General features: G+C 49.9%; 4 protein-coding genes across 7 annotated transcripts; 3 read left to right on the forward strand and 1 right to left on the reverse strand.

Moving 5' to 3' along the window:
• The first annotated feature begins 6,029 nt into the window (after positions 1-6,029).
• CAPN5 (calpain 5) lies at positions 6,030-61,705 on the forward strand. 2 transcript variants are annotated; one of them, XM_021671815.2, is made up of 13 exons: positions 6,030-6,069; positions 23,926-24,125; positions 32,212-32,343; positions 48,150-48,358; positions 49,751-49,943; positions 50,989-51,182; positions 51,822-51,899; positions 53,710-53,905; positions 54,593-54,715; positions 56,157-56,353; positions 57,370-57,485; positions 58,010-58,146; positions 59,165-61,705. In XM_021671815.2, the coding sequence occupies exons 2-13, from the start codon at positions 23,961-23,963 to the stop codon at positions 59,345-59,347; spliced, it is 1,923 nt and encodes a 640-aa protein (XP_021527490.2). In that variant the 5' UTR covers positions 6,030-6,069; positions 23,926-23,960; the 3' UTR covers positions 59,348-61,705. The 2 variants fall into 2 exon arrangements, with proteins under 2 accessions (XP_021527490.2, XP_064221387.1); XM_064365317.1 differs by lacking the exon at positions 6,030-6,069 and adding an exon at positions 23,694-23,772.
• On the forward strand, positions 32,361-40,156 carry OMP (olfactory marker protein). The gene has a single exon (XM_012469607.2). It carries the CDS (start codon positions 38,572-38,574, stop codon positions 39,061-39,063), a length of 492 nt encoding a protein of 163 aa, XP_012325030.1. The 5' UTR covers positions 32,361-38,571; the 3' UTR covers positions 39,064-40,156.
• A 2,133-nt stretch (positions 61,706-63,838) lies between the features above and the next one.
• MYO7A (myosin VIIA) lies at positions 63,839-153,602 on the forward strand. Of its 3 annotated transcripts, XM_064365318.1 has the most exons (49): positions 63,839-64,081; positions 66,044-66,107; positions 79,241-79,354; positions 84,240-84,392; positions 92,077-92,261; positions 92,830-92,951; positions 93,031-93,173; positions 93,429-93,542; positions 94,389-94,542; positions 95,524-95,600; positions 96,242-96,361; positions 97,082-97,224; positions 98,240-98,450; positions 98,975-99,110; positions 101,354-101,460; positions 107,956-108,093; positions 109,963-110,121; positions 110,569-110,661; positions 112,712-112,806; positions 114,334-114,418; positions 115,000-115,218; positions 115,639-115,746; positions 116,697-116,906; positions 117,233-117,436; positions 117,701-117,877; positions 118,352-118,441; positions 119,851-119,978; positions 124,248-124,374; positions 124,937-125,056; positions 125,674-125,847; positions 126,666-126,893; positions 132,649-132,819; positions 135,781-135,898; positions 136,661-136,787; positions 137,811-137,980; positions 139,633-139,823; positions 140,487-140,611; positions 141,233-141,390; positions 142,230-142,383; positions 143,581-143,736; positions 144,220-144,325; positions 145,379-145,492; positions 146,851-146,938; positions 147,136-147,242; positions 149,548-149,733; positions 150,197-150,313; positions 151,336-151,419; positions 152,221-152,340; positions 153,356-153,602. In XM_064365318.1, the coding sequence occupies exons 2-49, from the start codon at positions 66,090-66,092 to the stop codon at positions 153,581-153,583; spliced, it is 6,672 nt and encodes a 2,223-aa protein (XP_064221388.1). In that variant the 5' UTR covers positions 63,839-64,081; positions 66,044-66,089; the 3' UTR covers positions 153,584-153,602. The 3 variants fall into 3 exon arrangements, with proteins under 3 accessions (XP_064221388.1, XP_064221389.1, XP_064221390.1); XM_064365319.1 differs by lacking the exons at positions 63,839-64,081; positions 66,044-66,107 and adding an exon at positions 68,752-68,812 and having other exon boundaries at positions 152,965-153,446; XM_064365320.1 differs by lacking the exons at positions 63,839-64,081; positions 66,044-66,107 and adding an exon at positions 68,752-68,812 and having other exon boundaries at positions 139,636-139,823; positions 152,965-153,446.
• A 1,234-nt stretch (positions 153,603-154,836) lies between these two features.
• Positions 154,837-204,226, reverse strand: GDPD4 (glycerophosphodiester phosphodiesterase domain containing 4). Its single transcript, XM_012469603.2, is given in 12 exon segments — positions 154,837-155,405; positions 157,631-157,815; positions 164,033-164,085; positions 165,004-165,086; positions 168,923-169,070; positions 176,948-177,002; positions 177,005-177,101; positions 178,216-178,437; positions 192,648-192,804; positions 202,589-202,671; positions 203,042-203,187; positions 204,000-204,226. Coding segments are annotated over 12 exon segments (1,503 nt in total). The 5' UTR covers positions 204,073-204,226; the 3' UTR covers positions 154,837-155,204.
• Positions 204,227-213,071: the final 8,845 nt, after the last annotated feature.

A 213,071-nucleotide genomic window follows, 5' to 3' on the forward strand; every position in this document is an offset into this window, starting at 1 on the left:
AGTGGGGTAGAGATGTTTTGGGTCTAATGCTACATCTTCTAGTCTATGCCAATTTGTCTATTAATGTACCAGAACCACCCTAGTTTTAATTACAGAAGCTTTTATTTTTTTTAATGTCTGGCAAGTCTAGCTTTCTCTCATGGTTTTCTTTTCCAGTGTCTTCCTGTCTGTCTGCATAAAATACCTGCTTTTTTTTTTTTTTTTTTTTGAGACAGAGTCTTGCTCTGTCACCCAGGCTGGAGTGCAGTGGTGTGATCTCAGCTCACTGCAACCTCTGCCTCCTGGGTTCAAGTGATTCTCTTGCCTCAGCCTCCTGAGTAGCTGGGATTACAGGCATGCGCCACCATGCCCAGCTAATTTTTGTATTTTTAGTAGAGACAGGTTTTCACCATGTTGGTTAGACTGGTCTTGAACTCCTGACTTCGTGATCCACTCACCTTGGCCTCCCAAAGTCCTGGAATTACAGGCGTAAGCCACCACACCCAGCCACCTTGCTGGTTCTTTTATTGGGATTAGATGGAGTTTAAATTTAACTTAGGGAGGACTAACACCATTATAATGTTGACTTTTCCTGTGCAAACAATGGATCTTTTCCCATTTGTTCTCCTTTCATGTCTTGCAAAAATGTTTAAAAACTTTCCTCATGGCCGGGCAAATGGCTGACACCTGTAATCCCAGCACTTTGTGAGGCCGAGGTGGGCAGATCACCTGATGTCAGGAGTTTGAGACCAGCCTGGCCAACATGGTGAAACCCTGTCTCTGCTAAAAATTAGAAAATTAGCAGGTGTGGTGATGCACACCTACTACTCGGGAGGCTGAGACATAAGAATCGCTTGCACCCAGGAGGTGGAGGTTGCAGTGAGCTGAGATCGCACCACTGCACGCCAGCCTGGATGACAGAGTGAGATTCTGTTTAAAAAAAACAAAACAAAACAAATTCCTCATATAGTTTTATACATAAAGGCCATTATATTTTACATGGTCATTTTGTATCCTGCTACTTCACTGAACTCCTTTACTATTTGAATTAGTTTTATCATTGATTCTCTGGGATTCTTCAGGTATATTATGCCATCTGTAAATAGAAATAGTTCTTCTTTATCATTTTTAGGCCTCTAATTGATTTCTCTTGTCTAATTGCATTGGCTAATACCTGTAGTACAACATGGAATAGTAGTGGAGATAATGGCATCCTTGCCATGTTCCTCTTCTTTCATTCTTTCTCTTTTTATTTTTAGAGTCAGGGTCTCACTGTGTCATCCAGGCTGGAGTGCATGATAATCAGGGTTCACTGCAGCCTCAAACTCCTGGTCCCAAGGGATCCTCTCACCTTAGCCTTTTGAGTAGCTGGAACTACAAACAAATGCTACCACACCTGGCTTTTTTGTTTTTGTTTTTTGTTTTGTAGAGATGAGGTCTCATTTTGCCACTCAGGCTGGTCTCAAACTCCTGGCCTCATGCAATCCTCTCGTCCCAGTCTCCCAAAGTGTTGGGATTGCAGGCATGAGCCACTGTGCCTGGCCCTTGCTATGTTCTTGATCTTAATGGAAATGCTTCCAGTGTCTGTTGATTAAATAAGATGCTGGTTTATAGGACTATATCTTATCATGTTGAGAAAGTATTCTTTAATTCCTATTTCACCGAGTTTCTTTGATCATGAATGGGTATTGAATTTTGTTAACGCTTTCTTAGTACTTATAGAGAAATAAATGAGCATATTATTCTCTCCTTAGCTTCTTCATTCATATGCTACATGCTTGTTGTATGTTGAATTGGATCCCATAGAAGGAATCAATCCTGATGATACCTTTGTCAGAATTAGAGATACCTTTATCTTGAGCTTCTAGCCTCCAGGACTATGAGACAATACATCCCTGTCGTTTCAGCTGCCCAGCTTGTCATTATGGCAGCCCTAGGAAACTAATGCAATGCTATTAATGGATGGATTTTTCTAATATTAAATCAACCTTGCATTCTGGGAATAAATCCCTTTGGTCTGGCTAGTTTTTAATAATGTCCAGAATAGTAACAAAATACAAGCAGTGTTTCAGAGAAGGATGGAATTGAAAGCAACTCAGAGGTCATCTTACCTTGATATCCCAATTTCCATGATATCTGTTCTGCTTCATGGTATCCCATGTGAGCTCCCATTTTTGATCACACAGGGGAGCACCATTAGCAACTATTCCCCACTGAAAGTTCTGTGTCTGACTGGCCTTCTCACCTTGCAATCTTGACCCCTTTCCTGAGCTGGCCAGATGAGAATGGAATGAACTGGTTAACATGGTGGCTTTCAATAGTCCCCGTTCCGACACCAAGCCTTAGGAGCCTCCACTTTGAGCCACTTGCCATGCCACAGCTTCCTTTAGGATTCTCACACAATAGCTTGGCAAGTAGGTCTTTTGGGATTAAAGAAGTACATTATTGTGAGTTTCACCTGGGAAATCCTGTTACACACAAGAGCAGTGAAGATGGGGTTTTCTGACCTGGCAGAGAAGATTCTGTCTCTAGGCACTAATAAGATAGAGGGTATAGAGTCTGGCAGAACCAGGAAGAGAGGGGTGGATCAGCTCTGGGTGATGAAAGGCTCTCCCGAGTAGAGGGGAAAGGGCTGTGCTGTGAGGAAATGAGTCCCCAGTTACAGTGGCATCCAAGCAGAGGTGGGACTGCCAGTCAAGGAGCCTGTGGAGGAGACCTTTTCCTGGAGGAGATAGGAAGAGGGGAAGGAAAGGCCATGGCAGAGTCAGACAGTGTAGGTTTGGATTCCAGTTACTAACTGTGTGACCTGGAGCATCTCCCTGAGGCTCGGTCCTGTCATCTGGAAAATGGACTAATCAGAGCTGCTGCAGAGTGTGGTTACGAGAAATGGGAAGTCCACCCTCACATCGGGCCCTGTGATGGCACCATTAGATGACTCAGTTTATAAAAACTGACCAGCAGATATCCTGGGGCCAGAGCATCAGCAAAGTCCCACCTTTTCCCCAAACTTGTTGGGCAAATCTGGCTCTTCCTGGCTTATCTTGGGGATCTCTCTCCCTGCAAGAACAGGGCCAATGCTCTCCCCTCCTGGCCAGCAGGTCACTGTCCTGCACAGGTCACTCTCTCTCTAGACCTCTTTTGTCACCTGTCAGAGAAGGTGGAGCTACTGGAGATGGTTAAAGGACTGGACCCCTCCAGCACTAACCTTCTAGGGTAGGTGGGCTTCACACCTGCGATGAGTACATATCTCTGCTTCTGGGACTCAGTGTCTTCACAAAATGAGTGGCTCGGGCCAGATGACAACACCAGCTAGCACATGCTGAGCTCTTACTCCAAGCAAAGGGCCACCGTGAGGGCTCCACATGACCTATTTAACCCCACAACAACTCCATGGTGTAGGTGTTGCTATGCTGGCTTTATAGGAGAGGAGACTGGCCCTGTAAGTTTGGGTCACTTGTCCGAGGTCACTCAGCTAATATAGCCCAAGCAGAGTCCATGCTTGCAACTATTGCACGACACCCTCTTGTGGCTCCAGCGCTTTGAGATACAGAAGGAGGTCTGAGCATCCTCTGAACCCCACTGTTCTGTGGGCTGAAGCAAACATGCCTTCTCAGACACAACCCTCAGCTCTACCTTGGAACACATGGGAGTTGCCCAGCTCAGAGACAGTGCTGCCCAATATCCTACAGGACCAGGCCTTTATTGAGCCCCATGACTTGCCTGTACCTGGTCATCACACACTCCAGCCACAAGTTAACTTTACAAACAGGGAAAATGAGGCTGTGAAAGGATAGACGACCTGCCCAGATCACACAGCCAGTAACCAGCAGAGCGAGGACTGCAGCCCAGATCTACCAAGTGCTGCTATCTTCCTGAGAATGACCCTTGGCCTCTGCCCTCTGGGAGCTCTGGCCTCACAGGGGGAACCTTGGCCCCACTAGCAACTCTGAGAGACACTACCTGAGTGAAGGGCCATAAGGGAGGGGTGGATACTGAGCAAGAGAGCTTCGGGATGCTGGGGCACAGGGACGGTGGAAGAGCCCTTCAGATGGTCACAGATCAGCATGGGTGAGGTTTCAGGTGGCGAGAGTAGAGCCCCTGAAATGACCCTTGAAGGGCTGGTGAAGCTGCTGCTCCCAGTACAGGGTGTGGAATGAGCTTAGGGGATATGGGGGAGTCAGATGGGGTGCAGTCTTGGAACACTTTTCTGTGGGTGGGGAGTCTCATCATCTGCATATGTGAAAGTCTTCTTTGGTTGGATAGGAGGCTTCTGAGGCAGCTGGGGCTACTTTTAAGGGAGAAGGATCTGACTGGCCTGGAACAGAGGCAGGGAGGTTGAGGAGAAGCTAGAGAAGTCTGGGTGACTGAGAGTGAGGTGAGGCAGGGACTCCTCTTAGTGGAAATAAAGGAAAATCGTGAGTCCCTTCAAGGAGAATTCCAGGCAGCTAGCTAGCTTTGAGAAGTAAATGAGCACCTTGATAAGCAAGAAGGTAACTGTAGCTTAAAACAAGGGCCACCCAAATAAGTTAGAGCCAGTGATGTCTGGTTCCCTATAGAAACCAAAGATAACATCTTGACCTATGTCCCTGAATTGTATTTTACAGCTGTCACTTAGGCCTCAGATAAGGGGAAACTGAGGGCTGTTCTTTGTTTTAAATTTCTTCCCAAGTGTTCTGTAGAGTCACACCCATAGGCCAATGCTTAACATTACTATCTGTTAACTCTGGGTTTTTAAGACAGTCTTGTTTCCTAGACCAATTGCAAATCACAGAATCTCTGAATCCACCTATGACCTGTAAGTTCCCTGCCTCAAAATATCTCACCTTTTTGGGCCAAGCCAATGTATAGCCCCAGAGTATTTATTTATGACTTTGCATATAACCTGTCTCTCCACCTTTTAAGACCTTACATGTAAACCATTGGGGAGTCTGGGTTTTGACCATTAGCTGACCTATTCTCCTTGCTTGGCATCCTGCAATAAATGCTTACCTTTCTGCCGGTGCAAATCCTGATGTCAGTGTTTGGCTTCGCTGCACTGGGTGGGCGGACCCAAGTTTGTTTTAGTAACACAAGAGGTTGATGAAATCATTAACCAAGACTAGGAAACAAACTGGAGGGGGAGGATGAGGGGGCCTGAGACGCTCCACCGGCAAGTGGGCTCATGGGCTCATCAGATTAGATGGGCGTCTGTCTTGCTGCCTCAGGGCGGGGGAAGGTGGCACCCCTGAACTCGTAGGCAAGAATTGGTCACCCCTAAACCTTCTCTATCGGAGTTCCCAAACCGCCGTGGTGGGTAGAGATTATAGTCCCCATTTTACAGATCAGGAAACCAAATTTTGGCACCATGCCAGGAGCTTCTGGGAGCCAGTCACGGACAGTCAAACATGAGCCCAGGAGCCCGTCGCAGCACAGGGTTAAGTGCTCAACACGGGCGGGGTCAGTTTTCCCATCTGATAGGCGCCCTCTGCGGCTCACTGGGGCCTAGGGCTCCCTCTTCTCCATCCGAAAACTGGGAGAGGCTATGAAGATGGAGCATGGAAAGGGAGGTGCTCCCCCCACCAAGTCCTTGTCCTGCCAGACACCCCGGCCCTTGCGGGCCCTCGGTACCAGACGTGGGCCCCAAGTCAGCGGCGTCCCCGGACTGCCCTCGGGGGGCTGCCCACGGGGATGTGCCCCAACTGCAGACTGATAGGCTGGGAAGGAGGGAGAGCGAGGGCCCGACTGAGCCGGGAGGGGCGGCGGGTGCCGCTACGGGCCCTAAGCTCCACTTCAGCCTCCGGGCTGGAACTCACCGCCCCTCCGGGTGGCCGCCCGAGACATCAGTGCACATGCGCGCATCCGCCCGTCCGCCCCGCCCCGCGCTAGACCACGCCTCCAGCTCTCAATGGGCGGAGTCTGTGGGCGGGGCGGGGCGGGGCCGGGTTGGCGGAACCTGGGGAATGCCAGCGCCAGCTCCCGCCCCAGGCCAGCCCCAGCTGGATCTCGGGCCAGAGCTCGAGGCCGCTGCACCGAGCGACTGCAGCCTCCGCTCCAGCGCCCGCGCCGTGCCCGTATCCCGGGAGCCCAGCTGGACCCACGGCGGCGCGGCCGGTAGGAGGCGGGCAGAGGGAGGCGTGTGCCATCGCGCTTGTGCTTGTGTGTGTGTGTGTTTGTGTGTGTGTGTGTGTGTTTCGGGGGGGCGTGTGCGGGTGCAGCGGGGGCCAGTGTGTGCTCCGGGACCACGAATCGATAGCGAGGCTGCATCTCCCTCGGACCTGGGGGGATAGGAAGTGAGCGCAGGCTGGGGGCGGGGGCCTGGAGGATCCGCCTGGCCCCCCTGGACTCTTCCCCACCCCCACCCCTGGCGAGGAGTCCCCACCCCCATCCCCGGCGAGGAGCTTTTTTTTCACCTCCCTCTGGGTGTTTCCAAGTCGTTTTCCTAGTGTGGACGCGCTGGGCGCGCCTAACACCCGGGGCTAGACTGTCCCTTCCTCTCATCTTCCTTAGAATTCCCCTCTTCTGTTCCCTCCTTTACCCCCTTTCATCCCTGCAATCCACCAACCCCTTCTGGGTGCTCCCCAACCCAGACTTGGGGAAGGGGCAGGGTCGAGGCTCCTGCTGTCCCAGCCTAAGTGCTTCTTGGCACTTCTCCTCAGGTTGAATGGGAGCTTTTCTCCTTGACCACAGGGTGCTCGCACGTGTGTGTGTGTGTGTGTGTGTGTGTTGCGGGAGTGTGGGAGGGTGGTCTGGGAGAGAATGGATCTTTGGTTTCTCAGACCTCAGAGTTCCCACCTCTGTTCCTCTGGGTTGGGAGTCTCGGAAGACTGGCCTAGGGGACCAGAGGTGAGGTAGGACCAAAGATCATTAACAGGTGCCACGTTCTCTCTCTGAGTCATTTCATGTGGTGGGATTCAGCCCCAAGTTCTATACAGATGAGCACAGTGGGGCACAGAGAGGTGAAGTCAGCTGCCCACTCTGGGCTGCTGAGCCAGAATTTGAACTCCCCGGGTCCACCTGGCTTTCAACTCAGAGTCTCTTTCCTACACCTGTGGTTTGGAGAGAAAAGTACTGAGGGTGACTATCCCAGGACTCAGGGGAGAGAGAGATCTGGGCAGACTTCTTGGAAGAGAGGGTGAGGCTCTGCCAAGTGGATGAGTTTGAGGCCTACTGGGGGAACCACTGTGTTCTGCAAGGACTGACACCCCCAGGGTCCTTGGGCTGCTCCTTGCTTCTGTCTCCAGAGTCCAGGGGTGGGGTGGCTTGGCTGCTTTTGCCTCCTGGGCAGGGTATGGTGGACCCCACTGCTGCTGCAGGCCAGGCCAGGCTGGTTGCTAGCACACAGAGGTGCTCAGGTGGGATCTTTGCCATGAGGAGCCTCTCTTCTGAAGAGATAGACAGTGGGTCCAAAGATAAGGCCCCACTCAGAGTTGTACCCAGTGCTGGGAGCATAAAAGGCAGGGACTGATGGGTGCCCGGGAGCTGGGGATGAGTTCACTTGCAGATTTGTTGGGGCTGGGTCTCAAAGAAGTCCACCAAGCGGAAAAGAAAAGGTAGGGCATTGCAGGCCCAGGAACAGCGTGAGTAAAGGCCTGGTGGTGTGAAAATGCATGCTGGCCGGGTGGATTGCGGATTAAGTAGATCAGATGTGTGTCCGAGAAGGGTCACTTTTGGCTGCAGTAGTGGGTGGGCTGCCGTTGAGGACTCTAAGGAGGAGGCCACAGCAGGGAGAGGGCTCTCCCTTCTGCTTTCCTCTGCTCCCCACACAGGGCTAGGCTTGGCGGGGAGGAGGGACCCTGGTAAAGGTTCCTAGAGCAGGGGTGCCATGGGCAGGAGGTGCCCAGGGGCTGCACAGGGCCCAGTGCTGGGGAAAGGTAGGTGGGACTGCCTTTGTGAGATGGGATCACCATTGAGGTGGAGCAAGTTGGAAGTAAGTTGACAAGTTGACTGTTGGACAGGGTGGTTGTGAGATGCCTCTGGGCTTTTGGGGGTGACATCTGGGACACTGCTCCCAGGCCAGCGCTGTCTCTGGCTGCTTCTGCACCTGCTTTCCTGGCAGGCTCTCAGGTCAGCCCTGGAGTCCTGGTCTCCAAACAGGAGGCCCCCCCTGCATCCTCAGCGGGTACCCTCTACTACCTACAGGGCCTAAATCGTGTCTGATCTTTTTTCTGGCTGAGACCATCTCTGTACTTTCTTACCTGCCTATGACCTTGAGGCAGAGAACTTTCCTTTTCTGTTTCAGTTTTCTCATGTGTGGAATGGGGATACGTGCTGCCTGTTCACAGGGACTTGGGAGATGATGAAGATGAACTTAGATCCTGTCACTGAGTGCATCTTTCTAAGTACATGGTGTCTGGTAGCCATTATTACTAACAGCAGTTGGTGGTCAGCATCACTTAGCTCCTTCCCTGGGGACAAGGGGCTGACGTTGGGAGAAGAAGGGTGGAAGGAAACAGGCCTCTCCTATTGAAGCAGAAGCCTCTCTTAGCTTTAGTGAGTGAGAAGGACTGCTTATGGGAGGGGTCTCCACCTGCCTGACCAAGTCCCTTGGCATCCCCAAAAGCTTCTAGCTCCTGAGGAGAGGCAAGGGCTGAGCACCTGGGAGCACCCCAGTTTGAACAGAAAGCCCAGCAGTAAGCCCTGGGCTCTGCAACACCCCCCACCCCTCCCTGGCAGCCTCCTGGACAGCTGGCAGCAATCTCTCTGCAGCTGGGCTTCTCACATGCCCTGTCTCTGTCCCCATCTATTCAAGTGTTTTGAGTGCCTTCAGAGCTCCTCCCAGCCACCCCTTGAGTGCCCTCTGAGACCTCTTCTGCCTCTCCATCCCTGGTCCCTGTTCAAAACTTTCCTGGGCCCACCGTGGTCCTGAGGCTTGGCCTTCCTGCTGCCTACCTCTGAGCCCCTCTTCCAGGCTGGTGGAGATGACCTAGGATTGCCTTGCTTCACTGAAGGCAGAGCTGCTCACCAAACTGTGACCTCAGGCCTTGCCTTTCCCTGCTCACCAAAGGCAAATGGGCCAGGTCCCTTTGCCGTTTGAATCTGGATGTCTTAGGAAGCCAGCCTCAGGCTTGGACAGGGAAACTGTGGATGATGTGTGCTCACCTGCGAGGGCCTGGGTTACTGCTCCACATTCTGGTTGTTTCCATGTGTGCTTCCAGGGACCTGAGCTTTCCCAGGGATAGTTTTCTGCCACAGTGGGCATGTGGGAGAAGGCGCTGGTGGCCGGAGCATACCAAAGCCCATCTACTGGTCCCCAGCTGCCCTTCACCGCCAGGGTGTGCACCGCGGATGGTGAACAGAAGGCTGGGAGCCCACTGGCTTGACCTACCTGCCCCGCTCAGCCAGCCCCTGCTCAGCCAGTGCTGCCCGCTGCTGTGTAACTTCTGCCAGTCAGAGTGAGGTGGGACCCAAGTGATTTGTTACTCACAGCAGTAACTAAGAAACTGACATGGGGTGACTTTGATGTACAGTGGGGCAACTCAGGGTGTAAGAACTTCATTTCCCTCACAGGCTTCTCCAGGCAGGAGAGGCAGGTGGGGCCCCATGACCCCTGCCCTCCGGCTCCCATTACGATTCTTCAGGAACAGCATCATTCAAGAGCATATTCCTTTCCTATCGCTCTTGTGACAAATTACCACACTTGGTGGCTGAAAACAACACAGATTTATGCTCTTACAGTTTCAGAGGTGAGAAGTCCCCTGTGAGTCTAATGGGGCTAAAATCCAGGCTGGCTGCTTCTGTGGGATCCAAGGGAGGTTCTGTTCCCGTCTCTTCCAACCTCTGGTGGCTGCTGGAATTCCTTACGGACACGTCGCCCGAGGCTCTGCTTCCACCGTCTCATTGCCCTTTCCTCCTCTGCAGGCAGATCCCCTCCGCCTCTCGCTTATAGGGACACTTGTGATTACATTCAGAGTCCACCCAGATAAGCCAAGGTCGTCTCCCCATCTCGCAATCCTTAATCACATCTGCAAAGTCCCTTGTGCCATACCAGGTGTCATTCACAGGTTCTAGGGATTCGGTTGGGAGTATCTTTGGGGGCCATCATTCAGCCCACCCCAGGAGCCGACTGCAGCATCACTGCAGGCACCATTCCTAGCCCCCGCCCCCACCCCAGTGCCCACCGAGGCTGGCTTCCCCAGTCACAGTCCTGTTACCCCAGGAGGTCACTCTAAATGTCTGTCTCCCCACAAGTCGGGAGCCTTAGGGGACCAGGCACTGCTGTAGCCCTGGCCCCAGTGCCCCAGCCTGAGCCCCTGGTAGCCAGAGCTCAGGGATGTTTGGAGGAAGGGCATCTCTGGTAGGGATGGGTGGCCCTGGTGTCTGGACCCTGCCTGCATTTGACAGCATGTTGGACCTTTCAGGTTGGAGTGCAGCTCATTTCAGACATTCACACAATAAACCCAGGGTTTTGCAGGATCTTTGCAGGGGATAATGATAGATGTTCATTATCACCCTACAAGGGGTAATGGGAGGTCCCGCTTTTGGGTGGAGCTGGGGGGGTCCCGCTTTGCAGATGAGAATACTAAGGCCTGTTACGGCTAAGTCCTGCCTGGTATGTGGGGTAAGGTGAGCAGGTTGGGCCAGTAGAGCAGGAAATAACTTTATTTTACTGATGAGAATTCTGAAGCACGAAGAGGTTAACTGCTTTGCCCCTCGCTGGCCTCAGTCTCCCCATCTGAGGATGGGTATGTGGACAGGATGTTGCCCAGGCTGACATCTTAAGGCTCAGATTTGCCCTCTGCCTGGGCATGGGGAGCAGGTGCTGGCATTCAGGGCTGTTGTGGTCAGGAATAGGAAGTGGCTTAGAGTAGTGCAGGGGGCCCAGAAGTGCTGCCAGCACACTGCTCTCCTGGAGACGTGGTCTGCCATCACACGAGGCGGTGAGACATGGTTTGCCATCGCATGAGGGGGTGAGACATGGTTTGCCGTCGCATGAGGGGGTGAGACATGGTCTGCCATTGCACAAGGGGGTGAGACGTGGTCTGCCATTGCACGAGGCGGTGAGACATGGTCTGCCATCGCACGAGGGGGTGAGAGGTGATCTGCCATCTCACGAGGGGGTAAGACGTGATCTGCCATTGCACAAGGCGGTGAGGCGGTGAGATATGGTCTGCCATCGCACGAGGGGGTGAGACGTGGTCTGCCATTGCACGAGGCGGTGAGGCGGTGAGATATGGTCTGCCATCGCACAAGGGAGTGAGACGTGGTCTGCCATTGCACGAGGGGGTGAGACAAGGTCGCCATCGCATGAGGGGTTGAGACGTGGTCTGCCATCGCACGAGGCGGTGAGACATGGTCTGCCATCGCATGAGGGGGTGAGACGTGATCTGCCATCGCACGAGGGGGTGAGTCGTGGTCTGCCATCGCACGAGGCCGGTGAGCCCCCTGCGCCTCGGGAAGAACCCTAGCCAAATCCAGAGCCCCCGCCTGCCTGCTGCTGACCTGCCTCTGTGTGGGTCTCTGTTTCATCCCCATGGCCAAGGCCACGCCATACTGGGCCCCGCTGTTTTCTCAGGGGCCCATCTACAGCCTAGCCTCCCTGCCTGCGTCCTGGGCCTCCTTTCCCTTTGACTTTCTCGTAAATCATCGCCCCCATCTCATGCCTGAGTTCTTAGCCTGGCTTTCAGGGCTGGCCATAACCCAGCTGTGGCAAATAGTCTACTTCCTCTTCCCTCTCCCCTGCACCCTGTCCTCCCGACTTGCCTAAATGATTTCTTCCTCCCAGAATATTCTTTCCTCACCAAAACTTCTACCTCCTCCATCTCTTGAAATCACTGTCTACCTTTGAGATTCCGATTAGATGCTCCTTCCTCCATGCAGCCATCCCTGCCCGGTGTGAATGAGTCACTCCCCTTGAGAGCAGATCTCGCTGCCTTGTCGCCATCACCAGGCCGACCTCTAGGGCAGAGCCCCCCGTTTGACTCCTCACTGCCCCTTGGTCAGGCACAGGGAAGGTGTACGAGTGAAGTCGGAACAGGGGACACACCTGAGCAGGACACCCAGGGCTGGAGAGTGGGTCACTGCTCCAGGGAGGGGTGGCAAGCCAGGCAGAGCAGGACTTTGACATGGGACAGGTTTGAGCCTCTGCCCCGAATGTCCTCTCTCCCCTCAGAGCCTCTGCCTCCTCTCTGTGTAATGAGAACAGCACAGCTCATTTTTGAGGTTGTGCAGGAGCTTGCGCTGAGGAATGGCACACCTCTGTTTCCCAATCTGAGAAATGGGCACTGTCTCACCAGTCTCCAAACCTTGAGTCTTGGAGACAGGTGTAGGGACTTGAGTCTAGGGCCTACCTGTGCATGAAGTGGAGAAAAAGGCTGTCTTGGTGATAACCTGCCAGATTGAAAAGGGATGCGTCATGTTCCCCTCCCCATCACTCAATGGCAAGAGCCTGTGGCCAGAGAGGGCAGGGGCTTGCCTGGGCTCATGCAGCACAGCGAGGCAGAGGTGGTTTCAGTAAGCTGATCAAGTCCCATTTTGTTAGGTGGTCTCCCCTGTGGGGAGTGAGCGGGTACACAGTCCCCACCGCACCCCGATGAGAGAAGGTGTCCTGCGCGGAGACGCCCAGCTGCATCTGCCCACTCTCAGCACTTCCTCTGCAGGACCCAGTGCTGTGCTGGGCTGGGAGCCCCAAGGTAGGGCAGCCACTGCACTAGGTTGCCTGGGACTGTGAGTTTCCCAAATGTGGTTGTTTCAGTGTTAAAACCTTGGTGGGCTGCTCACCCGAAGCTGGGCCTGGGGCTGCCCTCTGCCCAGCAAAGTCTCCACCTCCAAGTACGGCCAGGTCCTTGTCTTCTTCCTGTCTTGCCCAAGGCCTGCAGGAACCCCTGAGCTAGAACATCCTTTAAGATGCTCCTCTCCCTTGGCCGCCTGCTTACAGATGCTGCTTACAACAGCGGCTTCTGCTGGCTCTGCTCCCTCCTGCTCACAGCACCCTGGGCGGGACCTGATTCCCAGATGAGGAACAGCTGCAGGGTCAGGCCTCTGACTCAGTCAGGGTCACACAGAGCCAGGCCTATAGCCATCACAGCCCTCACGTGCACCACCGGGGGACATCACAGCTGCAGGACCACCATTCCCCCAGGACCAGCCAGAGACCCCATGCCCCATACACGCCTGACCCTGCCCGTGAGTGAGATCACTCAGCAGCTGGGCAGAGAATGGATTGGACACAGAAATGATAAGGGAAGGAGAGGGGAGGGGAGGGGAGAAGAAAGACAGGATTTCCTAGCCATGGTGCCAGCTCGCCTGGTGGTGGCTGGAATGACTCACTGCGCCTGGCTGCCTTGGCTCTGGCGCCAGCACCCAGGAGCCCGGAGCTCTGGGTGGCCCAGAGGCGGGGAGCCTGAGGTGGCCCTGAGCCTGGCCCTCCCTCCACAGCACATTCTCCCTCCCCATCCCGCCATCCGTTCCTCAGTGTTGGAGAGACAGGGGCCTGGGAGGTCACAGTACACCCACGAAAGGACAAAGAGACACAACACACTCTAAGCATCTTATTAGATGGTGACTTAGGAGCAGATGGAGGATGGGGTGTGAGATAGAAGGGGATAAATACATTAACAAAATCAAAAACACAAATAACCAGGCAGCCACCAAATGAAATTTCTGCCCTTTCCAGGCCCCTCTGGCTTCTGGCCTTCCCTGCTGTGGCTCAAGCCAGGACACTTCAGTCCTGGGTCACTGCATTAGCATCTGACCCTTAGTCTTGCCCCTGGCTCCCCTGTGCCCCAATAAATGCCAATGCCCCCCCTTCCTGGCATCCCCAGCCCTGCAGAGCTGGTCCTGCCAGCTTCCCCCCAGGCTCTGCCCACCCAGTGCCTTCCTACCATTTCCCTCTCCCTGCACCTATCCTTCAGGCCCTGCTCAGGCTCCATCTCGGAGGGCCACCACCATTCCCCCGGGCCCCTCCTCATCAGCCAGCTCAGGTCCAGCCCAGAACAGGCATCAGCAAAGATGTGCCACTTGGAATTGACTGTGTCCCCTGAATGATGAAGCCCTAGCTGTTCAGCCCTTCCCTGTTCATATGGTAAAGGGTGGCAGTGGGGGCTGTCTTCCCACGAGAGGGGAGAAGAGGTTGAGGAAGGGAGGTGGGAGAAGAGGACTTTGATTGGCAGGGAATGGATGAGTGCGTCACTGGCTCCTTTGACCAGCACTGGGTGATACCCACTCTGCCAGGCCTGTGCTTTGTGCTAGGCACCACTGTGGGGTATGAGGCAGTGGATCACAGGAGAAGGACCCCCATCAGGCATTTCTGTGTTCTCCCTTGACCCCCACTGCTGGTTGGCTACCGGGAAGAGTTGAGCCTCTCTCTCACTTGGCTCTGGAACCCAGATCCTCTGCATCCACACGTGAGCCTGCCATGTGAACGCCAGTCCAAGTCCTGTGGCTGTTCTTCTGGTGTTTCTGGTCTAGTCTTATCCTTTTCTAGTCTGTTTCCCATGCGGCAGCCAGATGGGGCTCCCCAAGTCAGCTGTGACCAAACCCCTCCCCTGTTCAGCACCCTTTCACACTCCCCCTCACCTTAGGATGAAACCAGACTCCTGCACCTGGTATCCTGGGGCCTCTGCAGCCTCATCCATGATCCCTGCTCCACACCCCTTCCCTCCCCTTTTTTCTGAGGACCATGCTGCCCCCCTCAGGGCTGAAAACATCCCCCAGGGATGGTCTCTGGCTGGCGTCTCCCCTTCTCAGGTGCAGAGGAAACCTTGCAGGTGTGTGCTCAGTTGGGGTGTCGGGGTGCCATCCACCTGTAGGACCTTCTTGTGGAATGCTCTGAGTGCTGAGACACTCAAGCATCCTGAGAACTAGAGGAGGAGGCTGAGGATCAGAGGAGGCTCACAGAAGGTCACACAGCCTGCGTGTGACAAAGGCTAGTGCTCAGACCCAGCCTGGGGCACTTTCCCACTCTGTCTCCGTTCCCCCAGGTCCTCCCACCTGGTTATGTAGTGTCCAGCTGGACAGGGCTACAGCATGAAGGACCTGGATCTGCTGGGACCTGTGTCACCACATTCAGCCACCCCTCCCTCCCAGGGCCACCGAGCTGGCTTTTTTTGTTTACCTTTTCATTGAAGCATATGTAACTGATCTACAGACAGGTGCATAGGTCATGAGTGTAGAGCTCAGTGGATTTTCACAAGGACCACACCCATGGAACCACCACCCAGATCAAGAAATTTCACCAGAACACCAGAAGCTCTCTCACACCTCTTCCAGTCACTGCCCCCAAGATAGCCAAGTCCTGCTTTCTGTGCACTGTAGATGAGTTATGCTGGCTTTGCTTTACTTAAAAAAGAAACTGATTTTTAATAGATAAAAATTGTAAATGTTTATCATGTACAATGAAATATTTTGAAAGGTGTATGCATTGCAGAATGGCTAAATCAAGTTAATTAACACACCGATTACCTCACATACTTTTTTGTCCTGAGAACACTCCAAATCTACTCTCAGCCAGGCTTGGTAGCTCGCGCCTGTAATCCCAGCATTTTGGGAGGCTGAGGCAGGTGGATCGCTAGAGGTCAGGAGCTAGACCCCAGCCTGGCCAACATGGTGAAACCTCATCTGTACTAAATACAAAAATTAGCCGAGAGTGGTGGCAGGCGCCTGTAATCCCAGCTACTCGGGAGGCCAAGGCAGGAGAATCACCTGAATCCATTAGATGGAGGTTGCAGCGAGCCGAGATCATGCTGCTGCACTCCAGCCTGGGCAACAGAGTGAGACTCCAAAAAAAAAAAAAGGTCTACTTCTAGCAATCTTCAAGAGTATAATCTATTGTTATTAACTATTGTTACGATATTGTAATAGATTTCTTGAACTTACAGATCTCTTGAACTAATTCCTCTTATCTAACTGAAATTTTGTGTCCTTTGACCAACATCTCTGTGACCTCCCTCCCCACCCTCACTCCTCAGTCCCTGTTAACCATCATTCTACCTTCTGCTTTTATGAGTTCAACTTTTTAAAAATTCCACACATGAGTAAGATCATGGCTTATTTCACTTAGCACATTGTCTTCCAGGTTCATCCATGTTGTTACTAGTGATGGGATTTCCTTCTTTTTATGGCTGAATTGTGTTACACTGTAGTATATAACCACATTTTCTTTACCCATTCATCCATTGATGGACTCTTAGGTTGAGTCCGTATCTCGGCTACTGTGAATAGTCCTGCAGTGACCATGGAGTACAGATATGTCTTCAACATACCAACTTCACTTCCTTTGGATTTATATCCAGTAGTGGGATTGCTGGATCATAGGTATTTTTATTTTTAATTTTTTGAGAAACCTCTACACTGTTTTTCATAATGGCTGTACTAATTTACATTCCCACCAATAGTGTACAAGGGTTTCCTTTTCGCCATATCCTCACCCACACTTATCTTTTGTATTTTTTATAAAAAAAAGTATCTTTTGTAAAAAGATTTTAAAAGTTCTTTTTATAAAAGATGTGTCTTTTTTTTTTTTTTGAGATGGAGTTTCGCTCTTGTTACCCAGGCTGGAGTGCAATGGTGCGATCTCGGCTCACCGCAACCTCCGCCTCCTGGGTTCAGGCCATTCTCCTGCCTCAGCCTCCTGAGTCTTTTTTTTTTTAATAAGATATCATACTTTTTTTTTTTTTTTTTTTGAGATAGAGTTTTGCTGTATTACCCAGGCTGGAGTGAAGTGGTGTGATCTTAACTAACTGCAACCTCGCCCCTCCCCACCCCCGGGTCCAAGCGATTCTACTGCCTCAGCCTCCCCAGTAGCTGGGATCACAGGTGTGTGCCACCACGCCCAGCTAATTTTTGTATTTTTAGTAGAGACAGGGTTTCACCATGTTGGCCAAGCTGGTCTCGAACTCCTGACCTCAGGTGATCGACCCACCTCAGCCTCCCAAAGTGCTGGGATTACAGGCATGAGCCACCATGCCCGGCCTCTTTTGTCTTTTTTCATAAAAGCCAAAAGGTGGGAGGTGATATCTCATTGTGGTTTTGATTTTCATTTCCCTAATGATTAGTGATGAGCATTTTTTTATATGCCTATTGACCATTTGTATGTCTTCTTTAGAGAAATGTCTATTCAGATCATTTGCCCATTTTAAAATCAGATTGTTACGTTTTTGTTTTGTTTTTGTTTTGCTATTGATTTGCTTGAGTTTCTTCTCTATTCTGGATGTTAACTCTTGTCCATTGCCTAGTTTGCAAACATTTTTTTCCATTCTGTAGGTTGTCTCTTCGTTCTGTTGATTGCTTTCTTTGTTGTGCAGAAAATTTTTAGCTTTATGTAATCCCCTTTTTTCTGTTTTTGCTTTTGTTGTCTGTGCTTTTGGGATAATATCTAAAAATTTTTTGTCCAGATCAGTGTCATAACAGCTTTTTCCATGTTTTCTTCTAGTAGTTTCATAATTTCAGGTCTTATATTTAAGTGTTTAGTCCATTTGAGTCAATTTTTGCATATGATGAGAGATAGGAAAATTTTTATCCACTTTTTTATGCAGGTGGATATCTGGTTTTCCCAACACCAATTCTTAGAGAGGCTGTCCTTTCTCCTTTCTGTGTTCTTGGCACTTTTGTTGAAAATTAATTGACATATTAAATGTATGTATTCATTTCTGGGCTTTCTGTTCTGTTCCATTGGTCTATGTGTCTGTTTTTGAGCCAGTACCATGCTATTTTGGTTACTATAGCTTTGTAGTATATTTTGAAGTCAGGTAGTGTGATGCCTTCAGCTTTGTTCTTTTTGTTTAAAATTGCTTTGACTATTCAGGGTGTTTTGTGATTCTGTATGAATTTTAAGGATTGTTTTTTATTTCTACAAAAAATGTCATTGGAATTTTGATAGGAGATTGGACTGAATCTGTAGATTGTTTTGAGTGGAATGGACATTTTAACAATACTAATTCTTCTTATCCATGTATACAGAATCTTTCCATTCATTTGTGTCTTCAGTTTCTTTCATCAGTGTTTCATAGTTTCCAGTGTACAGGTCTTTTACCCTCTTGGTTATATTTATTCCTAAACATTTCTTTTTTCCTAGTAACTATTGTAAATGGGATTGTTTTCTTGACTGTTTTTTGAATAATGCGTTGTGAATGTATAAAAATGCTACTGACTTCTGTGTATTCCTTCTATACCTATTTTGTTGAGAATTTTTATCATGAAAGGATGTTGAATCTTGTCAAATGTGTTTTTAAAATTCAATGAGATGATCAATTTTTGCCCTTTATTCTGTTAATATTATGTATCATGTTTATTGATTTGCATATGTTGAACTATCCTTGCATTCTTTGGATAAATATTACTTGATCATGGTGAATGATCCTTTTAATGTGTTTCTGAATTATTTGCCTTTTTTTTTTTTTTCCTCCAGAAATTGGGTCTTGCTATCTGCTTGAGGTTCCTGAGTAGCTGGGACTACAGGCATGCACCATCATACCCAGCTTGCTTGCTAGTATTTTGTTGAAGGTTTTGCATCTAAGTTCATAAGGGATATTGGCTTGTAATTTTCTTTTCTTGTAGTATCTTTATCTGGCTTTGATAATGGGGTAATGCTAGCCTTGCTTTTCAATTATATTTAAGTAGAATCATGTAATATTATTTCTCTTGCATAATATGCTTGTAAGATCCATCCATAGGGTTGTGTGCAACAACAATTTGTTCATTTTCAGTATTCTTTAGTATTCCATTACATGAATATACAACAACATATTGATTCATTCGTTGATGAACATTTAGCTTGTTTCTGATTTTCAGCTCTAACAAATACTACTGCGATAAACATTCTTGTACATGATTTTTAGTGAATATATGCTTACATTTATATTGGACATATTCTTAGCAGTGGAATTACTAGATTTCTTCAGCCTTAGTAGATATAGTCAAAGGTTTTGCAAAGTGATTATACCAATTTATCCTCCTACTACCAATGCATAAGAGCTTCACTTGGGATTGTGTGTGTGTGTGTCTGTGTGTGTATTTCACTTTAGTCATTCTAGTGGGGGTATAGCAGTATCTCATTGTGGTTTTAATTTGCATTTCCTTAATGATTAGTGACGTTGAGCACTTTTTCTTCCATTTTTAGGCCATTTGGATATACTCTCTTTCTCATGTTCTTTTCTAAAAGCTTTATTGTTTTACCTCTCAGATTTGAACTCTATCTGGAATTAGTTTTGTATACGGTTTGAGGTAGGGGTAAGACAACTGTTTTTCCTTATGGATAGCCAATTGACCCAGCACCATTTATTGAAAAGATCAGTCCTTTCCCTAGTGCATTGTGGTGTCTCTTTTGTCATATGTCAGGTGTCCTTATACTTGTAGCTTATTTCTGAACTTTCTATACTGTTCCTCTGGTCTGTGAGACAGTGCCCAGTGAGCTTTGTGATCAGCCTTGTTACTTAGTAGTGTAAGTAGTATTCTCTTCAAATGGCTCTGCCTATTCTTGGCCCTTTGTATGCTGGCTTAGAGGCCCATGCTGACTTTGAGGCCCTCTTGTTGCTGGATTTGGGCTTCGCTGTGTCCTTGGTTCTTATCATGCCCCTGGGGCTGATGCTAGCTCTATGACCCCATCTCTTAGAGGCTCAGAGAGGTAAGTAACTTGCCCCACCACACAGCTTTGGAGCCTGGCCTTGACTTTTCCGTCAAAGACAAATTCCTCGACGTTCCCATCTACAAGCTGACTTAGGTGGTTGTCATGTCCAGGGAAGGCTCACTGGTATCAGCCCTCATCCTTCTGCAGCCAGGGCAGCATGGCCCACTGGAAAATGAGACCTTATTCCATCCTGTACACAGCCCCCCCTCCAGCAGGTCCAGAGAACAGCAGACTAGGCCACACAGCCTCCTGGAAGAGGGGTACCAACCATGTCCCAGGTGAGGACAGACTGAGCTTCTCAGGAACAGATGCCACTTTCTTTCTGTCATTTGTCACCTTACAGGCTGGAACCCAGTAGGGCTCAGAGGAGGCTTGCTGATTGACAGCAGCTCAGAGGGGTTTGCACTTTGCCCAAGGACACGAAGCAGCTAAATGGTACAGTTGGGACACACACTCAGATCTGACTGACCTGCCAGAAGACTGGGTTCCTGGAGCTTCCTAGTGAGCTCCCCCAGCCCCCTCATTCTGACCCAACTCAGAACCTCCACTCTATCCACAAAGGCCTTGCTGTACAGGCTGGGTCTGACTCACTGCTACCCTGGTCGCAGGAGGAGGAGGGCTGATACCAGTGAGCCTTCCCTGGACATGATGGCCAGTTAAGCCATTTTGTAGATGGGAACATCAAGGAATTTGTCCAGAGCCTGCAGCCTGTTATGCAGATCTCAAGCCTCCAGACTCTGTATCCCAGCAGGGCTTCCCAAAGCAGGGCCCAGGTTAACACTGTGCTCATTTTAGAGGGTGCCCTGATGTGGTAATAAAGATGTCTTCCGTGCCTCTGAGCCTTTGTGTGAACTGTTCCCTTTGCCTGGAATGGCCTTTCTCTCCTGCCTCTGTGGCCAGGACTGTGTGGAGGCTTCCTGCTTTCCTCTTGCTGGAACCTCTGAATGACACATACTTCATTCTGCCTTGTATCTATTGGCCACACTAGACCAGCTCGGACAGGAACCCCAAGTTGTTGTAGCCCCTCCATGCCTGGCAGGGGTCTGGACACATCATGGGTGAAGCCCAGATGTCAACTGCCTGAGATTGTCGGTCCTCAGGGTGCAGAGCATTAAAGGATTCAGAGAGCTGCTCTGCCTGGTGGAGTCTGGTTTGCTCCTCACAGTGGCTCAGAGGCTCTGGCACATTGTCTCTTCTAGACATGGATCATGTAGAGCAGCGAGGCAATGTGGCCTGCTCAGGCCCTCACAGCTTACATGGGCAGCGGAGGCTCAGGCCAAGTCTCAGGAGCTAGAGAAGGGCTGGGCTGCAGCAGAAGGTGCTAGGGCTGCAGCCCAGGCAGCAGGGGTGTGGGCACCAGCTGGTACCCAGCTATCAGGAAGGGGAGGAGAGAAGAGCCAGGCCTGCGCCAGGGTGAAGGGGCCGGCCCCGCTGCCGCAGACCTGAATGCTGGCAGCTGTGATGTGGAAAGCTCATTCCCCTTGGGAGCTGCCTCCACTCTGAGCCTTTTTCTGTTCTTGAAGGAATTCCTCCTGCACTCATCTTTGTTGGTTCATGCAACACAGCTACTCAGTCCTTGGTGCCACCTTGAACCCTGCGATAGAGAGAGGAGCTGGACACCGCCCCTACCCTGGAGGGGCATAGGGCAGTTTGGGGAGGCAGACAGGTCGTGCGCAGATGGGGTACAGTGTAACGGGTGTCATCCCAGGGGCACCAGGATGGCAGAGGGAGATGGTGTGCAGAGGCCCTGAGGAAATGGCTTTGTGGGAGCTGCGAGAAGCTCCAAGCCCTGGAGCTTCAGCCCAGGGTGGAGAATGGCGGGGATGAGACTGGCAGAAGGGAAGAGGGCAGGCGCACAGGGCAGCTGGGGAGCTCAGATGGTCCTGAACCCCGCCCAGGGGTCGTGCTGGGCCCAAACAGCTGAAAACACTGGGGAGACGGGAAAGGCTGCGGCCCTAAGCTCAGGCTCAGAAAGAAAAGGCCCAGGTGGAGCAGCTTTCCTGCCTCCTGGTCTATCTGTGGCCTGCAGTGCTCTGCCTGGAGCTAGCAGAGGAGAGCTGACCCTGTGGGGGTGCTGGCCCCGTAGATACAGTGGGAGGTGACCTTGGGGCAGATGGAGGGTGCAGAGGGGCAGTCTGTGCAAGGGCCGGAGCCAGAAGAACCTCATATAAGTAGGCCAAGGTCAGTCTGGCAGGCAGGTGAGGCCGGAGGGATGGCACAGCAGTATCAGACCCTCAGCCAGCCGGGCCTGGCCCTGTGCAGCCTCTAGCCTAGACAGGCTCTCCCTTCGTGGCCTCCACCTCCCTTCCGTCCTCCCCAGGAGTGGACCCTCCCAGCAGCATTGGCCCCTTCTTGGCCTGGAGAGCAGCCAGACCCTTTTTCTCTACCAGCCTGGCTGTGTGACCTGGGCCAGGTCGCATCCCCTCTCTGGGCCCTCTAGACTTGGAAACACTGGAATTGCAAGAGCTGATTTCCGGGCTCCTGCTTTCAGCTTCTCTGATCTAATTCTTGTAGCTTAAATTGCTTCCTGAGCTGACCCTGCTGGAAACCCTTCCCCTCGTGCTAATGATGCTCCTGGATGACTGTGCCGGAAGCCTGAAGCCTGGGAGCTGGTTCTGTGGGCTCCTCCCCTCTCTCCCTCAGGCCTCCAAGGCAGGGAGAATGGGTGGGAGGGGGCAGGGCTGCTGGTCCTCCTGGGCAGAGGGGCAGCCAGAGAAGTTAAGTGGTTGGCCTGAGGTCACACAGCAGCCCTCGCCAGCAGGCTCAGTATGGATATGGGGGCAAAAGGTGAAGTGGCTTCGGGTGCAGAGCAGGGGACAGCTGCTTTCAGCTCCCTTGAAAGGCAGGGATGATGGCCCCCTTGCCCTCTCTGCTGTCCGTTGTGCCCATGCTCACTGTCCGTGCTCACCTCCTTCCCTTCCTGTGTCTCCCTTCCCTTTTTCCCTCCATGTGAGGCCCCACCTCCTTGAATGAGCAGCAGGGTTACACGGCCGAGGCAGTGGCACTGAAGTCGGAGGATCTGGGTCCCAGTCCGGACAGCAGGTGTCTGGGGAGCTTGGGCAGCTCACCTTACCTCACTGAGCCGCAGTTGCATTTTGTGAAAGCTGGCAGCCGTGTGCCCACTGGCACTGTTGGCAGTCAGTAAGTACACATGCACCTCTGGCCCAGGAAATGGGGCATCTCTTGGGACCGAGTTGCGTCTTGGCCCCTTCTCCCTCACCCCTTCAGCCTTCAGTTAATGGGTTGGCTCCTTCCAGGGGCACAGCAGCCCTGCATAATTCCCATTACTGAGAAGAGAAAACGGGCTCAGAGAGTTCACGTGGCCTGTTCAATGTTACCCAGCAGGCAGGTGGTGTTGCTGGGGCTGGCACTCACACCAGTCCTGCTCTCAGATGTCACTCCCACAGCCAGCCTACCTTGCCTTGGTTTCCCTCGGGCCTGCGCTGGAAATTGTGGCCTTTACTTCAAAAGGATTGCACCATTACCCTGGGCAGGCCCGAGGAAGATTAGATCGGGGCTGTGGGGCGGCACTGCAGTCTGGATGGATGGGAGGGGGGTCATAAATGGGGTGGTCACTCAGGTGCTTGGCGTCTGAGCATCTGTCAGTGCACCTGATGTGCAGGCCCCACCAGCTGCTGTTCCTTGCCCCGCCCTGCCTTGCCCTCCACTCCCGGAGATCTTCCTGACCACGTTGGTCCGGTCTGTGTCCTTGTACTTGGTAAGCACCTTGGTGCAAAGTTCAGGGTGCTTGGCTGGGTGCACCTGGGCCCCTGGGGAATGGAGGGTGGGTTAAGGAGCCATGGGCCTGCTCCCTGCAGAAATGGAGACATCTATTCCCGAGGTGCTGTGAGAAAGGCAGCATGGTGCGGGATGACTGGAGAGAATGAATGAATGATGCTGAGAGGGGTGCCTGGGGCAAGGTTTTCCCATGCCGGGCAGAGAGGTGTCACTCTCTAGAGGTGGGGTGGGAAACCCGGAGGCACGCCCTGCTTTCCTGTGGGAGGTACACCAGCCAGGGAGCTGCCAGGGCTGGCCACTGGTCTGACTCCATGGATATGGGGGCAAAGGTGTATGGAAGGCTGCTCAAACAAAGGGAGGTAGGGAGGTGGGTGCGGCCAGGGCCTGGCCTGAGCTCTATGTGGCCTTCAGGCCTGATATCACCTCTGAGCTTCAGAAACGAGAGAATCCAGGCTGTGGAGTCAGGCCGGTCGGCGCCTGTCCCGCTCTGCTGCATACCAGCTGTGTGACCTTGGGTAGGCTCCTCGCCTCTCTGAGCCTTCCTTACCTGTGGGATGGGGCTGATGGTGCCCGCTTCATGGGGCTTTCGGGGGGTAAGCGCATGGAACCGGTGTGCAGCCGGGACACAGGGACTCCGTGAGTGACAGTCTTCTTGCCTTCCTGTCCAGGTGTTCCTCCTCCCCTCCCTGGGGCAGAGGCAACCATGTTCTCCTGCGTGAAGCCCTATGAGGACCAGAGCTACTCGGCCCTGAGGCGGGACTGCCTGCGTAGGAAGGTGCTCTTCGAGGACCCCCTCTTCCCAGCCACTGACGACTCGCTCTACTATAAGGGCACACCAGGGCCCACCGTCAGGTGGAAGCGGCCCAAGGTCAGTGTCTTGTCCCAGCTGGAGCTGGATGAGAAGGCCCAGGCCCACCCATAAGGCTGGGTCTGCAGGGACATGGGGGTGGCAAGAGGAGGCATCCCCAGCCCCAGGCTGCTAAGAAAGTGAGGGTACTGAGACTGTGGGATTTGCTCTGGATGCGGAGCTCGGAGGATGGGCCGTAATCCTGTGGCCACTACTGGATTGGTTGAGGCCCAGCCAGGCCTTCGCCCCTCTCTGGGCCTCAACTTCCTCACAGGAAAAACGGGGCAGTAACCTCAGTCCCACTGAGGGTCATTTTTGGAATAAAAATGTGGAGATATGGAAATAACCTTTTTTAGTAAAATGTAGACCGATATCCAAATGTAAGGACTTTACTTTCCCGATTGTTATAATGATTTTGAAATAGTCATTTGTGGTAGAAACGAGAAGTAATTATTATGATGATTAATCAATAATAGTAAAAAAAAAATAGTGCATACCTCATAGGGTGGTTGTGAGAATTAAAAGAAGCGTAGTGCATGCAAAATTCCACACGCAGCCTGGCGGCCAGCGCGGGAGCTCTGACCATGGGTGTTGATAATGAACGGGTGGCAGCTTTCCGGCCGCGGCTCTCGGTCCCTGAGGCTGGAGTATGTTACACAGAAATGTTTGGCCTCGTGGTGTGGTTTCATCGCCTTGAACCCCGATTCCTGGCTGTGAGGGTGGGCTGGGGTGGGTTCTGCTGCTTGTCTGTGGGTCCTGCAGAGTGGGGTCCCTGGTGGCCTGGGTGGAGGTCCCTGCCCAGGCCCCTCCCTGGCTTCACAGGCTGCGCTGGTGATGCTGTGAGGGTCGTCTCCCAGGGGACTTCGGTGCGGGAGACCGTGCTGTCCCAAGAAAGCTCAGGGCCGGGAAGAGGCTGTGACGCCCGCAGTCCAGTAATCAGAGGCAGCCACATATTGGAGGTGAAGGGTGATGAGGCTTTTGCCCGAAGGGCCAGGTGGAAAAAGGCAGAGGGAACAGAAACGCACAGGTCGGAGCCCCTCAGGCTCATGTGGGCCTGCGGAGGCCCTTGCCTGGGAGTGCGGGTCTGGGGACCAAGGTGCTCGACCTTGCTATGTGTGCTGTGAGGACCCCGAAGGCAAGGCTTTCAGCAGCCTGTGACGGGGTCAGAGTTGCATTTTCCAAAGTTCCCTCTGATCCATGTGCTTTTTGGGAAAATGCGATGTAGTTGTCTAGTGCCTCTCCCAGGTTGTGATCTCAAGTTTCTGACTGAAAAACCCCTGTAGATGTTCTTGGACTGGGACTGTTGAGAGGCTGAGAAACTGAGGCCAAGAGGGGAAGGGGCGTGTCCCGGATTGCCCGTGAGCTACTAGCAGGGGTAGTTGAGGACCCAGGAGTCCTGCCTCCCTGGGCCCCACCTTTCTGGCACCAGATAAAGGGCCCTTGGTGCTCTTGACCTCAGTCTCAAGAGCTGCAACAGAATCTCTGGCCCTGCACTGACTCTCTGGAAGGCCCAGGAGCCTCCTGGCCTGGCCACAAGAGTTCTGCCTCTTGGACCCCCTCTCCCACGCCTTCCTCTCTTCCTTTGTCAAGTAGGTGGGGAGGGAGCCGGCCTCAAAGGGCCTTTGTGAGGCCTTGGCTGTGGGGAGGAGGGGTGGGCACTCCATCTCCTCACCCTCCTCCCACTCCATGCCCTAGCTGCCCCTGTCCTGACTCCCTCCTGTTCTCTGGCCATTGCCCAGACATTTTAGGTCCATGGCTCTCAAAGAGGCTGGTGAGGTCTGGAGTGGGCAGGCTGGGCTTGCTGCAGTGAGAGAAGGGAATGCCAGGCTGGGCTGCTTAGTCCTCTCCTGCTGTGTGACCCAGGGGAGTCACCTGCCCTTTCTGAGCCCCTTTCCTTGCGGGTTCAGGAGTCCTGCCACACCTCCTCCCCTCGTGGCCTTCCTCGCTGGCGCACTTGGTGCCCTGCCCTTTCTAGACACGCAGAGCTGCCCTGACCCAGATGTGGGGGCAGGTGACAGAGAGCATGTGGTGGCCTGTGTTGAGAGAGCTGTGTGAGTGGGGCCCAAGGGGCAGCAGCTGTGGGGCCTCAGGCCAGGCTGGGGTAGATGGTGCATGGCACTGCCTGAATTTCCTATGCCATCTGTGTAGACGCTGCCTGCTGGATGGCGACAGGCCTGCGTGACAGGCAGCCTCTGCCCCACTAACAGGATGGGAGGTTTGTGGAGCAGGAAGTCAAGCAGGCTTGGCTCAGTGGTGGGGCGGGCCCAGCCCAGTGGGTTATCATTGACACCCAGCTGCTTGCCAGTGAGAGTGGACTTTGGCCTCAGGCAGCCTTGTTTCGTGGAGTCTCATCTGTGACCACCTGTTTACAAATGGGAAGCCCTGCTGCAGCCCGTTTGTCCCCTCCAGCTCCTTCTCTGAGTTGGTCCTTATCAAGGCTGCTCTGTTTTAGGAGGATCTCCTCAGTCAGCGTCCCAGCCTCCCTGCCTCCCTGCCTCCCTGCCTCTCAAATGGAATGCAGAGCCTGGTTTCTGAGCCAGAAGGAACTTGGCTCCAGCCTTGGCCCTACCTTACTAGAAGTGTGACTTTGAACGTTTCCTCATCTGTAATTGGGGAAGGATAATTCTCGCTGGCTTTCAGGAAACTGAAAAGACTTGAGGTATCTGTGGTGTCATATACATGGGAGGCAGGTGACAAACTAATTCCCCTCTCTTGCAACCTTCTTCTCCTTGGCAACCCTGTGTTGGGGACCTAGAGCCACTCTGGCTGGGACATCCCATCTCCTACTGACTCTGCAGGTGGGACCAGGTCTTGTCCTCTTGGGTCCCTACCTGGGCACCTGCCTCAGCCCATACCCTTTGCCCGCAGGTTCGCTGTGTTTTTGATCTTTCCAGTATAGGGGCCATTTTCCGGCCCCTCACAGGCCTGACTGGGGAGATGCATGGAGAATGGGGAGCTCAGGATGTCCTTCCTCCTCACTCAGGCCCAGGGCTCCAGCAGGTGGCCTCCTGTCACCCCTGTGGTGGCGGCAGCCCCTCATCCAGCGTGCTGTCTCTCCCACACCTGGGTATGAGCCTGGAGGTCCTTTGGTGGAATGCAGAGGGGACAAAGGAGTTCCAATGAACAGATGCAGGTTTTGGAACCTCCAGAATTCCCTGGAGCAGCCTCGGGGACCCTAGCCCCAACCCAGCCCCTGGAACTCTTGCCCATCAAGCCATTTCCTGGAGATGGCTCTACTCCTCACTCCCTTTCCATACCACAGAACAGGCAGTTTACAGCAAAGCCTGGCAGCGGCGGCACACCCAGCTGTCCTGCCCAGGAATGACCCCCTTCTGGGCATGTGCTCAGAGATGGGGTTCATTCCTGCTCTCTAGTTGATTCTTTCTGTGATTCTAGATTCCAGAAGGGGGTGACTGGGGTGAAGAGTGGGGGAGGAGGACAGATGTGGAGGGAGCCTCTGCAGGTACAGCCCAGGATGCGTGGATCCAGTCCGCTGCTTTGCTGTATTTTCCCGTTTGTACACCAGGACTAGAAACCTGAATTTCTTGTTGTGCCATGAGGGAGGAGGGAGGAGGGTGGAGGGAGGAGGGAGGAGGGAGGAGGACTGGGCTGTGGCCTGTCAGGTGGAGCTGGTCTAACAGGCTGGGAGGGGCTGAGCAGGGGAGGTGACTGCAGGTGCAGAAGGCTGTCCTAGAGCGATGTTGACCCGAGGAGCGGTCAACCCCCAGCCCTCAGGGGCAACTCCCATACAGCCCAAAACTGTAGGTCACTTTGTCCTCCCTCCCAGGGACCTGTCCGCAGCCCTAGTGGAACCTGCCAAGCTTTGCTAAGCCTGGATGTGGGCAAAGTCAGGCCTGGGCCCTGCCTGGGAGCTCACAGGCTGGTGGTGGGGACCCTAAGGAAACCCAGCGAGTATGGACAGGGATTAAAGGGAGCACAGGTGGCTGGGCACCTGAGGACTGTTTCAGAGGCAGCGTCTGCCTCAGGACACTTTGAGTCCCCATTTCCCTCCTCAACCTCCCTGCCTATCAGCACTCTCCATGCCTGCTCTGCCAGCATCACTGCCTCCAGGCAGCCTCCTCTGATTTCTCTCTGGCTCCTGCTGTCACAGCTCTGCTCACATGGAGAGTCAGGGCCTGGCTGCTTCTCAAGGGTCCTGCCTGTGGGCAGAGACTTTCTCTGACTCACTCTATGACCTATGTCCAGCCAGTGGCCCAGGAAAAGTGGAAGGACAAACACTGGGCTTGAGAAGCCTGGCCCTACGATGGCAGGGGTGAGGGCCTGGGCTTTCCTGACCCCTTAGTCTCATTGCTATCTAGTGAGACACCCTGTAAGCTGGGTTAGGACAGGTGCAGGGAGACAGGTGAAGGAAGGTTGGCTTTGTCACCCATAAAACCTAGCCCACCTGGAGACTGCCACCAGACTGCCTGAATTTGAATTTCAGTTCACCTCTTCTTGTGAAGCCCTGGGCAAGTGACTTAACCTTTCTGTGCCTTGGTTTCCTCATCCATTAAAAGGGGGCGCCAACAGTGCCCATCTCACAGGGTTGTTTTTCACAGGGCCTGCCACATAGCAGGTGCCCAGTTATTGTGAGCTATTTCTATTATTGTTCCTTTCCAGGTGTCCCAAGGTGGCCCCTGGATTCCAGAGCAGACTCCAGGTGCCGCCAACCTCAGGTGGCTTCTCTTGGTTAGAGCTGGTGACCCTGACCTCTCCTGGCAATGGGAACATGCCTGGCTGCCTTCTGCTCTGTCTGTTCCCTCCTAGGCTGCACGATTGCCCCCAGGTCCCTGCTCTGCCACAGCAAGTCAGGGCGATGGAATCTGGGAATCGTGACTCCCAAGCTCAGTCTGTCTCTCAAGGACTGGAGAAGTGGCTGGGGCCAGAGCCCTGTTCTGGGGCCCAGATCTGGTTAGATCCGCCCCTTGGGTCTGCCCCTGCTGTGGTGCTCAGTGTGGGGAGACCCCGTTCCGGAGCCCAGCAGACCTAGGGTGTCCTATCAGATCGGTCCACTTACTTGCCTAGTTGCCTTGCACATCACTGCCCTATCCTGGGCTCAGCCTCCTCCTCTGTGGGATGGGGCAGTCATGTGTCTGTCTTGGGACACTGGCTGGGAGGATCCGAAGTGGAGGGACACCTGAATCACTTCTTACTCTAGACCCTGGTGATGCCAGGTGGTAGCTGTTTCTCTTCCCTTGGTATGAGGTCTATGGAAGCCCCTCTCCCTTCCCTGATCTGCCTGCCCTCCTGGCCTCAGGGAAGCAGATGCTAAGTCATAGCTCCCTCTGGCTCAGAGGATGGGCTGGCTGTGGGCCAGGGCTGAGAGGTAAGATAGGAGGGCAGCGGGGCGGGGAGGCAAGTCCCTTCTTCCTGCCTGTGCTTCCTGAGGGGATGCCTTTGGGGATGGATGAGAGCAGGTAGCCTCACTGGTTTCCTAGGCCTGTGCTCTGCCATCTTGCAGATTGGCCCTGGGGCACCCTGTGGTGCCAACTGGAAAGAGGGCCAGGTCTCAGGAACTGCTCATGCCCTCAGGGGAGTTCTAACCCTTTCTCTGCCCCTCTAAAACTCCAGTTCTCCTGGGCAGAGGGGGCCGTAGGGTCCCACCTTGGTGGAACTAGGGGTCTTCTGCCCCATTTTCCCTTGCCACCTGCTCCGCTCCATGATCTGGAGATTCCCTACACAGCCCTGCCACATAGCAGGAGCTGTTTCTATTATCTCCTCTGCACAGGTGAGGCCCAAAGTTGCACAGCCAGTACATAGGGAGCAGGCATTCTAATTCTGTCTTCCTGCCTCTGCCACCCTCTGCTGGCCGCCTGTGGTAGGACTGCAGAAGCTCTTGGGCTGGAGCTAGCTCAGCAGTGCCTGCTGGAGTGGAGGCAGGCAGAGGGCTGCTGCCACCTACCCGTGCTGTGTGGCCCGGGCATGGTATTCAACTTCCCTGGGCCTCAGTGTCCTCATCTGCAAAAAGGGATATTGCCCACCTCTCAGTGCCATGGTGAGGATGGATTGTGGTCCCAGCAGGGTGCCTGGTACATGGAAAGCATGTCTCAGTGTTTGCCTATCCCCACCCTCCGCCATACCCACGACCCCTTGGGGAGGAGTTGCTTCCTCTCAGCTTAGTGAGGAGATGGAAGAGGAGGAGGGGCCTGCTCTGTTCCCGGGGCCAGGGCTAGGGATCAGGCCAGGCCCCACCCCTGGCTCAGGCCTGGGGGTGGGATGTTCACAGCTGCAGGAACACAGGGTGAGCTGACCCTTCCTGGGTGCATCTCTTGGCGCTGGAGCCACCCATAGAGGTCTGGGCATAGCTTCCCAGCAGCTGAAAATTGAAACAGACCTTCATTCGCTTTGGGTCAGGCCCTGGGCTGGCACTTTACAACTCTGGTTCCTCCTTGCAAAGTAGAAATTATTGGCTATGCACATTGGCTCCTGCCTGTAATCCTAGCACTTTGGGAGGCTAAGGCGGGAAGATTGCTTGAGACCAGGAGTTTGAGACCAGCCTGGGCAACATAGTGACCTCATCTCTACAAGAAATTTAAAAATTAGCTGAATGTAGTGGTGCTGGCCTATAGTCCCAGCTATTTGTGAGGCTTAGGCCAGAGGATCACTTGAGCCTAGGAGGTTGAGGCTGCAGTGAGCTATGATTGTGCCACTGCACTCCAGCTTGGGTGACACAACCACAGCTTGTCTCAAACGAAAAACCAATAAAACAAAACCCAAAATCCAACAACATAAAGAAATCATTGTTCCTACTTTGTAAATTGGAAAGCTGAGGCCCAGAGAGCTCACCAGAGCAAAGAGCTGGAATTCAGTTTCCAGTCTGAAGCCAAAGCCCGTGCTTTTCCCGTTCACAGCACTGCTTCAGGGGCTTTGAAGGAAGACACTCCCACTGCAGGGCGAGGCAGAAAGCCCAGCAGAGCTCCTTGGGCAGGGTCGGTGCAGAGGGCAGCTGGTCCTGGAGCCCTCCTGGGCTGCCTCTCTCTTGGTAGGCAGAGCAAGGGGCTTCCAGAAATTAGGGCAGGCTGGGCCTGAGAGCGGCCAGCTGCTCACGGATCATTCCCTACCCAGCGGCTGCCCTGGCTGGATTCCCTGGCTGTGTCTCATGGAGCAGCCCCTTGGGTCGTGCCCGCCAGTCTCCGTAGAAAATAAAAATGGAGGCTCGGTGCAGTGGCTCATGCCTGTAATTCTAGCACTTTGGGAGGCCAAGACAGGCAGATCATCTGAGGTCAGGAGTTTGAGACCAGCGTGGGCAACATGGTGAAACCCCATCTCTACTAAAAATATAAAAATTAGCTGGGTGCGGTGGTGCACAGCTGTAATCCCAGCTACTTGGGGGCTGAGGCAGGAGAATCGTTTGAACCCAGGAGGTGGAGGTTGCAGTGAGCTGAGATTGCGCCACTTGTACTCTAGCCTGGGTGAGAGAGTGAGACTGTCTCAAAAAAAAAAAAAAAAGAAGAAGAAAGAAAGAAAAGAGAAAGAAAGGAGTTTTTGCTCCACTTGAGCATTTGCTTGCTGTGTGTGCCTTTGACGAGTCACAGTCCCTCTCTGAACCTCCATTCCTCGCCCATACAATGCAGTGGTAACTCCTCGCTCCTCGGGTGGGCAGATCAGATGAGACTGTGTGAGGGAGGTGCTGTTTGGGGCCTGGCCCACTGCTCCCCATCGGCCCCTCACTTTGTGCTCCCCACATGTGATTTGGGTGTTTGTGCCATGCCCGAAACCCCACCCCACTTGATTGGACTGGACCCCTGCGGGCTGGTGGGGGTGGGCACTCAGGCTGCTGGTTCTGGGGAAGGAAGGGAATGGAGCTCTTGCTGGTCAGGGAGGGGCGCAGTGGCCAGGAGGAAGGCAGTGCCCCAGTTCTGGCACTCTGACGTCCTCCCACGGGTTCTTCATTAGCATACATTTAGCAGAAGAGCGCTCTTCAGCCAGGAAGGGTAGAGGGCATCCCAGGCGGGAGCAGTTGGGATGGGAAGCAGATGGGCTGCATGGGGCCCCGAGTCTGTGGTTGGAGGCGGGTGAATTTCCACGCCAACAGTGGGGTCTCTTGCCGTCAGGGGCATCCACGTGTTCTTCTGCCCCTCATGCTCTCCCCTCGTCTTCTCCGTAGGACATCTGCGAGGACCCCCGCCTCTTTGTGGATGGCATCAGCTCCCACGACCTGCACCAGGGCCAGGTGGGCAACTGCTGGTTTGTGGCAGCCTGCTCGTCACTTGCCTCCCGGGAGTCGCTGTGGCAAAAGGTGAGGCCTGGGGCAGGGTGGGGCCGGGTGCTGGGGTGTGTCAACGCAGCCCGAGGCCCTCACTGCCAGACAGGCGGAAGCTGAACGTGACAAATGAGACTTTTGAAAGCCTTTGCCAGGCGTGGGGTGGGGGCCCCCAGTACTGGCTGAGTGTCAGAATTGCCTTCCCTCCCCCTCCAGCTGGGGACCCCAGGGGCAGGCGCTGGGAATCTGTGTGGATCCCAAGGTCATTCTGATGTGTCCCCTTCCCACTGTTGGGGACACTCGGCAGATGAATACATACCTGTGAAATGTGGAAGCTGTGTGCATCACATTTAGTGTGCAGACACCACTGATGGGCTCAGGAGACCATGACAGACACAGACCTGATGTGTGACTTGGCTGGTCGCTGTCCTCCTCTGGGCCTGACTTTTCCCAGTTGTTCAGCGAGGGTGGGTCGGTGATCCCCAGCGTCACAACTCCCAGTTCCAAGCTGCCGGTGTTCTGGACCAGGGCCCAAGGGTTTGGGTAGGAAAGAATGGACTCTGTTCCTGTAACTCAAACTCCTATCCCAGCACTTGGCAGCGGGGCCTTAGATTCAGTGCACAGGAGGCGGGGAGGCTGGAGTGGAGGCAGACCCTGACTCCCTGCAGAATTATTGGCAGGGACTGCAGGGGGACTCTGGTCATTGCTGCTTGCTCATCCCTGCCCTTCTGCCGTCCCGTGGGAGGGGCTGGCAGCGGGGCTGAGGAGCACTGGACATCTGCATCTCTCAGGCTTGGCCGTGAGCCTCACCACTTGGTAGCTTTGGAGCTGGCCTCAGGTTACTCATCAGCAAAATCAGGACAGTCGGACTAGCTGTCTCTCTGGGAGTGGTGAGGGTGGGACTAGAGGCTGCACTCAGTGTGCCTTGTGCGGCGTGGTGCTCGGCCAAAGGTGGCTGTGTCTACCAGCGTTATGATGATTAACATCATAGGACATATGGGCACTCCTGTGCAAGACAGTTTTTCCTCATCCTCTGAGGTGTCCCTTGGCCATCAGAGGGAGCAGTGCCTTTGGGCAGGCTGAGACTCTGGTAGGTGTCTTGCTCTTGAGTCTGCTGAACAGGGTGTGACCTCTCAAAGCCACTCCAGGGTCGGCGTCCCTGCGGTCTGGCCCCAATGGTCCTTTAGGGTAGGAGCAGCTGCCTGTTGTAGGGTCCTGGGGCCTTGGCAGGGGCCACAGTTGCAGCACACGGATGTGGGTGTTCGTGGGGCATCTGAGCTGGGAGGGCTTCCAAGAGCCACCCATGAGCTCATTTCACTCCTGCGCCTCAAGGCCTAGAGAAGGCCTGGTTCTGTGCTCTGGGTGTAGGGCTGGGCCTAGTTCTGTGCTCTGGGTGTAGGGCTGGGCCTCACTCTCCAGCTTCCAGGCTCCCACCCCTTTCTCTGAGCCCAGAACCAGGTCCCCTGCCTTAGAGCCCACCCACCCTGTGCTAGATGAGGGCTCAGCCAGGGGCTGAAGGGGCACATGGGGATCCTGTGGGGCTGCCCCCTCCTCCTGCCTTACCCTGTAATTGCCTGTTTATCTGTCACCTCCCCCAGTGAGGTGAGCTCCCCACAGGTAGAACTGGCCCAGCGCATATGTCCCTGCTGAGCCCCCAGGACCTGGAGTAGAGAAGGTTCAGGAAGGATTTGGGAACAGAGCTCCTTTCCAAATTGCTGGACTCAGCTGCCACCCAGCAGCTCCAGGTCGGCCTTGCTGCCCAGACCTCCCAGGGCCTCGTGGCACTGGGGCTGGTGCACCGGGTTCTCTCCTGGGGCTGTTTGTTGGTGGGAGGCTGTGTGTCCTACCCTGGGCTTGGCCCCAGGTGTTTCCTGGTGCAGCTCCACCTCTAACTAGAGGAAGAAAAGGCCCAGGACTGCAGGCAGGAGGCCTGCCATTGAGGCCTGTGTTTATCTATGGGCCAAAGGTTCCCGTTGCAGGGAGTTGGGACACCTGGCCTGGCTGGTCTGGGAGGCTGCCAGGGCCAGGAGGCTGATCTCCTACAGCAGCTTGGGTCCCGGGGAGGCCGGGGCGGGTCTGGGTGCTCCTGGCTAATTGCACGCTGCCTCCGGTGCTGCTGTGGTGCTAGCCCATGGGTCCCGGAAGGAGGCTCGGGGCCCTGGGGAGCTCATTACTGAGCCTTCCCTCCCTCGTCCCTGCTGACTGGGCTCTGTTTGTTGTCACCCCTCACTTTCTGGGCCTGTTGCCCTGCAGGGCCTCCCTGTTTTCTCCATGGCAGGGCAGTGCAGGGGCTGCCCAGCCTGAGCTCCCCACCTCACACTTGGGGATTCTGAGCCTCAGACACACTGAGCATCACACCCTCGACACATAGGCCCGCAACACGCACACCCCCTCCAGGAAGCCACCCTTACCCTTCACAAGATTCGAAGCCAGCCTGACCTGGATTTGATTCTGGCCGGGTCCCCTGCTAGCTTTGTGACCTCGGTCAGGTCACCTTCCTGCTCTTGTCCTCAGTGTAAACGACCTTTCCAAGTGCCCAGAGTCGAGAGGACTAAAGGGGCCAGAGGAAGGCAAACCCTTGCATTTCGCACTCTCTGCGCCCTCTTAGGCGCCCCACCTGTTTCTCTGTTCTGCCAGACATCTCTTGGCCTCATGTCCCGCTCCAATGGGGTCCCTGATGGGGGCGTTTCAGCCTCCCGACTCGATGGTACATTCCCTGATGGCAGGGCAGTGGACTTCAGGTGACCAGGTTTTAGGAACCTGAAATCAGGATGCAACAGTTTGGTTGAACATTTGCCATTGGGGCTGGCCCGGCCTAAGCCAAGGTCTGGTGTGAGCTCACCTCTCTGGAGCCTGTGGCAGCCCTGGGCACAGGGGCAGACCTGATGCCTGCTGTGAGTCATGGGGCCAGGCCTGGGCCCAGGAGGAGTCAGGCAGGTGCCTGGCCAAAAAAAAAGCATGGAAGTGACCAGAGTCTCAGTCGCATGCCTGGTGTCTCTAGGAGGGAGTGCTGGGGAGAGCAACCCTAGGTGAGGCCTGGGAGGGGCCCGTGGGGCATTTAAAAGTGCCTTCCACTCTGTGCCTTCCCCGGTTATATTAGCAGTTCCTGCTTTTTAGTTGTCGAGCAGTTCCTTCAGTGCACGTGGATGGAACACCAGCTACGCCCCGAGAACCATAGTAGGTACTAGGGATGAAAGGCTTGAAAAAGTACCAGGATGTGCAGTCTCTTAAGGTTTTCATTCCTCAGATACAACCAGTGTTAAGGGTTTTCTGTGTTTCCTTCTAGTCTTATTTTCCACTTGGTGTTAAAGAGGGTTTTGCTTTTTTTGTTGTTGTTGTTTGTTTTTTTGAGTTAGAGTTTCGCTCTTGTTGTCCAGGCTGGAGTGCAGTGGTATAATCTCAGCTCTCTGCAACCTCCGCCTCCTGGGTTCAAGCGATTCTCCTGCCTCAGCCTCCACAGTAGCTGGGATTATAGGCGCACACCACCATGCCCAGCTAATTTTTGTATTTTTAGTAGAAATGGGGTTTCACCACATTGGCCAGGCTGGTCTCAAACTCTTGACCTCAGGTGATCCACCTGCCTCGGTCTCCCACAGTTCTGGGATTACAGGCGTGAGCCACCACGCCCGGCCTTGTTTTGTTTTTTATATGCATTTTTGCAATGACATCTGCAGGTTTAGAGCTTACTTTTCTCCTCTCTATTCATTGCTACGTCCAGCCTTGGGTGGGTCCTCCCAAGGTGTCTGATGGCTGAGCAGAGGTCTATGGACATCAGTGGGCTCAGACCCCAGCTGCAGCCTCCTGCATCCTGCCTGTTCCCTTGGCCACAAGCCTCAGTCCACCCCTCCATCTGCTCCCCTCCCTCTTCCATCCCTTTCCCCCACCGGCCTTCCCTTGGCTCCCACCACTCCTCCCTCCTGCCCAGTCTGTGAGGCTTAAGCTCCTGTCACAACCGCCCTCCTCCACCATCAGCCTCCTGAAGCTCAGTGCCCCTCACCCAGTCCCTCCCCAGGGGTCCTGTGCCCCTGAATCCTCATCAGTAGAAGCTGATCATACCCCCCTCACCCCCTCCCTCAGGATTCAGAAATAGGGGATCCTCCTTCCCCAGTGCTGCTTCTGGACCACGGCATCCCCATATAAGCACCTGGCTCCTTCACTGCACTCCCATCCTCAGCCCACTGTGTTGCTGTCTCCACCAGCCAGCTGCCCTGGCCAGTCACCTGGGCACAAGGGACTTGGCTCCTCCCATTTCCCAGCCCATTCTACCCCAAGAACTGCTGTGTCCCAGGTGTTACTGTGTTCGTGTGGCTAACGTCCTGCCCTCTCGCCTTGCCCTGTTACCCTGGTCTTAGTTCTCCATCAGCCTTCACCTTCAGCTGCCACGGCTACAGCCTGGGCCCAGAACTTCTCTCCCTGGAGGTCTTCAGCCAAAGGCCCAGTCTCTCTGACCTCCCCTTCCAGGCATCTTCCTCACTCCCAACCCTGACACACACCTGCCCCTACTCCTCATTTTGGCCCTGGCCAGTACCTGTGTACTGTCTCCCCACCTGCCCACCCTCTTTTGGCATTGGCCTTGGGCCCCATGGTCCAGCACATCACCTGTCCCTTGTCAGTGTCATTCATTCATTCAGCAAGCAAGCAAGCATTTCTGAGGGCCTTCTGTGTGGCAGGCCCCGACACACTTCCTGCCCACTCGGGGCATGTGCGTCACAGGCAAAAACTAAGCAACTATTCAAATAAAAAGCAGAATGTGGTGCTGGGAAGGACAGAAACAGCGCTCCCATGTGGAGGAAAGGGAAGCCTTTCCTTAGCCAAGTTGTTCCTCTCTCCCCTGCCCCTCCAGCTACAAAGCAAAAGTTTCTGTGAGGATCAGGCAGTTTGTTATCTAGCTGTATGGTTCTCTCAAGTACCCTTGGGAGAATTGCTGCCAGTGACCCCCAGAACTGACCCCAGGGTTTGCAGTGTGCTTTTAACAGGACTGGGTATTCTGTCTCCTTTGGTGCCCCTCTGCTGTTCAGATAGTCCAGGCTCCCACTGATTGATTAGCCACCATCTCACAATTGACATGCTTGTGGTCCACTAGACCCTTCAGATTGTTTTCCGTTGTTACACCTTGGCCTGTGTCTCTGTCCTGTTTTCTGTGTGTGGCATGTTGTGGCGGCAGCCTCGCCTCAACTCCCACCCCCACCCCCTCCCCCACTCCAGCTCCACTCACACACCCCGGTTCTTTCATTTGCCCAATACAATGGCTGAGTTCGTGGTTCCGCCCTGGGCCCTGGAGTTACAGACATTTGCCAGCTTCTTCCTCAGCCCCAAGTCTCCTGGGGGAAACTGAGGATTAATTCACGTGGAGCAATTGGTGGGGTGTGAGTAGAAGTGCAGCCTGGTCCTGTGGCGGCCATGGTGTGGGGCTGCGGCAGGGCCAGCCGCCAGTGTCATCCAGGTCAGTGATGCTCAAAGCACAGTCCCTGGCCCAGCAACATGTCTCCTGGGAGGTGGCTAGGAATGCAGATTCTCAGGCCCACAGAGCCCTGATAAACCAGGAGTTCTGGGAGCGGGGGCCAGCAATCTGTGTGTTAAGTCCTGAGGGTGAGTCTGATGCTCATGAAATCTTGAGACCCCCGGGTCAGGGAGAGGGATGTGGTAGCCAGGCAGTGATCCTGGCAGTGGGACTGTAGGGGAAGGTTCCCAGGGTGTTTGGGAAGCAGAATCGACAGGCTTTGGTGATTGGGTGTGGAGGAGCGAGGGGGAGGCAGGCGTCAGGGGTGGCTTCAGAGTTTGGCTTGGGTGACTTCAGATCTTCAGTCGCTGAGCCCTCTCTGGTCCTGACTTCTCCAACCTGTGTACCTCCAGTGAGGAGTGCTCCCTACCACCCTCCCCATCCCCGCGCTTACGAAGTATTTCCATCTTCACAAACAAGCCAGTGCCCAGCTTGGCCCTGGTAGTCAGGGTGGTTGCCACAGCAATTGACATCAGCGACCTGGTCCCCAAGGAGCCTACCACTCTCCTGCCTGCCTGCAGGGCCTGCATTATTGCTTTTGCTTCTGCATCGACTGGAGAGGAGGCAGATGGGGACTCCCGCCCCTCACACACGTCCCATTTTGAGAAAAGGGTGGGGCTGGTAAGGGCCAGTGGCAAAGAGGGGAGGAGAAGAGGGAAGGGCAAAAGAGTAGGCGGGCTCCCCCTTTGGTGGCCTCTTCTCTCCACGGCCCCAGGCTCCAGCCCACTTGAGTCCTTGGCGTTGGCGGCAGCAGCACTTGGGCCATGGCAGAGGACAGGCCGCAGCAGCTGCAGCTGGAGATGCCACTAGTCCTGGACCAGGACCTGACCAGGCAGATGCGGCTACGCGTGGAGAGCCTGAAGCAGCGTGGGGAGAAGCGCCAGGACGGGGAGAAGCTGCTGCGGCCAGCAGAGTCCGTGTACCGCCTGGACTTCGCCCAGCAGCAGCGGCTGCAGTTTGAGAGCTGGAACGTTGTGCTGGACAAGCCGGGCAAGGTCACCATCACGGGCACCTCGCAGAACTGGACGCCCGACCTCACCAACCTCATGACACGCCAGCTGCTGGACCCCGCTGCCATCTTCTGGCGCAAGGAGGACTCGGATGCCATGGATTGGAACGAGGCCGATGCCCTGGAGTTTGGGGAGCGCCTGTCGGACCTGGCCAAGATCCGGAAGGTCATGTACTTCCTCATCACCTTCAGCGAGGGTGTGGAGCCCGCCAACCTCAAGGCCTCCGTGGTTTTTAACCAGCTCTGATGGCAGCTGCCGGCTGCTACCCTCCTCTCACCCACTTGCGCTCTCCCCTTCCCCTGCTTCCTTCCCCCTGTGTTTTTGGGGCCATTCTTCTCACTGCTCAGCTTGTCCTCAGCTTGCCCAGAGGCCCCCTGAGTCCCATGCCCTTCCTCCTCTGCTTCTGCCTGGTGCCAGCACTCTGGCTCACAGGAGGAAGATTCCAAGGCTCTGTAGTCTAGAAGCGGGACCAGCCACTGCACTGCTATAGATGACAGAGGCCTACTTAGGGCCAGTGTGCATGGACGGGGAGGCCAGGGCCATCTGCCTTCTCTCTGCTTCACTGTGGGAGAGAGAGACTGAGAAAGACCAAGAGAGACACAGAGACAGAGATTGAAAAACCTGGCATCCACTTCCTCCAGGGTCGGGGAGACAGAGGTGATGGGGCAGTCTCCCCAGGGAGTCCAGCAAGCCGGCGCTCACTGCCCCCTGGACTTGGTGCCCTTTGCTGGAGGCTGTTTCCGGGCTGCTGGTCCCATAACGCCTTGACAGCCCTCAGGATGTGGGGCAGGGTTGCTGCAGGGGTGGATTCGGGGAGTGGAGAGTGTCTGGCTCCCTGGAGGCTATATAGGCCCAGCTCTGGCTCTTCTGGGCCTGACTTCAGTGTGGAGAGTGAAGGGGGAGGTTACACAGAGATCTGTCTCTACATACATGTATCCATGACAGAGAGTGTGCTGTATGCATACAGATATATTCTAGGGGTCTATTTCTGCCCAAGGAACAGGTGTAATTTTAGATTATCTGTTGGTCATTGCTGCTGGTTAAGGGTGGCTCTTAACAGGGTCCTGGTCCTGAGGACCTTGGCCCCGGGGCTTTCTGAGCTAGGAGACAGCAGTTCAGACAGTGAAACAGGGAGTGGGTTAGTAAAGGGGGTTCCCTTTGCCTGCGGGAATTTGAGTGGGAGGGTCCTAGGCCCTGGAGCTGGAGAGGATTCTGCAGGAGCTGGATTCTGCAGGGCCTCAAGTGTCCCTTGCTGGGGAGTCAGGCTATTTTGAGCTTGCAGGTCAGGGAAGGCAAGGGCTTCATCCTGATGCAGCATCTGTTGTCATTTCTTGGGCTTCTTCAGTGTAGCTGAGGGGGGCGGGGGGGGCAGGGGGAGGGTGTGGGCAGTTACGATGTCTGATGGTCAGAAGCGGACTGCAGGCAGCAGTGGTGTGATGGCAGAATGCTAACCTCTGAGATCATTTGGTGCAATTCACTCACCAAACAGATGGGGAAACTGAGGCACAATTTTCATCAGATTCAGCTCTGGCTCCGAGAATCATTCCCCTTCACATTGCATAGGCCCAGAGAGCCCCCCTTTTTGGGGAGTGCCTGACCTGCACCTAACATCAGCCAGGTACAGCTAAGCCACTGTCCCCAGGACCCTAACTTAAGGCCAGCCCTGTGTTTTGTCCTCAGACAGTCAGGGATGTGCCCAAGACATTTCCCCTCATGAAGCAGAGCTGTCAAGGAACTTGGGGTCCTGGAAAAGATGCACTGAGGATGGGAGGGTCAGGGCTGCCTGCTGCGGCTGGGGCTGCTGGAGGCGTGCAGGCTGGAGCGGCATGCTGGAGCTGAGATTCTGTGGGTGGGAGAGTAGGAGAGTGGCTGTGGGCTGAGTGCTGGTCCTTTCTCACTCAGCTCTGGGGCCTGTTCCGGGACAGGCTTGAAGAAGTCCTGACTGACCATGCGGGGAGGCCAGGCCCGTGCGCAGTGGCCCTGCCCTTCCGCCTCTTTGCTTGAGCTCGCCCTGCAGCTCTGGGGACCTCTTAGTCCCGACCGCCCATCTCCCCAGCCCATCTGTTCCGGGGCATGAGTGCATCTGCTGTGCCCACCGCAGGTCCCCAATAAAGCCTGTGCCCTGGCCTCGGTGGTGTGCAGTCTCTCGCCATCAGCCCTGCTCCTCTTCAGAAGCCCTCCCAGCCCCAGGCACCCACTCCCTGGCCATTTCCCACAGCCCCCAGCCCCTGCCAGTTTTCAAGGAGGAGGCCTGGAATAATCAGGGCCTTCACTGAATCTCCTGAGGTCGCCCAGGAGCCACCCGCCCTGACCGTTTCTCTTGTAGCCCCGGAGCTGCCTCCGTGTGGGGCGTGTGAGAGCTGTGCTGAGGAGGTGCCATCTGGGCACTGCCGTCGAGGGGTTGGGGTAGGAAGGCACTGAACCGGGTGCCGTCTTGAGTCTCCCTGCCTTTCAGGGCCACTGGGCAGGAGGTGGGCGGAAGGGGAGGGTCTTGAGAGGTGGGGTGGGGCCAGGTCTGTGCCGGCCTTTAGTCTGGCCTCTGTCACGGATGTGCTGTGTATCCTCAGGTAGCTCCTAACCCCCTTGCAGCCTCAGACCTTCCAGAATGAACAGCCTCGTTCTGTGATGGCCCTTCCAGCTCCGCCCTCCGGGAATTATCAAAACCCATGCCGGGCTAGACTGACGTGGGCAAGATGTAGCCCCAGGGCCGCGTGACTTCAGCGCCTCACTTGATCCTTCCGCACAGCTCTGTTCCCTCAGCACCGTTCTCAGACTCACTCATTTTTGGACAGAGACAACTGAGATCCAGAGGAAGAGGCCTCCTGCACAGGTCACAGAGGGCATGGGCACAGGTGTGGGTGGGCCAGGCTCTGGGCCTGTGGGCCTTTGGCCCCATGACACTGGCCCTGGGATGTACCGGGGAGATGGGCCCCACCCACCTGAGGCTCGGGCTGAGCTGGTCCCTTCCTGGAGACCAAGTCAAGCCCTGCCTTGGGGGCTTCACTGGTGGTTTTGTTTGGGAGGGAGCCCTGCTTCAAAATCCCACCTTGCCACTTTTGGGTCTCACAGCCCCTTTCATCCTCCCCTCAGAGTAGGTGCTGCCCCCCCTGCACGGTTTCCCTTTTACACACCCCTCACAGCATTCGCAGAACCCTTCTCCAGCCCTGTACCCCACCCCCCATCTCTCAGGGCTCTCTGCTGCCCTGACACACCCTCCACAAGCTTGCCTTCCAGCCACTCTTGGAGGTGTCCAAGACAGAAGAATCCAGCCTCCCACCCTCAGGACAGCATCAGAGGCCTGGCTGTACTTCCAGAGGGCAGGGAATAACAAATGACCTATTTTCCCTAGAAACCATGAGAAACCACAGGGAAAGAGACCTATCTTTTCCAGAGCTCTGTGTCCAGAGAGAGAGCCAGTGCGGGGAGCAACCTAGCCCGTCCCACCCTGACAGCTGGATGGCCCTGGGTGACCTCTGAGCTTGTTCCTCGTCTGTGCGTTGGGGCCGGTGATGGCACATCCCTTGAGGCTGTTGTGAGGGTGAAATGGACGAATGTCCACTAAGTGCTCGAGCTTCCCGGAGTCCTCACACGGTCACTCTCCCTCCGAGTTTGCCCGTGGTTACTGCCCATCACCATAGACACACGGTCTCACCTCAGTTACCCCTCGGGTGAAGGTGCAGGAGAACCTGTGGAGAGCCAAAGCAAGTTGCCTGAGGCATCATCACAGGCCAGTGCCGATGGTGGCAGGTGTGGGGCGGAAGGGTGGGCAGGAGCTGGCCTGGCTCTGTGGTCCAAGAGAGCGACCATGGGGATGTGTGTCCTCCTCCGCCACCATCACCACCCCAGAGCAGGCCAGCTGAGGGCACCATTAGCCTTTACATTATGACTGAGAATCTGGAGGTCCGGGGGAGGGCGGCTGCCCCAAGGCTGGGGGTCTCTGCCCAGGTCTCAGCCGCCCCATGAGCAGGACTTGCTGTGGCCGCTCTGAGGTGTATCGACACCCTGGTCTCTGGTGGAGAGTAGCAGAGCTCTGCTCTTCCAAGAAGACAGGGGTGCTCACCACTTCCCTGGCCTCTTGCAGTCATGGCATCTGAAACTCAGGGAGTTTGAGAGTCTTGGAATCAGAAGCTGAGAGGTGAGGAATCTAATAGAACCAGGGACTCACTAGTTTTGAGGACTCACAAAGGCCCGTGGCTCACCTCACGAGCCTGGGTTACACAGGAAACCTCCCTGTAGCCCCCATTCCACAGCCCTGCTGGCGTGGCTCAGAAACGCTCTTCCCTGGCCCTCTGGGGTCCCAAACAGAAATGTAAAGAGCCCCTCCCTGTGCCCCGAGTCTGCACACACCTCCACACATGCACACCTTTGCAGGCAGGTCCTGCAGCTTCCCTCTCTGGGCTCCTGACCCCCACCTTCTCCTCTCTGTGTCACACAGCCGGTCAGAGCCCTGTCTGCCACTACCCTGGGAGGATTTGAGTGCAGCCGCATGGTCTAGGTGGGAGTCTCCAGGGAAAACCCAGGAGCCAGGGATGCTGTGGTGTACCCACAGGTGGGACCCTGAGCTTTCTGGGCCTGTTCTGCAGTGGGTGGCCATTAGTGAATCACATCCTAGGGGGTTATGAGGGAGGGTGCAGATCCCACCTGTCCTTACCTCTCTACCAGGTCCGCCCAAGTCAGAAAGCCTCATAAGCACCAAGGGGGTGGTGGGGAGCTTCTCCTTTCTCCTCTTGGGAAGAAGGTTGACCAGGACCTCTCAGCTCCCTCCCAGCCCTGAGGTTTTCAGATTGTTGTGTGAAGGCACACATGTGTACACCAACACAGATGACCCCTCATGTGTGCACAGCTCTCTACATTTTATGAAAGAGCTCCAAGGCTGTCTCCTTTAGTTTTCATAACAGTCCTGGAGGTAGTGTAGGTAGGTGAGGAGACTGAGACTCAGAGGTGGCCCAGTTGAAAGTGAAGTCAGTGGTTAGTAATGTGGTATTAAGTAGTGTGTACAGGTCACCAGCCTGTTAGGGCCACACCATGACCAGTGTCGGGGATTTTTCCTCCCAAGAAGACTCCAGCCAGCTTTGGAGCTGGGCCAGGCCCTGTGCTGGGTGCTGGAGATCTGGGGATGAGTCAGACTTGGCTCCTGTCCCCAAGGAGCTCCTCCCAGTGGGCAGGGAAAAGAGCCATGCTGGGGTGCCAGGAAGAGGGGCTGCCCAACTGTGCTGGGGATGGGGGTGGGGGGAGGGGCAGCTCGGCAGGAGGGCCCTGGAAGCTGCTGCTTAGCTAGCCTCTAAGAGACAAGGGAAGGAGGCAGAGGGAGCTGCAGAGGGAGCCACAGAGGTGACTTGAAGTGGTACGGGTGTTTGGTGGTCATGGTAGATGGGACCCAAAGGAGGGAGTGTTTGAGAGATGAGGCTGAGAGTGAGGACTGCCGAGCCAGGTGGCTGGTGTCCATGGTGATGGGGAATTTCTACTGTAGACAGCGAGAGGGTAGAGAGCACAGCCTGATGGACTCCTTGCACCCAGCCCTTCACTTCCATTCTTGGCAGCCCATGGCTAGTCGTATTTCCTCTACACTCCCCTGCACTTCCCCAGGCAGCACCTCATTTCATCTGTAAATATTTCTGGATGCATCTCTGAAAGATAAGGACTCAGAAAAAAAAAATCCGTAATACCAACATTCAACTGAATATTTTAAAAATAATCCCTTAATATAAAATATCCAGTAATTGTTCTGATTTCTAATGTGTACTATAAATATGCGTAGGTTTGACAGTTTGTTTGCATGAGATCCAAACAGAAGTCCATAATTGCAATTGGTTGATTGCTCTTCCACCTTTTATTTTTTCCTAGTAATTTATCTATCAAAGAAACTGGGCCGTTTGTCCTGTGGGGTTTCCCATGGTGTGGGTCTTGTGACTACGTCTTCATGGTGGCGTTTAACATGTTTCTGTCCCCTGCATTTCCTGTAACCTGGGAATTAGCTCTAGAGGTTTGAGCTCATGATTCAGCCTCCTGAGTGGCTGGGATTACAGGTATGCAACACCACACCCAGCTAATTTTTGTCTTCTTTTTTAGTAGAGATAGAGTTTTATCATGGTCAATTTAGGTTTAGGAACAATTTTTTTTTTTTTTTTGTCACAGCTGCATCATGGAAAATGTTGTGTACTTCATTCAGGGGGCACATCGTGGCTAGTTATCTTTCTTTTTTGTGAGGTTAGGAACCATCAGTGACCACTGCCTAAATTCGTTCATTCTTCAGTGGTTGTAAAATATCATCATTCCTTTCTATTTTAAAAAAATGAGTTAATTCCCTATCCTCCTCTGATAATTGTTTTTGTATCATTCTGATCTCATGAATTTGAACATATTGGATACGTTTTAATCCATTGACGTCATTGCCCTTATTGGTGCTCAAATTAGCCCATCTTTGGACAGCAGGAAACTCTCGAATCCTTTGACGTGGCCCCAGGAGTCTATGCTGGCTTCCTTGACTTCCAGCGTGGCGTGGGAGGTTTTTGGTGTGTGTGCACGGGTGAGCACACCTATTTGGACAATCTCCCTCCCGCTCAGCATCCTGGCCGACAGCAGAGCAGCTGAGGGGTGAGAAGGCTGGCCTGGGGCCCACCCCATGCCAAGTGCAGGGGCTGTGATGCAGGAGGGGAAATGGAGGCCCTCAGGGATTCCAGACTCTGGATCTTCAGGCCCTGGAGCCTCATTAGCAGTTCCTTGAGCCACAGAGGGCTCAGGGCCAAGCCTCAAGTTTTACTAATGATCCTCCTGAGGTCCCGGCAGCCTGTGAGGACCTGTCACTCTGTGCGCTTGGGCAGATCTTGCTTCTTCCCTGGACCTCAGCCCTTCCATCTGCTCAGTGGGAACGGTAACCCCCACCCTGTATGGAACTCCTCTTTTTTATGAGAAGAGAGTCTTGCTCTGTTGCCCAGCTCACTGCAACCTCCACCGCCCAGCTTCATGACTCAGTCTCCTGAGTGTCTGGGATTATAGGCATGCGCCACCACAACCAGCTAATTTTTGTATTCTTTTTTAGTAGAGACAGAGTTTTACCATGTCGGGCCAGGCTGGTATCGAATTCCTGGCCTCAAGTGATCCACCTGCCTTGGCCTCCCATGAGACCTGTTTTTGATGCAGCTCTCTGTCCTGAAAGCAAAGTGGGGAGGGAGCGCCAGGAGTCAGGGTGTTTTTACTTAGAAAGGGCACAGAGTTGACAGAATATGGGGGTGAGGAGGTCAGGGAAAGGAACAGCCCATGTTGAGCCTTTGCTGGATTCCAGACAGTGGGCCAGGCTGGAAGTCCTGGGTTTGAACCCTGCCTCCCTCACTGTGCCCACGGGCAACCTTCTGCCAGCCTGTTGTGAGGCTGCTACTATGAGCAGCCTGGCCCTGGCCCTGGCACCTAGCAGGGCTCCATTAGGGCAGTAGTACCTCTCGCTGCAGTTAGATTTTCATTTTCTTGGTCTCACGTGTCCCATTAGGGAGCATTTCCCTTTGCTAACATCCCTGTTGATGGTAAGAGATGTGCAAACAAAAGTGTCCTTAATGAGCGTGCAGTGGAAAGCAGCTTTTGGCTGAAGTCTACACTCAGGTGAGTGCCGGCCTCTTGGTGTACCTCTGGTTTCTCTGCCTAGGTGCCAGGGTGACCCCTATACCTGGAGTTGTTTTCTTCTAAAAGGAGCTACTTATGGTCCCAATCGGGCTCAGCTCTACTTGGTCCCATGCCCAGCAGGACTAGGGGTTATGCACCCTGACTTGACAGAGTAAGGGGTTTTCCCTTCTCTGCCCAGATAGCAGCTATTGTCATCATCTGCTTGGGGGATGCCCTGTGCCAGCTCTGCGGATGCTGCTGAGTAGGGTCCGGCACTCCCTTCTTGCACAGCCCCACGTGCACCCTGTGTAGCCTCAGCACGTTGCCTGGGCGCCTCTCTCTTTTCCCAGACTAGGAGCCTCCTGAGGGCAGGGACCATGTGATTCACCTGGTTGTCAGTGTCCAGCCTGGGACTGGGTGCAGAGTGGTCCATAGTGCCAAGGAGCTCATTGTTCAGAGGCAGACAGATCTGGGTTTGAATCCCAGCTTCAAATCAAGGTTGATCTGCCTCCAAAGCATGTGTGTATTTTCTAGCTGTGTGACCTTGGATGAGTTACATGCCCTCTCTAGGCTGCAGTATTGTCATCTGTCAAGGAGGGGTGGATAATAGTCATCTACTCAGAGGTTACTGTGAGAATTAAATGGAGATAATTCATGGTGGTCACAGGCATTTCCCAGGTGCTTCATAAGTAATAGAATCGATGCCTCAGTCAGTGTCCCAATCAATGTCTCTGAATTCATTCATTCAGTCAATGCATGTTTACTAAGCATACTCTTTGGGCCAGACCCTGGGCTAGGTGCTGGCTGCATAGCAGGAAACAATACCTATATGGCCCTGCCCCCAGAGAACTGACATTCCAGTGATAACATCAGACACTGAGCTCAAAGTCACACAGTTACTTAATTATAACTTGGTAAATGTAAGTATCTTAGATGAGAAATGCCAGGGGCCATGAGCCTGAGATAGGGGTCCTGGCCTAATCTGAATAGTCAGGGAGGGCTTCCTGGAGGAAGAGGATGGTCACTAAAGGACAAATGGAAGTCTACTGGGTGAAGAGAAGGAGGAAGAACCTGGAGAAGGGAGCAGGGAGCAGGGGTGGGGGCTGCCTGAGGGGAGGCAGAGAAATGAGGCTGGGGGAGTGCATTGAGAGTTTGGGTCTTAATCTCTAGGCAAGTGACAGGACCAGGTTGGTCTGTGTGGGGCCAGAGCAGTTGTAGCTGAGGTCAGTTACTGTGTCCCTGGGCGAGGAGATGGGGGATTGGGCCAAGGTGGTACCAGTGGGATGGAGAGGAGGAGATGGATTTCAGAAGGTTGGACACGCTTGGATCGGCCTGATTGGATGGAGGGAGGGAAAATGAAGCAGCCAGTGGGGCTGCCAGCCTTGGAGTGGCTGGATGGGTGGATGGTGGCGCTGGTCCCTAGGCAGGAGCTGGTGGTGGATGTAGACAGAAGTATTGGGAAGGTTGCAGCGGGCACAAGAAAGAGAGGGAAGCTCACACACTCTGAGAACAACACAGCTGGAAGGAGGCCAAGGGAGCCTCCAAGCCCTGCAGAGATGGGAACCTGAGCCCGGAGATGGGAGGATTCACTGGGTCTCCCATGGGCTTGTGGCAGAGTGGAAACCCGAACCCAGTATTCCTTTCCATTCTGATTTGCTGGAGGCATGCACACTTGTTTCCTCAGGAAGCCAGACATCCCCTCACTGTCCCCCCATCCTGTCCCCACTCCCCTCACCTAGGTTATCCCAGACTGGAAGGAGCAGGAATGGGACCCCGAAAAGCCCGACGCCTACACGGGCATCTTTCACTTCCGCTTCTGGCGCTTTGGGGAATGGGTGGACGTGGTCATCGACGACCGGCTGCCCACAGTCAACAACCAGCTCATCTACTGCCACTCCAACTCCCGCAATGAGTTCTGGTGCGCCCTGGTGGAGAAGGCCTATGCCAAGTAGGTGCCAGCAGCAGGCAGGTGGGTGGGAGGCCCGGGGTGTGGCACTGGAGGGGCTCCTCATGGTGTTCCACTAGCCAAGGCTTTAGGCACAGAGAGGAGAGGGGCTGGTGCAGGCACACAGCATGCTCAACCCCTAGGCCTGAGGGCATAGTCGGCTGAACCTGTGCTGGGTAGGGTGGAGGCCTGGGCCCCTTGTGGAGAGGAATGTTGGTTACTCCCATTTTAAGGAAAGAAGACTGAGGCCCAGGCAACATTCTGTAGGTTGCTGTGGGCAGAGCCAGCACTCACATTCTGGACCTTTCTCGAAGGTTCCTGCTGCCATGCCCTGCCTGGGGCCTTGGTTGGGGGTGTGGTAGCTGAGCTGGGGCTGGTTGTGCAGGTGGGCCACGTGCCCACCTTCCAGGCTCGCTAGGCCTCCCTCTCGTCCACCGTCCGTTCTGTCTTGGCCGACCCCTCCTTCTGCTCCATGCCTTCTGCTTCTGTGCCCTGATGGCCAGCACAGAGCCCAGCATAGAATGGGCATAAGCAGACGTTTGCCGAGCTGTGAAGAGCTCTGGGAGTGACCTGCCCAGGCCCTTGCAGGCCAGGGATGGGCCTAAGCTGGAGGGAGGAGGGGCGGTGGGGTCAGAGGCCAGCCTCGCCAGCTCTTGGGGAGCCACTCCCTGCTTCCTCTCTAGGCCCATTTGTCAATCTTGTTGGAAAAATGTGGGGAGGGGTCAGGGGAAGGAAGCAGAGAGACAGAGCAAGAGAAAGGGAGAGAGAGGAAAAGGAAAGACAAAAACTCCCAACTTCAAAGACAAACCCAAGAAAACACATGGGCAGGTTCCACTTTCAATCCTAAGAAAGGGAAGCCAGCCCCCTGGTGGCCACTGAGTCTCCACCACCCGGAGGCAGGCCCCTCTTCTGCACTCCAGAGGAGCCGACCCAGTGGCCTTGCTTGGTTTTTGTTTTTTTAAAAAACACAGTTTCATTGTGTAAAACATACAAAACACCATGCTTCTCATTTTAACCATGTGGAAACATGCAATTCGGTGGCATTTATTACAATCACAGCGCTGTGGGCATCACCACTCGCCATCCCCGGAATCTTCTTACCAGCAGGAGCTCTCCACCCATTAAACAGTAACTCCTCTCCTCCCTGCCCCTTGGCAGCACTTTTGAAAAGAGTTGCTTTATTTTGGACTGCTGATTTTTTAAGATTGAGCCGCTAAGGCTTAGGGGAGTTTAAGCCTTAAATCTTGGCCCAAGCGTTAAGAACTAGGTTCTAGCGTTGGCTCTGCTGTGGCCTGCTGTGTGACCGGAACAGGTTGTTTGACCCCTCCCTGTGAGGTGAGGGATGCAGGCTGGCTGGGGAGCTGAGCTGGGAAGTCTTTCCGCATTGCTTCCCAGGCTGGCAGGCTGTTACCAGGCCTTAGATGGAGGCAACACAGCAGACGCACTGGTGGACTTCACGGGTGGAGTTTCGGAGCCTATCGACCTGACTGAGGGTGACTTTGCCAACGATGAGACTAAGAGGAACCAGCTCTTTGAGCGCATGTTAAAGGTGCATAGCCGGGGTGGCCTCATCAGTGCCTCCATCAAGGTGAGAACACAGCAGGCCCCAGAGGCGGCCCCTCCCTTTCACCCTGGCTGATGGAGATGGGAGACAGCTGTGACATCCCATGCTCAGGTCAGCTCCTAACTATCCAGACCCTCAGCCTCACGGGCGAGGGGAGAGGTTGGAAGGTGTAACCGCCTGCCCAGACCCAACCCTCTAAGCTGTGAAAAGCCTTTCCCACATTGTTCAACCAAAACCTCTTTTCTGACCCTCTTGGGTTGTGGGTGTCTGTGCACCTGAGGGTGGTCCTGATTTCATTAATTGCTCATGTTTTGGGTGAGAAAGCCGAGACCCAGTTAAAGCAAAGCTTGAACTCAAGTTCAGCAGACCCTGTGGTGTGCTGGTAAACTGCCTCTGTAGCAAAGTAAAAAGCCCTGATTTGTAGCAATTGCCAGTTACTGTGGTGTAAATACTCCCACCACGGCTGTTTTCCAGCTACCCATGTTTAACAGCCAGCTATTAAGAATGTTCCTGGCCAGGCATGGTGGCTTACGCCTGTAATCCCAGTGCTTTGGGAAGCTGAGGCAGGTGGATCACTGGAGGTCGGGAGCTTGAGACTAACTTGACTAACATGGAGAAATCCTATCTACTAAAAATACAAAATTAGCTGGATGTGGTGGTGGCCGCCTGTAATCTCAGCTACTTGGGAGGCTGAGGCAGGAAAATCACTTGAACCCGGGAGGTAGAGGTTGTGGTGAGCCAAGATCACACCATTGCACTCTATCTAGCCTGGACAACAAGAACGAAACTCTGTCTTAAAAAGAAAAAATTCCTGAATATTTAACAATCAGCCAAGCGAGTGCACATTGGCCCCAGCATTGCCCTGGCCTGACCCACCGTAGACACCTTTCTCTACTGAGACTGCTGCGCTGTGGGGGTTTGTAAAGGTCTGTGAACACAGCGCTGCCCCATCCCTGCAATTCCTGTCCCTTCCTCTAGGTCCCATGTGGCCTCCTGGCCCTCCAGCACCTGAGTCCCTGGCCTGGGTTCCAGTGTGGCCATGCCTTTCTGAGCAACTGTCCTTCCACAGGCAGTGACAGCAGCTGACATGGAGGCCCGCCTGGCGTGCGGCCTGGTGAAGGGCCATGCGTACGCTGTCACTGATGTGCGCAAGGTGCGCCTGGGCCACGGCCTGCTGGCCTTCTTCAAATCAGAAAAGCTGGACATGATCCGCCTGCGCAACCCCTGGGGCGAGCGGGAGTGGAATGGACCCTGGAGTGACACGTGAGGCCTGGGGATGGGGGTGCAGGCACAGGGCATGAGGGCTTGGACAAGGACGGTGGGCTTCTTGGAGGAGGTGGCATTGGGGCTGGGCCTTGAAGGGGTCTGGGAGAGGATGACTCTAGGAAAGAAGGGAGAATTACTTTGGAGTGGGTGTATGGGGTGATGGATTGAGCACAAGAAAGGCCTGGGGTTGGGGGTGAGCTGACCCGTGGGGGGTGTAGAGACCAGCTTGGTGAGTGGGCGAGGGAGGGGAGCAGGGAGGGAGGCCACAGCCCTGAGAAATGGGGACCCCTCCGTGCTTGGCTCATGGCCCTGGTGAGACCAGAATGGGAGTGGAGCCCAGGTGCTAAGTGAAGGAGCCCTCTTCACTGGGGGTGGTGCCCCCCTTTCCCTGACTGCAGCTTCGCTTCCAGACCTCCTAGCCCCTGGCGTGGTGGCAGCCCACAGTCCCCTGTGGGAGGAGGCAGGCAGGGCTTCCTGGAGAGGGGCTGGGTATGGCCCCAGTACCCCTGGCCACACCGTGACGCTGGAGGCCTGGTGCTGGACTGCCCCTTGTGCCTCCTCGCCCTTGCCAGGGAGATCCTGGTGGGCCTGCCTCTTAGACAGCTCCCTCTCTCCTCCCTGGCCCTTGCACCCCAGCTCGGAGGAGTGGCAGAAAGTGAGCAAGAGTGAACGGGAGAAGATGGGTGTGACGGTGCAGGACGACGGTGAGTTCTGGTGAGTGTGTGTGTGCTCTGGGCAGCTGGGGTTGAGGGGGCTTCCTGCGGGCCTGGCAGGGAGCACCAGGTGGTGAGTCAGGAGCCAGGCCTCTGCTGCCTGCCTCATCATCAACCTGCTGTGTGGCCTGGGACAAGTCACACCATCTCAGAGCCTGCTTCCTCCTCTATAAAATTAGTTGGGCAGTAACAGGCCCTTTCATCCTCACAGTTCCCTCTGCCAAACTGAGGGGTCCTGGAGCCGCTGTGGCACCCAGACTGAGCCCTTGGCATGCAGGTCAGGGGGCTGTCTAAGAGGCGGGCCCACCAGGATCTCCCCAGCAAGGGTAAGAAGGCACGAGGGTCCATCCAGCACCAGCGGTGTGGTGTGGCCGGGAGCACTAGAATCATGCCCAGCCCAGCTACAGGAAACCCTTCCTGCAGCCTGCCTCCAGGAGCCCCCTGGCAGCCTGATTTCTGAGAGTAGGTAGCAGAGGCTCACAGAGGAGCTAGCTCCTAAGCAGAGACTTGAGGTACAGAGTAGCCCTTGGTGGGCAGGGAAGACCTGGCGCAGAGGTGAGGGGACACAGCTGGGTTTGAGAGGGGAGCTGAGAGGGTACATGGGTGAGCTGAGAAGATGACAGCAGCCCAGCTTCAAGAGCCCAGTAACTGGCTGGGTAAAGTGGCTCATGCTATAATCCTAACACTTTGGGAGGTTGAGGTGGAAGGATTGCTTCAGGCCAGGAGTTTGAAACCAGCTGGGCAGCATAATGAGGCACCATCTCTGCAAAAATGAAAAATTAGCTGGGTGTGATGCTGTATCCCTGTAGTCTCAGCTACTCGGGAGGCTGAGGTGTGAGGACTGCTTGAGCCCAGAAGGCTGAGGTTATAGTGAGCCATGATTGGTCACTGCACTCCATCCTGGGCAAAAGAGCAAGACCCTGTTTCAAAATCAGAAAGAAAAACCCCAGTAATAATAAGGGTTCATCCTGCATTCATTTGACCTGCATGAGTCCTGAATGTGGGCCGGGCTCAGTGTCACAGAACCTGATTGATAGGGAGACTCAGCCACTTCCTGGAGGGGTACAGGCATCCTGTGTATGCTGGATTGTGTGAGGGTGCCTAGGCAGACCAGGGGCAGATGGCAATGGTCCTGGCACCCCAGTGAGGAGCCCTTCTATAGGTGTCAGGTCAGCTGCTGCAGGAGGCCATCTAGGCCACTTTGCCAGTCTTGCTCAGGGGCAGCAGATAAAAACATGGAAGAACCCCTTGTCTTTAGAAAGGGTTTCTTCTGAAGGCCTTTCTCTTACATGTTCACACTTGATTCACTGCTCCCTGTCCCCACCAGCCCCCGGAGGCATTCACAGTGTGCAGTGACCGTAGCAACGCCCTGGCCACCACAGCACACTCACCATGGGGTTCCCACCGTCCGCTTATCCAGGCCACACAATAGCAATGGAAGATCATGGGTGAAAATGTGCTTTATAAACTGTAGAGGGCAGCAGACAGTAGTTATTAACACGATTCACCATAGTCTGCTGAAAGCTGCACTGCCTGCTTTGATTGCATTACCTGATTCCTTCACTAGCTCTGAGACGGGCACCTGCTGTTAGATTCAGCCCCATTTTACAGGTGAGGAAACAGGTCAAAAGAGAGGTTAAGGGTCCATGCAATGCTATGCCTGTGCCCTTGTATGGGCTTAGCTCCCCTCTCAAAGCCAGCTGTGTTCTCTCACCTCTGGGCCATATGGAGATATTAGGTGGGTGGGCAGGGGGCCAGGGGCCTGGGGCGGTGTGAGGGAGGTACCCTGCTCATCCCCTCCCCACATCCAGGATGACCTTCGAGGACGTGTGCCGGTACTTCACAGACATCATCAAGTGCCGGCTGATCAACACATCCTACCTGAGCATCCACAAGACGTGGGAGGAGGCCCGGCTGCATGGCGCCTGGATGCCGCATGAGGACCCCCGACAGAACCGCAGCGGCGGCTGCATCAACCACAAGGACACCTTCTTCCAGAACCCGCAGGTGGGCATTCTTAGGGACCCCTACCCTGTCCTTGCTGGGGGGTGCAGCTGCCTTGCCACTGTCCTGCCAGGGACTCCTGCATGACCTTGGGTAATCCCTGTGACTCCCTGGGCCTCAGCAAATCTGTTGGTACAGTGGTGGTTAGTTGGGTACATCGGTCCCATCTGGCGGTCATGAAGCTACCAGCCTCACAATCTAACCTGCAGGTGGTAAAAATGAGGACACTGTGGCTCTGAGGGACATAGGGGTGTCTTGTCCTGAGTTACAGGGACACTTAGAGGCTGAGCTCGGACTCAACCCCTTGTTTCCACAACAGCACAATTCTGTCCCTTCCTGGGGAACTTGGCTGGCCTGGGCTTCCCCATGGGGACCTCTCCCCGCAGCCTCCTCAGTCTGACCCATGGCGCCGCTTCCCCTCGTGCTTGGTGTGCTTCTGTTGAGCACCACCTGTGTGCCAGGCTCTGCGCAGAGCAGCCTTCATGGCACTGAGTTTCCCTGGCCTTCGTGCAGGGTAGACCTTGCAGGCACTAGTAGGCCCATCTCACAGCAGAGGGACCAAGGCGCAGAGGGGTGCTGTGACTGGTCCAGGCTCTGGAGTCCGAGCTTCCGGGAGCCAGCTGGCCCATCCCTGGCATGGTCTCATTGCATTGTCTCTCTCTCTCTCTCTCTCCTTGGCCACATCTGCAGTACATCTTCGATGTCAAGAAACCAGAAGATGAAGTCCTGATCTGCATCCAGCAGCGGCCAAAGCGGTCTACGCGCCGGGAGGGCAAGGGTGAGAACCTGGCCATTGGCTTTGACATCTACAAGGTGAGACCAGTTGGGCCCCTGATGTGGGTGGGGAGAGGGAGGGAGTTGGAGTTTGGGCTGCCCACGCCTGGGGAAGAACACTCTAGAACACCTTGGTCACTGGCCACAGTGGCCGCAGTGGCAGATGTTGTGAGGATGCTGTGACACGGACCCATTTGGAATATTCACAGAGGGCCCAGCCTGCTCAGCCTCATTTCTTTCTGCCTAAGACCCACAGGCCTAGGATGTTTGGTGGATGAGGAAGGGGAAGATTGCTGGTGGTTGGGGCCGGGCCTTGGGAGGTCCTGCGTATCTGCTGGGCCCTTGTGCTCTCCCTCAGGGCTCAGGGCCCTTTGCAGTCCCTCAGACTTCCTGCATTGGAGGGCTTGCTTGGTATCAGGAGGAAGTATCCTTGAGCACAGCCCGATGAGGTCACCCCTGGCCACACTCCCTGGCCTGGAACCTGAGGCCTTCCACGTGTTCTGATGCCTAGTGTGTGGTGACAGTCAGCATGGTGGGACCCCATGTGCCTGTCAGACCTGGGGAACTTAACGAAACCACAGGGACCTGCAGGGGCTGGGTCCATGCTGAGTCCTCAGTGTCTGATGTGCCTGGTCCCACCATGGCAGTCTGTTCACACCCTTGTGCTGGCATATTCATTGTGTGCTAGCATGTTGTAACATGTTGTGACTTTGGCATGGGATGATCTTCACTAGTGTGACCAGAACATATCGTGACGCTTGTTTCGGGGATAGTCAAGCAGGTCCTGGCAGCTGGTGATGTCATTTCATGGACATGTGCTGTGACCTTTGCAGATCCTGGTACTTGGTTTTGCTGTTAGAGTCAGAAACCCCACTGACACTGTTATCGGGGGGATTCCTATTGCCCTCTTTTTTTTTTTAAGAGACAGGGTCTTGCCCTGTCACCCTGGCTGGAGTGCAGTGGCAATATCATAGCTCATTACAGTCGCAAACTCCTGGACTCAAACAATCCTCCCACCTCAGTCTCCCTAGCTGCAAGGGAGACTTCAAGTGACCCTCCCACCTTGGCCTCCCAAAGCGCTGGGATTACAGGCATGAGCCACTGCGCCCAGCCTCCTTAAGTAGTTTTTACTGAGATATAATTCACACAGCATGCAATTCAGCCATTTAAAGTATACAATCTAATGACTTTTTGTGTGATCACAGAGTTGTGTAAGCAGCACCACAATCAACTGTAGAACATTTTCATCTCCCTTGAAAGAAACCTGCTCCCTTTAACCATCACCACCCACTCCCATTGACCTCCTCCCTTCAGCCCTGGGCAAACATGAATCCACCTCTGTCTCTGTAGATTTGCCTGTTCTAGACATTTCATATAAAGGGATTCGGTGGCCCCTTCCGTGGTGGTGAGGAGGAGATGGGGTAGGCCAGGGTGTTGCAGGGTGTGTCTCCACGTGCCCAGCCCCTCCTGCCTCCCGCAGGTGGAGGAAAACCGCCAGTACCGCATGCACAGCCTGCAGCACAAGGCCGCCAGCTCCATCTACATCAACTCACGCAGCGTCTTCCTGCGCACCGAGCAGCCCGAGGGCCGCTATGTCATCATCCCCACCACCTTCGAGCCAGGCCACACTGGCGAGTTCCTGCTCCGAGTCTTCACTGATGTGCCCTCCAACTGCCGGTACCTGGGGATGGGCCCGGGGCCAGCATGAGTGGGGGTGAGGTCCACACTGGGCCAACCAGGAACCTTCAGTTTCAGAGATGCTGTGTCTCTAGGCCTCCAGCCGCCCTGGGCTGATACCAGGGCCCGTCTCCTTCCCTTCTCTTCCCTTGTTCCCCTGTCCCAGCGTCCCTGGCCATGACTAGGAACAGTTTCTTATATGTGCACTGCACTCTACAGTTGACAAAGAAGCTTTCACTCATCTCATTTGATCTTCCTGCATCCCTGAGCAGGAGGCCTGACTCCTCCACTTTACCAGTGAGATTCAGGGATCAAAGTTAGAAGCGTTGTCCAAGGCCATGCAGCCAGTGGTGGAGTCAGGCCTTGGTTCCAGGGTTGGGTCTTGTCACCACAATTTCCTCTCGCGTGGGGGTGGCCCTGGGGTCCAGTGGACCGCTGAAGCCTTTTCTATCCCTGCTGGGGCACAGACCCTGTGCATCCTGTGCTGCCCTCCACTGTGATATACAGCCCAGGCTCAGTGTCCCCCAGGCAGGTGAGACGGGGCCCACATGCCAGACCCAGGAAGCAGTTTGTGGCACGTGGAGCCAGACAGCCAAGGGTCCTGCCGGCCCAGGCTCCCCCGCTTTCCAGCTGTTTGGGCAGGCCCTTCACCTGGGTGAGCCTGCTGCTTCCTCAGCTGTGAAATGGGCATCATCATAGCCACCCGTCTCCCAGGGCTTTGCGAGGATTAGGAATCACCCGTAACTCCCTCAGAGGGCTTGGTACACAGCAGGTGCTCAGCACGTTGCCTTTCCCCAAGGGAAGGATAGGGCACCCTTGATAGGGATAGAGAGAGTAGGAAGCCCCTAGGGCTTGGACAGCTGGGGACTGCCCGTGGGGATTTGCTCAGGACTAAATGAAATCAAGTTTGGGCTAAATACTGCTTTTCTTCCCTCCCCACTTCCTGAACCCCCTCTTCACCCCTGTCTTCCTGGCTCTTCTCCATCACTCCCCTCCTCCCTGCTGCTCCATATCAGGGAGCTGCGCCTGGACGAGCCCCCACATACCTGCTGGAGCTCTCTCTGTGGCTACCCCCAGCTGGTGACCCAGGTACATGTCCTGGGGGCTGCTGGCCTCAAGGACTCCACAACAGGTGAGCTCTCCCAGGGAAAGTCCCCCAGCCCTCCTGCCAGTTGCCCCATGGCCTCTCCCCACCAGCATGGATACGAGCCTCAGAGTTCTCCTGCTCTCAGAGGCACTGCAGGCCCGGCCATTTCTGGGGTAATGCCTGATGCCGGGCACATAGAGAGGAAAAGGTCTACCTTCTGCTCTCAGGAGGCTTCCTGCTGGGAGGAGCCCTCAGGGAAAGCTTCCTGGAGGGAGTGGCCTTTGTTCAGGCTGGGGAGGTATTAAGATACAAAGCCTGATGAAAGGGGATAAGGGAGAAGGGTGCTCTGGGCAGAGGGAGTAGTGTGGGTAAAGGTATGGAGGCCAGAGATGGCCAGTGTGCCCCTGCTGGCCATCCTGTCTCTGGAAATAAAGGGGCCCTGAGGTGGGTGAGGTTCCAGTCTCTCCATCTGAATAACCGAGCCCAGGTGGGCATCTCACCTGCAGATATCCGGCCCTGCTGCAGGCCCTGACCCCACCCTCACCCCATCTCTCACTCCCTCTCCCTAGGGGCTAACTCTTACGTGATCATCAAGTGTGAGGGGGAAAAAATCCGCTCGACTGTGCAGAAGAGCACGTCAACACCTGAGTACAATGTGAAAGGCATCTTCTACCGCAAGAAGCCGAGCCAGCCCATCACTGTCCAGGTGAGTCCCCCGGTCTGGAGGCACCTCCTAGGCTCCCAGCCTGAGGCTTCTCCACTAAGCCAGCTTGTGCCTCGGGCTAACACGTGGGACTTTGCTCAGAGGCGGAATAGCCTCTGACAGGGACCCAGGCATGCTGGGCTCTGGTTGTCTGTCTGTCCCTGATCCCTGGTGTGGCCTTGGGAGCTCTCTTGCCACTCCAAGGTCCCTCTGTAGGTGAGTTAATTGGATTAGCCGGTGTGGTCCTGAGACCCAGCAGGGTCAGTTTCCTGGCTGGGGACAGTGGTCATCTCTGCTGACCACTGAAATCAAGTTTGGGCTAAATATTCCCCCAAAACTGGGGGAACTATCCCTCCCATTCTCCCATGGGGGGCCCACCTGGAAAGTGGCACTGAGATGCCATGTGGTGGGGGTGGCTGTTTCCCAAGAACCTGGGCAGGGCATCAGAAAGCCAGTGTCCTCAGCATGGCTTCCTTCTCTCAGGCTGATGTGGCCTGGGGACGATGATTCTGAACTCAGTAGTAGGGTGCCCTCTGTCCCTCAGGCTCTGGTTAGCATCTCTCTCAGTGAGACAGCATCTATAAACAAACATTTGGGTCCCCCTGTGGGAGCCACTGTGGCTTATCCAAGTTTTCTTAACACTGGGTCCCACTGGATCAAATCACAGACCCGCAGGTCTCAGGGCTGAAGAGGCCCTTAGGGGCAGCTGATTCAACCCTCATATTAAAGATGGGGAAACTAGGGCAGTGGGTGTATCACTTGTCCAGGTTCACCCAAGATCAGTAGTGGAGCTAATAACAGATTTAACTGTATGCACGGAAAGGAGCTTAGCTAGATGAGGAGCCTGAGGCTCTGGAAGGGGCACCAGCTTGCCCACAGTTTGTGGGGAGGCAGACAGTCCAGGGCTCCTGCCCCTCAGCCAGGCTTGCACTTCAAGGCCCTGCCACCACCAGCAGCCCTCCATAGACTATATTCCTGGTCTGGGAGACAGCCCCTCCCACGATCCTCTGTCTCTTCCCAGGTCTGGAACCACCGAGTGCTAAAGGATGAGTTTCTGGGCCAAGTGCACCTAAAGGCTGACCCGGACAACCTCCAGCCCCTGCATACCCTCCACCTCCGGGACCGAAACAGCCGGCAGCCCAGCGACCTGCCAGGCACCGTGGCCGTGCACATCCTCAGCAGCACCTCCCTCATGGCTGTCTGACACTTGCCCACCTACCTGGCTCCAGCAGTTCCCACCACCATCTGCATGTCCCCACTGGGCCTGAGTCTAGCCTGGGAGCCAGGACACTGGGGTCCTTTTGCCACTCTTCCACTGACTTGCTGTGTGATCTTGGGAAGTCTCTGCCCCTCTCTCAGCCCCAGTGTCCTGAGAGCCCCAGACCATTCCCTTCTCGTGGAGGTGTTTCCTTGCCTGAGATTTAATATAGTCTTCCCCACCTCAACTGTCACCACTGCTAAGGGACTCTAGCCATTGAAAACATTGTGCTAAGGCCCTGCTGTCTGCCAAGGAGTGCCAAGAAGATGTCGCTTGTTTACACACAAACTGCCACATCCCCAAGCCCCGTTCTTGCCCCTTGAGTCCTAAGCCCAACCCAGCCTCCCAGACCTCACTTTCCCCATCAACAATACTGGGTTTTTCTCCCACCTTGAAAGGACTCGGCTCCTGCTCAGGCTGGAATTGGGAAAAATGCCAGTGACATTTGTTCATTCTCTAACCCAGCCACTCACCCATCCATTTCTTTACTCGGTGGAGATTTGCCAAATGAATAAATGACACCTTTGAGGCCGCAGGTGAAGTGGGGCCCTCCCCCGCCTCTGCCTTGGGCCTCGCCTCATCCTCAGGTCCTCTCAGAGGCAGATTCCCAGGGGAGCTGCAGCTGCCTGCTCATTCTTGCTCCTGATTCCATTCCCAGCCCCAGGGTTAAGGTCCCTGGAGGGGGTGGTGTCAGTGGGGGTGAGGAAGGGCGTCTTCCTGACTCCTCTGCCCAGTGCTGCAAGGAGCATGCCTGCGTTGGTGGGCCAGGGGGCAGGCAGGTGGAGGGGCTTTGGGGACCAGAGCGGGAGACATGCTCCCAGAGTTTCTCTGCTGTAAGACCTCAGCTTTTCCTGGAAGAAGGGACTCGGGTCTGTGGCGCCAGGCCCACTGGAGTCAGGCCACCCACTGGGCTTGGCAGGAGATAGGGAGCCCCATCACCTGGCCACAGCCCCCCACCAACATTCCCCCAAAATGCAGCCTAGGAGGCCACAATGCCCTCCTTTCTGCCCAGACCAAAATGTTCCTTTTAGTCCTCAATATTTTATATTCTTTTTCTTTTAAAAATCTCGATTTTAATTAGGGCTTTTAAAGGAAAATTGAAAGCTGAACCTCCATTTTTCTTCTTGGCTCCAGTTTTCCTGATCCTCTGATGTGACTTTGATTCCACTGATGTGGGAGCAGGCCTCCTTCTCACAGGAGGTCTGGAGGTGGACGCAGAGGATGTCTGTGCATGGGCGTTTTGCAGGCCGGCAGCTGTGCTCTTGGAGAACTCTTCTTGAGTGTTGGCGCTGTGACCCACCTGGGATCTCTTCTGTGCCCTTCTTGGGCTTCCAGACCAGGTGTAGCAAATGAAAAAGTGCAGTTAATTCAAGAACAGGAATTCCTGTGTCCTCACTGGGAATTCCTTTTGGGAACCTGACTTTTCGACTCCAGACCCTGCTGTGTGGTTCAGCGTTCTGACTGGAGGTGCTGGATTCTCTGACTTTGCCTCCTCACTCTGTGTCTGGCTTTGCTCCTGGACCTTGGCCCTAGGCCACACCAGGGGCCAGGAAATGAAAGACAAGGACAAGAGCATTCTTTCTGGAAAGCCGGGACTTCCCCTCAAGAACTTGGGCCTGGGGCCGGACTCTGTGCATGACCGGGAACAAGTCACTTAAACCTCCTGTGCCTCAATTTCCCCCTTCAACAAAGTGGGGCCAATGATTCTCATGTGTCAGCACTCTTACTACCAAGTGCTGAGTAAGGGCAAAATAATACCCCTTTCTCTATGTATCTCTGTATGTGCACACATTATATATACGTTCATGTAATCACCACTTCTTGATGTCTATTTCAAATCAAGGCTCCTGAGTAGGGAGTGGAGAAGTGAGCCAGCTTGAGCCTCAAGCTAACACAGGGGACTTTGCTCAGCCATGTCCCCTGGAATACAGGGGCACACCAAGACCAAGTGGCAGACCTGTGGGCTTCAGCCTTGGGGCCAGACCGTGCCTCCCACCCCCTGACAGAACGTGTCCTACAGTGCTTGCTTCCTGCCCCTTGAGGTGGGCCAGGCTGGCTCCTGGCTATGCAGGAATCTCTGGTCCCCAGGAGACCTTGGGGGCCAGGCAGGTAAGGGTCAGGGGAGGCCGGGGAGAGCAATTGCTTTCTTCACTGTAGGCACCCACAGGGCCTGAGAGTCCTCATTGCAGATGGGTGGGGCCTCCAGCCCACACCACCCAGACCTGGGCTTCCCTCTTCTCAGGACCCACCGTTAGGGGACAGGAAGCCTGTTCTATTCTCAGAATAAATCTTACCACAATTCCAGAAAGACTTCCCTGTGTCTCTCTGTCCCTCTGGGGGGAAGGGACAATGCAGGAATGCTTCACAGGCCTGGGCAACTGTCCTCTGGTCAGAGGGAAGGCCCCGCTGCCTGCCCGGTGCACCTGTGAGCTGAGATTGGGGGGGATCATTCAGTCATTCCTTCATTCAGCAGATCTGCATAGGGCTGACTTTGTGCCAAGGCCTGCCCCAGGCACCAGGGATGTGGGGAACCAGACCTAGCAGTCCCTGCTCTGGAACAGTCTATAAACGAGCAGGGGGAACAAAAAAATACTCTGGTCATGACACACTACACCATGTGCTACTGATGGGGCAGGGTGGGCCTGCTGGGTTAGAGACGGCTTACTCTCTGATAAGTCCATGAAGGGCTGGGAAGACGTGATGGGCTTTAGGGGCACGGGAAGTTGTGGGGGCGCCAGAGCAGAGGCTGCTGAGGGCAGACAGGCATCTCAGGCCAGGAAACTGGCGTGGCGGTGGGGAGAAGCAGGGTTGGGATGATTCTGAAGGCAGAGTGGATGACTCAAAAACTGGGCTTGGGGAACGGGGGGTGAGTGCAGTGTGAAGGCAAAGTGAACCGAGGTGCCTCGGTTGCTTCACGGGATTGAGAGGTGGGCATTGCAAATCATGTGATCTACTTAGCATAGTGCCTGGCTCACAGCATGGCTGAGCACAATGTAGCTGTCCTCCTAGTGTTTGGAGGCCACTTTGTCTCCCACAACCTGCCCACCTCTCCACCCTATCCCCACAGCTCACTGCACTGTGTCCCTGCTGCCAGCCATGTGCCATGGGCTCCCCTGTGCTCCCCCAGGATCTCATTTTCCCACCGTGTAGGGCTGACGCCACTGGCCCTGCCCAGCCTGGGAAGATGGAGATGGGGACTTGAAGAGTGGCCGGTACTAGGTTTCGGCAGCAGGTGTAAATCCCAGGTGGGGACTGTGTTCCAGGACCTTCTAGACTCCTGTTAGGCCCACCAGGCTAAGGGGCAGACAGCATCGTAGGGTCTTCCTGGGTAAGGGTCGTCGGGCCTGAGGGGACAAAGGCCCTAACAGAGGCTGCCTCCCGTCATGGTCACTTCCCAGTGGTGCTCAGCTCATCTGACGGAAGCAGCTGGGCAGTGGGGCCTGTGACCAGCAGGCGGCGCTGGTGAGCTATAGCGCCCCTTTGGGCCCCCATCCCACCTTCTGGGGGGCTTCCCTGAAGACACACCCCAGTTATGGGGGGCTAGGACCCAAAAGAAACATCCCTCTGCCACCCAGAGCAGCCCTGGAGAGGTGCATGATGGGGCTGCCAACAGGTGCGGGGCTGCCACGGGTGGGAAGGAGAAAGTGCCAGATCCCCATAGGGCCTCACGAGGTCACCATCCTTGCCGATGCTGATAACAAAGACGTGTGCTCCTCTTTGTTTGGTCCCCCCACCTCTTTAAATCACAGATTTCACTTCAGTTTGTATGTGTCGCTGTCACTTATGGGGTTGCTCCCAGTCAGCTGGTTTGGCAAAGTTTCTGGATGATTACAGAATAACATGTGTCCCCCACCCTCCAGAGCAGGTTGTGGGGACAGTGTTGCATTGACGGGTGTCAGGGGACACACATCAGAGGCAAGAGTGGGTGTGTAGGAGGGAGAAGGCGCAGAAGGCAGGGGTAGTTCAGCACTCTCCCTCCTGCCATGCTCTGCCTGACTGTTCCCTCTCAAAGTCCCAAACAGCCAGGTCAAGGAGGAGGAAACAAAACGGGACTGGAGAAAACAAAAAGGGGCTGGAGGAGAGCAGCGGGGCTGAGACCCCAACACATCAGCGACCAAGTCAGGATTGGGCGGGGTTTCCTGCCCAGGTGCTGAGCAGCAGGCAGTGTCCTGCAAACGACAGGGAGCACTGAAGCCAGCCTGGAGGGCCCGGGCCCAAGTCTGGTGCATTCAGCAGCACAGCCAGAGAGAGATCCCAACCACCTGCCTCCTCATCGGTAGCCAGTGCTCTGCACAGAGCCCTGGGCAGCCTCTGGACGTTAGTCCCAGCCCCAGCACGGCCCGTCCCCCACGCTGATGTCACCACACCCAGACCTTGGAGGCCCCCTCCGGCTCCGCCTCCTGGGAGAAGGCTCTGGAGTGAGGAGGGGAGGGCAGCAGTGCTGGCTGGACAGTCGCTCTGGGCAGGAGAGAGAGGGACAGACAAGAGACACATACAGAGAGACGACAAGGAAAGGAAAGACCCAGAGGGACCCACAGCAAGCCCCAGAGCCAGACAGAGGAAGAGGGGACCTGTGTTGCAGACCGTCCTGTACCCGTGACCCCAGCTTCCCGAGGGCTCCGTGCAGGTGGCAGCTGTGCCAGGCTGACAGGTCACTGAGAGTGGGCAGCCGAGCCCCAGGTAAGGATGGGCTGCCCACTGTCCTGGGCGTTGGGAGGGGTTTGGATGTGGAGTGTTCATGGACTTGAGCTACCTTTAGAGCCTCTGCCCCACAGCCACTTGCTCCTGGAACTGGGCTTCCTGCCACTCTTGAGGGCTCAGCCACCACAGCCACTGAATGAAACTGTCCTGAGCCTGGGAAGATGGACGTGTGTCCTCTGGAGGAGGGAAGAGCCAAGGGGCATGTTATCCATCGAATCTTCTCTGAGCTGGGGCTGGGTTTAGGAGCAGAGAGGTTAGGTTAGGCAGAGAGAGAGGAGAGTCCATTCTCTCTCTCTGTGTCCTTTGCTTTCCCTCTGACATTCTTTATCTCTGTTTTTAAATAAGGCGCTTCCTTCCTCTATGCCCCAAATATCCCATCTGTGAAATGAGAGTATGAAGCCCCACCAGCCAGCGTTGTAGTGGGGAAGAGGTAAAATCAGGCACAGACAGAAATAGAAATACAGTCTATGCCCCCTGTGGTCAGTGTGAAAAGAAATTAACTTGAGGGTGGTCTAGTTCTCAGTTTTAGAAATAAAATGTGTGTTGTCATTTTAACATGTGGCCCTTGGATTCCAGGCCTTCACTGCGCTCCTCCAACCCCTGGAGCCGCGCATCTCTGGTGAAAGCGCTGGCTCTGCCCCAGGCCTTGTGGCTCATGCTGGCGTAGGGTGCTGGCTCCACAGCCTGGCATCATCTTCAGACACAGTGCCCGGCGGCAGCTGCCCGCTGGCCCTGTTGAATCCACGTCCCCACCAGGCACTCAGACTAGTTCAGGTCTTCGGAAGGACTGCTGTGTCCCAGAGCTCCAGGGCAGGGGTCAGGGCTCAGGTGTCAGGCTGTGTCGTGGGCAGAGGATCAAATGCCCGAGTGGCTCTGAATGGGCCCTTGTGAAAAATTGATGTGCATTCTAGGGGACAGGTTGGGAGGCAGAGGGGCCTCATACCAGGGCCTGTAGGCTGGGGCTGCCTTTCAAGGTCCTTCCTGAACCTATCTCTGGGCCTGGCCCTGTGCTGGACAAGGCTAGAGACAATGCTATGGCTCAGACCCTCTCCCACCGGCCACGCCCTGCCCTGGATCAACTCCCCAACGTTGGGGGCAGAGGTGGGGCAGACCCTGCCCTGACAACACAATGCATGTAGACAAGATGGGATAAAGGGGAGTATAGAGGCTCTTGGCAGCCTGGGGGTAGTCAGGGAAGGCTTCTTAGAGGAGGTACTGTCTGAACTGAGCCATGAACCATAGGTGGAAATTCACTAGTCAAAATTTCAGGTAGAAGGGCCAGGTATGCAAAGGCCAGGAGATGGCCAGAGCTGGTGTATTTCAGGAGCAGTGAGTCACTGAGGATGTCCAAGTGTAAGGGTAGGAGAGGGAGTGAGCAGTGAGAGAAAGGCGGAGGCATCAGCAGGGGCAGATGGTGCTGGGCCTTCGAAGCCATCCTGAGGGCAGTGGGTGCTCTTGAGAGGTTTCAGGCAGGGTGTACGGTGAGCAGTCATGCCCAGCCCACGACCTCCCCCTCAGTTAGGCTTGTCGTTGTCACTCACACTCCTGGGGCAGTCCCTGAGCTGAGTGCGGGAGATTAAGTCTGAGTTCTAAATTTGCTCTGGCCAGCTGTGTGACCCTGGGCAAGTCTTGGTCCCTCTCTGGGCCCCTTTGCCATAGGTCCAGTGGGGCCAGACTCGCTACTTTCTAGGAGACCTTTGGGAATCTCTGAACGACTGGGGCTGAGAGAAGAATTCAGCTGCTCTGGGTGGTGGAGCTGGTGACAGTGGCTGAGGCTCAGGTCATGTGGGCTGGGCGGTGGCCAGAGGGAGAGAAGCCAGGGAGAGTTCCTTCGAGGGAGGAGGAGTTGGGGCTTTGGGAGGAGCCCAGGTGACCCCAGCCGGGCTCAAGGCTGCCAGGGCTGGCCTGCCTGGAGGCATGACGTAGTCTCTCTTCCTGCAGAACTGTGCCTGGCCGAGTGGGCAGCAGGTGCTCCTGACTTGGGACCATGGTGATTCTTCAGCAGGTCAGTGCTCCCACCTCGTTGAGTGGCCTGTCCTCCCCATCCCATATCCCCTCATCCACATGCTTCCCCATGGGACACCCTCCCCACAGTGTTCTCTTGGAAAATTCCTACCTAGGCTTCCAAACCCAGCCCTCCAGACCCAGTCGGAAACCCATCCTTCTGATGTGCCAGCTGGTGTTTCCTTCTCTCCCTGGCTCACCCCACTGTGCAGACATGATTTGATTGACTCACATCTCTGGATGCCAGGCAGTGGAACAGCGTGTGCAAAGGCCCAGAGGTGGGAAGGTCCCTGGGGAAGGGGAGAGGAGGTTGGCAAGGCTCCTGAAGCCAGGCCAGGAAGGGCCCTGAGTCCGACTTATCATGAGGGCCTTGGGGGGCAGTGACTGGGGTGGTGACATGGCCTAAGCTGGAGACTCCTGGGGTTTTATGGGAAGAAGCAGAGCTGCTGCCTTGGGCTGAGTCCTCCAGCCCCACTTCCAACTCAGGGCTACCACAGCCTCTGACCCTCAGCCCTTCCCCGTGATCAGTCTGAGGCTCTAATGAGCTCTTGGTCTCCAGAGCAGGAGCCAGGAATGTGGGCCCTGAGCCAGGTGGGCCTGGCAGCAGGTCCTAGGGCTGTGGGCTGTGTGCTGCAGGGGCTTGGCCAGCAGCTTCCTGGTCTCCAGGGTCACCAGAGGCCGATGGCTCAGCCTTGCCTGGCTGCCCTGAGGCCGACGGCCCAGCATGTTTGCATATGTGTGCGTGTGTATGTGTCTCTGTGTGTGAGTGAGAGGCAGGCTTCAGGGCAGCATCAGGACAGGCCTTCTTCCATCCCAGGGGCTGGAGAAGACCCCCTGGAAAGCCCCTTGGCCTGAGAGCCTGCTCAAACACCCATTAGAGATGGGCAGGATCTAGGAGAGGAAAAGTCCATTCACTGAGTGTTTGTTCTGTGCCGGGGCCTGGGCCTGCGTAGCCCTCCAGGGTGTCTTCCCTCAGGGGGCCTCTGAGGCAGGCCTCTGGCTGACAGGACTTCCTCACCACCCCCGCCCCTCCTGCCCCTCTGAACGCTGACCCACCTCCAGCTGTGGGTGGCCTTTGCTGGGAGCAGGTATCTGTAGGTGAACCCCTGCTCTGCCCGCCCTCAAGCAGGAAGTACTTCCTCAGTCCTGAAAACAGCTGCTTCTTCGGTCCTGAAAAACGCCCCAGCCCTAGGGAACTCACCAGCTCTGCAGTTCCACAGGTCGAGCCCAGTGGGCTCCATCCTGGGCTTTGCTACTGATGAGTGGGAGGGCCTTGGGCATGTGACTCAGCCTTCCTGAGCCTCAGTTTCCTCACATGTAAAATGAAGATTAAAAGCCTCTTTCCCCACCGCTGCCGTTGCAAGGCTAAAATTCTAAGTGGAGCTCCATGAAAATGCTTCTTCCTTCATCTGCTTCCCCGATCTGCCCCTCTTCTCCTCTCTTCCAGCCACATCCTTCCCTGTCCTGAAAGGTCCACGGAGTGCTTGCCTGGCTAACTTCTACGCAGGCCTCCACGTGGCCTCTCTTCCTTTGGGAAGCTTCCCTACTCTGCAAACCCCAGAGCCTGGCCCACAGTCCTTCTTTCTCTGCCCACCTGGGGCCTCCCGATGAGGGACAGCCTTCGTCCTACTATTTCCCATAGGTCTTTCAGGACAGGGAAGGAACTGGCAAGAAGAGAGGAGGAAAGGGGCAGACCAGGGAAGCAGATGAAGGAAGAAGCATTTTCATGGAGCCGCACATGGCATTTTAGCCTCACAACAGCAGCTGTGGGAAAAGACGGTATTGTTTTGTTTCATTTTTGATTTGTCGCCAGGCTGGAATGCTGTGGTGCAATCTCGGCTCACTGCAACCTCTGCCTTCCAGGTTCAAGTGATTCTCTTTCCTCAGCCTCCCAAGTAGCAGGGATTACAGGAGACTGCACCACGCCCAGCTAATTTTTGTATTTTTAGTAGAGATGGGGTTTCAACATTTTGGTCAGGCTGATCTCGATTTCCTGACCTTGTGATACACCTGCCTCGGCCTCCCAAAGTGCTGGGATTATAGGCCTGAGACACCACACCGGGCCTGAAAAGAGGTTTTTAATCTGCATTTTGCATGTGAAGAAACAGGCTCAGGAAGGAGTAACGTGCCCAAGGTCCTCTCACTCATCAGCAGCAAAGCCAGGGATGGAGCCCGCTGGGTTCGGCCTGTGGAACTGCAGAGCTGGTCGGCTTCCCAGGGCTGGGGTTACAGGTGTAAGCCACTGTGCCCAGCCTACAGAAAACATCTTCAATCTACAGCAATGTAGTTTGAGTTAAGGCCAAATTAGCTTCAATAATAACTAAAAATTATGTTTCTTTATAGCTCCCTCTCTCCCCCTTATGTTGTTTGTTGTCACAAATTACATTTTTGTACATTGTGTGCCAGTTAACGTAGATTTATCACTGTGTTACGCATTTGTTTTTTAAATCACACAGAAAAAAAGAAAAAAAAGTAGTTATAGACCAAAAATACAATACTGGTTTGTTTTGTTTTGTTTTTAAGAAATGGAGTCTTACTATGTTGCCCAAGCTGGAGTGCAGTGGCTTTTCACAAGTGCCATCATGGTGTATTACAGCTTTGAACTCCCAGGCTGAAGCAGCCCTCCTGCCTCAGCCTCCCAAGTGGCTTGGAGTACAGGCACCTATTGCTGTGCCTGGTTAAATAATGGCTTTTCTATTTATCTATGTAAGTGCCTTTATCAGTTCTTTTTTTTTTTTTTTTTTTTTTTATGGCTTTGCATTACTGTCTAGTGTACTCCAATTCTTTTTGCCAATTTTGTATTGTTTTAAATTACATATAACAACATTTACCACTTAACCTTTTTTTTTTTTTTTTTTTGAGACAGAGTCTCCCTCTGTTGCACAGGCTGGAGAGCAGTGGTGTGATCTCAGCTCACTGCAACTTCCGCCTCCCAGGTTCAAGTGATTCTCCTGCCTCAGCCTCCTGAGTACCTGGGATTACAGGTCCCTGCCACCAAGCTCGGCTAATTTCTGTATTTGTAGTAGAGACAGGGTTTCACCATGTTGGTCAGGCTGGTCTCGAACTCCTGACCTCAGGTGATCTGCCTGCCTCAGCCTCCCAAGGTGCTGGAGTTACAGGTATGAGCCACCATCCCGGCCCATTTAACCACTTTTAAGTGCATAGTTTAGTGGCATTAAATACATTCATAATGTTGTGTGACCGTCACCACTATCTATTTCTGCAACTCTTTTCATCTTGTAAAATGAACATTCTATCCATTAAATAATAACTCCCCATTCCCCTTGCTCTGTCTCCTCTGGCAACCACCATTCTGCTTTCTCTTTTTGATTTTGACTACTCTAGGTATCTCACATAAGTGGAATTATACACTATTTGTCTTTTTGTGATGGCTTACTTCACTTAGCATAATATCCTCAAGGTTCATCCATGTTGTATTAATAGCACGTGTCAGAATTTACTTCCTTTTTATGGCTGAGTAATATTTTATTGTATGTTTGTACCACACATTGTTTATTCATTCATCTATTGAGGAACACTTGAGTGGTTTCCATGTTTTAGCTATTATAATTAATACTGCTTTGAACATAGATGTGCAAAGATCTCTTTGAGATTCTGCTTTTAATTCTTCTGAGTGTATATCCAGAAGTGGAATTGCTAGGCCATATGGTAATTCTCATTTTAATTTTTTAGGAACTGCCGTAGTGTTTTTCACATTTGTATTATTTCACATTCCCACCCCCAGTGCATAAGGGTTCCATTTTTTCCACATCCTTGCCAATACTTTCCTATTTTTTTTTTTTGTAATAGCCATCCTAATGGATGTGCAGTGTATCTCCTTGTGGTTTTGATTTGCATTTCCCTAATGATAAGTGATGTTGAGCTTCTTGTCTCTTTTTATGTCTTTTTTGGAGAAATGTCTATGTAAGTCCTATGCCTATGTTTGTTTGTTTTGGAGACACAGTCTCGCTCTGTCACCCAGGCTGGTGTATAGTGGTGCAATAATAGCTCACTGCAGCCTCAAACTCCTGCCTATGCCTATTTTTGAAGCGGCTTGTTTGTTTTATTGTTGTTCCATGCCTTTTAATTTTTAGGATTTTTTTTTTTTTTTTATGAGAGAAAGAAAGAAAAAGAAAAAGGGGGAGAGAGAACAGGATTCTTGCTTTATTGCCTGGGCTGGAATGCAATCTAAAAGTAGATATTAAAAACCTCTTTTATGCCGATAATTGTGCTTAACAACGGAGACAGGAAGGAATGAGGAAAGAAAATAACAAACAAACAGCCAACCGATATTTCATTTAAGTCTGTGAAATGCTATGCAAATGCTGAAGAGTGATTTACTTCCGATTATGTGGTCACTTTCAAAATAGGTGTAATGTGATACTGAGAAAAATGTATGTTCTGTGGATCTGGGGTGGAGAAATCTATAAATATTCACTGAGTTTACTTATTCCAGGTCTAAGTTCAAATCATAGATGTCACTATTAATTTTCTATGTCGTTGATCCGTCAAATATTAACAATGTGGTGTCAAAATCTCCCACTATTATGGTGTGGGAGTCCAAGTCTCTTTATAAGTCATTAAGAACTTGTCTTATGTATCTGGGTGCTCCTGTATTGGGTGCATATATATTTATAATCATTAACTCCTGTTGTTGCATTGATCCTTTTACCATTATGTAATGTCCTTCTTGTTTCTTTTAGTCTTTGTTACTATTAAAGTCTATTTTGTCAGAGACGAAAGTTACAACTCCTTTTTTTTTTTTTAACTGTCCATTTAGTTGGTGAATCTTCCTCCATCCCTTTGTTTTGAGTCTTTGTATGTTGTTGCTTGTGAAATAGATCTGGATACAGCGTACCAATGGGTTTTGACTTTTTATTCAATTTACCTGTCTGTGTCTTTGATTGGGGCATTTAATCCATTTAAATTTAGAATTAATATTAATATTTATGAGTTCAATATTGTCATTTAATGCTGTCTGGCTATTTTGCCCATTAGTTGATGTAGATTCTTCATTATAGAGATACTCTTTATGTTTTGGTAAGTTTTGGGGATGACTGATACTGGTCGTTCCTTTCTGTTTGTAGTGCTTCTTTCAGAAGCTCTTGTAAAACTGGCCTGGTGGTGATGAAATCTCTGAGTGCTTGCTTGTTCACCAAAAATTTTATTTTTCCTTCGCTTATGAAACTTAGTTTGGCGGGATATGAGATTCTGGGTTGAAAATTCTTTTCTTTGAGGATATTGAATATTGACCCTCACTCTCTTCTAGTTTGTAGGGTTTCTGGTGAGAGGTCTGCTGTAAGTCTGATAGGCTTCCCTTTATGGGTGACCTGACCTTTCTCTCTAGCTGCTCTTAGTATTTTCTCCTTTATTTCAAACCTAGTGAATCTAGCAATTATGTGTCTTGAAGTTGCTCTACTTGAGGAATATCTTTGTGGTGTTCTCTGGATTAGCTGGAGTTGAGTATTGTCCTGTCTTACTAGATTAGGAAAGTTTTCCCGAATAATATCCTGAAGAATATTTTCCAACTTGGATTCATTCTCTTCATGACATTCAGGTATACCTATCAATCGTAAATTAGGTCTTTTCACATAGTCCCATATTTCTTGGAGACTTTGCTCATTCCTTTTTACTCTTTATTCTCTAATTTTGTCTTCTCATTTCATTTCATTAAGTTGGTCTTTGACCTCTGATATCCTTTCTTCTGCTTGATCAATTCGACTGTTAAAACCTGTGCATGCTTCACGGAGTTCTCGTATTGTGTTCTTCAGTTCCATTAAGTCACTTATATTCCCCTCTAAGTTGTCTATTCTCGTTAGCATTTTGTCAAATATTTTTTCAAGGTTCTTAGTTTCTTTACATTGGGCTAGAACATGTTCTTTTAGCTCACTAAAATTCCTTATTATCCACTTTCTGAAGCCTAAATCTGTTAATAGAACACACTCGTTCTCCATCAGGCCTTGTTCTCTTATTGATGAGGAACTGTGATCACCTGTAGAGGGAGAAGCATGCTGATCTTGGGTATTCTCAGCCTGTTTATGCTGGTTTCTTCCCATCATTGTGAGTTCATCCACCTGTCATCTTTGTAATTGCCTACTTTCAAATTAGGTCTCTGAGTGGATGTCCACCTTGTTGATTCCTGGCGCTGAAATCTGAGCAACCCACTGCACCGGCCAAAACAGCGGCATTAAGACTCGTGGTGCCTTTCTGCCCGGGAATCTCTGGTCTGGCTTCCCTCTTGAGTCCCTTCTTCAATCAGGTAAATGGGCAACTCTGCCTTCCCGGAGCTCCAAAAGGGGACCCAGTCCCACTTACTCTGCACCAAGAACTGCTGTGCTGAGGCGCCAGCAAAACCACCATGCCAGCCACAAGAGTTACCCTGGCGACCCGTGGGGCTTCTCCACTGGGAATCTTCCAGTCCGTGGGTAACAAAAATTTGTCTGAAAGTGTGGCATCCTCTCGTTCTGTGTGCTTTCTCTGGGAGCTACAATCCCGTGCTGCTAGTGATCAGCCATCTTGGCTCTCTCTCCAATTTTTAGGATTCCTTATAGGGCAGGTCAACTCATGAGAAACTCCCTCAGCTTTTATTTATGTGGGAATGTCTTTATGTTTGTGAGGGATAGTTATGCCAGATATACACATTTTTCTTGACAGTTTTTTAATTCTTTCATCATTTTAAATATGCCATCCTACTGCCTTCTGGCCACCATGGTTTCTGATGAGAATTCAGCCAAGACTTATATTAAGGATATATTGTATAGAATGAGTCACCTCTCTGTTGCTGCTTTCAAGAGTCTCTGTCTTTGCCACTTGTGGAGAAGAGGCCTATTCCTCCAGCTCAGGGGTGGTTTCAGTAGCCTGTCTGGAACCAGACAAGATCAGGCTCTTAGAGCCTTGCAGGGTTTCCCCAAGGGGACCTCTTTTCAGCCGCCAGCCACCAGACCTACTTTAGGATCTCTTCCTCTCTCCTCTGATTCTCTGAGTTTGCTGTTCCCTCTTCCTGGGATGCCCTTTACCTAATGTCCGCCTAAAGAATTAAAAAACCTAGCTATCACCCCTAACATGACTCCCTTTGCTAACCATGACTGGCACTCACATAACATTTGCTCTAACAGGCAGCAATCTAGGTGCATTATGTATCTTAACCTGTTAAATCTTCACGACCACGTGGAAGCACTGTCATTTTGTCACCTGACTGATGAGGAAAGGAAGGATCATAGAGGTTGAGGAACTTGCCCAAGGTAGCACAGCTTGTGAGTGGCCGAGCTGGGATTGAAACTAAGCCATCTGACTCCAGGGTCCAGACTCTTAGCGGCCATGCTATCCTGTCTTTCCAGGGCTGATCTGCCTCTTATCTGGTGGTACCGTCCTTATCTGCATCTGGGTCTGTCTACCACACCAGGCTGGGAGCTCTGAGGACATGTCTTGTTAACAGTATCCTCTGTACTTCAGTGTGAGCCTGTACTCAGTGAAGGTTGGTTATATGGACACATGGGAGAATGCCTGGGAGCTCACCAGTAGCACTTCCTTGTGTCTGAGGTCTGGGTCCAATTCCAGTGTATTGCAGGTGGGCGGGGAGAGATAGGTGTGCTCCTTTTCGGCTTAACTGGGGGAAGGACCTCTCCTGAGATCAGTGGCCCCAAGAGGTCACAGGAAGTGAGTGGGAATCACTGATCAGTCAGCTTTGTGCTGGGAGGCAGAGCCCTGGATCTCCAAGGCTGGTACACGGAGTGGGGTAGAACTGGGCCCATCCTGGGTGGCTCTGACCCCTGTGCGAGGCATCAGGTCTTTTTCCTTGCTATACACCCCCCCACCCAGTCCCTGGCCCCCACTCTCTGCTGTTGTTCATTTATTGGAGTGGGGAGGGAATTGGCTTCCAGGATACTAGACAATGCCAAGGGCCACTAATGCAGACTGGAGACCTTGAGAAGAGAAAAAGAGGAAAGAGGGGAGGAGGACAGAGACAGGCAGGGTGAGGCGAGAAGGAGGGAATTGGAGGGAATCTCAGCGCCTGGGCCTTCCCGGCCCTGGGGATGGGATGGTGGCCTCTGGCTCACAGCCCAGCGTGGATCCATGCCTGGGCCCAGCTCTGTGTGGCTGCCAGGACACAGGAGGCCAGCTCAGGTCTTTGCAGGGAGAGCTCTGAACTATCCAGGTGTTTCAGCTGTCCTGGGGAGTGCAGGGTACCCTACACCGGGCCTCCGAGACCTCTTCTGCAGGATGGACTTAGGCTGCTATTTGACCTCGGGGGCATGGGGAGGAGGACACAGGCTCTTCAGGGGCTTTTCCCCAAACTTAGCCCAGAGGAAAATTTTTATCTGCCCTCACTCCCCAGAGGCAGCCAGGGAGCCAGAAATATTTTTGGTGCATCGCCTGTTTAGTCTTAAAAACTCCCTGAGTTTACCGTGTTCCATTCCACAACATCCTCGTGTTTCCTTTCATAGAAAACACAGCGATTTTCTCCAAAACTGCCGTCGGGGTGAGGTGCCAGGCTCCACGTTTATCCCGGGCCCCCGCCGCGGTGCCAGAGAAGCCTCCTGGAATTCCCGCGAAGTGGGGGCGTGGGGGGTTCCGCCGAGACAGAGGGGGCCGGGCTGCGCTGGCGCCCCCTCGCCGTCCCGCCCGCAGGCGTCACCTAAGCCGCGGTTGCCATGGGCCCGCGGCAGATGGCCCGGTTTAGGGTTCCGGGGCGGGCAGCGCGCGCGGGATTAGGTGAATTAGGGAGCCGGAGCAGTGCCGCCGTCGCCGTCGCCGCGCCATGGAGCCCCCCGCCGACCCCGCGGACACCGCGCGAGTCCCGCAGCCCGGCAAGTGGGCGCTGGTGCGCAGCCTGAACCAGGCATTCAAGACCTATGCCGTCCTGCCGGTGAGGCCCCGGCAGGGAGGGGAGAGGGGAGAGGGGAGGGGGAGGGCGCCCTGCCCCTGGCCTCAGTTTCCGCGCCTGTTAGAAGCTGGATGGGCCACAGACAGGGTCGCTAAGCTTCAGGGTGTGCATGGACTGCGGCCCTAGGATGCCACCTGCGGCTCTGACCTCCCCCAGTGGGAACTTGGCCGCGGCTGCCCTTTGCCGGGAGGGGAGGTTTTGCATCTGGGAAACCCAAGCCAGGCAGGCCAGGTCTGAGCAAGGGCCTCCTGCATTTGCTGGAGTCCAGAGCAGGGAGCACCTCCAGGTGCACAGAGGGACCCCAGCCTTAGTTTGTGGACTGGCTGACTGCTGGTAGAAGGAAAGCATTGCCCTCCAGTCTCCTCCCCAAACTATGCTTAGCAACTAGACACTGGCAAGGCACTTGGCTCACATTTCCCTTCTGTGAAAATGGGGGGATAAAACCAGCGTTGCAGAGTGATCATGAAGACAGCGAGGGGCAAAATGTCCTGAAACAGATTCCTTTTCACTTCAAAAACAGAGACTGACCCCAGGCCTGGTCCCAGAGGAAGGAAGAGGCAGAAAGGGCTAAGGCCCCATGGGGAATTTTTAACATTGGCCCGAGACTGGCTTGATGCCTGGGATGAAGGAGGGGAGACAGAAAGAACCACATCATGGGTCTCTCATCTTTGCATGCACTGACTCTTTCCATTTCAAGGCTGGTGGAAACTGAGGCCCGGAGAGATTGAGTGCCTAGTCCAAAGACACACAGCATTGGTGGCAAAGCTGGGACTGGAAGCCACATCTCCTGTGTGTTCACTGTGGGTGTGTGCTGGCTTTCCTTGGAGGAGGTCCCACTGGGGTTTTGGGGTACCCCTGAGAACATTTGAACAGACCCGTTCTAGGAAGTCACGACCCTGGAGCTGGGAGCCTGCATAGCTGGCGGGGCCTGGGAGACCCTCTGTCCCAGTCACATATTTGACAGGCGAGAAGCTGGGACTTGTCCCATGTTACGCAGCCACACTGAGGCATGTGCCGTGTCACAAACGAGATCTTCATTCAGAATGAGACCAAGCGAGGCACCCCTCACAGTCTGTACAGTTGTCACGGAACATGGTGTAGGAATGGGGCCAGATGCAGTGAGGGGCTGCCTGGAGCTAGCCATGAGGGTGGCAGGGGGTGGCAGGGTTCTACCTGGAGCCCGATTCCCCTTCCTCACCTCCCTCCTGCCCCGCAATGAAGCTTCATCTTCTTTCGTGGCTTCCTTCCTCCCTTCCTTCTCCCTCTGAGCCAGTGACTCCTACCCCACCCTGGTTTTGGTCCTGGCTCTGTCCTCCAGATGCAAACAATCCTGTCAGTCACTGATTTAATGAGTAACTGTGGCCAGGTTCCTTGTTTTTTTTTTGTTTGTTTGTTTGTTTTTGCCCCTCACTTTCCTCATCTATAATATGAGGATCCTAACAACCTGCCTGCATTCCGATGTCCTAAGACCCCAGAATTCTCCCTGAAGTCTCTCCCCTGCCTTGTGAAACTGTTTCCTCAAGTCTGACCTAGAGCAGAGATAGTTTGGTCACTGCCCTCTTGGTGACAGCCCTAGGTAAGAAGAGTTCTAATCACATCTGCTTGCTGTGTGGCCCCGAGTGCCTCACTCAGCTTCTCGGAATCTCCATTTCCTGCTCACATGAAGTTTTTTTGATTTTGGTTATTTTATGTTCTCTCAGGGGAAACATTTTCTGTGTGCTAGGCTCTGTACTGGGCTGGGGGATACAGGTGGCTCAGAGACACGCTTGCCTTCCAGCTGCCCTCAGCCTAAGTCTCCAGCTTGCCTTCGGAGACCCATCAGCCTTCTGGGGCAAGGACCCTCTCAGTGCTTCCTGTTTTGCACACTGAGCTGCGTGTGGGGCTGGGCCTGAGGAATGTCAGGAAAGAGCCCTGAATTTGGGGTTTGTCAGACCTAGGCTTCAGTCCTGGCTCTGCCATAAAACAGCTGTGTGACCCTGGGCACTTTTCTTGACCTCTTTGAGGAGAGAAATTGGAGACAGTCCCCTGGCCATGCGCTGTTGCCCACATGCGCTGGCTCACGCTCCTCACCTCTTCTCTCTCACTGAGGCCTGCTCTGTGCTTGGCTCTGGGGAGCCACAGATGAGAGACTCAGACCAGCCCCAACCTGGGGAGCTCCAAACCAGTGGGGAAGGGGAGCAGACCCAGTGTGGGGTGGCTGTCAGGGCTAAGCCCAGGGTCAGGGAGTGCAGCTGGGGCTTGGATCTCAAGCAGTTGTGAGGATTACATGGGGCAGTTTAGAGGGTACAGCCTGTGGAGCCCAGGCCCTCACTGAGTGCTCAGTAAACAGGAGTTCTCTTCCACTCCAAGCCTCTCCAGTTTTTCTTAATTTTTCTGGGAAGAAGCTTGGGCTTGGGACTAGCCTGACTCTATCATGTGCCAACCTCCTATTCATATAAAGAGAGCACCCACAGGGCCAGCTGTGGCTGGAAGAGGGCAGTGGTCCCATAAGACTATAATGCCATATTCTACCGTACCTTTTATGTGTATGTTTAAATATGTTTACATACACAAATATGTTCCATGGATATCAGCTGCCTGTAGTATTCAGTACAGTAGCAGGTTGTACAGGTTCGTAGCCTAGGAGTAAGCGGCTGCCCCATCCAGCCCAGGTGTGTAGTGGGCTGCACCATCCAGGTTTGTGAAGTACACTCGATGGCTCCACGATGTTTGCACAGAACTTATCTGTGATGTTAAACAATGCAGACTGTGGCTGATTCTGATGAGAACAAGAAGAGGCTGAAACACTAATGAGTTGGTCTTAGACTCACTGAGTCCAGCCTTCACTGAGAAATGTGGAAATTAAGGTTCAAAGATGTCAGCAACTCACCCAAGGCCAGGCAGGGCCTGAAACCCAGTCTCCTGACTCCTAGCCCAGAACAGATTCTGTCGGACCATTCCCATGGGTTTATTTCATTGTGATCAGTTTTATTAGCGGCAATATTTTTATTAGTGACTTGATATTAAGTTATATTCTTACTAGAATGTCTAAGTTCTCCCATACCCCTAGGGAGTTTGAGTACCACCCCAAAAAGAATACTTTTATTAGGATTGGAATAAAATCTAAACCTGTATACCAAGGCCAACAAAGGGCCTATGTGTCCTGGACCCTGCCTACTTCTCTGAGCTCCCTCTCACTCATCAGGCCCTGCCTCCTGACTGTTCCTCCCTGCTGCAGGGCCTTTGCACATGCTGCTGCCTATGCTAGGATTACTGTCCCCTGCTTTTCTCTAGGCTGGCGGCTTATAACCCTTTAGGTGTCAGCTCAGAGATTCCTTCCATGGAGCGGTTTATTGGCTCTGGGTCTAGGTTGGTTGGCTCCATCATTCTCGACCATTGGCTTTTTTGTTCCCTTGACAGCACTCACCGGTATCCAAAGTGATCGTGCTGATCTATTTGCTCAGTTGTTTGTCACCTCTAACTAGAATGTAGACCCCATAATCACGGCTCACCCCCAGCATTTAGATTAATCAGTGCTTTGTACTCAGTAGGTAGTCAATACATGTTTGTTGAATCCATCAGTGCTGAACATGGTTGTTCTCAGTCCATTTCTCTGACTTGGGGTTTTACGTTTGGCTCTCATGAGCCCTTACTGAATGAGTAGGCCCAGGCCCTGGGCCAGGTGCTGCAGGGACACAAAAGCGACTTCCTCCCCCAAGGTCAGGGCTCTCCCCACATGCCAGAAGACAACATGGCTGAACTCTTATCTACGGCCCAACATGGAGTGGTGTCCCTGTGAGGAATCCGTTATCATGATGATGATGAAAATTGGCCCTGGAGGTGAAGGAGGCTGCAGCATTCACCCACAGTCTGGGTGCCCTCTGGTGTCACCTCATGTTATACAGGGAGGAAGTGGTTTGAGTGGTCTGGTATTTCTGCCTGTACCCCAGTGAATCTGTCATACACATGTAGGCTGTAGAGCCATGGGAAGAGCTGGGCTTCGAGAGGCCTTGGCTCTCTCTGAGCCTCTGCTAACTCATCTGTAAAATGGGAACATGGCTGCTCTAGAGGAGGGATTGATGACGTTGCATAAATGCCCAGCCCAAGGCCTGCCCTGCTCCAGAAGGCTTCTAGTAAGTAAGAGTCCCCTTCTCTTCCCCCTTCTGTGGTTGGCCCAGAGCCTCTGGTGGTAGCAGAGGAATATAGGGCTGCCTGGAAGGGGCTCCGATCCCTCCCTGCTCACCTGGCCTGGGATTCTCTCTTGCCCACAGGGGGACTATGTGTGGATGGACCTGAGATCGGGGCAGGAGTTCGATGTGCCCATCGGGGCAGTGGTGAAGCTCTGCGACTCTGGGCAGATCCAAGTGGTGGACGATGAAGGCAATGTGAGTAGTCTCCTCCTTCCTCCTGCCCCATGCCTTGGGGGAAGATACAGGCTAACAGCTGCCTTGAGACAGGGAAATGATCTCAAGGAGTTGGACACAGTGCCTGTGCCCCCACTTCTGCCTCTCAGATGCCCCCCTCCATGATTCCTCACCACCCCAGCAAGAGGGAACCCCCTGCCTGCCTCAGGCTACCTGTTCTGTTTCCATAAACACCTCAGTTCACTCTGCCTGGTGTTAGAGATGTGTATGGTGGGTTGGAGTGCAGTCTAGGAACTGCTCAGACACAGGGGTGCTTTGGGGGCAGATGGACTGCATTCAAATCCTATCTCGTCCAAGTTAGCTGCTCAACCTTTGCCAAGTCTCCTTCCCTTCTGAGCCTCAGTTTCCACTTTGTAAAATGAGGATAATAATAAATATCTCACAGGGCTGTTGACCCTTAAGTGAGATCACACGTGTAGAATACCTCAATGAAGTTAGTGCTAATCTGAAAGTTAAATGAATGCCCGCAGCCTTGCTGTGCTGAGTTACCGGTGTCACATGAATCCACCGTCCACCTTGACACTGCCCCGGAAATTGATCTCACAGATTAACCCTTTATCTGTGGCCCAGAAGGAAAGGAATCCAGGAAGTGTAAGTTTGCTTGGCAGTGATGGTGGAGCCTTGGGGAGGGAAGGGGAGGTCTGAAGTCAGGGTCCTGCCCTGGAGAAGGTGGCTGGTTCATGTGAGGGCCCTTAGGGGAAACCCTGGGGCCTCTGAGCATGCGTGCACGTGTGTGTGTGGCACTGGGGATATGCAGATGGGGTGCAGAGCATGCAGGTGCAGCTTAGCAAGGATACAGAGAAGCCGGGGAGATTCAGCTCTGCCATAATGTGGGCTGTGCCCAGTGGTGTGCCAGGGGCTGGGGACATAGAATTGGACTAGTCCCTGTCTTAGCCTCCTGGACTGAGGGAGGAGAATCAAGAGAAAGAGGGTACAGGGACTTGAAACCAAGGATCTGTCGGGGATGAGGGGAGGGCCCGGGACCCTTGAGGCCAGGTACTCGACGTGGAGTGGGCAGGAGCATCCCAGATATCCCTGCAGCCCTCAGGTGCACCCCCGCCCAGGGTTTGCAAGGCCCTCTGACCCAAGTTCTGTCTTGGGACTCTCATGTCATCTGTAGAAGACAGGGAGGGAAAGAACCGTTATCCCATGAGGAAACTGAGGCACACAGAGGGACCACAGAGCCAGTCACACAGCCAGTAAGTGATGGTGCTGGGATTAGAACCCAGGACCTCTGTCTTCTATACATGAGTTTCCTGTGTCAGTGTTATCTCAGTGGCGACTTTGGGGCTCAGTTTCTGCTAATCAACTTTTTGGCCCCTGGGCTGTATCGTTCTGGAGGCTCCAGTTCTAGGACCCTCTAGGAAGCTTCTGGGAGGGTGCAGCCACAGAAGGGGAGGCACAGCCTGGCTGGCAGCACAGACAGCCTGTGAACCTGCCCAGAGCCCGCAGGGTGGGGACCAGGGACTCTGTCTGTAGGCTTGAGTTTCACCTGGGTCATGTTACATGTCAGATGGTGTCCCGTAACTCTGTGTCACCGAATCCCAAAGCTCCCCTCCCGCTTCTCCCCCACCCAGGCCCTGAGAGTAGGGGCTGCAGGAGGGGTGGGCATGACTGGCTGGCAGAGGCTGGGATTTGCATCCATAGCATTGGACCCCCAGGGGTCCAGACCCCTCCTTTACAAGCCTTTCCCACCCCCATTCTATCCCCTCCTTCCCCACTCCAGGCTGTCGTCTCTTACCCCTCTGTCCGCCCACAGACTCCCAGCAACTTGAGAGCAGAGACCAGACCAGTCCCCAGAGTTCATCGAAGGGTGTGCCCTGGGAAGGCTCTTGGCAAAGATTCACTGAGTAATGAATGAAACGTTCCAGTCCCTACTGGAACCCCAGTGTCTTGCCTTTGTCCGAGCCATTTCTGTTCCCAGATACGACCCTCCTTCCCTTCCTCTAGGGAGCACGTTCTCCCTGCTCAATCCCAGGCCAACTCTTTCCCAAAGGCATCACTGGTCCCTGAATTGACTGTGTTCCCCTCCCCCAGTTGCTGGCATTCCTTCAGGGCCAGGCCTCAGCTACTGCCCTGGTTACACTTTGGCCCCTGGTAGGTGCCTGTGGACCTTGACCTGCGGGGTGCTGGCCTCTGTTGGGAGTCTTCCCATGCAGGAGATAGTGGGAGCAGTGCAGCTCTGCCTCCTAACTGGGCAAGTCATTTTACCTCTTGAGTCTGACTCATCACTGTTAAATGGGGTCAGTGATTCTCTGTTAGGGATGTTGGAGGAGCAAGTGTAAATCAAAAGGCAGTAGAGTGACAATGGCCAGCACTGGCTGAGCATGTACTGGGCACCAGCGCTCTACAGATGTGGCAGGAGGAACCTGTCAACAAAGGGTGGTTGTGATCACATCCATCAATCCTTGTGACACCCCTGGGAAGAAGGGATCCTTGCTCTCATTCCCATTCCATAACTCAGGGTGTGGAGGCTCAGGAGGGTAAACTGATGTGCTCCGGGTCCGGGGTCATGCCATGGCTGAGCACTGTCCACCTGTGTGCTGAACTGTCATGGGGAGGGATGTGGGGACCTGAGGCTGGGGTCAAGTGGAGACAGCGGACGGCCTGCCCAGAGGCTCTGTCCCCTCCTGTCCACGCTGGGGTCTAGGATAGAGGCAGGGAGCTGGGACAGTGAGGGGGGTAGATTTTCCAATGGGATCAGCTTGTATAAGAAACAGGGTGCCTGGGAGGGAGGAATGTTCCACACGGGACTGGAAAGTCCAGGCAGGTTTCCCAACGTCAGCGCCTGCCCCCTTATCCTGGGGAGGCTGCGTGAGAGCCTGCCGTGTGCTAAAGCACTGCTGGCCCAGAAGTGCCGTGGAGTGTCAGGGAAACTGGGGTGGGGGGCCCTGCCCAGCACAGCCCCTGATCTCCCTGAGGGCCTGGGCAGGCTGCCACCCTCCTCCGAGCCTGTTTTCTCCTGTGAAGTGAGGGGGCTGGAATAGGGGACCTCTGGGATCTCTCCATGAATGACTTCTGCCTCTCATCTGAATGAGAGGTCCTGGTCCCCTGCAGTCACCAGTCAGCCATCTGTTCCATCAGAGGCTCCCTGCCCTGCCCCTGTGTGAGGCACCGTGGCCTGAGGTATGGCCCTGGGGGCAGGGTGACCACACAGGTGGAGCATGTGAGGGTGGCCAGCACTCTCAGGGGAGGCTTCAGAAAGTGGGAAACCTCTGAGCCAAGCCTCAAAGGCTGAGGAGAAAGAAGGTAGAGGGAACAGTGGAGTGAAGTCACAGAGGCCTCTGGGGGCATGGAACCCATGTTCTCTGATTAGGAAGTACCAGGGGTAGCTGGGATGGAGGCTAGGGGGTCCCTTCATCCAGCGTATGCTGGCCCTTGATGCCAGACTGAGGAGCCCGGGGAAGTCAGGGAAGGGCTGACAGCCCCAGAGTGACAGGGTCAGGAGGGTATCTGAGGAAAGGCCCAGGGGATGAGGGATTGAATGGGAGAGGTGGAGGTAAGGTGGGGACAGCAAGAGGCTTGGGCTGGGCCAGTAAGACAGTGGTCTAGATCAGGGTGTGGGCTTGAGGGTGGTAAAGAGGGCACTGCCCACTCGGCAGCCTTTTAGAGGGTTGAATGGGCAGGACTGGGTGACCTGTTGGACTGGGGTGGTGCTGGGGGGAGCTGATGTCCAGATTTGTGCTAGAGTCCAGCTGTTGGGGTTGGCTATGCCAGAGGGACCCAGAGGAGGAGCAGGTCGGGGGACATGGTGTGTGCATCACATCTGCCCAGCAAGACTCAGGGCATGAGCTGGGAGGTGGCAGAAAGGTCCCCTTTTCCCCCAAAAGGCAGGTCCTGAGGCTACTGGGTCGTGGCATTTGGGGATGGGAGGTGGCTGTGTGGCCACACTTCCCTGACAGTCTGAGATTGCGCAAAGGTGCTGGAGACCCTCTAGGGGTGGGGAGACTCCCAGTGCTCTGAGGAAGCCAGGGCTCTGCCAGTTTGTTGAAAGAGCCAGTGCACTTCCCAAATGCTCACCCATCTGCCACCGCAGCGCAGCTGAGGAACACTGCAGAGTAGGGAGAGCTGTGCAGCCAACCTGTGTCCTCCACTTCCGCTCACAGGTCCGGAGAGTTCACACCCTTTGCTCCCACAGGTCATCATCAAGCCCCAGGAAATACCTCCTGGGTGGGTCCACTTCTCCCCATCACCACTGCTACCGCTCTGCCTTCTGGCTTTCCCTTGAACATGCCAAGACTTTGCAGCCTGAGGCATTGCTTTGCTGTTCCCTGGGCCTGGAGCCTCCGCCCCCTCCCCCAATCTTTTTACAGTGGTCTTTTTCTCTTCCTTCGTGCCTCAGCTCATATGCCACCCCTTCAGAGGGGTGGCGACCACCCCATTTCAAGCAGCTGCCCCATGACTCTCCACCACATACACTTCTTGGGGTATTCTTGACACTATCTGAAATCACTTTTTAATGGCTTTTTTTTTTTTACTGGAATCTGAATTTGAGACCAAGTCTGTCTACCTTTAATTATTACCCTTTCTACTGCATCCTGCAAAGGGCCTGGGGCACTCTCATCCCCTTACTGACAGCAGTCAAGTAGGGCCAAAATCCCTGCCCTGCCCACCTCTTAGATTTTCAAGAGACTCTCCTAAGAGAAGGAGCCATCCTTGAAGGGTGGAGGTGGCTGGTATCATCCTGAAAGACTTAACCCTGTTAGAATTGATGGTGTTTGGCCCTTACCGGGGTTGGCATAGACCCCGCGCTCCCGCCCTGCACCCCGCCACCCCGTTCCTTCCCCTGCAGTGCGCAGCCTGGGCCCCGGAGAGCGCCCTGACGTTGGTCTTTGGCTCCCCGCAGGAACACTGGATCTCCCCGCAAAACGCAACACACATCAAGCCTATGCACCCCACGTCGGTCCACGGCGTGGAGGACATGATCCGCCTGGGGGACCTCAACGAGGCGGGTATCTTGCGCAACCTGCTCATCCGCTATCGGGACCACCTCATTTACGTGAGTGCAGCCCCGCCCTCCTGCCTGTCCTGCCTCCGCCCCGCCCACTTCACCACGCCCCGGCCACGCCCACCTCGCCTCCGGCCACGCCCGCTCTGCCGGGGGCCACGCCTCTTGAGACTTTGCCTGCTGTACAGCTGGACCCCGGGGCCCCTGCTGGGGCTCATTTGTTGGCAGCCGCCCGGCGAGGGGGCTCATCCTCTTAGGCCGTGGCTTGTGTGGTCTGTGGTTGGGGAGGGGAGCGGTTGGTACTACACAGTTTTCATGTGCCTCTCTAGGCCTTGAAACCACTGGGAGGCCAGGGCGGAGTCAGTGAGAGGCTTGGTGCTTTGCCCAGGCACAGGCTGGGTGTTTGCTAAGGGACCCGGACCTGCCATCAGGCCTCAGGGCCAAGAGAGGATGGATAGGGATAGATGGATATCCTTAGGAGGGTGCTAAAGGAGGGAACATGCTCTGTTCCTCCACCCCCAAACCTTGATATTCCTTGATATTAGAGACACACACACACCACTCTCCTCCCCTTCAGACTCGAGAGGACAAATAAAGACATCTCCAGACGGGACAGAGCAGATTTCAAGAGATTGAGGTCAAAGAAGAGCAAAAAAAGAAGGATCTGTGGAGATCATTTACTCTAGAGGTTCTCACACTTTTTGGTCACAGGAAGCCTTTATGTTGTTAAAAATTATTGAGGATCCCAAAGGACTTTTGCATACTGGGTTATATCTATTGATATTTGCCATATTAGAAATTAAAACTGAGACATTTAGAAACATTTATTAATTTTTTAAGAGTAACCATAATAAATCCGGTATAAGATAATATAAACAACATTTTTACTAAAAATGACTACATTTCCCAAAATAAAAAAAAAATGAGAAGAGTAGCATTGTTTTACAGGTTTTTTCAAATCTTTTTAATGTCTGGCCTAATAAAGCCACCCGGATTCTCATCTCTGCTTCACGTCCATTCTGATGTGATGTTTTGGCTGAAGTGTAGGAAGAAAATCTTGCTTCAGATGTGTAGTTGGCTTTGTGGACTTCCTGCAAGGATCTTGGACCACACTCTGAGAACTGCTGCTCTAGCCCAATAGCCCAGTTGCAGACAGGGAAACTGAGGCTCCACAAGGTTTAGCCAGGCCCAGACATGTGCCGTGCTGGGGTCACTGCCTACCTCTGACCCAGCCCCATTCTCCAGCAGCCCAAGGGCAAAGGAAACCAAGGATGTGCAACCTCCAGCAGGGAGCAGGAGGGAACCCCCCAAGGCAGGGCCAGCCTGATTATCTCAGGGCTCAGGCCAAGGGAAGGCTGGTAATAGGGGCATTACTGGGGGAGACATGGGGTCTGCAGGAGTTGTGGTTGAGCTTCTGGAGGTGGGCGAGGTTGGCTGGTAGAGTTGGCATTCAAGAGGGGGCACTGTGTGAATAGGTGCTGGAGGCAGGGCCATGCTGGCGAGTGATCAGCAGACACAGTGTCCCTCAGGTTGTCAGGACCATGAAGGGGTGCCAGGGCCCAGGCTGGAAAAGTCTCAGGGAGCCCCAGTTGTTGTCACTGAAGAATTACAGCAAGGAGCTCTCGGGGCCAGAGGTCCAGTCCCTCTCAGAAGCCCTGGAATTATGGCCCCTCAGCTGCCAGAGAGGTCCTCAGGCACTGTCTGACTCTAGGTCAGGCTCCAGAGGAGAGACTGCATGTGGGTTCTTGCCATCCATTTTTTGGGCATAGGAAGTGACTTTTGCGGGGAGCCCTCTAGCACTGATGAAGCCCCTCTCACTCTGTTCCTCAGTCAGGCCTCACCTGCACTCAGAGGGGCAGGGCATGGAGGGTACCTCCAGATGTCAGCATCACCTAGCCAGCGGGGAGGAGCTAGAACTCGAGCCCAGGGCAGGGACACCCACCTGCTGTATCTCACAAGGACCCACTGGTGTCTGCACCCCACTTCTTGGCAACCCCCTTTTTGCTCCTCTCCCTGGAAGACAAGTGGCCACTGGTGGGTCCTGGGGTTCTCTGTGGCCACTGACCCAGGCCTGGGCAGTGCGACCCTTAGATGAGCAGGGAGCCTGTCCACCTCCCTGCGGGACACTGCCAGAGCCGATGCTTTGTCATTGTCCCGATGCCAAGGTCTGAACCCAAGGCCCACTCTCCCATCAGGAGAAGGAGGAGGCAGAGTGTCCCATCTCAGGGGAGGAGCTGGGTAATATGGGAGTTTTCCTGCCAGGGCCCCTGCAGACCAGTGTGTCACCATAGCTCAGGGGCATGAAGCATGCAGGTCAACCACTGCGCAGGTAAGCTGGGCCTCACGCGAGGGAGTCGGTAGGTCAGCTGCATTGAGGAACAAAGACAAAAACAGGATTCATAAGGGAGAGGGGAGGAAAAAACTTCAGACACCGTGGGCACAGTGAATCTTGTTTGTAAAAATTAGGAGGGTGGTGAACTGACCCATGGGCGGCCTGCAGAGGATGGCTTGGATGTTACATCCTCCAGGAGGGTTTCGAAGAAAATAATTTCAGGGATTTATGGGTTCTCCAGAAAGCCCCCAAATCTGAACCATTTGCCTCATTCGAAGTTCTCACCGTAACTTTTCTGACTTCTTTTCTGGGTGAGAGGGAGGAGGCAGGGCCGTCCCCTGTGGAGGGATGGGGTAGGAGTCCAGGCAGGTGTCTAAGCTGCCTTCTCGTCCAGGATGCCTGGCCAGGAAACCAAGCTGTGGCACTTGGAAGGGCCTCAGCTCCATTAGCCCACGGGCCTTAGATTCTGTGTCTCTTGGACAGGAGAGCCATGCTCAAGAACTGCAGGATTCAAAGAGGTTTCCTTGACTCTGAGTTCATGATTCTGTGACTTGGTGGATGAGATAGGATTAGAGCAGGACTTTGAAGAAGCAACCGGGCCATCGTCCCACCCGGAAACTGTACCTGTCCCTAACTATGGCAACCGCCTGTCCCTTCATGGATTGGGTTACCCTGGGCACAGTGCATGCACTCAGGATTTCCTCTAATTACCATGGCCAGCTCACAGACTTGGGCCAGTGGATGCTCTGTCCCCAGCTGTCTGTCCTGGGCTCACCTGCCTCCAACTTCCCTGTCCCCAGGAGCCCGAGAGAGTACTCCAGGGCCACACATCAGCCCCAGGCACTCCAGAATGTGGAAAGGCCCTCAGAGAACACTTAGCAACCCTCACTGCATGGTCCCAGAGAGCAAGGACTGTCCCTGCCATGGGTGGCAGGGCTGGCGGGGACCCAGGGCTCCAAACGCTGAGCAGAGGCTGGAGCCTTCATCTGGGAGGTGGGAGGCTGGTGTCCAGTCGGCATATGGCCTTGGGGATGTCCCTGTCCCTCTCTGGCCTCAGTCTTTCCTCAAGCACAGCAGAGAGACTACATGGAGTGGGCACCTCTATGACTCTGGGAAGGCCTGTGGGTCCCAGGATGTGTTCTCCATGGCATGCTAAATGCCAGTGAACTCCCCAGAGCTGACAGGCCTGGGCACTTCCTGGAGGAGGTGAAATTGATTCCTGCTGCATCTCTGTGGCCTCAGAGAGGCTGCATGAGCTCCTCCTGGGGACCCCTAGGGACCACATATGCTGTATCCCTGGTTTGGGGAAAGTCCTCTCTCCCCACCAAACCTGTAGCTCCACAGGTCAGGTTTTGCTAGTAGAGATTTGGACAAGAGGTCTGGGCATTCATTCTCTGCCAACCTCAACCCTTAGAGGCAGAGAGAGAGGCCAGAGGGTGCAGGGAGCAGTGCTAAGACCTTGGAGGGCCAATGGGCGCTGAGGCCTGGAGAGGGCCAGGGTCTTGTTGCCAGTGGTGGCCAGCCTCCTCTTCCGGAGACCCCGGCTGCTGGCTCTCCTGGTCCCATGGGTGCATTCCTGGGGTTTGGGGAAGCCCAGGTGGAGAGGCCAGAGCTGGGGCACTGGTGCCAGGGTTTCTCATTCATCCCTCTACTCCCCATACATCTGCTGTGTGACCTTGGCAAGTCTCCCCACTTCCTGGAGGCTCACTTCTCTCATCTGCAAAGGGAGGATATGACCTCTATGGGCCTTCAGAGGAGTAAAAGGGGTGACAGAGTGGTAACTGCAAAGTTCTGGGCCCAAGAGGGCTTGCCCTTGCCCTCACCCTCGCCCTTGCCCTCGCCCTCACCCTCGCCCTTGCCCTCGCCCTCACCCTCTTGCTGGAGAGAATCTTCCTTACTGAGGAAAGAGGCCTTGTTTCTATTATTTATTTTGTAGTTAGAGATGTAGCTAGGTAGATACATACATACATATATACAAAATTATTCATTTTTTTCTGCACAGATGGCAGCATCCCTCCATGCTGCTCTGTGATTTTCCACTGGCTGCCTCCCGGCCACCGTTCCCGTCAGCATGGCTGGGGCTGCCTCAGTGCTGCAGACAGGCCTGTCCCCCTTGCTGCCTTCCCTGCTGGTTGCTGTGGCTGCCAGTGGATGCTGTTCCCCCAGTACTTCCCCGCCCATGGAGGTAGTTGCTCTTTCGGCCACTCAGCAAACATTGCTGAGCATCTCCTATGTCCCGTGCATGGTGCTAGGCCTTGGGAGAAGGAGGCCTTGAACTGGGGCTGTAGAGGAGTCAGGTGGGCACACTGAAGACCTGTGGGTTTGATGATTGTACAGGAAGGTGCCTGGTTTCCTGGAGGAGGCGTCATCTCAGCTTGGAACTGAAGGATGAGAAGGAATTATCTGGGTGAAGGGGTAGGGGTAGTGTGTCCCTGGTCTGAGATGGCAGGGATGGAGTGTGATGCTTTTAACTGAAAGTTGCATATGACCAGAGCCTCTTGGTTGTGGGACGAGGTTGATGAGGGTGACAGGGGCCAGGGCTTGGGGGCCTTGTGGGCAGGAAAAGGATTTGGACTTTGTCCTGAGGCCGTGGGAAACCGCAGGAGGGTTTTCAGCAGGGGGTGACGTGGTTAGATTTTTAAAGCCTGCATGGCTCCGAGTGGAGAATGGATTGTTGGGGGGTTGAGTGTGGAAGCCGGGAGCCTTGTGGGGAGGCACCTGCAGTGGGCTGCTGAGAAATGAGGGTGGCCTGGCCAGGGAGGCGGAATGCAGATGGAGAATGGAGGTGGTAGGAGGGAGGGGTGTCCAGGGCTCCCCAGGTTCCTGCCCTGTGGTGGTGCTGTTGGTCGAGTCGGTAAGGCTGGAGAGAGCAGGGTTGGAGGGAATGGGGAGCTCTGGTCTGAACGTGCTGGTGGCATCAAGTCGGGACAACAGGAGGCTCAGGGCTAAAGGGTTTGTGCACAGGAGGGCCCTCTGGGCTGTGGGCAGAGTGGAAAAGGCCGTGGGTGCCATGGGTGGGGGAAGACCTGGCCCCAGCCCTGGGACAGCTTCTCACAGTGTCTCAGCATCCCCCACGTCCCTCTCTGGACTGCCCATGCCCTGAACGTGGCCACAGAGCCTGCCCCCAGGGCCTCCCTCCGCTGGGCTCTGACCGCCTCCTGGAGGCTGGTTCATTAGGTCTGAATCGGCCTCTGCCTCTAGCCTGGATGACCGCCATTCATCCTCCATAACTGCCAGCGTGACCTTTCACCAGCAAACCTCCCAAATGTCATGCCCTTTCACGCTCTGTGCTCAGGGTGGGCCCCCTGGCTCTCCCTCCACTACACCCCTACCGCATGAGACCTAGGTGTCTCTGTCAGGAACCTCACATCCCAGCCTCCCCGGGTGTCTCAGTAAAGGGTGATTGGATGACTGCATAGCATCAGCCTGTGCTGTGTGGGGATCACCAGCCAGATGGGTGAGCATCACATTATTAAGAAGAAATCAAAAAGAAAGTTTAGCTGGACGTGGTGGCACATGCCTGGAATCCCAGTTACTCGGGAGGCTGAGGCAGGAGAATCACATGAACTCAGGAGACAGAAGTTGCAGTGAGCCGAGATTGAGCCACTGCACCCAGCCTGGGTGACAGAGCAAGACTCTGCCTCAAAAGAAAGAAAGGAAGGTAGTGCTTATGTACCAGGCGCCTGGTAAAAGTTATGTCTTTGCCCTTTAGACTTTACAACAGCCAAGGGAGGCGGGTGTTAACCTCCCCTTTTACAAATGAGCAAACTGAGGTTTGTCAAAGGGACGTTCTTTGTGGCTGGTTCCTAGTCTGGTGCAGGTTCCCGCCAGCATCTAGCCGGTTCCCATGGGCTGGGCAGGGCCGAGCTCTAGGGGATGGTGGCTGAGGGGTCCTAGGGCAGGGCCTGGGGGGCTAAGGGTCCGCTGGTCCTGATCTGAGAAGTCAGCCAGCCCTGGCCATGTGGGTGCTGTTCGTGGAGAATGCTGTTATTGCCCCTGTTCCCCACTGACCAGCTTCCTTTTCTTCTGCTCTGCACTTTGCAAACTCAGACCAGCTGCGGAGGGCGGGTGAGTGTGGCACAGAGAGCTGGCTCCAGCTCAGGTCTTATTTGGCTGTCCGCTTGGCCTGGCTGCTCCCCTCTAGCCTCCCGCCCCCACCCCACCCCAGCTCTTCCTGCTTGGCTCTCGTGGCAGTTAGTGGATCAGCACAGTGAGGCTCGAGTGCTTCTCTCCATGGGCTGCTTGGAGGAAGAGGCTTAGGTGGGAAAGGAAGGTCTTCCTGGGCCCAGAGAAGGGCAATTTCTGGCCAACTCTCCTGGTGTAGGCCAGCCAAGGCCAGGATTGGAGCCTGGGTCTTGGCCCCACCTGACCCCAGGGTGGCCATTTCCCTCACCATGCGGTGCCTGCAGCCACACTCTCCCTACATGGCCACCGTAGGCTGAGGCTTCTGGGGCATGGCTGCAGCTCTGCTGTGAGTGGGAGGGTGGGCTGTCACCTCCCCTGTACATTTTTCTTCAGCTTCTCCAGGCCCAGATATCAATACATCCACTGCCAATTATAGTCTAGGCCTGCCTGACCTTTTCAAGGGATTGCCTGTGCTATTGGAAAGGCCAGCAAGCTCCCAGCTTGAGGCATGGGGTGGGAGGAGGGAGAAGTAACCCCAAGTGCCTCACCCTGCTCTGGTGGCAGGAGGGCCAGGCTGCTGTCCCCTGTGGCAAGAGCCCAAGCCCACAATAGGAAGCCTTGCCTACAGACAACAGAGGAGCCCAAGTAGAGAACCCCACTGAAGGCTCTCTGAGGTGTACCTGGCCCGTGTGCCTGAGCTGCCCAGGATTGCTGGAGGTGCTCTGTCCCCCAGAGCACAGCGTCTCCCTCTGTCCTGGGGCAGTGCTGCAGAGAGTGTGGCCCACTCAGTCCCCAAGCCACTTACCCCAGCTCTTTATAGCTCATTTTCCACGTCCCTCTCCCTCACCAACCTGGCCTCCCCTGGACTGGTCCCGCTGATTAATTTCACTCCAAAATTTTTCGATGCAGAGCCTGGCGGCGATGATGGGAGCCAGCATTTGCAGAGTACACACTGTGTGCTTTGAATCTTAACAGATATCACTTCTTTAATCTTCACAGTTACACTCATTTCACAGTTAAAGAGAAGGAGGCTTAGAGACTCCACCTACCTCTTCATCAAATGTCACTGAGCACTAACACCAAGCCAGAACCAGTGCTGGATGGAAGCCCTGCCCCGGCTCCTAAGGAGGCTGGATTCTGGCCCCAGGTCCATCCACATGACTCCAAAGCCAGGGCTCTTCCCTCCAGAGCACCAGAGCAGGGCAGAGCCCAAGAGCTTTCTAGAATCACAGTCTCCTACACGGAATCAGCAAGCTCCCCATCTCTTGCTGCCCGCAGACGTACACAGGCTCCATCCTGGTGGCTGTGAACCCCTATCAGCTGCTCTCCATCTACTCGCCAGAGCACATCCGCCAGTATACCAACAAGAAGATTGGGGAGATGCCCCCCCACATCTTTGCCATCGCTGACAACTGCTATTTCAACATGAAACGCAACAGTCGTGACCAGTGCTGCATCATCAGGTGGGCAGCCCAGCACCTGGGTGGAGCTCCAGGCTTAGGACCTAGAGCTCCAGCTCTGCTCTACTGATAATACCTCTAGGGATTGCCTGTGCTGTTGGAAAGGCCATCAAGCTCCTAAGGAACCAGATCTTATGTACTCAGTGTTATGTAACTATGTAGGGAATCACCTCCCCTTTCTTGAGTCTTGAATCTATTTATGCTACCAAAGCTCATGTTAGCTTTTGAGGCCAGCCTATTGGTGGCTCCTGTCAAGTTACGGTCAGTTGACATCTCAGGCTCCTATTTTCTTTTGGGCAGAGGGTAAAAGACAAAGCATTGACTGAGCATCTAACCTGTGTTGTGCTCTATGGCAAGTAGGGATGCAGGGGCATTTGTGTCTGAATGAAGGTGAAGGAGAGTGCGATAGTGCACTGAGCCCTTGAGCCTTGCCCCAGCCCTGGAGGGTCCATGTTGTCTGCCGATATTACAGATGGGGGAGCTGGTGGATGGGGGCAGGCTGGGCTGAGTTCCAGTTAGGTGGGGAGTCCCTGTGGGCTCTGACAGGTCCTGCCACTCCCTCCGTCTGCAGTGGGGAGTCTGGGGCCGGGAAGACAGAGAGCACGAAGCTGATCCTGCAGTTCCTGGCAGCCATCAGTGGGCAGCACTCCTGGATTGAGCAGCAGGTCTTGGAGGCCACCCCCATTCTGGAAGGTAGGACTGGGGCTCCGAAGGCAAGACCAGGAAGTGGGACGGGGGCGGGCTTGCCCATGACACCTCACTCACTCCGTAGCATTCGGGAATGCCAAGACCATCCGCAACGACAACTCAAGCCGTTTCGGAAAGTACATTGACATCCACTTCAACAAGCGGGGAGCCATCGAGGGCGCCAAGATTGAGCAGTACCTACTGGAGAAGTCGCGCGTCTGTCGCCAGGTGGGTCTAAGCCCCAGGGAGGTGGGAGTAGATCCAGGACCCTGGCCTCAGGGGTCTGCGTGGTCCAGATGCTCCCCCACCTGCCCGTGTTGCTGCCTGCTTGCCTGTGTGCCTGAAATCCCACTGTGAAACCCAGTCATGGATTTCTCCATGAGAGCTATTTGTTAAAATAGTAAACCATCATCCCAGGCTAATTCCTGATGGCCTCCTCCTGCCCTCCTTCCCTGGCCCCCAACACTGTGCCCACATTTTCAGGCACCAGATGAAAGGAACTACCACGTGTTCTACTGCATGCTGGAGGGCATGAGTGAGGATCAGAAGAAGAAGCTGGGCCTAGGCCAGGCCTCCGACTACAACTACTTGGCCATGGTGAGGCCCAGGTGGGCACCTGAGTAGGGGGGCACCCATCCTAGGATTGCAGGGAGCTGGCTGCTGCGGATCAGCCTTGAGGGCTCACTGGTCACAGGGCTCAGGTGCTAGCTTCTTGCTGCTGTCTGGACACCAAGGAGAAGTGGGCCCCTGGCCATTGCTGCCACCAAGCAACAAGTGGGGGGCCTTGGGGCATGCACACGGCAGGCTGGCTTGGGGACCACCACTCCTTTAGCCATGGGGAGAGCCCATGTCTGGTTGCCTGAGCTGGGCTGAGCCAGGCCACATGGACATGTGTGTGTGTGTGTGTGTGTGTGTGTTTGTGTGTGTGTTGTAGATGTGACAGGTCTCCCTGGACTTTCTTGTAGCTGGCTGGCACACACATGTGCACACATCTTGTAGACACACACAGAATGGGGCGTGCCCCTCGTTGATGCCAAGCTTATATGCAGTAACCTCTCCTCTGTCTACACCAGGCTGTACCTGGCGAGGGGGTTGGGTCCCTGAGAGTGGGTATCCCTGGGGGGCTGCAGGAGCCTAGTAGGGCCTAGGTGCTGTGACTGTCAGGTGGGCAGCAGGGGCAGGCCTGGCATCAGTGACCCGCCTGCTCTTCTTCATGGGAAGAAGAGGCGCCAGCACCCCGAGATGTGGAGAATGAGCTCCTGGGAAAGGCTTTCTGGACTGCAGACTTTCTGGAGGTGTTATGGTGCTCACCGGGTGAGGTCAGCGCCCGGGCTGGATTGGCCTGTCAGGCAGAAAGGGCCTTTTGGGCAGGCACCCAGGCACTGCCCCTCTGGGGGTACGCTGACGTCCTCCTGCACCCCATCCTCCTACTCCACCCACCAGGGTAACTGCATAACCTGCGAGGGCCGGGTGGACAGCCAGGAGTACGCCAACATCCGCTCCGCCATGAAGGTGCTCATGTTCACTGACACCGAGAACTGGGAGATCTCGAAGCTCCTGGCCGCCATCCTGCACCTGGGCAACCTGCAGTATGAGGGTGAGGCTGTGCCGCACTTGCCCTGCCCCACCCCTGTGCCAAGGCCAGCGCAGCACCTCGCTGCCCATGCGGTATTGGCAGCTCAGTTTCTGTCCCAGCACATACCCTCTTTGGGAGAAAGCTGGGAAGAATTCCCAAATCAGTGTTGGGTGTGGTGTCGCTGTGCTGATATTCTGCCATGGAGATGTAGAGTTAAAGTATATTGCAAGTTGTCTATGGACCCTTTAAGACCCATTTCAAATTTGGTTTCTTCTTTAAAGTCGAATGTCATAGAGAGGGTAAATCTTTGAACTAATTCATACTAAGGTGTGAATGACTGGATAGCCATCTTTGGAAAGGGAGAAGGCTAGGGAAGGGAACATGTTCACTCATTCTTGGACACCCACTATGTGCCAGGCTGGGAGGTGGTGCCCTGAGGCAGGTGGCGGGTCCCACTCTGTTCTTTCCCCTGCTTCCCAGCATGGTCCCCAGGCAGAGTAGGAGCCCTAGGAAATGCACGCAGGCAATGAATGATTCCAGCACTAAGGAGATCACAGTCTAGTAATCTTGAAAGACTAAGAGACACAGAGAAGGGTAACCCGGCAGAGGGAAGAGCTTGTGCAAAGGTCCTGAGGCCTGAGAGAACAGAGCACATGTCGGGAAAGGTGATCTCAAAGCCTGTCTAACAGGAGTCAGGGCTGCTGCCAAGAGCCCTGGGAGTGGGGAGACAGCAATGGCCAGTGTCTGTTCCTCGAATGCCAGGCATGGTACCATGTGTGGGGCATACGTGGTCCCTACCCTCATGGTGCCTGCAGACTCATGTTAAGAACATTCGTCAAATACACCTTGACCCAGGGACGCATTTAATCACAGTGCCAATGCCCTTCCTGGACAGGGCAGGACTCCTGCAGCAGGAGTGGCAGCCTGGTCCTCTTAGGACTGTCCCCTTGCTCCTGTTACCCATCTTTCCTCCCCTGATGCTGTGCCCCTTGCTGCCAACAGCCCGCACGTTTGAAAACCTGGACGCCTGTGAGGTCCTCTTCTCCCCATCGCTGGCCACAGCTGCATCCCTGCTCGAGGTCAGTGCCTGGCCTCTCTCCTCTCCATGGTTTCTGTCCCTCTGAAGGATTGAGTTCCATCTCCCTGGAGGCTGGGATGTGGGAACCATGTTGCTGGGACCCTCTAGTTGGGAGAGTTCTGTTCAATATGGAGAAGCAACTGTGTGCAGGTCCTGTGCTAGGCATGGGTCCTGGAGGAGCTGCCCTGGGGATGGCATGGGGCAGGGGAGAGCCCTGTGATGACCTGGGCTGTGTGACCCAGGGTGAGTCATCCCTGTCCTCTGGGCCTCAGTCTCCATGTGTGGGCAGAGGGTACTGGTGTCCATGGGTCAAATGCATTGAGTCTGTCTGTCTTTTAGCAAACACTTACTAGGTTTGGAAGACTAGGATGAATAAAACCAGAGTCAGGGCTGGTCCTAGAAGGGCAAGGTGACATGCTGGAGGGCGTTAAGCGGGGCTGTCCAGGAGAGGGAAGTTCCTTCCAGGCAGGACTGGGGCAGGTTTCCATGGGTGGGGAGGATTTGTCCCTAGGCCCTGGGGCAGGTGTGCTTAGTGGAGGCGGTGGTCTGGGCCAGGCTGGTGCTGGAGAGTGGAGGGATCTGGGTGTGGGTGGAGGGAGGGGCAGGCAGGCGGGTGAGCACCTGGAGTGTCGCCTGCACCAGGTGAACCCCCCAGACCTGATGAGCTGCTTGACCAGCCGAACCCTCATCACCCGCGGGGAGACGGTGTCCACCCCACTGAGCAGGGAGCAGGCGCTGGACGTACGCGATGCCTTCGTCAAGGTGGGCTGGAGGGAAGGGGCCACTGCTTTCCCCACCCCTCGGGTAGTTGGGCTTTTGATGGGCAGCTGCCAAGGAGTCCTGCGAGGTGGGTGGACATCTGAGCTGCCACCCCTGCCTGCCCCGGGTCCAGAGTCAGCCTTCCTCGGGTCCCAGGTGCCCATGCAGCCTGAGAGGGTTGGGCCCTGTGCTCCTCCAGGGCCTTCCCAGCTCTGGCCACCCCAGGCCCTTGGCTTTTGGCCTGCTTTGATCAGCCATGCTGCTCCCAGCCCCGGGGACACCCTCTTTGGTCTCTCTGCAGAAGACACAGAAGAGTGGGGCTGGGTCAGGTAGGAGGGCCTCCAGCCTCTCCTGTTTCTATAGCCACGCATTTGCCATTCATCGAGCCTTCACCCACCACGCTAGGCCCTGGGCCGGGTTCGGGGACCTCAGAGATAAACAATGTTGGACAGAGAGATGAGAGCCATAAGGAGGGCTCCTTCCCCTGCTGCAGGGTCACAGAAGGCTTCTCAGAGAGGAGCTGTTATCTCAACGGAGCCTTGAAAAATGTGTAGGAACTGTTCAAGCAGGAAAGGGTGCTCCAAGCAGAGGGAACAGCTCAAGTTTTCACATGGCGCTTTGATCCATGCAAGGGCTGGAGCCAGGCCACAAAGGGTCCAGGAGCCTGGCCTGTCCCCCGGGGGAGGGTGTGGCTGGCGCCAGTGGCTGATCGCTGCCTTTCAGGGGATCTATGGGCGGCTGTTCGTGTGGATTGTGGATAAGATCAATGCAGCGATTTACAAGCCTCCCTCCCAGGATGTGAAGAACTCTCGCAGGTCCATTGGTCTCCTGGACATCTTTGGGTTCGAGAACTTTGCTGTGAACAGGTACCGCTTGGGGCTCTGCTTCGTGGGAATTTCCTTCCCCAATACAGACATAAGGAAGATCACGTCTCTCCCTTGTGAAGCACACTTAGTTGGCTCCTGGCACACTCTGCCAGGCTGTTCAATCATCCCGGCGGACCCTCTCCCCTTCTTTCCCATGCCCTCGTGTCCCTCCCCTCCCCAAGGTCAGCTGAGCCTGGCCGGGGTGGTGCGGGAGGCTGTATGCATCCTGAACACTTGGGGCGGCAACCTCTGGTCTCCAGTCCCCACTGGCCACTACTGCTCTGCCCAGATCCAGGCTGCAAGGTGCCTCAAAGCAGGGAGGCCGGGCCCGAGCCATGCTTGTGTTGGAGTTTCAGCTACCCTTGGGATTCTCTGCCTCTTAGGGGCCGTGTGAGGGGCTGATGGGTGGCATCAGGCACAGGTGGGTCCTGCAGCCCCACTTCCTGCTGTGGGACCTGGCAAGCCATGTCAGTTCCTGTGCTGTTTGGATGTCTCAAAGCCCTCCTCCTGCACCAACACACCCACACTCAGCACACGGGGCTATGTATGTGGCTTGGCCATGTCTGCAGCCAGGGTTCTGTTTGTCAAATCTTGTCAGCCCCCTTCCTACCTCCTGAGGCCACTTTCGATGTCCCTGTATGGCCCACCAGCCAGTGTCTGGGCTCTTCCTCTCCCAAGTGATCTGCCTGGGGTTTGGGTGCCCACCTGCCAATCCCCAGCCCTCCCCAGGGCTTGATCACACAAGGGAAAGGGTCCCGAAGGGGGCGTCCTAAGCCCGGGGTTCTAGTCTTAACTCTCCTTCTGGCTCACAGAGTGACCCTAGGCAAGTCCCTTGCTTTTGCTGGGCCTCCATGTCCTCCTCTGCACCTGGAGGGAGGTGGACTTGACACTCCCCTTCACCTTAGAGTTTGGAGTCCATGATGGAAGCAGCTTGCTGAAGGTGGGGCAGATCCAGGCCCTGAACAGCAAGGTGGGGCCTGAACAGCACCCTTACCTCATCCCTGTGCCCCTGCAGCTTCGAGCAGCTCTGCATCAACTTTGCCAACGAGCACCTGCAGCAGTTCTTTGTGCGGCACGTGTTCAAGTTGGAGCAGGAGGAGTATGACCTGGAGAGCATCGACTGGCTGCACATCGAGTTCACCGACAACCAGGACGCCCTGGACATGATCGCCAACAAGCCCATGAACATCATCTCCCTCATCGACGAGGAGAGCAAGTTCCCCAAGGTGGGCCTGGTCCTGCTGCCGCCTCCCAGGGGCTTGGGAGCACACAGCTTCCCTCCCTGCTCTGAGCCCCAGCTTTTCTCATCTGCAAAATAGAACAAAGGATACCAACCTCTCAAGGTGGCTCTAGGGCCAATTCAAATACTGTCATCTGCCATTTGGGAATCACCTACAGTCCACGGGGTCCTGGGCCAGGCAATGAAGATCTAAGCATGCAGTTGGCATGGAATGGGTGCTGAGGACACAGAATGTATCTCAGAGTTGGGGAGTTAGAGAGGGGATTGCACCCATGATTTTAATCATGGGAAATAGATTGTCTAAACTGGAATGTACTTTCAGGGTTGTGTAGTTCCAATTCATCCACTTAACAGATGGGGAAATAGGAGCCCAGAGAGCTCCTTTGTGAGGTAGGAATAAAGGGAGGGGAAGCTCCTGAAGAACAGACAGAATGCAAAGACATGGGCAGGGAAGTCAGTGAGGCCCACGGAGGAGAGGATGGGCTCACAGCTGCCTCTCTGCTCCTACAGGGCACAGACACCACCATGCTGCACAAGCTGAACTCCCAGCACAAGTTCAACACGAACTACATTCCCCCCAAGAACAACCACGAGACCCAGTTTGGTATCAACCACTTTGCAGGCGTTGTCTACTATGAGACCCAAGGTACAGGGGGCTGTCCAGCTGTCTGTCGCTCTCTGCCTGTGCCCCTGCCTTCCCCTTCCCCAGCCCAGGAATAAGACATCCAGAGCTTTAAAGATTTTTCAGAGTTGTGGTAAAAGATATTTAAACTTTACTAAAATGGCGAAGCGTTAGATTGAGTGGCACTAAGTACATCACAGTGCTGTGTGTCCATACGGCTATTTCCAGGGCTTTCTCGCCGCCCCAAGCAGAAGCTCTGCATGCATGGAGCGATAGCTCGTCATCCTCCCCCTACCCCCAGCCCCCTGGAACCTGTGTTCTACTTTCTGTCTGTGAATTTTCCTCTGGGGACATGCATTTGGGTTCATGTTAAAGCTGAAAGTTAAGAAGAGTGGTCAGAACACAGGCTTATCTCATTTGGAATTCTTACAGGGTTTGTCAAAAGATTGCAGACTGCCCTTACCAATCCCTCCCCACTTACCCTAGTATAAAGGGCCAACCTCAAATTGGCATCAGTTATGGGCTGTGTCTACCCTGAGCCCTGCCATACAGCCTCAAGGGGTCCCACCCATAGTCAAAGGCCAATTAACCCATAAATATCTACATCTACACCTACTATGTACCCCCCAAAATTAAAAATTGATTTTTTTTAAAAGGCCAAAGAAATTCAAAGCAAACATGCTATAATCCATCTGTTTCTTACTCCCTTGCTGACCAGGTCCAGAAGTCAGCAGTCTATCAGTGAGCCATGCTGCAGTGGTAGAATCTGATGGCGGCTCAGACTCCCTTAAAATATTGGACCATGAGATCCAACCTTATTGTTGGAAAGAATATCATTGTTAAGTTTGAGGGACTGTAGTGCAAATCAATTGGTCGTTCATTTGGAGTAATAGAGGACTGTATTTTTCAGTTCAGTCCAACCAACGTGCTCTTAGCATCTATTATGTACCAGGCTTCATGCTGTTGCTGACGATAGAAGTGAAAACTGAGTAATCTCTGTGCTGAGTTATAAAACTATAGAACAGCAGGTCTGGAGGGAACATAATTCTACCTTAGCAGAATTGGAAACTGAAACCCAGAAAGGGAAATGGCTTGCCTAAGGTTTTAATCAAGACTGAATGACTGGAAAGACTTCTACCAGCATTTTCTAGTTCACAAAGAACTGTTTCAATACAGCATCTTATTGATGTGGATTTATGAAGTGGGTGGTATTAGGTGTTCTGAAGAGAAGCAAGCTTGTGTGCACTCTCCTTCCCATCCAACAGTTGTGGAAACTGGAGTCCCAGAATGGGGGTCTTTCTAGGATCACATAGTGAGTCTGTCAGAGCTTTAGTGAGAACCCAATGACATCCCAAGTGTAAAGCCCACCTCCCTTCATGTGTGTCCCCTGCAACTCACCCCTCCCCAGGTGCCAGGTGGGCAGCATGGCATGGGGTCTCTGTGCCATCTGCCATTCATGGGCAGCCTACATCCTGCTCTCTGCAGTGGCACTCCCCCTCAGGCATCTGCAGTCCCAGGGCACCCCATCTCTTGCTCCACTCCAGCAACCTCTCCCCATTAACCAGTTTCTAACTCTTCGGTCCCTGGGAGTGGCAGCCTCCTCTGGGGTCTGCGTGGTGCAGGAGAATCTCCTTAGGCTCCCGGGGGTCCTGGGTTCCAGGTGCAGAGAATCTCCTTTGCACCAGGGTCCCGAGTTCAAGTTTTAACTCTGCCCATGGCTTACTGGGTGACTTTAGACAACTCACTGAGCTTCTCTGAGATCAGTTTTCCCCCTTTTGGGATTGGGGAGGTAATCCCTACCTGTCCCGCATAGAGGGATCTGTGAGGGGACTTTTTAAAACATAATATACTGTCCAACCACAGGTGGTTTTAATGAATTCCTTTACTATTAGCTTGTACCAGATCAACATGCATTCTCTCCCAGGTGACACACTTACTTAACAAGCCCTTTTAATATCTTAGTTCAGAAGGCTTATGGTGGCTTTAGGGTGGTTGGTCAGGAAGGAGGCCCATTCTTTCCTGGAGACTGAGACCGCCTGCCCTTCTTGAACAGGCCTGGAAGAGGGGAGCTGGGTGGCTGGGGAGGTGGCCCCTCACTTTCTCTGTGATGTTGAGCAAGTCTCTGTCCCCTCCCCTCAGTGTCCCCCACCATGAAATGGATGTGGTTGAACTAGGTGGATATTGAGGGTCCTCCTGGCTCCAATGTGGTGGGTTTGGGGAAGGCCCACCAGAGCTGTTGAGGTGTGACTGCTGTTTACTGCCTGCAGGCTTCCTGGAAAAGAACCGAGACACCCTGCATGGGGACATCATCCAGTTGGTCCACTCCTCCAGGAACAAGTTTATCAAGCAGATCTTCCAGGCCGATGTCGCCATGGTAAGCCCGGCACAGTTTCTGCTGTTGGGATAGGCCCCCGCAGGCCAAGCCTGGGTCTAGGCCTTGCCTCACTCAACAGCTTCAGCTGAGCCCCACTGGCCACATAATGGGTATGGAGCTTTGCTGTGGCTCCAGGAGGGGCCTCAAAGGTGCTCCCATCTGGTCCTCTTATTGTACTAATTGGGGGATGTGGCTGGGGTGCAAGACCCAGAGAAGGGTCATCTGAGAGGTCACGGAGCAGAACCGGTCAGGGCTCAGTTTACTGTGGGGGTCCACCCCCTGGGATCCAGCCACTAAAAGGAACACGGGCAGAAGGAGTACATGCAGCCTGAAGGATATGGGGTGGGTGTGGGCATTCAGAGAAGCTGGCACAGAGGGCATGTCTGCACCAGCCCCAGAACCCATCAGACCGTGGGAGAACTCCCCCCTCCACCTTTCCTCAGACCCCAGGGTGAGAATCTAGTGGATTTTCTCCTGCAGGGTTGCCTGCCTTTTTATTTCGTATTTTCCTCCTGTCCCATGGCTTCCTGGAGGGTGCATGGAAGGCCTCACGGGGAAGACAGCCTCCGCCCCCTCCAGGCCTGTCCAGATGCCTGGCTGGCCCCTGCCCTCAGGACCACCAAGGCATCACAGAGCTTCCAGGACCCCAGACCTCTCCCTGAGGGTCCCCCTCTCTCGGTAGTGGATTTGGCATGCTTTTGTGACCCGCCACATTCTCCTTGCCCCTCCTCTCCCCATGTCACCCTCCACCGTGGTTCCTGTTGTAGTTTCTCTGTGGTTATTCATCGGGCACTCTGCGCCACTCAGCAGCTGCTGCTAAGGTAAAAGATCCCAGCCCAGGGCTGAGGATGGCGGGAGAGGCCTCAGCGGCCTGTGTGGGGCTTGGTCCTGAGCCCTCACGGTGCTGAGGCTTGGGGAAAGGGCAGGGCTTTTTCTTCTTCTTTTCGGAGTGTGTTTTGTTTGGAGTGGTTTGTGGAGTGATTTTTGTGTTTGGTTTTTGAGTTACGTGTGCTGCAGGCATTTCTTTCTTCAAGGAGGAAACTGAGTCCTAAGAGAGGGGCGAGGCTTGCCCAGGGTCCTCAGGGAGCCAGGGGCAGAGCAGGGACTCGAAGACAGATCTCCTAAGGCCCCTTGGAGGCATCAATCCCTGATCCTTCCACCAGGCGCTGGTGGGCTCCTATGGCCACGCCTTGGTCAGATCTTCAGATAACTTTGCAAGGCAGGAGGCACAGGTGGCATTTTCTGCATTTTGCAGACGAGAGACTGGGGCTAAGAGAGAGGATATTACTCATTCCAGGTGGCAGCATTCTGACAGGGAGCTGGGACTAGGAGACACCCTTCCCCGGACCTCCTTCAGCCTGAAACAGCAGCCCTGGTGTGTCCTGAGCTCTGGTTCAGGCCGTGGCTCCCACGGTTCTCTAGATCCCAAAGGTGCCGGGCACCCCTTAGCAACAGCATTGTGCTGCCAGCCCCTTGGCCTCCTTTTCTCTCCTCAGCCCTATATTTCCTCTGCCAAATGCTGACATCCTTCCACTTTGGCCTGATGCTGAGTCCCTCTTCCTTCCTTCCTGCCTGCCTGGCAGAGTTCTGAAACAATCCACACAGGGCACGCCAGGAGCAAGGAGCTTGTCTGGATGATGGCCTCTCCCCTCTGCCCATGGATCAGCCCTGGAACAGCCCCCGCCCCCGCTCACCCCTGAAAGACCAACACCGTAGGCTGACCGACTGCTGGGGTGCACACAGGGCTGACCTGAGAGAGGAGTCCCAGGCACTTGAAGCTCCAGCACCCGGGAGAGTCCCCACCTGAAGGCCCTGTGCTGGAAGGTGGCCGCACTGCTGAGACACGCATGGCTCTGGCCTCTCCCACTCTTTCCTCTTCTCCTACAGTCCCCCGGCCCCACTTGGTGGGCCCACTCATTCCTCCTGCTTTCAGTCATACTCTGGTTGAACCCCATCTTCCCCTCCTACCCGTTCTTCTCCTCTCTCTTTTCAAAGCTCCTGGAGGCATCTGGGAACACTCCATGATGTTTTCTGCTCTAAGTTCCCTACTCCTGGGACTAGAACCCACTTACTGAGAAATCATGGAGAGGTCAAAGTGCAGGAGCCCCAAGTCTCCAGAAATGGGTCACTCCAGAAGAAGTGTTAGGAGCAGAGAATTAGGATACAGCAGTGACCAATCCGTACCATTACATCTACTGGGCATCTCTTCTGAGCCAGGCTATGAGCTAAGCACCTACATTTATCACCTCATTCACTCCCCACTGCAAACTGGCTAGTAGTGACTATTACTCCACTTTACAGGTGAAGAAACTGGGGCCCAGGCTAGGAGTGGTGGCTGACAGTTATGCTCCCAGCACTTTGGGGGACTGAGACAGGAGGATTGCTTAAGGCCAGGAGTTCAAGACCAGCCTGGGCTACATAATGAGACCCTGTCTCTACAAAAAAATTTAAAATTAGCTGAACATGGTGGTGAGCACTTGTAGTCACAGCTACTTGGGGGGCTGAGAAAAGACGATTCCTTGAACCTAGGAGTTAGAGGTTGCAGTGAGTCATGATTGTGCCACTGCACTCCAGCCTGGGTGATGGAGTGAGACCCTGTCTCTAAAATTTCAAAAAAGAAAGAAACTGGGGCCCAGAGAGGCTGAGTTGCTCGCTGAGGTCACACAACTTGTGACACAGCAGAGATTCAAGCCCAGGTCTCCCTTAGAGAGGAGCTTGTCCGCGGTCATATACAAGTGAGGGCTAAAGTGTAGTTTTCCAAGTCCTTGCTTTTTACAAAATAATTTTAATTTTTTAAAATGTACTGTGCTGGCTCCATAAACATCACATCTTAGGAAAGAAAACATACTTCGTAACTGCTAGAAACATGATGGGTTTTTAAAAGGAAGATGAAAATCAGCTTGGTTAATTGAGACACTGAGTCAGTTTATTCAACGCCAGTGTGCTAGCGGCCATGCTCCCATCAGGATGGAAGCCCAGGCCACCTCTTGGAGTGATCGGAACTCCCACCGTGGGCAGGTCCCCGAGTTTTCATCCTTTGGCTCCCACATCTGCCTTCCCTCACCGAAGCTCTTGCTGGCGAGGGGCCCGGCCCAGCTGTGATAAAGGCAGCTCTTCCAGGACATTGAGCACCCTCTGATTAATGCCTAAGCCCAGTCACATACCCTGGGGCCCCGAGTCCGAGGGACACATGTTCACTCTATGCAGGTGGCCTCCTGCCTGAGACTTCCCAGACCCTTTCCTGTCACCCTCTGGGGTCTTCCTCTCAGATCCTTTCTGGGGAGCATTTTACATTGGCCTTTGGACTTTTCACTTCCACCTCTACTCCATCCCCATCTGCAGACTATCCCAGAAAACAGCAATTACCAGGAAGGACAGCCTTTCCCCTCAATAAAATAAAACCAAGTCAGAAACCCAGATGGCTACCTACAAACGTTTATTGAGTACCTACTATATGCTAGGCATTGTCATGGGTCTTGGGGATGTAGCAGTGAACAAAACAGAAAATGTCTCTGTCTTTATATAACTTCAGTTCCAGCAGAAGACAGGATAGTTAGAAAGTCAAGGCCAGGTGCAGTAGCTCATACCTGTAATTCCAGCACTTTGGGAGGCCAAGGTGGGTGGATTGCTTGAGCTCAGGAGTTTGAGATCAGCCTGGGCGACATGGCAAAATCTCATCTCTACAAAAATATAAAAATTGGGCATGGCGGCACACACCTATAGTCCCAGCTGAGGCTGGAGGCTTAAGCCTGGGAGGTTGAGGCTGCAATGAGCCAAGATCGTGCCACCGTAATTCAGCCTGGGTGACAGAGGAGTGAGACCTTGTCTCAAAAAGTAATAATAAATAGATAGACAGCCAATACATAAATAAAAGCTACAGTATATCAGATGGTGAGATGCGACATGGGGAAAGATTAAGGAGGGAGGAATGTGGTGGCGGGGCTCTGTGATTTCAGTGGGGGGTCAGGAAGGGCCTGCCTGAGAAGCTGAGCAGGAGGTGAGGAAGAATGTGCCCAGCCACATTCCTGAGGAAGGGCTTTGCAGGGAGAGGGGACAGCAAGCGCAGATGCCCCGAGGTGCTTTGCAAGCCTCTGCCTGCATCCCAGGTACATCCCAGGCAGGGCGAGGAGGCTGGAGGGGCTGGAGGGGAGGGAACAAGTGGTGTAAAGGCCAGAGGCTCCTGGGACTGGCTCCTGTGGGGCACTGGGCCTTCATGCAGAGTGAATCATGGAGAGTGGGTAAGGGACATGATTTTGTTTTAGCAGCCTCACTCGGGCTGCTGTACTGAGAGTGGAGGGGACCCAGGCACTTGAGGCTCCAGCACCCAGGAGAGTCCCTGTCTGAAGGCCCTGTGCTGTAGGGTGGCCACACAGGTGTGGCTCTAGGCTCTTCTACTCTTTCCTCTTCTTCTCTAGCTCCCCAGGGAGCTCCCAGGGGAGGGTGGCATGGAGTATGGGGCATGGAAGCAAAGAGACTAGTTGGGGGATTGCTGCAGGAATTTGAGAGCGATGCTGGTGGCTGGCACCAGGCTGACCGTGGAGGAAGTGGTAAGAAGGGGTCAGTTCTGGAGATATTTTGAAAGTAGAGCCAGTAAGACCTGCAGATATATTGGATGTGACAGAAGAGGCACCGAGGACAGTTGCTAGATGTTTGGCTGGAGCAACAGGAAGGTGGACAGTTTCTGTGAACGCATGGATGTCACTAGGAACCAGTTCAACAGCACTTCAGTAGATTGAAGTGTTGACTGTTACTTGTGCCAGGCAGGCCCTGGCCACGCAGCCATAGAAAGGCAGACCCGGCCTGTCCTCATGGGGCTCCCAGCCTGACAAGGAGGACGGGCAGAAAGCAGGAGTTATATTGTGATGACCAAGACCAAAGACAGGCGTGTGTGTGTGCGCATGTGTGTGTGCGTGCATGTGTGTGTGTGCGCGCACGTGTGTGTGTGCATGTGGTGGTATGCGTGTGCTCCTGTGGTGTGCGTATGTGCATGCTGAGGTGTGTGTGTGTTGTATGTGTGCACATGCATGCATATACTCATGTCAGGGCTGGGTACAGCCCAACTTGGACAGCTCCCATCCAGTGACTGGGGTCTCCCAGTGCTGCTGCTCGATCAAGTTCAGGGCAACCCCGGGGGCCACAGATCTGACCATCACCCTGCCGCAGTGCAAATACTCCCCAGCTTCTCTGGGCAAAATCCTAGAATATATTCCAAATAAAATGAAATTGGAAAGCAATGCCGATTTCAGAATAGCAGGCACTGGCTCTTTCTTGGAAGGCCTCATCACAGTCTGGTGGCATATTACCTGAATTTAGTATGGGCATAACACCTTTGTCCCTCGAAATACCTCACACATCTAAATCTGCACCCCTGGTTTTTGATGCTGCAGGATATCAGATGTAATGGTGACATTAAAAATCTTAAACCTTATAATATTAATCAAATGAAGTCAAATCAAATAAAATAAGAAATTCTCAACCAAATGAAAGTGGCCAGGAAGACAATCATCAGATGCTTTGGAACAGAACCTGGTCTCTGTGTCCAGCTCCTATCGGTCCTGCCGCTTGGCTTCCTGTTTGTTTGCAGCTCAGGCCTTCCCCGACCTCATCTCACAGTATTCTCAGAGGGGACCCCAGTAGGGCAGGGAGGCGCAGGGGGCTCGCTGGCTGCCGGGATCACCCAGGTAGCAGCCGCTGGAGCACAGTACCCCTGGGCGCGTTAGTGCCACAGCGAGGGGACAGGGGTTGCGGGGAAGCAGCTTGTGTGCCTTCTTAGGAGGATTAGCCAGGACTGCCCCGCCCCCAGCCTGCTGCTGCCGGCTAAGCCCAGGAGGAGAGAGGTCACGGCAGCTCCCGCCCCTCCTCCTCGGGCTTGCCCACAGGTTCCCAGAAGGCAGCACCACCTTTCCAGGTTGTTTACTGAAACATGCCCTGACCTCTGATCCTTGTCACAGCCTGGTCAGATGGATAGATGGCATCACCTCCACTTAGGAAACTGAGGCTCCACACCATTTAGTGACCTGCCCAAGGGCACACAGCTAGAAAGTGGCGGGCCAGGGCTTGAATCTAGGCTTGTCTAACCCCTGTCTCTAGAGATGACCTCAGGGTCCTGAGGTGACCAAGTCCGATTACTCCTTTATACAGGGAGAGGGGGATGCGACTCAGAGGGGGCGACCCCTTGCTCAGAGTCATCCAGTGCACCAGGGGTGGGGGCAGGCTCCCAACTTCCAGTGCAGAGATCTTCCTGCAGGGTTCACTTCCTGCTGGCCCAGAGGTAGTACCTTTGGAAATCCTGGAAGGCTTCCCAGAGGGGGTGTCTGGGGTCCATGCTCCAGCCCAGACTGTGGGAGAGGCAGTTTGCAGGAAAACTTTGAATGCCGCCCTGTCCCTCAAACCCTGACCCCGCTGCCCTCCCCTCCCGCTTCCTACTGGGCGGCTCCTGGGAGGCTGGATTGGGGCAGGCGTAGCCCCTCCTATCGCTGCCGTCCGTCCCCCCAGGGCGCCGAGACCAGGAAGCGTTCACCCACACTCAGCAGCCAGTTCAAGCGGTCGCTGGAGCTGCTGATGCGCACGCTGGGTGCCTGCCAGCCCTTCTTCGTGCGATGCATCAAGCCTAATGAGTTCAAGAAGCCCATGGTGAGTGGCCCTGGCCTGGGGTTGGCGGGTGGAGTCTGGGGTGATATGGAGGGACTGGGTCAAAAATGGGGTAGGGTGGGAGTAGATGATGTGAGACTTTGTTCCTTTGGGGAATGGGGGGCACCCAGGGAACTTATGAAACAAGGTCCCCTATTTACTGGAATTAGCAGGTGCTTTGGAAAGAGCCTAGACTCTGCGGGGGGTTTGCGGCAGGTTCAGATCCAGGCTCTACCACTTACAAGTGGCGACTGCAGACAAGGCACTTTCTTCTTTTATGCCTCAGTTTCCTCATAGATGGAAATGGGACTGACTGTACCTACCTCCTGAGGCTATTCCATGCAATAATGCTTGCAGATGCCTGCACCCAGCAAGTGCCCAGTGATTGGCAGCTGTGGTTCTTGCTGGAGCTGCTCCTTTGAAAGCCCCCTTCTCCTTTGGCCCAGCTCAACCACACCTCTTCCTGGAAGCCTCCCCCATCCCTCTGGCTGCTTGGGATATCCTCATTCTTGACTTTTCTGAATAACATTTGTTGGGCACTTTCTGTGTGTCCGGCATAGGCTGGATTGTCAGTCCACAGCCTCCTTCAATCTTCTCAAATAGCCTGCAAGAAAGGGGCTTGGTGGTCCAGGTTAGAGATGTGGGACTGGGGCTCAGGGAGGTTATGGTGCTCAGGCTGGGACCACCTCACTGCAAGCCCTCTCCTTCCCCAGCACAGGCTCTGGGAGGGTTGTTTACCCCAGGCCTATAGGGAAGCCCAGGGGAAGCTGGGGCCTCAGGATCTGGGTGGCAGGGAGGGAAGGAAGGCCAGGGAAAGTGGCTCGGAGGGAGAGGAAACAGGCTGCGGAAGCTGACAGCTGCAAGTGCTGTCCCCTCCCGCTGTCCCCTGCCTGGAAAACATTCCCCAGAGTGGATGAGGCCTGTCCCCTTTAGGACTCAGGTCTGCAGGGGCCTGAGGGTCGCAGAGGGCTCCAGTGAGCTCTCCCTCTAATGCAGGGGGTTCAGGGGACTGAGACCAGGGCGGTTGGGCACAGTCTCTCCTGGCTCTGAAGTGGGAATCTTTTCTCAGCCCAGTCCTCAGCATCTGTGGACTGGGCCTTGCAACAGTCTCCTCGAGGTTCTCCTGCCTCCCTGGCCTCCTGTCCTGCCTCCCCCGGCCCCAAACAACATTGTTCTCAAATGCAGACCTGGCCCAGTCTCTCCCAGCTATAAACCTTCCCTGGATTCCATCATCCATGGATGAGGCCCCAACATAGTCCCACAGCCCAGCACCTGTCTTCTACATTTTCTCCCCAGCCCCTACACCACCCAAACCCCAAGGCCCTTCAAAAAATGTGCCTCTTCCTGAAGGCAGCTAGAAAGTTGTCTGAATAACTACAGATCTACAATGGCTGCAACGTGGAAGGTGCTCCCTGGGGCTGTGTGGAGCACCCCTCGCCTGTACAGCCATAACTTGGCCTGGACGAGCCTCTCTAGCTCCCCCAGGGTTTCCAACAAAGTCCTGTGCTTCCAGGCTTCCACACTTTTGCACAGGCTTACCTCCTCCAACCTTGTAATACTACCCCTCCAGTCAGGGTTAGAGGGGTAAAGATGCCTCCTCCATGAAGCCACCCCCACCGCCTTGGGTGTCCCAAGGGGAATTAATCTATGTCTTCTCTGTGCTCCCAAAGCACACAGCTCCACCATGACAGGCCTCACTTTCTGCTATTTTGTGGGTTTGAGCTGCAGATCCATGTGCCGGTCCCGGCTTTGCTCCTCCTGTGCCATGTGGCCTTGGCCTTCTGAGCCTTTGTCTGGGCTGGTCAAGTGCACAGCAGGGCCACCTCCCAGCAGGAGCCTTGGCGCTGACACCCTTGGCTGTGTGTCCGGCAGCTGTTCGACCGACACCTGTGCGTGCGCCAGCTGCGGTACTCGGGGATGATGGAGACCATCCGAATCCGCCGAGCCGGCTACCCCATCCGCTACAGCTTCGTGGAGTTTGTGGAGCGGTACCGTGTGCTGCTGCCGGGTGTGAAGCCAGCCTACAAGCAGGTACAGGGCTGGGTGCACAGAGGACAGGAGGGGAGGGTCCCAGCTCCGGCTGGGCAAAGGCCCCAATTTTCTTATCGGGACCATGGGCGGGGCTTGACATCTGCTCAGCCTCTCAGGTGCAGCGTGGAAGATTGGGGGTCCTTTATTGGAACGAGTCAGTGGGCTTCAGTTGCCATGTCCAGCTGGTGAGGACTTCACACATGGTGGTATAGGGAACAAGACCAGGCCTGCCATGTAGGCCCTGGATGTCAGTTGTGAGAAAGGATTTTGCAATCATACCATCCAGCTGAGCTAAGGAGAAAACAGGCTCAGAGAAGGCAGGAACCAGCTGAGGTCACACTTCAAGTCAGGGGCAGAGCTCGGGAAGAGCCCTGCCTCCCAGCCTCGGGGACACTCTGGTGGCCTTCCCACTGGCCCATTTCCTTGTGTACCCCACCCCCACTCCAGGGAGACCTTCGAGGGACATGCCAGCGCATGGCTGAGGCTGTGCTGGGCACCCACGATGACTGGCAGATCGGCAAAACCAAGATCTTTCTGAAGGTGAGCACAGACGCCTCCCTTGGGCTGCCTAGGGAGGCTGTGAATTCCCCTCATCTGGGGTGGGGTGCTTGGGAGAGGGAGGCAGTGCTTTGAGATCCTTCCTGCCGGGCTGTGGTGTGGCTGGAGGAGCAGATGGTATCTGGCCTCTCCGGTGGGGAAGGGGAAGTTGGTATTTGAGATCATCTTCCACCTGGGAGCGGAGTCAGAGCACTAACCACAGGTTAGAAACCACACGCCAGGGGTGAGCCGTCTCTCAGGCCCGCAGCAGGGAGGGAGGGGTGCTGCTTGCCTTGGGTCCCTTCCTGAGCCTCATTTTCCCATCTGTAAATTGGGGTATGCCTGTGTGAGGTCTCTTGAGTGTATGTTTAGGTTCCTTCCTGTGGTTTCCTGCCTGGCCGGGTCCATCCCGTGCTGGGGTCTGCAACATGCCACCTGTCCATCACTCTATGGGGAGTTCAGCTCCCACTGCTGCCTGGGCAGCTGGGGAGGGATGCAGGAAGCGGGGCTGTGCAGGAATCGTGGAGTTACAGCATTGGAGAGATGGTGGGAGCTGGCAGTGGCAGGGCAGCCACAGCGGGGACAGTACAAGCTCCACACTCTGGGCTTCTCCATTTGCATTTCCGCTGTACTAGATTTCTGGCTGTCCCGGGTGATAGGGCAGGGCTCCTTCCTCTGGTGTGGGGGTGGGGCCTGGGCACTCCAGGACATCTACAGGAGGAACAAGAACCAGCCCTGAACTGGAGGGAGCCTGAGGCCTCTTCTAATTCTTCTCCAGCCAAGGGGCTTCCGACCAAGGCCCTTTCTCTCCTTGCACCTGCATTTCCTCATGGTCAAGATGTGACAAATGTTCCCTGCCTGTGCCTCCCACAGCTGTCAGCCAGAAAGCACATTCTGTGTTCTAGGCCCTGGATGGGGGCTTTTCATCCATGATCTCATTTATTCTTTGAAACAGTCCTGTGAAGAAGGAAGTATTACGCCCATTTCACAGGCTCAGAGAGAAGTGAGTAGTCTGAAGCCAGGCTGCTAGGAAGCAGGGAGCAGGGCTTCCATCCTGGGAGGGGCTGATGCCCAGCCCCTGTGTGGGCAAAGTGGGGAAGGCAGGAATCACGATGGCATCTAGTACCAGGCAACTCAGAGGAGTGCCATCAGCCCCTGACTTACACTGCTAGGCTCTTCCAATATGGCCATGGTTTTGGAAGTCCGAACATGCTCATTCATCCATTCATTCATTCAGAATGCCTTGGCCGAGCATCTCCTCTGTCCAAGCCCTGTGTGTCCATGATTATTTGATGGATGTGGCTCCCTCATGAGACTCTATCCTCCCCAAGGTCAGGGGCCATGTCTCCCTGGTTCATTGTGGCAGCCCCCTCCCCTCCCCAGCACCTAGCACAGTGCTGGCACATGGAGACATTCGATTCTTATGTATTAAATGAACCAATGAAGTTTTGTCCAGGTAGAGTGAGGGTTGGGATCTCAGGGGTGAGAAGAGAGGGCTGGAAAAGTTGAGAGGGCCTGGATCATGGGTGGCCTTTAGTGCCAGGGTGAGGAGCCCAGGCTTGGCCTGGGAAACCATGTGTCACTGTAGGGTCACCATCCAGGTTGTGTTGAGGAGGGTCCCTCTGGCTGCTTCTGAAGGAGGGCCAGAGGGAGAGCCAGGGAGGCCGGGAGACCTTCATTAGGATGCTGCTGCCAAGATTCAGGAGAGGAATGGCAATAGCCTAGCCTAGGTGAGAGACTGATGTGACAGAGATGTCTAGAAGCAGGGGACTTGGGCAGATTGGCAACAGGGAAGAAGCCTTCCAACCCCATCCAGAGAGATTAGGCACCTTCTGCTCCATTTGTACTGCCTGGACCTCTAGGAAACAGCTGCAACCCCATCTGTCTTGGTGGCTGTGGGAGGCTGCCCCAAGAGCCAGAGCTAGCTGGGAGCTCATATGGCCCAACTGAGTTCTAGACCTGGGCTCCCAGTGAAGGAAGGGAGGCCCAGCTGGGACTGAGCAGGTGGTAGAGGAGACCTTGTAGGGCACTGCTCAGGAGCTCTCCCTCCTAGGACCACCATGACATGCTGCTGGAAGTGGAGCGGGACAAAGCCATCACTGACAGAGTCATCCTCCTCCAGAAGGTCATCCGGGGGTTCAAAGACAGGTGCGTGTTCCCAACAAGTCCTCTCTGCCTCAGCCCAAACTCAGGTGTACATGTGGTGCTTGGCTCACCTCTGCTTTGCCCACATGAACAATAGGAAAAGAAAAACATGTTTACCCATAAAACAAGTGCATACATGCATAGCATGCACACATGATCATGGAAACACAGAGGAGCATAGATACACAATTTACATGGACCCATTGTGCCATGTAAGCCAAATAATGCAATATATTCACCTACATACACACATGCACATGAAGATACTTAAGACTCACGTGTGAGCCCATTGTTCATTTCAGATGCTGATGAAATTTTGCAAAGAGGAAATTTGAGATTTTATAAATTATTAATGCAAAATGTGTCTCATATTCTATGTAAGGGATATGTGTACACCTGCAACAATTCACAAATATGCAGGACTGACTCCAAAGTGTGAGTCAAGCTCTGCAAAAATCCCACAACCCACCCCTTTGTAGTTCATATGGTCAGTCTCTCCCTTCTTCCATCCATCCATCCAGCCATCCATTCATCCACCCACCTATTCACCCACCCTCCTATCCACCTACCCACCCATATCCACCCACCCACCCATCCATCCATCCATCGATCCACTCACCCACCCATCCATCCATTTATCCATCCATCCACCCACCCACTCATCCATCCATCCATCCATCCATCCATCCATTCATCCACCAACCTATTCACCCACACACCTATCCATCCATCCATCCATTCACCCACCCATCCATCTGTTCACCCACCCATCCATCCATCCATCCATTCACCCACCCACTCACCCATCCACCAACCCACCCACCCACCCACTCATTCATCCACCCATCCACCCGCCCATCCATCCATCCATCCACCCACCCCCACTACCACAGTTGCTCATTTGCTTATGTGTGTCTCCAAGCATTGGCTTGTTGGCTAACTTGCACACTGACATACTTATCCTTCACTTTTCCTTTATTTATTTCTACATTCAGCAGACCCCCACTGTCTGAGTGTGGTCTCTGTCCTCTGTCAGGCTGAAGATGACTGTTCTCCTGTAGAAGCAGCCTGCTGTGTGCAGGAGGAACAGCACTGAGCTCACGTAGGGTCAGTCAGAAGACAGGGGCTCTAGTGCCAACCTATCAAGTCTCAGTTGCCCCATGTATAAAATGAGGAAGTTAGACTATTTGAAGCTTTTAATCTTTGTATTATTTTAGTTACTTATTTGTTCATACATTTATTCATTCAACAAATACCTTTTGAATGTCTACCTTCATGGGCTTATGTGACAGGCCTGTGAGGCAGGCAGGGCAGGCATTATTCTAACCATTGTACAGATGTGGAAACTGAGGCACAGAGTTTATGTGCCTTGCCCAAGATGCACAGAGGTTATGGGCCTTGCCCAAGGTCACATAGCCAGGAAGTCACAGAGCTGGGACTCAGCGTGCCCTCTGGATCCCAAACCCCCTGTACCCTGGTTGCCTCTGGATACTGCTCTGAGACTCACCTGCACCACTACTGCTGTTTCAGGTCTAACTTCCTGAAGCTGAAGAATGCTGCCACACTGATCCAGAGGCACTGGCGGGGCCACAACTGCAGGAAGAACTACGGGCTGGTGAGCCTCCCCACGGGCTGCGCTTGCCCCAACAGGCCTTTGAACCCAGCCTTGCTGCCATGGCAGCGGGACTGGCCTGCGCCCAGGCAGCACAGCCTGGCCTCGTTGGCCTCCTGCCACTGCCCTGGCCAGTCACTACCATTCCTCCAGCCTGAAGTCTGGATCTGGCTCTCGTGGCTTCTTCCAACTGGCCAGCAATGTTATTGCTCTCCTTCTGGAGTGTTTTTGGGGGTTGGGAGCACTCTGGGATTATTAGAGATCTCAGAGGGGGCTGGGATTGGCTGGGTCACATGGACCTCTGTGCAGCAGCTGGGCTTAGAGTTTGTGGGGGCTGTCTGGGAAGCAGACTGTTGGTTGCAGCTCCTGATCTGGGATTCTCTCAGGGGGACCCCAACTCAGGGAGAGTCAAGGTTGCCTCCTAAAAGTATGTTGCCTGAGAGGAGACAGAACTTTCTAACAATGGGGAGGCCCTAATCTGGGGGTGCTTCTCTGAGAGTGGAGGCCAGTGCTGTGAAAGCTGCAGGCAGGGTCAGCCTGGAATGGGACAGTAGGCTCTGAGCATGGGGTGGCTGTCCTTGCAGATGCGTCTGGGCTTCTTGCGGCTGCAGGCCCTGCACCGCTCTCGGAAGCTGCACCAGCAGTACCGCCTGGCCCGCCAGCGAATCATCCAGTTCCAGGCCCGCTGCCGCGCCTACTTGGTGCGCAAGGCCTTCCGCCACCGCCTCTGGGCTGTGCTCACCGTGCAGGCCTATGCCCGGGGCATGATTGCCCGCAGGCTGCACCAACGCCTCAGGGCCGAGGTGAGGGAGCAAGTCCATAGCACCCACAGCTCTGAGCCCTGGCAGGGAGGTGTCCATGCATCACCCTCAAGTGTTGGCCAGGAAGCGGGGCCTAGGGAGGGGACCTGTGGTTATGCCTGTTCTGAGAAGTGCACAAACCTGGGACCAGACCCTCATTTCCATCCTCCCAGCCAACAGATTCCCAGTCACTCTTGGGAATCTCTGGGAGAACGAGGCAAATCTGACCAGGCTTTAGGTGGTGCCTCCAACCCTCTGGGTGACCTAGAGAATTTCTTGGTTGCCTCACTTGTCCTATCTGCCAAATTATTTGGCAGTCATGCCCAGCTCCAGAACTCAGAGTGGGGTTGGGTGGAGCTGGCGGGAATCCCTGCGACAACAGCAACACACATTTCCGTGCCCCTGGGATGCCCCTTCCCTCAGTACCTGCGGCGCCTCGAGGCTGAGAAAATGCGGCTGGCAGAGGAAGAGAAGCTCCGGAAGGAGATGAGCGCCAAGAAGGCCAAGGAGGAGGCCGAGCGCAAGCATCAGGTGAGCCGAGAGCCTCCAGGCGCCTCAGGTGTCCACTCACCAGCTTGTCCCCTGCCTGAGGCTGACTGCTCATCTGTCACCCGGCGCCTCAGCCTTCCTTCCGCGTCCTTCAGAGTGGCTGCACTAGATCCACTTGACCAACGTTGTCTGAATTCTCGCTGGCCACCTGGTCCTGTGCTGTGCAAAAGGACAGAGGGCTGCAGTGGCTCCAGAGGAAGAGGCCCAGGCCCTCAGCAGCCCCTTTCTAGTTGAGAGACAGCACCCTGATAAAAGCCCCAGCCAGCTAATGGCACAAGGGTGCCATGCTGCCCTATAGAGAGCCGCCAGCCACGATGGCAAGTGCCACACTGCCTGATAGAGAGTCGCCAGCCATGGTAGCAAGTGAACACTTGCGGCGTGGCCTGTCCGAATGACACAGTGCTGTAAGTGTGAAATACACACTAGATTCTCAAGACTTGGTGGGGAAAAATGAATATAAAATATCTCAGTATTATTTTTACAATGTGGATTACATGCTAAGTAATATTTGGGAAATATTGAGTTAAATAAAATATATTACTAAGATTAATCCCACCTATTCCTTTTTGCTTTTTAAAACGTGGCTACAACGTGGGTGGCTCGCATTATATTTCTATTGGGCAGCACTGGTCTAGAGCCTCAAGCCAGTGGCTCTGGGATGTCTGGGTTGGTGTGGTCCCCATGGAGCAGGCTGCCTGGAGAATGTGGCTCCCCAAGAGCCCTGAACGATGGGCAGGATTGCTGTTTGGCTTGTGGAGAGGCCTCTGAGTGGCACAGAGGTGGGGAAATCAGAGGCTCCATTCTCCCCAGTCGGCAGGAGGTCGGGGACTGAGGCTCTGGCTGCTTCAGGGGCTCCCCAGGGAGAGCTTGTTCCCTGAGGCTGTGGCACTGGGGGCTGACCCCCTGTCTTCTGTGTCACCCCAACCACCCAGGAGCGCCTGGCCCAGCTGGCTCGTGAGGACGCCGAGCGGGAGCTGAAGGAGAAGGAGGCCGCTCGGCGGAAGAAGGAGCTCCTGGAGCAGATGGAACGGGCCCGCCACGAGCCTGTCAATCACTCAGACATGGTGGACAAGATGTTTGGCTTCCTGGGGACTTCAGGCGGCCTGCCAGGCCAGGAGGGCCAGGCACCTAGTGGCTTCGAGGTACCAGGCTGGGGACAGGGGCTCCAGAGGCCCCCACATGCCGCTTGTGCTGATCCTCCCTCCTCCTGTGCCTTTGGACTTAAACCCTACCCAGCCCCTCTGAGCAGTGGGGAGCAGGATGACCTGGGCCAGGGCCTGTCCTTCTCCAAGGCCGTTCCCAGGGGTTTTTTTTTTTTTGGAGGTGGGGTCTCACTCTGTCAGTAAGGCTGGAGTGCAGTAGCATGATCACACCTCACTGCAGCTTTGAACTCCTGGGCTCAGGCAATCCTCCCGCCTGAGCTTCCCAAGTAGCTGGGACTTCAGGGCATGCCTCTTGTCTCCTTCAGGACCTGGAGCGAGGGCGGAGGGAGATGGTGGAGGAGGACCTGGATGCAGCCCTGCCCCTGCCTGACGAGGATGAGGAGGACCTCTCTGAGTATAAATTTGCCAAGTTTGCTGCCACCTACTTCCAGGGGACAACCACACACTCCTATACCCGGCGGCCACTCAAACAGCCACTGCTCTACCATGACGATGAGGGGGACCAGCTGGTGAGGCCTGCCTGCCACTAGGTCACTGCTAGACAGGGCCAGGGCTGGGGCTGTGGAGTCTGCTGCTGGTGGTAGCTGTAGGTGCTGAGAGTGGTGGATCCCTGGGGGCCAGGGACCAGGTCTGACTATAGCCTTCACTGTGGTGCCCAGCCTGAGGCCTGACCATGCAGTAGGGGGTCAGCCCTCTCCCCAAACCACCAGTTCATTTTGATGGCTTTAGCAATGTCTTCCGCTCTGGCCCCTGACATGCGCACTCTGCCACAGGCAGCCCTAGCGGTCTGGATCACCATCCTCCGGTTCATGGGGGACCTCCCTGAGCCCAAGTACCACACTGCCATGAGTGACGGCAGTGAGAAGATCCCTGTGATGACCAAGATTTATGAGACCCTGGGCAAGAAGACGTACAAGAGGGAGCTGCAGGCCCTGCAGGGCGAGGGCGAGGTGAGGCCAAGGTGCCCTCCGGCTGATGTCCCTCCCAGGCTGACAGGGAGGGCTGCTGGCATTGCCAGCCTTGGGCTCCTCTGCAGAAAAAGGCTCCTATAATTCATCTTTGCCTCACCAACCCTGCCTCCCACCCTCCTTTGTCTACTTATGGGAACAAATGTGTGAAACTTTTATAAAGTTTCATAACTGACCATAACTGACCATAACTGAGGGGCCTCGTGGCAGAGCAGACAGGGACTTTGCAGTTGGAGCCAGCTCCTGTACTATGTTTTTCTGAGTCTCAGTTTTCCTGACTGCCAGTTGGCTGGTGGGGGTGCAAGGGTAGAGGTGAACGGGCGGTGGGTGCATTGTGGGGGCACCCTGTAAGCTTCATGTGGAGGCGAGATGGTCCCCCACATAGTCCTGCTGTCAGGGGGTCTCGCCAATGCTTTCTGCTCAGCTACTTGACCCTGATCCCTGCTGGTCCTGCAGGCCCAGCTCCCCGAGGGCCAGAAGAAGAGCAGTGTGAGGCACAAGCTGGTGCATTTGACCCTGAAAAAGAAGTCCAAGCTCACAGAGGAGGTGAGGGCAGACTCTGGGGGTCTGGCAGCCCATGGGTGGCTGCCTTAGGTGGCTTAGGCTGGAGCACAGCTGAGCTGGGGGCCCCTGGGAGCAGGAGCAGAAGTGGACACTGTCTATCCTCAGGGGTCTTGGCTGGCCACGGATGGGACAACATGGGTGGGTTGGTGGGTGATCAGGCAGACAGGAGTGCCTGAAGAAGGTGGGATCTCAGGTTGAGGTGGGGAAGGGCTTCCTAGAGGGGCACTGGGAGCAGGAGAGGCCATAAGTCACAGGTGAGAGGGAGCACACTTTCAGCCAGGGCGCCGACCCGAGACACTTAGTCCAAGGATCTTTGAGGCATGGGAGCTTTTCTGTGGGACAAGAGTGCTCACGGAGCATGGACGGCATTAATTGATTTGAATTCATTCTTCAGTCACCTTGCCTTTTCTGGGCCCTGTCCCAGCCCTTGTGTTCTGGGCTTGTCCAGGCTGGTGTGTATGTGGCAGAGGAGGATGCAGGGGAGAGACAGACAGAAACCAAGGCATTCACAGCCCACATGTGCACATGCCAGTTCCTCTGCCTGAAACGCCCCCTTTCTCTGCCTGGGGTCACCTCCACCAGGAAGCCTCCCCAAGCCCTCCACTGCAGAGTCAGGGGCTTCCACTTCACCTCTGCCCTCGTCCTGTCCCCACCCGAGGCACACATCCAGCCTTGCAGGTGCGTGGCCTCAGATTTGAATCTCAGCTCTGCCGCTCAGTATTCAAGGGACCCATGGAAGAAAATGGTCACTCTGTGGGGTCCTGGGAAGATGGTGGAGATGGCAGCTGAGGGTGTTCAGTAAACGTGAGGGCCTTCCATGGTGTTCCCTGTCTGCAGCACCCGCTCCTGCCACTCAACTCTCACTCACTCCATCCTCTGGACAGAGCTCGGGGCTTGTGCTGTGGGCTGTGTGGGATGAGAGAAGCATCGCATAAGAACCGGTGTGAGGCTGGTCACATCAGGGCTAAGGGTGTTGGTGGCAGGGTGATGGTGACCGGTGGTTGGAACCTGAGGTATACTCCAGGTGCCACAGTTATGTGTGTGGGGGCCACCCCAGAGAGATAGGGGTCCTGCTTGCAGTCAGAGGAGCAGGTCCGTGTGCTGGCTGAGAGGACCTCCCTGGGGTTCAGGGTATTGAGGACACGGCAGAGGAGCTCTGTCCCCAGAAGCAGGTGGCACTGGGCCAGTGTGCCCCAGCTTTGTGGGCCAGTTATTGGCCCAGCATCTGCTGTGCACGTGGTGGGGGTAATGACAGTGGTGGGGAGCCCGGTTCTTCTGCTCAGTCCTTAGATTCTGCTTTCTGGGGAGCAGGCAGCCCCAGGTGCTGGTGCCCTGGCTGGCAGAGGCAATGCCCCTAACTTCACCTGCCCTGTCCTCTCCCTTTGGCCCAGGTGACCAAGAGACTGCATGACGGGGAGTCCACAGTGCAGGGCAACAGCATGCTGGAGGACCGGCCCACCTCCAACCTGGAGAAGCTGCACTTCATCATCGGCAACGGCATCCTGCGGCCAGCGCTCCGGTCAGTGCTGGGATGCAAAAAAGTTGTTCCTATTTCCTGGAGGGTCTTCCCTTGAAGTTGATGGCTGCTGACTGATCACAGTGGTGGTTGCTGAAGGTTGGGATGGCTGTGGCAGTTCCTTAATAAGACAGAGGTGAAATTTGCTGCATACATGGACTCCTCCTTCCACACAAAATTTCTCTGTAGCATGCAATGCTGTTTGACAGCATTTTACCCACAGTAGAACTTCTTTCAAAATTGGAGTCAATCCTCTCAAACCCTGCTGCTGCTTTATCAATTAAGTTGATAAAATATTCTAAATCCTCTGTTGTCATTTCAGCAATGTTCACAGCATCTTCGCCAGTAGATTCCATTTCAAGAAACCACTTTCTTTGCTCATCCATAAGAGGCAACTCCTCATCCACTGAAGTTTGATCATGGCATGGCAGCAACGCAGTCACGTCTTCAGACCCCACTTCTCATTCTGGTTCTCTTGCTATTTATTTCCACTACATCTGCAATTACTTCCTCTTGACGTCTTGAACCCCTTAGTCATTCATGAAGGTTGGAATCCCCTTCTTGTAAACTCCTATTAATGTTAATAATTTGACCTCCTTCCATGAATCATGAATGTTCTGAACGGCATCTAGAATAGTGAATACTTTCCAGAAGGTTTTCAGTTGATTTTACCCAGATCCACCAGAGGAATCACTATCCATGGCAGCTATAGTCTTACAAAATGTCTTCTTTTTTTTTTTGAGATGGAGTCTTGCTCTTGTAGCCCAGGTTGGAGTGCAATGCCACAATCTCAGCTCACTGCAACCTCCACCTCCTCGGTTCAAGCGATTCTCCTGCCTCAGCCTCCTGAGTAGCTAGAATTATAGGCGCCTGCTGCCACACCCAGCTAATTTTTGTATTTTTTTTAGTAGAGACGGGGTTTTGCTATGTTGGTCAGGCTGGTCTTGAACTCCTGACCTCATGATCCGCCCACCTTGGCCTTCCAAAGTGCTGGGATTACAGGTGTGAGCCACCGCCCCCAGCCTAAATGTATTTCTTAAATAAGACTTGAAAGCCAAAATTACTCCTTGATCTATAGGCTACAGAATGGATGTTGCATTCGCAGCCATGAAAACAACATTACTCTCCTTGTACATCATTCCTAAGCGCCCTAGAATGAAGGATGTTTGGAATGGTCAAATGAGCATTGGCTTCAATTTGAAGTCAGCAGCTGCATTAGCTCCTGACAGGAGAGGCAGCCTGGCCTTTGAAGACTTGATGCCAGGCTTTGACTTCTCTCTAGCTATGAAAGTCCAGATGACATCTTCTTCCAATAGAAGGCTGTTTCATCTACATGGAAAATCTGTTGTTGAATGTAACCCAGCTTCATCAATGGTACTAGCTAGACCTTCTGGAAAACTTGTTGCAGCTTCTCTATCAGCACTTGTTGCTTTACCTTCCACTTTTATATTTTGGAGACAGCTTCTTGCCTTAAACCTCATGAAGCAACCTCTGTGAGCTTCCAACTTATCTTCTCCAACTTCTTCATCTCTCTCAGCCGCCATAGAGTTGAAGAGAGTTAGAGCCTTCCTCTAGATTAGGCTTTGGCTTAAGGGAATGTCGTGGCTGGTTTGATCTATTCAGACCCCTAAAATTTTCTCCATATCAGCAAATAAGGCTGTTTCACTTTCTTATCATGTGTGTGTTCACTGGAGTAGCATTTTTGATGTCTTTCAGGAACTATTCCTTTGCATTCACAACTTGGTTAACTGCTTGGCACAAGAGGCCCAGGTTTTGGTCTGTTTCGGCTTTCAACATGCTTTCCTCTCTAATCATTTCTAGCTTTTGATTTAAAGTGAAAAATGTGTGATGCTGCCTTTCACTTGAACACCCAGAGGCCATTGTAGGGTTATCAGTTGTTCTAATTTCAATATGATTGTGTCTCGGGGTATTAGGAGGCCTGAGGAGAGGGAGAGAGGTGGGGGAATGGCTGGTCGGTAGAGCAGTCAGAACACACTTAACATTTATCAGTTGGGTCTGCCATCTTCTATGGGCATGGTTCATGGTGCACAAAACAATTACAATAGGAACATTAAAGACTGCAGATCACAGATCACCGCAGCAAATCTGATTATCATGAAAAAGTTTGAAATATTTCTAGAATTGCCAAAATGTGACAGAAAGCGAAGTGAGCACATGCTGTTGGAGAAATGGGGCTGGTGGGCTTGCTCCATGCAGGGTCGCCATAAACCAATTTGTAAAAATGCAACATCCGTGAAGTGTAATAAAGTGAAGTACAAGAAAAAGAGGTGTGCCTGCAGTAGTGACCTTATACATAGGCTTGTGGGAAGATAAAGCTAAGAAACGTGCATAGCACAAGACCTGGAGCATAGTAAGTGCCCTGTGGATGGTAGCTTTGATTATCATCCAACATGCATTTCCTGCTTTAACCCCCTGCCGCCAGCTCACCTCCAGTCACCCACCCCGGGCCCATGGTCAGGGTTACTGTGGGCTGCATGCCTGGGAATCCTGCAAGTGCTTCCTTCCCCCCAGGCCCAGGAGAGGCCTTTACCCAGGTCCCTGGGGTTTTAGGGAGTTGAAGGGAAGACCAGGAGTCACCAGGAGCCACCAAAAAATCAACTCAGCTGGTGAGAGGAGGGCTAGGACGTTTCTGAGAACAGTCTCTGCACAGGACAGGTCAGTCAGGAGAGCTGATGCTATGTGTGTGTTCTGGTTGGGAGGACAGCAGGATGGGGTGGGGATTGAGCCCTACCACTTTCTTGATGGGGAAACTGAGGTCCAGAGTAGGGAAGAGACTTGCCCAGGGGTCACTTGACCTCCTGCCTCTTGCCAGGCCCCCCTTTTATTGCTCCCCAAGGCCAATCACTACTTCACCAGAGGTGGCCACACCACCAACAGGAGGAAAAGGCAGCTGCGGCAGGCATGTCTCAGGGGCAAGAATTTGCCTCCAAATTATCTCACCATCATAGCTAAAGCTGACACTTCTAGAAAACACGGTGCCAGGAGCCCTGAACCAAGAGTCCAAAGGCTGGGGTGTCAACTCTTTGAAGGGCCTTGCATGGCTAATCCCTCCCTGCTCTCGGCCTCGGTCTCCCCATCTGTAAAGTGAATGGGGACTCCCAGCTGCAGGTGATAACATTTCACTAGTCTGTGGCAAGGTGGGAAAAGGAGGGATGTTTCTAAAGCTAAGCTTGTTTTCTTTAAAGGACTGCTCTGAGATTTTGCCCTTCCTACTTTTGGAATATTTAAAATTACCTTTGTTTATGAAATAATTGGGATCTAGATAGTGGGCAGGTTGTGGGTGTTATAAATGTTCTCATTTATCATGATACAAAATGGGTAACTTCCGAATTTACTCTGAAATCGTAAACTCAAAACTGGTGAGCCACTGAATTAGGTAATCCCAGCCCTGTCCTTTGAGAGAGAAGAGCAGCAGTGAGTGCCCCCTGGTGGTTACTGCATCATCATGGCTCCTGCCCTTGTCCTGGAACAGGCAGCTGCAGTCTTAGAGTACCCAGTTTGCAGAAGAGAAGAACCGTTCCCAAGAACAAGGACAGCAGTAGTTGCAGCTGGCATTTATGAAGGGCTCACTGCGCCTGGCACTGTGCTAGGTGCGTCATAAGCCTTGGCTCATTCATCTTCACAGCAGTCTTGTTAGGATTCCTTTAAAATGAACACCAAAAATTACCTTATTTTCATCCCATTACAAAAGTCATACATTCAAACAGTACAGAAATATGCCTTAAATGTTCAAACATCACAGAAACATACCATAGACAAAGTTTCTACTCATTCTATCCCCCATTGACACCCCAGGATGCTTTTCCTGTTTCTGCTCTGTCCGCTGCCATGGGTAGAAGTTGCACCTGCTGCCACAACTATGGGCTGGTATCAGAGAGGCGAACTCACCTGCTTGGGCCACCACTGGTCAGGAAGGAGGCGAGGCAGGGACTGTGCTTCTCATCAGCATGGTCACCAGTAGTTGTGGCCACTGAGTCCAGAGCAGGATACTCACCACCCTAGATGGTGGGACCCTGGCTGTGGGATCTGGATTGGAGTTGGAGATGGGCTTTATGCCTAATGATCCTGTCTCCAAAGTCAGACCCCAGCTTGGGCTCAGCACTGCCACCCAGTGTCACTCTGCCTCCTCCTGGGTGGCCTTGGCAAATTGGAGAGGACAGCTATGTGGTGTCCCACTGGCTGCTGGGAGGAGGTGGGGACTGGGGCTGTTCTCTGGGTGATTCCCTCTCCCTTGCCCCACTGCCTGTCCAGGGACGAGATCTACTGCCAGATCAGCAAGCAGCTGACACACAACCCCTCCAAGAGCAGCTATGCTCGGGGCTGGATCCTGGTGTCTCTCTGTGTCGGCTGTTTCGCCCCCTCCGAGAAGTTTGTCAAGGTAGGAAAGTGCTTGGCCTCCTAGAGTGGGAAGGGGAGCCAGGCCCTGTCCCAGCACTATGGGGAGAGCAAGAGCCAGGGGCTCCAAAGGGCCTGGTCACAAGGCCCACCTGGCCACCCCACCCCATGGGCCCCATCTTCCTAGCACCCCCTCCTCGGGGGAAGCCACTGTTTTGCCCCACACTCCCCTCAGCCCCATTCTACTTAGGAGGACGCTGAGTCTGACAGGAGCATGTCCTGGGCCCTCTGCATCCTTGTCTTGGGGCAGACCCTGAGCGCTGGGGTCAGAGTGGAGCAGGTCATGGCAGAACTAACCCGACTGGCTGGTGCTGTAAAGGGGTATGGGGAGGAGCCACTAGGCTGAGCTAGGGGGAGGCTGGGGAGGCTGCAGATGTGGCTGGAAATAGGCAGTGGAGGTGTGAGGGTAGGGAAGCCACCAAAAGCAGCCTGGCCTGGAGGAGCAGCCTCCCAGTGGTGGGGAGCGCCTGGAGGCTGCCCTCACAAAACACATGGCGAGCCCTGGGGCCATGGTGGGGCTGCTTCAGCGGGTGCTCTGGCTGCAGTACCTGCGGAACTTCATCCATGGGGGCCCTCCTGGCTACGCCCCATACTGTGAGGAGCGCCTGAGGAGGACCTTTGTTAATGGAACACGGACACAGCCGCCCAGCTGGCTGGAGCTGCAGGTTCGTGCGTGTGTGTGCATGTGCTTGTGTGTGTGTGCATGAGTGTGTGCTTGTGTGTGTGTGTGTGCTTTTGTGTGTGTATGTGTGTGCATGCGTGCATGTGCATGAGTGCATGTGTGCTTGTGTGTGTGTCCAGTGCACTTGGGTGCCCCAGAAACATTCCCTGCTTCGGGCCTCTGTGATTCCTCAAGCACCCACTCTCAAGTTCTGGAACCCCAGGCCCATGGGAGCAGAAAAGCTCCCAAAGGATAAGGGACTTCATTTGCTGGGCTTATGGTCAAGGCAACTTGGGCAAGGGAGAGTCCCTCTGTGTCTCAATGGCTTTACCTGCCACATGGTAAAGGTTATATGAAGTGAAGCAAAGGCCCCTGGCCCGTGGCAGTCCTGACCTCTCAACCCTAGGCCCTGGCTCAGGGATTCTAAAGGTCCCATTGGGGTGGGGTGCACAGAAGGGCTCCCTAGATACCTGTCACAGGGACAGGCAGTGTCCCAGTGAGGTGTTAGGGCCTGGGGCTCCGGGGAAGCTCCAACCCCACAGAAAGCAAACAGTCAGAGTCCAGAGGGGCAAGCGGATCTGAAGGGAAGGGACCCCACAAACCCTTTTGGGGCACTTCCAGGCCACCAAGTCCAAGAAACCAATCATGTTGCCCGTGACATTCATGGACGGGACCACCAAGACCCTGCTGACTGACTCAGCGACCACCGCCAAGGAGCTCTGCAACGCACTGGCCGACAAGATCTCTCTCAAGGACCGCTTCGGGTTCTCCCTCTACATTGCCCTGTTTGACAAGGTAAGGCCTCCCGTAAGCGCCTCCTCCCAGCCCCACTCCGGGCCGCCCAGTGCTGCCACCTACTGGCCGGGGCTACTCACCCTAGAGCACCTCGACTTCCCCCTGAGCCCGCGCTAACCGGCTCTGCCCGACTCCTTAGAACCGCCCAGAACTCCTCAGCACCAGAGGGAAAACCCAGCAGCAGGATGCCCTCAGTCCTGCGTGCCCAGGGCCAGTGATCCTCTCCTGGAGCTGAAGGAAGGGTATGGCACAGGCTGATGGGAGGCCTGCGCAGCCCTCGTGTGCAAATGGGAATGGAATTCCCTGTCCGGTTGCTATGGCGTCTGATGGAGAAACTCCTCAGCAAACGGGAGTTCCTTCACACTTGCCCTCAAGCAGCAGGAACAAGGGCAACCCGCAGACTCACCTCGGAGGCGGGAGCCGCCTCGGCGGAGCGGGACGTGGGGCTTGGATGATTTTGCCTCCACCCCCGGCAACACCGTGCGCAGCAGAGGGCCCCCCGCCCGCACGCCCGCAGTTTGCCTGGATTTTTCTCATCGATGCGCCTGTGTTTCCAGGGACTCTCTGTCCAGTTTCCCAAAAGGCTTCCACTAGAAAATGGGAATTTCCACGTCACGGTGCCCAGAACTGAGGCTAGGAAGGCAATGGTGGGCTCAGAGCCCAGGGCTGGGATCTGGTCTGCCTCCTGTGGGCCCTGGACGCGTCCCTGCCCCTCGCTGGGCCTCGGTTTTCTGTCCGAACTGACCGTTGGCACCGTCGAGGCTCCTCGTAGCCCTTCCCTGACTTCGTGCCTGCTCACCTCCCCGCTGTGCCCGCAGGTGTCCTCCCTGGGCAGTGGCAGCGACCACGTCATGGACGCCATCTCCCAGTGCGAGCAGTACGCCAAGGAGCAGGGCGCCCAGGAGCGCAACGCCCCCTGGAGGCTCTTCTTCCGCAAAGAGGTCTTCACGCCCTGGCACAGCCCCTTCGAGGACAACGTGGCCACCAACCTCATCTACCAGCAGGTGGTGCGAGGAGTGAAGTTTGGGGAGTACAGGTGTGAGAAGGTGAGTGGGAGCGGATCTTCCGCCAGGCGGGCTTGACTCACAGCCGTCTGTTTTCCACGTTTGGGCCGAGTGCTCCTCTGTGAGCCATCATTAGCTCAGGCTGAGGTGAGCCTGACCGCGGTCAGGCACTCTCCAGGTTCCTGAATATACACGGCCTACCTCAGGGGGGTCGTCAGGAGAGGCGAGATGGTGGGAGCAAGGCTTCTGAGGAGTGTCCTGAATTCCGCTAGTGGAGGAGGCCCCCACACTGCTGTAGTGATTGTGCTGCTACAGAGGACGTGCCTCAGGACCTGCTGCACTGTTCTGAGTCTAGTAAGCGCTGCTCTAAATGAGAAAGATAGCCATTCCTTGAGATCAGAACTTGCAAATGTGTATTCTTTTTTCTCCTTCTGTGGACGGGAGTTACGCGGTTGTTTTGTTTTTGATAATGGTAATGGTTGCTATGGTTCTGTTGGTGATTGTGATGGATGGATGAGAAAGGAGGTGATGGAAATCAAGAGGATGGTTGGTGGTGGTAACATTGGTAGAGGTAGTGATGGTGTTGTTGGTGCTGATGGTGATGGTGGAGGTAGTGATGGTCTTGTTGGAAGTGGTGATGGTAGAGGTAGTGACGGTGTTGTTGGTGCTGATGGTGATGGTGGAGGTAGTGATGGTCTTGTTGGTAGTGGTGATGGTGGAGGCAGTGATGATGGTGGTGATAGTGCTGTTGGTAGTGATGATGGGGGTTACGGTGGAGGCAGTGATGATGTTGGTGATAGTGTTGTTGGTAGTGATGGTGGTGGGCTGAGGTAGTGATGGTCTTGTTAGTGGTGATGGTGGAGGCAGTGATGATGGTGGTGATAGTGATGATGTTGATGGTGTGCTGAGGTAGTAACAGTGTCGTTAGTGATGATGGTGATGGTGGAGGTAGTGGTGGTAGTTTTGTAGGTTTTTTTTTTAATGTTTATTAAGATATGAGTTATTGTTAAAATGCTTTCCATATTCGCCACATTCATAGCGTTTCTCTCCAGTATGATTTATTTTATGGTGATTAAGTTCCCAGTTACGGTGAAAGGTCTTTCCACATTCATTACATGTAAAGGTTCTCTCTATAGAATGAGTTTTCTGACGTTTAGTCAAGTTTGGCCGACATTTAAAGGTTTTTTTACAAGTCATATATTGGTAAGGTCTCTCTCTCTCCTGTGTGAATTCTTCGATGTTGTGTTAGATCTGACATCCTGGCAAAGGTCTTTTTACAATTACTACAAATAAAAGATTTCCTTCTAATATGGATTTGTTGGTGGCGAGCAAGATCCTTGCGCCGGGCAAAGGCTTTTTTTACATTCATTACATGAAAAGGGCTTCTCATTCTTTTTTTTTTTTTTTTTTTTTCTTTTAAGAGAAAGAGAGAGAGAGAATAGGAAGGAGAAAAAAGGAAGAGAAAGAGAGAGAGAGAATGGGGAGGAGGGAGAAGGAAAAGAAAGAGGGAGAGAGAATGGGAGTATTGCTTTCTTGCCCAGGCTAGAATGCAATTTAGTAATGGGTATTGAAAACCTCTTTTATACTGATAATTATACTTAATGATGTAGTCAGGAAGGAATAAGGGAAGAAGATAACAAACAAACAGCCAACCAATATTTAATTTAAACCTATGAAATGCTATGCGATTACTGAGGAGTGATTTACTTCCAATTATATAGTCACCTTTGGAATAGGTGTGAGGTGGTAATGTATGTTTTGTGTATTTGAAGTGGAGAGTTCTATAAATGTTTATTAAGTTTACTTGTTCCAAGTCTGAGTTCAAGTCCTAAATGTCCTTGTTAATTTTCTATCTCGTTTATCTATAGAATCGTTAGCTCTTCTTGTTGCATTGATCCTTTTGCCATTATGTAATGTCATTCCTCGCCTCTTTTGATCTTTGTTGCTTTAAAGTCTACTTTATCAGAGGCGAGAATTGCATCTCTTGCTTTTTGTTTATTAGTTTATTTTTACTCTCTGTTCAATTGGTAAATCTTCCTCCTTCTCTCTGAGTCTTTGTGTATTGTTGCATGTAAGATGGGCCCGGATGCAGCATACCGATGGGTTTTGGCTTTTTATCCAATTAAAATATATATAAGTTTAATACCAGCATTTGATGCTAGCTGGCTGTTTTGCCCATTAGTTGATGTGAATTTTTTATTGTGTTAAAGTTCTTTGCTTTTTGATATATTTTTGGAAAGGCTGATATTGGTTGTTCCTTTATATGTATAGTGCTTCTTTCAGAAGCTCTTGTAAAGCAGGCCTGGTGGTGGTGAACTCTCTAAGTACTTGTTTGTTCGCAAAAGATTTAATTTTTCCTTTGCACATAAAGTTTAGTTTGGCTGGATAGGAAATTCTGGGTTGAAAGTTCTTTTCTTTAAGGATGTTAAATATTGGTCCCCACTCTTTTCTGGCTTGTAGGGTTTCTGCTGAGAGATCTGCTGTAAGTCTGATAGGTTTCCCTTTATGGGTAACCTGACCTTTCTCTCTGGCTGCCCTTAGTATTTTCTCCTTCATTTCAACCCTAATAAATCTGGCGATTATGTGCCTTGGGGTTGGTCTTCTTGAAGAATATCTTTGTGGTGTTCTCTGTATTACCTGGAGTTGAATATTACCCTGCCTTGCCAGGTTGGGAAAATTTTCCTGAATGATATCCTGAAGAGTATTTTCCAACTTGGATTCATTCTCTTCATCACATTCAGGTACACCTATCAAACGTAAATTAGGTCTTTTCACATAGTCCCATATTTCCTGGAGACTTTGCTCATTCCTTTTCATCCTTTTTTCTGCATTCTTGTCTTCTCGTTTCATTTCACTGAGCTGGTCCTCGACTTCTGATATCCTTCCTTCTGCTTGATCAATTCGACTGTTTAAACTTGTGCATGCTTCGCGAAGTTCTCGTGTTGTGTTTTTCAGCTCCATCAATTCACTTATATTCTTCTCTAAATTGTCCATTCTCGTTAACAGTTCGTCAAACCTTTTTTCAAGGTTCTTAGTTTCTTTGCATTGGGTTAGAACAAGTTCTTTTAATTCACAGAAGTTTCTTATCACCCACGTTTTGAAACCTGCTTCTGTTATTGGAACGCACGTGTAATCTATTAAGCCTTGTTCCGTTACTGATGAGGAATTGCAATCCCCTGTAGAGGGAGAGGCATTCTGATTTTGAGTATTCTCTACCTTTTTACGCTGGTTTCTTCCCTTCATTATATATTTGTCCATCTGTCGTCTTTATAATTACCGACTTTCTAACTGGGTCTCTGACGTCCAACTTGTTGATTCCCAGCGCCGAAATCTGAGCAATCCACTGAGCCGGCCAAAACAGCGGTGTTAAGATTGATGGTGCTTTTCTGCCCGGGAATCTCCGGACTCTGCACCAAGAACTGGCGTGCTAAGGCACCAGCAAAACCGCCACGCCGGCCACAAGAGTCGCCCTGGCGACCCGTGGAGCTCCTCCACTGGGAATCTCGTGGTCCGTGAGCAACTAATATTCGTCTGAAAGTGTGGCGTCCTCTCGTTCTTTGCGCTTTCACTGGGAGGTACGTGCCCGAGCTGCTAATCATCAGCCATCTTGGATCTCTCTCCCAGGGCTTCTCTCCAATATGAGTTTTCTAATGTTTATTAAGATTTGAGATGCTTTTAAAAGATTTCTCACAAACATCACATTTGTGGGATTTCTCTCCTCTATGAGTTCTTTGATGTAGAATAAATTTGGAGTATGGATTGAATTCCTTTTTGCAATAATTACATGTGTAATATTTCTTTCTAGTATGAATTAATAGATGTTGAGTTTTTTCTGAGAAATAGCAAAAGGTTTTTCCACAAAAGTTAAGGAAAAGGGCTTCCTTTGAGTAAGAGTTTTTTGATGCTGAGTCAGGTTTAGTCTCTGGCCAACATGAAACCTCTGATGTATAGCGAGGGATGAGAGAAACTTGAAGGCCTTTTGATGTTCATCACATTTGTTTGGCTTCAGTCCACTGTGCATGCTCTGATGTTGAATACCTTTGAAAGTCTGTTACAAGTTTTGCCACATTGGTTACTTTAAAAGTGTTTATATAGCGTACAAATTCTCTGGAGCATTGTAAATGATAAGTGATGCCTAAAGTCCTTTGTATTTTCACCATATCTGTGGACTTCCCCTACCTGATGGATTTTCTGATGTCCATTAAGTTGTTAGATATGCCCAAAAGCCATGCCACAGTCATCACATTCATAATGCTGGACAGAAGTACCACGTTTTCGGTATTCTCCATGGTGAAAGCTTTGTGTGAAGCCATCCCCAGATTCCTTGAGGGCACAAAATGTTGCCAATGCTGGTTGACATGCTGGGCAGGGAACACCTGTCACCTCTCTCTCCATCATCCTGCGCTGCTTCCCTTGCTTCAAAGAGGACAAGCAAGGAGGAAGGACCCTGAAGACCCTCGATGGCCCTTTTCAGCAGGAAGTAGCTACAGAGAATGACCTCTGCCCCATCTCCCAAAAGATTTCTGGGTCCCAGCTCCTTGAGGGAAAAATGTAAGAGTAGACAGTCAGATATGAGCAGGTACGAGGGGGAGGTATCCATGTTGGAAAGAATTCCCCGGAACATGTCTTAGGATGCCCAGTACTCACTCCATGGTTGAGCTATCAGAATGTTGTTAACTAGATTCTGATAAGGAAGGAAAAAGGCGAAAGGGGAATTCCTGAGAGCTGAGCAGGCACAATGAGCACAAAATTGACTGCTCTACCTTCCTGGGGTGGCAGTAAGAAGCAGTGCCACCATTAGATAGGATTGGTATTGATCACTGGTTCCCGTGCATGTGCATTAAGCACAGTAAGGGAGGATCCCCCAAACTTTGGTGAGAACTGGATAAAGAACTGAGGCAACGGATGATCACAATGCACAATGTCATGGGGGTGTTTCCAGCAGGGTCAGCCCACTTTTCTCCTGGAGTGTACTTGTACTTCCCCAATAAAACTTTTGCTTGGTTTACAAAAAAAAGAAAAATGATAATGGTGGTGATAATGGTGGTGTTGGTGGTGGGAAGCAAATATTCAGGCAGAATGCATTAGTATAGACACATAAGTTGCTAAAATTCTGAAATATTCCAAGATAGTTTGAAAATATCTATTGCCTTCAAGGACCCCAAGAGCCTTTCTCTATGCCCTTGCTGCTGGAGGCCTACGGAGCCCTAGGTAGGCATCACTGGGGTTGCTGTGCACCAGGCCAGGCAGAGAAGGGGCAGATGCCCAGTGGCCACTTGACTCTCTGAACCTTCTGCAGTAGATCCTGCCAGCTGTTAACCACTTTAACTATCCCCCCAGTGCTTAACGATGGTGATAGAGGCAGTCACAGTGATGCACTCCCCTCACTCTGACCCACCAGCAGGCCCCAGGTATCCCATTCTCCAAGGCAGACACTTCCTCTTCTGCTGTTTGTCGGCTCCAGTCACTGTCTCACAGGGCTGAGTGTGCAGTGGCTACTCGATGGGCTGCCTTGTGTTTTGGGTCACTTCTTGTGCCCCTGGGCAGAGTCCAGCTCCATGCCAGTGCGAAAGGGACCCTGGAGAAAGTGAGGGTGTGGCTCTGCCTTTGGGGAGCTCATGGTTCCTCTGAGCAGACAAGAATTCCCTGGTGAATCAGTGAGAAGCCTGGGTCCCAAAGGCCAGGCTCTGAGAGCTATATGAGGCAGGGCCAGGAGAGGGGCCTGGAGCCTCTGGTGGTTTTGAAGGGCTTCCTGGATGGCCTGGGCCAATGCATGACCGAGGCCTCTCCAACCTAGGAGGACGACCTGGCTGAGCTGGCTTCCCAGCAGTACTTTGTGGACTATGGCTCTGAGATGATCCTGGAGCGCCTCCTGAACCTCGTGCCCACCTACATCCCTGACCGTGAGATCACACCCCTGAAGACGCTGGAGAAGTGGGCCCAGCTGGCCATTGCCGCCCACAAGAAGGTAGAAGGGCTGGGAGGAATCATAAAGAAGGGACGTGGACCCAAGCAACCAAGGTGGTCCCAGTCCTCACCTGAACCTGTCTGTTGGGGTTGCAGGGGATGGGATGGCACCTGACCTCCTGCCTCCCAGTGGCCCTTCCTTCATTGGCCATCAGCTCACTCATTCTCCTGCCATCTGTGTGCCAGGCACACAGAGGGGATCACACTTAACCCTGCAGCCTCTGTGGGGCCACAGGTATTGGGGCGCCCTTTCCTGGTCTTGTGCCAAACACTTGTTTGGTGCTGCAGCTTCCAGGGCTTAGGAGTGGCGGTGGGCGCTAGACACAGCTTCAGGAAGTGCACCTCCTTCTTCCTAAAAGAACTTCAGCCCAACTTCCTGCCTGGGGAGCTTTAGGGACAGGCCCCCTTGACTGCCTTGCTTGGAGCCCAGGCCCATAACCAGCCACGAGTGGTCCCCTCCCAAGCTAAGGACCTGCCCAAGTACAGCAGGGGTGTCCAGATGGGGAGAAGATGGGGCACTGGCTGCTGGTAGGGGACCCAAGGCCTCCTCATTTCCATGGCACTGGCTTTGCAAGAGAATTGTCCCTGCATATAAGTCTAGGGCTCCACAGTCTGGGGGCGCCACAGACCTCGAGGTGTCTGTCCTCACCTGGGAGCTCTGTGCCACCCCCACTTGATCCTGTGCCTTCTCTGGTCAGCTCCCCACCAGGCTCCGCCCCCTGAATCCTGAGTGCTCCCTGTGCCAGCTTCTTCATCCAGGCCTGCTTCCCCAAGGCCCTCACCCCACTGAGCCTCCCTTCAGAGAAGAAGTGTGTCCTCCCTGCCACCCCTCTGCCCCTCAAGTGAGAGCCCTGCTCTTCATCCTCAGCCACCTCCTCTCCCTCAGCCCTCACATGCTGGCACCCACTGAAGCCTGTCCAGCTGCCTCTCAAACAGCTGCAGTCTCCACCCCACCTCCCTAAGGACTCCCTTGGGGTTCACTGCCATTGTGGCATGTGAGTGGGGTGCTGTTATTATGCATTCATTTTATTTTGGGCACTTGCCATGTGCTGGGCATCATACCAGGACCTGAGACACAGCCCTTTGTGGGACAGACATGGTTTCTGCCCTTTGGAGCCCACTGCTGAGCTGGGTCTCTCCTGGACTGGAGCTCCTTGGCATGTCTGTCCTGGAGCCCTGGGCCAGGCCCCTCATTTGGGAATCACAGTTTTTGTAGGGCGGGAGGGTGCATTGTTCATTTTCTAGGTCTGCCATAACCAAGTGCCACAGACTAGGTGATTTCAACAACAGAAATAAATGTATTTCCTTCCAGTTCTGGAGCCTGGAGCTCCAAGATCAAGGTGTCCACAGGGTGCTTTCTCCTGAGGCTTCTCCCCTCAGCCTGCAGATGGCAGTCTTCTCCATCTGTCACCACATGCGTGCGCACGCGTGCACATGCACCTCTGTATCCGCATATCCTCCTCTCAAAAGGTCACTGGTCATATCGGATTACAGCCCACCCAAAAGATCTCATTAGTGACCTCTTTAAAGACCTTATCTCCAAATAGCGTTGCATTCTGAGTTGCTGGGGTGAAGACTTTAATACGTAAATATGGTGGGGTGGGGGAAGGAAGCACACAATTCAGTCCGTAACAGAGAAGTGTTTTGAAAACATCTTATTTTGAAATAATTTCGAATGTACAGAGAAGTTCCACATTGAACAAAGTAGGACCGCTGCACGCACTTCACTTCCCAGATTCACCAGGTGACAGCCACACTTGCTCTGTGATTTGTCTCTCTGCCTACATATGTATTCTTTTCTCTGAGTCATTTGAGCTTGGGTTGGTGACATCGAGCCCTTTGCCTCTGAATTCTCACTGCTGTCAGGATGGCACCCCTCATGACCTATCTTGTGGGTGGAGATGGGGCCATCTGTGAGCTGGCATACACATGCACCCTTATCTACGCCTGTGTCCACATACTATAAAGGCCAGGCTTTCATTCTGACCCCTCCAATGCCACCCCAACACCCCAGAGTTCTCATTAGGGCTTAGGAGAATATTTTTAGAGAAACACAATGCTGGTGCTTTTGTATCTTTTTTTTTTTTTTTTTTTTTTTTTTTTTTTTTTTCTTTTTTTTTTTTTTTTCTTTTTTTTTTTGAGACGGAGTCTCGCTCTTGTTACCCAGGCTGGAGTGCAATGGCGCGATCTCGGCTCACCGCAACCTCCACCTCCTGGGTTCAGGCAATTCTCCTGCCTCAGCCTCCTGAGTAGCTGGGATTACAGGCACCTGCCACCATGCCTGGCTAATTTTTGTATTTTTTAGTAGAGACAGGGTTTCACCATGTTGGCCTGGCTGGTCTCAAACTCCTGACCTCAGGTGATCCGCCCGCCTCAGCCTCCCAAACTGCTGGGATTACAGGCGTGAGCCACTGTGTCTGGCCTTTATCTTGCCAAGAGCATGGCAGCACCCCTCACGGCTCACCTCACCTCCAAGCTCCAGTTCCCCCTGACACACTGATCTAACTCCCAGATTTGCCAGATTGGTTTCTTGCAGTTGTGGCTATACTCACAGTCCCCCAGGACCTGGCTCCCCATGCTGTGTCCCCATTCCCTCTCTTCCCAGTCTGCCTTGCGCATGCCTCCTGCTGACTGGGGGCCTTGGGCCTCCCACATGCTCTGGCTGGAATCCTTGCTTCCCTGTCTCTGTTGAATTGGGAGCTCCTTGAAGGGGCAGCTATACTTTCTCTGACTTTGGGCCCCAGCACCTGCGTAGAGGTGGCACTCACAAGTGCTCACTGATGTTGATGAATAAGAAAGGTGGAACAGGGTGGGTGCAGACAGATGGGAGCGGGGCCAGGCCACCATGCACAGGAGGTGCGAGAACCCCAGGCTGCTCCTGGCTAGAAGGCAGCGGCCTCTGATTTGTAGAGCAAACTCACTCATACATTGTCTTCTGTCCTCTGTCACTCTGTCCCTTTAGGGGATTTATGCCCAGAGGAGAACTGATGCCCAGAAGGTCAAAGAGGATGTGGTCAATTATGCCCGCTTCAAGTGGCCCTTGCTCTTCTCCAGGTTTTATGAAGCCTACAAATTCTCAGGTACCCCCCAGCCTGTGAGGCTCCCAGTCCCTGGCTCTGTGGCTCAGCCCAGAACAGGGGAGGGAAGCGGCTTGAGCCAGTGCCCCTGTCAGTGGCCTCCAGCCTGCAGGCTGCTTGGTCTGTTCTGGTCAATGCGGCTGTGCGGGTCCTGCCTCCCGACACCCAGTAGCGACTCCATGGCACATCTTATGTGCTCAGTGGCACACTGGATTGAAAAACTGAGTGAGGATTGAATCATTAAGACACGTACTGTGTACAGAACAGGGTGACCCAGAGTTCAGGCATGGACGGCTCTGCTGGGCCGACTCCTTGAAGTCAAGAAGGGCAGATACAAACCCATGCAGGCCACTGGCTCAGCCGCCCTTGGGCTGTTGTTACTGCGCACCTGCTCTGTGCCAGGTCCTGTGCTGATGCTGCTGTTCACAGAACCACCAGGCACCAAGGCCAGAGGGAACCCTGGGCCTCAGTCCAGCCTCTCCCCAGATCTCACTTTAGTGCAGGGCAGGGACTTGTCCAAAGCTGCACAAAGACCAATGGCAGGAGTGGGACCCAAACCAATTTCCTGATTCAACACTCTCTTCCCACTGCACTTTGGGTTTTGCCACGTGGGGAGTTTGTGCTCTCTGAGCCTCAGTTTCTCTATCTGTAAATGGAAATCAGTGTACTGCCACCCTTGTCACCTGCCTGGCTGTTAGGAGGATTGGGAAGGGCTGGGCCTGGGGACAGGAGGCCTCCCTCTCAGTGCCTTGGTCTGGACCCCAGGCCCCAGCCTCCCCAAGAATGACGTCATCGTGGCCGTCAACTGGACAGGCGTGTACTTTGTGGATGAGCAGGAGCAGGTCCTTCTGGAGCTGTCCTTCCCAGAGATCATGGCCGTGTCCAGCAGCAGGTGAGGAGGGCCGCATGGAGATGCAGACAGACAGCGGGGAAGGAGAGGGGCCAGAGCTTCCCTGCGGGTCACAGGAAGTGAAGAGACACGAAGTGGCCTGCCCTGGTTGCATGTGATTGGGCAGTTTGTGCCACACTGTGCAGACCTCTCTGGCACCTCCTCCTGCTGGAAGGACGGGCATGGGCTTCACAGCACATGAAGGCTGTTCTGAGACAGGACCGGGTGGTCAGGACAGTCAGGGGCAGGCGAGTGTGTACAAAAGAGCTTGGCCTGGGCTTTAGGGGTCTGGGTAGGACTCACTCTATGTCTTCATTCCTAAAACAGGAGTCTTAATACTTTCCTCCCCTAACAGTGGTGAGGAAGAAATGCAATAATAGATGAGAGAGCCCTTTATAAACTGTGAAGTGCGGTGCACACAAGTGGGATGGTGGGGCGGGTTGCTGGGATTGACTGGCATTCCCAGCAGTGCAGTGGCTCCCTCCCCCACCATCTGGGGCTTGTAGCAGTGTCTCTGGGCTGCGTCTGATAGGGGCTGGAGTCAGACTGGTCCAGCTCTGATCAGATACATGCCAGACACATAGGATGCAGTGGTGACAAGTAGTCCTTGTCCTCTTGGATCTTCAGTCAAAGAGGGGAGACAGACATTGAACAGGCCATTTTAAAGCAGGGCATGAAGAGGACTGTGGGAGGGCAGGGAGGACTTCCTGGAGGAAGTGGCATATAGGCTGAGATTTAAAGGGTGAGTAGAAATTAGGCAAGGAAGAAGTGGACCAGGCCAGTGTGGGTCTCCCTCTGGGCCATGCCTGCCTCTGGCCAGGCCAGCTCTGACTTAGCCTGAGATGTGCTGAGCTGGGCCACGCCCCCGCTGGCTGGGCCATGTCTGACTCAACTGGCCTTGGTCTCCTTCAGGGAGTGCCGTGTCTGGCTCTCACTGGGCTGCTCTGATCTTGGCTGTGCTGCGCCTCACTCAGGCTGGGCAGGACTGACCCTGGCGGGGCCCTGTTCTCCGTGTTGGTCCTGCAGGGGAGCAAAAATGACTGCCCCCAGCTTCACGCTGGCCACCATCAAGGGGGACGAATACACCTTCACCTCCAGCAACGCCGAGGATATTCGTGACCTGGTGGTCACTTTCCTAGAGGGGCTCCGGAAGAGATCTAAGTATGTTGTGGCCCTGCAGGATAACCCCAACCCCGGTGAGTGGCTGCTGGCATGGGCTGCCTGGCACTGGGGCTCAGGGGGTCATGCAGACTGTCTTAGTCCATTTGCATTGCTATAATGGAATACCAGAGGCTGGGAGATTTCTGAAGAAACAAGGTTTATTTGGCTCACAGTTCTGCAGGCACTACAAGAAGCATGGTGCTGGCTGGGCATGGTGGCTCATGCCTGCAATCCCAGTACTTTGAGAGAGAGATGGGAGGGTCATTTGAAGCCAAAAGTTCAAGACCAGCCTGGGCAACATAGTGAGACCCCCGTCTCTACAAAAGGTTAAATAAATTAGCTGGGTGTGGTGGCATGTGCCTGTAGTCATAGCTTCTCAGGAGGCTGAGGTAGGAGGATTGCTTGAGCCCAGGAGGTAGAGGCTGCAGTGAGCTGTGATTGTGCCACTGCCCTCCAGCCTGGGCAAGTGAGACCTCATGAAAGAAAAAAGAAAAGAAAATAGAAGAGAAGAGAAAGAAAACAAAGAAAGAAAGGGGCCAGCATCTGCTTCTGATGAAGGCCCCAGGAAGCTTCCACTCATGGCAGAAGGAGAAGGGGTTCCTGTATCAGAAGGAAAGAAGAGAGAGAGGAGGGGGTGCCAGGCTCTTTTCTGTTCTCATAAGGACACTATAGAGTGAGAACTCACTCATTACCATAAGCCCAGCACTACACGGTTCATGAGGGACCCACCCCTGTGACCCAAACACCTCGCACTAGGCCACCACCAACACAGGGAGATCAAATTTCAACATGAGATTTGGAGGGGACATATATCTAAACCATATCACAGACCATGTCCCATGGCCTTGGCACTCAAGGCTGCTAGGGTCTTGTTCCCATCCTTCCCCTGCAGCTGGACCAAATAGCAGAAGCCTGTGCCTTCAATGTGTGCCCTGCGGGGAGCCTCCTCTCCCTCCCTCCTCCTGGTTCTTCAATACTCATCTCCCATCCCCTCTCCAAGTTAGATCAGGGGTCCTTCTCAGTGTTCTCAAAAGACCCACCATCTTCAAGTGATAACAGCAGTAACAACTACCCTGCCTGAGGCCACTGAGGTCCTGGCAGAGTGTGGGAAAGATGAAGATGAAATGGGCCCCACCCTGTCCTCAGTGGGGAGGAGGGTGGGAAGCAGACAGCCTGTAATAGTGCAGTGAGCAGGGAAGCCCAGAGCCACAGAAGCCTGGAGGAGAGGCCCCATGCAGACTGGGGTCTAGAAAGGAAGCCCGTGTGAGCAGAGTGCAGCAGGCAGAGAGCTGAGCTGAAGCCAGCACAGAGGCAGGAGAAAGCTGGCCTGTCCGGGAAACTGCAAACAGCTTGGTTTGACTGGGAACAGGCGCAGTGAGGGAGGAGGGGTGAGGTGGAAGGAGTCCAGGAGGCCCACTCACAACAGGCTTAGGAGTGTGGGGCTTTCTCCCAAAGGCAATGAGGAGCTATGGAAGGCTTTTGAGTGGGAGAGTGGCCCTCTCTGGTGGTGGTGTCTGTATAGGGAGTTGGGACAAGGTGGAGGCAGAGTGGCAGGTGGGCAGACACGGATGACAACACCTCAGTTCTTCTGTGGGAAATAGTGGCTTATAGATCATCAACCAAAATAAAGATGTTCCAACTCGGCTTCTGTCTCTGCCCCGTGGTCCCGCTCACCTCTGCTCTGCAGCAGGCGAGGAGTCAGGCTTCCTCAGCTTTGCCAAGGGAGACCTCATCATCCTGGACCACGACACGGGTGAGCAGGTCATGAACTCAGGCTGGGCCAATGGCATCAATGAGAGGACCAAGCAGCGTGGGGACTTCCCCACTGACTGTGTGTACGTCATGCCCACTGTCACCATGCCACCGCGGGAGATTGTGGTATGTGGCCTGGGGTGGCAGATGGGTGGGAGGTACCACTAGACCCCTCTTCATCCACTCCCCACAGATGAACAATAGGTTAATTGTCTAGTGCATCTGTGAAGATGATCTTGGGATCTTATGGGACCACACATTTAAAGTTGGGGCAGCCCTCAAACCTGTGCCAGGTGGGGAGGGGCCTAGAAATGGCATCAGATGAGGAACAGCCAAGGGGTGGGGCCGGGGCGGGGACTGGAGACAGCAGTATCCCCCACACTGTCTGAACAGGCAGTGGGGCCACAGCTGGGGCAGGGCTGGGCCCTGCTTCTTCTGGAGCCACCTTGAGAGCAACTCTGGGGACTCACAGCCCAGCCTCCCTAGTGGCTCCTGAGCCAGGCTCAGTGGATGAGGCGGCTCTCACATCATGTCCTCCTGCCTCGTCCAGCCTTCGAGACTGACCCAACCTGATCAAACACCAAGGGAAGGGCCCTGAGCTCAGCACGAAGGAGGCAGCAGGGACCTCAGAGACCCCAAGGAGGAATGGGGCTCCCAGGGTCAGAATGGAGCATGGGATCCACCCCACTGGAGAGTCTCCCCGAGTCCCAAAGGCTGCAGGGTATACTGTGTTGGTTCTGGTGGCCACAGGTGCAGAGCTGACCTCAGCCCCTGTCTCCTGGCCCCTAGGCCCTGGTAACCATGACTCCCGACCAGAGGCAGGACGTCGTCCGGCACTTGCAGCTGCGAACAACGGAGCCCGAGGTGCGCGCCAAGCCCTACACGCTGGAGGAGTTCTCCTACGACTACTTCAGGTGATGCCTCTCAGGGAAGGATGGGGTCCACAGGGCTGGGAGCTGTAGGCTTCCGCTACCCTCAGATTTCGTGCTGGGGTGGCTTTGTGAAGCCCCGCCTGTGAGCGGGGCCTGGGTCAGAGGGAGCTGGAGGGCTGTTTCTGTCCACTGAGGTGACCCATCCTGTGTGTCTCGACTTATCCTTCTTTCATTTAAGAGTAGTCACTGCCTCCACCCCAGGCTGGTCCTGGACATTGGAGACTCAGTCCTGGTGGGGAAGTGGGCAGGAAGCAGGCAGCTGGGATTCTGCGTGCCCAACACTGTGATGAGGATGGAGGGGCAGTGAGAAGCTTCCTGGAGGAAGCAGTGTGCACTGAGCTCTGCAGGGGTGCAGGGTGGTGGGGGAGGCTGGGGCACAGCCTGGAGTGTTCTCACCGCTGTTCACAGCTGAGAAAGGACGGCCCAGCAACCGCTAGTGACTAGTCTCCAGCCATATGCAGGGCAGGGAAGAGCAGGGCCTGATCCCCACCCTCAGTCTCCAGGCACAGGGTGTGGGCGGGGGTGGGGGTCTCACAACCTGGGGTTTTCTCCCCGGGGCTGCTGGCGATGGGGCCACTGCTGATGGTCCCTATGCTGTGGCAGGCCCCCACCCAAGCACACGCTGAGCCGTGTCATGGTGTCCAAGGCCCGAGGCAAGGACCGGCTGTGGAGCCACACGCGGGAGCCACTCAAGCAGGCACTGCTCAAGAAGCTCCTGGGCAGCGAGGAGCTCTCGCAGGAGGCCTGCCTGGCCTTCATTGATATCCGTACCCTGGGGCCGCACCTAGGGGAGCCAGGGACCGGGTAGGGTCTTCGTCTGCACACCGCCTTCCTCCTGAGGGCCTGCCGTGGCGTGGGAAGGGTTGATAGAGGACCCCATCCCTGGCACATTTTGGAGGGGCTGCCTAACCCACTGTCTCCTCTGACTCTGTCACCCGGGTGCCAGGTAGATTGGGTGCCTTATGCTGGGCCAGACATGGAGGTTGCACAGGGACCCAGCCCAGCCCCTGGCCTCATGGGGCCACATGCATATCCAGATCAGCGCCGAGACAGACCAGACCGGGCGGCACTGTAAACTGACCCATCCTGGAGGGGACAAGGAGGGCTTCCTGGAGAAAGTGATATCTAGGCTGAGCCCTGAAGGCTGAGAAGGACTTAGCCTGGCAAAGGGGAGAGGGGTGGGGAGTGTTCCAGAGGGAAGGAGCAGCAGGAAGTCCCCGAGGCACACCGAGCAGGGCAGTTCTGGGCTTTTGTGCTTCAGCACAGAGAGGACGGGAAGACTGTGCTCAAGAAGGGTTCCCGACCCTGGGAGGAAGCTTGGGCCATGTCCCAAGGTCAGGACTAGCCACTGGGCAGGGAGCGGCATGGTCAGATTGGCCATCTGGACAGGCTATCCCAGCTGCTGTGAGGGCTTGGGATGTGGGGCTAGTGGCTGTGAGCAGGAGGAGAGCGGGTGGGGCAGATCACGCCCATTTCGTGAGTGCGCAGCCTGAGGCCAAGGTCACAGCTCCAGGGAGGCAGGCCCCGTGGAGAGTGGGGCCTCCAGACCCCAGGCCAGTGCTCCCTCTACTCGGCCGAGCCCTTCCTTAACAGCCCCCACCCATGCTCAAGTACATGGGTGACTACCCATCCAAGAGGATGCGCTCCGTCAACGAGCTCACCGACCAGATCTTTGAGGGCGCCCTGAAAGCTGAGCCCCTGAAGGACGAGGCGTATGTGCAGATCCTGAAACAGCTGACCGACAACCACATCAGGTGAGCCAGGCGCCGTGGGCGGGCAAGGGGCAGTCCCCAGCCGCTCCGGAGGCAGCCGCTGGCTCTGCCTGGACTCAGTCCTTCCTCATGCAGAGCCGGGAGCCACTCATGGGCCCCTCACATCTTAGCTTGGCCCCAAGGCCCAAGGAGGGCCTGGCAGGATCTGGGAGGTGGTGGCTGTCTTTCTTTGAGTCCGTCCTCTAAGTGGAAGAGCCCCAGCTCCTCCTAAGGTTTGGCTGGAGCCTCCTCTGAGTGCCCCTCCCCTGCCTAGACCCTGCTGTCCGCCTGCAGGTCCAGCACAGTCAAGTGTCCCCTCCCTGGTGCAGGCCAGGCTGGCTGTCCGCTGGAGGTGGACAAACTCTCATGAGTTTGGGTGCTGGGCACAATGCCCAAAGGGTGCCACCTTCTCCTCCCCCTGGGGCAGCCCAAGGCAGGATTAGGAAGTCAGGCACAGGCTCCTCTTAGAGCCTGAGAGAAGCTCCACCTCTCTTCTTACACCCAGCCCACTGCCTTCCTCCCAGCGGTGTCACCCTCTACATCTTCCACAAATCCATCCTCAAACCACACATCAGCTCTTTTGATGGTGCCGAACCTTCATACTTGCTGCGCCCACACCCAGAAAAACTTTTCAGCCCCTTCTCTGCATATTGTAATTTGCCTCATCCTTTAAAGCCTATATCATATGCCACTGCCTCCTAGAAGCCTCCAAACTTCCCACTGTCAGGCCCAAGAAGCTCAGAGTGGTGGCTGAAGTATCCTGGGGTGGGGTTGGTCTAACTCGTTGATACTTAAGGTGTAGGTAAATCAAAGAGCTTCTGCCAGAACATAAATCACACTGCTTCCTTCATGGAGAAAGTCTTGCTATGGAAACAAACAAAAAGCCTCAGCTGAAGCAGAGTGCATGGTAACCTGGTAGCTTTTTATCCTGGCACAAGCCCCTGATAGCCACATGTACTGGTAGCAGTGTAGCCTGGAGCAGTAGTGAGCTGAGCACACTTTGAGTAGCACTAGTTGCATCTGGCTGTCAGGGAGGGGGTCTGTATATAGGGTGAGAGGTCCTTAGGGTAAGGGTCAGGGAGGGCCGCTGCTGCTGTGATGAGCAGCTGAGGGGTGTGTGGCCCCCTCACCCAGGGGTGCACAGGTCTTGTGACTCCTGATGGTGGCTGCCCCTGCTGGATCCCACACCTCCTCCTGCAGGTACAGCGAGGAGCGGGGCTGGGAGCTGCTCTGGCTGTGCACGGGCCTCTTCCCACCCAGCAACATCCTCCTGCCCCACGTGCAGCGCTTCCTGCAGTCCCGAAAGCACTGCCCACTCGCCATCGACTGCCTGCAGCGGCTCCAGAAAGCCCTGAGGTACAGTGGCTGCCAGGGGCAGGGGCAGGGGCAGGCACTGGGGTGGGCTCCTGGCCACACTGGGCTAGTGGGATGAGCCCCTTGGGGATGAGGACAACACAGCAGTTGGCGCCCACCCCTGGGGTACCTCAGCTGCCAGCTAAATGGAGGTGCAGGCCCCACAGCTGCCCAAGATGCATCTGGAGAGTCCAGCAGCTCAGGAGTGCTCTGCCCAGAGCTCCCAGGCTATCGGGCGGGCAGATACCCAGGCCCACTTCATACTCTCCAAGTGCACTTGCGTCCTTCACTTTGCTGGTCCCCTCCACAGCCATCGTCCCATTTTACAGATGAGGAGCTTAAGGCCCTGGGAGGCTCAGTGGCTGGTCATATCATAGGAAGTGGCGGGCAGGGATCAGAACCAGGTTTGTCTGCCTCGAAGGATGCCAGTCCCTGGTTTCTGCAGTCCCACACAGCTGCCCGCTGCTGCCCCTGCCCCCTTTTCAGAAACGGGTCCCGGAAGTACCCCCCACACCTGGTGGAGGTGGAGGCCATCCAGCATAAGACCACCCAGATTTTCCACAAGGTCTACTTCCCTGACGACACTGACGAGGTGAGGGCCGCCGGCTTCTGGCTCTACAGATGCCCAGGACAGGGCCGGGCTTCCTGGGTGGACACCAAGGGTGGCCTTACGCCTCTCCCCCGCCACCCCACATTTGCCGCCTCGTCTTCCTGCCCCTTAGTGGAGTCAGGGCTCAGGAAGAAGGCCATCGCCTCCCCAGGTCAGGAGCCCTTGATCTCTGATCCAACCCCTGCTTCCTGGAGCAGCTTCCTTCAGAAGGCCCCCCACCCCGCTCTGAGGAGGACCTGCCTTGGAGAACAGCACTTCTCCCTCTGAGCTGGCTTTGCGGTCCCCGCTGGCCCCCAGGTTCAGGCCTCCCCTGTCACCTGAGCCCACTTTCCTGCAGGCAGAACCTCGACACCCCTTCCTCCCTCCCCATCTGAGGTGGTTGAGGGTCCCTCCATCCTGGTCCTATCTGCCAGAGGTCCTGTCGGTCTGTCATGCCTGCAGTCATGCTGCCCCCATGGTCCCCAGCCCCTGCCTGTCTCAACACGGTGTCTCATTCAGATAAACTTTTCATTTGAAGAGTTGTTTTAAAACTTGCCTGAGACTGGAGACTCACAAATGCCATGAGAGGATTTCAGTTGCAAGGACCAAAGATCTCCTAAAATCCCTTCCTGTCCCTCCAGACATCCCTCCTCCCTCCATCTAATCTTCCCCAGACGCTCAAGCCTGCCCATCTGTCCGGGCTGCTTTCCCCTCTGCTTTTGGGTTTGCTTTTCCTCTTCGTCAAGTCTCCTCCTTCCAGTCATCCCTTCCTGCTGTGCTCCCTGGACCCCCACCATCACTCAGGCGTCTATAGCCTGGCCCAGGACTCTGGACACCAAGGCCACGTCTGCTTGGAGGGTCGGGAGGAGGAGGCCTGGGAAGGCCCAGACGGGAGTAGCCCTTTCCTTTTGTTAAGTGCCATGCCTTGCTCTGGGCCCACGGGAGGGTGTCTGACCCTGGAGGGGGCTCAGTGTAGGAGGCCCAGCCAGAGAAGCCCCGGAGGACCAGGTCCGGGGAAAGGTCCTGCCAGAGCCCAGTGCGTACCGCCCCTCCCAGGCCTTCGAAGTGGAGTCCAGCACCAAGGCCAAGGACTTCTGCCAGAACATTGCCACTCGGCTGCTCCTCAAGTCCTCAGAGGGATTCAGCCTCTTTGTCAAAATTGCTGACAAGGTGAGTGGTTCGCCATCTACCTACTTGCCACCGGCCCAACTGTTGGGAAATTTGCTGGGGCCATAAGAACTTATGGACAGCAGGGGGAAGAGAGAGAGACTGGGGGAGAGAGGGGAAGAGGGCACTGGCATCTGGCCATCTTCTCCCATCCCTACAACCTCCCCTGATGTGGAGTGGCTGCCCCTAGCTCTCTCTCCTCCGAGGCACTGCACGTGCTCAGACCCTCTTAGGGGCATGTGCCCAGGCGCTGTGTGTTCTGACACACCAGACTCCTCACCCTGCCCCAACACACATGTTATTTCCAGATTTGCTTTGACTCGTCCCTCACTGCCATGCTGGAGCAAATTAACCCTTGAAATAAAGTGTGATCATCCCTACTTGGCAGATCACAGAGCTAGGTCTCTGAGAGGTTAGGTAACTTGTCCAAGGTTACACAGCAGGGACTGAGCTCCAGGTGGGTGTGACTCTAAAGCTCATGCCCCTACCAGCTTCTCACATCACCTCTCCACCAATACCTTTGTCCCTGGAAGTCTTACAGGCCCAGCTAAAGCCCCCTCCGTGGGAAAGCTTCCTTGACCGAGTTAGGCGCCCCATCCTGTTGCCTGCTGATGGCTTTACTTGCATCTGTGTCTGTATCCTCACTTCGTGACTGTCTCTGTGTCAGACACTAGGACCCAGAGGTGATCCTGCTAAGGTCCTAGACCCAGGGGAGTCCAGAGTCTGTGGGAGGAGCTGGACATGGATGCCAGAGAATGTCCAAGCCAGGGGCTGGGCCGCATTCTTGGCCAGCTTCCCTTGGGCCTAAGGCAGCATTCAGTGTCCCAGGCACTGAATGGAATGACTATCATTCCTGGCAAGAAGCGGGCTGTTCTGGCCAGGCATGGTGGCTCACGCCTATAATCCCAACACTTTGGGAGGCTGAGGCAGACCGATTGCCTGAGGTCAGGAGTTCGAGACCAGTCTGGCCAACATGGTGAAACCCCATCTCTACTAAAAATACAAAAAAGTTAGCTGGGCGTGGTGGCATGTGCTTGTAATCCCAGCTACTCAGGAGGCTGAGGCAGGGGAACTGCTTGAGCCAGGGAGGTGGAGGTTGCAGTGAGCTGAGATCACACCATTGCACTTTAGCCTGGGCGATGGAATGAGACTCCATCTCAGAAGAAAAAAAAGAAGTAGGCTGTTCTGGGGACACTCAACAGGCACATAGGGCAGGGTGGGGCTGACACACAGAAACCCCTTCCAACCGGGAGTGGAGTCTTTCCTGAGAAGGAGCTGCCAGACAGGCCTTAGGTGGGAAGGTCAGAAAATTCAATGTTGCTTGAACTAAAATGAGTGCGCTTCAATGGCCCTGTCCCCAGGTCATCAGCGTGCCTGAGAATGACTTCTTCTTCGACTTCGTTCGGCACCTGACAGACTGGATAAAGAAAGCTCGGCCCATCAAGGACGGTAATGAGGCCAGGTCCTGGGACCGTCTGAGGCCCAGAGCAGGGAGGTGCAGGCTCAAGGCTGTGCTGTGAGGCCGACCTGGGCGGGCCTGAGCGAGGACCTCCTCTGGGACTGGGGCTGGGGCTGGGGCTGGGCTTGGGATGTGAGCACCTGTCTGTGTGGGGACCCTCTGGGTGACTGACTGCCCTGTGCTGCAGGAATCGTGCCCTCACTCACCTACCAGGTGTTCTTCATGAAGAAGCTGTGGACCACCACGGTGCCAGGGAAGGACCCCATGGCTGATTCCATCTTCCACTATTACCAGGTGGGCACCTCTGCACTCTAGTTGCCTTCATGCATGGCTAGCCTTGCTGTATTCTGGCCCTGAAAGCAGAGACTCGCTGCCCTTGCCAGGTGTGGGGCCTGTACCAGCCTGGCCTCAATGGGATTCCTGCCAAGACCACTGGAGCCAGGGGATGGCCCAACCCCTGATCCTTGTGTCTCCTGACTCCTCGGCCCTTAGGGGCTTGGCAGTTCCTCCTCTGAGCTTCCAATCCCTACCTGTTCAGGCCCCTCCTTCAGTGCAGGGCTGTCCTTTGACTTGGAGACTCTGCTGCTGTAACTGGGTAATTAATTCCTAAGCCTCTGTGCAAACAGTTTCTAGCACAGGGACCTGCAGGAAGCCAGGAGGGAAGCTTGCATGTTGAGCCTCTGTTATGTGTCTGGCACTCTTCTCTCATTCTGTCCTCCCAACTAACCCCAAAAAGCAGGCATGTTGTCCTCATCTGACAGAGGGACAAACAGACTCAGAGAGGCCAAGGTGCCATGGTTAGGATCACACAGCTGATGGAACTGGGATTTGATTCCAGGTTTTCATGACTGCAGGTTAGTGCCATTTTCTGGGCTCAGCCTGCTTACCATTCTGGAAAAAACAGGATGCATGGAAGGGCAGAGAAGGCAGGGATGGTGGCTGCTGTGGCAGAGAGGACACTGGCCTGGGCGTGAGAAGGGCCACCCTCATCCAAACCTGGGATCTGCCTCTCCCCTATGCCCTCCTCGCCCACCCCGTGCTGCCCACTAAGTTCATGCCCCTTGACTGCCAGTTCCCCCAAGAGTTGGCCTTGACATCTGCTTCTCCTCCCCCACACCACAAATCACTTACCTGATGACTGTATCTCCCGGATGTCTCTAAAGTCCTCTACGTCTCTCCATCACCACCTCCCCAACTGGGTCAGTGACTTTCTCCTGTTCTCCTCATCTGTCTTGGTCCCTTTCCATCCTTTTTCCACAGGGCGGTCATCCTGCTTTCCAGATGCCCCAGTGGCTTCCCCTTGCTCTCAGAGCATAACCCTCATCCTGACCATGGCCTGCCTGGTGGTGCCACTACCTGTTCCTGCTGCCTTGCCTTGTACCTGGCTCTCCTCTGCTCAGTTCACTCCAGCTGGATTGTTTCCACGTCTTGAGTGTGACATGGGGCCTTTGTAATGTTGGACTACTCTTCCCCAGTTCCTTCCCTCAGCTACTAAGGGAATCAGCCATTTTATCTTAAAGGAAGTCTGCCCTGTCCTTAAGCCTAGATTAGGTCACCTTGTTATATCCTCTGATAGCACTGTGAACAGTTCCTCTGAAGGTTGTTATTATGTGTCTGTTTGGAATGATTTTTGATATCTGTTCTTGCCCTGAGATTGCAAGTTCCATGAACGTAGGGAGGGTAGGCATTGTTGCTTAAAGGGCCTGGCTCACAGATATTCAACGCGTGCTTGTTGGATTGATGGATGGGTGAATAGGTGAATTGGTGGCTCAATGAACAGATGGATGGGAAGATGAATGCTGAATGAATTGATGGGTGGATATTGGTGAGTAAATGAGTGAGTAGGTAGCTAAGTGGGTGGATGAGTGAGTAGATGGATGGACAGAGGGAAATGGATGGAGGGAGACGTGTAGGTAGATAAGACCCATAACCGCATGGATGGATGTATAGGATGGAAATGATTGACTCAGGTCTCTGACCAACAGTGTGTCCTCAGGACAGCCTCAGTTTCCCTATCTTTGAAATCGTGGATAAGATGATCCTGAGGCTCCAGGAGCCTATGGACAGGGCCGGCCCTTCAGAGGCTTCATCTCTGCTCTGGGCCCATTCTCCAGCCTAAGTTCCTCTGGTTTTGGGTCTGGAAGTTTAAGGGGGTGGGAGGGCCTCTGCTGCTGCTGAAAGCAGATGATCTCAAGAGAATCCAATGCAAAGAGGCCAGATTGAGAGGCTCTTCCAAAGGAGGAAGGGCCCAGGAGGTGAGGGGTATGAAACAGTCTCAGGGTCCCCAGCTGGTCACTCTGAGTCTCTTCATCTTGAAATGGGGCTGCTCACCTCGCTGGACTGTTACAGGGGGAAATGAGGTAATAGACATGGCATGAGCTCCAACTGCCAAGTGCTGAGTCTGTGCAGGCAGACTTGCTCTGTCCCTGTCCTGTGCCATCTCCCCTGGGGGAGCAGTTTCAGCTGAGGCTGGAGAGGTGAGCGGGCCCACATGTGGGGTAAAGTAGTAGACCCTGGCCTTGGAGGTCTTGGTGTGGTGGGAAAGGAGCCCACTTCTGCCAGGTCCCTCCACGCCTGTGACCTGCTCTGTCTCTGGCAGGAGTTGCCCAAGTATCTCCGAGGCTACCACAAGTGCACGCGGGAGGAAGTGCTGCAGCTGGGGGCGCTGATCTACAGGGTCAAGTTCGAGGAGGACAAGTCCTACTTCCCCAGCATCCCCAAGCTGCTGCGGGAGCTGGTGCCTCAGGACCTTATCCGGCAGGTCTCGCCTGATGACTGGAAGCGGGTGAGCATGGGGTGGGCAGTGGGAATGGAGGGGCCCTGAATGGGCCTCTGGGCACCCAAGGGGTCAAGGGGGCAGGCACTGGCCAGCAGTCCAGGGAGGTGCATCTGTGGCTCCTGTACATGATGAGGCCGCCAACATTGTTCCTCCACCTGCCTTATCCTCTAGTCCTCCATGCCAAGGACTCAGTGGCCACTTGGCAGTCATTTGCCCTGTCCTGTTTACCATGGTGACCTGCTTGTCCTTGATACTCTTTGGTCTGTCTGACTGGGGGTAGGAAGGGAGATCTGGAGTCCATTAGCTGAAATATGGGGAGAGCCCTTCACAGCCCCCAGGTCTCCATCTTAGGCCTTGTCCTAATGGTGCAGATGGTGCCAGAGTGGGCGGGGGTGGTTGGGGGAGGACTCTGAGCTCTGAGCAGGCCTGTCCCCAGGACTGAGCCCAACCCTAACCCCCCTCCCCATAGTCCATCGTCGCCTACTTCAACAAGCATGCGGGGAAGTCCAAGGAGGAAGCCAAGCTGGCCTTCCTGAAGCTCATCTTCAAGTGGCCCACCTTTGGCTCAGCATTCTTCGAGGTGAAGGTACACCATGGGCTTCTCAGAGCAGAGGAGGAGGGAAGGGGCATTGAGAAGGCACAGAGACTCCTCCCCAGGACTGTGAGAAACAGCCATGGCCCTGGACCCCTGCCCTGGCGAGGGAAGGAGGGCAGCACCCTCAGCCTTGTCCTGGCTTAGCTTCTTAGCTGGGTTAAGTCTTGGGGACAGACGGACCAGAAGCTCAGCCTGGCAGCTGAGGCAGACATGTAAACAGGCCAGGGTAATGGGGGTCGGCCTGTGCTTTGACAGTGGGGAGCCCTTGCCCAGGTGGCAGAACTTGAGAGGCTCTGCGGGTCTGAGGAGTCTCCTAGAGGAGGTGGTATCTGAGCTTTCCAAGGAGACCCTGGAAAGAGTGCACCTGGCAGGGGTCCCACATGGACAAAGGCCTGGAGGCGTGAGAACTCAGGTCTGGGAAGGAGATGGAAGTAGTGGAGTGTGGATGCGCGGAGGGCGGGAGCGAGAGCAGGCTGTGGTGAGCAGCAGCTTGGCAAGCAGTTGAGGGGCTGGGTTTCCTGCAGGGGCGGCCCACCTTGGAGGGTTTTGAACACAGGGTGACATAGCCAGAAAGCCGCTCAGGTTTGGGTGGAAGAGGGGTCTGAGGGGCAGGACAGAGGCAGGAGAATGATGAGGAGGCTGGTGTGAGAGGACGGGGATGGTCTGGTCACACACCTAGGATGGGAGGCCTTTTGAGAAGCTCTGCTGTGCGAGGAGAAAAGGTAGGTAGCCGGAGGCAAGTGCAGGGCTCAGGAGGCTTTTTAAAGATGGGATGCCTTTGAGCTAAGAGGGAGGACAAAGCAGAGTATGGTCCAGGGGACCCATATAGAGATGTGGGGTAGCACTGAGGGCCCAGCAGAGGTGAAGACCATGAGGTCATGGCAGGGCCATCCGTACCACACAGGCAACAGGAGAGGCTGACCTTATCCCAGCTGGGACCAGACTTCATTCCTGTCCCCAAATGCTTTTCTTGCTCTGGGCCCCATCTGATGGCTTCTCATCTTTTTTTCTAGCAAACTACAGAGCCTAACTTCCCTGAGATCCTCCTAATTGCCATCAACAAGTATGGGGTCAGCCTCATTGATCCCAGAACGAAGGTGAGCAGGAAAAAGAAGGCGAGTGGGGGCAGGCTTCTCTGCCTGAACCCCAGACACAGTCCCAGAATGAACCCCACAAGCCGCCCTAGCCACCATCTCCAGGCTCATCCACTTGCCGCATGGCTGCAAAAACTGTCAGCGTTTGCTGGGACTTTACCCAATGTTTGCTCCACCAAAATTGCTCTCCTGAAGTTACAAACTCCTGCCTATTGAATCCGAGCTCTTTTTAGTACTTGGCCTTTCATCATCACTGGATGCTCTGCCCATGCAGCCCGGGTGGCCGGCTGTGCAGGGGTGACTGTGCATCTGTTTCTGGGCCAGAGCAGCCCGCTGCACACCCAGAGGGTCTGACTGGACAGGTGGTGAAGAGCACTCGTGACCACTGTCTTTCCATTGGCTTCATGCATCTGCATTCCTGGCTCTCATGTGTCTTGGTCATTCCTTCTCTGACCCTTTTGTGTCTGCTCCTGCATGCCGTGCTCCCCAAGGCTCTGCCCTGTCTTCTTGGCTCAAACTCTCCCTGGACCATCTCATCCAGGCCACTATGTTAGTTCCCTCAGGCCTTCCAGTTTCCCAGTTCTGGCCCCAAGTACCCAACAGCCTCCTAGACTTCCCTGGATGTCCAAACCAAGGTGTGGAGGGGAAGGCACCGGCTTCCCACCGCAGCTCCACGTCAGAGCTGGCCTTTCCTGTGGACCGTGGGCTCCTCTGAGGGCCCAAGGCCTTCTGTGAGGGTGTATGTGGGAAAGTGAGGCCACAGGGCCCAGGCTGTGCCTCTCCATGCCCTTTCTTCTCCCCCAGGACATCCTCACCACTCACCCCTTCACCAAGATCTCCAATTGGAGCAGCGGCAACACCTACTTCCACATCACCATCGGGAACCTGGTGCGCGGGAGCAAACTGCTCTGTGAGACGTCACTGGTGAGGGCTCGTCCTGCTGGGCCTGGTGGGCTCCCTGCCTTGCCTGCAGCTTAGCCAGCCTCCCAGGGCCTGGAACAAACACAGGAGTGTGTGGCTGGGCCTGGGGTCATAGGCAAGGGTCAGGCTGGGGCCAAGATCAGGTCAGTTTGAGGTTCAACTTAGTTCTGGGGAAGGGACTTAATCTGGGGCTGAGGAAAAGACCCTCACTCAACAACTGGTTTGAGTGCTTTCAGTATCTGGGGGTTGAGCCTGTGGTGACAGCCCTTTAGCCCCCGAATTCCACAGTGGAACCATTAACAATGAGACCTCCTGGACCGAGCTCAAACATCCAAGGCATAGTTCAGCTGAGATCCAGTAGAGTCACTCCTGGAGGTAGGCATCCATGATTCGAGGAACCCACAAGCTAGGGGCTTAATGTGGGGTCATAACAGTGTAGAACCTTAGCCATCTGGCTGGATGAATCCAACCCTTCAACTATGCAGACGGGAGATGAGCCCTGAGTGGGAGGGATTTGCCTTTGTCCTGGGTTCTGCCCATTGCAGATTCCTGGGAGGTGTGCTATGGTCTGAGTGTCTGGCCCCATCCCACCATGTGCTCTGCTTATCTTCTCGCCCCTGCTTCCAGGGCTATAAGATGGATGACCTCCTGACCTCCTACATTAGCCAGATGCTCACAGCCATGAGCAAACAGCGGGGCTCCAGGAGCGGCAAGTGAACAGTCAGGGGGAGGTGCTGGTTCCGTGTCTGCTCTCGAGGCAGCAGCGGGCTCAGGCCCATCAGCTACCCCTACAGCTGGGGAAGACCTCTGCCATCCTGGCATAGAGGCTAGGCTGGCCAGCCGCCACTGACCGTACCGACTGGGCCTCTGATGTTCTTCCAGTGAAGCGTCTCTCTGGGATGCAGCACTTCCCGCCATTTACCCCTCTGGCGCCTGGGTTGGTCTAGTCCTAGCTTGCTGTGGCCTTCCCGGTTGTGAGAGCCTATGATCCTTAGATGCGTCTCCTGTCTCATACCAGCCCCACCATGCAACTTCCTTTGACTTTCTGCGTACCAATGGAATAGAGGAATCAAGTGGACAACCTAGCTCTCCATACTTGGAACAACAAAACCAAATATGCATTGACTACTTTGAAACTGAAGGGACTGGATCTGCAGGTGGGATGAGGGAGACAGAACACTTTTATATATTGCTGTGTGAGTTCTGGGCCCCTGCTCGAGTCTCCCCTGATCACCTCAGGGCATAAAGCATGTTTCATCCTCTGGCCCAACAGCGTCTTTGCTGGGGGAGGGGAAGTGGAAGGGGAAGGCATGTGGGGTCAGGACAGGGCCTTGCAGGAGAGCAGCCTACATGACTTCCTTGGTCTGTACCTGCTGGGGCCAAGCTGGTCTGGTTTGAGGGGTGGGGAGCTTGAGTCCAAGATGTGCTTTTAAGGGACTAGCTGAGATTGGGGTAGGTTGGGAGGAAATGCTGGACATCATGCTGGGAGGTGGGGACCTAAGTGTGTATGGGTTGGGGGTCTAGAGGAGGGATCAGCTTCTGGGCCATAACTAGGGCCAGTGGAGCCACAGTGGCCCTTGCACCTGCCAAAAACATCTTGGCTCATCAAGACATGTCCAAGAACCCCAAGAACAATGCTGCCTTGGGATAAATCCGCATGTCCAGTGAGTGCTTGTAAAATGTTGCTGTGTGAAAAGCATGGGACAACCAGGTTTGGCCATGACTGGAGTTGATCTGTGGGTAGGGGCTTCAGACAGAGAAGGTGTGACTTAGGGGTGAGGCATCCTCGGGCTGTGGCTGGGATGAGCACCTAGAGAAGTGATAGTGAACAACCCCCTTGTGGGGAGGGTTTGTGATCTGCCCTTGAGGTCCCATGATACTTCAGCAGGGCCCGGTCCTGCTTCTCTTCACATACTCAAGTGTCTGGGTCATCAGCATCTATGTGCCTGATCTCCCTAGCTGTTACTGTAGGACCAGCTGCTGTGTGTAAATGGAGGCCCCAAACCAGAGAACCCTGCTTTCTGGGATGGTAATGCGGCTGTTGGAGGACACAGCTCCACAGGTAGCCCAGGAGAAATCTGAACCAGAAGGAAGTTGCTGTGGCTGTCCGCCTTACACCACCATCATAAAGATGGGGAGGCTCAGGCCTAGAAAGGATGTGTAAGTGGGAAGAGCTCAACTTGCTGCTTCTAACTTTGGGCTCACAGACAGAAGGGGCTTCAGATACTTGTTCTAAGCTCTGTTTTCCCCTCAAGGCCAAAAGCTATCGAGTGAGCATGGATTCTGCCCATCATCTTATTGGGGAATCAGCAAACCACAAGCTATCAGAAAGTATCCCACTGCACACTAGAGCAGATAATGTGTGATGAGGATGAGATATTTGTCCCTGACCATGCCGCCTCTCGTTCTCTGGCTTAGAGAATGAGATCACCCCCGCCTTCATCACCCTGGTTGATCACAGAGGGGTCCAAAGAATACACCACTACCTCTGGCTTCCTGAGAGATTGCCTTTATTTATATGCACAGTCACTCCCTTAGCAGGGAATACTATGGAGGTGTTAGGATGAGAAAAACTTGACAGAGAGCAACCAGCTCCAGTTCCAAGACCACACACAACAGTTTTACCCTTGCCTAGCCCCTTGAGATGCATTCTTGATAGAAATGCTAGAGCAGAATGGTTCCAGAGAGCCTCAGTGGCCCTTCTGTGTGCCTCTATCAACTACTTCCCACCACTGCAGAGAGAGGAAGAGGAAGCAGCGGGTGAGATGTGGCTAATTCTTTGGAAACATCTCATAGGAGGGTATGTCAGATGCAGTGGAATATATTGTGACATATGATTCTTTGGCATATTCAGCCATGAGGACGTCTTAGAGGTCTCTTATTTCAGGATAGGGGACCTCGACGGGGGGCATCGTTGGCTTATCTGCCTTCAGGGTGGGCAATGTAGTTTGAAAGGTAGCCTCACTAGTAGTAGCCTGCCTGGTGGGTGCTCGGGTGAGTTCAAAGACAGTGGTGGGTGTTGGTGATTGAATGTAATGCTTGGCAGGCTTCAGAGGTGTGACAGCATTCTTTTTTTTTTTTTTTTTTTTTTTTTTTTAAAGAGAGAGAGAATAGGAAGGAGGAAAAAGGAAGAGAAAGAGAGAGAGAATGGGGAGGAGGGAGAAGGAAAAGAAAGAGGGAGAGAGAATGGGAGTATTGCTTTCTTGCCCAGGCTAGAATGCAATTTAGTAATGGGTATTGAAAAGCTCTTTTATATTGATAATTATACTTAATGATGTAGTCAGGAAGGAATAAGGGAAGAAGATAACAAACAAACAGCCAACCAATATTTAATTTAAACCTATGAAATGCTATGTGATTACTGAGGAGTGATTTACTTCCAATTATATAGTCACCTTTGGAATAGGTGTGAGGTGGTAATGTATGTTTTGTGTATTTGAAGTGGAGAGTTCTATAAATGTTTATTAAGTTTACTTGTTCCAGGTCTGAGTTCAAGTTCTGAATATCCTTGTTAATTTTCTATCTCGTTGATCTATAGAATCGTTAGCTCTTCTTGTTACATTGATCCTTTTGCCATTATGTAATGTCATTCCTCGCCTCTTTTGATCTTTGTTGCTTTAAAGTCTACTTTATCAGAGGCGAGAATTGCATCTCCTGCTTTTTGTTTATTAGTTTATTTTTACTCTCTGTTTAATTGGTAAATCATCCTCCTTCTCTCTGAGTCTTTGTGTATTGTTGCATGTAAGATGGGCCCGGATGCAGCATACCGATGGGTTTTGGCTTTTTATCCAATTAAAATATATATAAGTTTAATACCGGCGTTTGATGCTAGCTGGCTCTTTTGCCCATTAGTTGATGTAAATTTTTTATTGTGTTAAAGTTCTTTGCTTTTTGATATATTTTTGGAAAGGCTGATATTGGTTGTTCCTTTATATGTATAGTGCTTCTTTCAGAAGCTCTTGTAAAGCAGGCCTGGTGGTGGTGAACTCTCTAAGTACTTGTTTGTTCGCAAAAGATTTAATTTTTCCTTCGCTCATAAAGTTTAGTTTGGCTGGATAGGAAATTCTGGGTTGAAAGTTCTTTTCTTTAAGGATGTTAAATATTGGTCCCCACTCTTTTCTGGCTTGTAGGGTTTCTGCTGAGAGATCTGCTGTAAGTCTGATAGGTTTCCCTTTATGGGTAACCTGACCTTTCTCTCTGGCTGCCCTTAGTATTTTCTCCTTCATTTCAACCCTAATAAATCTGGCGATTATGTGCCTTGGGGTTGGTCTTCTTGAAGAATATCTTTGTGGTGTTCTCTGTATTACCTGGAGTTGAATATTACCCTGCCTTGCCAGGTTGGGAAAATTTTCCTGAATGATATCCTGAAGAGTATTTTCCAACTTGGATTCATTCTCTTCATCGCATTCAGGTACACCTATCAAACGTAAATTAGGTCTTTTCACATAGTCCCATATTTCCCGGAGACTTTGCTCATTCCTTTTCATCTTTTTTCTGCATTCTTGTCTTCTCGTTTCATTTCACTGAGCTGATCCTCGACTTCTGATATCCTTCCTTCTGCTTGATCAATTCGACTGTTTAAACTTGTGCATGCTTCGCGAAGTTCTCGTGTTGTGTTTTTCAGCTCCATCAATTCACTTATATTCTTCTCTAAATTGTCCATTCTCGTTAACATTTCGTCAAACCTTTTTTCAAGGTTCTTAGTTTCTTTGCATTGGGTTAGAACAAGTTCTTTTAATTCACAGAAGTTTCTTATCACCCACGTTTTGAAACCTGCTTCTGTTATTGGAACGCACGTGTAATCTATTAAGCCTTGTTCCGTTACTGATGAGGAATTGCAATCCCCTGTAGAGGGAGAGGCATTCTGATTTTGAGTATTCTCTACCTTTTTACGCTGGTTTCTTCCCTTCATTATATATTTGTCCGTCTGTCGTCTTTATAATTACCGGCTTTCTAACTGGGTCTCTGACGTCCAACTTGTTGATTCCCTGCGCCGAGATCTGAGCAATCCACTGAGCCGGCCAAAACAGCGGTGTTAAGATTGATGGTGCTTTTCTGCCCGGGAATCTCCGGACTCTGCACCAAGAACTGGCGTGCTAAGGCACCAGCAAAACCACCACGCCGGCCACAAGAGTCGCCCTGGCGACCCGTGGGGCTCCTCCACTGGGAATCTCCTGGTCCGTGAGCAACAAATATTCGTCTGAAAGTGTGGCGTCCTCTCGTTCTTTGCGCTTTCACTGGGAGGTACGTGCCCGAGCTGCTAATCATCAGCCATCTTGGATCTCTCTCCGACAGCATTCTTGATAGGTACTAGTTTCTTGGATGCTGCCACAAAATTGGAATGGCCTTGCTGTTCCTTTCCACTCTTGGGTAAAGCTGGGTGGAGGGCTGCTAGAGTCCAAGGACGTTCCACAACTTGGGCAGGAGATTTAATGGATATGTGCAAATCTTTCTCATTCCCACTTCCACTGTGAGTATCTGTGGGGTAGAAAAGACATAAACACAGATTCCTCAAATGTCCCTTCTCCACTCTCTGCCAGTCACGTGTGAAGTTCAAGTTATCTCTTAAGTGTTAGCCACTCCTTTAGCCTTTCAGGTTTTTTCCTCCAAGCTCTCCCCTCTACTTCAGGCTTTGTACAAACTTCATTATGACCCTCCAATTCAGCCTGAGGCTGGGGCTTAAGAGTCTACCACATGAGGCTCAGAAAGCAGAGACTGACATTTGCTTAAAGTTCATGTATTCCACAGCCATCAAATTAGTTTAGAAAAATGAATACATCCTCAATAAGTGAAGACTTTTTTAAGGACAGAGGCTTTGTCTTGCTTGCCACTACATATACAGTGCTCAGAAGTGTTTGTCACATAGTGAATGCTCAATAAATAATTTTTGTCAACAGAAAAAAAAAATACATGGTAGATACTTCAAATAATGGAGCTAGGAGATCAAGACCAATCTTCCTGCCAAAGACAAATTAAAAACTGGATGATATGCAAAAACAAGAAAACATCTTAAAATTATCCAGGCATTTACAATATAGAGAGAAATTGTGTGGCCCAAATCTAGAAGAGTGTGAGACTCCAAAGAAGTAAGCTCAGAACTCAGGTTTTTTGTTTGTTTTTGTTTTGTTTTCTGCTTAGATTTACCTTTTATTTTTATTAGTTTAATTAAAAAAATTTTAATTATAAATATTTTTTTTAATCCAAGTGTAATTCAATCTGAAAGAAACAGTTACAAACATGAGCTTCATTTTTTCTCTCAGCTTTATAGGAAAAAGGGAATTTTTATTGGATTTGAATGGAATTTTTAGATCAATTCCATGACGATATCTTTATGATATTAAGTTTCTAATTCATAAACATGATATATTGCTCCATTTATTTGGGTATTCTTTCTCTCAGTAAAGTTTGTAGTTTTCAGTGATCAATCATATGCCTTCCTTTGCAAAGGCTTTTTTGATTAAAGTTTATTTTTTCTGACATTAGTATAGCAACCCCTGCTTTCTTTTGGTTATTATTTGCATAGACTATCCTTTTGCAACCTTTCACTTTCAATTTGTTTGTGTCATTGGATCTAAAATGAGTTTCTTATAGACAGCATACAGTTGGATCATGTTTTTTTTAAAATCCATTCTGCCCATGTCCATCTTTTGATTGGAGAGTTTAGTCCATTTACATTTAATGTTATTACTAATAAGGAGAAACTTCTGTCATTTTGCTATTTGTTTTCTACATGCCTTATAGGTTTTTACTGTCTTTAAGTTCCTGTATCTTTTTCTCTCTTGACAGTTTTATTCTCATATGCCTTGTGGGTCTGAATTCATCCTACTTGGACTATCTTGAACTTCTTGGATATTTATATTCAAATATTTCATCAAAAATTATTCATCAAATAATGAATAAATAATTTTGTGCTCTTATTTTTAAACTATTGCAAAGTATTGAGACTTAGCAATAGTTTAAAAATAAGAGCACAAAATTATTAAGGAATATGACTACAGAAGCTCCGATCACCTGTAATAATGAATATTCTCAGGAAGAGGACATTATGTATACCATTTTGCTGATACATGTGAAAATTTTGATCAGCTGGTTCTCAAAACATCATTTAGGGACCTCTGGAGGTTTCTGAGACCCTTTCGGGGGTTCATGAGGCCCAAATTATCTTCATAATAACATTAATATGTTGTTTGCCATTTTCATTCTCATCCTCTCATCAATGTATGGTGGAGTTTTCCAGAGATCACATTACAGGTGACACTGAAGAGACTAAATGCAGAAGCAGATATGAGAATTCTTGTCATCTATTAATCCAGACATTAGAGAGATTTATAAAAATGTACAACTCCATACTTCTCACTCTATTTTTGTTTCATAGAACTGACATTTTGTTTCAAAAACTGGTATTTATGTTATATATAAATAGGTTTTTAAAAATTATTTTAAAATTAACCAGTGAATATTTTAAAATTTATATGGTAAATAATGATAAATATTGGACATGCTAAGAATCAGGGTAATGTGATCCATATTCAGAAGTATCAGTTAATAAAAATAGACCCAGAGAAAATTGTTTGAGTCCAGGAGTTCAAGACCAGCCTGGGCAACATAGTGAGACCCACATCTCTTTAAAAAAACATTAGGCACGGTGGCATGTGCCTGTAGTCCCAGCTTCTCAGGAGGTTGAGGTGAAAGGACTGCTTGAGCCCAGGAGCTGGAGGCTACAGTGGGCTAGGATTACACCAGTATGCTCCAGCCTGGGTGACAGAATGAGTCCCTGTCTCTTAAAAAAAAGGGAGAGAGAGAGAGCAAGACAGAGAAAGACATAGAGCCAGAAATAACAGAGGTGATGGAATAAGCAGATAAGAATATTAAAACAATAATTATAACTATGTTTAAATATTTAAAGGAACATGAACACAATGAGGGAGAAAAGATGAGATATAAAAAACCAAATGGAAGTTCTAGAGATAAAAAATATAATATTTGAAATAAAAATTTCACTGATTGAAATCAACAGCAAATTAGATATTATATAAGATAAGTGAAGTGGAAGACATGATATGGGAGGCAAAATTCTATGATAACCCTAAAGATTCCCAACCTCTGGTATATATCCCTTATCTAATCCCCTTCCCTTGAGTGGGGTAAGACGTGAATATGATAGGATAGTTATCTCTCTTGATTAGGTTATGCTATATGACAAAGGTTCTGGGATAATTACCCCAATGATTACATTACATTACATTACATTACATTCATTACATAGACTTCATCATAGCAGACTGGAGAGATATTCTCTTGTCGGCTTTGAAGAAGTAAGCTGCCATGTTGTGAGGACCATGTGGGTAGGACTTGAGGATCACTTCTGGAAGCTCAGAGCAAAACCCTGCTAACAGCCATTAAGAAAACAGAGATGACTCCAATTCTACAACTGTGAGCAACTTAATTCTGCTAACAAGCAGTTAGCCTGGAAGAGGACCATAAACTTCAAATAAGATTGCAGCCCCAACTGATACCCTGATTTTAGCCTGGAAAGACTAAGTAAAGGAACTGTCTAACCTTTATAAATTTGTGTCTGTGAGATAATAAATTTTTGTAATGTTAAGCTGTTTGAAGTAATTTTTAAAATACAGCAATAAAAAAATAACATAGGCTGGGCATAGTGGCTCACATCTGTAATTCCAGTGCTTTGGGAGGCCAGGGCAAGTGGATTGCTTGAGGTTAGGAGTTTGAAATCAGCCTGGGCAACATAGTGAGATGCCATCTCAACAATTTTTTTGAAAAAATTAGCCAGTCATGGTAGTGTGTGCCTGTGGTCCCAGATACTCAGGAGGCTGAGGCAGGAGGATCATTTGAGCCCAGGAGTTCAAGGTTGCAGTGAACCATGATCATGCCACTGTACTCCAGACTTTGCCTCTAAACAAACAAGCAAAACAAAAAACTAGTACACAGAGCAGTATAATATATCCAAAATAAAGAAAAAGAAATTAATTAAATATTTAAAATGTGACTACTCAGAAGGCTGAGGGAAGAGAATTGCTTGAACTTGGGAGTTGGAGGCTGCAGTGAGCTGAGATCATGCCACTGCACTCCAGCCTGGGCAACAGAGCAAGGTTCCATCTCAAAAAAAAAAAAAAAAAGAAAGAAACAAAAACACAGTGTCTCAGTAACCTATGGGATAATACACGTCTAATATGTGTAACCAGAATCCCAGCAGAGGCAGAAAAATATTTGAAGAAATAAAGACTAAAAGTATGTCCAATTTGATAAAAATTATACTCCAACCAATCTAAGAATTTCAGCAAACTCTAAGCAATACAGTTTCTCTCTCTCTCTCTCTCTTTCTCTGTGACACACACACACACACACACACACACACACACACCAAAGTAAGCCATAATCAAACTACTAAAAAACAATAATAAAAGGAGTAATCGTAAAATGTAGCCAGAGGAAAAAAGACATGTTACAGAGGAATAGGAGTAAGAAAACTGAAAACTTTACATAAGAAACTACATAAGACAGAAGACAACAAACTTGACTCATTTAAATTGCTGAAAAATATTCCCTCACACTAGAGAGGCAATGAATGCCTTCTGGTGGTGGACATGGCATCAGTAGATGCAGCAGTGCATGCCCATCCTGGAGGTGGTATGGAACTCTGGTGTATTTAGTAGATGAGGCTCCATTCTCCTCAACTTGAATGGATCTGGGCTGTGGTTATGGCTGAGGTTCTGGATTCTTTTTAGTCTTCCTTGTTCCTTCCCTGATTCTAAACTTGGTCCTGTACCTTCTAGGTATCTCTTCGAGGTACCCAAATAACTTTCCAATGCCTTTTCTTTCTGCTTAGATCAAGAAAAACTGGTTTCTGTAACAGGCAACAGCTTTTAAAGACAGGGAATATCCTTAATTTATTTTCTACTCACCTTTTCTTATTACCATTTCAACATGGTAGTGGGTAGGGTCAAGTTAACGGAGTATTTTTTCTAAGGCATTATAGCCACCTCTTTTATCTAGGTTTATATAGTTCTTCAATTTTACTTTCAAAACTTCTTTCCCAACCATGTTTCCTTCTCATCTCCATGTTCTATTACCTCTTGGCTGGATTATTGTTATGGACTGAGTTATGTTTCCCCAACTCCAATTTCATATGTCAGAGACCTAACCCTCAGTGTGACTGTATTTGGAGATAGGGCCCTTTCAGGAGGTAATTAAGGTTAAATGAGGCCATAAGGGTGGCACCCTAATCCAATAGGACTGGTGGCCTTATGAGAAGAGGAAGAGAGACCAGAGATCCCACTCTCCCAAGCACACACAGAGGAAAGGCCATGTGAACACACAGTGAGAAGGCAGCAGTATTCAAGCTAAGAAGACAGTGTTCACTAGGGCTCTTCACCAAATTTGCCAGCACCTTGATCTTGGACTTCAAGCCTCCAGAACTGTGAGAAAATAAATTTCTGTTGTTCAAGCCACCCAGTCTATGGCATTTTGTTATAACAGCCCTAACTTATTAAGGAACAACTACTGATATAATCATAAGCTAGCTGGAATCATTAGTTAGCTTCAGACTTCTTAACATAGCCAGTAGAGTGATCTTAAATTCCATGTAACTTGGAATCTTGTAACTTGTAACTCATATAACTTTAGATCTCCCTGCCTCAGAGAGATCTGGGTAAACTTGGCTTAAACCTTCAGTTTCACAGTGTATGAAAGACCACTGCCTTCTATTTAATTTATTCAAATTTCTAAACTTAGTTTTTCATGATCTCTGTGGATTCATTCCTGCAACCCTAAGTGTTGTATCAGTTCCACTCATCTGCCAGCTGGTACATGGAATATCAGGAGCTTCGCCATTGTCCATAAGAAATTAAATTAACTCATGATTTTGTGACTGTTCCAACTTTACTTAAGTCTCCAGGAGTTTCGGAAGGAAATTATATCCCACACCGCGCGGTCTTCTGCCTCCTAGTTGGTTTCCTTTTCACACAGCATTGGCTTCCAAAACTAGTAAATCACTGTGTGACTATCTTCAAAACCCACAGAGAAATAAACTCTAGCATCCCTTCCTGTTACTAGGCCTAGTTCGCTTCTTTAGCCCTTTACATATGGCTTCCTTGTGTGATACTCACTTGCCATCTCCTAATTGCCAATATACAGTGACTCGACTCTAGTCTAGCAATTCCAGAACTGCTGAAGTTTTCTTCCTCTAGCCTCCAACATATATCACCCACAAATGACACCCAAATAGCACCTTCCCCTTAATGGGCTCAATGATGTCAATGGCTATACTTTTACCTGCTTCTTCACTGCTCTTTGAGGGCCAGTCCCTCCCCTCTCTCCAGCCACCCTCCACAGACATCCTTCAGTTATCTTCAGCCCCTCTCTAAGTGCCTGGCACAAAGTGTAGACTTAGTGACTGTATGACACATGAATATATGAAGAAGTAAACACCCATGCTTGAAATCTTCCAAGGGGCCTCATTGCTTAGAGGATGAAATCCAAAATCTGAGGTCTGATGTACAGAGTCCTCCAGAATCTGTGCTCAGCCTATACTTCCCCTGGTCCCTGCCCCTACCCCACCCACAACTTTCCAAACACCCTCAGCTCTTGTTGGGGACATGAAAAGCAGCCCCTGTCTCCCGGAAGCAATGAGTAGGCATGAAGAAACAGGAGTGAGCTAGACCTCTACCTTTACCTGTGGGATTTTTGGAGGTTTCAAACAATTTTTCTTTTTTAGTCTTTCTCCGCCTAGAAGGAAGCAGACCAATCATGAAAAATGAAGGCGTTTAAAGAACCATGGTCTCCTCTAACGTTCCTCTTGCAGGATGTTCTTCCCCATTTCATCTTGAAACTTGCAATTTTATAGCATTTGCCTGCAAGGATTCTCAAATGTCATTTTATTGTACAGATAAAAAGTTTATGGGTCAGGTGTGATGGCTCATGCCTATAATCCCAGCACTTTGGGAGGCCAAGGCAGGCAGGCAGATCACCTGAGGTCAGGAGTTCAAGACCAGCCTGGCCAACATGGTGAAACCCCATCTCCACTAAAAATACAAAAATTAGCCAGGTGTTGTGGCAGGTGCCTGTAATCCCAGCTACTTGGGAGGCTGAGGCAGGAGAATCACTTGAACTCAGGAGGTGGAGGTTGCAGTGAGCTGAGATCGTGCCACTGCACTCCAGCCTGGGTGACAGAGTGAGACTCCATTAAAAAAAAATAGATTATGGCCCAGAAAGGAGCAGTTATTTTTTCAGGGTCACCTAGCAACTAAGGGACAAAGCCAGGGCTAAGACCCAGTCTTCCTGGTTCATGAACTTGCTCTTTGCACATTGCTATACCCAGTTTCATGGAAGGTGGGAAGATAGAGGCACTTGTTCTGGGCAATATTCAAGCCCTGTCCTTTCAACTGCTTCACATTGAATCCATAGTAATAGGCTTGACTAAGCTTTAGTGACAGTCCTTATCCTGAAAATATTGTCCTGTGCTGGGGAGGTCAAAGAGATGTGAGGAACCATAGACAGCATGAGAAGAGAGGTTCAGATTATAAATGCCGTCTTGCCATGTGGGATTATGGGAAGAGTATAACTGTTATTTTTCTCAATTTCCTACAAGAATCCATTTATTTTATTTTGGAAAAAATTCATTTAAAATTATAAATATATACTTACCAGTGAAAACAAAATATGGTAATAATAAAAAGTACAGAAATGATATCTGCAAGGAGCCACATGAACATATAGGACCTTGGTGTCTGCAAAACATAAAACAAACCATAGTGAAAGAACTTCACAGTTAGAAGGGATTTTGGATCATATGGTCTAAGTCCCTTGCTTTGCTGCCAAGGCTGGAGGAGGAGAGGAAGAGGGGATAGATAGGCCAAGGAACCTTGATTGATGTGGCATTCTCAAACACAGAGTCCCTGCAAGTGTCCTAACAGTCACCCTTATACATGCAGGGGGCTCTAGAGGGAACAGAACACTTCACATCTTTCATTTCACCTTTCATCTCTCAAGACAGAAGGCATAGGGGGTCTCAGAAAAGTCACACAAGTCTATTCTGGATTCAAGACCACAGTCCAGGTTCTTGACTTGTACTGCTGTTTTCATGGCATGGCTTCTCAAACCTGGCTAGGCAGCCAAGCCTCCCTGGGCAGCTTTTAGTAGTACAGGTTTCTGGTTTCACTAGAGACCTAAGGAATGAGAATGTCTGCATTTTTAACACACTCCCAGGTGATGCTGAAGCTACGTGTCTTTGAGCCAGCATTTGGGAACCATTGTTCTAAAGCCTCACACTACAATTACTAAGACTCAAGTATAACTCCTCCTTACCTACATGCCCCTCCTCTATGCTCCTTGCCCAAGTCACCTATTTCCCAGAGGTCTGTCTTCTGGGTTCTCTCATTGAGTTTGATGCTTCCTTTCCACCTCTATTGCTCCCTCTCCAATTTTACTTGATTCTATTAAGACTGGCACATTTTATCCTTTCTCAGGCCACTCTCCACCGTATCCCAAGGTCTTCCCTTGAGCTGAATAATAAAATTAACAATAACAACAGCAACACTAATGATCATGATAATAATGATAACAACAGCTAGCAGCGAGCAATTAACAGGAGCCAGGTAGGTGTTCTAAGCACTTCAGGGGTATTTTCACATTTAAGCCTCACAATAGCCCTACTAGTAGAAACTCTTAACCAACTTCCACTGAACAGAGGCTCTTAATCCCCTCTGGGAAAAATATTGACTGAGGGCTGCTGTAGTCAGCTGCTTGCTCCAGGAGGCCTACCAGATGAGTAGAATGTTCACAAAGAATTAGCTGTCCTTGTTTCCCAAAGGGCTTAAGTCAACGAAACTTGTTATTGTAATAGTGCAATGTAATCAGATACTGCTTAAATTTGTGAGATCTGAGTGACAAAAGTCTATCATTTTCAAAGAAACTAAGTCAAATGCTCTGAAAAACTCAATAAGCACAAAATAGATCTGTAAAGAATAAACTGCAATTAGATTACGTGTAGGTGAAACACTCCAAGTGTTTGAGGGATTATAAAAATCTAGGTGGATTCCTCATTCAGACTGATTCTCCTAATGACTTTAAGTTCTTGTTCTGTTTAAAAGAAACAACAATTAGAAATCATAGCTAGTTCATTTGGATGTTTAAATAGAACTCAATCAGCTGAAATATCCTCAAAGAAACGGCTATGTCAAAAGGTGAATGAATATTTTAAAATAAAATTTGTGAGGTATGTGTGTGGTATACTGTTTATAAAAATGACCACAAAATTCCTTTCAAACCTACATGCAGGCCCCTATACAACATGACTTAGCTGTACCTCCCTATCAAGAAGTGAAGTCTGTTTCTCTCCCACCCTGAATCTGAACTTGACCATGTGATTTTCCTTGGCCAATGGGACCTAGGCAAACATAATACTGGGAGAACCTAAAAGTGCGTGTGCTTTGGGGATTGCTCTCTCTTGCTCTTGGGAACCTGTCTCTACCAGGTGAACACACTCCAGCCAGCCATCTTGAGGATGAGCGACAGCATGATGAGAAACTCAGTCATCCCAGGTGCACCTCTCAACAAATGAACAAGGCACCCTAGATTATCCAGCCCAGCTGACCTGGCTCAAACCAGAGGCACCACCTAGCCATCAGCCAGAATTGAGACATGATAAATATTTAAGACACTAAGTTTTAGATATTTTTATTAAGCATTAAAAGCTAACTGATAAAGTATATATCATTTTTAAATGATTTCTCACTTTAACTTTCTCAATTACGAGACCAATGACCAGACCAAATTATGTTGGACACAAGGGTTTCTACTACACTATTACTATCCCCAATTTACAAAAAGAAAAAAAACAAAATAAAAAACCAAAAACCACAAACGGGTTAACTAATATTTCCACATTTACACAGTAAGTAGTAGAGCCAAGATCTGAATCTAGATCTGAATCAGTCTAATTCTGGAGTGTGGGCTGCCTGTAAAGGCCTCTGGGATACCAGCCCCACCTCCCTGAATAAAATGACACATGCCATAGGCTGGGAACCATGCATTGGGTCCTTTAAAAATGCCCAGGCCAGGCATGGAAGGAAGTTTGTTTGTTTTACATATATCCTTTTATACTTTTTGAATTTTGAATCACATGGATTTATTATCAACTTGAATATTAAAATGAAAAAAATGCATTCAGAAATAGTAGCATCATTTAAGTAAGTAAGTACCTCCTAAAGGGACAACTTTAAGACATTACTTATTTGGAGGATAGAATTATGGAGGGGTATGCTGCTTTCTAAATTATGCATTTTCATAATAACTGAATTTAAAAATGTTAGAAAAATACATAATATATACATGAAGGGGAGTTTTATGGGCATAGATGGGTGGAAAGGCTCCATCTGTGCTAAGTGACCTGCCATTCAAAGTTCCCTTCAGGGTCATCTCCAGAAAGCTGCCCAAGCCACCAGGATAAGAAGCCAGCAATTTCTCCTTTCCACCAGAGGGCCTGGATGCAGTACTGACCCTGTAAGACTGTGCCCTTGACCCTGATCCCTTCTCTCCTGGTTCTGATCCTGAACAGGTCAGAAGCTCAGGCCAGTGAGGGTGGAGATATGGAGGAGGTAACTTGAGGTCCCTCCTCTCTTAGGCTTCTCTGCCAAAGGCTTTAAATTTCAAAACCATTTGGACTTTGGGTTACTACTTGGGATTGGACACTTCTGAAGTGAGGCTTTTTGATGACTAAAAGTGAACTTTTAAAAGTTATCTAAGAGTGTTTGGAAAAGCTACAGGACCTGAGTGAAATTTCATTCAAGGGCAGAGAAAGGCCTAGATCACAGACCAGGTTTAAAGAATCAGTGGAGCAAAATTAAAGTATTTTCTGTTGTACGCTATTCCCACTCAGTCAACCTACTTTCTATACAGATAAGAACAGGTTCTGTAGCAGTAACTGGTTGGCTGGGGGCTCCCTCCACAGACAGTGAGTGATAGGATTTGGCTGGGATTGTAAACCAGGTCTTCAGGTCCTCAAGCCTCTGGCAGTAAGCAGCAGAAGGCCTAGAACAGGCAATCAGACCAGGCAACCAGACACTGGCTACCCTCTTCAAAAGCAATTTGTTAGGGGACACAGTTTCCACTTCGGAGTCAAGTATGCTTGGTATTCTCCCCACTCTCCATGCTGCTGTCAATTGTTGCCATGCCTTTACAAAGGTGGGGCTACAATAACAAAACTCTGAAGTCAGACCTCATTCTGAATCCCACCTCATGAGACCACATGCACAGATATCTTTGAGCTTCAGTTTCCTCATGAAGATAATAACAGTGGCTAATTCAAAGGGTAAAATGACATAATGCATGTAAAGCACATTGTAAGGATTCAATAAATGTCAATTGTTATAACAATACTAAATTTTGCCTGAAAATCCAAGAAGGATCTGTGTGAGAGAATGGAAAATACCACATCTCCAATATTCATAGAAATCTGTGCTCTTAAGTGGCTCCCTAGGGGACAGCATAGTGGGCAACACAGGGCTGGGGGACCTGCACTGCTATTGTACCAAGCCTGGAAGAACAATCTGGACAACCAGCTCACCGTGAAGAAGTGAGGGTGATTAAGCTGACTCAGGAGCCCAATGTTGTCTGTGGTCACTGAGTTGATCCTGGAGCACCACGCCAGTGAGAAAAGCCAAGGCCCATTGACGGTATATATGTTGATACGGATGTTAGCTGCTTTATAATCTCTGGAACAAAAACAGAACCCACAGGGGATTTAGACCAAGTTTCATTCTCATCATCTAAAAGGGGAACAGCCACCATGTTTGTGACATGGTGGGCTCATGCTACAATGAGATAAAGGATTGGATTTAGCACCTCTGCTCCTGTAGCAACAGTGGTGTGCTGGTAAACCAGATGTCCTAAGGAGAATAATAAAAAGGAAGAAAGAAAACATAATTAAAAAAAAAAAAGAAACAAAGAATGGGAAAAAGGAAAAAGAAAAAGAAAGCCCTATTATAGCATTTGCAAGTTTCCATGTTATAAACACTCCTACCATAGCCAATTGTAAGCTGCCATGGGTAGAACCAATTTGTAGGTTCTGAATATCTAATAATAAGCTGATATGGGCTGGCTCTGGCATGGTATTGTGTAGCAGCACCTATATATTCGCTCTATCAGAGCCCTTGTCACCCCCTACTCAAATGATCTGCCCACTTATCAGTCTTCTTTACTTGACTCTAACAAAATAAAAGCAGAAACTGTATCTTATTTATCTCTGGATATTCAGTACCTATCATAACACCAGGCTCCACAAATATTAATTGAAAAAATAAATAAATGAGTACCAATCTGGTGAACTTATTCAGTTTTAAATATAAAGAATTTTTGCAAGTAATGAAAATAGGGGAATAAAACCTAATTTTTCCTATGGCACTATATGTCAGTGGATACTTGTGCACTGTTTATAGAGACAGGAAGAAAATAAGTGGAGGAACACCTAGTAATTCTAGCTAAGTTGTCATTTTCAGGGATTTGATTTCTCAGAAAACATACCACGTAAGTGCCTTCAAAATTTTTTTTCAACTTTGAAATGGTATGGCATATTGGAAACTGCTCTGTAGAAGCCTGAGTTTGAATCCCAGCTCTCTCATACACACGCTTAGTGAATTCTTGGCCTTAGTGTAGAAACTGTAAAATAATAATAGTGCCTCCTTAACAGAGAGGCGCTAGCAATTAGTTACCCAATATGTTAGAATTGTCTATGAGCCAATCCTTACAAATAACATAAAGATAAATTTTAAAAATAAAATGAGGAAAAAATAGTAAAAAGTAACTTATTTTTGCCTGTTGAAACCAAAACTCAAAAACCAATCACATTTCTTGTTTGTTTAAATTTTAAGTTCAGGAGATACATGTGCAGGTTTAATACATGGTTATATCACATGATACTAAATAAAAACGGGTTTGGACCCGCTACCCAAATAGTGAACACAGTAGCCCACAGGTAGTTTTCCAACCCTTGCCCTTCTCCCTCTCTCCCCCATTTTGGACTCCCCAGTGTCCGTCATTTCCATCTTGATGCCCATGTGTAACCAATGTTTAGCTCCCACTTATAAGTGAGAACATGTGGTATTTGATCTTCTATTTCTACACTAATTCACTTAGAATAATGGCCTCCAGCTACATCCATGTTGCTGCAAAGGACATGATTTCATTCTTTCTTCTGGCTGTGTAGTATTACATGGTGTATATGTGCCACATTTTCTTCATCTAATCCACCACTGTTGAGCAGTTATGTTGATTTCATGTCTCTGCTATTGTAAATAGTGCTGCAATAAACATAAAAGTGCAGGTATCTTTTTAGTAGAACAATTTATTTTCCTTTGCTTAGATGCCAGTAATGGGATTGCTGGGTCAAATGGTAGTTACATTTTTAATTCTTTGAGAAATCTCTAAACTGCTTTCCCCAGGGGCTGAATCAATTTACAGTCCCACCAACAGTGTCTAAGCATTCTCTCTCTACAACCTTTTCAACATCTGTTATTTTTTTTGGCTTTTTAGTAATAGCCATTCTGACTGGTGTGAGATGGTATCTCATCAGGGTTTTGATTTGTATTTCTCTGATGAGTAGTGATGCTGAGCATGTTTTCATGTTTGTTAGTCACTTGTATGTCTTCTTTTGAGAAGTGTCTACTCATATCCTTTGCCCATTTTCTTAAACAAACGGAGTGACATATGTGTTCATGGATTGGAAATTCAATGTAATAAAGATGCCAATTCTCCCCCAAATTGATCTGTAAGTTTAATGAAGATCCCATAAAAATCCCAGCAAGGGTTTTTTGTACAATCAGGCAAGTGGATTCTAAGATTTATATGGAAAAGCACAGCCCTACTATAATTAAAATAATCTGAAAAAAATAGTGTGAGAGGGAATCACTCTACCTGATATTAAGACTTACTGTATAGCTACAGTAATCAAGCTAGCGTGGTATAAGAGGAGAGATAGACGCATAAATCAATGGAACAGAAACAAAGACCCAGAAATAGACTCAAACAAAAGTGACAAATGATTTTTGACCAAGGTGCAAAAGCAATTCAATGGAAGTAAAATAGTCTTTTCAAAAAATAGTGCTGGAGTAACTGCACAGCTATAGTTCCTAGAGAAATCAGTAAAAAATAATCCAAAGATGTAAAAAGTCAGCCGGAACCAGATATAGCAACTCATGCCTATAACCCCGATGCTTTGGGAGGCCAAGGCAGGAGGATGGCTTCAGGCCAGGATTTTGTGACCAGCGTCACAATACAGCGAGACTCTGTCTGTACAAAATTTTTTTTTTAAATAGCCAGGTGTAGTGGCATATACCTCCAGTTCTAACTACTCTGGAGGCTGAATCAGGAAGATTGGTTGAGCCTAGTAGTTCAAGACTACAGTGAACTATGATCACATCACTGCACTCCAGCCTGGGTGACAGAGCGAGACTTTGTCTCTATTGAAAAAAAAAAAAAGACTTAAAAAACAATAGAAGAGATAGAATGAGATACTAACAAATGATTAAAAAATAAAAAGAAAAGAAGTGACCAAAAAACCCCACAAGGAATAGAAAGAACAAATAGAAAAAAAATAACATGATGGTAATGTAAACCCAACTGTATTAATATGTGAACTAAATATTAATGGACCAAACATTCCAATTAAACGTCAGAGATTGTCCTACTAGATATAAAAGAACTGACAAAATTTTGTTGATAAAAGATGCACTTTAAAGATGCAAAGTGGTTGAAAGCTAAAGGATAGAAAAAGACATATTAAGCAAACACAAATTATAAGAAGGCCCGTGCAGCAATATTAATACAAGAAAAAGTAAATTTTAGGTAAGATTAATTACCTTACACAGGAGACATTTCATAATGAAGGGGCCAATTCACCAAGATCTAATAATTCTAAGTGCAAATGCGCCTAATAAAATAGTTTCAAAATACGAGAAGGAAAAAAGAAAAACACAAATCAACAATCACAATTACAGTTGGATATATTAACAGTTGGATATATATTGGTAACTGACAGATGGCAGTATAAGGAACCATTCATTTTTTTTTAATTGGGAGGTTGCTCCCAGAAGAAAGAAGGAAGAAGTCTTGATCTTGAAAAGTCTGAGAAGTCTCCTATTCAACACAATAACTAGATCTTTAGTAAACAAAATAATAATATTTACTAGGAAGATTGACCTTATATATAATGTTATTAAAAGGATGTTCCTGATTAAGTATTTCTTCATTACATATTTTGTAAATAAACATAGAACAGATTTATGAGGCATGGGTCCCTGGAGAATGATACATAAACTAGATAACTCTCTGGGACTATCAAATAGAGATGTTTCATGACTCAACTGCTCTCCTTATGAGTGAGTTAACCCTGCACAAACTCACTTGGAGGTCTCATCTATTACTCTGGGCCACAAAGTATGTGTCCAATAAATGAAGATATCTGCACAGCCACAATCAATGTCTCTCCTTGCTTTGTCTGAGACTCTTGATTGCCTGCTGTATTCTTGAACTTAAAGATAAATTTGACAGTAGGTAAGTTATCTGATATGTGTATGTTTGATCTGCAATCTAATCCTTTGTATTAGCTCAGTAGAAAAAGAAAGAAAAAATGAATATGAAATTTTCAAAAAGCCTATCAATCAACTTGAACTAATTGACATTTATAGAATATTAAACCCAACAACTGAAGAGGACACATAATTTTCAGGGGGACATAGAAAGCTCACCAAAATAAACCATATGATGAGCCATAAAATAAGTTTAAAATTTAAGCCATAAAATTTACAAGGGTTAAAATTATACAGGTTTGTTCTCTGGTCACAGTAAGCTTAAAGCAGAAATCAATAACTAAAGTAGCTAGATGATCCTCAAATGTTTAAAAAGTCAGCAATATATTTCTAAGTAATCCACGAGTCAAATGAGAAATGAGAAAAGTTTACATATTTTAAATTGGATGATAACAAAGAAATAATATATTAACGTCATTTGTGGGAGAAAATTAAAGCAATGCTTACAGGAAATTTATAGCTTTAAGACCAGCACAGCGGCCCATGCCAGAGCTTGCAGTGAGCCGAGATCATGCCACTGCACTCCAAACTCAGTGACAGAGTGAGACCCTATCTCAAAAAATAAAAATAAAAAATAAGTAAGTTTATAGCTTTAAATGTCTAATTAGAAAGAAGATCTAAAACAGGTCACCTAATTTTCTACCCTGAAAAAGCCATCTATTAGCAAGAACAGCAAATTAAAACTGAAGTCAGTAGAAAGATGCACATTATAAAGAGCAGAAATCGATGAAATAGGAAAGTAAAGCCACAATAGGAAAAAGGTAGCAAAGCCAAAATTCAGTGTTTTGAAATGATTAATAAAATTCATAAACCCCTAGCAAGACTGATCAAGAAAAAGAGAGAAAATAAAAACTTCCAGTATCAAAATGCATTAGCACTAAAGGTGGCAGTTGCACACCAGTGTAAATGTACTAGGTGCCACTGAATTGTTCATTTTAAAATTTTATGTTATGTGAATTTCACCTTAATAAATTTTTTTATTTAAAGTTTTTTTAAAAAAACACTGTAGGCCGGGCGCGGTGGCTCAAGCCTGTAATCCCAGCACTTTGGGAGGCCGAGGCGGGTGGATCACGAGGTCAAGAGATCGAGACCATCCTGGTCACCATGGTGAAACCCCGTCTCTACTAATACAAAAAATTAGCTGGGCACGGTGGCGCGTGCCTGTAATCCCAGCTACTCAGGAGGCTGAGGCAGGAGAATTGCCTGAACACAGGAGGCGGAGATTGCGGTGAGCCGAGATCGCGCCATTGCGCTCCAGCCTGGGTATCAAGAGCGAAACTCCGTCTCAAAAAAAAAAAAAAAAAAAAAAAAAACACTGTAAGTTCAATAACAAGGAGTCTCAAAAAGTAATACAAAGTCTACCAATGAAGAAAAGCCCAGGACATAATGGCTTTACTGCTGAATTCCACCAAACACTTAAAGAAGAGCTAACATCAATCTTTATCCAACATTTTCAAAAAATTAAAGTGGAGGGAATACTTCCAAACTCACTTTACTAGGCAAGCATTACCTTGATACCAAAGCAAGACAAGGACACTACAAGAAAATAAAATTACAGGTCAATATCACCGATGAACTTAGACATAAAAATCCTTAACAAAATACTAACAAACTGAATTCAACAGTACCGTAAAAGAAACATTCACCATAATCAAGTGGGATTTATCCTGGGATACAAGGAGGGTTCATCATGTGCAAATCAATAAATGTGACACACTGCATTAACAGAATGAAACACAAAAGCCATATGATCATCTCAATAGATGTAAAAAAAGCATTTAACAAAATTCAGCACCCTTTCATGATAAAAACTCTCAACAGATTATGTATAGAAGGAATATACCAAAATACAATAAAGGCCATTCAGGACATGGCCTTATGTGTGGAATCCAAAAAAGTCAAACTTACAGTCGGGTACGGTGACTGACATCTATAATTCCAGCACTTTGGGAGGTGGAGGTGGGAGAATTGGGAGGTGGAGGTGGGAGACGGATCTCCCTTATGAGTGGAATCCAAAAAAGTCAAACTTACAGTGGGGTACTGTGACTCACACCTATAATTCCAGCACTTTGGGAGGTGGGGGTGGGAGAATTGCTTGAGCAAGACCCTGTCTCTACACAGAATTTAAAAATTAGCCAAGTGTGTTGGCATGCGCCTGTAGTCCCAGTTACTTGAGAAGCTGAGGTGAGAGGATAGCTTGAGCCCAGGAGATGGAGGGTACAGTAAGCCATGATCATGCCACTGCATTTCAGCCTGGGTGACAGAGCAAGACCCTGTCTTAAAAAAAAAAAAGTCAAACTTACAGAAAAAGAGAGTAGAATGTTGGTTGCCAAAGGCTAGTGTTGGTTGCCAAAAAGTAGAATGTTGGTTACCAAAGGGTTGGGGGAGAGGGCAGGTGTTGGTCAAAATGCATAAAGTTTCAGTTAGATAGAGGGAATGTTTTGAGATCTATTGCACAGCAGGGTAACTATAGTCAATAATAATGTATATTTCAAAATAGCTGAGCATAAATATGAAATGTCTTAACATGAAAAAGATGTGACATTTATGTTAATTAGCTTGATTTAATCATTCCATATTGTATGCTTATATTAAAACATCACATTTTACCCTATAAATATATACAATTATGATGTCAATTAAAAATACTACAAATTTTAAAAATCTCTTTAAAACATTAAAAAACTTTCTAGCATCACAAATAAAACAGAGGGCAACTCTGCACTCTATACTTTTGATTAAAATAATGCATTTAAGGCACTCTCAGTTAATGTGGCAAGAAATCTCACTAAACCTTTTAACCACTCCAGCAGGTATCACTGTTATTCTAATTTACAAAGGAGAAAACTGACAATTAGAAACATGTCCAAAGTGACCAGAGTAGTTGATGGGTAGGCCAGGTCTAGCAAATATAGAACCTGACACATATTAATAGCTCAATAAATGGAAGTCATAATTATTTTTCAACTACTAGATTAATCTCAGGATTAAGAGAGAAGGAACTCATTCTAGAGCCATTTTCTACATGAAAAAAAGTAGAGGAAAATAGAAATATGCTCAAAATAGAGGAGCAGTTGTGTAAAGAAAAATCTTCTGAAAGGGAATTAGAGAGTAAAACACATATAATTTTCCAATGCTAAAAGAAAAAAAGACATTATTATATGACCATGATCAACCTATGGCCAGAAAAGCAGAAAAAGCAGGAACAGAAACAGAGATGCATGCAACAGCCTTTTATGAAATCCAAAGGAGACTCTAGATACCTAGTATCTCTCTCTCTCTCTCTAATCTATTATCTATTTATTTATCTATCTCCCTCCTTCTCTCCCTCTCCAAGAAAGAGTTTGTCTCTAAAGCATTTATAATCATATAAAAAATTAACCTTAAATCTAAGACAAAGGGGATATGGATTAAATTAAGCATGATTAATAACAGATAAGCTTGGAAAAGTTATCATTTTATTCCCAGGTGCTTTGAATTCTGAAAATTTGTCTCTAATTGTATTTTTATAAATACAGTGGTTAATAATTTTAGTTTCTTCTCATGCTTAGCTATTTTTACATTTTTAAATAATGGTTTTGTTATATTCTTAATTTTCCCTTCCAAAAATATGGCTATCTGGATCACAAAGCCATTCACAAGGTAGTGCAATCCATCTGGTAATGGTAGGAGGAAATAAACAACGTTTTGAGTTATGACTTTTCAATGTCTGCCTTTCATATAAAAACAGAAATGCCAAGCATACAAAAAAAGTGTGCTGAATGGTGAGAGATTAGAGCACACAGGAGAGGCCGAAGTCTATGTTCCAGGGACATATTCAACACTTGATAAATGTTTGTTGGCAGAGGTAGGGAGGGAGGAAGGGGTAGGAAAAAGAAAGTAGGAGATTCAAAGAAGATAACACCACAAAGAAATTCCGAGATCGAAAGGGGAAGTTAAGTGTTTAGTTAGAATGTGTATTTTGTGTAAGATAATATGTGCCAAGAGAGATGTGGTCAAACACTTACCTTAACCCATTAGGGAACAACCTCCTGTAGTTAACATTTATTATACTGATTTTTTTTTAGCAAGGGTTTCAATGGATACAAAACGGCCCACATGCTGAAAATCAGGAGCCACAGACCTGACGTATTGCATATCATGAGTTGGCAACCAAAAAATCTGTAAGGAGAAATAAGAAATCCTTCAGTAGATAATCAGCTGTTCAGGTATGAACAGCCCCATAGAGAATGGAGGGGGCTCCATTCCAGCACAGGTAGTATTCTATAGAGAATAGAAGGAGAGATTCTAGTCCTGGGTGAGTCAACATAGCCTACCATTTTCTAATAAACTCTTATAATGGGTCTTTCACTAGGGCTACTCAGGAGCTGAGTTTTCTCACTACCCTCTCCATTTACCAGTTAACATCAAGTGTCAAGGGCCTACTGTATATACAAAGACTCATACAAGCAAAGTAGATTAGTTGATAGATGTGGATGAATAGTGGGAATCAAAAACATTTCTTCTGGTTAATGATGTTAAAAATCATCTAATGATGTTAAAAATTTCTTCTGGTTAACGATGTTAAAAATCATCTGTAATCTTAGCAATTTGGGAGGCCGAGACAAGAGGATTCCTTGAGCCCAGGAGTTCAAGACAGGCCTGGGCAATATAGGGAGACCCTGTTTCTATTTTATTTTTAAAAATCATCTTTGAGAGGAGTCATTTCCTGCCAGCAGGGATACTATTATGACTTACCTACGAAATGCTTCCATTTGTAAAAAGACATATTTGTTTCACTTACAGCACACCCATATTCTGAGAATTTATGGGATTTGGAACAACTGACTGCCTAAATGCAGAGAGTTGCTTCTGAAAAACATCATGAGCAAATCTCTGCTCAAATAAGACCCAGCTCTGCTTTCTATATCATCCATCATGCCAACTTTTCAAAGCCTTAATGTTACCAAGGCTCTTTCTAATGGATCTATGTTGGTGTGGTACAGTTCACATTAGATAGTTATTATACATTCTACTCTTTAAAAAGGTGTTGCTCTTTCATTTGGTTTGGAATAGCAAACAGCCTCAATGGTTTTCCCCACTGAGGTAAATTTAACTGGGTCATTCCTAGATTACCACACGTAGCTGTATAAGTAACAATCTTCATTTCCATAGGAAGCAAAATTACCTAAGGATCCCAGGGAAGATCTACAAGGTAGGTCAAGTTCAACTACTGTGCTCCTACGACATGCTACCCACCTCCCAACCTGTATCATAAATACTGAGAAAGACATACCAGCTGTTGCTCAATTTTAGAGGCAAGGATCACGCTTACCACTTGGCGGACAAATGTGTGTCTGAGAGGATGTTTTGGTGGAGGGCTACGAAGATCAAATATCACAAATTTTCTTTCCTTCTTTGCAAGTGTCAACAAATCAGCTAGTGTTGGAATTGACTGATTTCTTGCTCTTTCTTTATCTGCCTCTGATAGAGGTTTCATATTGTAGAATGGCCTAAGCTAGAAATAAATATATTAATAAATACATCAAAAGCATTTTCCAGTTCTCCTCCTATGTAGCCCTGCATCCAGCTCTACCTCAGTTGTTCCATTATCATTCAATCCACCAGGCCCTCTGAAATACTAGTGCTAGATAACAGGTGACAAGGAGAGAAATAAAATTTAATCTCATTAATAATTACAGTGTTTGGAATGGACTCTTTTATATCCTAGAACCTGTTGTATTTGCACTGAAGGTCTTTCATGTTCTTATCCTGACCTTCCTTTCCAGCCGTTTCTCCCATAACTCAAGATAATACATCCCTTTTCAATCATGTTGGCTTCCCACATGGGCTCTCGCTATTCTAGTTTTGTGTAATAGGAAGAACACATCCTTTGGCTCTAACTGAATTTAATACTAGCTCTACCCCTCCCTTGACTTCCTTGCCATATCCACCTGTTAAAAATGCTATCCTTCAAATGCTATTTCCTTCATGAAGCTTTCCTTTTATCTTCCTGAACTAAAGAGACTTCAAGGCTGGTGCTGTGGTCACGCCTTTAATTCCAGCAGGCTGAGGCAACAGGATCACCTGAAGCCAGGAGTTCAAGACCAGCCTAGGCAACAGAGTGAGACCCTTGTCTCTACAAAAAAAAAAAAAAAAAAAAAAAACTTAAAAATTAGCTGGATGTGGTGGTACATGCCTGTAGTCCTAGCTACAGGGAGGCTAAGGCAGGAGAATTACTTGAGCCCTGGAGTTTGAGGCTGCAGTGAGCTATGATCATACCACTGCACTCCAGCCTGGGCAATAGAGTGAGACCCTATCTCTAAAAAAAAAATGAAGAGACTTCAATGGCTTTAAAGCCCAATGGCCCATTTTTATGCCTCTGTAACTGTACATCTCATTCTGCCTCTATAGTTATTTGTACATGTCTTAGTACATTAAAGTTCAGTCCTGGCTTACTATGCTTCTTGCTATGCAACCTTGGTAATAAAACAATTTAAATTCTCCAAGTCATCATTGCCCAAATTACAAAATAGAGGAGAGGAAGAACAACCTATATATTTCTTAGGATTATTTTGAAGATTAAATATGATAAAAATGTTTGAAGGGCCTGGGAGTATGTCTGGTACATAGATAGAAAAGCATACAATTCACATTAGTTCCTTCACTCTCTACTGACTCTACTGGAGTGTAACTGCCTCTTGGCAGGAACTGTCATATAATCTTTGAAATGCACAGCATTTCACCTAACACATGGGAGAACACACATATGTTTGCTATATTAAATTTAATAGATGGCAACTTTTATCATCACTTGCCAGTTTTTAGATAATTTGAGTGAAGGCAGTGATAAAAGGCTACCTCTCAGGAGAAGAAAGCAATAGCTACCTCACCTTTTTTCAAGACTCGAGTAATCTCTCTTTTTCTCTATACAACTTTATCTTCATTCTCATTCACACCTTTCCTATTTCTTCTTCTTCTTCCTCTGACCTCCTAAATAAGCTGCCTTTTTGTACATTTTTCTTGGGAAACAATCACATTGCACAGTATCTCCAGAAAATTGCTAGGGCAGAAGGCAGACCACTGAAGTTAAGCTAAACCATGGTTTAGATCTGATTAAAAGCCACAACTAATGGTTTTCTTCATTCTCAGGAAAATAGAAATATGCTTCAGAATTCAAGATTTTGTTAGCTACTACCAGACCTAAACCACTGGTTCACTTAACTGTTAAAACATTCTTGTGAGAAAAATTGTTCAAAGAATTTATGGGAAAGACCAACACAAGCCCAAAATTTCGAAATAACAAAGATGGTAAAAGTAAACCAATACAAGAGTTTAAAAATAGACTGAGTTTAAATAGTCTTATGGGGGTAGGCCTAACAGCTGAAGTACACTGTGCCTCTTTTTCTGTATATAAAATAGGAGAGAGCCTGAAAAATAAAACTTGAATGGATAAATGCCTGTTTAGACTATATCCAACATGTGGTTGAATGTTTTCAAAAAGCCATAGGAAGTAACAAGCTAGAAATGAAAACAAATTTCTGGTTCTCCAGATGAAATATCTAGTTCCTCTAATAAAAATAAGATCAAAAGGTTCTCTGTTCTCTATGCCTCTGTGTAGACATATTACAAGTAGAAAGGTTACTAGAAGAGCCAATGTATAATATTGATTAAGAAATAGAAGGACAATTAAACCTGTCCAGTGATGCCACATCAAGTAAACATTCCACTGAATAGACAATTCTGATGAGAACTGTAACTACATATGAACAACAATACAATTTTCTTGTTGATATGGGTACCACTACAACTACCGTTAACTGCATTACTATAAACAAAAATCACATCACCAGAGTACTACAACCACTCAAGTAGTGGGAATATCTAACAATCCTGTCTTTTGCCATGTCCCAACATAAAACTATGACTTTGAGACCACTGTCAGAAGAAAATCTTTTTCTTCTTTATGGTACTTTCCCTATACATTTATTTATTTATTTTTAGTTTTCATTTTTCTTGAGATGGGTTTTGTTCTTGTTGCCCAGGCTGGAGTGCAAAGGTGTGGTCTTGGCTCACTGCAACCTCCGCCTCCCAGGTTCAAGCAATTCTTCTACTTCAGCCTCCCAAGTAGCTGGGATTACAGGCACCCCCACCACACCTGGCTAATTTTTTTTGTATTTTTAGTAGAGACAGGGTTTTACCATGTTGGCCAGGCCGGTCTCAAACTCTTGACTTCTCCCCTCTAAACTGAAATATTAGGGACCTACTTTGCAAAAAGAACCACCAGAGGAAATGTACTATGAACAAATCATTTTTAGAAGCCCCAGAAGGTTCTATTGCACATTATCAAATTACAGCTCATATGAACGCTACTATATTGATTCAAAAAATAACCAAATAGACTTCTGGCTTCTGGTTCCACATGTAAGTAGCTTTGAAGATGCCACTTCATCCTAACATCAAGAAAAAAGTTGAACAGAATGAAAAATCTACAACTCTTCTTGCATCTGTAATAAAAGTGAGGACACATGACAAACCGCTGCCCATAAAATTGGAGAGACAGACAGGTGAAAGGAGATGAATCACAGCTTACCACAATGAGACTAATAAATGGAAACCACTAAGAAAACTAGTGCTGGGGTAGGAAAACTTGAACTATCATTGACAAATTCCTGGAGGCTTAGTGTGGACAGGTCTGAGAGTTAAAAAATTCAAGTGGATACCAAGTTATAGGAGGGCCCCCACTTCTGTGAGTTTTAGCTCCAGTAGTTTGAACTGGAGCTTACAAACATTGGAGAAAAATCTCCTTATGTTTTGGCAGAGAGAGGAAAAAGAAAACATTTTGAAATATGCCAGAGCACTCTGCTTCTTAACAATGCCTTCCCTTAACAGAAATTATTTAACCAGAGACTAACTTGCTGGGGTTATCAGAGCCTAACTGACCTGGAGGAAGAGAATCACCTAAGTCCAGCCTACTGTATCCATCCTGTACCATCTAAGGGAGAGTAGAAGGTGGTGAAATGTAGAAGCACCTGTGAAGTTCATGGCCCAGAAGCACAGGCTCACTAAAAGACTGAGGCCTAATCATATGAGTACAGAACACTTGCTCTTGCTCCCCCCACCAACCCCTATCTAACCACCACATTACTAAAGGCTTATTTATAGCAGATCCTTTCACATGGTTATACTATGTCTAGCTATCAAGAAAAAATTTACAAGGCATACTAAAAGGCAAAAAAATGAAACAAAAGAAAACATAATTTGAAAAGACAGAGAAGGCAGCAGAACCAGACATAGCAAGAATGTTAGAATTATCAGACTGAGAATTTTAAATAATGAGTAATATACTACAGGCTTTAACTGATAAAGCAGACAGCATGCAAGAACAGATGGACAATGTAAGCAGAGATGGAAATCCTAAGAACCAACAAAAAAGAAACAGTGGAGATAAAAACAAAAAACCACTGTAATGAAAATGATGGTTTGTTGTTTTGTTTTGTTTTTGAGTCTCACTCTTTTGTCCAGGCTGGAATGAAGTGGTACAATCACAGCTCACTGCAGAACTGGCCTCCTGGCCTCAGGTGATCCTCACAGCTCAGCCTTCTGGGTAGCTGGGACTATAGGTACACTCTACCATGGCTGGCTAATTTTTTCTATTTTCTTTTTCTGGTAGAGGCAGGGTTTCACCATGTTGCCCAGGATACTCTTGAACTCCTGGGCTCAAGCAATCTGCCTGCCTTGGCCTCCCTAAGTGCTAGGATTACAGGTGTGAGCCACTGCACCTGGCTGATGGCCTTATTAATAGACTAGACATCTAGTTTCCTAATCTAGTCTATTACTATGCTAGACATCAAAATGTCTCCAATTACGCTCAAATAAGGATACACCAAAACATATTATAATCAAACTATCAAAAATCAAAAGGCTGAGAAAAGGTTCTCTGAGCTTGAGGATATATCAATAAAAACTTCCATCAACTGAAAACCAAAGAGAACAAAGACTGAAATACATCAGAATAGAATATGCAAAGACTGTGGGACAACTATAAAGGGTGTAACATATGTGCAATGGTAATATCAAAAAGAGGAGAAAGAAAAAGAAGAAATATGTGAAACAGTCATGACTGAGAATTTACCCCAAATTAATGTCAGACATCAAACTACAGATACAGGAAGCTCAGAGAAAGCTAACCAGGATAAATTTTTAAAAAATTGTACTGTGGTATAACATTTTCAAACTACAGAAAACAAAGATAAAGAAAACATTCTGGAAAAAAAAAGAAAAAGAAAAAATATCTTACTCATAGAGAAACAAAGATAAGAATTTCATCTGCCTTTTCCTCAGAAACCATGCAAGCAAGAACAGAGTGGAGTAAAATATGTACAGTGTTAAGAGAAAAATACTACCAACCTAAAATTCAGTGTCCTGCAAAATGACCCTTCAACAGTTAAGAAGAAATGACTTTTTTAAACAAATAAAAATTGAGTGAATTTGCTACCAGTTGATATGCCTTGCAAGAAATGATATGAAATCAGTAACACAATACATGAACAAAATGAGAAATTTAACAGAGATATTGAAATTGTTTTAAAAAATCAAACATATTTTGAAATGAATATAAAATTCAATAGAGAGTATCAATAGCAGAACTTATCAACTAAAAGAAAGGGCCTGTGAAATTGAAGAAATGTTATTTGAAAATATATTGTCAGAGGAGAAAAATAATAAAAAGGAATGAGGAAAGCCTATAGGGTTGAAGATAGCATCAAGAGAGAAAACATTCATATTATAGATATCTAAAAAGGAGAAGAGAGAGAAAAGAATGAAAGACATATTAAAAAAAAAAAAGTAATAGCCCCAAATTCCCTAAAACTGGAGCAATACATAAATATCCAGGTATAAGAAGCTCAAAAGTCTCCAATTAGGTTCAGTCCAAACAAGAATACACTAAGACATATTGTAATCAAACTGTCAAAATTCAGAGACAAAGAGGATCCGGAAAGCAGCAATAAAAAAGAAGTCTTTCACATACAAGAAAATTCCAAAAAGGCTATCAGTGCATTTCTCAGCATAATCTTGTAGGCCAAGAGAGAGTGCATTTAAAGTACGTAATTTTTCTCTTGCTATTAAGTTGTTTGAGTTTCATATATATTTTCAGGTATTTAGTTTGCAAATATTTTCTTCCATTCTGTAGATGTCTCTTCACTCTATTGATTGTTTCCTTTGCTGTGCAGAAGCTTTTTGGATTGATATAATTCCACTTGTCATATCCAAAAAAACATTGCCTGGACCAGGTTGTGGAAACTTTCCCTGTATTTTCCTCTAAGTTTTAGTTTCAGGCCTTATGTTTGAGCCTTTCATCTATTTTGAGTTGATTTTTGTGTATATGTGAGATAAGGGTTAATTTCATTCTTCGGCACATGGACGTTTAGTTTCTCAACAACACTTATTGAATAAACTGTCTTTTCTTCATCGTAAAAGGACAAAAGTCCTGTATGAGTCTCACTTCGCTAAAATCAAGGTGTTGGCAGGGCTGTGTTCCATTCTGGAGGCTCTATAGGAGAATCCATTTCATGCTAAGTCTGAGTTTTGACAAAATTTAGCTCCTTGGGGTTGTAGGACCGAGGTCCTATTTCCTGTTGTCTGTCAGCTAAGGGCCACTCCCAGTTTCTAGGGGCCACCTGCAATTCCTTGGCTCATAGCCTCCTTCCTCAGTCTTCAAAGCCAGCAATGGAATGTTGAATCCCTCTCATGTTTCAAATTTCTTCTGCCTCTTCTCCATTGTTACATCTCTCTGGCCATATCTAGGAAAGACTCTCTGCTTTTAAGGATTTGTGTGACTATATTGAACCCACCCAGATAATCCTACCTCATCTGAAGGTCCATAACCTCAATCACATCTGCAAAGACCTTTTTTACTGTGTATGGTAACACATTTATATAAGTTCCAGGAATTAAGGGATGGGCATCTTTGGGAGGTCATTATTCTGTCTGCAACACATTGTGAAAAGGGGGTAAATTCTCCAAGGAGACATAACAATACTAAATGTATACATTCATAACAGAGCTTCAAGGTGCATGAGGCAAAACTGACAGGTCTGAAAGGAAAAATAGGTAAGTCAACAATTACATTTGAAGACTTAATTGCTCCTCTCTCTGTAATTGATAGAACAAATAGATAGACAATTCATAAACATAGAGACAACCTAAACAATATTCTTACCCAATTTTACCTAATGACATTCTACCCAACAATTGTAGAATATACATTCTTTTCATTTGCACTTGGAACATTCATCAAGGCAGACCACATTCTGGACTATAAAATAAATCTTAATACATAAAAAAGGACAGAAATCGTACAAAGTGTGTACTTAGACAAGAACAGAATTAAACTAGAAATCAATAATAAGATATCTGGAAAATCCACAAATATTTAGAAATTTGAAGAAACACTTCTAAATAACCCATGGGTTAAGAAAGAAGCCTCAAGCAAGATTTTTTAAATATTTTGAGCTAAACAAAAATTATAAAATGCAACATATCAAAATCTGCAACATGAAGTTGAACCAATGCTTAAAGTTATTAAATATATAGTATTAAATGCTTACAACTGAAAAAAAATCTAAAATCAGATTATAGCTTCCACCTTAGCAAACTAGAAAAAGAAGATAAAATCAAACTAAGCAAAAGAAAGTAAATAAAGAGCAGAAATCAATGAAATTAAAAGTTTTAAAACAGTGAAACCAATCACCCTTTCTTTGATAAGATCAATACAACTATGTATCTCTAGCCAGATGAACAGAGAAAAAGAGAGAGAACAGAATTACCAAAATCAAGAATGAGGCCGGGTGCAGTGGCTCACACCTGTAATCCCAGCACTTTGGGAGGCTGAGGTGGGCAGACTGCTTGAGGCCAGGAGTTCCAGACCAGCCTGGCCAACATGGCGAAATCCCAGATCTACAAAAAATACAAAAATTAGCTTGGCGTGGTTGTGCACACCTGTAATCCCAGCTACTTGGGAGGCTGAGGCAGGGGAATACTTTAAACCCGAGAGGCAGTGGTTGCAGTGAGCTGAGATCATGCCGTTGCACTACAGCCTAGATGACAGAATGAGACTCTGCCTCAATAAAATAAAATAAAAAAGAAAAAAAAAGAATGGAAGAGGGGCCAGACATGGTAGCACATGCCTGTAATGCCAGCACTTTGGGAGGCCAAGGCGGGAGAATCACTTGAGCCCAGGAGTTGGAAAGCAGCCTGGGCAAGACAGTCAGACACTGTCTCAACAAAAAAAATAAAAGAATTAGTTGGGCATGGTAGCACATGCCTGTAGTCTCAATTACTGGGGAGGTTGAGGTGGGAGGATCCCTTGAGCCCAGGAGTTTGAGGCTGCAGTGAGATATGATCATGCTTCTGTATTCCAGTCTGGGTGACAAAATGAGATCCCATTTGTTATTTAGTAAATAAATAGTGAATGAATGAATGAAGAGGGAATATTACCACTGATCCCATAGTCATTAAAAAGGTAATAGATGAATATTATAAACAACTCTGTCCACAAATTCAAGAGCTTAGATAATACAGATCAATTCCTCAAAAGACGAACTATCAACAACCACTCAAGAGATAACCTGAATGTTCTCCACATCTATTGATGAAATTTATTTGTAAAAAAAAAACCTCCCCACAAAGGAAACTTCAGGCCCAGGTGTGTTCACTGTTAAGTTCCACCAAACACATAGGAAAAAATAATAATTTGATACAGTCTCTTCTAGGCAGAAGAAGACAGAATATTTCTAACTCATAATTTATGAGGCCAGCATTACCCTAATACCAAATCCAGATAATGACATTATAAGAAAACTACAGAACAATATTTTTCATGAACATCCTGTGAATTTTTAATTTCAGATATTATAGTTTAATTTCAGATATTATAGTTTTTCAGTCCTAGAAATTCTATTTGTTCCTTTTTTATAGCTTACATAATCTCTCATTGTGTTCTTACTTTCCTTTAAATCCTTGATACATTTGTAATAGCTTTTAAAAAGTCCCTTTCTGCTAATTTTATGAGCTATCTTTTTTAGATATTTTTAAATGAGTTTTTCTCCTGGTTTTAAGTCACATTTTCCTGCTTCTTTCTATATCTAATAATCTTGTTATTGGATGCTGGACATGGTGATGTTATACTGTTGGAGGTCTTGATACTGTTGTCTTCCTTTAAAGCATATTGATGTTTGTTTTGGCAGGCATTTAAATGATTAGCTAGTTTGATTTTTATTTATTTTTAGTGAGTACAAGATAGCCTTTAACCTAGGGCTAGTTTAGCTCAGTTACTGAAGTATGACCTTTCCAGGGTTTTCACTGAATGGTCTGAACTACCAAAAAAGTCTCTCTCTAATCTGGCTGGTAAAACTTGAATATCTTCCATTCCAGTGAGTGTTTTATCATTTCCCTTGCAGAGATCTTCCACCTACTTGGTTATATTTTTTCTTAGGTATTTTTTGAGGGGCCAGGTATTGTATATGGGATCACTTTCTTGATTTCTTTTTCCACTGGTTTATTGTTGGTATATAGAAACACTACTGATTTTTATGTTAATTTTATATCCTGCAACAGTACTGAATTTATCAGTTCTAATAGGTTTTTTGGTGGAGTTTTAGGGTTCTCTATATATAACATCATGTTGTCTGCAAACAGGGATAATTTAACTTCCTCCTTTCCAACTGGGTGCCTTTTATTTCTTTCTCTTGCCTAACTGCTCTGGCCAGGACTTCCAGTACTATCTTGAATAAGTGTTTTGTTCCAGTTCTTAGAGAAAAAGCTTTCAAGTTTTCTCCATTCAGTATAATGTTAGTTGTGGGTTTGTCATATATAGCTTTTACTGTGTATAAGTATGCTCCTTCTATACTTCGTTTGTTGGGGATTTTTATCATGAAGGCATGTTGAATTTTATTAAATGCTTTTTTATGTCTATTGAGATGATCATATAGTTATTGTCCTTCATTCTGTTGATGTCATGTGTCATGTTTGCCGATTTGTATTATGTTGAATCATCCTTGCAGCCTTGGAATGAATCCTACTTGGTCATGATATATGATCCTTTAAATGTGCTGTTGGATTTGGTTTGCTTGCATTTTGTTGAAGATTTTTCTATCTGTGTTCATCAGGATATTGGCCTACAGTTTTCCTTTCTTTTTCTCTTTTTTCTCTCTCATCTCTCTCTCTCTCTTTCTCTGTCATTAATTGTATTGCTTGTTTTGTATATTCTTTTTTTCTTCTTGTTTTTCACTTCAGTTTGATGGTCTTCAATAATATAAAACGTTTGGTTTTTTTCTCTCTCTCTTCTTTGCATATCTTTTCTACCAATAAGTTTTATGCTTTTGCATGTTTTCATAATGGTGATTATTATCTTTTTGCTTCCAGATGCAGGGATACCTTGAATATTTCTTGTAGGGCTAGTCTAGTGGTTTTGCATTTCCTAGTTTTTGCTTGTCTGGGAAAGACAATTTCTCCCTCATTTCTGAAGGATAGATTTGCTGAGTAAAGTCTTTTGGGCTGGCAATATTTTTTCTTTCAGTATTTTGAATACCTCGTTCTATTCTCTCCTGGTCTCGACAGTTTCTGCTGTCAATCTAATGAGAATTCCCTTATATGTGACTTGATACTTTTCTCTTGCTCTTTTTAGAATTATTTGTCTTTGACTTTCAACAATTTGATTAAAATATACCTTGGTGAGGACCTTTTGGGATTGAATGTATTTGGGAACCTTTGAGCTTCTTAGATCTGGCTATCCACCTCTCCCCAGATTTGGGAAGTTTCAAGCTACTGTTTCCTTAAATAGTATTTCTATGCCTTTTTCCAATTCTTTCCCTTGGGAATATCCACAATATGAAAACTTACTTGCTTAATAGTGTCCTATCATGTAGACTTTCTTTACTCTTTTTCATTCTCAATTCTTTTCCCCCCTCTATCTCTCTATCTGGGTAATTTTCAAATGACTCACTTTCAAACTCAGAGATTCTTCTGCTGGAACAAGTCTCCTGTTGAAGCTCTGTACTGTATTGTTTTATTTTGGTACTTGAATTACTCAGTTGCAAGGGTGTCCATTTTGGTTCCTTTTTTTTTTTTTTTTTTTTTTTTTTTTTGAGACAGAGTCTCACTCAGTAGCCCAGACTGGAATACAGTGGTGTGATCTCAGCTCACTGCAACCTCCACCTCCCAGGTTCAAGCAATTCTCCTGTCTCAGCCTCCCAAGTAGCTGGAACTACAGGCACACACCACCACGCACAGCTAATTTTTGGGTTTTTAGTAGAGACAGGTTTTGCCACATTGGACAGGCTGGTCTCGAATTCCTGACCTCGGGTGATCCATTCACCTCGGCCTCCCAAAGTGCTAGGATTATAGGCATGAGCCACCACGTCTGGATAGTTCTTTTTTACTATATCTATGTCTTTGTTGAATTTATCATTAATATCATGAATTGTTTTCCTAATTTTGCTGAATTGTCTTTCTGTATTTTTTTGTATCTCATTGAGTTTCCTTAAGTTAAATATTTTAAATTCCTTTTCCAGCAATTCATTTATTTATTCAAGTCTGTTACTAGAATTATTATGTTCCTTTGGTGGTGTCATATTTCCTTGCTTTTTCATTTCTTGTGTCCCTGTGCTAATGTCTATGCATCTGGTAGAATAATCACCTCTTCCAAACTTTCTAGAGTGGCTTTTCTAGACAAAGACTTTCACCTGCAGTTGGGTCTTAGTGCACTAGTTGAGAAGGTTATGGTGATTCTGTTTCTGGGTAGGTGTAGTGGTATAGTCGCTGTGTAGCTTCTTTGGCTGCATTCAACATCAACAATAACTGTGGGCATCTCTGTGGCTTAGGGGTGTGGACATTTGTTGTTGTAACAGCAGAGGTGTATGTTGTTAATGTCCTTGGTCCAGAGGGTGTTTGGGGTTCTCCAATTCTTGTTTTCCCTACAATGAGGAGACTTCACTGAAGGAATCCCTCTTGGTGTCAGGTCTGGCATGGCCTACAAACAGCTGCCATGGTGCTGGATTCCGGGTGCAGGTGATTAGATTGGCAGAGTCCTAGGATCAGAGTTTCACAAACCTGTCCAACCTCTCTGTGAACCTTTCACTGTCTGTGACAGGGTTGGACATAGGTTGCCCACACCACCAGAATATGTGACTCTAACCCCCTAGCAGCTTGAGTCCAGGGAGTTAGGCTGTAGCTTAATTATACTCTTGCTGGGCAGGGAATAGCCCTGACCTGACTCTAAGGAAAAATGTGTGTTCTGGAGGTTTGAGCCTAGGGCACAAGGTATGGTTATAGCTTGGGAGGTTGAACCAACAGGGCTCAGTAGCAACTTGGGTCCCTGGGGATGAGGCACCACGTAGTGGTGACACCAGACTCTAAGATGGTAGGATTCAGCAGTATCCTAGCCTCTGTGAGGCCAAGTGCAGCAGCAGCATCAAGTACCCTAGAATGGCTGTTGTTTGGGCCCTGGGGAGTAAGAAGCAGCACAATGTGACTCCATTCCTTAGGGATGGCACTATCTCAGCAGCTTAGACTCTAGGAGAGTTAGTCCAGCTCCAGGGAAGCAGGGTACTACAATTGTTTGGCCTGTAGGGCCCATGGGATATCTCTGCTCAGACACTACTTTGTTTCCCTGGGATGAAGGACACTATGTTAACTCAGTCACAGAATGTGCAGTTGCTCAGCTCAGCCGAGACATTGATTCTCCAAGGGTTGATGTGCCACTCTACTTAGGCCTTGGGGACCTGACTATTCTTAACAGCCCAGGCACCATTTCCCTGCCACACAGGGCTCCGACAAAGTACTTTTTCTTTGAGAGGGCAATGCACACTTTCAACTCAGGACCCCAGGGGCATGGCATAGTCAAGTCTGAAAGAGGTAGATGGAGCTGTTCTACCAAAGCACCATATCCCCAGGAAGGGGTGCACAGCTCCATATCTAGCCCAAGGGTAGGTGAAATAGTTCAATCTGCTGCTTGGATCCACAGGGAAAGATGTAACAGTTGCTTGGTCTGGGAATGTTAGGCCACTCTTTTGGGGTGGTTCTCCAGTAGTTTAGCCATAAGCAATGAAAGGGTGCTATGGCGACTCACCTCTGGAGCAAGATACTCCAGCATTTGTTCCAGTACCAAGATGGCATAGCACAGTAGCCACGTAGGCCATGGGGAAGGCACAGCTGGCTCCTTCTCTGAGGAGAGCACAGTCATATGCCTCTAGGTAGCTACTCCAGCTGGACTTAGGGCCTATGAAGACTGCAGGGGACCCCAATATGTCCAAGGTGTTGCTGGGGGCTGCCGAGAACCTCTTGCCTAGTTTATATGAAACATGATCAAACAGCCCTATGGATTAACATCAAATATAAATAAAATTCCATTCCATTAGTACACAATCAAAAATCCCTTAATATTTCTTTTTCTAATTACACTACTACCGTATAAGGACGCTGTTACCACAACTGACCCTCATACCATGCTATCTCTTGCTGTCACATAAGCTAGCAATATGGATGCTGCTATATATCTTGTTGAGATGTTTATATTCAAAATCAAAGTCTCGATGGGTATATCTGTTTGGACAGAACCTAGGTCACATGAATTCCTGGCCATAAAATAAGCTGGAAAATATAGGTTGTTTTGTTTTCTTTAATCTACCTTGTAAAAGCAGGCTTGACCTTTATCAAATGCAATTCTGACTTTTTACCCATTTAAAAACACTCAGGGATTATTCTATACTCTTTATTATTTAAGTAGTACCATAATTTCCCATCAATATGTTTTCCAGATTGTTCTCCCAATCTATCCCATCTACTTCCTCTCCCTTCCTTCCTCTCTCCTTTCCTCCATCCTTCCCTCCCTCTCCTTCTTACACACACACACACACACACACACGCCCTCTTGCTCCAGGATAATCTCTGAAACACATCATCATTATTGCCCTTGGTTCCCCTTAGTAATGATCGTCTCTCACCTCAAATGGTAGCTGTGCATAAAGTATTCCCCAACTTCTTCAAGAGAAACCATTCATTCTTGCCTCAAAACTATACTGCACTCAGCACAGCACATGCTTTATGTTGTACCACATCCATTATTAGTCTATACATCTCCTTCCAGAATCTCCCATTCACATTCCTCAGACTGAGTTAGAAGACATGCTTGCGTGCTCCTGAAGCAACCTGAAATTAACTCTAGTTTTGCACTTATCACAATGTATTGTAACTGTCTGTTTCTTATAGTAGCCTGTGAACTCCATTAAGGCTGGATATGTGTTTATTCACCCTTATATTCCATGTGCATAGCACCAGTAGGTGCTCAAAAAATATTTGTTGAATGGCAAGAAGAAAAAATAAAAAATATGTGTCTTAGTCTGCCTCACCCAGGAAAATGTTATGTACATGTTAGGCACACTGTAAAAGCTTATGAAATATTTGGGTATAAAGAAATTATAAGACAAGGGTAAGTTTACAAGTTTGTCTTCAGACTTTCTGGTGAATGTAGAAAGTAACAATTAGAATCACTCCATTAGTGAGGAAGCCCTCCTGCCAATACTATAGTCCTGATACCAAACTGGGATGAAATCATGTGTATACTTGCCTGCCTTCATCAGTGACCTTTATCTTCAGGAGCAGTACATGATCTCTTACAAAAGATGAATTCAATGCAGGTTTGTGGAATTTGGGATGACAGTGTCTTACCTCTGGTTTTACAAACCATTTGCCTGCATTCAGCGATGATAGGAAATCCCAATTGAAGAAGGCAGGGTTCTGGAAGGCAGATTCTGGCTGAACTTCTCTGATATTGGTTGTTCTTCTCAAGTCAAAGTCATGCATGAGGAAAGGCACATGATCATAACTGAGGCAGAGGCAGAAAAGAGGGACGGGGTAGAAAGGCTGAACTTAGCTACCTTGGTAGACAGGCTCCCCAGAAAGTCCTTCAAGGTCATAAGTGTCACTAGGGTTCCTTACTCCCGCTCAAATCTTAGAAAAGGGCTAAGTATCAGTCATTTACACCTTGATGTCAATATTTTTCTGCTCTAGGGATTGATCAGTCTTTCATGATATATAATCACATTAGTGATAGTGAAAGAATAGCTTCTCTATTCAGGGGCTTTCTGGCATCAGAAAAATAGCAGGTACACTAGTGGCCTGAAAGTAAAGTGAAAGGAAGTAGGGATGAGGTAAGGTTCTCAGGTTCCAGGACCATACTAAGCAGGCAATACAGGCTTGGGGAACCTAAAAGGGACCTAACTGTCTTGCTGAAATGAGAAGAAAGAGATTAGAGTAAGCAGGAAGCGAAGACAGCTAGAATTTGTGGGTTAGAGTCCCATAAAGAATAGAGTTATACAAAAACAAATACACAGTTCCAAGAAAATATGCAAAAGTCCATAAGTGTATGGCCAAATATCAATCTGTATGTGTACAGAGTAAAACTATGAAGGCTTGGCAAGAAGAACTTCTAAGTAAAGAAAAATTACCAGAAAGTTCTAAGACAATCAGAGCTTGCACAGGGGTATGAATCATTCAAGTTCCATCCAGCAAGAGAGGAGAGTCCTCAATGATTACATAGGCATTCTTTAGAGACTCCAAAAGATCACACCTTAGAAAAGGGGGTAATTTAGAACTATAAGGGCTTTAGAGCCACTTTAGATCCTCTAAAATAAGAGCTTAAAAACAAGCCTCCAAAGAAAAGGACAAACTAGTCTGGAAGTAACAACTATCTGCATGAAAACGACCAACATTCTTTAAAGGATACAAGATATAGTACCCAACAATGTAAAACTACAAGTCCAGCATATAATGAAAACTTACTAGAGATGTAAACAAACAGGAAAATGTGACCATATGCAAGAGAAATTACTCAACAGGGACAAACTCAAAAAGTAAAAGAGATGACAGGATTCACAGACAAGGGTGCTAAACAACGTAGAACAAAATTATCAAGATGTAAACAAGGTATGTAAAGGAAAACATGAACATAATGAAGATATACATATGAGATATAAAAAATGGAAATTTAGAGATAAAATATAACAATTGAAATGACAATTTCACTGCATGAAATTTAAAACAGATCAGATATTGCAGGTCATACAGAGAACAATGAATTTGAAGATGTAGCATTAGAATCCAACCAAATGAAAGCATAGAAAGAAAACTGAAACAAAGAATAGGGCATCAGTGACCTGTAAGGCAATGATCAAGCAGTATTATATATGTGTAAATGAAATCCTAATAAAGAAGGGAGGTGCAGAAAAAAACATTTCAAAAAGTAAAATTGAAAATTTTTTCAAAATTTGACGAAGATTTGAACTGAATCCTGAATTCTTTCCTGGCTAAAAGTGCCCAAACTAATGTTGTCACATTTTCTTTCAATTTTTCTGACTTAGACTCAATGAAATTACTACTATCTTTTTCCTGAGGACCTGCAAGCATATCTTGTGATATATAAACTATAGGCAAGAGAAATCTGTCAGCGGCTGGGCGAGGTGGCCCATGCCTGTAATCCCAGCACTTTGGGAGGCCGAGGCGGGCGGATCACCTGAGGTCGGGAGTTCACGACCAGGCTGACCAACATGGAGAAACCCCATCTCTACTAAAAATACAAAATTAGCCAGGCGTGGTGGTGCATGCCTGTAATCTTAGCTACTCAGGAGGATGAGGCAGGAGAATTGCTTGAACTGGGAGGCAGAGGTTACGGTGAACCAAGATAGTGGCACTGTACTCCAGCCTGGGCAACAAGAGTGAACCTCTACCTCAAAAAAAAAAAAAAAAAAGAAAAAGAAAAAGAAAAATCTATCAGATTGTCACTGCCTGCTTCCATGTTAACTGAAGATGCTTTAAGTCTGACATCTATTTTTTCTTTTTAAAACAGAATCTTACTCTGTCGCCCAGGTTGGAATGCAGTGGTGCCATCTCTGCTCACTGCAACCTCCGCCTCCTGGGTTCAAGCGATTCTCCTGCCCCAGCCTCCCAAGTAGCTGGGATTATAGGCACTTATCACCAAGCTTAATTTTTGTATTTTCAGTAGAGATGGGGTTTCACCATGTTGGCCAGGCTGGTCTCAAACTCCTGACCTCAGGTGATCTGCCCACCTCAGCCTCGCAAAGTGCTGAGATTACAGGCTTGAGTCACCGTGCCCGGCCAAATCTAACATCCAGACACCTCAACTGACTGCCCTCCAGACTCTAATGAAACTGGTTTATCAATTTCTCCAAACATTAATATTTGTTTTTCTTCCATTTGAAAGCTCATTTGCAATACTATCTCCTTAAATGAGACATAGCTGTTTAATGGGACTGGCCTATTCCCAGAAGTAGGAGACTGGTTTACAGGGATCCTTTGCCACTCAGCTATTAACTCAATTTTCCCACTAACTCAGGTTTTAGTGTATGAAACCTCTAGGGAAGCTTCAGATGAGGATGTTGGGGCTCAGAAACCTACACCCAAAATGTGGTATGCTGATACGCTGAAATGACGAAGGCTGCTAGGCATAATAGAATAAGCTCTTTCGGCCCAGACAGTTCTAAATAATTAAATTGTATTAGATTTCCTTTCGGCAAAACAAGTGGGTTATCTGTGCAATAGCTAATACCACTTGTTTTGAATAGAAAAAATTTTCAAACAAGCTACATGGTTTTGAGAGGTGTGTACCACAGATTCCTAGATGATGTCTTTAGCTGGCTTCCTAAGGGAATGGGAAACTGGTTTTAGTTACCCTTACAAACTCTTATCATCATTATCATCTTGTTCTTCTTTCTATTCCCAACAGACAACAGGGACTAGTAACAAAAGCACTTTTTTGTTGTGCAGAATCAGAAGCCTATACCTGGTGCTCAAGAACATTTGCAGGCTGCTACAAAGCAGTTTCATTCCTCAAATCCTAATTATGGTCCCCCTGACCCTTGTCAGCAGGAAGCAGCCAAAGCAGTCATGGCTCAATTCCTCCTTAATGATCACACTTCAGGACTGAGGGATAAACAAGGTAAGGGGGTACTGAAGTCAAGTCATCCTCACAGGGTTAAGAAGAATTCTGGACAGAAATATAGCTATGTATTAATCAGGCTGCACTTTGAACCACTTCCTTGTATAGGAAAGTCACTTGACATTGACCGTTTGCATCCCCACTGTTTCTATAGATAGGATTTCTGAAATCAGAATCACAGGCTTCTGTTTAAGTATTGCTTAAGAGGTTTTTCAGATCCCATATTCCAGCTGATGTGGACCAGTTTGAAGACCCCCATAGAGGAAGAGAATCAGCATGAGAATACAGTTTCTTCATCTCCCTGTCCCTTGACTTCACCCTGCACTCTTTGACCAATCAACAATCTCTATACTTCAGCCCACTCCAAAACCATTAAAAACTCTAGCCCCAAACTCCTCAGGGAGATGGATTTGAGGTTTCCTCCTATTTCCTCATTTGGTGACCCTATCATTAAACCTCTTTCTCTGCTGCAAAAAGAAAAAAAAAAAAAGTAGCTAGGGCCAGGGGTGGGCATATGTAGAGGGGAATACAGATAAGCATCCAGAAGATTTATCATCAAAACATAAGATAGAAAACTATGAAATAACATATTTTTACATGCTTGAAGAAAACAATTGTCACTTAGAATTCTATATGCAGCAAAAATATTCTTCAACATTCAAGGGAAAATTAAAATATTTCATATAAATAAAAAGAAAAATTCATTTCCAGCATACCTTTACTGTAAAGAAAAAATACTTAAATAATTATTTGGCAAAAAGGAAATTGGTACAATTTGCAACTTGGATCTACACAGAAGAATAAATAGTGCCAATAAATATAAAAACTTTTTCTCATTTTTTAAGAACAGAATTAACTGTTTAAGGCAAAAATTAATAGCAACGTATAATGAGGTTCATGATCGCACCAGGTCATACTATGGGAGAGGTGAAATGTTAGTGTACTGTTAAAAGACATATGCTTTACACAAAAATGTATAACACTCAAAGGGATAAATAAGTTAAAAATCTTATTGTAGACTCTAGCTCAACCTCTAAAAAAAAGAGAAAGGGATAGCTAATAAACCATTAGTAGAGATAAAGTTCTAAAAAATGCTCCATTAGTCCAAAAGGAGGTAGGAAAGGAGAAAACAAATAACAAAATGATAGTGCACTTGCCATGGGCCTAAAATTTAAAGGGGTGCCAAAAACTAATAAGCAAGATAAATACTATTTTCATGCAATATTTTAAAAAATCAAAACCAATGCAAAAATCTACTATAAACAAAATACTAAATTTTAAATGAAGATAAGATAGTATAGTAATTTTTCCTTTTGCCTCAGGTTCTTATATGGCTTGGCATGACACATCTTCATTGAAATTTTTGACATTTTGGTCATCATGGATGCTAAAGGTAGGCAATACCAAGAGAAATTAGTTATCACACACATGCTTGTTAGGTGTGGCACTTACATTTATTTCCCTTAAAAAGTTAGGCAGAGACTGAGTTAGCAGAGAGGGAATAGGAGCAATAAGCACACACAAGCTTATTGGGCTCTTTCAATCTCTCTCCAACTCAGCCTCCATGGACTTCCAGTGACTGTTGGCAATATTTCTCCTATCGGCCCACACAAGGAAGTCAACATTTCTTCAGGATCTGTGTGTTTCTGCAATCCCCAGAAAACTCAGTTCAGTGTTCTCCAGAGAGGTATATGGCTGACTGGGCTTTTATACTAAAAATTTTATTAGAGGACTGGGAATAACAGCAGCTGAAAGGTTTGCACAGATCTTCTCAGAACCTCCCATAGGCTTCCTCTCAGATTCAAACAACTTGTTTACATTACTTGCTTTTGAGGTTTAAAAAATACCTCCACCTTTTCAAATGTTTCTCAAAAATAACATGTTCAAATGAAGGTTTCATATAAACCTGTTTCACATGGGGAGCACTATACACTGGGGTCTGTTGGTGGGGGGGGACAGCGGGGGGTGGGGAGTTGGGGAGAGATAGCATGGGGAGAAATGCCACATATAGGTGAAGGGGAGGAAGGCAGCAAATCACACTGCCACGTATGCACCTATGCAACAATCTTGCATGTTTGTCACATGTACCCCAAAACGTAAAATGCAATTAAAAAAAAAAAAAGAACAACATGGCTGCAATTTATCAAATGGGATGAGCACTATCAAATTCACTCTGGGGCAAACTAGGGGTAGGGATCAGACATCCTATACAACTATTTTGTCACAAATCTCAAAAATTCCAACATTTTAAGGGCAAGAAGGGAAGGAGGAGCCAGCAAAAGAAGTCACATAGGAAATAGCCAAGTAGGAAGAAAATCAGGAGAGTATGGTATTCTAATAGCCAAATGAAAACAGTGTTTCAAAAATGAAGGACTACTCAAATGTTAAGATGAAAACTGAAAATTTACTGTGATGTTTAGGCAGTTTGAGGTCCCTGAGAACTTAGTAAGAGCTCTGAGAAGTGATATGGAAGAAGCCTGATTGGGATAGGCTCAAAAAGTACTGAAAGTTATCTAAAACAAGCGGGAGAATTGAGAGAAGACAAAGAAAGGCAATGTTGGGGCTCGGGACACTCACCCTAAAATATGACTGCAGGAGATCAGAATATGCCACTCCAATATATACCTCTTTGGTATATTGATTATTTTGAGCTGGTTATTTTGAGAAACTGCAGACAGAAGCACTGAAAAGTTGCCCTTTGGTAAAGGAAATTTTTATTTATAAAGGCAATTTTCATTAGTAAAAGTATCTGTACCAAGAAGAGAGCTGCCCTGAAACCATTTTATTACTAAGATACTTACCTCTGTATAATAAGGCAACCGTTATTCACCATACATTTTCTTCCCTCATCTGCCCACAATTTGTCACTGCTCTCCCAAGTCCCTATTCCTTTCTGTGGCTCAGAAAACTATACAACCTTCAATCATCTGGCCTTTTCCTTGAGTCTCAAATTTTTGGGGGACTCCCATGTGTACATATATAATTAAAATTATTTTTCTCTTGTTAATCTGCCTTATGTCAATTTACTTTGTAGACCAGCCAAAGAACCTAGAAGGATAGAGACTAACAAGAGGTGTTGATCCTCTATAGCAGTACGAACCACTCTTTGGAGGAATGTTGCTTAAAAGAAAGTGAAGACATGCGGCATAAACTGGAGCAGGATATAGGGTCTAGAAAAGTTTTAAAATGTCAGAATGGATCATCTTCAGAGTTTAGAGTCACTTTTTCTATAATTTATTTTAAAAAAGCTAACGGGATTCTTTTCTTTAAATTCTATTTTGTGAGGACTGTAGATTCACATAGGTCTGTAAGAAATAATACAGAGGCCAGGCACAGTAGCTCACACCTGTAATCCGAGCACTTTGGGAGGCTGAGGCGGGTGGATGACCTGAGGTCAGGAGTTCAAGACCAACATATGAAACACCCCCAACCCATCTTTACTCAAAAAAAAAAAAAAAAAAACTAGTTGGGAGTGTTGGTGGGCACCCTGTAATCCCAGCTACTTGGGAGACTGAGGCAAGAAAAATGCTTGAATCCAGGAGGTGGAGGTTGCAGTGAGCTGAGGTCGTGCCATTGCACTCCAGTCTGGGCAACAAGAGAGAAAAGAAAAAGATAAAAGAAAAGTAAAGAAAAGAAAAGAAGGAAGGAAGGAAAGAAAGGAAGGAAAGAGAAAAAGAGAGAAACAAAGAGAGAGAGAAAGAGAGAAGAGAGGAAGGAAGGAAGGAAGGAAAAGGAATAATACAGAGAAATCCTATATACCCTTGACCCAGTTTCTCCCAATAGTAACATCTTGCATGACTATACTGTACCATCACAACAAGGAAATTGACATTGATAAAATCAATGACCTCATTCAGATTGTATTCATTTTACATGAAATTATTTGTGTATTTAGTTATGTGTTAATTTTATCACGTGCAGACACATCACCACCACCACAGTCAAGATACAGAACAGTAAACATACAAAAAGAGTTTTGTGTTACCTTTTAAAGTGGGAGCCACCTCTCTCCCTCCTTCACCCCTAGAAACCCTTGATTTTTTTCCATAACTCTAATGTTGTCATTTGAATGTGATATTCAAATGGAATCATACAGTATATAACCTTTTGAGACTGGCTTTATTCACTTGACGTAATTCCCATGAGCTTCATCCAAAGAGTGACATCTTTCAATAGTTCATTCCTTTTTATTGCGGGGTAATATTCCACAGTATGGATGAATACAGTTTATTTTAATCATTAAACCTCTTAAAGGAGATTTGGGTGGTTTCTAGATTTGAGCTGTTACAAATAAAACAGCTATGAAAACTAATGTGAAGCTTTTTTCTATATGAACATTAAGTCTTCCTTTCTCTGGAATAAATGCCCAGGAGTGCAATGTCCGGGGCGTATGGTAAGGATATATAGTCATGTGCCATATAACGACATTTCAGTCAACAATGGACCCCATATATGACAATGGACCCCGTAAGATTATAATGGAGCTGAAAATTTCCTATCACCTAGTGACTTCATAGCCATCATAATACTGTAGCCCAATGCATTACCTGTGTGTTTATGCTGCTACCGGTGCAAACACACCTGTACAGCCAATCACATACAAAGACAAATCGGTAGCACATACAACTACAGATAGTACATAATACCTGAGGATGACAATAAATAATTGCTGCTGGTTTATATGTTTACTACACTACACTTTTTATTATTTTAGAGTATACACATTCTATTATATATTAAAAAATTAAATGTAAAATAGCCACAGGTAGTCCTTCAGGAGGTTTTCTAGAAGAAGGCATTGTTATCATAGGAGATGACAGCTCCATGCATGTTACTGTCCCTAAAGACAAGATGTGAAGGTGGAAGACAGTGATATTAACGATCCCGACCCTGTGTAAGCCTAGGCTAATGTGTGTGCTTGTGTCTAGTTTCTAACAAAAAAGTTTAAAAAGTAAAAAAAAAAAAAAAAAAAAAAAAAAAATTAAAATAGAAAATAGCTTATAGAATAAGGATATAAAGAAAGAAAATATTTTTGTACAGCCGTACAATGTATTTATGCTTACACTGTTATACAAAAGAGTTAGAAAGTTACAATAAGCTGGGGTTAATTTATTGTTGAAGAAAAATTCTTAATGAATTTAGTGCAGTTTAAGTGTACAGTGTTTATAAAGTCTTCAGTAGTATACATAATGTCCTAGGCCTTCACATTCACTCGCCAGTCACTCACACTCACCCAGAGCAACTTCCAGTCCTGCAAGCTCCATTCATGGTAATTGCCCTATACAGGTGTACCATGTTTTATCTTTTATATTGTTATTTTCACTGTACTTTTTCTATGTTTGGATATGTTTAAATACACAAATACCTACCATTGTTCTATAATTGCCTACAGTATTCAGTACGGTAGCATGCTGTACAGGTTTGCAGCCTAAGAGTAACCAGTCATACCATATAGCCTAGGTGTTTAGTAGGCTATGCCATCTAGGTTTGTGTAAGTTCACTCTACAATGTTCACACAATGATGAAACTGCCTAACAAGGCATTTCTCAGAACGTATCCTCATCATTAAATGAGATATGACTGTATTTAGCTTTGTAAGTAACTGCCAAACTTACTTGGAGTGGCTATACAATTTTATGTTTCCACCAGCAACATATGAATGATTCAGTTTGTCTGCCAACATTTAGTGTTCTTGCTATTTTTGTAATTTAGACGTGTCGATAGGTGAGTAGTGTTAGTTTTAATTTGCAGTGTCTTAAAGGCTAATGCAGTTGAACATCTTCTCATGTACTTGTTATCTGTATATTCTCTTCAGTGAAGTACCTACACATGTATTTTGGCCATTTTCTAACTGGACTGTCTGGTTTGTTTTTGTTTTCATTTTACTGTTAAGTTTTGAATGTTTATGTATCTTAGACACAAGTCTTTTGCCAGATATGTGTTTTACAAATATTGTCTCCCAGTTTGACACTTGTCTTTTCATTCTCCTCATAGGGTCTTGCACAGAACAAAAACTTTTCAGAATAAATTCCCTGGAATTTTCTCCTTCCCCATCTCTGTTTGGTAAAATAGTTTTTTTTCCTTCAAGCCTCGACCTAAACACAACTTTGAGTATATAGATATTTTTTCTTTTTTTCACACAATTGGAGGTGACCTTTTCCTCCACTGAGGTTCATTATACTTATTTTTCTCTGGAAGGTTCTTGCCACAATAGCCTTATTCTGTAGTTATCTGTAAACATTCCAATTCTTCTTCCTAGTTGGAACATCTTTTAGGCATGACTATATCTTATTCATTTGCATCTCCCAAGCACTCAGAAGAAAGCCTGGAATATAATAAGTGCCCAGGGATGTTAAATAAATTGATAAGGTAGTACATAAAGTTGTAAGCATGGTTTGCAATGGGCCATATTTGAATTATGTGTGAAGTCTGTATCTAATGTATCTGATTTGTAACCCTGTCATTGAAAACATGGAGGTGCAGAGGTGTGGTTTATGAGATGTGATTCATCTGTGTGGTATGTGCATATATGCCTTATGAACACAGGAGGAACTTCCCAGGGCTTGCTGTCTCTACACCTCAGACCAGGCTGGTTCTCTTCCATGGCACTGAATTTACCCCTTCTTCCTCCAAACCCAGTTCCCTGCTTTCTTACCTTAAGTATATATCAGTCTCCAGTCCATGGGCTCCATGTTCAGCAGCTTTCTCAAAGGACATCATGGTATTTTCAGGCCCCGACTGTAGAAGAAAAGGATATCAGGCCCTAAGCCTCAGAGTCTCTCCTCTCAGCATTCCTTTTATGGTAGGGGTAGAGCCCAGTAGGACTTTGGGGAGCAGAGCTTGGCTCCTTCAGCTCTCCTTTCAAAACCTCTATATCCTCTCTCCAAGCTGATGCTGGGACTCTGTGCATCTGAGGCAATGTCAATGGGCTCAGTAAAAAGAAATGGACTGGGAGTTAGGTGGCCTGGATTCAAGTCCAATCTTCACAATAAACTACTCTTGCCATCTTAATGCAATCACTTTTCCTCTCCAGGGGTTCTCAGTTTTCTCTCAACCACATACCCTATACATACCTATTTTCACTCATGTTCATCATGCTCAGACCTACCATGGGTGCACCTCTATATCCAAAGAAGGTTGGCTTGGGCCCCAAATTCTCCTTCTCCTGAATGCAGGGAGAATTAATCCCCAGTGGCATCAAATAGAGACTTAAAAGGATCAGAAGAAACAGTAATCCAACAGCCACTTGTAGACCTGAAAAATTCAGAAGGAAGGGTATATAGGAAAAAAAAAAGATGAAGAGGGATGGAAAGTCATCCCAAGCAGAGCAGCAGTCTGAGTAAACCCCTAGTCCGTGGGTTTCATTGACTGTGTACTGGCTAATTCACCTTCTATTTCTGTGACATTTCCACTTACTTTCAGGAATTTGGATATAAAAGTATAGAACTGTACAAATACAATGTATAATATATTGAGGTAACTTTACTGGAACTAGAAATTGACAGAGGACTCAACTGTACAGGGGACAGATGAGGAAGGAAAGGAAGGAGAAGGAATGTTAAGGAGCTGCTTCTCAGGAGGAGGAGGAGCTTCACTGATTCTAAGAAAGCCCCAGAGCATGTAAAGATCATCCTAAAATATTTGTATTTATTTAAGGCAATATAGGATAGTGGAAAGGGCACTAATAGACAGAAATCTGCATTTAAAGCCAAGTTCTGCCACTTGGCTTACTCAAACTTTCTGAATCTTCATTTTCTTCTGTAAAATGGAGCCGTCTTGCTGCTTATGCCCACCTTACAGAGTTGTTATGACAGTGTTGACTCATAATAGTTTCTCTATAAATATTAGTGATTTGCTTCCCTCTTTCCTTCCCTCCCTCCCTATCCCCCCCCCCGCTCTCATGCACACACACACATTCACATACAGAGCCTGTACACAAGGCCTATGATGACCAACCATTCCCCAAGCCTTACTGTTGTAGACCTCTGAGAATTTTACCCATTTGTACATTTTTAAGTTACCACCTATGCTTTAGTGACTTTCAAATTTCAGTCTCCAGCTCTAACCTCTTAACCTTGTGATTACATTACATTTCTTGAGTCTTTTTTTCTCAGAATGTGTCATCCTGTTTCTTCTCATTCTAACTAAAATTCAGAAAGTGAAAAAGAAAAGAGTTCATTATTGTCCCCTTTAAGCCCTTGCCCCAGAAATACTTTCTAAAATTTACCCTCTACACACAAGCATATATATATCTATATAAACACATAATGGCATCACTATCTATGCAGTCTTTCTCTTGCCTGCATACCCCCACAGGTCAGAAAGCAAATACCCCTTATTTAATCAAGAGTAAAAAGGAGAGGAGAGAGATCCAGGATGGCTGACCACTGGCAGCTTGGGATAGTAGCTCCTAGTAAAAGTGCAGAGAACGAGAGGACACCACACTTTCAGATGAATTTTTGTTGCTCACGGACCAGGAGATTCCCAGCGGAGGAGCCCCACGGGTCGCTAGCGTGACTCTTGTGGCCGGTGCGGTGGTTTTGCTGGTGCCTCAGCGTGGCAGTTCTTGGTGCAGAGTGAGCAGGACTGGGTCCCTTTTTGGCCGATTCCCGGGCAGAAAAGCACCATCAATCTTGACGCTGCTGTTTAGGCCAGCACAGTGGATTGCTCAGATTTCGGCGCTGGGAATCAACAAGTTTGACGTCCACTCAGAAACCTAATTTGAAAGTCAGAAATCACAAAGACGACAGGCGGATAAATTTACAATTATGGGAAGAAGCCAGTGTAAAAAGGCTGAGAATACCCAAAATCAGAATGCCTCTCCCTCTACAGGTGATCACAGTTCCTCATCAGCAACGGAACAAGCCCTGATGGAGAACGAGTGCGTTCCATTAACAGAAGTAGGCTTCAGAAGGTGGATGATAAGAAACTTCTGTGAATTAAAAGAACTTGTTCTAACTCAATGCAAAGAAACTAAGAACTTTGAAAAAAGGTTTGACGAAATGCTAACGAGAATAGACAATTTGGAGAGGAATATAGGTGAAGCAATGGAGCTGAAAAACACAATACGAGAACTTTGCGAAGAATGCACAAGTTTTAACAGTCGAATTGATCAAGTAGAAAAAAGGATATCAGAGTTCGAAGACCAACTTAACAAAATAAAATGAGAAGTCAAGATTAGAGAAAAAAGGATAAAAAAGAATGAGCAAAGTCTCCAAGAAATATGGGACTATGTGAAAAGACCTAATCTACGTTTGATAGGTGTACCTGAATGTGACGAAGAGAATGAATCCAAGTTGGAAAATACTCTTCAGGAGATTATTCAGGAAAATTTTCCCAACCTAGTAAGACAGGACAATATTCAACTCCAGGTAATACAGAGAACACCACAAAGATATTCCTCAAGAAGACCAACCCCAAGGCACATAATCGTCAGATTCACTAGGGTTGAAATGAAGGAGAAAATACTAAGAGCAGCTAGAGAGAAAGGTCAGGTTACCCACAAAGGGAAGCCTATCAGATTTACAGCAGATCTCTCAATAGAAACCCTACAAGCCAGAAGAGAGTGGGGGCCAATATTCAACATCCTTAAAGAAAATAACTTTCAACCCAGAAGTTCATATCCAGCCAAACTGAGCTTCAAAAGCAAAGGAAAAATAAAATCTTTTGCAAACAAGCAAGTACTTAGAGATTTTACCATCACCAGGCCTGCTTTGCAGAAGCTTCTGAAAGAAGCACTACACATATACATGAACAACCAGTATCAGCCTTTCCAAAAATATATCCAGCTAGCATCAAATGGCAGTATTAAACTCATATCTATTATTAACTGGATAAAAAGCCAAAACCCATCGGTACGCTGTATCCAGACCCATCTCACATGCAACGATACACAAAGAATCAATGGGACAGAGGAAGATTTACCAACCAAATGGAGAGCAAACATAAATAAATAAATAAAAAGCAGGAGTTGCAATTCTCACCTCTGATAAAATAGACCTTAAAGCAACAAAGATCAAAGGAGGCAAAGAAGGACATTACATAATGGTAAAAGGATCAATGCAACAAGAAGAGCTAACGATCCTATATAAACATGCACCCAATACAGGAGCACCCAGATATATAAGACAAGTTCTTAATGACTTATAAAGAGACTTAGCCTCCCACACAATAATAGTGGGAGACTGTAACATCACATTGTCAATATTAGACTGATCAACGAGATAGAAAATTAACAAGGATATCCAGGACTTGAATTCAGACCCGGAACAAGTAAACTTAATAAACATTTATAGAACTCTCCATTTCAAATACACAAAACATACACTCTTATCAGTACCATATCACACCTATTCCAAAAGTGACTACATAATTGCAAGTAAATCACTCCTCAATAATTGCGTAGCATTTCATAGGTTTAAATGAAATATTGGTTGGCTGCTTGTTTGTTATTTTCTTCCCTTATTCCTTCCTGTCTCCATTGTTAAGCACAATTATTGGCATAAAAGAGGTTTTCAATTCCCATTTTTAGACTGCATTCTAGCCTGGGCAATAAAGCAATATTCCCGTTCTCTCTCCCTCTTTCTCTTCCTTTTTCTTCCTCTTCTTCATTCTTTTTTTTTTTTTCTTTCTCTCTTTCTTTCTTCCTTTTTCTTAAAAAAAAAAGGACTTAAAAAAAAAAAAAGAGTAAAAAGGAGACCCAGAGAGAAGAAGGTCCTATTAGTTTACCTATAAGAGTGGTGAAAGATAATTCCATTCTCAAAACAGTTTAGTGTACAGATCCCATTCTTTTGATTCTATTACATTGGAACAAAGAATGAAGAGGAAACCAGTGACAGAGACAGACATTTAACCTTCTGCTGTAAGTCCTCAGGTATGACATGGTCTCACAGGGGACTGCTTTGAATTACTTGGATGTAAGCAGAAATCTCTGACCTAGTATTAGTTGAAACTACTAATATTTGAATACAAACAGAAAGAACTGTGACTTGTACTAGCACTCTGGTCAAGTCAAATTAAAATGGTCTCTACTGTGTCTCCCACCAGCCATCTTCAGACAGTCAATGTATAATAATGTAGAGAAAGATCTTATTTTTCCAAAAGAAGAATCCCTTTTTAGAAGAAGTTCTGTTTGGCCACAGAAATACTATGATAGGCCATGTGAGGCAGTGAGTGAGAGCACAGGAACGTGCCTGAATAACAAACTAAATGAATTTCAAAGAGGCATAGGGGCAGCTAGTTCCCAAGCTTCTATTTTCCTGAGTGGAGTATGCAAGCCAAAGCCAGACCTGAAGCGAATAGGCAAGGTTCTGCCCTATGTGACATACCTTCTCTTTCCAAACGTGCCATATAGAAGGCACAGGCCAGGAAAGGATAACCATCACAGTTATGCTGAACAGATGAACGTAGGGAGAAAAGATCTGTGAGAAAGCCAAAAGTCAGGCTGGGCACATCTAGATAGCTAGTGCTAGAACTATAGGATGATGCTTACCTGCAGTGACAGTCCAGCTACCTGCCACCTTTCTTTCCAGAATTTGCATATAATGAACAGTAAAATGACACACAGAAGAATCACTAGCAGAATCAGGATCTAGGGAAACAGAAAAAAATCTCCTGACTTCAAGCACTAGGCTTGGATCAGAACTGTCCTTAGGAATTGTACGTGTGTCTTCACAATGTCAGGGACCTTATCTGCTTCCTCATTCTTTTAATCTCACCATCCTGCAAATCCCCAATATTAGATGGAACCAATCATTCACCTTCTTTGCTTCTAAGTCTTTGCTGTACAGCATGGCTGGAAAAAATTACACGGCTAATTTACCATTACTAATTTACTATCTCCAGCCTCAGCTGGGTCCTCAACATTGCTTGGTATCTCTTACTCAATTTCGACAGTTGCCGTTACAAATCTTCACCATTTCTTTAGACCTCAATTGTATATTCAGTACAATTATAAGTAAATAATATTTTGTAATTGCCTTTTCAATGTGTTTTCCCCAACAGACTATCAGTTTCATGAGGTCAAGGATAATATTGGTATTGTTTATGATTACATCCTCAGTGTCCTGCAGAATGTCTGGCACATAGTAAGCATCCAGTAAGTATTTGTTAAACAGATGAAAAAATCTGCCTGCCAGAACACTGTATACATCTTCATAGAGAAAGAACATTGAGGCCAAGAAGACCTAATTTTCTTAGCTTTCTCCCTTTCAAATGTATAGTTTTCCTACATCTGTGCTGCCCTCTAGACAGTACTTAGCTCTCTCCTTTCCATAATCTTTACATCTAAAATAACTGAATCCATAATTAAGTCTCTCACAACTCTTTGCTGACTTCAATGATAAATTCTAAAACAATTTAGGAGGAAATATTTCCAATCTTGAACAAACTCTTTCAGAGAATAGAAAAAGAGAGAATACTTTCTAACATCTTATGAAGCCAACAAAACATTATACCCAAATTTATCAAGGACATTATAAGAACAGAAAAGTATAGACCAATTCCTCTTATGTCCATAGATGCAAAAATGTTAAACAACCTATTAGGAAACTAAATGCGTCACAATACAAAGGTTGAATTCCCAGACCCATAAGAATCTCAGATCTTACCCAACACCAAACTTCACTATGGAATTAAAGGATATAGGCAAACATAGGGAACAGATAAAAGATTTTCAGTGGTTGGGAGTGGCAGCTCACACCTATGATCCCAGCACTTTGGGAGGCTGAGGTGGGCAGATCACCTGAGGCCAGGAGTTTGAGACAAGCCTGGCCAATACAGTGAAATCCTGTCTCTACTAACAATACAAAAATTAGCCAGGCGTGGTGGCCTACACCTGTAGTTCCAGATACTCAGGAGGTTGAGATGGGAGAATCGCTTGAACCCAGGAGGCAGAGGTTTGCAGTGAGCTGAGATGATGCCATTGCCCTCCAGCCTGGGCAAGAAAGTAAGACTGTCTCAAAAAAATAAAAATAAAAAATTTCGAGTGGATATGATCATGTCAAATGCAGCTACTCACATAGGGTCTTTCCTCTCCTATATTAGTATACATTCTGGTTTTAGACTTAAAATGTAAGGTATGTCTTGAGCAAATTATGAAGGAACATTGCTTCACAGGAGTCATTTTGGTTATGGAGCATCATTATTTTATACTCCATTAATTATATAACTCTAGCCAGCCATGTCTTCCACCACATAAACCTATATATTCCAGGTTTGTTGACAATAAAACCAACCTGGATATATCCAGGTATATCCTGCTCGAAATTTTTACTGATAAGGAGTTGACAAATACCTTTAGTGTGTTCACCAAGAGGTCAGGTTATTAGCATGTTTACAAAGAGTTTGGGTTGACACCATTTGCTTCTTTCTGGGCATCTGTAGGTAGAAGGGGAAGGGATTCTAGGCCTGGTGCTAATGCTTTTCTTCCTAGATTTATTTTGAGTACAATAAAACTGAAACTCCAAGCCCCACAAAACTCCCTTGCAAATAAAATCAGTCTCTCCTCACAAATCTGATAAGCCTTGTCCTTCCTGGTTTGAAGACCTGAAGACTCAACCAAGGTAGTTGACTTCCAAGGGATGCCAACTCTTAATAATCCCCCTGCACTTCTCATTGCCTTCAGACTCTGTAAATAGATCCCAGAATGCCTCAGAAGATGAAGGTTTAGAAAAGAAGATTCTGTTAACCAATATTGGCAAAAATCCTATAGAATACATGTGGGAATGAATTCCAAGGGTATTAGATAAGGAAAAGAGAACATAATTTTAGATCAGACTAAATTTATTGATATGGGTGTACTTATGAGAGATTCTGGATTTAATATCCTAGAATCCAGGTATTAAGCAGTTCAAAGAGGTTCTAATTGTTTGGTTATCTGAAGACTAGGCTCATTGGTAGCCTATGCTCAATGAAATTGGGATGCCAGTAATTTTTATAAAAGTACTTTTAGAGTGAGTATATTTTGTATAAAAGAGTACTTTTGACAGTTTGTATATTTTAAATAACTGAATACTTTGATAGTGAGTATATTTTTTATAAAAGAGTACTTTGAAAGTATGTATTTTATAAAGGGTATTTTGGGAATGAGTATATTTGTTATAAGAGTACTTTGAGACTGTGTATATGTTTTATAAAAGAATACCTTGAGAGTGAGTATATTTTTTATAAAAGAGTATGTTGAGAGTGAGTATATTTTTTATAAAAGAGTATATTGAGAGTTTGTATATTTTATATAACAGAGTACTTTGGGAGTGAGTATATTTTATATAAAAGTACATTGAGAATGAGTATATTGAGAGAGAGATCCAAGATGGCTGATCACTAGCAGCTCGGGCTTGTAGTTCCCAGTGAAAATGCAGAGAACGAGAGGACGCCACACTTTCAGATGAATATTTGTTGCTCACGGACCAGGAGATTCCCAGCAGAGGAGCCCCACGTGTCGCCAGGGCGACTCTTGTGGCCGGCACGGCAGTCTTGCTGGTGCCTTAGCGCGCCAGTTTTTGGTGCAGAGTCCGGAGATTCCCGGGCAGAAAAGCACCATCAATCTTAACACCGCTGTTTTGGCCGGCACAGTGGATTGCTCAGATTTCGGCGCTGGGAATCAACAAGTTTGACGTCTGCTCAGAGACCTAGTTAGAAAGTCGGTAATTACAAAGACAACAGACGGATAAATATATAATGAAGGGAAGAAATTAGCGTAAAAAGGCAGAGAATACTCAAAATCAGAATGCCTCTCCCTCTAGAGGGGATCGTAATTCCTCATCAGTAACGGAACAAGGCTTAATAGATTACGAGTGTGTTCCAATAACAGAAGCAGGTTTCAAAACGTGGGTGATAAGAAACTTCTGTGAATTAAAAGAACTTGTTCTAACCCAATGCAAAGAAACCAAGAACCTTGAAAAAAAAGTCTGATGAAATGTTAACGAGAATGGACAATTTAGAGAGGAATATAAGTGAATTGATGGAGCTGAAAAACAACACGAGAACTTCACGAAGCATGCACAAGTTTAAACAGTCGAACTGATCAAGCAGAAGAAAGGATATCAGAAGTCGAGAACCAGCTCAGTGAAATGAAACGAGAAGACAAGATTGGAGAAAAAAGGATGAAAAGGAATGAGCAAAGTCTCCAGGAAATATGGGACTATGTGAAAAGACCTAATTTACGTTTGATAGGTGTACCTGAATGTGATGAAGAGAATGAATCCAAGTTGGAAAATACTCTTCAGGATATCATTCAGGAAAACTTTCCCAACCTGGCAAGGCAGGGTAATATTCAACTCCAGGTAGTACAGAGAACACCACAAAGATATTCTTCAACAAGACCAACCCCAAGGCACATAATTGCCAGATTTATTAGGGTCGAAATGAAGGAGAAAATACTAAGGGCAGCCAGAGAGAAAGGTCAGGTTACCCATAAAGGGAAACCTATCAGACTTACAGCAGATCTCTCAGCAGAAACCCTACAAGCCAGAAAAGAGTGGGGACCAATATTTAACATCCTTAAAGAAAAGAACTTTCAACCCAGAATTTCATATCCAGACAAACTAAGCTTTATAATCAAAGGAAAAATTAAATCCTTTGCAAACAAACAAGTACTTAGAGAGTTCACCACCACCAGGCCTGCTTTACAAGAGCTTCTGAAAGAAGCACTATACATATAAAGGAACAACCAATATCAGCCTTTCTAAAAATATATCAAAAAGAAAAGAACATCAACACAACGAAAAATCTACACTAACTAATGGGCAAAACAGCCAGCTAGCATCAAATGCCAGTATTAAAGTTATATATATTCTAATCGGATAAAAAGCCAAAACCCATTGGTATGCTGCATCCAGACCCATCTCACATGCAACGATACACAAAGACTCAAAACAAAGAGAAGGAGGAAGATTTATCAACCAATCAGAGAGTAAAAATAAACAAATAAACAAAAAGTGGGAGATGCAATTCTCGCCTCTGATAAAGTAGACTTTAAAGCAACAGAGCAAAAGAGGCAAAGAAGGACATTATATAATGGCAAAAGGATCAATGTAACAAGAAGAGCTAATGATTTTATAGATCAACGAGACAGAAAATTAACAAGGACATTTAGGACTTGAACTCAGACTTGGAACAAGTAAACTTAATAAACATTTATAGAACTCTCCACTTCAAATACACAAAACACACATTACCACCTCACACCTATTCCAAAAGTGACTACATAATTGGAAGTAAATCACTCCTCAGTAATCGCATAGCATTTCATAGGTTTAAATGAAATATTGGTTGGCTGCTCGTTTGTTATTTTCTTCCCTTATTCCTTCCTGTTTACATCAAGTATAATTATTGGTATAAAAGAGGTTTTCAATACCCATTACTAAACTGCATTCTAGCCTGGGCAAGAAAGGAATACTCTCATTCTCTCTCTTTTTCTTCCTTTTTCCTCCTCTTCTTTATTCTTTTTCTTTCTTTCAAAAAAAAAAAAAAAAAGAGAATGAGTATATTTTTTATAAAAGAGTGCTTTGAGAGTTTGTATATTTAAAATAATGGAGTATTTTGTGAGTTGGTATATTTTTTATAAAAGAGTACTTTGAGAGTTTATATATTTTAAATAACAGAGTATTTGCAGTGAGTATATTTTTTATAAAAGAGTACTTTGAGAGTGAGTATATTTTTTATGATTATTTTAAGAGTGAGTATATTTTGTAAAAAAGTATTTTGAGAGCTTTTATATTTTAAATAACAGGGTAATTTGAGAGTGAGTATATTTTTTATAAAAGAGTACATTGAGAGTGAGTATATTTTTTGTAGAAGATTATTTTGAGAGTTTGTATATTTTAAATAACAGAGTACTTTCATAGTTTGTATATTTTTTATAAAAGAGTACTTTGAGAGTGAGTATATTTCTTATAAAAGTATTTTGATGTGAGTGTATTTTTTAAAATAGTATTTTGAGAGTTTATATATTTCCAATGAGAGTACTTTCAGAGTATATTTTTTATAAAAGTATATTTTGATAGTGAGTATATTTTACAAGAGTCCACTGAGAGTTTGTATATTTTAAATAACAGAGTACATTGACAGTGAGTATATTTTTTTGAAAAAAATATGCTCACTCTCAAAGTAATCTGTTATTTAAAATTGTATAAACC

Source organism: Aotus nancymaae, unplaced genomic scaffold, assembly GCF_030222135.1.
Source record: "Aotus nancymaae isolate 86718 unplaced genomic scaffold, 86718_ANA_hifiasm-v0.15.2.pri h1tg000059l, whole genome shotgun sequence".
Lineage (NCBI taxonomy): Eukaryota > Metazoa > Chordata > Mammalia > Primates > Aotidae > Aotus > Aotus nancymaae.

What these genes read in the sequence shown, in the direction of transcription:
- CAPN5 (XM_021671815.2), top strand. Translation starts at nt 23,961, where the DNA reads ATGTTCTCCTGCGTGAAGCCCTATGAGGACCAGAGCTACTCGGCCCTG. An exon ending in AATGGACCCTGGAGTGACAC is followed by an intron (nt 51,183 to 51,821) that starts GTGAGGCCTGGG and finishes CTTGCACCCCAG; the next exon opens with CTCGGAGGAGTGGCAGAAAG. An exon ending in CAGGACGACGGTGAGTTCTG is followed by an intron (nt 51,900 to 53,709) that starts GTGAGTGTGTGT and finishes CCCCACATCCAG; the next exon opens with GATGACCTTCGAGGACGTGT.
- OMP (XM_012469607.2), top strand. Translation starts at nt 38,572, where the DNA reads ATGGCAGAGGACAGGCCGCAGCAGCTGCAGCTGGAGATGCCACTAGTC.
- MYO7A (XM_064365318.1), top strand. An exon ending in ACTACAACTACTTGGCCATG is followed by an intron (nt 93,543 to 94,388) that starts GTGAGGCCCAGG and finishes TCCACCCACCAG; the next exon opens with GGTAACTGCATAACCTGCGA. An exon ending in TGAAGCCTACAAATTCTCAG is followed by an intron (nt 135,899 to 136,660) that starts GTACCCCCCAGC and finishes TCTGGACCCCAG; the next exon opens with GCCCCAGCCTCCCCAAGAAT.